This window comes from Mytilus edulis, chromosome 13 (genome assembly GCF_963676685.1).
Source record: "Mytilus edulis chromosome 13, xbMytEdul2.2, whole genome shotgun sequence".
NCBI lineage: Eukaryota > Metazoa > Mollusca > Bivalvia > Mytilida > Mytilidae > Mytilus > Mytilus edulis.
In genome coordinates, this window is record NC_092356.1 from 50704522 (window position 1) to 50908898 (window position 204377).

Sequence of the window (204377 nt, forward strand, 5' to 3'; positions counted from 1 at the left end):
AAAATAAAAAAAATTTGTCCATATTCAAATTGGATGTAATACTTCATTAATTTAGTTTAAACTTTAGTATGTTATTAAGAAAAATAGTTCTGAAATTAACAAACCAAAAAGTGATGTTTTTTGTTCCCAAATTTAAAAGTTTCAGAAAGCATTTAGATTGGTGATATCAAAATTTGTTTTTTTTTATAAGATTGGCTTCCTATGACTTCTGTTGGAAAAGAAGTGAAAACACAGATATCCTGACATTGATAGAGATGGATTGACACAAGGTAACCTTATGGAATGACTGGTTCCTTAAATGGAGGATAACAGTCAATACGGAACCAGCTCAATTTATTACACAGACTTACAGGAAACAGCTGATTTTGTCCATTTGGAGAGGAAACAAATGTCATGTAATAAATTAATTAGATTTTTTTCCATCTTCAAATGATAAAAATGCAATTATTGAACACCCCCCCCCCCCCCTACAGGGGTGGATCCAGCCACTTCTAAAGAGAGGGAGTTCCCAACCCAGGATAAAAGGCTAGGTTCAAACTAGTTTATGTTATCATTCAATTGCATTGATCATCAAAAAAAATTGTAAGGGTGCAGCAGAACCAAGTGTCTTGCCTACTTTTACTGTCAATTGCAGGCTCAACAAAAATGAGGGCATTATATCAATAAAAAATATTCCTCTTTAAAAATTAGTTTGTTTTATTTACAAAATTTACTTCTGGATACAATCTTATGATCATTAACAAGTTTCTGTCCAAGTTTGGTAGAAATCCAGAATAGTTTTAGAAAGATATTAATATTTCAAAACTTTAACCAAAGAGTGAATATTTGTGATCACCAAAGCCGCCGACGGCAACAGAATGAAGGATGACTATGTCTCATTTTTTACAACTAAAGTCGAAGGCTCGATAAAAAAAATATTTATTAAATAGTATTTTACATTTTAAGTTACATTAAGTGAAATTCCAAGTAAAATAAATAATCAGCAAAATACATAGTATTTTTTATTTTTTTATTTGAATGGTCTATAAAAGATTCACTTATGATAATACTTATAACAAAACGTCTTCAGGGCTTGTTGGAGTAATTTAACTATATTGGCATGTTTTATTTTCTATGGCACCTTCATCAGAATAAAAACTAAAGAGTACAAAATGAAGAAGTGATAATTTGCACTTCACAATGTCAACAGGAGGGAAAATAATAAATAAAAAATAATAAAAAGAATGTTAAATAAAATTTGTTGAATAGTGTTTAATCAAATTTTGTAGAGGTACATGCTTCCAATTGGCTTCGCTCAGAGTTACTGCCTCTAATTGGGACCACTCTGCCGGGGGTACTGCTTCTAATTAGCTTTAGCAGACAGAGGTATATATGTACTGCTTCCAATCGGCTTCGCAACAAGACAGAGGGTATGTGCTCCCAATTAGCTTCACTAAGAGGTACGTGCTTCCAATTGGCTTCGCTCAGACAAACGTACTATTTCCAGTGTTGAAATGGTACCGTAAGCAAGTCTGTACTACATTCAGCATAGTAAATGGTACATAATTGCAAGTCAAATGTCGTCCAAATTTTCAAAAACATATTTTATTTTTACATTCTTGATCCAGTTAAAGATAATTCACATCTACCTTCACTCCCTATTTATAATTTATCCTGATGGTGTTATTTCCTGTAGTTGCAATCCTGATGATGTGCCATAGGAACCAAAATATGTCTATCTTATTAAATCACTAGCAATCCCTAAAGTCTTTTTTTATCTTTTAATTGAATAAAGCATTTGTCCAAGTTCTGTCCAAGTTTGGTAAAAATCCAGAATAGTTTATGAATCTAATAAATGTTTTAAAAACTTCAACAGCAGACTGAATGTAATGTTAACTTGAAGAAAAACTAAGTCCATATATAAATTTTATTTTTACAAAATTTACTTCTGGATACTATCTTATGATCATAAACAAGCTTTTGTCCAAGCTTGGTATAAATCCAGGAGAGTTTAAGAAAGTTATTAAAATTTCAAACTTTAAACACAGAGTGAATATTTGTTGACGCTGCCAAGGACGACGCCAACGACGGAATGTAGGACAGCTAAAGTCAAAGGCTCGACAAAAAGGGGGATCCAACACCAAAACTCCCACCCTCTGAATCTGCCACTGCCCTCAAAGTATGGTACACGATCCAATTGGAACCTGCTTAGTTAATATAACTGATTGTGTGCAATTTTTAAAAGAAATTTAAGGGGAATTTCGAAAAGAAATGTCAAAATCTTATCTACAAATCATGATGAGCAATTGTTAAATGTGATGAAAAGGTTTAAATCAAAAATAGTTGTCAATTATGTACTGATAATTATAAACCAAAAAGTTACTAAATATTTTTAAATCAAATAAAAATTACACTGATTTTAGAAAAATATGATGTTGAATGGACAAAGAAGACATAAACATATAGCCTGTTCCCAGAAATTATTTTTTTAATTTTCATCATAAAATTAAAATTTGAAACAAGTTATCTCCCTTGCTTAAAAGTAATGGATTTAAATTGTGTTAAGACAAAGAAACAAACATAAAATGTTGCTTATTATATATACAACATTTGAGGTTTGATGATAAAACTTGATTACAAATTTTTTTCAAGCAAAAAGTAAATACTGTGGATTCAGTATTATTGACAGTTTTTTTTAAATTATTATTCATGAGAACCACAAATTTTAGCTTTTCACAAGATTATTTTTTTGGGATTTGTATGGAGAATTTGTAAAATGTCTGAATGAATGCATATCATTGGGGATTAGAGTTGAAAAATTAACCCAAGAATGAGATATCTGAAGCAAAATAGATTTTACTACCATTTAACCTAGGGATGATTATTTAATTTCTCTGGGAAATGATGATAGTTTTAGATAACTCAGAATGAATTTTTTTTAGGGGGTGTGTGAAATGATTTAATTAATTGCTTTCCTATTTGGTTAAAGATTTAAGTGATTTTTATAGATAAGAGATACATCCAATAATTCCAATTAGATTATAATTTTGAAATGTTTCTTTTACTTCACCATTACCTTGTTAGCAATAAGTGCACACACAACAGATACCCTGAAATAATTTTGTTGACACTCAAGTAAATAGCATTTTGGGACATTTTTCACAATACTGTATTTGAATTCAATCTAAGATACAAATATACATTTAATTTTTTCGTTTCCAATACATCATAATATGTCAAATACAATTTAGAATTTGATTTAAGACATTTGCTTTTGACATTGTTTCAAAAATTAAAAAGTTCAAAATAGCTTTAAGCTCCAAATTGTTTTTTTTTAAACATTTAAATAACCATACAAATATACTTTCATTTCAGAATTACATATGAAGAATCCTTTGAAAGCAGAACACTTGAAAACCATAACACCATCCAAAGAACAAATGAAAAAACAGAAGAAATAACCAGACCCTAACTACTGAAAGCTACACCAAAAAGAAACTATGTTATATGTTAGTAAGAGACGCAGCGCTCAAAGCTCAATGTATTTCTGAAATGATAATTTGATATTTGTTTAATCTTCAAAAACAACTTTCAAGATGAACAATAATGTTCAGCTATGAAACTTTAAATGCAGATGACTGTGACCTAAATTTAGTTTCAAGTACAAATGTACTATGTTATTCTCCAATTTGACAATCAAGATGTATTGAAAACAGTAAAAAATTTGGGGAAATTGTTTAATTACAAATCTGAAATTTCAGCTTTAATCCTTTTAAACAAATGTACCACCAAAAATTGCATGAATTGCTACGCAAACCCAATTTCAACCACCCAAAAGCACTGGCAATGCAAACAAGACAATGTTTAAAAATGTTTTATTAATATCAGTTGATCATTGGACCCAACGACCTTAAATGTTTTACAACTTGATAAACCTCATCTAAAGTTATTTCAACTACCACCATTTCTACATTAATCAATTTGACAAAATATTATAAACAAATCAAATAAACGGGCTTTCCACCTCTTTTTTTAGCTTCGACTGTTGTTACATATTAAAGTATGTCAAATTGAACTACTGAAATTGATGGGCAAATCATTTTACTGCATTCCAGAAGAAAATTTTGTTCAATGATTTAATAATCGGGGACGCTTTTTGTGTATGTTGTAATCAAATCAAATCAATCTTCTTTCTGAGTTTTTTATTTAATTTTCAGTTTTTATTGTACTTTCTAAATTGTATCTATACATCACTATTGAATGCCCAAATTTTTTTAATTTATTTTTCCGGTCAAAATTCTAACTACGTTGTCCTCATGAAATGCTTACTAAAAATACTGTCATCTATGTATTCAAACTGAATATGTTCTAAAGGAAAATACTTTTTGGTAAGTTTTAAATATTAAATGAAACTTATTCAAGAATCCACCGACAAGTATGTAATAAGTACCACTTGGATTTATATTGGCATATTTATCTCGATATTTTTTTAATTATAAGAATAATTATGTACTTGGCTATTATTAATCAAATGATCATTTGGCTTCCGTAATAAATAACATGAGAAAAATTTTATAATTAAATATGGCTCATCATAATCCAGAAACATAGTTAAAAATTTTGATGGTGAATATTTGTGACTATTTTCAGAAATTCAGAATCAAATTCAATCACATTTTCCCAATTACTAAATGCTTCTACCATAAAATAGTGGAGGAGGCTTTTTCACCTAGGCAAACTGGTTTCAATTCAGATAGCATCACATTTAAGCAGTATATATTAATAATAAAATACCCTAGGTTTAATAATGTACCCCCTCAACTTTTCCAAGAGTAAAATATACATGAATTTTGATCTTGGCATAGTGTACCTGAAATTTACTTCACAAATTTAGAGCGAAATTGCATCACTTAGTTGAAATACCATATCGTATCGAAACCCTCATTTCATACAAGTTACCTCCCCTTCTAATTTAGTGAATTTTTATTTCACTACTCAGTGGCGAATCCAGAACTTTTCATGAGGGGGCCCGCTCCAGTCATGCTACAGTGATTCCTTATATAATCTTCCCACAAAAGGGGGGGGGCAAGACTCCCTGGATTCACCTGTGCTACTGTTGTCATTCAAGATATCAGTGTTTTCATGTAAACCCGAGTCATTATTTGTTATTTTACCTTATATTTTCTGTAAAAAAAGATACATTATTAAATTTTGGAACAGTTCAATTGTAAAAATTCATAGAAGCATATCTTTATTTACTCTAAAAAATAAAGAAAAAAGAAATTTTGTTATTTATAATCTTTTATTTAACACATTTAATCATGTGGTTATGCATGAAAAAGGTTTGAACATTTCTTTTTTTATTCGTTGATTAAAGTAAATTAACATTTCCAATTTTTTGTTCTATTCAAGAAGTTATCTACTTATTATATAAAGTAAAACATTTTGAAGAAAGAGATGAAAAAACACATAAAAAATTCATGTTGCATTTTGACAATTTTTTATATGAAAAAAAACCCCATTTGACTTAAACAATTAGTAAATAAGTTAACATATCAAATACTTGCTACCATTCTGTGGTGCCTGAGATCACCCTTTTTTTGTTTTGGTTGGTGCTTGGTGTCTGAGATCATTCTTGGTCTTTGGTAAGGTTGGTGTGTTGTGCCTGAAATCATCCCTGGTCTTCGGAAAGGTTAGTGCTTGGTGCCTGAGATCATCCCTGGCTCTTTAGTTTGGTTGGTGCATGGTGCCTGAAAACCTCTTAGGTCTTTGGTTGGGTTGGTGCTCTTTGCCCTACTTCATGCCTGTTCTTTGTTTTGGTTGGTGCTTGGTGCCTGAGAACCTCTCAGGTCTTTGGTTGGATTGGTGCTTGGAGCCTGAAAACCTCTTTGGTCTTTGGTTGGGTTGTTGCTGTACAATATTTTGTTATCACTGTAGACAATTTTCTGTCATTTCTTTTGGTTATGTGTTATCTTGTCTTTTTTCACCACATGGTTTAATATTGGCCCTTTGGTATATTCCTTTTTTGTGTATCTCTTGTTTATCAATGTACCCGACTGTTTGAATTTTTAGGATAATTGTAGAAATACTATTAGCGATATGCTATTCCTAGATGTTTCAGGACATGAATAACTTCTTGATTACACGGTGTGCTGCTTCATTTAAAAAAGGTGAAAGTAAGATGTCTCATGTGTTAAATTTTGTGAGGTGGGATACTTCTTGTGTTCCAGGGTGTTCTATCTCAAATAACACCTGTTAATACTTTGATTGGTTTTGTTCTGTGGGTTTTATCTCATTGACAAAAATACACAAAAAGACAGAAATAATAAATACCGTATACCTATACATCTTTGTAAGAACTCTGAAATGGATATAAATAATAAAGATTAGTAATTTGTCACTTTTATACAAAGAAATGGACATACAGAAATCTATATGCCACTTTTCTTCATCTGTTACAACCAAGCCATTCTCTAGGTCTATGACTGAGGTTGCATCTAAAACAAAAACAAATTTGTAAATTATTAGTGTTGGAGAACGTTGGTGTCACTTCCATCAAATGGGTCCATGACTGAAACATCCTCTCGGCTGCATCTGTAAAAAAAAATCTGTAGTGTTTTGGAGAACGTTGGTGTCACTTTCATCAAACGGGCCCTTTAACAAGCTCATGGTAGAGTGATCTTGTTACTATTGTATAGTGCTGCGGAAACTATGCGCTACCCTCCCTGGTCTAGTACAACGGAGTCTATTCAAGGTCTATGACTGTAACATCCCCCTGCTGCAATCTGCAAAAATCAAAATTTTAGAATTAAACATCTGTTGGTGAACTCTGAAATGAAATATAAATAAATATACAAAATTACACATATATAAGAATAAAATCAATTAAACTTTATTTTCTTTTTTTTGAGGTAAATTTCAAAAATTAAATATATATTTTTTTCAAATTAACTTTTATTACTTTATTTTTAGTGTAGCTCTTGTTGATCATTATACCGGACTGTTTACTATTAGAGATATTCTATTTCTAGATGTTCAAGGACATGCATACATTCTTGATTACACTGAGTTCTGCTTCAATGAAAAAAAGGTGAAAATAAGATGTCGTGTTAAATTTTGTGAGGTAGGATATTTTTTGTGTTCCAGGGTGTTCTGTCTCAAATTACACCAGTTTTAAAATACTTCTGATTGATTTGTTCTGTATGTTTTCTCTCATTGACAAAAACACACAAAAAGACAAAAATAATAAATATTGTATACCTATACTGAATCTTTGTAAGAACTCTGAAATGGATATAAATAATAAAGATTAGTAATTTGTCACTTTTATACAAAGAAATGGACATACAGAAATCTATATGCCACTTTTCTTCATCTGTTACAACCAAGCCATTCTCTAGGTCTATGACTGAGGTTGCATCTAAAACAAAAACAAATTTGTAAATTATTAGTGTTGGAGAACGTTGGTGTCACTTCCATCAAATGGGTCCATGACTGAAACATCCTCTCGGCTGCATCTGTAAAAAAAAAATCTGTAGTGTTTTGGAGAACGTTGGTGTCACTTTCATCAAACGGGCCCTTTAACAAGCTCATGGTAGAGTGATCTTGTTACTATTGTATAGTGCTGCGGAAACTATGCGCTACCCTCCCTGGTCTAGTACAACGGAGTCTATTCAAGGTCTATGACTGTAACATCCCCCTGCTGCAATCTGCAAAAATCAAAATTTTAGAATTAAACATCTGTTGGTGAACTCTGAAATGAAACATAAATAAATATACAAAATTACATACGGCCATATAAGAATAAATTCAATTAAACTTTATTTTATTTTCTTTAAGGTAAAATTCAAAATTAAATTTTTTTATTTTTAATTAACTTTTTTAACTTTATTTTTCCATGAAATTTAGCATTGTAACTGCTGTAAAAATACCCAAACTATTGCCATTTGGCTTAGTCTGTTTCTTATGTTACCTTTTCTGACATGGGACACAGACTTCTTTTTAAATGAGTTTTACTGTGTGAATTGCTGTGTGTTTGTTTTTTCTACATTGGCTCCTAGAGGTATAGGTGTGGGTTGAGATCTCTCAAACCTGTTTTAAACCCACTGTATTTATGCACCTGTCTCTAGTTAGAAGCCTCTGGCCTTTGTTAGTCTTGTATGTTTTTTTAATTTTAGTTCATTTATATGTTTTTGAGTTTAGTATGACATCCACTTTTACCGTACTAGTACACATTTTTGTGTAGGGCCTGCTGAAGCCTGCCTCCTGATGCTTAATTTTCTGGTTGAGTTGAAGAGCCATTAGTGGCCTTCGGCTGTTTTCTGCTCTTTGGTTGGGTTCACTCACTCAGTTGTCTCTGACATTATTTTCAATTTTGTATAAGATTCGTATTTTTTGTTGGAAAAACCAGTCACCAAACCTGTTGTGTGGGGTGGCTCCCTTGTTTCATTTTTTTATTTTGACATTCTGTTCTTTTTATTATCTGACCAAGCTGAGCAACCTTCTACTACAATGGTACCTATTAAATGTTGCATGCATACAGACCAAAATGAGGTTAAATTATAGTCAGTGCTCCATGTTGAAGGACGTTCATTGACCTATAATGGTTTACTTTTATAAATTGTTATTTGGATGGAGAGTTGTCTCATTGGCATTCACACCACATCTTCCTATATCTACTTGCTAATTGCAGGTCATTTCTTCATTATTCCACTTTAATTTATGTTTATCAAAAATGAAGTGCTGTTATTTATTGTCTTTTTTTTTTATAGCAAATGCCTCTTAATGTATTTTTTCAAACTTTTAAAAAGTGAAAGGAAGCTGACACAAATACACAAGATAATTAAGTAATTTTTTTTTTAACAATTTCAAGCTCCTATGTGTATAACATATCAAACTTTAAGCTTAGCTTTACAAATTTGATGAATTCTTTAATGTTTTTTGAGTGAAAGTGACAAGCTCCATGTGAAAAAAAAGCATATTCTAGTATTGCACAAACCATAAGCCTTGCTATCATCAGTAAATTTGGTGAAAATATTAAAATCAAATCTTCTTATCATGTAGAAAAAGTTATGCTGCACTTTGTTCAAACTCATTTATACTCTTCAGAAACTAAAAAAAAATCAGTCAAAGTCAATCAAATGTTTAGCATTGACAATGCATTGAACATTTCAATGGAACTAACATACATAAGGTCTTTATGACTCAAGAGGTCAAAGCCCATGAAACAACCAACAATGACAAAATGCTTTCCATGTCCTTAACTAAGGCCATTCAACTTCAATAAACATTTGGTTTGTCTAGTCAAAGTCAAAGTGCAGTGCTAGTGAAATAGTCTCAACAGAGTAGAAATGAGTAGAACAAATTAATATTAAATGTTTTTGAAGATATTTGAACATTTATAAAATGATATTTATTTCAAGATGTAGGACACACATTGGACATTTTAGTGTGCTGATTTGGGTCTCCATGCTGTGGTATTTTGTTAGAAGAATGGCATCCTACATCTTTAGCCTTGGAATTATTTTGGAAAATGAAAAAAATAAATCTTTTGTTGATGTAAGCATGGCAAAAGGCAATTTAATGTAAACAATTTCTGTATTTCTTTTATCTTAGTTATCAATTATTGATATGAGGGGGATAGGACCTTTATCGGGACTCCTGGATTGGGTGTTTTTAAGCTCAGGATTTCGGGATTGACCCTTTCAAGATCCTGGAATTCTTTTTTCGAATTTTGGGATGTCGAGATTTAAAATTATTTAAATTCAGGACCTCAGGATTTCGAGTTTTTAAGCCCAGGATTTCAGAATAAATTTTCAGAATTATGATCCATGTGGTCACAGTTATCTCCCATTGATTAAAGGTAAGCTTCATCAAAACAACTCCATTCACTTGTTAAATTTTGAAAAATGACCAGAGCAACTGAATTAATTTTAAAGACCATTGAGGTAGTGGCCATTTTCCTCAATAATAAGAGTGACATTTTTCTCTTGCGGGGGAGTCAAGATTTCCAAATATTTTGTTGTTTGTTAATTGCATCTGGCCTTTTTTTTTTAAAAGAACAAATTAGCTTATTCAAAATTGGAAACCCTTCAATTTGAAAAATCTTCTGTATGAAATTTTGTATTTTGGTTAGGCATTGCACAAAAAGGGTGGGCTTAATATAAAAAAGTTTCACTCTGCAACATGCTCATGTGCTTAGGTCAGATATTGGTGTGTATGTAAGTTATTTGTTAGTCTGTTCATTTTATTCACAAATCTTTTAGACTTTGGCTGATTTACAAGTTCATGTATTGTATAAACATCAGTCTATAGTTGAAGACCTGTAGATGTCTTTGGTTATTTATTTTCATTGGGTAGCTGCTTTGTTGATTTATACCCTACATCCCCCTTTTTTCATAATGATGCACAATATCTTACCAACAAAAAGAATACTCACCAAGTTTGATTAAAGATGAGGTTCTTACCATAATATTTGGTAACCCCAGATATACTTAACAGCTGTCTTACTGTTCACATTGCTTACTCTTCAAGGTCATCAATCTCTCTTCTGCTCTCTGCTCAGTTGTTGGTTCCTCTAAAACATCATTTCTTTTTAATTAACATGAAAGAATGGAACTTAAAACTCTATATTATTTATCATTCTTTATAAATCTTGTTTGGTTGGTCGGGTCACTGGACACATTTTTAAAACTAGATACCCCAATGATGATTGTGGTCAAGTTTGGTTTAATTTGGCCCAGTATTTTCAGAGGAGAAGATTTTTTGTAAGAGTTAACGATGACAGACTACAGATGACAACTGACGGACGCCAAGTGATGAGAAAAGCTCACTTGGACCTTCAGGCCAGGTGAGCTAAAAAAGAGAACTTAACTTATATTACCTTATTATAACTTATAATGATAAATTTCATTGATAAAATGTATGTCAGTTTAAATGACTTGTATATCAATAGCAACAAAAAGTATATTTTCATACATTTAATTTTTTTTTTAAACTTATTCAAACTTTTGAGTGAAAATGATAAATTTTGTGCAAATTGATTATGTATGAGATGAAGAACAGCAATAAAAGCACTGTTCCTTTCTTTTGTTCGTTTATTTATGCTGTCTATGTACTGATTTTATGTTCTGGATGGATATTCCTGTGTGCATATTCTTTGTTTACCAGCTATTAGACTGTAGCACTAGGTCTTTCAAAGATGAATACCGCTGTATACTTTAATGCCCAAATCATAATAGTAGTCAAATCTGAGAAAAGTTTATCAAAAAGAATTTTTGGAGAAATTCATCATCAAAAAACTAATCCAGAAGCTTTCGGTCTCAAACATTTATGAAATTTGTTTTTTAGGTATATTTAGTTTAGATCACACAGAAACTTACAATCTAATTGTTAATATACATATTATAGTTAAGTACAATATATTATCAGATAAACCTGCTAGTAATCCGTATGGTAAAAAAAAAATTGATTAAGTTTTGTAATAAACTATTTGACTATACCTGTATTCACTTGGTCTACTGTATCAAGGAAAAATCAACATGTTTGTGAAATGAAGTTGATCTACTGTTTTGCTTTCCTAGATGCATCTGAATACCAATTTAGATTTTAGATAACTAAGTTTGTAGTGTCAAAGTACTGAAAAGAAACATTTAATATTAAAATTATTCAAGAAAATATGTTGCAAACAAAAAAGTATGTGTGTTTACTGTACCCATGTACCTTCCCTAAAGTTTTGTTCAGAAATTTTTGGATTTAGCAATGTTGCTCCCATAGACTCAATATTTTTGAGTCTATTGACCCTACAATACAAGGTTTTCAACATAGACGTTTTCAGTAAGTTTTGCCAACCAGTTCAAAAACTTTACCCAAATTTGATAGGTTAAACTGTTAATTGTTCCCTAGACAGATACATGAATGTGAGCTCTATTCTTCTTGTTATATTTGCCACTGGACAGTATGCAACCAACAATCAATCATGAATCTTAAATGGTTAAAGTAAATAGTAGCTCTATGCTGTAACTCGAGCAAAGCTTGTATATATAGACATGCACAGACATTAAGAAGATGTTTTACATCTCTAGTAGTAAATCAAACAAAACAGATCACAGAAATTTATGATAAATAAATGATACCTTAAATCTTCTATAACTTTGAACTCATTTGATGTCCCCAAAAATTTTAAGGAAAAACACAGGGGCATGTCCAAGTAAATATCAATTTAGACTAAAATGAAGCCCAATTCAAACCTGTTGATCACATGATAATTTATACACTCAAAACTTCTCACTTCACACTTGAGTAACCAGCCGTGTAGCCAAATATTTTCACCTGACAAAAGTATTGCAAAAAAATATGTAACTGAATTTTGCTCAGATAACAAAGAATTGCCCTCAAGGGAATTCTTTTTAACTTGTTAAAGAACAGTAAAATCTGAAGCATGAGGCTCAAAGAACCTGCATTCAAATTTTTAAGTTTGACCACGAAAACTGATAAACTAAAAAGTGGACCAAGGACAGATATGAAGAATCAGGTTCTTCTACCTTTTGAAATATAGCTTAATCATATATACACTTCAACCCAGGCGCGGATTCAGAGGGGGGGGGGGGTTCCGGGGGTTAGAACCCCCCTTTTTTTTGGACGATCAATGCATTTGAATGGGGACATGTAATTGGAACCCCCCCCCCCCCCCCCCCCCCCCCCCTTTGTCCTGGGTTAGGACCCCCCTTATTAAAATGGCTGGATCCGCCCCTGCTTCAACCCCAGGCTGCATCTTCATGTTAACTGTAAAAAAGATATAAGTCCATTTACATATATCAGTAAAATACGAAAAAAATAAAAATAAGAATTTTCAGAACTTTGCTATCGACAGTTGAGCAAAACATATGTGCTATCTATATTATTTATGAATATTCCTTTTCAGTTGGTGTCACTTTTACAAACATCAATATATTTGCTATTGCAAAGTTGAAACATCATGACTGCATCAACCCAGTCTAGTTTATTGTTGGTTGCTTAACGTCCAGTGGCAAATATTTCGTGCATATTCTAATTTCAGAACGATAAATGAACACGAGCCAGCTTCTAAAATTTCTTCAGATGGTCGTCTTCTGTTTTCATATCCAAAATTTTTGAGAAAAGATTTTAAAAGCTGTGTTCTGAATGATCCATATAATGAAAATAATCTGGAAGCATATCAAGGGGTGAATATTTACCTTGGGTTTTTGTGGCTTCACGGGAAGTTTCAAAGTTTACATCGTAAATCTTTTGCTTCTGTAAATTGTGTCCATCTTGTTCGTGAAGACATGGCGAGAAGTTTTCCAATGGCCAAAAATGAAGGGTCTTAAAACTTTAAACCAATGAGAACTAACAAAACAAGACACACCCTCGGTATTAAAACTACTCATAAAATTTGTTTGGCCACAGCCTTGTTGAACAATAAACTTAAGATCTCAAATCGAGCATAAAAAGGTCTGATAATACATTTGATATGAAAAATGACATGTAAAGATCTTTTTAATATAGTCTTCAGCAATGGAAAACTAACGGAGTTTCCCTTTAATCATGGATACTGGTTTTCAGGTAGATGCTTAATATTTAAAGTGAAGAGTCCCCTATCACACTGAAAAAAACCCAAAGAGAACAGCAAAAATAGACAAGACACGCGGTTCCGTGGAATTTCAGTCTAACAAACGGAGGAAAGGATTGTTTCTACCTGAAACCTATAAAAGTAGGAAAATTAAAAAGTAAAACCCTAATTGGCAACAGCACAAGATTACTATCAAGCGAATTAAATGTAAATTATAGTTTGCATTTCAATTGGAGAAAATAAGGATATATACAGAGATTCTATTAGTTCATGCCTCAGTTGAAGCAAGGATCATTGAAACTTGCCATCATCCGGATATATTCTTTAAAATGATAGATAATGATTGTTTTAAATAATTTTTTATATCAAGAAACAAAACTATAGGGTTAACTTTTATTTAGCTCACTTGGTCTAACTTTGACAATATTTTCTCCTCTGAAACTACGTATACTGGGCTAAATTTACACTAACTTGGCCAGAGTCATCATAAGGGTATCTAGTTTCAAAATTTTGTCCGATGACACAGCCTGTCATTCAACTTGACTGACATGGCTTGAAATAGAACTTAGGGAGTAAAATGCAAATTTGGACTACTAATATCAAAGACTGAGCACTATGAATGGAGAGAATCTGTCAGAAACAGAAATGTTCAAAATATTGAGACATATCTAAAGTCTATTTATTTCAAAACTGTCAGTCAACTTCTTATGAGATTAATTGTCCTAAATTGACCAATTTACCGTTTTTTCATGTTGCCTGATTTCTGTAACCTACAGTAGATAAAGAGAAACTTTACATACCAAATATATCACCGCGACAATATCTACAATAAGTCCATATGGTCGAAATCGTCCGACGACTCTTATTTTTGTGTGTTTGTCTAGTATCGAAAATCCATTCTAGATATATATATATAGAGAGAGATACTCTAATGAACCAAAGTGATCAGCAAGACAATATCGACATTGAAATTGTCTGACGGTCCCTAATTGGAGTTATTGCGCCTTAATAATACTTTTTACCATTTTCGGCCTAGTATCTGAAAAAATATGATAGATAGATAGAACCTTAAATAAGCAAATATGGCCAACAAGACACACGATCTACAAATAAGCAAATATGGTCAAGAAGACACACGATCTACAAATAAGCAAATATGGTCAACAAGACACACGATCTACAAATAATCTTGATGACAATTTTTACCAACATTACACGTTTTTGCCTATCATCTTAAAAACCATAAAATAGAGATAGATTCTTTCTATGGTGCCAAGGGGTGGTGATCAAATCAGCAGGTGGTGTTACAAAGTTTTGGTTTTCTATGTTGTTAATGTACTTCTGTTTGTCTGTTTGTCTATTAGCCATGTCGTTGGCAGTTTATTTTCGACTCGGACTTTGAATGTACCTTTGGTATCCTCTATTTTTGTGCCTTTATGAAGGGATCATATCAGCTGGAAATTATGTTATAAGTAAAGAAGGGCCGATACAGAGAGTTTCTACGGTGATATAGCTGATGTTGTAATATCAAAGGGTCGATAGAGACACTTTTAATGATGCCTAGGTGGAAAGAATGCTGTTGGGATATTTGTCGAATATTAGTATAATGTATAGGTATATGAAAATGTGGCATGAAGGCCAATGAGACAACTCTCCATCCAAGTAATAATTTATAAAAGTAATCCATTATAGGTCAAGGTACGGCCTTCAATACGGAGCACTGGCTCACACCGAACAACAAGCTATAAAGGGCCCCAAAAATTACTAGTGTAAAACCATTCAAACGGTTGATTGATTGTTGGTTGCTTAAGTTCCAGTGGCAAATATTTCATGCATGGTCAGGATGAGAACAGGTTAACAATAAAAACAATAGGTAGGTCTTGTAATAGAGGCCGTCCGAGATAATGGTCGGGGACATTTTGACTACCACTTGAAAATGAGGGTATAGTGGATAGGGACAGAAATTTTGCCTTGCCTTGCAACAGGCCACCTACGGACCCCTCAAAGAGTTGTTGCAAGGGTTCTTGGCATGCAGAAAGCGTGGCACTCTCTTTACACGAGGCATTGGATTTAACGTCCCCATTCTGACTGGACAAATTATAAATTACATTTACACCATGATGACATTGGAAGTAAAGTATATATATATTATGTTTACCTGAAATATATCACGATTATCTTGACCCCCTAAATACATATATGATATATCGTTTTTCATTAATCATAAAATCATTGTGTAAATTATATATAAGCTGTATGATAAACTTCTTTTAGTGGTCTCCAAACAATAATCTCTTAAAAATATATATATATTACAGACGGAATAAACACATTCAGAACATGACATCAAAAGCAAATAAGACCCTTGGATTCATCAGAAGAAATTTGAAAATAAAACCAGTAACCATCAAAGACCGAGCATACCAAGCCCTTATTAGACCAAAACTTGAATACTGCTGCACTGTCTGTGACCCTTACACAACAGAGAACATTAACTCCATGGAAAAAGTCCAAAGACGTGCAACGAGATATGTATGCTCCAACTACAAATATACCCAAAGTGTAACAAACATGATTAACACACTTCACTGGCCAACATTACAAGAAAGGAGACTCAAAAGCAGATTAAATATGTTCTATAGAATAACAAACAACAAAATTGCCATACCACATACTGACATACTAAAAAGCAAATCAAACACCAGGTCTAGCCACGAACAAACATACCGACAAATTCGATGCAGCAAAGACAGACAAATTTTCAATTTTTCTACCAAACTATAAAAGACTGGAACAAATTACCTGAACCAATAGCCTGCGGCACCACTACTGAGTGCTTCAAGGAGAAACTCACTAGAGAGATGCTCCTTGACACTTACAAACACCTACATGTTTAATGTGTATCTTGTTGTTATCTTATAACAAAAATAAAAAATTGAAAAATATTATTTGCATATATGCATTTGATTATCTAAAAATTGAAAAATTATTATTAAATCAAAAATATATTTTTAATCATTAACAAATTGTTAACCAGGCATGCGCCGGAAAGTAATCATCAACCAGTTGATGTTTTTCTGTATATAAAAAAGTGGAGAAGAAATTTCGCAACCTTTTTCAAAAGGAGATAATGTTGTATAGCCCGATTGGGCTAATATAATAAGCTTAAACGTACTAGAGATATACTTCATATCTTTTTATTTATATCTGATAAGTATTGGTTATTTCTATCTTTACCAATGCATCTATTTTTTCTCATTGCCCTTGCAATAGTGCAGCCATTATACTATGGAAAAAAACGCGTCTGCTATATCAATTTCATCTCATATTTTGAAGTTTTCAACAAAAATAACATTTTTTTATTATGACAGAATACTTTTTTATTTTAAAAACTTAGCAAATTTCCCGGAATGCTTTAGTCTTAGTAAATTTAACTTGCACGTAGAAAAAAAATCAAAGCTGATAAACCTGTATAAAATGACTAACTCCCCAGAATGCTTTAGTTAAGACAACCAGTTGATTCGATTGTTCGTGATAACATATACGTCTACCATCTAAGTCGAGGAGGATACTATTCTTAAGTAATCGGCCATCTTTGTGAATCGTACTTATAACTCTTCCATCAACGCACACGTGAATATTCTCATTTTCACACGCTATTGATACTGGTTTTCCTGCTAGTTGAACGTTCCATACATGATGTCCTTCATACGTTGCACAAACAAGTCTTTTACCCATTCGGTCACCTATATACATCACCCCTCTTTCAGAGTCTACCGCTAATGTTTCAGTGAACGGTATGGACGGAGATATACCATCGTCAATTGTTCTAATTATTTGTTGGGTATATCCTTTTGTGTCCACAATAAATATGCATGGATCAGAAAAGAACACATTGCAGGCAACAAAGAACAAATCACGTGATTCACAAAATGATATACCATAACAAGTAGCACGAAGTCGGTACTCTACCTCAAGAGCCTGAACATACGGGTCTTGTGGCTTTTCATACCTTGGGGTTTGTGTTTCAAACAAGCCATAGAAAATTATTTTGCATCTGCACGTCATGGCTATGATATTATCTTCAGGTGATGCCACACCCCATGAACCTTTCGGAATTTTTTTATCCACTACCATTCTGTACCTATCGCGAGCGTTGAACACTTTCATTTTATGATTCAGCCTGTCTATTACCACTAGGTAATTTTCATTTAAGAATAAAACACCTGATATCTTTCCCGCTATTTCTTGCTGTTCAATCACAATAGAGCTCTGACTCACCATTGATAAACCCGTGGATGTATTCTTTTTCAATTTCTTTACTGGTAAATACGAAGACTTTGACGGTTCGCTGATTTTCTTAGATTTCTGTTTCCCCATAGCAAGATAAAAATTATTGCTGTACTCACGTAGAATTCCTTTAGGTTCCTCGGAAATTGTATTCATTGTGTTCTTTGAGGTATTAAAGCGAACTTCTTTCTTTTGCGGTGCTGACGAATAAGACCTTTGGGTTTCTATATACCATAAGCTATTTGGAGTGTCAGATTTAAATGAACTGCTCCGCTTTAGTATTGAATTTCTGTCTTTCCTTTCATCGTGAGAAGAAGCCGGAAAGAAGTCGCCATTTTCATTGAAGTCACCTTTGGCAGACGACTCTATGTTTGCAAGGATTTCAGCCTTTCTCCATGTATGGTTGTTGTCTTCTTTTAAAGCTGGAAAAGAATATTTGGAGGAACATCGCGATTCCTGAGTAATTGGTATTTCTATCTTATTCGACTTCCTCATCGTAAGTTGTAAAATGGGTTTTCCAAATGTTCGTACAACTCGATGTGGAGATTCTGTTGTCTTCTGTTTATGAACGTCTTTTGATCTTTCCATCTCTGTTGTATGGTCATTATCTGGCTCTATACTGAAGACTGAGTCAACTGTTAGGCCATTGCGCATGTCAACTATTCGAAAATCTGTACATAGCCTGAGAATCATGTGATTTTGCGCACAACCGGAACACAGTTTCTCCTTGCACTGTAAACATTTATATCTGGCATTATGAACGACCTTTGCATCCTCACATCGATGACAAAATGGGGATTTGTCTGACTTTTTCGAAGGCATTCTGCAAAAGGAAAAAAAACAAGTTATTCAAAAACTTTACACGACACCAACTTATGAGTTCCACTGGTTGTGGATCAAGAAAAAAAACCAAGCACAGAGTCAAGCTTATAATTTGGTAAGCTAAAGACTACGGCAGACCCGTCGGTTGCACACGAATCATACCAGTTGAAAAGCCAAATCAAATACGAAGTTCTAAGACCATTGCAAACCAAAATTTCAGAAAGGTTATGCCAAATATTACTGAGGTTATCTATCAATTATAAAATTATGAAATTGCCTTTCTTTAACATCATTGTCATGAAAATTGTTTGGACGGATATAGTGAAAATAATTATATAAGCGCGTCAGTGTTTTTGATATCCTGTGGTGTTTGTCGTAAATTGAATTTGTTCGTTGTTGTCCTGCAGTTTGCATGTAGTGTCGATCATTATATTATTTGTTTGTGTGCTTCTCTGTGATGAATGTGTGTGCTGTGTTTCTATCACGTAGTGTTGTCATTTTAGCGATATTTTTTTAACATTGTCATAAAGCGGGAGGTTTGGATAGCCACTAAACCAGGTTCAACCTACCATTGTTTCTTAGTAAATTAAAATGTAACAATGATATTTAATGTCAATAGCAAAAACGTGTTAAATTCTTGGTTTGTGATTGTCAGTCTTTATGAGTACTCAATTCAGTAGCACATATCACATGTGACTGTATTTTCAATTTATTAGCTGTTCGCATCACAAAACGAAACTATTGTACTCGCTAACTTGAATTTATTACAGAACAAACGTTAACGTTCCTTTTTATTGATTTCCTGATAATGTCGCTTATATTCTATTGGTTTAAATTACTTTTACAGTTGAGAATACCTTACGAAAAGAAGAAGAAAACACAGACGGAGGTATTCTTTACACGATATTGTTATATGCTTCTGTTAGATACACTCAGAGGGAAAGGGAGGGGGCTCTCTCTATATACAGGTTTGCGCATACTTGTCGATTGTATGGGTAGCTTTTCAGATGCACTAATGTGTAGAAATATATATATGCTATGGTTTATAAATATTCGTCTGTAAAAACTATAATCTTATATTTTTTTTATTATACAGGATTCATGATGTTTACATCTAAAAATGGTATCCATTTACAAAAGGTACCAAAGGAATAGTCAAATTCATAAAAAAGGAATAGTCAAATTCATAAAAGTAAAAAACAAACTGACAATGCCGTGGCAAAAAAAAAACGAAAACCGACGAAGAAAAACAACAGCACACAAAACACAACATAGAAAACTAAAAACCATGTGGATAGATTTAAAGTGCTCGAAAAGAAAGCAAATCCTGCTCCTCATGTGGCACCCGTCGTGTTACTTATTTAAGTTTAAACCTGATGATAAGTCAGAATTTGGAGATCACAATCAAGAAAAAGAGGGCGGAATTGTGGAACATATCAGTCGTCATCTCTGAAACAGATATTCCATAACGGTCAACCAACTCGCGATGGCGACCGTTAAATGATCGAATGGAAGTTTCATCTTCACTTCATGGAACTCTTGGTTCAATAGCTTTCTTGTAAGCAGCTATCAAAATCAAGAAATTCATGATAGGAAATACAAGCTCTGGAATATCGTATCAATTGGGAGATATGTTCACTATATCAAGAGATGGAGGAATGTTGCTACATAGAAATGGAAAATTCAAAATTGGGAAGCTGAAATCAACTCTTTTGTTGTTAAGTTTTGTTACCAACCGACCCTTATTGTCAAGTTATATATATATGTATCTATGAGAATTCACGATCCTTCATTCTGTCGATAACTATAAACAAATAAAACATGTTTCTTTCTAATTATTTATGGCGGCCTTAACCTTAATTCATTGAATGTTTACTTATTGGTATTTTAGTCCTTCATGCATAAAAATGAGCATTGAAATGGGGAATATGTAAAAGAGACAACAACCCGATCAAAGGGCAGACAACAGCTGAAGGCAACCAATGGGTCCTCAACGCATCGAGAAAATCCCGAACCCGGGAGTGGTCCTCAACTAGCTCCGAGGGTATCACCAGCCCAGTATTCCACACTTCGGTGTTGACATGAATATCAATAATGTGGTTATTTTATAAATTTCCTGTTTACAAAACTTAGAATTTTTCGTAAAACTAAGGATTTTCTTATCCCAGGCATAGATAATCTTAGCCGTATTTGGCACAACTTTTTGAAATTTTGGATCCTCAATGCTCTTCAAATTTGTACTTGTTTGGCTTTATAAATATTTTGATATGAGCGTCACTGATGAGTCTTATGTAGACGAAACGCGCGTCTGGCGTACTGAATTATAATCCTGGTACTTTTAATAACTATCCTAAATAAAATTATGTACTTGTTCAGTGAAAATGGGCTTGAAACGAAGTCCGGCAGGACACGGGAAATTACAGGCGCTATTATTGCAACGAGGAGCGGGATATGGGATTCTCACTAAACAATAGCAGGATCCGGGTTCAGACCCCCCCTAATCGGAGACCCTCTAGTGTTTTCTGTAGTTTCTGTTTATTTGGAATTATTTTAATATATTAAAATAATTCACCACTCTAACTTTAGAATACTGCGTTCATTGAAGAACAATTACAGGAATAGCTCAATATTATATCTTGCAACTATAAATTGAAACTGTTTGGTACTGAAACATTTCGTTAGTTTATATGTTTAATCGAGTCGATGACAAGTTAGAATGTTGGTAGCAAAAATCGACGAAGTAATATCTCCAAATTTAAAGGAGTAGATCCATTACGACTCCTTTTTGGCCCCAAAATATAACAGTTTTACAAAATTGTTAAAATGTAGACGTTTAGCTATTTATTGGAAAGTAGAATACTTCTGCTGTTTAAATATGAAATTGAGAAGGGAGATGGGGAATCTGTCGATGCGACAACAAACCGACCATAGATCACACAACAGCCGAAGGCCACCAATGGGTCTTCAAGGGAGACGGATTTATATAAGTTTTTCTTGTTTCCGAATCCCTGTATTTAAATATTGTATAATTATACTTCATGCAATTTTTGAATAAAATATTGTTTAAACTAATGGGTCTTCAATGTAGCGAGAAACTCCCGTACCCGTAGGTATGGCAAGCCGTTCTTGTCAAAACTATGTTTAAACCATTTTTCGAAAAATTTACACACTGAGATTTGAAAACTTCAAAACACACATTGAGAATTAAAAAAAAAAAAAATTACACACTGAGATTTCATAAAGACGCACTGAGATTACACTGAAAAATGAAAAACACACACTGAGAATTGAAAATTACACACTGAGAATTGAAAATTACACACTGAGAATTGAAAATTACACACTGAGATTTAAAAAAGACACATTTAGAATAAATAAACTGAAAACACACACTGAGAATTTGAAATTACACACTGAGAATTTGAAATTACACACTGAGAATTTAAAATTACACACTGAGATTTGTGCGTACTTTTCAGTTATGCGCACATATCTAATTAGCATACTTAATCTGAATCTATTGCAAGCTTAAAACAACTAGGGGACAGAACTCGTAAGTCCTTCGATTTGGTTCCAAATTATTTTCAATTTTTTTTAGAAATACAAGAACAAAAAAAATACCCACTTTAATACTCTTATTACAAAATATAACCAAATGGTGAAAAACTTTATTAAAATTACAAGAAAACATTGGAACAATCTGCAAAAAAACAAAGAATGCAGTGAGATTTTTACTCAAGCGTCTATTATAGCATATAAACGTAACAAAAATATAAAAGATTGCCTTGCGAAATCAGGGTAACAGTTGGAAGACTTTTGAAAAGGGCCCATGCTTAAACGGTTTTAAGCTAAAAAATCCCGATACACTGGTAGTAATGATCTGAATTATAGGCAACAAACTTATGAATATGAGCGATGTTAAGTCTTGAATTAATTTATTACGAATGATGGTTGAAGGAATCGCATTTCATTATAATGACAAGAGTTCTTGAGATCAAGATATTAATCTGTTGAATTATTCATCTCATCGGAATATTCATTAGTAATTTGCATATTAATCTCAGTGTGTATTTTCAGAGACATGTGTATAGATTAGATTTTATTTTATTTAAAGTGCAACCTGATACAATATACATGAAATTACAATTACATTTCAATACATTAGCAATAGTATACCATATCAGCCAGCCTTTAGAGGCTTATGAAGCACTAACAATATTCATACAAGAATATGTATATATGTCTCTGGTATTTTTGAAATCTCAGTGTGTAATTGACATCTCTCAGTGTGTGTTTTTCAATTGATATCATCTCTGTGTTTTTTTTTAAATCTCAGTGTGTAATTTTGAATTCTCAGTGTGTGTTTTTTATTTTATTTTAAATCTCAGTGTGTAATTTAGATTTCTCAGTGTGTTATTTTAGGTTTTTAAATCTCTGTGTGTATTTTTTTTTTCGAAAAAAGGGTTTAAACATAGTTTTGACGAGAACGGCTTGCCATACGTAGGCGTCCTTCATCTGGTCCCTTAAAAAATATGTACACTAGTACAGTGATAATGGACTAAACTCCGAATTATACACAAGAAACTAAAATTAAAAATCATTCAAGACTAACAAAGGCTTGATACTCCTGACTTGGGACAGGCGCAAAATTGCGGCGGGGTTAAACATGTTTATGAGATCTCAACCCTCCCCCTATACCTCTAGCCAATGTAGAAAAGTAAACGCATAACAATACGCACATTAAAATTCAGTTCAGGAGAAGTCCGAGTCCGATGTCAGAAGATGAAACAAAAGAAAATAAATAAAATGACAATAAAAAAATATACATAAATAACAACAGACTGATTGAAAGATTATGTCTTCATCATATGATTATCAGGCACAATCCCTCCCGTTAGGGGTTTAGTATCATACTATCATAAAATATATGAGAAGAACATATTAACCCGTGTCATGCCAACAATTGTTTTTTAAAATAAATGTGTTTAGTTCCGATGCAAAGACCCTATAAGTGAATCAATATTAAAGCCAAAATATGCAATCTTTAATGACCTGACAACAGTATCGTAACTTGTAAAGAATATTACCATAAAAGATTGGATGTGAAATACCTGAACGTATAAGATGTCTGCATGTTAAGTTATATTTACGAACTGTTTTTGACAAGACAATACAATTGCACATATATATCGGGTACTAGCATCATTAAGTCATGCTAAATTACTGAAATCTTCACAATTTTAGCATTAGAGTTAAATTTTAGACGGTTTCCGTCTTAAATGAAAGTGGTCGCATTTGTCTTCATTCTTAATATTTGAATGCAAATTGTATTTGATGATAAGACATAACATATACATGTATAAAAGTTGAGAGTGAACTCGGCATCTGAAAAGTGACATATTATGGCATTTTTGACGGATTTTTCATATTTAAGCTCGAATTTGAGCGTCTTTAGGGACCAATTCAGTTCAAATCTTTCACATAAACTAGTTGAATCGACCAAAGTAGACACTTAAGTGTTAAAAGTGTCCTATATCTTTCGTCAGATGAACCTGAAATTTGAGGACAAAATCAGCCTTTACTCCTTTAAAAATTGCAATATGATGGAATAACTTTTTTAATTTCAGTGCTTAATGGCTTTAATTTTTTGAATATTATACATTTCATACCCTTTTAATTGAATGGGAATATTAAGGTAACTAATAACTATCATCCAATCATACCTTAGATCGAAGCCTTATCCCTTGTACATATGAATCAATTAGTATATGGAAAATTAGAGTCCATTATTTAGAAACATATACAATATCAATAGAGTATGTAATAGGACAGAATGTTTGTTTCACCTCGACGCATATTAAAAAGAGAAACCATTGTTACACACGTTTAAAGTAACAACTAGCGTAACGAATACTATTTTGGAGCTTTGTTTACGAATAGTACGAGGTAACACTAATCAACCGCTTATTGTAGATCAACGATTATCAAGTCTACGTCGGACTGACTAACCCGAATAATTCAATCGTCATAATACATTAATAACATAAACGGTACCAATTTTTCTGCACCAGTTGCGCATTTCGACAATCAATGTCTCTTCAGTGATTCTCGAGGCCAAAATATTAAAAAAAATCCAAAGCTTTTTTAAAAGCTATAAACCATTTAGGTATTGTACCTTCTGAAATATATTGTAGCTTTATAAAAATAGGTTACACCGCCGCCGCCGCCGCCGCCGCCGCCGCCACCGGATAGTACATATGTACCTTTATAATATTCTATTAGGACTTTTCAAAGTGAATAACTATTTTTTTTGTAAAGAAACTTAATTTGTAAAATTGTTTTTCTTATTGTCAGCTGTTTTATATTTTAAACATTTTTTTTGTAATACTGCATTTAGAAATTCCTCCATACAGTACTCCGTACTCCATATAGTACACATAACGTGTTTGATATGCTTGGATTCGTTTTCTTTACACCGAATAATAGAGGAAAATAAAATTTACAATTACAAATGTCTTACCTCACTTAACTTCTCTCATTGAAATATGGACTTAAAATATAAGAAAAACTAAATATTATTTATTAAATGTCAAGATGTGCTCCTCTTTGCTCAGGCGGATATTAAGCATACATAAATCTTCAACGTAGTTTGAATATGAACTTAGTATTTAACGTCTGTTTATTATGGTAATTTCCAAAAACAAAATAAACAACTTTATTAAACAAGTACAACAAAAATGTACTTCAAAACAAGCAATATTAAAAACATGTCCTTAAACCAGTTTAACTTGATTAATATTGCCAAAGTTCAAATAGTAGACGAAATTAAAACTATAAATATGTGCTATTACGCTATGATTTCTATCGACCTATGTACAACAATATTATATAGAAATAAGTAGATGTAGTATGATTGCCAATAAGATAACTACTCACCAAAGTTCGAGCAATTATTGGCAACCGTACGGTCTTCTTGAACAATGAGAAAACCCATACCGTATAGTCGGGTTTAAAAGGCACCGACATGACAAATTTCGTTGTAGAGGGGTCTAAATACAGCACAAAAAACATTTTCCAAAAAGTGAAAAAGCATATTTTAACAAAATGCATTTGACTAACAGGTCGAACAATTGATGTTCTTCACCCCTGCATGACTGCAATTGGCAATTGCCAAATAAATTAAACACAAGATGTAACAAAATGGCTCTTAATATTATTCTAATACCAATTAGAAAACAAGAAATTTGCGGGAAAGGTGTTAAAATTTGTATTAACCATATCCACATTTCGACAATTGATGTCTTCAGTGATGTTAGCTATATAAGGGATCGAATTGTATTTGGAAGGCCATTAAATTTACCTCAATTTAGAAAAGACTCTTGAATTTTAAAGAGTCGAAATAAGATGAACGGATTACATAAACCGGAGGGAAAATATAATACAAGCCCAAACGAAATAAATATAAACAAGTCTAAATTGACTAATTGATGACTCTTAGGAAGATAACTTTTAACTTATGGGATTATCCTCTCGAAATGTGCTGTCCTAGGTTAGGGGAAGGGTTTGTCGCTATCTTACTAGTTTAACTCCGCCATACATTAGGCCGTTAGTTTTCGTTCATTGTTTTGTATAGTGTGTTCTTGTTTTGTGCTGTCCCAGGTTAGGGGAGGGTTGTAGTTCATTGTTTTGTATAGTGTGTTCTGTGCTGTCACAGGTTAGGGGAAGGGTTTGTCGCTATCTTACTAGTTTAACATAAATTAGGCCGTAAGTTTACGTTTGAATTGTTTTATATTTGTTGAAGATCGTATCTTGACCTATAATGGTTTACTTTTATAAATTGTTACTTGGATGGAGAGTTGTTTCATTGGCACTCATATACCACATCTTCCTATATCTAATTGTATTAATTTTCATCAAACTCTCTACTTTTAGCCTATTTGGGTTGTAAATATTTAGGTTTTATAAGAAAAGCTACACATAAGAAGTTCTTTTCCTCATTTGCAGTTTTTTTTACCCATTTGAAACATTTGTCATCTCCAAATCAGGGACTATAGTTTGCACAGTTGCAGCAAAAAGCTTTGAACATAGTTATAAATTGATTTTTCAGGGGTAATAACTTTAAAGCAGGTAATTAGATCATTTTTCTTTCAGTAACTGCAAGTTTCTTTTTGTAAATTCTTATTTCAGCGTTTCAATGTTGTATAAAAGGAACGTTTTTAAGAATGGTATGTTTTGGTAGTTTTATCTGTAGTTGTACACATGATTACGTGGACCAATCATTTAGATTGTGTCAATAAGTATTCTTATCTATTAAAACGTTCAAACCCTCTGCATTTGTTTGCACCTGTCCTTAATCAGTAACCTGATGTTCAGTGGTTGTCGTCTTTTTATGTGGTTCATAAATGTTTCTCTTTTCTCGTGTTTAGCTCACCTGGCCCGAATGGTCAAGTGAGCTTTTCTCATCACTTGGCGTCCGTAGTCCGTCGTCGTCGTCTGTTAACTTTTACAAAAATCTTTTCCTCTGAAACTACTGTGCCAAATTTGACCAAACTTGGCCATAATCATCATTGGGGTATCTAGTTTAAAAAATGTGTCCGATAACCCGACCAGTCAACCAAGATGGCCGCCATGGCAAAAAATAGAACATAGGGGTAAAATTTAGATTTTGGCTTATACTCAAACCAAAGCATTTAGAGCAAATCTGACTAGGTAATATTGTTTATCAAGTCAAGATCTACCTGTCCTGAAATTTTCAGATTAAAAGGACATAATACTTTAATAGATAGACATATTGTTAACAGCAAAAGTGCTCAGTAAAGTAATATCTACAAACACATCACCATCACCAAAACACAATTTTGTCATGAATCCATCTGTGTCCTTTGTTTAATATGCACATAGACCAAGGTGAGCGACACACGCTCTAAATTCTTTAGAGCCTCTAGTTGTATAGATAAGACTGTTAATTTTCCTTTTTGAATGGTTTTATACTTGTCATTTTCGGGAGCCCTTTATAGCTTGCTGTTCGGTGTGAGCCAAGACTATGTGTTAAAGACAGTACTTTGGCCTATAACTTTTACAAATTGTGACTTGGAGACTCCTCCGAGAGTTTTCTCAATGGCACTCATACCACATCTACTTATATCTATTACTAGTATGTTAATGAGGTGAAAGCGGGTTTAAATTAACTTTGTGTTTGAAAATCATTCTAGCCGCAGACATTTAACTAGAAACTTCAATATTTTATAATATTATATATTATTTTGTTTTGATGAAGTTCGGCAGCAATGTCCTGAGCAAACTCCTTACAGCATTATCATTCAGGTCATAAATTCCCTTTCTCTAAAGCTGTTAGTTGTAATTGGCTTTGAACTTACTGTTTCAGTAACTTCAATTACTCTTTATTTCGATGTTTTGTGTTCGTTGTTTTTCTGTAAATTGTTTTGTTATAAATTAAGGCCATGAGTTTACTCTTGAATTGTTTCACATTTTTCATGTCAGGGCCTTTAATAGCGGACTAAATGGTTTTAGGTTTTCTCATTGTTGAATGCAATATAGTGGCCTGTTATTGCTTACATGAACTCTGGTGGAAAGTTATTTTATTGGGAATCGTACCACATTTCATTTGTGTAAAACATGTAAATGGAGCAAAAGTTTTAAAGTCAATATACTGAGGGGGCAGGCCAAATAATCTCCATGGTAATGCTTATTCAACTGTATTATACTAAACATCATTGATGTACCACTAGCAGTTTCCCATAAACAGACCTAATCAAAAACTAATCCAGTGCTGGTCGACACCTTGAAGTCTCCTTTTTCAACTTCATAGCAAGACAAAAACTGATATTTGCCAAAATCGACATAACACAGGCAATATGGGACAAAAGGGCAATTAAACATGGCAAGACAGTTTTTTGCTAATAGAAGTGTAATGTTATAGCAGGTTTTATTGTACATATGAAATAAACTTACTAAAATATATATCATCAATAAATATAAGTATACATTTTAACTTGGTTTGGCACAACTCAGTATATACAAAACTAAAAAAATTCATGAACTCGAAGAAGCTTTTACAACCTTTAGCACATAGAAAAGATAGATACATAATACACAATTTATGCTGTTTTTGTTGTTGATAAAAATAGTTTACATGGAAAGAATGGTTATATACATGCACACACACCATGTTTTAACTTTAATGTCTGAAGAATTTGGGCACGGATAATATATCATCTAGTATCTACAACAGACTATAAAACGTAATCATATACAGTATATTTGAACACAAACACATTACAAACAAACAGATTGAGTGCTTGTCAGCACTGAAGGGAAAAATAAGACTGCTTTCAATATTCAATTTGAGCTTAAATTATTGGAGTTATCTCCCATTGTTCAATATTGTTGTTGAACTTGAACTTCTGTTAAAAAGATAGATCATATACACCATGCACAATTTATGGTGTGGATTTTCATGAAAATAATCTACATGGAAAGTATGGTAATACATGCACACACACACATCATGTTTTAACTTTAATATCTGAAGAATTGGGCATGGTATATAGGATCTATTTACAATGGACTATTAAACATAAGTATACATATATGAACACAAACACTTTACAAACAAACAAACAAAGTGCCTGTCTGTACTAAAGGGTAACAACTGCTTTCATTTTCAATTTGAGCGTCAATCATTAATATGGAGTTAAATCCCATTGTCCAATATTGTAGTTGAACTTGAACTTTTTGTTTTCGAAAAGATAGATTCATATACACCATGCACAGTTTATGTAATTTTTTGGAGAAAAAACTTTTTATGAAAATAATCTACATGGAAAGTATGGTAATACATGCACACATACACATCATGTTTTAACTTTAATATCTGAAGAATTAAGCATCAGGTGCAACAATTTGGAAGGCCCGAGTACAACATCTTGCAAGAACTAATTAACATTGAAGAATATCAAAGCTTAGCCCAATGAATGTATTCTACCTGGCTCTGATGTCAAGCAGTACACCAGGATTCTTGGATTAAGTGCTAAAGGAAGTAGAAATAGGAAGCATTTAAAATGCATATTTTTTTTTACACCATATGAAATGTGTTTGATGATATATCCTTTTGAGTATGTTATATTGAAGAGCTGTAAACATTTAAATGTGTGCAATGGTTCAGATATTTTATGCCCGTAAAGACTACAAATTTTTAAAGTTATAATTGCTTCTTTTCCGCTGCTGGTTAACACCCTCTGGTAGCTTGAGCTTTACAATATTTGCTACAAATGAAAAAAAGATAGACTAACTAATTTTCATTAAATATTTGTAGATCATAGATTTAAAATTGTTTAATTGAAATACAGGTAAACCGGTGAATATAAATACCATATTAAATTGTAACACTTGATAAATTTGTTGTTACAGAATATATTACACAGCTGGATGGTGTCTCATCCCAAATTCACGTCAAAATAATGTGTCTGTTCCCCCATCTTGAAATAAATTCCAAATGAAATAAATGGCTAATCCTGAAGTCATGCATATTAATAATCTCATTCTCCAATTCCCCAAAAATTTCATTCCAACCTTTCCATTACTTTCAGCCTTTTATTTAAGAGTGTTACCAGATGGCCCGAGACAACAGTTATTTCATAGTGCATTTCTTTTAGACATAAATTCAATTTAAAAAAAATTCGCACATGCTCTATCTCAAAAAGATTTTTTCTGTGTAGTTGACAACTATTAAGACAAATAATATCAAAAATATATATTATATAGAAACTTCTACCAGCTCTAACTCAAAAGATTGACAATTCTGTGTTAAGGGGGTCTTAAATTCAGTTTGAGTGAGCTTCAAACAATTTTTGGCCTTTTTTAACTTGACCAAATCACTACTTTCTACTAAAAGATTCAGCATCAACAATTTTTAACAGGTAATTTCATCCCTTAACTTCATTTTTCATGCATAAAATATCAAGAAATAAATTGGGAAAGTGTTTGAAAAAAATTAACTAATACACTGTTTACAGTAAGGACTATATTTGTACACAACGAAAAACACAAGACGATAACTGTGTCATAAACCTTCAGAAGCTCCCTCAATTTATTACCAATGTGTTTTGACTGACCGGGCGGAGCAACTACTATTTGAAGATGTGTGTGACAAGGATGATTTCTAATCACCTATCACAGTGTATATAAAGTGCGAATCCAGCTAGTTCATTTTTACTGTTATATGCGGGTATGTCTATTGTAGAATAAAGGATCACGGGAAAACTGTATTTGTTTACGTTTTGAAAATATCAAGTTAAAGGATTTTAAGTTAAGTTTTAACATATTTTCATTGTGATATGTCTTTATAATATACAAACATAGCATTAAAGTTCAAATAAGTGTTATAAAAGCATCATATTAATATAGCATATCGATTATTGAAAGCGATCCATTTTAACTATAGATGCGATGAATTATCACTGTTGGTGCAGTCATTATTAATGTAGAATTTTCAAAGATGCGAGGAATTTTTATTGTAGAATTATGTGATAAATGCACTTGCAACAAATGAAAAAAAACTTAGTTGATGACTTTAGGATTTATGATACATGTATTTTCAAATTGAAATACAAACTCCTCATTCATTCTTCATCAAATATATAGCTTTTCAAACTTGTAACAAAAGCGATTCTCAAAATGTCATATTGTATTCTTCAGATTACGTTTCTCCTTGATTTTAACTTATATAGGGAATAACTGGAGCGTGACAGCATCGGGCCCTCTTAGGCAGTCAGTTGGCCCCTACTTATGAAAAATTCTAGATCCGCGAATGGATACTACCGCAGAGGTAAAACCATGCACATTTGGGTTATTGTACACAAAATGCATGCTACAATTCATTTTTGTTGATTTTAAACCCTTTGGAACTCTATGTGGGCTATTTCAGCAACTAGGCAAAAAATCCCCAAACTAGATACAAGGTTAGAATCAGCATGTCAACGAATTCTAAATATCTATATTAAAGGACTTTTGTCTATAAATTTGGACACCACAAAATTGAAAAAGGGACCAAAAATATAAAAAAAAATGCATGCATCGGATACATTTGTTATTGAAGGCATGACTGTTACAATAGGATGAATATACAAAAATATCTTATTCTGGGGTCTCATTGGGGGGTTCTGATCCCGGATCCCGCTTACTGTTTTGGCAGATTCCCGTATTCCGCTTATTGTTTTGTCAGATTCCCGTATCCCGCTTATACTATGCAGTTCTAATTTTTTGTAATTATCCGTGTCCCGCTAGACTTCATTTCCCGTTTTTCACTACACAATCATTTGACTTTCACCTGTCACGCTTGCAAAAAATCGGCAATCCGGCGTGACGCTTATACCCAAATGCGACCCACTATTTTACTCTATTTTGACTCATATTAAGCCCATTATAAATATATTAAAAAAGTAGCGTGGATTTTTTTTTATCCCTTTTCATTCCGTCTCGTTTTGTTTTTGGGCCATATATAGATGTCGTATGTGACAATGAGACAACCCTCCATCCGAGTCACTATTTATAAAAGTAGACCATTCTACGTCAAAACACGGTCTTCAACATGGAGTCTTGGCTCACACCGAACAGCAAGTTATAAAGGGCTCCAGTGTAAAACCTTTTAAACGGGAAAACAAAGATGTACGTAATTAGTGGTGAAATGAATAAAAAAAATAAGGATAAAGATCCCTATACGCTTTATAAGAAACTAAATTGAATACATTTGAAATAAATGTTATTTCTATTGAATTTATTAGAGTGTTTTAAAACCAAACTATCCTCCGTAAGTTAAATTTTATCAAATCTTTCTCTTACTTTATCTATTGTTTGAGCAAGTCGGCTAAATTAAGGCTTTACAGCTAATTTCCTAATGCATGTAAAGCAAAACTTTGGTTGGTTTGCTTGCTTTGTTTGTAAAATTGTTTATACAAGCTTTGTAAATAAGATTGACATTTTTAAACAATATGAATAGGCATAGTTTAACCTGTATTTTTAATATTTGAATTAAATTGGGTGTTATCGTAATGATTATACAATAAAAAAAAGCAAGCAAATCAACTAAAGTCTTGCTCTACATGCGTAAAGAAATGAGCTGTAATAGATAAAAAAAATAAAAGTATACAGTGAAAATGCACCGCATATACAATACTAATGATTCGCTCCACAGTGAAAATGAAAGAATAGTATCATTATTCGACAGTTAACATGACTAGCATTACGAAATCATCATAGTGGAATTTAGTTAAATATGAAGAAACTGAATGACAAAACATATTCTACGTTACACAACTTTAATAATTGTATTAAAATGAATATTTTTTACTGCAACAACATCTTACATGTTAGTTATAAAGCACCTGCACGATCTGTTCGTGAAATGTCTGAAATATTCACCTATTTTGGTATATATTTCACAGCTGGATGGCTTTATGCGCGATAAAACCCCGCTCGCATCTCTTACTTTGTTTTATTAGTATTATGTATTTCTGAACATATACATTTTAACTAATTTTCTTCATTTTCTTCAAAAATTAAAAAAAGTTCGTCTGTTTATTTATCATTCTACATTAGACATTTATGGCATATACAGTAAAATTGATATTTTAGGATCCGCACTTTACATACATTGTATCAGTGACATAAAAATATTATAGAATAACGTCATATGCAGTCGTAATAGTTTTAATTACTTTCATATCAATAAACGAGGAGACCTCATTTTGTGTCGCTGATATTCCTTCCACGATAAATTAATCATCATGCCTCTGCAAGGCCGTAACTAGGCATCTTATTTTAGTGAGGCAAAATAATTGAGCCGAGCGAAGCGAGGCGTTAAATTTTTTTGGAGGGTATGAAATGAATGGTGCAAAATCCTGCGTTCTAGGCATTTTTAGAGAGTTTGATAATGTTTTGAATTTGGACAGTTTTTATATAAATTGTTCATATTTAAAGACTTTTACTAATACCAAATTTTTAACAACTTTATTTGAATTTGTATGTAAGATAATCATTTAAATATCAATTTAAATCTGCCGCCAGAACATAGAACAAACATCGATTCAGTAGAGTTTGCCAATTATTTCTATGGTGGGTTCAGTCAAATTGTTTTAGAATTATAACTTTGGTCTGCTGATATCCTTATCGCGATGAACATGGAGCATGGCAAGACCGCACAACCTCTCGCCACTCATGTATGCTCTTTTCCTAGATTTCAGTCGTTTCAGGGCAGTTTGTGTTTCTAAAGGTAGCACATTATCATCAACACAATGATCAATGTCTTCTTCCAATTCCTTCTCCATCAGCAATTCGGTAGCAGCATCGGTAGTAACAGTTTTGTTTGCAAAAGGGAATTAAGCTTTCCTATAAAGGCTAGCATCATCATACAGTCTCAGTTACAAAATATTAAATTTGCTTGTATGCTGACAAAGAGTAAACAAACTAGGGATAGAATGAGATAAGATACATGCATATGATCTATCTATAGAGTAAGCATATATGATATGGGTACAGGGGAATTAAAATGGAGTTTTGACGTTTACATGTAGGTCCGTAATTTCAAATTATTTCTGGAAATAGTCGGTGGTATTTTAGTTCCAGAATCTATAAATTTAGGGGTTAGGGGTTGGGGTGTCTGATTCCGAAACCCCGAATATAAAGAAATGAAATTCCGTAGTCCCGAATAAGTAAAGACAAAATCCTGTGATAAAGGTTCTATACCATTCCTCAATAATGTCAAATTGGAATATGGGATGTTCTTTCAATTTTTAAGGTTAAAGAAACATGGATCATGAAAAACTAATCCATGCATGTTTCATATTATTTATATTTTATTTATCTGTAAAGAGAAAGATTAAAGTTGATGAAACGGAGAAATGAATACACAGACAGGACTGCCCCCTTGCGATGCCCACTACTTGATTTGTCAGTCTACTTATCGTTTTTGGATTGTTCTAATGAAGTTATATGCAATACGCAGACTACGTTCACAAACAAATTAGTTTACTAGAATTATTCCTTCTTTACCTTCAGTGTCGCTTTTCCTTTTTCTGCAAGAGCCTGTTTTTAACCAGAGATCCATGATGATTATCGTTACTAGGTTAATGTAATTGAGAAACATCACCCGTTGAGATGCTGAGTTATATCCAGGAAGAATAGTTTAAAGGAATGATGACAAGTTATAGAAATTAAGGTTGAGACAGAACAACAAAAGACTATTTTATTTGTATATATGTATAAAAAAAATAATCAGTGTCGAAATTTTAGTGAGGCAATTGCCTCACTTTCCTCAAGGGTAGTTACGGCCTTGTGTGTTCTATATGTAACATAAATAGTCGCATTTGTCATCCATTCTTATGATTATTCCGATTGAGATATATTTGGAGAAAAACGTAAAAAAAAAGAAGTTCGGATATTGATTCCGACATCAGACTTTTAGTCATAGATAAGACTTCCGGTTTGAAACATGCACAAGTACAACCAATCGTATGATAAATAACAAAAATGAAAAAAAAAAAAAAATAAACCAATCAGAGCGTTCTCCATATCATGGTTTTTTAGATCGCAAGAACCACAACTATTATAGCTCCTTAGACAGGACAATTATTTTTCGCGTTTATCTACACGTAAACTGCGATTATACTACTTTAATATATAGACTCTCTGTATTCTGTCTATTGTGTTTCTTTGAAATGTTTACTATTTAAGGGGTCATACCAGTTGCATATAATTGAAATAAGTAAAACATGTGGAAACTAGAATGTGTCCGTAGTACACGGATGCCACATCGGCACTTCTATAATACTAAAATAACGAGGTTCAATTTGTCAGCCGTCATCACGTAAAAACGATGAATCAAAGAATTCAACTTTATATATAACTAATATAGTACAATGGTGTTGATTAAAAATTACGCCACTCCAGGCCCCTTTGTTTTCCACGTAATTAATATTGCCAATAATTAAGAAGTTTCGGATCGAGTCCGACACCGATACCAATAGTATATTCACCTGTTACCTATTACCTTATTTGCACGTTCCGCATCTGACAGGCGCACCACCAAACGGTGTATTTGGAATTTTGCTGTATACTGTTGAGTAAAAAATACTCCATTCAAGGCCCTTTTGTTTTCCAAATTATTAATATTACAAATAATTGATAGGTTCCAGGTCGACGGGTTCAAACAGAAAGATTTTGAAAGCAGAGAAAACTGTGCATCTTATAATCGGCATGACTTTATCAGATGACAATACCAATACTAAAATAAGTTATATACTTTAATTCAGTCACGGACCCGTGATATCACGGGTGTGTTCTAGTTATTTACTAAGTTTCCAGTTGATTGGACTTCATCTTTATCAAAAACTACCTCGACCGAAAACCTGAAGCGGGACAGACGGATAGACGAATGAAGGAACGAACGAACGAACGCACGAATGCACAGACTAGAAAACATAACGCCCATAAATGGGGCATACAAATTTATTGTTGAAAGTGAAAGTAGTGATTTGGCAAAAATGAAAGTAGGGTAGAGATTAGAGGGAGGCAGGACCTTTTTTGGGACATCAGGATCGATTGTTTTTAAGCTCAGGATTTGTGGATTGTTCTTTACTGGATTGCGGGATATGAATTTCTTTTAATTCTGCATCTCAGGTTTCATGTTTTTAAGCCCGGGATTTCGGGATCAGGACCCCTCCCCTAGACCACCCCTAAAACTAGCCTTAGTCGTTCTAATCATTTATGCAAGATTCATTTCTTACCATTGGCATTTTAATAACTTTGGGCTCTCAAAAGAAGATGGAATTTCCTAGAAGCATATTTTATTAGACTAATAATGGTCTACATATAAGTATAGTTACATTTATTTCATGTTTGAAGCGGTGCAAATTTTATTTGACTTTTACCAAAAGATGCATTGTAGCAAAGGAAAAGAATAATTGCGGTCTGAGGCCAGAAACACGAAAATATTTGAATTTAACAGAAAGGAAACAAATATCGGACTTTGGAAAAAGGGAGACTGGGCTTTTGATACCTTTAATGAAATTCTCCGTACATAATATATTTTACAAAAAAATATCCTACAACAGTTCACAAGCTGTATATGGTGGCGATTCCGCGGATGTGTTCTAGTGTTTTTAACTTCGCTTTTCAAGAAAATTAACGGTTGTGTCTCGTTATTTATTTTGCAAATACACATATAGTGTTAACATTATATTTGACCGGATCAATGACCATAACTAGACACTTCATTGATGAGTTTATCTCAAACCACATGTCTATAGATGGACTGGTCTTTAATGAGCCAACTGGTTAAACTCCGCCCAGTCAAGTTAAATAAATCAAGACAATCAAAAACTGCACTGTGTTACAATCTAAAACTGCTGTACCATTACTTAGATTTCAGCTAATACATCTTGAACATTACAAATTTTCTCATTGAACAAGAATGTGTCCCAAGTACACGGATGCCCCATCAGCACTATCATTTTCTATGTTCAGTGGACCGTGAAAATGGGATAAAATCTCTAATTTGGCATTAAAATTAGAAAGATCATACCATAGTGAACATGTTTACTAAGTTTCAAGTTGATTGGACTTTAACTTCATCAAAAACTACCTTGACCAAAAACTTTAACCTGAAGCGGGACAGACGGACGGACGGACAAACGAACGAACGAACGAACAGACAAACAGACAGACGGAGGTACAGACAGACGGACGGATGCACAGACCAAAACACATAATGCCCAAAATCTAACACCATAATAAAACTATGCTAATTACAAAGTAAACCTATTTCCTTTTCAAAATTATGTGTTGGTCGGCTTTGATGATAGGATAAGCTGTAAATTCAGAAATTATTGCGAGCTTTTTTTAATGGGAATAAAGAAATAAAGAGACTGAGTTGGTATTGCATACACCAGTTGCCAAGGGGGTTTGATGGGTTAGTAGGAACCACCCCTCCCCATCCCCCTGGAAATAAATAAACCCTATTAAAATCAACTTTCTGTTTGATTAGTAACTGTTAAAATTGAGTCCATTCTTCAAAAAACTTATATTTAATACTTGCAATAATTTCTGAATTTACAGTAAGCAAAACTACTGATATATCATTTAATACTGCCTTTTCACTATATATACAATGTTGATGAAAAAAGTGCTTACCGATAATTTATTAGTGCTAAATAACTCTCACTTATTTACTTTTATCTCCATAATATTCTTTTCCTCTTTTTTTTTTTTATATTATTGATGATAATTTTCCTTGAAGAATATAGATAATAATATAATAATATTAGTAATTTACAGAAGAAATCAAAGGCCCGCTGGTCAAATCACCTCTGAAACACTCTAATTTGGCATTAAAATCAGAAAGATCATATCATAGGGAGCACGTACGTGTATGGTACACGGACTGTACTAAGTTTCAAGTTGATTAAGACTTCAACTTCGTCAAAAACTACCTTAACCTTAAATGTTACATAAGTTATACAAATATTCAAATGAACCATGACTGAGGTACATGGCTAACATGGCTAAACTATTATATGTAAATGAGATGTGTCAATGCTTTTACAACTGCATAACAAAAAGCTTTGACTTATTATAAGTCTTTCCTTAAACAAATATTAACTTGTAAATATGTAAAAGTTTCAAAGTTGATGAACCTTGAAGAGGGGATGGGGCTATATTATCTCGATGAAAACGATTATTGCAAATGCCAATAAATTTGCATACAAAATATTGTTGACCTGACATAATAACAGTTCATCTTAAACTGATCTAATCACAAACTAATACATGTTAATTAAGCAAATTTCAAAATCAATAGATCATGACTGAGGGGGCGGGACAAATATTCTCCATGAAAATGAGACATGCTACTGCTTATACAACCGAATACCAATCATTATTAACCAACTAAGTGCATTATTGCCAAAAGTGACTGTTTATCAAAAATTACATATTTCTGTAATGGCCCTGTTTTTCTGTAATGGCCTTGTTTTTTTCTGTAATGGCCCTGTTTTTTCTATAATGGCCCTGTTTTTCTGTAATGACCCTGTTTTTTATGTAATGGCCCTGTATTAATGCCCAGTTTGTCTGTATTAAACCCTGTTAGGATTTTTAATAAAGTTAATAAAACTAAGTTGTAAAGAGTATAATACCTTTTTGTATTTTATTTAATTTAGTAACCAGCAACCAACATTAAAGAACCATATAAAGGGATCACTGTTCATCCTGTTTTTTAACACATATCTCTTTCAACTTAATATCTTGGATATTTGGTATATCTAAAGGTTTATAATGATGAAGTACAAATTATTTTGTTCAAACTAAACTGTCATTAAAAGAGTAAGACAGTACATCAAGTTAGCAGCAACACATACACTTTTGTTTAGTTGGTTAATAAATGTATTAAGAAATGGGTGTTTTTATAATGGTAAGTGCTATATGTCCTCGGTCAGTAATAATGGCCTCGGATGTCTGTAATAGCCCTCGGCGTTGCCTCGGGCCATTACAGACTTCCTCGACCATTGTTAAAGACCTTGGACATATAACAGGGCCATTATAAAAACACCCATTCATTATTACTATAACATTGGCCTACTATTAATGGTTCCCCCTGAACTGACCTAATCACAGACTTGTACATGTTAACAAATAAAAAATTTCAAATTCAATAGACCATGAGTGAGGGGGCAGAGCCAAATAATCTCAATGGAAATGAGATATCAAAATGCCAATGAGATATGAATGATATAACAGGCTATTATTTCAACTTTACTCACTCACTCAAAAATTATTTTTTAATATGGAATTTGCATTGATTCTTGTGATGGAAATTTTAATAAATTTCATGTATATTCTGTATTTTAATGTTCTGTGCAGGGTAAACAACAATTCTATTACAAAGAAAATGTCACATTTTCAATAGAATGTACTGTCACTGCGGCGCACGACACTATCTATACAAAATATCATTGTATAGAAAGTGTACTGCTCCGCTCAAAACTTTATAATACAGATTAAACAAAGAATTTATTAAAAATTCAAGTAAAGAAATAATACTTTTTTCTAGTTATTTGTTGTATACAATATATCTGTTGCTATAGTAGCCATCTTTCTAGACTATCAGGAATGAAAAAAAATATTAATTCATACTAGATATCCTATGAACTATGCATTTCAAGTTTGCAAGACAGTAGAATGAAGAGATGTCAAAAGCTCACTTGGTCTTTTATGCAAAAGAAAGAAGAAAAAGAGTTAGAAATGGCTGGGCCCAACAGATTGGAAGGAAGTTAACCTCTGTATCCCAATACTTTTTAGCTCTCCTGGCCCAAAGGGCCAAGTGCGCTTTTCTCATTACTTGTCGTCCGTCGTCGTTAACTTTTACAAAAATCTTCTCCTCTGAAACTATTGGGCCAAATTTAACCAAATATGGCCAAAATCAATTTTAGGGTATCTAGTTTAAAAATTGTGTCCGATGATCCGGCAAACCAACCAAGATGGCCGCCATGGCTAAAAATAGAACATATGGGTAAAATGCAGTTTTTGGCTTATAACTAAAAAACCAAAGCATTAAGAGCAAATCTGACATGGGGTAAATTGTTAATGAGGTCAAGATCTATCTGCCCTGAAATTTCAGAAGAATCGGACAACCTGTTGTTAGGTTGCTGCCCCTGAATTGGTAACTTTAAGGAAATTTTGCTGTTTTTGGTTATTATCTTGAATATTATTATAGAAGTAGTGTGTTATGAGACTGCCCTCCTCAAGTAAAAGTGAGGATCCTGTAATCCCCTCTAATCTTCTCAAGCCAGCTTATGGTACGATTTAAAGCAGCTTATGATGCAACTTTAAGCAGCTTATTGTGCAATCAATCGGATAAAGATAATCCTTATCTTTAATCTAGATTAGTGCTCCTCAATGTTTTTGTTCCTTTAAGCACATCATTATGCAATCAATCAGATTAAGATAATCCTTATCTTTTAATCTAGATTAGTGCTCCTCAATGTTTTGGTCCTTTTTTTTTTTTTATCCCGATTAGAGTTAACAATTGCTAATTATAATCTATTTGTTTTCGGATTAGAGAAACGACTCTTAATTTATATCCTAGATTAGAGGAATCCCTTTTGATAATTAACCAATTGTTTCCAGACAATCAAAATCCAATTGTTTTCGAATTTAATTAGCGGATCCTTTGTTTGAATAAAGGGAATTAATTGTAACGGAAGGAGAGACAGGCTATTTTTTATTTTTACAGGAAATGCTCTACACAACAGATTGCAAGAGAGAAGAAATATTAACAAACCGCTAACTTTATTTTCTTACAAACTAGTTGAGATAAGGATAGTTAAAAATGAAAAAAAGTTTTTCTTTCTTTCTCTTTGTAAATTCTTGATATTATTTTCTTTCTTTTCTCAATTAGTTTGTTTAAAAATAAACACCTTGTTGTCTCATCTATATATAGTTTCTTTAAACACGAAATAATAACACATTTCATGTATTAATCATTTATTTAAAATGTTCTAATTTCTGTCTTTTTTGTTCCGTTGAACATTAAAATAATCTTTTTTGATCGTCCAATACACTATCAAAGAGGTCCACTTCCATTGGTTCCTAAAACATATATACAATTGTAATAAAGTATTCGTTTTTAAGAAATAAATAAAATTTAAATAAGTGATAAGAAAACAAAACAAAATATGATGAAATTCTTTTTTTCTTTAAACAAAAATCGTTCTTTTAATCAGGTAAAAATAATAAAAGCTTTCCTTTATTCACTCACGTGTCGTCACCTTTTCACACTCTTTAGAAATTGAAGATGATCGCCATGTTTTTGATTGTTGTCGCGAGTTGTTTATTGTCATTTAGCCATGAGGGAAGTGTTGCAACAAATACAGCTGAATGTTATAGGAGTGAAGACATATTAGATTGTCGAGATGATGCCATTAAATTCTTTAGTGGAGAGATAGATCCTTCTATCAACAGAGTGTTGATGAACCATGAAACAATGAAAAGTGATCAGATTGAAAATGTGCGCATGAAAGCCTCTTGTGTTTTCGAACTATCATTATCTAGTAAAGAGCTATGTAACACAGTGCAAGGGAAAATTATAGTGCTGAATGGGGAAGAATGTTCATCGTATGTAAGTACATTGTGTTTGATTAGATTTTACAAGTGAAAAAGTAGTCGAACGGTTAGCATGACGACCATATTAGGAAGTTAAACCATATAAGGATTGCATGTGATATTTCTGTATACCATATTAGGAAATGTAAATCATGTGACTATCTAAGGAAATTAACCACGTGATATATAATTTGATGATTTACAATAATGATATTAAAAAGAAATGAATTAATCATGTTAATGATGAAAATAAAAATAAAAAAATATATATATACTCACATTGAGATATATCTCACTTGCTTGTTCCATATCACTTTCTAATGTCTGTAATGATATGTACATGTAAATACATAGAAATGATGAAATAATTCTCTCCTTTTTAAAGGAAAATAACATAGTGAGATATATGTCTAGGTAAATGAAGTAATCTATACCAAACATTTAATTTATAAACTTTTAAGAAAAAAAAATATCTTTATTTCATTAGCTATAAATTACATTTTTCTCATGTTAAAACAATATATTTTGATTATGATTATTGTAATATAAAGAACTATATTTATAAAAGAGTTATGCGTTATACTTACATCTTCTTGTTCACCATTACTAGGAGTGCTGCTTCCACATGCACCATTGCTAGCGTTGCTTTTACAAGCAGAACTCTGTTCCACCTCCATTGCTTCCTCTTCATTAGATGATGTTAAATTTTGCTTCCTCTTCATTAGATGATGTTAAATCTTCTTCTTCTTCTTCTTCTTCTTCTTCTTCTTCTTCTTCTTCTTCTTCTTCTTCTTCTTCTTCTTCTTCTTCTTCTTCTTCTTCTTCTTCTTCTTCTTCTTCTTCTTCTTCTTCTTCTTCTTCTTCTTCTTCTTCTTCTTCTTCTTCTTCTTCTTCTTCTTCTTCTTAAGAAAGCTTAAGAATATCTTCTTCTTCTTCTTCTTCTTCTTCTTCTTCTTCTTCTTCTTCTTCTTCTTCTTCTTCTTCTTCTTCTTCTTCTTCTTCTTCTTAAGAAAGAAATAAAATATAAGAAAGAAATAAAATATATCATTTATTCCAAAATAAAGCCTTTATCATAAATTAAGCAAGTATTGATATAAACATTATTTTTTTTTACAGCTAATGAAGGAACAGAAAGTCCTAGGAAATGGATAATTGTAGTCGCTTGTCTTTCTGTATTTTCTTTAACAATTTTATTTGTTTCTTTTGTTAAGTTTTTATGTACTTATTGTAAAAAGAGAAAATCATATTATCATGTAAATAGTATTGAGTTAAAAAGGGTACCTAGCATTACATCTCATTTATCATCAGAGGTTGAATTTTGTGTTTCAAATGAAAGGAAACAAAAGTAATCTCCTTTTTAACATACTAATATAATTTCTTCAATTTGATTTTTTTTCTTTCATTCCAAATCGTACCATAAGCTGGCTTAAGAAGATTAGAGGGGATTACAGGATCCTCATTTTTACTTGAGGAGGGCAGTCTCATAACACACTACTTATAGATAGAGATAAACAGTAAACAGCAATTATGTTCAGCAAAGTAAGATTTACAAATAAGATTTACAAATAAGTCAACAGGACCAAAATGGTCATTTGACCCCTTTAGGAGTTATTGCCCTTTAAAGTCAATTTTTAACCATTTTTTAAAAATCTTAGTTATCTTTTACAAAAATCTTCTCCTCTGAAACTACTGAGCCAAATTAATCCAAACTTGGCCATAATGATCATTGGGGTATCCTATTTAAAAAAAATGTGTCCGCTGACCCGGTCAACCAACCAAGATGGCTGCCATGGCTAAACATAGAACATAGGGGTAAAATGCAGTTTTTGGCTTATAACTCAAAAATCAAAGCATTTAGAGCAAATCTGACAGGTGTAATATTGTTAATTAGGTCAAGATCTATCTGCTCTTAAATTTTCAGATGAATTGGACATCTGGTTATTAGGTTGCTGCCCCCCCCCCCCCCCCCCCCCCCCCCAATTGGTAATTTTTTAAAGAAATTTTGCCATTTTTGGTTATTATCTTGAATATTATTATAGATAGAGAAAAACTGTAAACAGCAATAATGTTACTCAAAGTAAGATCTACAAATAAGTCAACATGACCAAAATGATCAGTTGACCCCTAAAGGGAGTTATTGCCCTTTAAAGTCAATTTTTAACAATTTTCATTAATTTGGTTAATTTTTGTAAATTTTTACAAAATAATTTCCTCAGTTACAAATGGGCTGAGTTCATTATTGATAGAGATAATTGTAAGTAGCAAGAACATTCAGTAAAGTAAGAACTTCAAACACATCACCATCACCAAAGCACAATTTTGTCATGAATCCATCTGTGTCCTTTGTTTAATATGCACATAGACCAAGGTGAGCGACACAGGCTCTTAAGAGCCCCTAGTTTAAAACATAACCACACTTTTTAGAATAATACAAACCCATGGTTTCTGTTGCTTTCAGCATAACACTACTTTTCCCTTTGTTTGGTAGGCTTGATAATACTGGCTTTTCTCCTGTTATCAAAACAAGAAAATTAGTTTCAAAATTTACAAGTTTAACTCACTGGTAACAATGATCATTTTGTATACTGTAAATTCAGAAATTACTATGTGCATATATTATTGCATTTTTTTTAACTAGAGGCTCTAAAGAGCCTGTGTCACTTACCTTGGTCAATGTGCATATTAGACAAAGGACACAGATGGATTCATGACAACATTGTGTTTTGGTGATGGTGATGTGTTTGTACATCTTACTTTATTGAACATTCTTGCTGCTTACAATTAGATGTGTTTGTTGATCTTACTTTACTGAACATTCTCGCTGCTTACAATTATCTCAATCTATAATGAACTTTGGTCCAGTAGTTACAGAGGAAGATATTTTGTAAAAATTTACAAAAATTTACAAAATTTATGAAAATTGTTAAAAATTAACTATAAAGGGCAATAACTCCTTAGGGGTCAATTGACCATTTTGGTCACATTGACTTATTTGGAGGTCTTACTTTGTGGTACATTATTGCTGTTTACAGTTTATCCCTATCTATAATAATATTCAAGATAATAACCCAAAGCTGCAGAATTTTCTTAAAATTACTATTTCAGGGGTAGCAACCCCACAAAGGTTTGCCTGATTGGTCTGAAAATTCAGGGCAGATAGACCTTGACCTACTGAACAATTTTACATCGTGTCAGCTTTAAATGCTTTGGTTTCAGAGATATGAGCCAAATACTGCATTTTACCCTATGCACTATTTTTAGCCATGTCGACCATCTTGGTTCGCGGGCAGGGTCATCGTACACATTTTTAAAACTAAGTACCTTAATGATGATTATGGACAATTTTGGTTAAATTTGTCTAAGTAGTTTCAGAGGAGATTTTTGTAAAAGATTACAAAAATTTATGATTCTTTTTTCAAAATTGACCATTAAGGGCAATAACTCCTTAAGTGGTCAACTGACCAGTTTAGTTATGGTGACTTATTTGTAGATCTTACCTTGCTGAACATTATTGCTTTTTACAGTTTATCTCTATCTATAATAATATTCAAGATAATATCCAAAAGCTGCAAAATTTCCTTAAAACTATCAATTCAGGGGCAGCAACCCAACAATAGGTTGTCTGATTCATCTGAAAATTTCAGGGCAGTTTGATCTTGACCTGATTAACAGTTTTACCATATCAGATATGCTCTAAATGCTTTGATTTCAGCGATATAAGCTAAAATTTACATTTTACCCCTATGTTCAATTTAAGCCATGGTGGCCATCTTGGTTGGTTGGCTGGATCACCGGACACATTTTAAAAACTAGATACCCCAATGATGATTGTGGCCAAGTCTTATTAAATTTGGCCTAGTAGTTTCTGGGGAGACGATTTTTGTAAAAGTTCACGACGACGGACAATGGACGTCAACTAATTTAATCACAAACTAATCCATTTAAACTAATATCAAAAGTTTCAAAGTCAATAGACCATACCTAAGGGGGTGGAGCCAAATATTCGCCATGAAAATGAGATATCCCAATGCTTATATAACTACATACCAAATATCATTGACCTAAGCAAAAGTTTCTTCTAAACACATATTTTTTTGCAATTTTAAATGTTTCCTAAAGACATTCCAGTTTGTTTACTTTAAATACTAGAAAAATTTCTTTTTTTTCTGAATTGGAAAACCATTTTTATCGTTAAAGATTAGACAGTACTTCACATATGAAGGTACAACTCATGTGACGTAGTGGACATCTTGATGCTTTACGTAGTGGACACACCCGTTTGTAGGGGACCGTTTCGTAGGGGACATGTTCGCATGTTTTATTCCCCCCCCCACAATCCGTATATTGCAATAGTAACAAGACTGATTGTATTCATCAAAGCATTTATTAAGCTGTACACTGATATTTTTATCATAATTTTAAAACCAGATACTGAAGGAGATTTGACCTGTTTCGTAGTGGACATTAACAAAAATACGGTATCACTCTGGTCTATTTAATGTGCTAAATTTTTCTTATCAACAATTTAATTGCCGTTATAAAAGCATCACTTCTTTTGTAAGACCCTAATGTTTATATCTCTTGCAAACAAAAATTACATTGATTTTATAAAACTGTTTATTGGCAAATTTTAATGACTTCTTTTCGTTGTGGACATTTTGTTAGGAACACACCTTCTGAAATTAAAAATCCTTCATTGAAAGCTGTTTATTAAAATATGTTGGCTCTGAACATAAGTTTGAATTACTAAAGAACTTATGTAAAGTAAAAATAACATTTATTTCTTCATTTTTTTACGATATTTTAGAGTATGAATGTTGAACAGGTGGTCTAGGGACATGCCATTTTGGTTGTTTTGGACCATTTAGAAGTCAATATCTTATCAATCCTTCTAAAAAAACTGTATCTTTGCTTAAAAATGTTAAATCTAATTCAATGTACTGACTGCACAAAAAATTACTTGCAAAGATCAAACATATTTTTTTTTAAAGTGACTGGGACAAAAAAAATACGTTTTTATTGAAAAACGCCCATATATGTTCAAAATTATCATAAAATTGATAGCTAGGTCACTGTGCATTTTCTCAAGCTACAGGTTGTGACAAAATGACACATTTAGTATGGATTATACATGTACAGGAAAAATCACCATTATGTGATTAGAAGCTAAACTAAATGATAGAATTGTAAAATAAAATACGAGAAGATAGCTTTTCAAAAATGCTTTGAGAATATCAAAAGAAAAGATAAGGTCACCGTGGTTTTTTTCGGCTAAAATACAAAATAGCAAAATTCCATGTAGATTCCTTCAGAAAATGCACTATTTCAGAGTTACCTCCTCTTAAAATGCCAATTTAAAAATGTTAAAATTCAAACAGAACTAATCAACACTTGTACAAATATTTATACTTATAAGTTATTATCTTATAGAATTTGTTCTTTTAAATGGAAATTCACATTAGTTATCTGCATTCCTGCATCAAATGTTGCTAACTTGATTGAAAATCTGGACCTTAGATTCTCTGTTTTTTACAATCCAAGATTGTCCTGCTCTGATATACTCTCTAAAATTTACAACCCGTACAGCCTAGCTAGAAACATTAATATAGTACATATATATATATATATATGTCGATAATACAAATTAAAAAACAGTCAAGCAAACTTGTAGCAGAAGAGTCTAGCCTAGACCCTGATTTCGATCAACCTGACATCTTTATTATTACAGATAGTAATGGTAATTACTTAAAACCAGTAATACCAGAAAGATTGAGAGCATCCCTTCATATTTTTTTCTGAGAAAGGTGCAACCATCCACTCCAACATAATTAATAAAGCAATACCAAGTATACAAGCTGCTACAAATCCAATAGTTCTCCTTTGGTTTGGCACATGTGAAATTTCAAAAAAAGACGGCAGATATTCCGATATTATTAAATATCCATACCAGGCAATAGAACAAACTTTAACAGAATATAGAGCCGTGAGAGATCACATACTCCAGAATAATCCATCAGCAACTGTAATTGCCATTGAATGCCCTTACTTCTCAATATACAGATGGAATCTATCTCGTGGTTTTAATTATAATACTCAAACTACACAATTGTACAAAGATATTGATATTAAACTAAAATCAGCCATCAACTATTACAATCAACAATTATTCTATTTCAACAGAGACATCTTCGCACCACATATTTCACAGGATCAAATCATATCATCAAAACAACGTAAACGCTCACGTACGCAAAACAAAATCAGCTTTTAATCTCTATTTGACGGTATACACCCAAGGTGTCCCATATCACGACTTTGGATACACCGTATGGTAAAATTAGCAAGAAATCTTAAAAACATTCAGTGAATAAAGGAAGCCCTGTTCACTGAACAACTTAGGATTTACTCTGGCTCATACAATTTGTTACATTATCATCATCATTATTCATCAACAATATATTTAATGCTATACATACCTTGTGAATTCAGGAAAACCATAAGTTTTGATTCAATTTACTAGAACCAACAACTATTATATTTCATCAAATATTACTGTATATCATATTATATCACCAAAACAACGATAGCTCTCTCTCAAACGAAAAATAATAATCAAATCAACTCAGTATTGTAAAATAAGAAAGAAAGTTGAGAAACCATCAGTGGATAAGGGAAGTCCTGTTCACTCTGCAATTTGGATTTACTCTTGATTTAGATAAACATCATATCGTCATCATCAATATTTTATTAAATGCACTTTAATTCAATTACTGCACATACCGTGTGACTTAAAGAAAACCCAATTTATCGCCAGGCCATATATCAAATATCTACTCGTTATTTAATATATTTTTCATAGTCAGTGAAATAGGGAAGCCCTGTTCATTGTCCAGCGATAGTAAATACATATATTGGCATAAGAAGCTGATTCAAAATTCTGTCTGACTTCTTCAATAAATACCATAAAATATAAAAACAAAAAACAAAAAAAAAAAACAAAGCAACAAATCAACTTGTGAATAAGGGAAGCCCTGTTCACACAATTCCGTTATCGTCATCACTTTCAGCTATACCCTAGCTATGGCGCTCATCTCTACTGGATTCTTCCCCAAAATGGGTAGGACTAATGACTCCATCGCACAACTCAAATCTTCTAAATCATATTCGTTGAATCTAGAAAAAACTTTGAATAAAAAGCTAGACAGTGCTAAAAGAACAAATGTCTCGTACAGATTCACAGGTGGGGGCTTCACAGCCGAATTTGATGCCATTACTTTTGAGATATTCCGCCATGCATGTGACGTATACTTTTGTGACTCTTCAAACACATTTGATACTATAAAAGATGAAACTACCGATGCAAACGGCTGCATAGTACAAACTACGTATCAAATCAAAGAAAACACAAATGATGGATATACTATAAACCTATATCTTACAAAGAGCTTAATACTCGTCAACGGCAAACTAACAGCCAACTTCATAAGTAAAGACATAAAAGCAATACATGAAATCATGAATAACACCAATGTCAATGGAATGAGGATAAATATTAAGAAAATGAACCACCTTTTAGCGTCCCAGCTGCAGGACATTATTAACAATATGAGTCATAATACAAAACATGCTGACCCAGCATCTGTGGAAGAACAAGTTGAGAAATGCTTGAAATGTGGGAGGATCTGTAGATCAAGAGCTGTATATTTTAAGAATGGTCATTGGGTACACTATAAGTGCGAGAAACTATACACAGCTCAAATCCTAAATCTGGAGGATGACAAAGAATCCACATCTACATACTCTTGTCAACAATGTACAATAACCAATTCTGATAAAAAATGTCAGCTTACTATAACAAATCAATCATTACAGCTTGACGATGAACAACCTAATATACATGATATACAACATATCAACTCTCCAACATCTGCACAACAGATCATGCTTGAAGAAAATTTGACTAACTGTCCATGCTGTGATAAGCCATTAGACATGAGCAAAACATCGTGTACTGAGTGTAGTCAGCAATTTCATCAGAGGTGTATTGATAGTGAGACAGATGTCTGCTTTGCATGTATTGGCAAAAATCACCAACTAGCAAGTAATGCTAATATTGCAGTCTCTGCTTCTTCCGAACCCAACATAGTAATCAGTCATGGTAGTGATGAGGCGCAAATCCCACTAACAACAGCACCTATATCAACAACAAGAATACACCAGGATACAGTTATCCCACCAAAAATTATCTCAGTAAATACCAGCATCATTAATGAGCATGAAACTTCTGTTAAAAGCATAAACAAAGAAGAACAGTCTCATATTAAACAACGAGACCTGAGGCAACTCGAGTTAAAACTCAAAAAGAAAGAAGAGCAAATTAAAATGAAAGAGGCAGCTATCAACGACGAAGCAAAGGAAAAGACACGACTATTAGATAGACTCCATAAAGCAGAAAACAGAAACTTGGAATTAGAGTTAACAATAAAAACCTTGAGCAAAAGAATAGAAATACTTGAGAACCAAAGCAGTAATAATAGTACATCTAATAACAACAACAGCAGTACTGATGACCTAATCTTAGCAGTTAGAGACAAGGTTACCCGCTTCGTACTTCGTAAAGTTGAAAATGAACTTGATAAGCTAGATGTCACTGCAAACCATATTGATAACAATGTCAGAGCTGAGAATCTAGATGGGCTTCCAACACATTCAACACATTCAGTAATAGATGAAAGGACACAATAAACAAATGTTTCTAATAATATTGCTTGTGATATTGGACAATCTCGCACGAATGTACAGATTAATACAACGGAAATCGGCAATCAAAAAGTATCCAATCCACAAGAAGATTAACAACCAAATACACGACCCATATCAAGACCAGTTAATGTTGAAAAAGGGCCACCAGTTCTTGGATATTGTTTGCCTCCAAATTTATTATCTGGACATCCGATGTATTTGAATGCAACACCTACTAGACATTTTAGTGCAGCACATACTGGACATTTTAATGCAGCACCTTCTATACGTTTTAATTCAGCACCTACTGGACATTTTAATGCAACACCTACTGGACATTTTAATGCAGCATCTTCTATGAGTTTTAATACAGCACCTACTGGACATTTTAATGCAACACCTACTGTGAGTTTTAATGCAGCACCGACTGGACATTTTAATGCAAAACCTACTGCGCGTTTTAATGCAGTACCTACTGGGCATTTTGTTTTACCGAACAAGCCTTCAAAACCAGATACACTAACAGTAGACCGTAATGCTGTTGGAGAATCTGTAAATATTGTATATAGTAATAGTATTGTGAGGAAGAACAGCATTAGAATTTTATCTTTTAACTGTAAAAATGTTTTATCATGTGGTCCATTCTTTAAGGAAGCGTACAATCATATGGACATTTGTCTCCTCCAGGAACATTGGCTGTTCAATTGCCAAATTGATAACTTAAATTAATTGCATGAACATTTGAACGGGATAGGAAAATCTGTAGATGATAGAGATCCAATAACTCCTGTGCAAATGCCTCGAGGATATGGTGGGGATGGAATATATGGAGAAAAGAGATGGATAGCTTAATTACCACATTAGATATTGGCAACGAGCGTATACAGTGTGTGGAAGTCAGAGGAGATAACCAAAAGATATTATTAGTATCAGTATACTTACCCTGTAGAGGATCCAATAACAATGTCTCTGAGCTTCAAGAATGTGTTGATATATTGTATGAAATCGTGCAATCATTTACTGGAACGCATTGTATCTTAGTAGGAGACTTTAACGAAAATATTTTCATTAAATCTGGTCTTACAAGGAATCAATATATTTTAGATTTTATGGAAGAATGCAAATTTTCTGCAAAGGAGGTTGGTAAAACTTTTATACACTCCAATGGAGTAGACAGTACGGCAATAGATCATATACTGTACCCTGATCTTCTACAAGATGATATATTATATGTCAAAAAGCTAGATATCATAAATAATGTATCAGACCACTATCCAATCAAGGCTGAAATCAACTTCGAGTTTTCAATTGAGTCAAATGAATTAAAGTCATAAAAAAGAGGCAAAATCTACTGTAAAGTTAATTGGGATAAACTGGATAAAGATAAATATCAAGAGTCCATAGAAAAAGGAATAGATGCATTAAAATTGGATCTTAACACCACTGATGGTATTAGCGATGCATTTTCTAACATAAATAACATCATTGATTCTGCTACCAAATCAGTAGCTCCTGCGCACAAGGCATTCAGGAAACGACCGAAGCTGAAAGTGATGAATGAGAATATAGACCACGCTATTAAAGCAAAGAAACAAGCACATGCATTATGGAAATTTCAAGGAAGGCCAGCTGACCCTTGCAATGAACTAGTTATCAATAAAAAACAAACAACTTATGAATTAAGAAAGCAGTGCAGGAATAAAATTGCTCAAAGGCGGATTAATGACAGAGAAGAAATAATTCAAGCTAGAGTCATGGATAAGAAACTATTCCATAATCTAATTAGTAGACAAAGAGGCAAACTAGGCAAACTTATTGACGAACTACATGTAGATCAATCTAGTTACAGCGAAACAAACATCTTAGAAGGCTGAAGAATTCATTTTTCAAATCTAGCAAAAAAATCAAATACGTCGAAATTTGATATACAATATCTAGATACTGTCGACAGTGAATATGAGCACATAATTAAGATTTGTACCGATGAGAGAGAGCACAGTCCGGTTGCAATCAAAGAGCTAGATGAAGCTATACATAAGCTGAACAGAAATAAATCGGCAGATATCTTTGGTGTTACTGTGGAAAGTATTTTATATGGTGAATTAAAATTAAATATTTCCTTACTTCAAATTATAAATGCAGCATTTAAAACCTGTATTATACCAGACATTCTTAAAGTTGGAACGCTATCCCCTATATTCAAAAAATAAAGGAAATGTTTTAGACGCTAAAAACTATAGAGGAATAACCATCACTCCAACCATATCTAAAATTATTGAAACCATACTAAAATTCCGTATTAATCCTCAAATTTTAGATCAACAAAACCCGCTTCTACCGAAAATTCTGCTCCACTTATGATAGATGAATTCGAAAGAGAGAACAAGGATCTAAAGAAAACAACTATCCTAGGAATGCTTGATGCAAAGTCTGCATTTGATGTGGTTCGTCACTCCAACATGATACGGAAATTATACCATCTCGGACTATCGGAACAATCAATACTACTTATAGATAGTCTATATACAAATGCAACTACCAAAATTAAATGGAATGTACAGCTTTCAGAATCTTTCAATATCGAACAAGGTGTACGACAAGGTGGAACCTTAAGCGCCGACTTATATAAAATATATATAAACCACCTACTAAACCTTCTTGAAGATTCTAACCTTGGCGGAAAAATTGGGTCTATATCATGCTGTGCCCCCACCTGTGCCGACGATATAGCCTTAGTAAGCGATAATCCGTACAACCTACAAGCCATGGTCAATATCGCATCAGATTACAGCAAGCGTGAAGGGTACCATTTACAACCAACAAAGAGTGTCATCCTCCCTGTTAAAACATCAAACAGATTATTTGACGATATGGATCTCGATTTGAATGGTGAGCTGATGCCAGTAGTTGACAAAACCCCACATATTGGCATTCAGAGAGCTTTTAAAGATTCTGCATCTGCCACAATTGAGGAAAATCTTAAAAAAGCAAGGAGATCTCTCTATAGCTTAATGGCATCTGGCCTACATGGCGAAAATGAATTAGATCCAGTTACAGCAATCAGTTTAGTTAAAACATATATCATTCCAGTTATGCTATACGGATTGGAGACATTACTTCCTAATGGGAAAAATCTGGATCTAATCAATAAGCAATACAAAAAGATGCTGAAGCAAATACTATCTTTGAATACAAATGTAGCAGATCCTGCTGTATATATCATATCAGGTCAACTACCAGCAGAGGCTGAAATTCATAAAAGGGCATTCACTTTGTTTGGCAATATATGTAGATCAGGGAATACATCAATGGAATGGAGAATTGCAGAGAGACAGCTCAGTATTAAAAATATGAATAGTAAATGTTGGTTCATTGAGATAAAAAAGCTTTGCCTGAAATATGACATTGATGATCCGTTTTATTATTACTCCATTTAATATCCAAATTTTTGTGGAAAAAATTCATATCAACAAAGGTTAATAGCTATTGGGAAAAACGCATTAACGATGAATCTAAGTTATATCCAACACTATCATATCTGGAAATGAGTTATAAGATAGGACAATGTCATCCTATAGCAAGAACTGTAGATGCAAACATCAGAGATATTGCAAAGATACCAGTTCGATTAAAAATTGCAACTGGCACATACATTCTCCAAACAAATAGAGCCGCTTTTAATCAAAACAAAATAGATGTTGTCTGTATGCTATGCAAATGTAGTGAAGAGACACTTGCTCATTTTCTGCTAGGCTGCACCCGGCTTGAATATGTACGTAAAGATATTCTTGAAAAGATCACCAACACTTGTAGCTTGCTATTTGCTAAATATAATCTGGCTGTAGAAATAGATCTTCTCACTGTCGTAGTGAATCCTTATGCCTACTGTATCACCTCGGCACATTTAGAGCTTACTAATGACATTAACATTCATTTAGAACCGCTGTGCAGACATCTTATATACAGACTGCACCATATGCGATATGAATTATTGAACATTATGCCTAACATGCTTAGAAGAAGAATAGAAAATGCGGCATTAAATATAAGACATTTCAATAGAGCTGTCAGATCACCTCTATGCAATTTATAAATATCTAAAATTCAATTTTACAATATAAATTTTAGATTTTAAATCATACACAAGTATTTTATGTGTGGATAAAGAACTTTTATCAGTGTAAATATTTTTAAACGGATCTACTGTAAATATTGGTGGAGGATATTCAGTGTAACATTTCTTATATACCGTACTCCGGGTTCCAGGAGGTGTGCCTTAATTGGCAGAAGATATATACAGATAGAGAGATGGCGAAAGACACCCATACCACCTTAAGTATATACATGCACTAGTTCAATAATTATGATAACATTAAAATTTCAAGAAACTTGTATCATTATCAATTTTAAATATCAAGCTGTCTGTAAATTATAACTGTAAAACAAGAATATGGCAATAGGACAGGATACCCCATTCACATTATTTTTTTCTATGTTCAGTGGACTGTGAAATAGGGGTAAACAAGAATGTGTCCATAGTACACGGATGCCTCTGCACTATCATTTTTTATGTTCAGTGGCGCATGCAAATGGGGAAAAATCTCAGTTCTCATAGGGAACATGTGTATAAAGTTTCAAGTTGATTGGACTTCAACTTCATCAAAATCTACCTCGACCAAAACCTTCAACCTGAAGCACTCGATCAGGACAGACGGATGGATGAACGAATGGATGAACCAATTGACACACAGACCAGAAAACATAATGCCCATAAATGGGTAATAAAAAATACATGAAGAGAAATATGAGACATATACAATTTAAGATTTACAAGGTCAACAACAAAACGGGCATCAACACATGTAATTGTTAAGTATGAGCTGTGAGTATTTCATCACATAGTACATATGGGCAAAGGACACAGTTATCGTCCTTTACAAATATAGTCCCTATAGTGTGTAAACAGTGAATATTCTGTATAAAGCACAAAAATGTCAGTATTAACCTCAGAAACTAACAAAACCTTTAAATAGACTAATTAAGAAGGGATATAGTTATTATACTGTTGTCAGGTCATTAAAGATTGCATATTTTGGCGTTAATATTGATTCACTTATAGGGTCTTTGAGTCGGAACTAAACACATTTATTCAAAAACCAGTCGTTGGCATGACACGGGTTATTTTCTTCTCATATATGTTATGATGGTATGATACTAAACCCATAACGGGAAGGATTGTGCCTGATATTCATATGATGAAATCATAATCTTTCAATCAGTTTAATTGAAGTCTGGAGCTGGCATGTCAGTTAACTGCTAGTAGTCGGTTGGTTTTTTTTTTATGTATTATTGTCATTTTGTTTATTTTCTTTGGTTACATCTTCTGACATCAGACTCCGACTTCTCTTGAACTGAATTTTAATGTGCGTAATGTTTAACCCGAATAATGTCAGTCGTCATATTCCGCTGATATCCGTCTAATCTCCGATTGCTACATTAACGATAGGCTATAGGCCGCTAGAGGGCGCAGAATTATTCGAGTTACACGTACGTATTGTTACATTGTATGCGTTTACTTTTCTACATTGGCTAAAGGTATAGGGGGAGGGTTGAGATCCAGGGCCGTAACTAGCCTCATTTAATAGTGAGGCAAAATAAATTCGAAATTTTTTGGCGAGGGGTCTTGGGGCCTTGAGCAGAAGCTCTGATGAAAATAACGAAAAATCGTGCATTCTGGGCGTTTCCCGGACTCTTTCTTACATAGAAACATAATTAATTTTTAGCTATTTTTTTCGACAATATTCTGGTCTCAAAGCAAGAACATGTTTCATTGTAATTTAAAACTTTTAGGTTTTAGGGACAACATTAAAAGAAATATATGTTGGATGAAGCAAAAATCATAATCATTAATACCGGATCTGTCTGTCTGTCGGTTCTTGTCTTGTATTGTCCTTAGACTTTGCTGCTTTTTTAATGACTAGATTAAAATATAGCGACAGTGTAGTATTATACTTTCAGTACTAGTTCTGCTTAAGTCGACACTAGGGACCATCTTGACCGTGTTTTACGGTATTACTGGTTCTTTTATTGTTAACGACCCTCCAACAACTATCAAGATGAAGAACAGGAATAAAAACTTTGACAATTGATCATTTGTATTTTTTCTATGCATTGACTTTGTATGCGATTAGGCCCCGTGCGCGTTTACTCAATATTCCTTTATTTTTTGTTAAAGGTTTTGAATACGACTTAATGCAAGTGTAACCCTTCAATGTAAAAGCTCATATGGCAATACATTGGTTTTTTTTTAAATTATTTGATACCGGGAAATTGGTCATCTTACTTTAAACCATGTCAGCTATCTAGTTTTATCCACAAAAAAAGCCAGTTTTGTATTCTTTGAAATCAAGTTATATTCTCCAAGCAGAAACGACAATTTTGTTCTGTGTCTATTCGTCCAGTCCAGTGTCCAGTATCATCGTATAGTCTTTAAATATTTTCTCGCACAATTTCTGAGGGCGGGGTTTGAGGGGTCCTGATCCCGAAATCCCGGGCCTAGAAAAAAAGATCCGAGGTCCCGAATTTAAAAAAATAATAAATCCCGACATCCCAGAAATTGTGCGAGAAAATATTTTAAGACTATACTTTATGACTATAGTCTAAATGTTGTTTTTCATTTGTAAACGTCAGGGTTTGCAATGTTGCATGTCCACCGATGTCCAGAAATGAGAAGGGGCAGGACATTTAGACAGTATTTTTACAGTATTGGACAATAAATGAACAAAAGACAAACCTGGGACACAGAAGTACAAACAATAGACCCTCATCTCTGCAAACTAGAAACATGGATCACAAAAAAACATGTAGGGGCGACACCAGAGAGTGAAAAGAACTTGCTTTTTGCATGACAATTTGATATGAAGACAATCTTTTATTTCATTTTTTTAATTTCTAACATGAGGCATTTGCCTCATTTGCCTCAATGTAGTTACGGCCCTGAGATCTGATAAACATGTTTAACCCCGCCGCATTTTTACGCCTGTCACAAGTCAGGAACCTCTGGCCTTTGTTAGTCTTGTATTATTTTAATTTTAGTTTCTTGTGTACAATTTGGAAATTAGTATGGCGTTCATTATCACTGAACTTAAGTATATATTTGTTTAGAGGTCAGCTGAAGGACGCCTCCGGGTGCGGGAATTTCTTGCTACATTGAAGACCTGTTGGTGACCTTCTGCTGTTGTTTTTTCTATGGTCGGGTTGTTGTCTCTTTGACACATCCCCCATAACCATTCTCAATTTTATTTTTATAATTTGCAAATTTTATATCTTACACTTTCCCAATTTATTTCTTGATATTTCATGCAATAACATTAAGTAAGGGGATGAAATTACATGTTAAAAAAATTTGGGTGCTGAATCTTTATGTTAAGAAGTGATTAGGTCTAACTCGTGTTAAAAAAGGGTAAAAAATAAGTACGTCTGAAGCTGTCAAACTGAATTTTAGACCACTTTAACACAGAATTGTCAATATTTTGAGTTAGAACTGATACACTTTTCTATTATTTTGATATTTTGTGTCCGAATAGTAGTACACTGCACTGTAAAATTCTCTTTGAGATTGAGCAAGTGTGATTTTTTAAATTAAATTTATTGTCTAAAAGAAATGCACTACTAAATAACTATGTCCTCAGGCCATATCCGGTTATAAGTTGTAATGAGTTGTACGTTTTCTTGTTAGTCATTATATCAATCATAATAAAACCTTTATTTCCTCCTCTGGACTCTTCGTATGGAACCTTGACCATAGTCTCTTCGGTATCATTCTATGGAGTTTCTGAGAAGAAAAAAAAGTTGGAATAATGTGAATTTAAGATCAGATAGTACAAATTAAAAATGCGTTTTCAATGAAAGGAAATTACATCAATATTGATTAATAACTGGTACTTCAACTCTGCAAATGAGTCTTACATCTAAATTATAACAACCTTAAAACCTAACAAGAATACACACGCTGAAATGCCTTGCCTTCTTTATTAATCATTGATATTATGTTGATAGTCCTAAGTATAAAGCTTTATTACAACTGTCACATAAACTTAACCAAGAAAACTATATATGCATAAAACATTGACCAAAGAAACATGAAAATGAGGTCAAGGTCAGATAAACCATGCCAGACAGGCATGTACAGCTAACAATTCTTCCATACAACAAATATAGTTGACCTATTGCTAAAGTAACGGTTTATTTCTTCCTCTGTGATATTTTATCCTGAGGATGATCTGTCCCGGTAATTTTTTTCCAGGCATGGTATTTCACAAGTTGATTTTTTCCAGAGAAGTGAAAATCTATCTGTGTTATGCGGATAGTATGTACCGGTATATATTTGCCGTACTATATTTCACAGAACCGTGTGAAATAGAGTCCCATTAACTACTATGTAAGTTGCTCACAATCAATATATACCGGACTATAATTATAAAATGTTTCACAAAGGTAGACCAAATTTGCATAATTTATCAAAGGGAGGTAATTATGAGCAATTTATATTTTAAAGATATTAATATAATATATTTCTGAATCTATTTTATAGTGAAATTTTTCCTTGAATCTTATTTTTTATATATTCATTTATATAAAAAGATGACTTACAACTTGATTTAATAAGACAGATAACATTTCACAGGTAAAAACTATCCAGCTGTTAAACATGCTTTTGTTCCAATATATTGTTGTGCTATGATTTATTTGATTTCCATATTATCAACAGCTACATCTCTGTCCCCAGACTATTTATATAGTTAAAAATATCACCATAATCAAATTCTTTTATTACTGTTAACAGTAGTAATGCAACTATATTTCTACCTTACTTTTAAATTTATATTGGTACTGAGATCTAAAAACAACTCACTTTTACATATATTACACTAACCTTATTTAATCATGATATTATTTTCACAATAACGATCTTTGAAATTACTTCTGTTTTTCTTCCCTATGTTTCATGATCATTTTCTTTTTAAAAGGATGATATTGACTTGAATATTTCAGGAATTTTTTTCAAGGAAAATTTGTGAAATTATTTACCATTATAATTCATTTGTTTTTAATAATTTCGCTTTATTTCAAATACACTATTGTTATTTCATAGTATTTTAAAGGATAAGTTTTTTTCTAATAACTATAATAAGTTAACTACCCAGATAGAATTTCACGGCAAAGGAAAAAATATCCCAGGGAAATATTTTCCTCCGGATAAAAAAATAACAACAACTACTGTGACATTTTTTCCTCCGGATCAAATTTCACCCGGATATAATTTTGCTTTACACTTACAGGTTAAGAAAAACAGACCAAAACACAAAACTTAACACTGAGCAATGAACCGTGAAAATGCGGTCAAGGTCAAATAAAACCTGGGCGACTGACAAATAGATCATTAAATATTTCCATACAACAAATATAGTTGACCTATATTGCAATTAGTATTAGAAAAAAAGACCAAAACTCAAAAAATTAACATTGACCACTGAACCATGAAAACGAGGTCAAGGTCCGATGACACCTACCAGCTAGACATGTAGACCTTTCAATCATTCCATACACCAAATCTAGTAGACCCTATTGCATACAGTATAAAACACACACCAAAACACAAAAACTTAACTATAACCACTGAACCATGAAAATGAGGTCAAGGTCAGATAACACCTGCCAGTTAGATATGTACACCTTGCAGTCCTTCCATACACTGAATTTACTAGACCTATTGCTTAAAGTATCTGAGATATTGAGTTGACCACCAAAACTTAACCTTGTTCACTGATCCATGAAATGAGGCCAGGTCAAGTGAAAACTGTCTGACGGGCATGAGGACCTTGCAAGGTACACACATACAAATTATAGTTATCCTATTACTTATAATAAGAGAGAATTTAACATTACAAATATCTTAACTTTTTTTTCAAGTAGTCACTGATCCATGAATATGAGGTCAAGGACATTGGACATATGACTGACGGAAACTTCGTAACATGAGTCATCCATATGCAAAGTATGAAGCATCCAGGTCTTCCACTTTTGTAAATATAAAGCTTTTAGTATTAGAAAAAAAGACCAAAACTCCAAAAGATTACTTTGACCACTGAACCATGAAAATGAGGTCAAGGTCTGATGACACCTACCAGTTAGACATGTAGACCTTTCAATCATTCCATACACCAAATATAGAAGACCTATTGCATACAGTATAAGAGAAACAGACTAAAACACAAAAAGGCATCCATATACAAAGTATGAAGCATCCAGGTCTTCCACTTTTGTAAATATAAAGCTTTTAAGAAATTAGCTAACACCGCTGCCGCTGCCGTCGTAGCCTATTCTTTTTTTAGGATCATTTGTTTACGAAATATAAAGTAATAAGGTAATTTTATGTTGTAGTGTAAACGCACTGGATCAAATATGATCGATCTCGTCCTTTAAGGATACAACTTTTTTTTTAAATACTTCCAGAACTTAACTTATATTAGACTTTTATAAATAAGTATCACATGTTACTCTTTCAAAACCCCGCAATCACGGGAATAACTAAGTTCGGGTAAATGCATGCTTTGTCAAAAAATATTTTTGTACCTCGCAACTCGGTTTTCTTAACTCGCAAGTCGACTTTTGTAACTCGCAACTCGACTTTCTTAACTCGCAACTCGACTTTTGTAACTCGCAACTCGACTTTCTTAACTCGCAACTCGACTTTTGTAACTCGCAACTCGACTTTCTTAACTCGCAACTCGACTTTTGTAACTCGCAACTCGACTTTTGTAACTCGCAACTCGACTTTTGAAACTCGCAACTCGACTTTTGTAACTCGCAACTCGACTTTCTTAACTCGCAACTCGACTTTCTTAACTAATAATAATAATAATATCTTTATTTAGAGAGAGTAACTCATTTGGATTACACCAATTTTCAATAAGGCTCTCTTAATACAATAATAATTACATTACAAATAAACAATGCATCAATAATAATGGTAAATAAAGATTATGTACAATTTAAAATACAATAAACAAATACTGTCAATTATGATATGGCATTACAGTAAAAATATGATGGTAATGTTAAAAGTGCATAGATTTGTATTTATGTTTAAATTCGGATACTGTATTTGATTTTTTTATTGAATTAGGAAGAGCATTCCACACTTTTGGTCCATTGTACGAGAAACTAGACTTATACAACTCTGTTTTTGGTTTTGGAATAATAAAATTATCTGAGGATGAAAATCTCGTATTATATTTTTGGTTTGCAGAAGCTGATACAATAAGACTTGACATATATTCTGGAGCTAAGCCATGTTTTGCCTTATACATTAATAATGATTTGTGATAAAGTATTCTTTGTGTGATTGGCACAATGTTACACTCGTGAAATAATTCTCTTGAAGGTTTGGTGTAATCATGTTCGTCTAAAATTATTCTTGCTGCCCTTTTTTGCAGTTTTAGTAAACTATCTAATAAAAAGTTATTACAGTTTCCCCATATTGAACAACAATAATCTAAGTGAGGTAAAACGTAAGCGTTATAGTACATTTGTCTAGCTTTATGATTTAAATATTTCTTTATCCTTTTTAGTAAAGCTAAAGAAGAGTTAACTTTTTTGATTATATAATCGATATGAGAAGACCAAGATAGAGATGCATCAATAAAAACACCTAGAACTTTTTCACATGTACTTTCTATAATTTGTTGTCCATTTAAAGCAAGATTAATGTTTTCATTTGATGTAACGGAAAGCTTTTGTTTAGATCCAATGCATATAGCTTTCGTTTTAGATACATTTACAGCCATTTTATTGTCATCACACCAGCGAAAAATATCTTGTAAAACTGTATTAAGTTTTTGACTGATGCAACTTCTGTTTTGTCCAATGACTGATATGGTGCTATCATCAGCAAATAAATCGGTGTTATGATTAGGATTAGACAAAGGAAGATCATTAATAAAAATTAAAAACAACACCGGTCCTAATACGGATCCTTGAGGTACACCCGTTTTTTGTTTTTGTACGTCTGATAATGTATTTGAAATAGATACTTTCTGATATCTGTCAGCCAAATATGATGTAAACCAACGTAATGAAGTATAAGCTAATTTGTATTTGTTTAATTTTTGAATAAGCAGTTCATGATTGAGAAGATCAAAGGCTTTTGCTAGATCTAGAAATACTGCTCCAACAAGATCGCCATCATCAATGGCTTTAAGCCATTTATCTATTAAAGCTGTTAAAGCAGTTTGACAAGAATGGTTTGCACGAAAGCCTAACTGCATTCTATACAATAACTTGTATTTATTAAGATATTTTACTAAGTGTGTTTTCACATGTTTTTCAAGGATTTTAGAAATGAGTGGTAAAATTGCAATTGGTCTATAATTAAAAACATCCTGTTTTGAGCCTTTGTTCTTATAAACTGGTATGACTTTTGCCAGTTTAAATGAGGATGGAAAAATACATTTTTTGATACTCAAATTAAAAATATGACAAAGTGGTAGTGAAATAGCATGAGAAGACATATTTAAAAATTTTGCACTTATGGTATCAAGGCCTGTTGCTTTTGATTCATCTAGTGCTTTTAGTTGTAAACACACAAAATCATAACTCATAAGTGGTATAGAAAAATACACGTCATCTGGTACATGACCCGATATAAAATCACCAAGTTTGTTAAAACAACTACTAGAATTGTTGATGTTTTGATCTATATTAAGATTATCTGTGATATTTGTGAAATAAGCATTAAAAACATCAGCAATGCCTTTTGGTTCTAAAATTTCCTTTTTGTTACAATCACTTATGATTTTTATACTGGTATGATTGTCGGTACCGCTGACAGTATGTAGGTGCTTCCATAATTTACTGCTGTTGCTCTTTTTTTGTTCTATGATATTGGTATAATAATTTTGTTTAGAGTTTTCGATGAGATATTTGACTTTATTTCTCCAAAGTCTATAACTATACATATCTTTTTTCTTATGATAAAAATCACGTTTTCTCATGCTATCTAGAATTTCATCATTCATCCACTCATTTTGATACAAACGTTTTACTCTCTTTTTAATGAGTGGAGCATGATGATTTAATACTTTAGTAAAAATATTCAAAAAAGACAACAGTGCTTCTTCGGGGTCATCAATTTCTAATACACAATAAAATGAACACTGTGATATGTGATTGACAAAATCATTTTCATTAAAATGTGTAGTAGATCTGAACGTAATATATTCATGAATTTTCTTTTTCGATTTTAACCCTCTTTTGTGAGAAATGCATACTGGATAATGGTCACTGATAGAATACTTCGGAACAGATATAAAATGAATATTATGTGGTTCATTGCTATAAATATGGTCTACCAAAGAGGAAGATGTTTGTGTGACTCGTGTAGGAACTGAGACTATTTGAGACAAGTTAAAAATGTTTTTTAAATATGACCATTTAGCTGGAATCTTTCTCGACGACAAATTAATATTAAAGTCACCCAAAATAATCATTTCCTTATCTTCAATATCGACATTTGTTAACATTAATTCAAATTTTGTAACCCACTCTGCATTACTTTTTGGTGGTCTATAAATGTTACCAATTAATATAGGTTTTTGATGAACAAAAATAATTTCGATCCACATTGATTCTATATCATCATTTTCCAACTCGCAACTCGACTTTTGTAACTCGCAACTCGACTTTGGTAACTCGCAACTCGACTTTTGTAACTCGCAACTCTGTTTTTGTAACTTGCAACTCGACTTTTGTAAATCGCAACTCGACTTTTGTAACTCGCAACTCGACTTTTGTAACTCGCAACTCGACTTTTGTAACTTGCAACTCGACTTTTGTAACTCGCAACTCGGACTTTTGTAACTCGCAACTCGACTTTTGTAACTCGCAACTCGACTTTCTTAACTCGCAACTCGACTTTGGTAACTCGCAACTCGACTTTGGTAACTCGCAACTCGATTTTCCTATCTCGCAACTTGCAACTCGACGATAAGAAACCCTCTAATTAGATGGCTAAAATTCACACGAAACGAAGCTACATCTTATTGAGACCATGCCCTGTAAATTTTTTATTTTATACTTTTGGAAGTTTGGAAAAATGTTTTACAATGGTTATATATAAAATATGAGAATTTAAGTCAAATCGGTGAACAAGTTACATGAATCTGACAGCTAGTGCCCCTTTAATACAGAGATTTTTATTATAAAATTTGAAACATTACTCACTTGCTTTTCTATGATGTGCTAGTGTTAATTCTTTACAAAAAGTTCTAAGCAACCTGTAAATTCCAAAATACCTCGTGCTGAGTCACTAAAGTCGAGCGCACCCTAAAAGGTGTACTTGATTTGGTCCATATTTGTATTTGTTTTAACCAATAACTACATTAATAAACTTGTTTTAAGGAAATCAAATCAATGCTGAAAGATCAATGCTAGCACTGCATGCAATAATCCTATATCTATCAGTCATCAAATTGCCAAATATGAGATAACAAGGATAAAGGCTGTGGATTTTGTATAAAGGATACAAACCACAATAAACTCCGAAGTTCAAATATATTTACTAACGTCTGTAGAACACTAAGTAATATTTTCATTTTGAGAATTTGAAAGGGAACAGAACATGCACAAAACCTATATCCTCCATCATATTTCATCGAAACTACACAAAACCTGTTAAATTCTTGTCTGACAGTGTTAACAAAATCTATAGGTATAAATGATTTTTGATATATTTCTGTATTTTGGACTTTCAAACTGGTCATTTTGTTCTGAAGGTAGTGACGCAGCAACTGTAGTAAGTTTCATTTTGTTTTTCCACTTCAATGAATTGCAAAGTTGATTTTTACAGAGGATGACCTTGAGGTCACTCCGATGTATTGTTATCGCTTAAATTTCCGTCATTCATAAATTATAGTCAAATTAGTTTTGGGTTTTCAACACCAGTGAAAAAAGTGCATTTTCATACCTGCGATTTCTGTTCTCCGGTTGTACGATGTTTCAACAAAATATGGAATCATTTCAGTTGTTGATTTAGTGGTGAAAATTTGACTGAATTATATCTTAATAAATACGATTTTATATGTTTAATTGGTGTTTCAGAAAGAGGTCAGGTGCTCTTGTTCATTCATAAAATTATCGTTCATTCATAAATTTATCGTAAAATAAAAATCACTACACAGAGGTTATACGTGTAGTGTAAATGACCACCTGTAATCTAAAAATAGCGGTCTCACTAATAACGACAAGAAGAATTTTAGCGACAAGAAGCGTCAAGAACGGACAAGAAGAATAAATTAAGCGAAAAGAAGACTATTTAGTGACATGAAAACTTCTCGTATCGCATGAGGATGACATATATCAAATGAACAATTATGTGTGGGACTTAGTTTTAAGAAATGATGTCAAAGTAACACTATGAAAATATTTTTAGTAAGCTGAAATATATATTTATTTTTTACATGTTTATGTCTTGTAAGTTATTTTATTTCTGTCCAATTTTTCAACATTAGCGTCTCGAAAGGTGAAATGTTTTAACTGAATGGTTATTTTAAATTAATTATGAAAATTGTTAAAATTAAATAAATAATAAAAGTAATTATTGCCCAGTTACAAACACTACCAGGGGATAATCCATAATTACCCCCGACTTTAGCCTGGTAAACTTGTTGTCTCCTTGTGAAATATAAAACATATTAAAAATGATTTCCTGCTTAAGTCTTTTATTGATATAAATGTCAAAACCTTCTTGCTTTTCACTAGACAACCATGTCCTGTCAGGTTTAATTCTTATATATGTAGATGAAAAATAAAAGTCCCCAAAACATTAACATGGCAGCAATTGCTTTTACAGCCTTTAAGGCTTTGATTTTTTTTTACAGAAGAGTGTCCACCATGCACTTGCACTGCACTATAATAATAGTAGAATAGAATTATCATATACAAATAGATGAAAATTATATATACATGCAATCGTAATATTAATAATATATATGTTCCAGACCGTATGAGTATTTGGACCGTACTCGTACGGTCTGGACCGTATGCGTACTTTTTCAAAATACTCATACGGTCGGACCGTACGCGTACGGTCTGGCTTATATTAAGAAGTTGGCAAAGTTGATTAGAAACATATAACAGGTCAATTTTACTTAACTCTCAAATTGATATAAAAAAGGTTTACTGTAATTGTAATTGAATAAAAAAAAATAATATTTAAATGATTTAAAAATTCACGCTAATCAAATCTGTTAATCTCATGTATTTAGCATGTCGATCACTCATTAAAATAATTGAATTATGATCACTAAAATTGAAAATATCGGAAGTAATTAGTTTTGGAGATCAATTGTTTTAGAATATTTAGCAACTTTACCAAAAAAATGCAAATGTTGAGGAACATTCACGAACTACAAAAATGTAAACGTAAAAAATATTAGTCCGTTACTCGTGGTAGCAAGTGTAACATTGGTTGAGAGTAATTAGGATCAAGATATATACAATTAAACAAGTATTTTAAAATTTCAATTGTTCATTTGTTTATTTTATCCGTGTAATTGTATTAATATTAATCATTTTAATAAGTAAAACTAAAAATAAAGATTGTGATTAATGTTAATTTGTTTAGATTTAACCCATATGACCTAATAACATGTATTGTCAGCTCATACTGGACCATACGCGTATACTCATACGGTCCGACCGTACGCGTATGGTCGGACCGTACGAGTATACGTATACGGTCCGGACCGTACGCGTACGGTCCAAATACTCATATGGTCTGGAACATATATAACAACAAACCAGTGTATTCTCTACGACTATTATTATATAAGTATAATAGTCCAGGGTATACTGATTTCTTGCACTACAATATAATAGTTATTACGGTGAGGTTGAATTTCCTGTCATTTATTCATCATCCAAGCACGAACTTCTATCAGAAAAAAATATCTCTGTAAATTAGCCCAAGTTTTAGGTATAGAGATTGGATATGTTTCTGTGACATGCGCTTTTGACCATCCACAAGAACCTGCGGTCATCCGATGTTCAGTACTTCAGTACTTTGATTTTCTAATGGAGACATTGGATTTTTTTTTAACGGACTCGTACATTTACCAACCTTATCAAGACCATTAATTATGTTATCCATTTTATGCGCGACCAGTGATAGCATTGATATATTTTGTGAAAATTACAGACTTGGAAATAAAGCTATTATATTTCTTTTATTTATTGGATACATTTCTTCTTTTGGCATTAAACCTAAATTTGCTTACTTTACAAGTTTGTATCTTTGATGGAAAGATGTCTCATTTGGCACTCATACCTCAACTTCTTGTTTCTATATACAAACCGAGCACGTTTTAGAAAAAAATATAAAACCGACTATGATCCAGAGGATTTAGATAATTGGAGATATTGCGCATACGTCAATATGACAGCAGCCGAACGATAAGAATACCTCTGAGATATATTTTGCAACAAACGGACTTTATTGGTGGATGAGGCTATACAAAAAAGGTAACTTTAAAGCTAATTACTGTATAAAATTGAGAATGGAAATGGAGAATGTGTCAAAGAGACAAAAACCGACCATAGAGCAGACAACTGCCGAAAACCACCAATGGGTCTTCAATACAGCGAGAAACTCCCGCAACCGGAGGAGTCTTTCGGCTTGCCTCTAAACAAATATGTACTAGTATTCTATTTTGGTGAAAATGAACGTCATACTAACTTCGAATTATATACAGTTACTAATATACGAAGAAACTAAAATTAAAATCAAACAAGACTGTCAAAGGCCACAGGCTCCTGACTCCTAGGGACAGGCGCAAAAACGCGGCGAGATTTAACATGTTTTTGGAGATATCAACCCTCTCCCTATAACTCTAGCCAATGTAGAAAAAAACAAACACACACATAAACATACACATGTTTAACCCCGTCGCAATTTTGCGCCTGTCCCAAGTCATGAGCTTCTGGCCTTTGTTAGTCTTGTATGATTTTTAATTTTAGTTTCTTGTGTATAATTCGGAGTTTAGTATGACGTCCATTATCACTGAACTAGTATACATATTTTTGAGGCCCCTCATGGGGGGGTCCTAGTAATCACATAATCACCATTTTTTTGCCAATATAATCACATAATCATTAAATATTTGCTTATCTTTAGTAATCAAATAATCATAAACTAAAAATACAGTCCTAGGTAATCAAACAATGCATAACAATGGAACACACCTGTTCAACTACTTTACGAGGCGAAAGAGAAAGTCGAATAATGAAGCCCGTAAACAATACTTTTTTAATCTGAGCATGCAAATTGAAGATTATGTTAAATATATTTTACATAAACATATTCGCAGAACAAACACATTTATTTTGAGAATCCCAGACACTATATTAGTTGACATTTTTTTCACTAATTCCACGTGTTTTTTTAGTCTCGATTACCCAGACGCTTGAATTTTACAAATCAAACGTCTGGGTTTCTGTTTCTGTTTCTGTTCAGGTAGATTCCTCCGTTATATATCGGAGCACTCCCACTTGGGGATATATGGTTTTAAAATATTTACAGATATTTACAGTGAGGTGTGGTGCTTAAGTTTTAAAAAACCTTATATACAGGTAAAACTGTGAATTTTAAGAACAATAGTTTAAAATTATGTGCTATTTACATCATTTATGATTCTACCTAGGTTAGAGTTTATGATTTTTAAAAACAGTTTTGATCCCTTTTTATGAGACGTTACTATCATATGTTTAAGGAATGAAAAGATTTAAATGTGACAGAAAAATGATAAAATCAAAGGGTAAAAGGTAAAAATAAGTAGTTCAAACAAAAAAGAATATAAATGGGATTAAAAATATGGCAGTATGGTAATTGCTTTTAATAGATAAGATCAGATAAGGTAACCAATTAAAAAATAAAAAATTATCTTTAGCTAGTAAAAGAACAAAAAACTGAAAACTTTCGTATATATCGTAAAATTTAAGTAAAAGGTGAACTTCTGCCAAGGTCTTAGCATATAATTAGATGTAAGCAGCTAATCTAGTCGTAGATGGGGGCAGTTAGCTTGGCATTCCATGCAGACTGCTTGGTCCATCTTTCCGTTTTGTATATATATATATATGCAGTTTATATAGCTGGATACAATAACAGTGTTGTTGTTTAAATGTAAATTCACTTTGCTGAGGGTCTTGAAGAAAAGTACTTGGATGATTCAGCGGTTTCACTTCAGCCTCTACTTCATGTATCATCGTGTTTGTATTTTGGTGCGCTCCTTATGCATTTGGTGACAGAAAGTTTGAGATTGTTTTTCTATTTCTATCAGGTCAATTGCTTTTAGGTGGGATAGGCTAGTTGTTGATAGCTTCGACTGAGCAGTCCATTATAATTTGAAGTACATCCTCCTCTTTATAAATAGCTTTATCACCTCCCCCTTTCAACTCGGTTAGAGATAAAAGTTTGTTCATCTGTTTTAGACGAACACTCTCCAGAGACTCACAATCCAGCAGAAAGTGCTTAATGTCCTCCTCAGCTTTGGTACATAGCTCACATATTCCTGAAATTTGATTTTTGCTAAATTTTGCTTTAGTTGTTTGTAGCATGTAGGTTCCAGTTATTAGTCTACTTTTGAATTCTGCTTTTCGAATGTCATTCTGATTGTTTCTGGCAGCTTTCCAGATATTATGTGGGTTTTCAGTAGGATTTTCCTGGATTGTCAAGTACTTAATCGTTGTTTTTATCAAGCATTCCTCTTTCCAGGTTTTCGTAATGGTAAAAAATCTTATGACAGATTTCTGTCAGAGACTCGGAACATTTTGGATTATTCGTAGACCCTATGAAAAGTAAGGATAGTATCCGAAAGGATATTTTGACCCACAACATCCAAAATGGCAGCCTCCATGAGTGCTTGTTTTTTTATCGACTTCAACCAAAGAACATCAACATGCAGATAGCATATACGTGTTAAAGGGTCATGGTGTAAATAATGTGTTGTCAAAAGCAATAGGTAAATAGTAGGTTTACAAGTTGATAGGTTTAAACAAAAACGTGTGGTTCCACGTTTGTTATTTGGACTTGAAATTGTAAATCTTAGTGCTAAAGATATTTCCCGCTTAGATATCTTTTGTAATAACTTTTTGAAACAAATTCAAAATTTACCTGCTAGAGCCTCCAACGCTGGAGCTTATCTACTTTTAGGTCAATTACCTATTATTGCACTTCTACACAAAAAGATTCTGATAACGTTTGGTACCATTGCCAGAAGTGACTCTTCTTCTTCCCGGTTACGAGTCGAACTCTATAAAAGTGTAATTGACTCGGGCGCATCTCAAACAGACAGGAGGCCACTCCTCTCTGGCCAAAAGTAAAAGTCCAGGAAAATCTGGATGGTATTTACAATAAAATATGCTTAATTACAACTATATACACTGGTTCTCCTGCTGTCTATTTGAGGTGTGGTTGGGTCCAGGGGATGATGTTCACTCTGGCCCTGAAGTCCTCTAGTGATCCGGACTCCACTACTGATTCTGGGAGTTTGTTCCACTCTCTTGTTGTTCTCGGGAAGAATGAGTGATAGAAGACGTCTCTCTTCACTCTTGTCTGTCTAAATTTGTGGTTGCCCCTGGTTCTACTGTCCCCTGATGCATAGTACTTGGCTGGATCAATGGCAATCATCTGGTGTTGAGTCTTGTAACACAGCACAAGACTCTGTTTCCATCGTCTGTGCTGCAGAGATTCCCATTCAAGTTGGTCCAGAAGCTTTGTGACACATCCTGGAGAGTTGTCCTGGTAGCAACTGTAGACAAAGCGAGCTGCTCGTCGCTGTACCTGCTCTATGTCACGTATGATGGTAATTTGGTGGGGATCCCATACCGGGGAAGCATATTCCAGGGTTGGTCTGACTAACGTGCAGTATGCTGTAGCTTTTGTTGCTGGAGTACACCTACCCAGATTCCTCCGTAAGAATCCTAGTGTCTTGGAGGCTTTCCCTATGGTCTGATTGATGTGATTTGACCAGGTGAGATCTTTGCTGATGGTGAGCCCAAGGTATTTCCCACTGTCTATTGTTTCTAATCTGTGTCCATGGAGTGAGTAGGATGTCTGATGTTGTTGACGTCGTCCAGAGACACGGATGACTGTGCATTTTTCTGGGTGGAAGCACATTTGCCACTGTTTTTCCCACTCTTCCAGCGAGGAAAGATCTTTCTGCAGCAAGTCTGCATCTTCTGGTTTCCTGATGCGCCGGTAGAGTAGGCAGTCATCGGCAAACAGTCTAGCGCTTGATGTTGTAGCTTCTGGGAGGTCATTGATGTATGCCAAAAAGAGTAAGGGACCCATCACAGTGCCCTGTGGAACTCCAGATACCACATCGAGTGGGTCAGACTTGTGATTTTCGAGGATCACAGACTGGGTTCTGTTGGACAGGAACTGTCTTATCCATTCAAGTTGGACACCTCTTACTCCGTAGTAGTCCATTTTGTGTAGCAGTCTGTTATGTGGTACCTTATCAAAGGCCTTGGCGAAGTCTAACAGGATGATATCTGTCTGATCGCCATCCTCCATGTTCTTGGCTATTTCATGTATGGTTATGAGGAGCTGGGATTCGCATGAGCGTTTGGTTCTGAACCCATGTTGTTCGTCACACAATATGGAGTTTCTGTCAAAGTGGTCCATGATAGTACTGTGGACTATGTGCTCTGTCGAAAATGATCTTGCTAAGCGTCAACTGTCTACAAAAGGAAAAAACTCTAAAAGCTGGTTTATTAGGGCTGACAAGATTTTGAAACAATATAACTTGCCGTGTGCCTCAGAAGTTTTACTTAAACCAGAGACAAAATACAAGTGGAAAATGAAAGTAAAAAAGTGTATTGATAACTTTTGGTCCGAAAAACTGTTTACTGAAGCCAAATCAAAACCGTCATTACGGTACTTAAATATCAAAAACTGTAAAATTGGTGTTGTTAATTCTATATGGAAAAGTGCTGGTTCAGAACAAATGTGTATACGTAAAGCCTGTTATAAGATCAAAATGCTGTTGGATACATATATTCTACAGTACCACCGTTCAAAATTTTCAAATGGTCAAAAAACTTCAATTTGTCCGCTATGTGAGGAAGGAACTGAACATTTAGAACATTTTCTTGTCGTATGCTCTGCCTTAACAAGTATTAGAGACATTTTTATCTCAAAGCTTTATACAGTTGTTGTACCAAAGATTGGAACTGTTGCATGGACTGACATTTGCGTTAGTAACTCGAAAATGATACAATTAATCTTGGACTGTAGTCGTTTCGAGTGGTATCATGTGTTGGAGAAAAATGACATAAATTTGGTGGAATCAATCACTAGAAGCCTGTGTTACTCGCTCCATGAAAAGCGTAGTGTGCTCCTTGAAACTAAATAAACATTTAAAAGTTGTAAGGTTTACCAAACTCATAGGCTGTAAATAGATAAAATTGTTTAAAGATAAATGTATAGTGACTGGAAACAGATGTAAATATAAGGCAACAAAATTTTACTGGATGAACTCCAGGTTCTCCTGATAGAGGAGGGATTTACAGAAGGTAACGAGGTAAGTAAAGTCTCGCAACATAAGTTCATTGAACAGTTCTTTATATCTGAGCACAGGGTTTGTAACAAACCCCTGTGATCTGAGTTTCAAAATAATTTTAATTTAATTATTGTATTAAAAAGACATTGCCTCCAACAGATCCAGGACAACCCCTCAATTGCATGACTATCCCTTTTATGAGTAATACATTTCAAGTGATTAATTTAGTTTTTGACTTTGTTGTAAAAACCACTTTAGTACAAAATTTATGTCAAATGAGCATATATTTATATTATTTGAAGAAGTGTTTCCCATTGGCATTGAAAGAACTATTTACATCTATCTGATAATGTAAGTTCAAAACATGTCCGAGAGTTTTATAATAGGCTTGGATTTATATCTTGTTTTTATTATTTAAAATAATGGGACCCTAGGCCTCTTTGAAAAAGCGGTTTAAAATATAATAAATTGTTCCCCTTTTAAGTTAAAAATCTTAATTTGATTTTCTTTTTTTCTTTTCTTCAACAGTAAAATTACCCCTTGCCCTCATTTGTACACAGGCACTTGTCTCAGAATTTTTATTTCCTATATATATATATTTTAAAAGGTACAATGTATATATAGGAAAAAAATTTCTGAGACAAGTGTCTGTGCATTTCATTTGTAGGGTTCTTCCCAACATGCAGTACAATAGTACAAATAATTTTGACACTTTGAAAGACTATTTATTTTTCAAAGTTTAACATTGATGCTAAAATTATAGTACTAGGCTAGTCAAAATAAACATGACGTCTTGAAAGGCTATTTTATTTTTTTCTGTGATGCCTTCCTTCTCTAAACAATCTTTTTTAAATTTGTATGGAGCTTGTGTACCTTATTTGGTCTTCTGTCAGATCAGTCCTCTTTGATTTGAAGTCTTTAATATTATATTTCTTTGTTACCCTGGTAATTGTTAATAATATGAATAAAACACTGCAAGTATATAACAGCTGTACAAGGTCTTATTTAATTGTGTCAGACCTCAGACTATTATTATAGACAATTTTTTACACAGGTGATTCAGTATTTGATGTATAATTGAATTTGTTTTATTTTGTAGAGCAAAGCAGTATTGTATTGATCAATTGCTGTCAATATTCTTCTTTGGATTTGCAGGATTAAGTAACTCATGATTTTATGTACTGTGCATATGTGTGAATTGTAGTCGTATGCCTTTATATAATATACTGAGTTGCACTTCAATCAACAGAATTGCACCAGACATTTTAGGCTGTGAATGGTTTTAACTAAAAGAACAGGAAAATCTGATTATTTTATTTACATGCCCTTCAATTTAACATATATCTACATACATATATAGCCACATTGAGATAGTATTTGTTGACCTACTTTCTACTGTTACTGTATTGTTATTCATTGCAATTTTATTTTAACTTAACTAAGTCGTAATATACTCCAACAAGGATTAGAGGCTTGATAGACTTACTAATTCAGTTTACTAGGTTATTTCTTTTTCCTAGTATTTAAATATAGTCATGAAGAAGGACACAACACAACAACAAAAAGTCAAGAAAGCAACACAAATCCTACCAAAAACCAGGGTTCATCTCAGGGGCTCATTAATTGTGTATTTTTTAGGAGTCACTTGTTTGTTTGGTCCAGTGTTTTCACATATATTTTCAGTATCATAGTTCCTGATAGCCTTTTATGAAATATTACAATTTCTGCAGTTGGCAATAAGATAGATAGCTGGGTATTTACAAATAAAGCCATAAAAGGCATGCTTTCAAATTAATAGTATTATTTAACCCTTGAACAGTCTTATGCCTTAAGCTTTAGTTCAGTGGTTGTTGTTGGTTCATGCATGTCATTTTTAATTTTCAATATTTTTGTTTTGTAATAAATTAGGCCACAGTTTCTCAATTGAATTGTTCATATAATTTATGTCTGGGCCTTTAACCATGTTAACAGCAGACTATATGATATGGGTTTTACTCATTGTTAAAGACTGTACAGTTAGTTGCCTTTAATTGCTAACATCCACTTTATTCGAACTTTGTTTGAGTTGTCTCATTGGCAATCATACTCAAATGTACCTTTGTCGTTGTGATATACAGGTACCTGGCCATGTCCACTCTATGTAGTATTTCTATTTGTATTCATCTGATGACTTTAGCCTTTTTCAACTGATTTTTTATAGTTCGTTCATATGTTGTACTGCTACACCACTGTCCTAGGTTAGTGACGGGTTGGAATACCGCTAACATGTTTAACCCAACCACATTCTGTATGTATGTATCTGCCTGTCCCAAGGCAACCGCCTCTAATTCAGTGGTTGTCATTTGTTGATGTTTGTTTTTCCTTCATCTTTATACAACTGTTTGTTTTTTTCTCATTGTTGAAGGCTGTGCAGTAACCTATAGTCGTTTAATTTCTGCATCATTTGTTCCTTGTGGAGAGATGTCTCATTGGAAATTACACATCTTTTTTATACTCATCTTCTTATTTTTATACATGTTAATTATATAGCCTTGTAGGATTTTCAATTTTAGTTCATTTAAATATGTTTTGAAGTTTTGTATGAAATCTATTTTCACTTAACTAGTACACATATTGTTTTAGAGTTCAGCTAAAGCCTGCCTGAGGGAGCTGGATTTTCTTTGCTGTGCTAAGAAGCATTGGTGTCCTTTGGCTGGTTTCTTCTACTTAATTGTCTCTTTGACACCTTCCCCCATTCTTAATTTAATATATTCAACACTATAGTAGATTTTTATATTCCTACTTGTTATTTGACTGTCCAAAGTCATTTGGAAAACTCCTAGATGGTCTTTGTGTCCATGACATAAACATGATAAAACTGTAATGCCACTCATTTTCTCCATCATAACAATGGAACATTCAGTAATTTAGAAATATCAGTTAGATTAACAATGTTTTTTTGCCATGTTCGAGACTTTAAAAGCTAACTAAAGGCTATGAATTTTGCTCATTGTTGAAGGTTGAAAGGTGACCTACAAATTGAATGCACAATATTTGAACTCTGGTGGATATAAATCTCAGTGGCAATCATACCATATCATAATCATGGCATATCTCATTATTCTGATAATTATAAGCATTCAATGTAATGATTATTTTTCAGAATCATATTAAGGTACACTTGATAGTGTTCTTTCTTCATTCTCTTTGGATTTAGTATTAAAATGCAACTTTTAGGATAAGTGTTTCTAGTTTCATATTGTATTTTTTAAAGGGGGTTTTATGTCAGAAATAAACAATGAAAACGAAATACAACACATAGCTACAGCAATTTTATTTTCATGGTATTGCCAAATTTAGAGGGGGACCAGGAGGATCAGGCCTCCCTTTTTCTGGAAAAAAATTTGGTTGATTATATAGGGAATCACTGAAGCATGACTGGAGTGGGCCTGACCCCTTCTTAGGCAGTCAGTGTGCCCCAACTTATGAAAATTTCTGGATCTGCCACTGATGATGTGATAAAGTGCTTATTAATGTACTGGAAACAAATAAGAAATATCTTTTTTGAATCAAAAAACTTTTTTTAGAAAACCATACAACCAAAATAACAAATGCAATTTATTAAGAAATGATAGGCATTGATGACCAAGATGATAATTCTGTGGATGCTGTAAAGTATTATCATACTACAATGTAATATGGACATCAATTACAACTGTTGCACAAGTACTGAAAGCACAGTTGGTCAAATGGTGTCTACTCTTGTTTCTTGATTTCTTCACTAGTATCTGAAAAGCAAAGTAAATTCTGTGGTTATAAACAGACTATATATAGATACAACATTTATGGTAATGGATATCATGAAGTGGCTAATTGTTATTACATGTACACTTTTACAGAAATATTTATAATTAAAGAGTTTTACCCACAATCCTGTACCAAAATGTTCAGGGAATATTATTACAAGTTTATATGTTTGCCAAAAGTGCTCAGAACTATAAAACTATACAGTAATTGTTACTAGTTTATAGGAAACAGAAATATGAAAATTATACAAAGTCATTTTCCTATGTTAAACTTTATATTGAAAATCATTGTGTACAATTATATTTATTCTATACCAAGTATGTGACTGTATGGCTAATTTACCAGTTTTGACAGAGGTACAGAATGACAGACTGTTATGAACTATAAATTATATACAATCAGGGTATGCTCACTCTTAACACCTGATATAATCTGGGTTTGAAGAGGGTTGTATTGTGTTTGTAGTCCATACAATAACTCTTAAACTGAGAAAAAATCCTTTTGTTTTTCAACGTTTCCATGTCATGCATTTGTTTCAATTTTTCTGTTTTTGTGCATTTTTTTTTCGACTGTCACTTTCTGACGTTCCATTTAAAATATATACTGGTTGTAAAAAAATATTATGTTTGTTGGAGTATATCTACAAGTGTTAACTTACTTATCTTAATATAAAAAAAAATCAGGATATCAAGCACAACAAAAGGAGGTTATATTTAACCAAAATCTGGGTTTAATCCATTATTATATTTTACTAAACTAACAATAACAATAATGTGCATTTAAGTTAAACAACAAGTGCCCATCCATGGAAGGATAAATATAACAGATGAAAAAATTTGTAAGGGTTCCGCGGAACCCAGTGTCTCGCCTTCTTTTGCTGTAAATCGGAGGCTCAATAAAAATGAGAAAACATATTAATAAAAATATTCCTCTTAATACTATCTTTTGATTGTAAGAAGCTTCTGTCCAAGTTTGGTAAAAAATCTAGAATAGTTAATGAATCTAATAAATGTTTTGATAACTTTAACTGCAGACTGTATGTAATGTTAACTGGAAGAAAATCTAAGTCCATTTAAAAGTAAAATACAGAAAAATGGAGTTATCTTTTTACAAAATTTACTTCTGGATACTCTCTTATGGCCATAAATAAGCTTCTGTCCAAGTTTGGTACAAACCCAGGATAGTTTATGAAAGTTATTAAAATTTAAAAAACTTTAACCACAGAGTGAAGGTAATGTTTCCCCACAGAAAAACTAAGTCCATTTAAAAGTAAAATATGAAAAAAAAATGGACTTATTTAATTTTTTACAAAATTTACTTTTGGATACTATCTTATGATCATAAACAAGCTTCTGTCCAAGTTTGATACAAACCAAGGATAGTTTAAGAAAGTTATTAAAATTCGAAAAACTTTAATCACAGGGTGAAATTGTCACCCCACATTGTAACATTGGATCTCTGTGTCTTCCCTGGTCCCAATATGCATGCATGTATGTTTAATGGAAAAGCCTTAAAACAATATGTCATGTATGTGTTACCTGTTAGATTAATTTGACCTGTCACCATCATCAGGACTGTTGTTCTTTTTCTTCCAAGATGAAATACATGTACATGTATTGGATGGCAAAGCCTTTTGCTGAAATATAATTTGACCATGTTTAATAAAAAGCGATTTGTAGAGGTCTATGTCTACAAAACTATACATTTCTTTAGAAATTTTACTGAATAAAGTAATTTTGCTAAACTATGGAACAAGTTCAAGTAGATATGCAAGGTTCAAAAACATTTAGTCTGACTTCATGTATCTGAATTGGAATAAAACCAAAGAAATTATTTTTCTTATTGGTAATACATGTCCTACCGGTATTAGGGTACCAAAAAGAATATTCGTAAAAAAAACATTGGCACAATACATGTATATTCAAGATATATTTCATATGCTAAAAAAAAATCAAAAATCAAAAAGTGATAAAACATATAGTGTATGACATTAGTAGTCCTTTGTAAATTTATGTATTGTCATTTTGATTAGTTTGGTTTGTTTCATATTCTGACATAGGACTAAATATGACTTCTTTAAACTGAGATTTACTGTGCCTATTGTTTTTTTGTTTTTCTACAATGGCTAGCTTGATATCTTGCAAAACATGTTTAACCCCTAAGCCTCTGGCCTTTGTTAGTCTTGTATGATTTTTAATTTTAGTTCATTTATATAAATTTTGGAGTCTAGTATATCACCTTGACCCCATGTTTCCAGGAGTAGTACACATTTTTGTTTAGGTGGCAGGTGAAGCATGCCTCTGTGTGCATAATTTTTTCAGTGTGTTGTATATTCATTGGTGGTCTTTGGCTGTTTTCTACTCTTTGGCAAGGTTGTTGTCTCTTTGACACATTCCCCATTTCCATTCTCAATTTTTTGTTAATAATGAAATTACCCAATAACAGTCAGTTATATGTGAGGCCTCTGTATTTCTCTATATACATTTGTACTAGGTTTGTATTCTCCAGTCATTCAATACAGATAATTGATCTGGAAAAGATATATGTCAGTATTTTACTATTTCAGATGCAACTCAATGCAGATACATTTGTACATGTACTTTATACATACGATTGCAATGTACATAGATTATAGTTAGTTATAATATACTGTATTGTGTTGGTCATATCTTTTATTTCATTCTGAATACAAACAGCCTTTTATGGCAATCAACAATTGTCACAAAGGTTAACCTGTATTTGTTTAATTGTTAGTTTCATTATAAAGTGCATTCTAAATGGCATAATCCATATATATAGCATGCGGATAAATTGTCTTATTGTAAGAAGAATTTCATATTATCTTGCACTGTCACTTGATGATCTTTGCTGGTTGGACACAAATCCAGGTCAGTTCACGCCCATTCACGTTTGCACCCACTCATGTTCGCTCCCTTTCACTTTCGCACCCAAAGTCTGTTTGCACCATACATGTTTGCGCCAAATTTTAATTGGTTTTGTGTTTAATACATGTAACTATAGCTTTGTAATCAAGTTTTGGCAAGTGTATTCTTATATTGTTAACATTGTCTCAAAATAAAGTGAGACAGCATTTTTTTTCGTGTTGAATAAATCTTATCATGTTTTGGATAGTGTATTGTTAAAAAAAAATAAAAAAAAGTTCTAAATAAAGTGGGATTCTGTCAAGGTTTATTTTGTGTTGAATAACTCTTAATCATGTCTTGATTAGTTTATTGTTATAACTTTGTTTCATGGACTTGTTTCAAAATAGATTCTGACTACGATTTTTTTGTGTGTTGAATAAATCTTATCGTGATTTGGTTATAATAGTGTATTGCAATATTTTTTGGTTTCAGATCAAAGGGACCAAGCTGTTAAAAACAAATATCTTTTGTGTTTTTTAATTAAAGTCTTGAAGTTTTACTTACACCAAAGCAATTTATAGTTGTGAAAATCATGATTTTCCAATTATTCATATGAAATTTGAATTAAAATTGGGCGCGAATGTGTGTAGAGTACGAACAGACCTTGAGTATGAACGTGCGAAAGTGTATTGGAAGTGAACGAACCTGATACCCTGGACACAGAATCTATAATCTTAAAAATATGCTTTTAAAATATATTTTAAATAATTTAAAAGTTTTGACTCATCTGCATACAGTACAAGAAGGGACTTCCCTTAAAGCATCAATTTTTGGTGCTTACTGCAGATTAGTTATATTAAATATCCTTCATTAAGTATCCTTGCATTGTGATTTGCAGTATAACTCAAGAGACAAATGTATGGTAGTTGTGGTGTTTTTTATATTGAATTTTCAGCTGAGACTATTGTGTTACAGTAGTCTCAGATTTCAGTGATCGATGCATGAGGTAAAATATTTAAAACTACAAACCTAATACAAACTGTCAAACATTTTATTTTGTAATACTAGTTGTTATACGGATTCTGCAAACTAATTCTTGGTTGGTACAACCTACTCTGTTTTTGACATACAGGTGTACAAAAACAGTAGGTTGTAACAACCAAAGATTAGTTTGCAACCCCCCCCCCCCTTTCTGAGTTATGTGTAAAAAGTAAACTACCTTTTCCCTATCCTATTAAAAGACACATTCGTAAACATAAACCTTGAGAAGTTAATTGTCTATTTTCCATGCTGTTTAAACCACAGGCGCTTGGGTGTATGATACAGATTTTTTTTTTGGATTTTTTTTTTGCTGATTAAAATATTCAATTTTCTATATTTATAATACATATCTATCACTTCTGTGTATGTCTCACCTAGTTTCGAGTGATTTAAACGACCCAGAGAAAATACCCAATTTTACTATCCATACTAAGAAAGTAAAATTGGGTATTTTCTCTGGGTCGTTTAAATCACTCGAAACTACAGGTGAGACATACACAGAAGTGATAGATATGTATTATAAATATAGAAAATTGAATATTTTAATCAGCAAAAAAAAAATCCAAAAAAAAAATCTGTATCATACACCCAAGCGCCTGTGGTTTAAACGTTTCATTTTACACTGAAACTCCCAACTCAACCACTGCCGCATGTTAACGTCCATATAATATTCCTGAAGATTTTACGTTCCGGTAACATGTGGTCAAGGTCATTTAATACCAAATTTTAAAACGCCATCTATGAACGAAATCCAAAGACACAAAAATCCAGACGCTATATTCATAATTCAATTCAAAGTTTTATTGCCATATAAACTTTACAGTTTGTGACATATAACAACAACAAAAACAAATAAAGACAATAACTAAGTAACTCAATATATATACACAAATTCAGGTAAATATTAAAGGGTCCCCTGTCCTCAGTTCCATTGACTTTTTTATAAAGGATCCTAGTTTATTCACTTGTGTTGGTGTTGATGGGTTAAGTATATATATAACTTTGTCATTGTCAGTGAGATTAGCAAATAAATTACTTTCTCTATTAATGCAATCAAAATATGTTAATCTAATATTTGAATTATGAGAACAATTTATTAGGAAATGTTTCTCATCATCTAGTACTTTACATTTTTTGCAAAGTCTCTCTTCGCGAGGAATTTTAAAATGCCTCCCTTTTTCAATTAATAATGAATGGTCACTGATTCTAAGTTTTGTAATTAATTTTCTAAATTCAAAGTTTGGGTTAGAGAGGTAAGGTTTGATCAATAGATTTGGCTCAAGTGCTTTATAAAAATTTAATTTACTTTTATCATCAATAGATGTTAACTTATTTATCAACAGGTTGTTGTAGTATGAGTTTATTTGGGGTTTAATATAGCTTTTAATATTTTTTAATTGTTTTAAATTATCACAGGTTTTTAGTCTATCTATATCAATGTTAGATTCAGAAAGAATATCTTTTGCAAAAGTGAACCATGAATAGGTGCCACTAGAATCCAAAGTTTTAGTTAATTGAAAAGATTCATGTAATAAGGGATTCAAATTTGAGGTGAAAAGCCTTGCTAAATACATAATAGTTTGGGTTTTTATATGACATTCAATAGGCAGTCTTCCCAATTCGTTCCTTGTACCAAAATTTGAGGCACTCTTGTTAGTGCCAAGGGTAAACTTGCAATACCCAAGATGCAAGTTTTCTATTGGAGTCTTGTCAATAAAATTAAATGGGTCCACAATTTTTATAATGCGTCTGGGTGATCGAGACTACGTGTTTTTAAGTTGTAGTTAGTAAACTCGTAGTAGCCCACAATGCATTGTAGTTCATTGAGTCCATTGGTCAGTTTTTCAAGGCCGCATTGGAGTTGTGTTTGGGAAATTACTATGCAAATATATTTTGAAGTCAGGAAATCTATCTAGTTCTCGACCTGTTAAATAGCTTAAAGACAAATCCCTCTATTGTTTATGCGCATATACAAGCGCAACAGTACTGTGCCGTCAGCGGATTATGACGTCGCGGTTTCCGCGAACTGGAAACGTTTATTAGAGTTATTCCTCTTTGAGCCGATGGAGAGAGTGACAATCGTTTTGATAGGTGAATTTTCCGAGAAAAAAAATGAAAATTGTTTTTATATAATAAACATGTTCCAGAATTGGATAAAATATGAGAATGAAAAGAGAGTCAACTATACAGCAATCTAACAACAACAAATACACAAAAATGACTGCAAAGAAACGATACAGAATCTGGATACTCGACAACAAGATGAGCCAATCAAATAATATAATACTTTTTTCCTTAATTTTCTATATGTATAGACTTTCGTAGATTCTTAATTATATCGATATTTTACAAATCATTAAGAAAGTACGAAAATCATCAATCATTCTGGACATGTCCTCAAAATTCATTGTATCTTTAGCAATAGGTACATAACGTGCCTATATATGGATATGGCAAATTGCACTGACGTATTTTGAATGTGTACGGCACTTACATTTTTACAGGAATATAATAATTAGATTTCTGATAAACACCAACAAAACAGTAACCTAACGACGTATACATGTAAAACAAAGTACATCTAAAGAAGTTAACATAAAAGCTTCTAACATTCTAGGTTTTTTATATGACCATTCCGAGTTTGTTCCGATTTACCAAATTTGATATTTATGTGCAAGGTGCGCAATTTTTGTATGAAAAAAACATAATCGTGTCTGTGTTAAAAAGTTGTCGGAATGAAGAATTACAGAGGAATGCATATGGAAAAAAAATCAATTAAAAGGAGATTTGAGAAAAGAGGTCGGACTAGGTTTTACCCATACTCACGGTATGACATCTGTATGAGTATACTTAGACTGAGTTTCTAGCAACATTACGGAATATTTCGACATTCATTGATGCCTAAGGATGAATGATCAAAACAGATATGATGTTAATTAGACCCCGTTAACACTTGCACGGAATTGAAATAAAATCTATCTCTGAAGAGCATACTCTCGTTTTCGATCTTTTAAGAACTTGTGCGTTTACATTTAGTATACATTGCATATCTAAAATAATCGGTCTAACCATTTCGATAACAAAAAATCGTAGAAAATTGAATAAGGAAATATTTGGTTCATGAGATAATTATATGCTTCTGCATTTATTAATTTTATTTTTGATTAACATGTCATAAGTAATCATAAACAAAGAATTGTCAGAAAAAAATTACGTATAACGGAAGATGAGTAATTTACAGAAAATAAAAAATAATAATGAATAAATACAATTGAAAAGCTATTTTTTAAAAGGTGCACCGAATACCACACGTATAGTAAGCGAATATGGAACGAATAAGTAACAGGGCATCAGTTGAGCACTGAAACGAGTATTTACGCCTTAGTATAGGGTTATTTTACCTCTTAGAACCAATATATAGCATCAGAGGCAAGAAAAAAAAAAAATGGAAAAGATTTGTTTAAAAAGGTGTTACCTTTAACAAACATATTGTAAGCGAATAAGTAGCAGGTCATCGGTCTAGCGCTAAAACTGGTACATACACGGTAATAGGTATGTTTCACTTTTAAGAACCCATACCTAACACCAGAGACAAGAAAACAATTGAAAAGATTTGTTTCGTAATAGGTGCAACGTATTTCAACGTATAAGCAAATAAGGAACGAATAAGTAATGGTATCAGTCGAGCGCTGAAACGGTTCCTGTCTCAACTCAGGAGTCGGTAATTAAGGGGTTGTTGTTTGTAAAAGAACTACATCTATTAGTTTTTCATTAATTTTGTATTGTTATTTTCTAGTTTGAATTGTGTTAGTTACATTTGTCCATTTGGGACCTTTTGTAGTTGTTTATGCGGTATGGGATTTGCTCAATGTTGTAGGCCGTACTTTGACCCATAGTTAATAATTTCCTGTGTCAATTGGTCATTTGTGGAGAATTGTGTTATTTGCAATCATACCACATCTTCTTTTTTTATTTATATATTTTCAGAAGAATGACACAAAAAACGTCGAATATATTTATTTGGTTTTTATTATCTCTATGGCACGTTCTGTCAAATCATTTGAGAATAAACACTGAAATCAGCTTTTTTTAAGAACTTTTTTAAACTGACCATGCGCAGATTTATTTTCATATCTACATAAAACACTTGGAATTTTATATCGATTGATTGATTGAAAAAGTCGATCGCGATGTATATAAAACGTTTTCACTTGAAGAAAAATCGGTCTTTTAAAACTACATCTGGAGATGGAATGTTTACGTCCGATTGAGGATCAATCTTTCTCATTTTTTGCAATACTAAAGATCGGCGATCTCAGAAATTATCGATCTTTATTGTTAGTGGAAACGGAGTCTTATATTTCTAATGATTTTAAGTAATTATCATCAAAATAAAAAGGAACAACATTCTTATACGAAATTAAAATTCTTGATATATACCTGAAGCTAAATTCTGTCTTGTCTTTCAGATATACTTTGATTGAACAATGATATTATATAAAAATGTCTTCACTATTTTAAAAAGAATTTCTGTTAAACACATAAGCACTATGAATAACCTGAAATGAAATGTTCATAGAAGCATTCGTGTGTACATTTGTACAACGCATTGTTTTCCAACAACCGCATTTATATTACGTGTCTGTGATTATATACTGTCTGACTTAAAACTAAGTACTATCATGTGTAGATTAATGTGAATTTATCGTAGTTTAAAACAAACAAACAACAAATCAGCAAATAACGAGAACTGGGTTGTCCCTAATTTGTAAGAATATAGCCTAAACCGGCCGAAAGTCTTTCGACGTTGTTTTTAGAATTGGCGCAATATGTTCCCGCCAATTCAAGTTGTTAACCCCTTTTTAGAAATATCTCTTTTTCTATTACGGTGACCCCATCTTTTTATTTCCTTATTTTGTTTAGATATAAACAACGCATATTCTATTGAAGACTCATGGAGAAATTATTGGTCAATTTTTTTTAAACTTAATTTTTTTATAGGTATTTCACAATAAAAAAGGCGGGAAAACTATTATAGCAACTCATCATTATTATTTTCCACTCAGAAAATGGTGATATTATGAAAATAGTTTGTATTAACAACTAGGTTAACAAAACAGACAAGTTTTTATTGGATACGGACTTTAAAAAAAATATTACACTGCTATTGAGTAGAAGTCCCAATTTCCAAATTCCGTGAAAAAGATGGCGTTTTAAATCGAAAACGAGGTCGGTGACCCCATTTTTTTATTTGCTTATTTTAAAGCTTTTACCTAGCCTAAAGTAAAAATAAAATATAAAGAAGATATTATTGGTAGATCTGAATAGAAGGATTTGTCTTTAAGGCTCTTTTTCATGACATACGCTCATGTGAACTCGCGTTGTGATCACGGTTCCTTAACTCCAAAATTATTCTGGAATTTGTTGCAGGGTAAGAATGACGTATTTTTTTGTTGTCTCCCGATCAATATATATATGATATCATTGTGTGCCAAACATAAATCGATTAAAACTCAAACAAGGTTGATCTTTACTACTAGAACTCAACAGACCTCTCTTCCCTTAAAAAAAGAATAAAATAAATAATATACAGACAATTTTATGTCGACATAAGGTCCTCTGTATCCTTAATCTAGGTAACAGTTGATCCCCCAACATCAAATATTGGACCCGTAAAGTATCTTGCAGGAGATCCCCCAACATCAAATACTGGACCCGTAAAAGTATCTTACAGGAGATCCCCCAACATCAAATGCTGGACCCGTAAACGTATCTGACAGGAGATCAACCAACATCAAACACTGGACCCGTAAAAGTATCTCACAGGAGATCCCCAACATCAAATACTGGACCCGTAAAGTATCTTGCAGGAGATCCCCCAACATCAAATACTGGACCCGTAAAAGTATTTTACAGGAGATCCCCCAATATCAAATACTGGACCCCAGATCCTCCCAACATCAAATGCTGGACCCGTAAAAGTATCTTACAGGAGATCCCCAACATCAAATACTGGACCCCAGATCCTCCAAACATCAAATGCTGGACCCGTAAAAGTATCTTACAGGAGATCCACCAACATCAAATGCTGGACCTGTAAAAGTATCTTACAGGAGATCCTCCAACATCAAATACTGGACCCGTAAAAGTATCTTACAGGAGATCCCCAACATCAAACACTGGACCGCAGATCCTCCCAACATCAAATGCTGGACCCGTAAAAGTATCTTACAGGAGATTCCCCAACATCAAATGCTGTACCCGTAAAAGTATCTTACAGGAGATCCCCCAACATCAAATTCTGGACCCGTAAAAGTATCTTACCATGCTTACAGGAGATCACCCAACATCAAATACTGCTGCTCTTGGGCTGATATCATAACCTTGGGCCGATAAAGGGTCTGATATGAAAAATGCCATGTAATAACCTATACGTATCAAATGTGCTTATAATTTATTATTTGTTTTTAAATATCAATTATATATATATATAGAGATCTAACATTGTTGGGTTGATGTTTAGACGAGTTGTATACAGAATGTACACAGCCATGTATCACCATGATATCAGTGCTGGTGGTCCGATGAATAAATCTGTTGTAAATATATATATGTTGGTGGCAATAAGTAAAATTAGGCATTAAGCTTAAATCCTAGGCAATAAGCTAACGCATAGGCAGTAAGTCTATTGCCTAAATGATGTTAGGCATTAGTCTTAAATCCGAGGATTTAAGCTTAAATCCTGAAAAATGTGTGCAGCTTAATGCCTGAAATAGAAAAAAATAGAAATGCGAGTAAATAAAAGACATTTATTCATTTTAATAAAAATATATTTGTTACATAATAACACTAGGAGAACTGGAGCCTGTTTATCGAAACTATCCTAAGATCGGTCCTATTAGATATTCTTAAGACAGAAATTGTGATAAATTTGGGACCGATTTAAGCCCCAGTCCCACTAGACCACGATCGCGCCACGCTCACCGCGATCTAAAATAAATTTAGATCGTGGTGAGGTCGCGGTATGAGCGGCATGAAAATGTTAATTTTCGTTGCTTTCACGATGCTACTACGTCCTAATTACGCTTCTACAACGATCCCGCTACGATTAAACCACGTTCTCACCGCGCTTATCCTGCGACCTCACTACGCTTATAAAGATCTTTCTTCACGTTCTCATTACGACCATACCCCGAGTTATCCGATTGCAACACGATCTTACTGCGATTATAGCACGTTCTTACCACGATTATACTACGTTCATACTGCGATCTTACTACGTTCTCAGCAATACCGTCAATTTCGTGTTTCATATTAATATACTTCCATTCCTTCTTTATCTGATGAAACGGAGATTTCTCGGAAACAATACAGTCATGCCACCAAAATCTACTAGAACACGTGGGCGTGGTGGTAGGGGTTGATGTAGAGGCAGAGGGAGCAAAGTATGAACGCCATACTAAACTCCAAATAGTACACAAGAAACTAAAATTAAAAATAGTACAAGAATAACAAAAGCCAGAGGCTCCTGACTTTGGACAGGCGCAAAAATAGTGGGCTTAAACATGTGTGTGAGATCTCAACCCTCCCCCTTTACATCTAGCCAATGAAGAAAAGTAAACGCAAAACAATACGCACATTAAAATTCAGTTCAAGAGAAGTCCGAGTCTGATGTCAGAAGATGTGACTAAAGAAAATAAACAAAATGACAATAATACGTAAATAACAACAGACTACTAGCAGTTAACTGACATGCCAGCTCCAGACTTCAATTAAACTGATACTATACACATAAGTAGTATAATACTTGTCATCAAGAGATGTCGGAACGACCAATCAAATCTAAATTACAATCTATTGCTGGTCCATCAAGCTCAAATAACGATATTTTAGTGAACGATAGCAGAGATGACACAGATGTGTCAATATATATAAGAAGATGTGGTATGAGTGCCAATGAGACAACTCTCCATCAACGTAAAAATCTAAAAAAGCAAACCATTATAGGCCAAGGTACGGCCTTCAATACGGAGCCTTGGCTCAAACCGAACAGCACGCTATAAAGTTAAAAATACTAATGTTAAACCATTTAAACGGGAAAAACCAACGGTCTAATCTATGTAAAAACGAGAAGCAGGTTGAGCTGTTAGAGGAAATGGATAAATACATTCAGCCAATCAAAATCTAGGGAGTTTTTTATATATATTTTATGTGAAAATGACACATAAAAATGATGGTCGTGAGAAGAGCGTGATGAGGACGACAAGGGCGTGTTAGAATCGTACTATGGTCGTAAACAGCGTGGTATAGTCGTAGTGGAAGCGTAGTTGGGTCGCGGTGAGAACGTGAGGGTCGTAGTAATTAAGGGGGTTTGCGGGTCTAAATCATTTATATAGGATTTCTCTATATTTTTCCATAAATGAACTTTATCTTATAGTTAATAGAAAAATAAAAAAAAGTGGGGTCACCGTTCATTTGCGCTCACAATCTGCCTTCGAAAGAAGCATACATTTTTGTAATGGTGGTTTTTATGCCCCACCTACGATAGTAGAGGGGCATTATGTTTTCTGGTCTGTGCGTCCGTTCGTCCGTCCGTGCGTCCGTCTGTTCGTCCGTTCGTCCGTTCGTTCGTTCGTCCGTCTGTCCCGCTTCAGGTTAAAGTTTTTGGTCAAGGTAGTTTTTGATGAAGTTGAAGTCCAATCAACTTGAAGCTTAGTATACATGTGCCCTATGATATGATCTTTCTTATTTAAATGCCAAATTAGAGTTTTGACCCCAATTTTACGGTTCACTGAACATAGAAAATGATAGTGCAAATTTCAGGTTAAAGTTTTTGGTCAAGGTAGTTTTTGATAAAGTAGAAGTCCAATCAACTTGAAACTTAGTATACATGTTCCCTTTGATAAGATCATTCTAACTTAATGCCAAATTAGAGAATTTATTCCAATTTCACGGTCCACTAAACATAGAAAATGATAGTGCGAGTGGGGCGTCCGTGTACTGTGGACACATTCTTGTTTTCTGTTGAAGTAATAGGAGAAATAAAGGTAATATCGAAATAAAAAAAAGAAATTATTTACAGAAATCGCTAAAATTTTACAATAATTTAGTTTAAGTACAGCTTATATATGAAATTATATTAAAAAAGATAGGTCACCGATGAGTTGAAAAAGATATTTCAATTTTAGAGCCAAAAAATGGCATTTTTCCACCAAAGGGAGATAATTTGGAACTTTTTCAATGATGTATATACAATTTGAAAGTCATCTGGGGCCATAAGGTCGTCATAACGTCGCTGTGAGATCGTCGCGCAATCTCTCCGAATAGAATCACGCTTTCGCTACGCTCTCGCTACGATTGTACAGCGACCTTTGCGATCTTACTACGATCTTAGTGCGCTCTCACTACGCTTCTACTACGACCTAATTTCGCCACGACCGCACCACGATTGTTTTGAACATGTTCAATGTTGGCCGAGCTCTTCACGATCTTGAAGACCTCACCACGAGCGTGGTACGACCTTACTGCGACCTACACGATCGTACCACGATCATCAAAATTTGCATTTTTTTCACAGATCGTAGTGCGATCGTGGCCTAGTGGGACTGGGGTATTACGACATGTCTCAGCATGCACATCAAAATTATCAAAGTTAGGATTATCTTAGCTAGGATGTCCGAGAATAACCGCTCTCCTAAGTATTGGCGGTAAAGAAAATAGCAAATGAAAAATTTGAAATGTGGTAATAAATTTAATCAACAAAATTAAATTAAAAACTGATTAATTATAATTAGAAAATAATTATTAGTTTTAAGTTAAAAGGTAATATATAATTTTAATATTATAATTGTACATTTAAACTCTTTGAAACAAAACATAAGTAAAAACATATAACTACGTTTTGTGTTAGAATTGAACAAACTAATTTTAAATAATCAAATTAATTTATAGTCGATAAGATCAGTATCTATCTATACTATTAAACGAGAAGACCTCATTTTGTGTGTCGCTTCTCTTCCTTCCACGATTTATTAATCACCATGCCTCTGTGTTCTATAGGTAACATGCATAGTCGCATTTGTCATCCATTCTTATGATTATTCAGATTGAGTTATTTTTGGCGAAAAACGACAAAAAAGGAGTCCGGATATTGATTCCGTCATCAGACTGACTTTTAGTCATAGATAAGACTTCCGGTTTAAAACAATTAATCGTATGATAGATAACAAAAATCGAAAAATAAATAAGCCAATCAGAGCGTTCTCCATATCATGGTGTTTAGATCGCAAGAACCACACTATAACACCTCCTTAGAGAGGACAATTGTTTTACGCGTTTTATCTACATGTAAACTACGATTGTGCTACTTCAATATATAGATCCTCTCTGTATTCTGTCTACTGTTTTCTTTGAAATGTTTACTATTTAAGGGGTCATACCAGTTGCATGTATATTAAAATAAGTAAAACATGTGGAAACAAGAATGTGTCCACAATACAATGATGCCACCTCGGCACTATATTTACTAAGTTTCGAGTTGATTGGACTTCAACTTCATCAAAAACTACCTCGACCAAAAACTTTAACCTGAAGCGGGACAGACGTCACGAACGAACGAACGCACGCACGGATATACAGACTAGAAAACATAATGCACATAAATGAGCATAAAAATTTATTGTTGAAAGTTAAAGTAGTGATTTTGCGAAAATGAAAGTAGGATAGAGACTAGAGGGAGGCAAGACCTTTTTCGGGACTTCGGGATCGGATGTTTTTAAGCTCGGGATCTGGGGATTGATCAATACGGGATTCAGGAATATATTTTTCAATTTCGGTATTTCGGGATATGAATTTCTTTAAATTCTGCATCTCGGAATTTCATGTTTTGAAAACCCGGATTTCGGGATCAGGACCCCTCCGACCATCCCTCAAATTTGCCTTAGTTGGCCTTAGTCATTTATACAAGATTCGTATCCTACCAATGGCATGTTAATAAGACTCTCAAAAGAAAAAGCACTGATATATCTGATTGTCCTAGAAGCATATTTTATTAGACTTGTTATGGTCTATACATTGTATATAAGTAGTTACATTTATTTCATGTTTGAAGCGGTGCAAATTTTTAATTTAATTTGACTTTTACCAAAAGATGCATTATAGCAAAGGAGAAGAATAATTGTGGTCTGAGGCCAGAAACACGAAAATAGTTGAATTTAACAGAAAGGAAACAAATATCGAACTTTGGATAAAGGGAGAGGGCTTTTGATACCTGCTTTTCTGAAATTCTCCAGGATACATAATTATCTTTTACAAACATAATCCTACAACCGTTCGTGAACAAGCTGAATATTCCCGCGATTTCGCGGGTGTGTTCTAGTATGCTTTGATGGAGCTGAATTCGAAGTGTCACGGTTTCATACATAAAAGTTCAAAGGCCGTGAAATCTCGTGCGTCTTTCATATAAATGCTGAGTACTTCGACTATTTTATTTCATTACTGCATTTAACATACGTTTGAGTATGAGTAAAAGAAAAAAAGAAAATTTTAACGATGCAAAACTACAGGGCCCAGTTTCATCCAAAATATAAAAAAGAAGATGTGGTATGATTGCTCATGAGACAACTATTTACAAAAGACCGGAAATAAAATCATTAATAACATATATTATGTATATTAAAATGTATCAAATAATAATTAATATCTTTATTTACCAAAGTCATAACAACTATAGGCATACAACATAAAAACTACACATATGATTAAAAAATATGAAAACTTGATAGAAATTTGTGTTTAAATCATTTTGTTATCACAAGTTGTGGAAATGTTATACAGAAAATTTACTTATCCAATAAAAAATATTGGAAAGTGGTGTGAGCAAAAAAAAAAATCACATTTAAATGTTCGTAAGTAAAACATTGAGAACATAGTTATGAGAAATTCAAACATATATCAAGGTGACTCGATTGTTGCTCGAACTTTCTGTTACTGTAACTTATTTTATGGGTTTATACATACCACTTGTAAGGTAAAAAAAATGGCTAATATAGGCAGTACAGACTTCTTGAAAAAGATCCTTTCGCCTCATTTATTTTTACTGGAGACATGCCAAAGACAAAGCAAACATTAAAATAGGCTCCCGAAATGCCACAATAGACCACTGACTAGTTTGTCCTTCACCGAAAAAAATTCGTCTATTATGCGCGTTTTTTACATTGATGATGGTTCTGATAATTTTAGCAACATAATTAGTCCCTGGATCATTAGTATTGTATATTTAAGTCTATTATATTGAATAAAATTCAATCACTTAGTCTAGTGATTTATTTGTACTACTGAAATAGGTGATTATTAAAGAAAGACAACTCTTACTTCCAACCTTTGTGGACATAATGTTACTTGAATTAGAGATTTAGAAAATCACTCATTTAAGTAAGTTTCCTAGCCTGACTGTATATGAAATACTGCAGAAGTACAAAGAGCTGTGTGTAACATTAACCCAGTTCAAATAATTAGCTGTATGTGTATATCATATGTATATCGAGCATTGAGCATTTGTTCATTACAAATATTGCTATATGGGAATCTGTGATACTTATATAACCTGAGAATTTGCAAACACTTTCCATTTGTGGTGTTTCATTTGATTTCAGGGGATCCTTGTCAACTCTTTAAATTTGCCAACCCTTACCCGATTTTTACTAACTCATACTTTTGCCAATTCCTACCCATTTTTTAGTGGTATTGATATGCAACATATTAGTATTTTCTACCATACAAAATCTATATATAAAAAAATTGCAAAAATTGTCAGATGACATTGAGGTTTATTAAAAATAAATAAATAAATAAATGCAGCATGTTGAAATCCACACATTGAGATATACAATGTATGCTTTTATTTGAACAAAAAGGTAAATATTACTTCTAAGTTTCACATTTAAATTCAGTAAAATGATTGTCAAATATTTTGTTATTATTATCAGTTAAGTAACTTATATATATATATGTATACCTATAGATATTTAAATTTGCCTAATAAGCATGATTAGTGTAGTAAATTTATGATATCAAACATTTGTCAAAAGGCTGGTGATGTCCTCTGAGATAAATTAAAAAAAAACTATTACCGGCCAAACAAAAAGTGGGATAAACTAGATTTTTCCAAACTCTCTTCAGATTTCAAACTTAAAATGAAAAACATAGTGTCCTTATTTACCAACCTGGATAAAAACTAACAAATTCATTATTTCACAATTAAAGCGATTAAGCTATATTCCAAACTAAGCCATTATTTTTGTCAATAAACATTTATTTTTAACAACTAGCATGACTTGAACAGAGACATACTGTACATTTCTCAGTAATATTTCAGACAATTCAAGAGATAAATGCATTATGTTTTCAATTATCAGTTATAGTTCAGCAAGCCAAAGATGTACATGTATGCACACTTTTACCAAAATCTGTGACAGCCCAATTTGGCATTTACTGTAACTTGACCTTTAAATTTACAATCACTTTTTATGTAATATCAGATAACTTCATTTGTTAATATCCTAGTCCACAATTTGATCTTGCACTTATTCATTAATGATAATATCATATCATATAAGTTAGTATATCAATGTATATATGTATGTGTATTTAAAAAAATATTACTTATTAAATTTCATATCTGCTATTGATTATTCTATTCACGAAAGTCAATTTCTTAATATTTATTATGCAGATATGGCTTGTGAAGAGTTAAAAAATACAGATCCAAATTGGAAGACAGAAGAAGCTATTGCTGAAGACTTAGATCTTCCAAAGTTGTCTACTGAAAATGTAGTTAAACTTTTGGAAGAAGGTTGCACAATTCCGTTCATAGCAAGATATCGTAAAGAAATGTCTGGAGGGATGGAAGTTGATAACCTCAGAGATATTCAGTCATCTTTAGAAGACCTGAAGTATTTATATTGATATTGAATATATATGTTCATGAATAATAATTCAGAGCAAACTACAAACTGTAGGTGTATTGACTTTTTTTTTAAAGAAGTGAAGTTACACCTAGGATTAATATAGTAAATGTATTCATAGTCCATGCATGTAACACACATCTATTTTTTATGGCCCCGCAACGAAGTTGTCGGTGCCATATAGTTTTACCCTTGTCCGAAATTCCGATTTCCCGAAATTCCGATATTCCGTAATTCCGTCATTCCGCAACAAACCATTATACGGAGTTTTTTTCTAAACGCCTTCAGATATTGGGCTGATTTTTGGTATGTGAGTTAACCATGATGAGTTACAGATCTAGTTTAAGTTTTGTTCTGCTTGGCTAAATTATGCCGAAATTGGGGGCTATGGACTTTGATAAATTGTTGAAATCCCGTCATTCCGCAACAAACCATTATACGGAGATATTTCTAAACGCCTTCAGATATTGGGCTGATTTTAGGTATGTGAGTTTACCATGATGAGTTACAAATCAAGTTTAAGTTTTGTTCCACTCCACTAATTTTTGACGAAATTACGGGCTTTGGACTTTAATAAATTGTTGAAAATCACAGTTATACAGAGTTTTTTTTTCTAAACGCCTACAGATATTGGGCTGATTTTTGGTATGTGAGTTAACCATGATGAGTTACAGATCAAGTTTAAGTTTTGTTCTGCTTGGCTAAATATGCCGAAATTGGGGGCTATGAACTTTGATAAATTGTTGAAAATCACAGCTATACAGACTTTTTTTCATAACTTGCGCTTTCAAATATAGGACTGATTTATGGTATGTGAGTTACCCATGATGAATTGCAGATCAAGTTTAAGTTTCCTTCCGCTCTGCAATTTTTTGCTGTAATTTCAGGCTTTGGACTAAGTTACATTTTTGAAAATATGATACATTTTTGAAAATCACAGTTATACAGACCTTTTTTCTAAATGCTTCTAGATATTGGGCTGATTTTTAGTATGCGAGCAGACCATGACTAGTTACAGATCAAGTTTAAATTTCGTTTCACTCTGCTTATTTTGGCCAAAATTTTGGGTTTACAACTTTGAAAATTGTTGAAAATCACAGTTATAAAGACTTTTTGTCTATATATGCCTCTAGATTTTGAGCTGATTCTTGATATGTGAGACTACCATCATGTTTGTGTCCACATGTGTTATTGAAATTGCACATTTTTCAACCTTTTGAGACGGGGCCATTCGTGTCGCTTTGACACATCTAGTTTTAGCTATGTTTATTACTACAAGGAATGTTGGACAATTAAATTGTATTATATGTTTTCATTTAGAACAACTTTAATCATTAAAACAAAGCAAATACTTAAATAATGAAAAATTTATGACGTCTTTACACTAAATCCATTGGATGTTGGATGTGTACGGATTGATAGTTTAGTCTTAGATGCATGATTTTTTTATTAGTTGTTAGTGGCTTTGAACTAGCTGTCAGATAACTGTGAGATCTGTTCATTGCTTCTTTTTGTGTCGGGTCATGTATAAGTACCCGGCCACGTCCACTTGTATTTTTGTCAATCTGATGAGTTAAGCCTTTTTCAACTGATTTTTATTGTTCGTTCTTATGTTATACTGTTATACCACTGTTCCAGGTTAGGGGAGGGTTGGAATCCTGCTAACATGTTTAACCCCGCCACATAATTTATGTATGTGCCTGTCCCAAGTCAGGAGCCTGTAATTCAGTGGTTGTCGGTTGTTTGTGTGTTACATATTTGTTTTTCGTTTATTTTTTACATAAATAAGGCCGTTAGTTTTCTCGTTTGAATTGTTTTACATTGTCTTATCGGGGCCTTTTATAGCTGACTATACGGTATGGGCTTTGCTCATTGTTGAAGACCGTACGGTGACCTATAGTTGTTAATGTCTGTGTCATTTTGGTCTTTTGTGGATAGTTGTCTCATTGGCAATCATACCACATCTTCTGTTTTATATGTTGTTTGATATTTTCAGTCTACAGAAACTTATTGATATATACAGTATTAAAATGGATAACAAAATAGAAACAAAATGAGAAACATAGGTACAACTCAAACACTATGAAATAGTTTCATCTTTTCTGATATTGCCTATATGTTTGTTCATTTGATAATTTCAGACATGTCCAGAATAAGATGGCTACTGTATTGAAAGCTGTCAATAAAATAGGCAAGCTTACACAAGGATTAGAAAAATGTCTGAAGAATTCTAAAACAATAACAGAGGTCGATGATTTGGTAAGTTCAGAATAATTGAAAAGATATGTAAATTTTTTATTAATTGTATATACTTTTTGTAAGGAAATTTATACAGCACATTACAGAGTTATGAAGATTGGGCTAAGGAATCATGGAGTGAATTTTTATGCCCCACCTACGATAGTAGAGGGGCATTTTGTTTTCTGGTCTGTGGCTCCGTTTGTTCGTCGTACCGTTCGTTCGTTCGTCCGTTCGTTCGTCCGTCCGTTCGTTCGTTCGTCCCGCTTCAGGTTAAAGTTTTTGGTCAAGGTAGTTTTTGATGAAATTGAAGTCAAATCGACTTGAAACTTAGTACACATGTTCCCTATAGTATAATCTTTCTAATTTTAATGCCAAATTAGATTTTTACCCTATTTCACGGTCCATTGAACATGGAAAATGATTGAGTGGGGCATCCGTGTACTTTGGACACATTCTTGTTGAACATGTTTTCAGTTACTGTAGGTATTTTTTTTATACATTATTGTTAACCCCAAGCTATTTGAAGCACAATGCACACCAGTATACTGATTATATGTCTGTCAGTTCTTTTTCTTTTCTTCCATCTCACTTTTGTTTCCATTACTGCTCCTGAACAGCTAGAGGGAATTTTATGAAACTTTCACATGTACAGGTTAATATACCTTTGCTTCTATTTAATAATTTATTGATCTGATCAAAGATCTTGTGTTTACTATGGCATAACATGGAGTTTTTCTTATCTGCACACAGTCTACTACATTTCACATGTTTTATCATCTCGGTCCTCTTTTTATAAACTTATGAACATTTAAATAACTTTCTCAGAAAATCAAGGTATCCGGTCGTTCCGGCCCCAAATCGATTCGGCCCCAAGTCAATCCGGCCCTAAGTCGAAGTCGATCCGGCCCCATAATCATGAAATGATAAGGAATAAACTATGTTGACTTTTAATCAGTATAAATGGAATTTGTAAAAGGTATAAATGATGGATGAGAACAGTTAAATGAAGAATGGTTATATTGAAGTACTGACCAGTAAGATGAAATATTTTAAGTCAATGCGAAAATGGCTGGGATTGTGTCTGTTTGTATAACAGCTTCAGCATATTAATATTAAGATATTTTCCTTGATAACTTTGAATATCATGAAGATTTTTATTTATTTAAATCACACTTAGAAGAGATAAATAAATATTTTCAATCCAATGGAACCTATAAAATTTAACTCATCATAATGACTTGTTTCATCAAATCATTAGTCTATTATGATAATTGGTTTGTTTATTTAACAATTGTCTGATGATTGTGAACTAAGGTAATGCCACTTGTTATCCCTTAATTCAATCAAATCCTGATTGATTAAAGTTACGTAATCAACAAGGTATTTGTAGTTTGATCTTTTGTATTGCGTTATGTCTTTTTTTTCCTTTTTTTTCTTCTTTCTATAACAAAATGACAAAAAAAAAAAAATATTTATCCGATAAAGCCATGTACGAAGTCTTGAAAATGGGAAGGATGTATCAGCTTTCCATAAAATGTCAGCTAGATCTGTTTGACAAAATTGTCAAGCCCATTTTTTTGTATGGGTGAAGAGTATGGAGTTTTAGTAATAATGAGGTATTAAAAAAGAAACATTTAAAATTCTGTAAAATACATTTAAATCTAAAATCCTCAACACCAAATTATATCGTTTACGGGGAACTAGGTCGACATAGAAATAACAAGCTATCAGCTACAATTATTTTTAAGAAAAACGGGGAATTGAGAAAAATTTTAATATTTCGGACTTTAAAGATGCCGTTATTCTTTGTCGATTTCGAACGACCAATAACAAATAGCCGATTGAAACAGAAAGGTGGCCAATCTAATTAAAAACCGATCTCTCATCGCTCCGGTTTTCTGATATAACGCGTGGGAGATCTAACGAAACCGGCTTTGAGGTCGCATGTGAGTGAACTAAAAGTTATGAATTTATAAAGATATGCAAATGAGTTGACGACCTATTAATAAGCCAATCAAAAAAGTTTATGAATTATTTTGACTGACGATTTCGTCGTAAATAAAATGAGTTACATCCCTTTGCCTTACGTTAAACTTACAAGATCGTGGAAGACTCAATTTCATTGGTCGAAAAAGACACACCTACGAGGTCACTCACATGTGACCTCAAAGCGGGTTTCGTTAGATCTCCCACACGACATATCAGAAACAGGAGCGATGAGAGATCGGTTTATTATTAGATTGGAAGGTGGCTAAACGTATTGAGAGAAAACGGTGACGAATATCACTATCTTTTTTAACGTACTTTTTTCGATCAAAAACGTACAGAATGTTCATCCTCCTACTTGATACAACGACATAATGCATGCAAATTTTCGGAACTTCTGTCGCCGGGGAATACACGAAAACCAGTGCTGAAGAAACTTTGATTATTTATTAAATATATCAATACTTTTGTTTGTCCTCCTGGCTAGCGGCAAATCATATAACATTTTTCACTTTGAGAAATTTTAAGAATTTAAACAAAAAAGTTTGTATGTTTCAGCTTGGGGATCAGCTTGTACCGTTGTGTATGTAACTATTTGTTATTACACAGGATGAAAGACTTGTTAAGATCACAGTCATTTGAAAGAAAATGCTTATTATTGCTTGTTAATTTTGATGTCTGTTGATTGTCCTAAATTCTTTAATATACGTTTTTGATATAAGTATACCAAATAATCTTGAAAACTTGTAATGAAAACAAAATCAACCTTGTTGTTTTATACTCATCCAAAGAAAATATTTGCCAAAGGCTTTTTTGACCATACACCTTTTACATTATAATAAATTCATAAACATTTATGAATTACAATTAATATATATCTTTATGTTTATTCCTTTTAAACATATTTTTTTATTGGGGCCGGATCGACTTTAAATATGGGCCGGATCGACATGAAAGCGAAAATCAACATGTAATGTCATTATATATGCACCCCCTATTTTTATCAGTTCTATTTTAGGGTCTCAAGGAGTTTGGGGAACATGTATGTTTTTGGGAGCTAAAAGTACTATTAAAATACCAATTTCATTTTTATACGACCGCAAATTTTGTTTTGTTTAGCTATGGTGTCGTCATAGTATGATCTAGTATGAGTTGTCATCCTACAACAAATTTGGTTTCTGGAAAATAACTTAAGGTGGTACCCAACACTTTCACTAAAATTAATTTGGCCCGTTTAATTTTCATAAAATTTTGTTAAAGTATTTACTTTTACCCTTTAACAAAAATATAAAAATTTCAAAAGTTTTAACCAACCGTTTTGTCAGAAAAATTAGACTGGTTATATAGCAGTTTCACAAACACCTATTTTAATCATTGAGAAGCTTAATATTCCTTTTACAACACAATGTAATTAAAACGTTTAGCTGACTTTACAGAGTTATCTCCCTGTAGTGTTAGGTACCACATTAATATGTTTAAGTGAATGGATCTCTATGAAACTGTACCACAATGTTTAATACCACAAGTAGAAGGTTAGAATTTATTTTGGGGGTTATGGTGCCAACAGTTTAGCAATTAGTGGCCCAAAAGGGGTCAAAACAAGCGTTTTTGTAGTTACCAGACAATAACTTGTGTGAAAGTGTATGAATCTCTCTGACATTGTTCCACAAGGTTCCATATCACAAAGGGAAGGCTATTATTGAGTTTTGGGGTAATTGCCAGAAACATGCAGGAATTAGGGGCAAAAAAGGGTAAAAAACAAGCATTTTTTCAGTTGTCAGACAATACATTGTAACTTGTGTTGAAGTGTATGGATCTCTCTAAAATTATACTTCAAGGTTCCATACTTAAAAGGAAAGGCTAGGATTGAGATTAGGGTTTTTGCTTCAAAGAGGAGGGGTTCAAAAAGTTGGGGGGAATTTTTTTCCATTTTTTTAAGGGGTTCATATCAGGCTGCGCTCAGCGAAGCATTTTATTGTTCATCACTTCATTAATTTTAAATTGGTTTGAAATTATATACCCAATGCTTTCTATCCACTGGTGATTTTGATAATTTGACTATTTATTCTCAATAACTCTATATATTTTGGGGTTATTTAACACTGTTATATTTTTTAGTATGCCCCTTTCAAACCTGGACATAAAGGTACACTAGCAGAAAGAGCTAGAGCTCTGAATTTAGAACCCCTAGCTATAAAATTCCTAGACCGAACCTGGGTAGGTAAAGTTGAGCAGTTTGTGGATCCAAATATTAAAGGTATGTCAAATTATATATATAAGATTAACCAAACATTTGAAATAACAGTGGAAAAAGATAGAAAAAAACCATATTATTGTAAAATACTTTTGAACACTTGAATGAAAGAGGAACGAAAGATACCAGAGCAACAGTTAAACTCATAGATTGAAAATAAACTGACAAAGCCATGGCTAAAAATAAAAAGACAAACAGACAAACAATAGTACAGAAGACACAACATAGAAAACTAAAGACTCAGCGATATGAACCCCACCAAAAACTTGGGTGATCTCAGGTGCTCTGGAAGGGTAAGCAGATCCTGCTTTACATATGGCACCAGTCGTGTTGTTTATGCTTATGACCTGTTATATTAAACTGTGTTTGGTTGACCAGATATATATCATGTGATTTAAAAAATATTCAGTTGAAATTTTTTCTCTCATGCAGCAAGCACACAAATTTTATTAGATTCTATATTTTTTCTAAATTAGACTATAGATTTTTCGTTTATTAATTTGTAATATGTTGATGGATGAGATGTATTTTTGACTAATGATTGCCAAAGTTGTTATTTTTATGAATGCTCTTGTAGAAACATGATTGAAAAAATTAAATTATAGCATTCATTTTGTGTTCAATCTGTTTAATTGTTTTCTTCTTTTATCCACTGATTTTGTGCATTGATTTCAAACACTACCCTGCAGTTTTGTACATATTTTCACAAATACTAAATATTTAAAAGTGTTTTTTGTTATAAAATAAAATTATTATATAAAAAAAAAAGCAACTTGTATACTCCGCAGAAGTATTTGTATCTCCCTGTTTATAAACATCAGAAAGTTGAGACATATTCCATAAAATTATATAATTAAAACCTATTTTCGTTATCATTGAACATGACTTTTTATAATGATATCCTTGGAAAATCATGAAAAAGTGGCTAACAGCAACAACAAAAAAGTAGAAATATCTATTTATAATTCAGGTTTACAGAAGTTGTCAGATGTAGAAACTGGTGTTAAGCATATACTAGCAGATATCATGCACAAACATAAAGACAGTATGGATTTTATTAGAGGGTGGTTAGTATAGTCTTATTAAGCATATCAACTGAAAGATATCATACATAAACATACAGAGAGTATGGACTTTATTTAAGGAATGACTGTAATATTTTTTTCTGTCTACGAAGAAATAACATCAAAAATGTGTTGCACACTGAATAACGTGCGTAGCAGGTTATTTTAAAGTGTGCACTACATTTTTTATATTATTTCAAATAGACAGAATTAAATATTACAGTAATTTTTTATAATTTAATTCTAAATTCTATTTTAAACCGAGTTGAACCATGAACAAATGTTGATGACGTCACGGTCACATGACAAAATTACGTCTATGAGCTGATAAACAAACAACGTCATCCAATCCGAAGACGTGTTACATCAAAAATTAAATTATTAGAGGATATATAGAGGGTATAGTCTTATCAATTCTTGTCTTCTGAATCTCCCTAAGGAAAGTTTAAAAAAGTTTGACTGGAAGCTTTGAACTTCTTAATTACAATATTTTTTTACATACCAAATTCAAAGACAATGGAGTAACTTTTCATCCAAGTTATCAGTTTTCCTTTTCTTGATGATGATTCATTGGATTAATTTATCCAGTATATACAAATTTTACAGTTAAGCCAACTGGTGTGATATACAAATGTTCAGATATCTCAAATTTCAATGTCAATGAACTTGATATTTTTTTCACCTCAAAATATGACAATTGCTATTTGGGTAACCTTTACCATCAACTTTTTGATTCCCTACACATTTTTTGAGCTAAGATCAATATCTTGCTTAAACTTGGTAAAATAATGCCCCAAATAATGAGCAAACATGCTGTTGATTTTATCGTCAAAATTCAAGATCACAACAGCTATAGATAAACTGAAGTTTAAAAAAAAAGTTTGGTTTCAAGATGTTATGTCCAACTCATTTGTTTGATAATGCTCCATGGAGTGAGAAAGATCTTTATTGAACAAATGTTGAAGCATTCCAATATTTGATTCAAAATACAAAGATTTTGAAATGTTCTTTCCAATAGGTCAAAATACAGGGATATTAAGCTTGTCACCTCCGAATGCAAACCAAAGAAGTCTGGAAAAAATGACACAAAGACAATAAAAACTGAAGACACAAAGAAAGTCGTAAAAAAAGAAGTGAACATCAAGGAAGAAAGTAGACATAAATATGAACAGTATTTCAACTCTTATTTTCATGTCTGTAGCATAAAACCACACCAGGTAACTGTTCTATTATTTTAACACTTGAAACCTCATTTGTTTATATAATGTTTACATAAAACCTTAATCAGTAACCCTATTTTATTATTATATTTAACAATAAACTCCTTATGGTAAACCAGCGCATGTGAAATCGTTTTGGAAGATTACCAGAAGTAGATACCTTGGTAAGCTAGGTTGTCATATTTAACAATGTTTAATCTCAACAGGCAACTTTATTATTTGTTTTTTACTTAACATCAAGTGGAAAATTAAAATAATTTATGACTTTATAATTTATGTTTGCATGTAATTTTAATTCTAACCAGTAATTTTATTTGTTTGTTACAGTGGTTGATCTCATTTACTTTTATGTAACATAACACTGCATCAGCCAACTTTAAATTATTGGTATAAGAAGATGTGGTAAATTGATTGCCATTATTTCAACTATCCACAAGAGTATAATTTCAAGTGCTAGTTAGCAATTAGAAGCCACAATTTGGCCTTCAACAATGAGAAAAATTCAATCTGTATAATAGACTATAAAAGGCCTTGACATAAATGTGAACTATTAAAACTTGAAAAACAAATGGCCTAATTCATAACTAAACAATTTACAAAAGAAAAAAGAGAGACATCAACCAACAAAAACCACTGTAACACAGGCTTTTGACTTGGAATAGGCACATAAAGAATGTTGCAGGGTTTAAATATTCATTTTTTCTAACTAACCAATCACATTCAACTATTTGTATACAAATCATAATGGAGTACTATTATTTTGTCAGTGATATCCCTTTACATTTCAGGTACTAGCAATAAATCGAGGTGAACACAACAAATTTTTAACAGTAAAAATAGATGTACCAGATAGAGTAAAATCGCTGTATGAGAGACAATGCAGACAAAATGTTATTCACAGAGCTCACAAAAGAACATATGCTAAGAACATTATCACCCAGGCAATCAGTGATGCATATGATAGATTGGCACATCCTCAAATGATCAGATTGATCAGGTTAATACATAAATATTACCACCTTTTAATATTTTCCTGGAAAACAGTTGTTCTTTGACCTAGTTTATCTGTCATACAGCATACTGAACATTGTTTATTAATCTGGTAATAGGAAAACATGGCAATGTTAAAGGGTTTAAGGTATAATGTAATAGAAGACTCCTTCAAATAACAAATTAAAACTTCTATCCTGGATTACAATATACAAAAATAATATTTTTGAAAATAAGAAGATATGTCATGATTGCTGCAGAGACTAAATGACATAGAAATTAAAGAACCTTAGTGAGCACGCTGACATACCCCACGTCCCCACATTGTCATTGGAGAAATTAAATAAGTATAAGAAAAAAAAAATGTATAAGAAAAAATATTGAATAATAATTTCCTGTCAATATACATAGTATGTCCTTATTATCTACAAAATTTCATGAAATTCTGTTGTGTGTTTTCAGAGGAGTTGAGATGACAAACTGTTGCAGAAGTACATTGTTCAAAGCAAATAAGTTCAAAGGGGCATAACTCCTAGAAAAAAAATTGAACCGTAATTTCCTGTTGATATGCACATCTACATAGTATGTCCTTATTATCTACAAAGTTTCATGAAATTCTGTTGTGTGGTTTGAGAGGAGTTGCGATGACAAACTGTTGCAGTAATACATTAAAGTAAATAAGTTCAAAGGGACGTAACTCCTAGAAAAAAAATTGAATCACAATTTCCCGTCGATATGCACAACTACATAGTATGTCCTTATTATCTGAAAAGGTTTCGTGAAATTCTGTTGTGTGGTTTTAGAGGAGTTGCGATGACAAACTGTTGCAGTAGTACATTAAAGTAAATAAGTTCAAAGAGGCGTAACTCCTAGAAAAAAAATTGAATCGCAATTTCCCGTCGATATGCACAACTACATAGTATGTCCTTATTATCTGAAAAGGTTTCGTGAAATTCTGTTGTGTGGTTTGAGAGGAGTTGCAATGACAAACTGTTGCAGTAGTACATTAAAGTAAATAAGTTCAAAGGGGCGTAACTCCTAGAAAAAAAATTGAATCGCAATTTCCCGTCGATATGCAAAACTACATAGTATGTCCTTATTATCTGAAAAGGTTTCGTGAAATTCTGTTGTGTGGTTTGAGAGGAGTTGCGATGACAAGAAACAGGACTGACGGACTGACGGACGGACGGACTGACTGACGGACGGACTGACGGACGGACGGGTCAAAAACATTATACCCTCCGCAACTTCGTTGCGGGGGGTATAATTAACTATAGGTCACTGTACAGCTTTTAACAATGAGCAAATCCCATACATTATAGTAAACTATAAGAGGGATCTAAATAACAAATATTAAACGTTCATTAGAGGAAACTAATAGCCTGATTTATGAATAAAATAATAATGGCTCAACATACAGATAATATATGTGCAATGAAGGGGACATTAATATCTGTTCTTATTAGCTTTGTTTTAAATGAGCTTACTTTAAATCCATACAAATTTGAAATGATTTTAGATGTACCAGTAACTTGTTTTCTCCTTAGGTCTGAATTGACAAAGAAGGCTAAAAAAGCATCAATTGGGGTATTTGCTACCAATCTGAAGAATTTACTTCTAGCTTCACCTGTCAAGGGAAAGTGCATTCTGGGAATAGATCCAGGAATAAAAAATGGCTGTAAAGTAGCAGTAATAACATCAACAGGTACACATATTTTCTTTCTTTAAATATGATCTATAGTAAGATGTGTAGATTTACAAAGAGTTTTTAATTACCTATCGGAATGAAATATGCATTCATTAATTTGTTGAACATATATGCCATAGATTGCCAGTATTTGTTGGTATTGTTAACTTGACCTGAAAATCTCTTTTTTACTTTGTTTGTCATTGGGTTTCTTTATCAATGATGTATACTCCAAATCTCCTTTTTTTCATAGACAATGATAGATACAAGAAATATGTTGTAACTTTTATCAAATGATTATTTCAGTAGAATGATAGGCCTATGCATGAGTGTTTTTCCTTTCAGTATACTAAAAAATCAGTCATTAGAAATGAATGGTAAACATATATTAATTATACTGCACCTGATTTATACTAACCACAACCTTTCTTTTTGCAATTAGCTAAACCGTTTCACTAGTTGCTCAGTTTGGTCATTGCCTGATTGGTATTCTGAAAGGTAAAACTACTATATATGTGCATTTGGCTTATATATAATTTGATATGCCTGACAACGATGCAGATTATAATGTACTGCAAGCAAGAGATACTATAGAAACTTGATTATGTTTCCAATTACATTTTGCCATTTTTGTTTTTGTCACTTTTATTCCTTTTCAAATTCATTTATCTAATCCTCAGTAATGATTATGATGCAATTTTGATAAAAATTCTGATAAGCATTAAAATATAATGCATCATTATTAAAAATACTTCTTTCTTGTAAGCATTACATTAGACTAAAATGCAAAAGTAAACAGCTCTTGTGAGTGTAATGATAATAATCCAGGTCCCTAAGTTGTAAATCAGTGGTTACACGGCTACCTGTAGTAGGGTTCAACCAAAGTAAGAACCTACTGCGTTAAGCAGTGAAAATTGGAATTAGACTTAAAATGTCTGGCTGGCTCAAATATTTTTTGGATGCCCTGACCTATAACCTGTAAAATATATGTCAAATTTCCAAATTTCAATCACACTTTTATATATTTAAAACGTCGCTTTCATGTTACACTCTGTGTCCAAATTTTCCAAAAAAATTGCCTAATTTTGACTAAGGCTGGGGATATATTTCTTATCTACGTTCATATCTGTAGATATGGTTTTTTAACATTCTGCAGGAAATTGTACACCCTTTGGTATGCCTCAGGGTATACTGGGTTACTTCATGCAGATATGAACATAGATACAAATGTAACTTATTATATCATAATATTAAAAAGGGTTGAAATCAGAAAATGTTTCTGTTTATATTCCAGGCCAGATTGTTCACACTGAGATAGTTTATATTCATGATAATAAAAGTAACAAGTATGATGAGAAAATGAAAATTTTACAGATGATCAAACAATATGGGTAAGCTTATTGCAAAAATAATTTTATCTGTTTTTAGATTCAGGAGATAACTGTATTGTATTTTAAGCTTGGCGTTCGTTAAACATAGATTTTACTATCGCAAATTAAGTTTACCTAGCAACGCCTCAAGAGTCTTTGAATATTTATTCTGCTTATAATCCTTAGGCTTGAAAATTACAATTTCCATTCTCAATTTTATATGATTTTTTTGCAGGTGTGAGATATTTGCAATAGGGAATGGAGTTGCTTGTAGGAAAACAGAAACTTATGTATCTAGCCTGATTAAAGAGAAATATCTGAAGATGAATTACTGGTAACTGTTTGATCATACTTATCTGTTTATTTTTAATTTTGATGTATGAGGTAACTATTATAGAACTAGTATATTTATATATAATAATGGAATAGAATTGTAAAATTGTTATTTAAGGATTTCATTACATTTTCTTAAAAGTGATGAGGAGACATTACACAGTATTTGTTGTAAAACAACCTTTGATCAACATCATTGTTAATTGCTAATAATGTGCAGTTTGGGGATATTATTTGTGTGGAACTGATTCACATTACATTTCTCAATGAAATATGGGTAGCATGCCAACATTTAGGATGGAACTTTTCTCAAATGTTGTTATAAGTGTTAAAGTCTAGAACTAACTTGTTAGTGTCATGATTACACTACCATGTAATGTTTATGAACTATTTCAGTGTAGTAGATGAAAGTGGAGCATCTATATACAGTGTGTCTGATCAAGCTGTGAAGGAATTACCTACTTTAGACCCCTCACTTAGAGGAGCAGGTATGTATTCACAATATTAATTCATGTTGAACTTAAAACAAAATACAGTTATTTTACAAACCATGCCTCTTTTGGGGAGATATTAAATATTCATAGATATTTGTTTTGTTTACCTACTGGTTTATTGATATGATCTCTATGTTTCATTTCATAGAGACACAACTTGGGAAATCAAACTAGTCTAAATATATTCATTGATAGCGGCCAAATGTTATTTTGAGGAAGACCCAAAGTGAAGGGAGGGGTTTTACAGACTTTAAGTAATTGTTTCAGAAGAACTCTTAGAAGTTTAAGGCATATATCTTAGAAAATATGCTGCACAGCCCTATATATTCAGACGTGTAACTTATAGTTAACAAACAAGGAAAATTGTAATGTGATTATATAATATAAATGCTTTCTTTACATTTCTGCATTTTCAATATCTCAACCAATGTTATATATATCAGAGTAAGCTCTGAATGGCTCATTTTTAGTGATTGTTCTTAATTAGAACAGTTGATAACTACTTACAGATGGCTTTTTAAGGTTGAGGTAAATCCATTGGGATACAGGTTAATTAGTTTATTAGGTTATTTCTACCCATATATTTTGTATTTTATGGGGCCCATATTACAACAATCAATATTATTAGTTACATAGTGTGCTAGTGACCTCATACGGTATATATGAGGTCAGTGAATTCCATATGGGGTGAGACAAAGCCCATACGGAATTTACTGACCCCACATATACCGTATTACGTCCATAGCACACTATGTAACGAATTTATCTTTAGTTACCGACTTTCTTAACTTGTAGAATTTAGACTAGTGACCTATCAAAATGAGCAAGTCTTCAATACAGTTAGCATTACCGTGATTAAGAAACTGCTTCCTTTGATCCTACAAAAACAGATGCCAACAATGACAACTTGTTAGATTTAAATGTGTTTTATGAATTTATTTCACTTTATGATCACTTTTTTCGTCTGTTGAAACCTTTAATATTTTTTCTCAGTACTGTTTTGTTTTTCTAAAGGGACGTAACACCACTACTAACCGTGTATGAAATAAGCCCCGCCTCCTAATTACCTTATATGGAATATAAAGGGACGTAATGCCACTACTAACCGTGTATGAAATAAGCCCCTCCTCCCACTAACCTAATATTAAATATACACGGTTTCCACGAGGACGCTTTTAACTAATCATATTCCTAGAAATGTATAGGAGCTAAGATAAAGGAAAATACCTTTTAAAACAATAACCAATATTTATTGTGTGTGTGGTATGGTTGCTGTCATCAATGTTAACCTTATTATTTATAAGCACAAACCTTGTTAAGTTTTGTTTTTCAAAATATATTTTGATAGATAATAGTCAATTCATTTAATGAATTACATTTCAGTATCAATAGCAAGAAGATTATTGGATCCTCTAGCAGAACTTGTAAAAATAGAGCCCAAACATATAGGTGTAGGACAGTACCAGGTATGATAATTATCAGTTATTAAAGGGTTTAAGGTCTGTAAATTATAATTCCTAGAAGTTTTTATGCCCCACCTATGATAGTAGAGGGGCATTATGTTTTCTGGTCTGTGCGTCCGTTCGTCCGTGCGTCCGTTCGTCCGTCCTTCCGTTCGTCCGTCCGTCCGTCTGTCCCGCTCCAGGTTAAAGTTTTTGGTCAAGGTAGTTTTTGATGAAGTTGAAGTCCAATCGACTTCAAACTTTGTACACATGTTCCCTATGATATGATCTTTCTAATTTTAATGCCAAATTAGAGTTTTTACCCCAATTTCACGGTCCACCGAACATGGAAAATGATAGTGCGAGTGGGGCATTCGTGTACTGAGGACACATTCTTGTTTATACTATGCTAAAATATAGTTTGTATTATGTTATTTTGAAAAAAAATAATGAAAAATAGTACACATCACCAAGGATTTGTATAGTAAGAAGGATTGGAATATCGTGGACTTTTGCATAGACTATAGTATAATGTCTTATGCAGCGCGTGATTTTGTGTGATTACCCGTGATGCATCTGGAAAATGCTCAATGTGCCTTGATTAATGGCGGACATTTGCATCACCTAAACAAATAGACACCCGATATGTAAGTATTACAATCCATATTTATCAAATGTTATGCTTGAAATAAGAAGTTTAAAATGGTTCTGGTGTAATTAATAACTTTTACGATCGCAGTAAGAATACACGGCATCATAAAATGAATTTGCATTTTGACCGAAGTGACCTCACCCTATCCGCCTATTGGGTGGTCCTAACATCATTTTCTATTTTTATAGTTCTTTCTCGAAAAATGGAGATGAGTGATAAAATTAATATTTTCTGATAGATATATGATTTCTTCATGTATTGAGAAAATTTCGTAGTGACATATGCATTAGTTTTCCTAGTTATTCCGTTTCTTTGAGTTGATTACAACAAAAATGGCATTCTGGAGCGAAAATGGAGGTGGCTTAGGAAAAAATGTTCTACAATAAACCTACAGTAATGTTCAAACATGTTTAGAAACGTAAAACATTGGTGATAAAGTGTATAGAAGAAAGCTCAAACCGTCAAATAAGGGAATTTAACCATGTTAAACTGCTATGATCTGTACGGACAATAAACTCTCTTCCTAAAAGGTAATGTCTGTAATGTCTGGTGAATTTCACTATGGCAAGCAATTCTTTTCTTGTCGTGCAATACCGCTTTTTTCTCATGGGTCAATGAAAACTTCCGTAAGCAACTGGACGCTCTACACCCTCTTGGATTTGTATCAACTCTGCTCCAATTGAGAAATTGGAAGCATCTGTATCCAAAATAAATGGGTCTTTATTGTTGGGTAATGCCAATAATTGAGTTGTTGTCAATGCCTCTACAAGTCTGTCAAAAGCCTCTTGCTCTGAATCTCCCCATTTGTACGGTTTCTTACCGGTCAATTGATACAATCGGTAGGACAAATCTGCAAAATTCTTTATGAAAGTTCTATGATAATTGGAAAAGCCTAGAAATTGTTCAACCTCTCTGGTTGTCGTAGGTACTTTCCATTTCTTAACAACTTCAACATATCCACTGCCAATGGCCATACCATCTCTATTGATTGTTCTGTCTAAAAAGTCTATTTCTTTTTTAAAGAAATCACATTTCCTGGGTTTCAATTTCAGCCCATACTCTCTGAAACGTTCAAAAACTGATCTTAATTCTGTAAATGGTCTTCAAATGTCTTTCCCATTACTAGAATATCTTCTAGGAAGGCAAGTACAACATTCCATGTTAAACCTCGGAGAACGAGATTCATTACTCCCTGGGGCATTGCGCCAAAATCCATCCGGACAAAGTGGAATAAAGAGATGAAGGCGGTCTATTCTTTGTCTGAGTCCTTCACTTTTACCTGATAATACGCACTGTTTGCGTCCAATTTTGAAAACGATTCATTTTCCGCCAAAGTGTCCAAACATTCGTCTATCAGAGGAAGCAGGTAGAAATCTTTCTTCGTCACGGAATTCAATTTCCGGTAATCTATACACCAGCGTACGTTGCCATCACGCTTGCGCACAAGTACTGACGCAGATGCCCATTCTGATGTAGATGGTTCTATTATACCTGTATCTAACATTTTCTTTAAATGGCTTTCTTCTTCGTGTGCAAAGCACATGGGTGTTCGTCTTATTCGTTGTTTGATAGGGCGCACATCACCTGTATCAGTCTCATGTTTTATGTGGCTAAATGTTCCCAAGTCAAAATCATCTAGCGCAAAAACATCAGCAAATTCATGAAGTAAGTTCTCAACTTTAGAGTTTTGGTCTTCAGTGAGTGCATGCTTATATTGGTGATTTTGAATCTGTTCAAAGTTTTAATTTTTCTACCCTGTATACCACATTGCCTCACATTCTCATTAATAAAAAATTCACACACCTAATTAAATGGGCATTCAAAAAATCAGAATGTGAATATATATGTTCAAACTCTTTTAGGTCATTTTTTATTAGCAGTAAACAAAAAAACTATTTTAATTGGACATACTTTGATACTATATATGCCCTTGAATTTTTACTAGATAACATTTTTGTTCGCTTTGGGGATTCCGTATATCGTCAGATTATCGGAATTCCAATGGGGACTAACTGTGCACCACTTATTGCGGACCTGTTTTTGTATTGTTATGAGTTACAATTTATGACAAAAATAAGCAAAGACCCATCGAAACAACATCTGATAAACAAATTTAATAATACTTTAAGATATTTTGATGATATTTTGGCTCTCAATAATGACGACTTCAGTATGTATATTAATGAAATTTATCCTGTTGAACTAACTTTAAATAAGGCTAATACTAACAATGACCACTGCCCTTTTCTCGATCTTGATATCTATATCACTAATGAAAAGCTGAATACTAAAATTTATGATAAAAGAGATGATTTTTCATTTCCTATCGTTAATTATCCGTTTTTACATGGTGACGTTCCCTTGTCACCATCTTACGGTGTTTATATATCTCAACTTGTACGATTCGCTCGTGTATGTAATTATAATGTTTTAGATTTTAACGAGAGAAATTTATATATTACTGAAAAAATATTACACCAGGGTTTTCGATATCACAAACTAGTCAAAACATTTACTAAATTTTATCATCGGTATAAAGACATCATTCATAAATATAGCTCAACATGCAGACTTCTAATACGTTCAGGTATTTCACATCCAATTTTTTATGGAAATATTCTTTATAAAGCACAAAGGTGTCAGTATTCACCTCAGAAACTTACAAAACCTTTGAATAGACTTATTAAGAAGGGATATAATTACGATACTGTTGTCAAGTTATTAAAGATTGCATATGTTGGCGTTTATATTGAGTCACTGATAAGGTCTTTGCATCGGAACTAAACACATTTATTCTAAAAACAGTTGTTGGCATGACACGGGTTATGTTCTTCTCATATATGATATGATGGTATGATACTAAACCCCTAACGGGAAGGATTGTGCCTGATGTTCATATGATGAAATCATAATCTTTTAGTCAGTTTAATTGAAGTCTGGAGCTGGCATGTCAGTTAACTGCTAGTAGTCTGTTGTTATTTATGTATTATTGTCATTTTGTTTATTTTCTTTGGTTACATCTTCTGACATCAGACTCGGACTTCTCGTGAACTGAATTTTAATGTGCGTATTGTTATGCGTTTACTTTTCTACATTGGTTAGAGGTATAGGGGAGGGTTGAGATCTCACAAACATGTTTAACCCCGCCGCATTTTTGCGCTTGTCCCAAGTCAGGAGCCTCTGGCCTTTGTTAGTCTTGTATTATTTTAATTTTAGTTTCTTGTGTACAATTTGGAAATTAGTATGGCGTTCATTATCACTGGACTAGTATATATTTGTTTAGGGGCCAGCTGAAGGACGCCTCCGGGTGCGGGAATTTCTCGCTACATTGAAGACCTGTTGGTGACCCTCTGCTGTTGTTTTTTATTTGGTCGGGTTGTTGTCTCTTTGACACATTCCCCATTTCCATTCTCAATTTTATGGATTTATCCAAAAGGTTCTGTAACTGTTCCGGTAGTGTATTGTTATCCCTGGCTATTCCAGTTGTTGCTACTGATGGGGCCCGTTTCAACAACATCAGCTTCTATTGCTTCGCCTAAAAGAGTTCCCTCTTGCAAAACTATCTTGTTATTTGTTACAATGAGTAGACTGACACATGGCAAAACACTGGCGTTGTAATAACCACGTGGGATTAAAACATCTATCTCTTTATTCGGTTCAATTATAAAATCTGTTATCTCTGCCGACAAATCTGACTCTTATTGTACAACTGAGTTAGGTATGACTGTTCTATGTGGAACGGTAATTTTAGAAACTCTTGCTATAGCGTTCACAGGCGGTACAAGTCCAACATCTCTATGAACCATAGGTAATGCTTCTCCATTGATGAAAAAAGAGGGACGAAAGATACCAAAGGGACAGTCAAACTCATAAATCTAAAACAAACTGACAACGCCATGGCTAAAAATGAAAAAGACAAACAGAAAAACAATAGTAGACATGACACAACATAGAAAACTAAAGAATAAACAACACGAACCCCACCAAAAACTAGGGGTGATCTCAGGTGCTCCGGAAGGGTAAGCAGATCCTGCTCCACATGCGACACCCGTCGTGTTGCTTATGTGATAACAAATCCGGTAAATGGTCTAATTCGGTAGGTCACATTCATGAAAGGGAAGGTGATTGTAGTTACGATGTAAGGAACATATCCGATATCATTTGTGAAACGGTTATTCCATAACGGTCAACCAACTCGTGATGGCGTACGTAAAATTTACGAAGGGATGATTTCAACTTCACCATTTGGAACTCTTGGTTTAATAGCTTCCTTGTGAGCAGTAACCCTCTATCAAGAAAATCATGATAGGAAATGCAAGCACGGGAATATCGTATCAACTGGGAGATATATACCCCGTATGCAGGTGCTGCTGGAATGTTGCTACTTAGAAATGGAAAGTTCACAATTGGAAAGCTGAAATCATCTCTTTTGTCGTAAAGTTTTGTTTTCAACCGACCCTCATTGTCAATTTCTAGATGTAAGTCAAGATAAAAGTGAAAAATATCAATTTTCTGCAATCCAGAATCACGTTTGCTCTAACTAGAAAATCAAGACCTAATAGCATGTCATCATCAATTGGCGTAAAACAAATATATGTCCTATATGTTCTTTCACCAATTTTCAATTTGACTGGTCCCACTACAAATGCATCCATGTGCATACCACGTCCTGCTGCCTGCATTGTTGTTTTCTTTTGATGGGTGATTTCTTAATGAAAGATTCGTAAACTTTGTCAGAAATTATTATTACTTCTGCTGCAGTATCTACTACCGAAATTACTGACTGTCCCTGTACTTTTAAAGTGAATAGAAGCATAGATGCTGAACCTAACTGGCAAATAGTTCCTCCTAAGTGTACAGGATCTTGCATCTCAAGGTCAATTACTTGCTGTAAATCGTTATCAGGCTGCGTTTTGTGCAGTGGTGAATTAGACAAAGTATCTGTAGATGTTTAAATGTCACATGGTTTAACGGGGTAATCCCCGAAACAGGTGTCTTGTTAATATCGTTTGAAATAGTGTTTAATGTTAGGCGGTTAGGTGTGGACTGAGTCAGTGTTCCGCCCTTTATCCCGACTCTTTCTGGTTTAAATAATCTTTATAACTATTTCCTGTCGGTGACTGTAATTCAGGACAGTCCCGTTGTATGCGTCCCAACTGATTATAGAAATAGCAAGCCCAGCGCCTTTTAAATGGTGATTGTCGCTGATTATCTTGCCTATTATCCCTGTTACGCCATTGATGGCGATTACCTTGTTTGTTGGTTTGCTGGCTAAATGGTTGGGCTGCTGGCTCGACTTCATTTTGTGCAGGAAACTGTTTTAACTGCTGTTGTTTTTGAAACTGCTATTAAAGGTTTCCTATTTCCTGTTTATGAAACGCTTCCATAGCAGTCATCTTTTCTAGCAATGTTTCCATTTGTTTAGACAATTCTGTCTTTGTGTCCGTCTTACCAATAGCATACACAGCTAAGTCTAGCGGTTGGTTTACCAAATATAGCTGTGTGGTTATGTTGGAACCATTTTATCTGATCGATTGCTGCTTCCACAGATGCTGGTCTGGCTGTGGCTCCATGTTGACCAGCTTCTTTATCTGAGCATCCCTGGCATATTTTCCAGATAGCTTGTGCGTACATATAATTGTCGGGACGATCTCTAAATGCTTTACAAGCTAACGAGAGAACTCGATCTGCCAAATCATCCAATTTCTCATTTGCATTTTGACGTGAACTCATGAACTGCACTTGCAACGTCTCATGCAAGTCTTGAAAGTTAAACTTTTTCTCAAGTTTGTGAATTACATCACAATAATCCACACCCTGGTCCCTGTCGATTAAATTTGCATAGTAATCACCTGCCTTGCCATGTAAACACCAACACAGTTGGTCTTTTCGTTCCTTGGTAGTCCACGATAAACGATCAGCATACCTCTGAAACTTGGTGTAAAAATTTTTCCAACTTGATGAACCATCATACTTCAGTCCTTTTAGTATTTCTAGGTTCTTTGATTTAGGTTTAGCTGGAGACATTAATTGCGGTGACTCATGATAACTTAAAAAGGGTCTAGGCGTATACATATTTCTGTTCATTGTAGAAGAGTATGCTGGGTTTGGTGTCTCAAGGAATATACTGGTTCCCTGAATATTTCTGGTGAAGGTATTCTGCGTCTGATTTCTAGTGAAGGTATTCTACGACGAATTATAGATGGTGTATGTGATTCTAACCGTAGATGACGTCTTGGGACTGGAACAGGTCTTTCTGTTTTAGGTTTTTTCATTGGGTCCTTGCTGCCATCCCACTTATGATGTCGGCTGATGTGGATTATGGTTTCGTGAATAATCATGTTTTTCAATGTTTTCATTGGGACCTTGCTGTCATCGCAACTGTGATGTCTGCTGATTTTGATTATGGTTTCGTGACTAATCACGTTTTTCGCTCACTTGGCGTCCGTCGTCCGTCGTCGCTAACTTTTACAAAAATCTTCTCTAAAACTACTGGGCCAAATTTAACCAAACTTGGCCACAATCATCATTAGGGTAACTAATTTTAAAAATGTGTCCGCTGACCAGGCCAACCAACCAAGATGGCCGCCATGGCTAAAAATAGAACATAGGAATACAATGTAGATTTTGGCTTACAACTCGGAAACCAAAGCATTTAGAGCAAATCTGACATGGGGTAAAATTGTTTATCAGGTCATATCTGCCCCGAAATTTTCAGATCAATCAGACAACCGGTTGTTGGGTTACTGCCCCTGAATTGGTAATTTTAAGGAAATTTGGCCGTTTTTGGTTTTTATCTTGAATATGGTCAGTTGACCTCTTAAGGAGTTATTGCCCTTTATAGTCATTTTTTACCATTTTTTTGTAATCTTTAATTAAAAGTCTTCTCCTCTGAAACTACTGAGTCAAATTTCACCAAACTTAGCCACAATCACCTTAAGGGTATCTAATTTAAAAAATGTGTCCGACAACCCGGCCAACCAACCAAGATGGCCGTCATTGCTAAAAATAGAACATAGGGGTAAAATGTAAATTTTGGCTTTTATCTCTGAAACAAAAGCATTTAGAGCAAATCTGACATGGGTTTAATGTTAACCAGGTCAAGATCTATCTGCACTTAAAATTTCAGATGAATCGGACAACCCGTTGTTGGGTTGCTGCCCCTGAATTGGTAATTTTAATGAAATTTTGCCGGTTATGGTTTTTATCTTGAATATTATAATAGATAGAAATAAACTGTAAACAGCAATAATGTTCATCAAAGTAAGATCTACAAATAAGTCAACATGACTAAAATGGTCAGTTGACCACTTTAGGAATTATTGCCCTTTATAGTCATTTTTTACAATTTTTTTGTAATCTTTAATTAAAAGTCTTCTCCTCTGAAACTACTGGGTCAAATTTAACCAAGCTTAGCCACAATCAACATTAGGGTATCTTGTTTAAAAAATGTGTCCGACAACCCGGCCAACCAACCAAGATGGCTGTAATGGCTGAAAATATAACATAGGGGTAAAATGTAGATTTTGGCTTATATCTCTGAAATAATATTATTATAGATAGAGATAAACTGTAAACAGCAATAATATTCAACAAAGTAGGTTCTACAAATCGGTCAACATGACCAAAATGGTCATTTGACCCCTTAAGGAGTTATTACCCTTTTATAGTCAATATTTAACAATTTTTCTTAAATTTTTGTTATCCTTCACAAAAATCTTCTTCTCTGAAACTGCTAAGATGAATTTAACCAAAGTTGTAAACAATCATCATTAGGGTATGTAGTGAACAAATTGTGTCTGATGATCATGTCCGCGAACTAAGATGGCCGACATGGCTTATAATAGAACATACATGTAGGGGTAACATGCAGTTTTTGGCTCATATATCTAAACCCAAAGCATTTCGAGCAAATTTTTCAAAAAACAAAATTGTTCATTAGATCAAGATCTGTCTGCCCTTAAATTTCCAGACCATTCAGGCAACCAATTGTTGGGTTGCTGCTCCTGAATTGGTAATTTTAAGAAAAAAAATCAGCTTTTGGTTATTATCTTGAATATTATTATAGATAGAGATAAACTGTAAAAAGCAATAATGTACAGCAAAGTAAGACCTACTAATAAGGTAACAAGACCAAAATGGTCAATTGACCCCTTAAGGAGTTATTGCTCTTAATAATCAATTGTTAACAATTGTCATAAATTTTGTAAAATTTTACAAAATAATTTCCACTGAAACTACTGGGCAAAGTTCATTATAGATAGAGATAATTGTAAACATCAAGAATGTTCAGTAAAGTAACATCTACAAACACATCACCATCACCAAAACACAACTTTGCCATGAATCCATCTGTGTCCTTTGTTTAATATGCACATAATCAAATAGACCAAGGTGGGCGACACAGGCTCTTTAGAGCCTCTAGTTCAATGTTTTCATTGGGACCTTGCTGCCATCCCTACTGTTGTGTCTGATGCTGTGTGCTTTGGTGACGTGAATAATCATGTTTTCCAAAATTTTCCTCAACATTTAATCTGATACTTGGTTTCGTGTACCCTAATTCATCTGTTCTATGAATGTTTTCTGGCTTAGATTGCGATCACTAGACAAATCTTGAACTTTATCTTAATCGCCACTCAGTTTGAAGTAATGACTTCTTTTTATCAGGTTCGGAGATTTTTTATGAGTACCGATGATCTCCATACTGCAATGTATAAAGTTTTGCTCATTGCTGAACTAGGACGTGATAAATCATGCTTGACTTCCGAGTATGGTACAGTATTCGACAATCGATTGATTCGACAATATTTTTTTTATAGTATAATTATCTTGTCAACTGTATTCGATCGTGTCAATGTGTCGATTCAATCAATTGTTGTACCAAATTTACAAACTTTCTTAGTGTCTGGATTAATCAACTCAGTCAACTGTACGATCAATATAATCAACTCAGTCAACTCTATTTTTTTATATGTTTAAAACGTTGCACGATCGTATCGATCGTATTCAATCATTACGATTGTGACACAGTTGAACAATTTATTCAACTTAGTCAACTCTCTATCTTTATATTTTAAACGTTGCACGATCGTATCGATCGTATTCAATCGTTACGATTGTGCCACAGTTGATCAATTTAATCAACTCAGTCAACTCTATTGTTTTATATTTTAAACGTTGCACGATCGTATCGATCGTATTCAATCGTTACGATTGTGTCACAGTTGATCAATTTAATCAACTCAGTCAACTCTATTTTTTTTATATTTTAAACGTTGCACGATCGTATCGATCGTATTCAATCATTACGATTGTGTCACAGTTGATCAATTTAATCAACTCAGTCAACTCTATTTTTCTATATTTTAAACGTTGCACGATCGTATCGATCGTATTCAATCATTACGATTGTGCCACAGTTGGTCAATTGAATCAACTCAGTCAACTCTATTTTTTTTAAAACGTTCCACGATCGTATCGATCGTATTCAATCGTTACGATTGTGCCACAGTTGATCAATCTTATCAGCTCAGTCAACTCTATTTTTTTTTTATATATTTAAAACGTTGCACGATCGTATCGATCGTATTCAATCAGTATGATTGTGCTACAGTTGAACAATTTATTCATCTTAGTCAACTCTCTTTTTTTATATTTTAAATGTTTCACGATCGTATCGATCGTATTCAATCGTTACGATTGTGTCACAGTTGATCAATTTAATCAACTCAGTCAACTCTATTTTTTTTATATTTTAAACGTTGCACGATCGTATCGATCGTATTCAATCATTACGATTGTGCCACAGTTGATCAATTTAATCAACTCAGTCAACTCTATTTTTTTATACATTTAAAACGTTGCACGATCGTATCGATCGTATTCAATCGTTACGATTGTTCCACAGTTGATAAATTTAATCAACTCAGTCAACTCTTCATTAAAATTACATTTGTACTAATTATGAATGTTGATAAATATGGTCAACTCAGTCAACTCTGTATTTTAATAGATATTCTTATAACCTTAGTCTAATACAATAACATACGCATAAGGCGCTAGGCGGCGTATATTGACACAGCATACGGCGCTATAAGGCATATTATCACAGCTTTCTGCGCTAGAAGGCATATTTAATACAGTCTTACTATTACTCTGACCTAAACCCTTACCTAAGTCTGATACAATAACATAGCCTATGGTGCCGCTCGGCGACATATATACATAGCCTACGGCACTAGAAGGCATATAACCCTAACATAAGTATGACACAATAAAAAAAGTCTATGGCACTATATATAGATATAGCTAGGTGTGATATTGTGTAATTTTCAATTCTCAGTGTGTGTTTTTCATTTTTGTAATCTCAGTGCGTCTTTAGGAAATCTCAGTGTGTAATTTTTTATTCTCAGTGTGTAATTTTCAATTCTCAGTGTGTAATTTTTAATTCTCATTGTGTAATTTTTAATTCTCAGTGTGTTTTTTTGAAGTTTTTAAATCTTAGTGTACTTTGTTGTAATTCTCAGTATGTGAATTTTTCGAAAAATAGTTTAAACATAGTTTTGACGAGGACGGATTGTCATAAACATACGCATACGGCGCTGGCGGCGGATTGACACAGCCTACGGCGTTAGAATACATATTTAATACAGTCTTACTATTACTCTAACTTTAACCCTAACCTAAGTCTGATACAATAACATAGCCTACGGTATATCATATTGACACAACCTACGGCTCTAGAATCCGTATGTATTACAGTCTTACTGTCACCCTAACTCTAACCCTTACCTTAGTCTGACACAATAACATAGACTTCGGTGCTGGGCGATACATTGACACAGCCTACGGTGCTACAATTAAGGCACATCAACACAGTCTACGACGCTAGATGGCTTATATTTGATACATTCTTACTATTACACCAACTCTAACCCTAACCTAAGTATGATACAATAAAATAGTATACGCTCCTAAGTGTCATATTTACACAGCCTACGTTGCAAGAAGGCATATTCATTATGCCCGCGTCACACTGTCCCGATTTTTACGCCGATAGCAACACGATTATGGAAAATTTCAAAATCGGGACTGATCGTATCCAGATCGGGCTATTCGTAGTGCCATCTTAACCATCGTAGAACCATCGGCCACTTTTTCTAGCCTTCGGGGACAACTTCGGGAAGGGTTCTAAATTTTTTAACATGTTAAAAAATCCACGAAGGTGCGTCCGATGTTGAGGGTTCGTATTGAGTTCGTATCACCATCCTCACCATCGTAATGTCACCGGGAATGCATCTTTGAACATCGTATTGAATTCGTGTTTCCATCGTTTCCATAGGGCAGTTTTGACATTACGATGTCTACACGAATGAATCACGAAGCTACCCGAAGGTCTTACGATGGCAACACGACTTCGTGAAGACCTCGTAATCCCGTCGTGTTGTCATCGAATAAAAGTACAAAGGCGACAAGATGGAACTACGACGGCAATAAATCCAGCTAAATGTAAGTTAATTTTCGCGCTAAAATACATAATGACGCCTTTTGACGCCACCCCCTTTATTCCATAATGACGCCTTTTGGCGCCTGTGTAGTACCTCAATTGAAACGCTTTTGACTCCAAAAAGTCTGCATAAGACTTAAAAAAAAATTGTATCTAATATGAAAAAGAGATTCATGAGAATCTCTGACTTCAATTTCATTGATGAAATATTCATTTTCATAATACATTAACACTTTAAACCGGATGATTTCTTTTTACTGAACAAAATCCTATGCAAATCAAGTATGCAAAAAAATAATTTCTATTGAGGAAAAGTTTAAAGTGCCATGCGCGATATGCACTGGTCAGTCTAATAAGAGGTAAGAAAGACGTTCACAAAACATGGAGCTCATATCATATCATTCTATGAGAACAAGAAAGGCGACAGCGTTGTTTCTATTAATTCAAATGGAATAAGAAGAGCAGCTATTACGGGCTCAGGATTTACTTTTAAAGTTAAATATTATTTTTTGTCAATTTTTCATATCAAGTAACATAATGAAAATCATAAACGCCCCTCGTACACCAACACTGCAGGTTCACGTATATAGGGAAATCAACTTTTTCTTCATTATTCCGATTTTTTATGTATCGTCTGAGTTGTTGTCACACGAATGTTTACTCCATAACCATTTTGTTTCTATATGTCATATTTTTTGTGCATTTGTTGCTTTCCCCACATCCTTCCTTTTGTCTATATTATTATGATATTCTCCTGGAAAGAGCTCTTTTTGAATAAAATGGAATAAACAACCCATTACCTTACCTTTAAGATAGATCAGTAATTTGAGTAAACATGGGCATAATTATGGGTGATTATTCAGACTAGTGCACACATTTTAATATTGTCTTTAGATCCAGCAGGTAAAAAAATTAGCAACCAATTTCCTATGTATTATGCTATTTCAAGGAGAAAAAAAAATCCATCTGCATGACCTTGACCTTTGGCATTGAATGTAAAAAATGTCAGATCATTACAAGGAGGAACAATATACCAAATATGGTTAAAATCTTTTGAAGCATATTAGTTTTAAATGTCCACAATTTAAATGCATCGTAAGCTGTACACGATGTCTAAAAGACATCGTATGGCCATCGCGCCATCATCTTTATCCATCGTGTAGCCTTCGTAATCCATCGTGGAGCCTTCGTGATCCATCATGTAGGCTTCGGCTGAAATATAAAGCTTAAATACCCGTCTTCGGTCAACCTTCGTAGGTCCATCTTTGCTATCGTATATAATTTCGGCACCATCGTATAGACTTCGTTATTCGTCGTACTTGCTTCGGTCACTTTTTTGTATTTTAACGAGATCGGGACCAACTTCGTCCGAACTTACAATTTTCGCATTCGGGTGTCCATCGTATATAAAAATCGGGACAGTGTGACGCAGGCATTACAGTCTTAATAAAACCCTAAATCTAACCCTAACCTAGGTCTAAAACAATAACATAGCCTACGGTAGCACTCGGTGACATATAGACACAGTCTATGGCGGTAGAATTATATTTAATACAGTCTTACTATTACTCTAACTTTAACCATAACCTACGTCTGATACAATATCATAGCCTACGGCGCTATGAGGCATATTGACACAGCCTACGGCGCTAGGAGGCATATTGACACAGCCTACGACGCTAGGCGGCATATTGACACAGCCTACGGCGCTAGTAGTCGTATATATATATATGCAGTCTTACTGTCACCCGAACTCCAACCTGGGAACAATATACAGTAATATATATGTTCCTGCTCCAACCCTAACCGGAGTCCGACACAACAACTAAGCGATAAATTGACACAGCCTACGGCGCTAAAAGGCACATAAACACAGTCTACGACTCTAGATGGCTTATATTTAATACAGCTATAAAAAAAAATTGTATATGCGCAATTAAGCCAGCATATATTTACATACTACAGCACAAGCAGGCACATTGAACGATCTTTCCTCTAATATTCATTTGATAATAATTTTCATGTTTGTTTATTCACTTCAGTTTCTTCATTTTAATGATCTATATATACTACTGTCATACACTGGCTACTACAATACACATTTTTGTGACATTCATATTTTCTCTCTTCTGAAACTGTTGCTATGAACCTTCCTCAAACTTAAATTAATGTTAAAAATGTTTTATAAGTGTAAAAAGTCTTTGAAACAGCAAATTCCTGTGATTCAACTTTTGTATCTGTTTCAATTGTATGTACATTTTATGTTCACTATACTAATATCTCCGTACCCAATCTGACTTATATTATTTTCATAGAGTTTATCTCCATCAATGCTGAAGTGGGAAATACAGTAATACAACTTATTTTGTTAAATCTATATTAATAACATTTATTAAGTAGTTTATACCATTAACAAATTAAGTCAATTAATTCCATGGAGTTCAATCGAGTCTTCATGGAACACATTGAGTTGATTGATTCGACATATAACGTTCAATCGATATCGATCGTATCGATCGTTACGATCGAGTTACGTCTTCATCGAAATACATTGAGTTGATTGATTCGACATTTGACGTTCAATCGATATCGATCGTATCGATTGTTACGATCGAGTGACGTCTTCATCAAACTACATTGAGTTGATTGATTCGACACATGACGTTCAATCGTTATCGATCATATCGATCGTTACGATCGAGTCTTCGTCATAACACGTATGCATTGAGTTGATTGAATCGACAAACTATGTTCAATCGTTATCGATCGTATCAATCGTTACAATAGAGTATCCATCATTAATACATTGAGTTGATTGAATCGACAAACAATGTTCAATCGTTATCGATCGTATCTATCATTAAAGTTTTGTTGAATAAATCGATCGTTAATGTGTCTATTCATTTCATTCTTTTTAATTGAATTGAATTAAAACCTGAAGGAAAAATCAACTCTTGTCGAATCAATCGATTGTCGAATACTGTACCTTAATGTGACTTCCTCACGCTCAGGTTTAAGCAAATATTCATCAGAAGGTGCTTCAGAATCTGAAAATTCATGCTTTTTGCAACTTGTTTAGAATATCCTGATTGAAATGCAGTTGTTTTCACCTCACCAATGTCAACATAATCTTGTAAATCATAACTGAATTGTGGCTGCGAATTGTAATCTGGTTGCTGGATAACCGGTGAAAAATCTATCAAATCCATCAACGCCTCAGTAATTTTTAGTCTTGGTATTTCAGAAAGATGCTCAGGCTGAATATTACCAAGTGTCTCTCTTAAAGACATAATCTTGTCAGCTATAACATTTCCCACACCAGGCAACAACCTTAATTCTTCATAAGAACAGCTGTTGATTTTAATGCATTGCTACTGAAAAGCTAATGTTGCCATTATGTTATATAAACACAAATACAGTTTAATTAAATCACTGGTTGCTGAACCAGAATTGTTTTTAATGTAAATGTGCTATGTAGCTAACCACACCAAAAACGGCTATTCTTTTCGAAAATTGCTAATTTTATCCAACCATGGCTAATTTTCTCCGGAAATGGCTAATCTGTCTAATTTTAACTGATGCCGGTTAATTTTACTTCTTACCATGCGAAATGGAAAATTTTTGCCAAACGTGTAACAATTATTCAACAAAAATTTGTAAACACTGTAACTAACGCAAATTTTATGCTTATATTAATTCCGTGTTCATACACTTCATAATATACCAAACGTAGCAATACGAACTCCGCAATTACACGATTTCCGAGTATTATCACTTAATACTAATATTCGTAATACAATGCAATGCTCCTAATTGTACTAACTCACCGAATATCTTCTAATATATCTGCTCTGGCAATATTACTTGCGTTATATTCCCGCCAATACGCCAACTCTCGTTACCTGGTAACTTTCCGAGATCTTATCCTGAGTTGGGTAGTTATCAATGGATCATTCCGGGAATCGGACTACGCGGTATATCTAACTACCATACTGTCTACATATTAATGTCACGTCCATTATACTATATTACACAACAGTGGTTCTCAGATGAATCGCAATTTACCTGGCCTATATTGAGAGGGGATCCAGTTGTCATAATAATCTGATACTACCTTTCTGTTTATACCAAAATGAAATCGTTAAACCAATGTGTTTTGAAATAGTTTTACATCAATCTTAACTAGCCATGTTCCATAGAAAACACCATAGATTTGCCTTTGCAGATGTGGAAAGGGACAATGCATGGATGGTAATCTTTTCAAATGTTCAGCCCAATGTTTACCAGCTCAGCCCGGCAGCTGACCTTCCTAGTATTGTGAAAGTACATTGTGTACAAATGAATGTATTTTTTAACTGACATCAATATAATACACCAACTCAGCTCATCTACTTTAATGCCTTTAATGATGCATAGGTAGTGCTGTTTTTGTCTTCATTATAAATCGTTGCCCCTCTTTATTATGCATGTTATTATCAATATTATGGACTCCCTTCTTCTCAATCTCTATCTGTTTATACCACATATCACATGCATTATACAAGTCCAATTAATTATTATGCCTGTTAAATCATGGCGTTTTACAAGGCTAAATTATTTTTTTCCTGCAACAGCTTCAAATCTAACAAAGAAAAAGGCCTTGCTAGATGTTTTCCTGCAACGTTGTCAAAGCAAAAAAATCAAAACAGCCTTGCAAGATGTTTTCCTGCAACGATGTCAAAGATAGACCCAAATAGTTCCACCTATTATAATATGTACGTGTATATATACATAGTTTTGTAGTTAAGCATGGTTATTAGCAAGCACCATTAAATCAAAATATATGATTTTTTGTTTGTTTGTGACATCTTATGATCCTACAATATTTCAAAATATTAAAAACAATAGAAACATTGCTACATGTACAATATAAAAAAATCCTGAATTTTCATATAAAGCTGACATATACACTAATGTAATCGGAGACATATATGTCTCTGGTGTAATCATAAACCCATAGAAAACTAACATAAATCTTGCAAATATAATTATTCGAGCAGAGATCTTGAGGTAATATTGCTATTGTTAAGGAATTGTTTAAGCCATATGCTATGGTATTATTATCATGTTTATTGCCACATGTAACTATATTACACATTTTTTTCCAGTATTTTCCAAAATGCCCAAACTGGTGAATGTTAAGAAGAAAAGTCCAGACACAAGGAAAGTTCCAAAAAAAGTCTAAGCAGTGTGTGCCAACAGCAGTTGGCCATTCATGCACTAATCATGTGGAATAACATACGGCATGCCTTCAAATAGAAATACTAGTGTATCGGTACAACTGAATGCCACTATTTACCAGAACGTTCCTCTGAATATCATTTATTGAAGATATACCAACAATATTTCATTGGATCGTTAACATTCAATCTCTTATACCAAAACTTGAGAGCTACGCTTTGTGTGTTGGGAACTTTGATAGTGACTTGATAGATGATCATGTGATACCTGGGTTGAATTGGGTTATTTCTATATCTTAACGTAAAAATAAATCGTTGGAACATCTTTTTTAAAATTCCATCACATGTCAGATTCATTTAATACGTTGAATTTGCTTGGTGTTGAGTGTATATTGACGATTCTCTTTCTTTGTCGCTGCCTTTATAAATGTCTATGAGTACATGTATGTGTAGTAAAATAAGCAAGGATACCTGGGATATGATTGAAATGAGACAACTATCCATCCAATATCAAATGAATATTTTAAAAACTAGTAGTCTACATGTACAATGATTGAATCTATGAATATTAATGTATGTCAACCACGATCAACAAAACCCATGCAGCATAGCAGGTCGATATAATTTTATATTATCACACGAAACCAACAAAAAATAGTTTTTATACCAAATTTGAAGTTAAGACATAAAAGTAAAGAGATGCGGGATGCGGTATAATTGCCAATCAAATGAGACAGCTCAGTTCACCAAAGAATAAATGATGTTACTGTAAGCAATTATTCAATCTATCCTTATTTCTTATCTTGATAGACAAAAGTTAGTGTTTTACATGTATATTCGTAACTGTGCGCTATAAAGTCAATACATGTACAAGGCAAAATTGTACAAAAAGTAACTAATGATAGACAATAACCATTTTAGTTATCATGTTTACAAAGACATTTATTGATAAATATCTACAGACACCACAGTTTAGACCTACATTTAGCAGACATTAAAGTTACATACAGAAAAGTAAGACTTGATGTAAACTGCTGTAACTTACATTTTTGTACCTCATATGAAAGTGTACCAACGTACAGTCAGAAAAAGATGAAAGAAGTCTTCTTTGGTATATGGCAAGTCGCTCTTTTCAACTTAATATCTGTATTATACTATAATACATAACCATGAATAATTCCATGATTGACTATTTGAGAGCTGACACTATAAGGTTTCCCTATTTAATAAGTCATGCACAAATTGATTTAAGTGCTCTAACAAGCAAAAAAAGTGCATTTAAAAATGTAATGTTATATATAAGTACAATTAAAAAAAAATGCTTGCAGTTGATTATTTAAAACACACTGGCTAACGTTTATTTAATGCCTTTATCATGTTTATAATGATTGAAACCAGCTACAGTAACATACAGAGGCAGTTTTATAGTGTTTACCAATAGGCCCCCTCTTTAACAGTACTTGTCCCAACCTTATGATAATGATCAGCCACTGACATGTATATAAAACGCAATGCAGTAATTCGTCTTGAAATGAGTGGTCAGTTCTTTTGGGTCTTTAACTATGAAAATAATTGGCGAAAGAGCACCTCACAATATCGCTTGTTGTGGTCAGATTAGCTGAGCTTGCCACAAAAATGGTTTTGCACCTGTTTTCCGAGATTGACATTTTCCGTAGATGCAAATTTGCATATGATATAGCTATAATGACATCATTTTATACAAGAATGAGATTTTTATTTCATTACTTTGGCAATTGACTGAAAATAAAAAGTTACAAAAGTTAACATACAAACAGATTGTCACCTGTCGTTATACACATTGCATTACAATGTACATCAAATAAAACACTTGAATAACGCTTTTTTGTCAATTGAAATGGTAATAAATAATAATCACATTTAAGAATGAATAAAGTCCTTTACCATTACAACATTGTCTATACGTGACAAAAATAAGAAAACAACTCGATACATGTGTACAAAATCACATTCAGTGATTCCGATATCGTAATCTGATCTAGCAGTAGTGGCGAGAAGCAAAGTCATGCCGCGGAAGAGATAACGATAAACCCAGAGATTTCAATCCTTCTAACTATACAAATCCTTGACATCACTAACAGTTTTCAAGTAACAGAATGATAAAATATTTCTTATGTTGTAAGGTAATAAAAAACATGTTATGTAAAAAGAAAGAAAACAATAACATTTTGAAATAAGAAATGAAGTAGTTTTTTGGGTAAAGATTGCATGAAATGCTATAAAAAAACCATGTTACTGACTTGATATCTAAATCTTCCAAGGCTTATCACTACCTTTTTGATACACAAAATATAGCGCATTGATCACAACATTCTATACATTCTGTCCATGAACATTAACAGAAATTTTCTTAATGTAAATATATGCTCAGATATTCAAGTCACAAAACCATGTTACACCTGTCTAGAAAATAGCATAACTTTTTGCAAGGTGCAGGAATCCTATATCTGTTCTTAAAATATTAATGATGTCATTGTTAAAGTCAACTTTAAACATTAGAGTTATCTCCCATTATCCAGAATTGTACTTGAATCAGCTACAATCAAGACAATGCTTTATTGAAAATGCACTATTTAATTTTACTTCCCACTTATAATTCAATGCAATATTGACCCTTCTGTGCTTACAAGTGTCCTCATTATTGAATACTTTCACCCCCCCCCCCCCCCCCCAAAAAAAAAAAGGATAGGGATTCTGATCGTGTTGTCTCTCACCTAATATTTGATCAGTCATGTGAAGAAAATAAAGATGACTATTTGATTAACAGACTATGCATAATTTAATTAACCACTTATTTATAACCAGCATGACATGCCAAAGAACCAACTAAAGCTGTCATTAGATTCAGTGGTTGAAGAATGTGTCAGTTTTGTAGGAGTAGATGTTAACACTGGGAGTGAGAGTTTACTCAGGTAATATTTATTGTCACATCCCTAGTAAAAGTAAATATTATATATAGAATTAAAAATTGTAAACTTTTCAGCACAGAGCTGCCATTCTTCGAAAAAGATATGCTTGATATTTAGAAAATTAACTATTTAAGTTAAAAGAACAAAGACGGGAGAGGTAATTAGAATCATATTCAAAACAGTGTGGTCCTGGCCATTGATTGACGACCTAAATTAGCCCATTGACTGTGACCGATTAGGTGAACGTTTGTCGGTTACAATCACTGCTCACTATGTACTTGTTAAAGACACTGAATCTGTGGGGTCACCAAAGGTTCTCAACACCTAAATAAAGCAATTCGAAAAACGAATCCGGAATAATACGATGTGTTGATTTATATCAATAATATAAATCAAACATTAAGGTTATTCCTGAATAATTTTTCGAATTATTTTATTATTAAAGGCGTTAAGAACCTTTGGTGACCCCACAGTTTAAATTCTATAATAAGTAAGAAGTGAGCAATGGTCGTTACAGACAAACGTTCACCTAATCTGTCCCAGTCAATGGGACAATTTAGGTCGTCAATCAATGGCCAGGACCACACTGTTTTGAATATGATTCTATATATGTAGGACTCATAGTTGCTTAGGGACGCTGAAGTGTGATGTTATGTGTTGAAGTACTAGAGTGATGGTATGTGCTGATGTGCGATGGTCCTTTTGCTGATGTGCAATGGTCTATAAGGCGTGTGATGGCTAGTTTAAGATTTAAGATGTTCAATTATGATGAGAGCTTGTTTTTATATAGATACTAAACATTCAACACTTCATTTGCAGTAATAGACACAGTAGCAAGGGCAGATAATAAAGACTCAAAATTTAACACAAAATTTAGTACAAAATTGCTGATTTTTTCGTTTCCGTTCGCTTTCCTCAACCAAATGGTATGAATGTTATACACAAAGCTTATTACTACAAAACACAGATCAAGTTAAAATTTTGGTGGCTTCACTTTTACTTTTCTAGAGTTATGCCCCTTTACAAACGGAAAAAATGCTGATTTTTTCATTTCCATTCTCTAACTTGCTTCAACCTAATGATATGAAACATTTACGAAACATTATTTGTATAATATAATAAGCAGTGGGCATTATCTGTGTTCCATGAACACGTTCCCTATTTATTTTTTAAAGTGATCTTTAGATAAAAGACCCTTCAATGAAGACTGAATGCAATTAATTTTTTGTTGAAATTATTCCTTTTATTGGTTATAAAAAGTTGTAGACAATTTTTTTCCGATATAGATCCATACAGAAAAAAATCTAAGGAAGATATACTGCAACAAACAACAACCATTACATTACAGGCTACTGACTCGGGACAGGCACATACAGAATGTGGCAGGTTAAACATGTTTACTGATGCCATTCCTTCCCTATAGCTTGTAAAGCACAATGTAACAAAATATAGTAATAAGTTGGAAAGGGTTTAACTCATCAGATAGATACTAAGCACAAAAACAACCAACAAAAACACAAAACACTAAAGACACAAAACACTGTACAGATGTGAGAGTTACAGTTACTGAAAGCTTGTCCAAAGCCAAAAGCAACTTGTATCTAATACTAAATTTAGATATTAATTTTTCAGGAGAATAGCTGGCTTGAATTCAACAACAGCTAAGAAAATAATAGAATGGAGAGAAAATAATGGTTTATTTGTCAACAGACAACAAGTAAAATGTGTGAAAGGTATCGGTGACAAGTCTTACGAACAGTGTGCAGGTTTCATCAGAGTCATTGCTTCACTTGAAGGGTATTTAACATTAAATCTGTTTATAGATATTTGCAAATGTTATATCATGTTAAGGTTGTAAAAATCCACCATTTTACATTTTTATTAACTTCAAAGTTCATTCAACTTAATTTGAAAACAGTTAATTATAAGCTGAAGATTATCAGGTTTTTCTCCTGTTAATGAAATTTAAATTCGACTTCATATTTATGAAACAGATCAGAAGTCCATGAATATAAAGTGTAAGTTCATTTACTGGAAAAACAGAAATTAATAAATCTCTTTATTATGCTTCTTATAAAGTTACAGCCGATTTCATTGAGTGTGTAGGTAAAGGTAATATCTTTGGTTAGCTAGCTTGTTAGCTGAACCGTGAGGTCATTATTAGGTAAGGTACTTTTCGAAGTAGTCTAGTCCTACAGACTGCTTGATTGCTTATCTGTCGGACTAGTAAAGGAGGGTAGTTTACCTAACCTAACAATAACTTCACAGTTCAGCTAGCAAGGAAGCTAACCAAAGAAATTATCTTTACCTGCACACTCAATGCAATCGGCTGTAAAGGTAATAGTTTGTAAAGTCATGATGGCATCAATTGAACCTTAAATAATGTGTGTTGTTATCTTATAATGTTACGCTAAACTTTTATCAAACTTTGTTTATGCCTCATCGTAAATGTTGATATTGCAATAGAAGCATGTCCTATTATTGCCAATGCAAAAGCTGTATTTTATAGGCATTCAACCTCTCACAAGGAAGTCACATTTCATCATAATATATGGGCCAAGGTTTACATCTATTCGTTTCCCGTATAAATTATAATAGTCAGTTTATAGTGATTTAGTTGTTCTTTTCTTTTCATCAGTTCTTAACATGAAAACAATAAATTGATTTTGTTACTTTTAGAAAGACTAAAAAATGTAAAGAAGAACCTGAAGAAATGAAAATAGAACCTGAAGAAACGAAAACAGGAAGAAAAAGAAAGAAACCTACAGCTGGTGGTGGGAAGGCTAAAAAGAAGAAAGACTCCCTCAGTCTTGAACCTAACATCCTAGATACAACATGGATACATCCAGAATCTTATGGTGCAGCTGAATGGTATGTTCTCCGTGATTTGTGAACAAAAGGGGGTGTTGGGTATATGTCAATGAGACCGAAACCAAATTACTAAAATATCCATACTACATCAAGACTTATTAAGCATGATGTCTCATGCATTTTATTGCATCTGAATAAACTGTTATCAACATTATTACATATATATAAATTTGTAAATTTTGTAGTTATGGCCACAATAGCTTGTTTGATTTTTCTCTGCCTGGGGCACCCATAAAAAAAGTTTATAGGAGTTACATTTTCAGCTTGGAAATGTAAATCATGTAAAATATACAAGATCCATTTGATCTAATTTGATTTTTATTAAAACAGTATTTCATTTTAACTAATAGATTAAGTGTGCAATGACAATTTGAAAAAGATTTATAGCCATTACTGAAGAAAAAATATTCATGATGTTCTAATATAAGATTTTTTAACTTGATTTGTAGTTTAATGAATATGATAGGAGTTAAAAAAGAAAACCTTGGCCAAGAAGTGTTCATCAAAGAGATACAGAATTATATGAAGACCAAAAGTATGACAATTTAATTATATTACATTGGCATCTGAAAATTCATTTACATTTTAACATCAAAACAGATAAAGCTATATTCTACATAAAAATGAAAGTAGTAAAGGACCTAAATATCGTCCCCCGTCAATTATTAATTGGAATGAGTGTCGTAATATCATCCACGACTCACTCCATACTTACTGTATGAAATGGATAAAACGGGAAAAAGCTGACAAAAAATCTTTGGACTCTTTTTTTAATTCAGTAATGAAGATAGTTGATATACGTATTCAACATTTTAAAGAACATTTTACTATAAACAATAACCACAATAAACCTATTTCTCGTATCAAACATAAACTAAAAGAACTATCCAAGGAATTTGTTTTTGTCCCGGCAGATAAAGCTGCTAATAATATTATTATTGTTTGACGTAAATTTTACATTGAGGTTCTGAAAAAGGAAATCACCAATTCACCAACATTCCAACTGACTCCATTTTCAGAAAACGAAATCTGTAACAAACATAAACTTTTAGCCACCGCTTTACAAGCAGAGCCAAATACAATGAAAGTCCCAACTATGTATTGGCTTCCGAAGCTACACAAAACCCCTTACAAATATAGATTTATTTCGTCTTCAAGCCATTGTTCAACTACTAAATTGACTATTCTTCTTACCAGCACACTTGGTACTATTAAAAACCTGATAATAAATTGTTCAAATAAGGCCTTCGAAAATAGTGGAATAAATTACTTTTGGAGTGTCAAGAACTCGTTGGAAGTACTTGATAAATTGCATGCTTATATTGGTGATTTTGAATCTGTTCAAAGTTTTGATTTTTCTACCCTGTATACCACATTGCCTCACATTCTCATTAAGAAAAAATTCACACACCTAATTAAATGGGCATTCAAAAAATCAGAATGTGAATATATATGTTCAAACTCTTTAAGGTCATTTTTTAGTAGCAATAAACAAAAAAACTATGTTAATTGGACATGCTTTGATACTATATATGCCCTTGAATTTTTACTAGATAACATTTTTGTTCGCTTTGGGGATTCCGTATATCGTCAGATTATTGGAATTCCAATGGGGACTAACTGTGCACCACTTATTGCGGACCTGTTTTTGTATTGTTATGAGTTACAATTTATGACAAAAATAAGCAAAGACCCATCGAAACAACATCTGATAAACAAATTTAATAATACTTTTAGATATTTGGATGATATTTTGGCTCTCAATAATGACGACTTCAGTATGTATATTAATGAAATTTATCCTGTTGAACTTACTTTAAATAAAGCTAATACTAACAATGACCACTGCCCTTTTCTCGATCTTGATATCTATATCACTAATGGAAAGCTGAATACTACAATTTATGATAAAAGGGATGATTTTTCATTTCCTATCGTTAATTATCCGTTTTTAGATGGTGACGTTCCCTTGTCACCATCTTACGGTGTTTATATATCTCAACTTGTACGATTCGCTCGTGTATGTAACAATGTTTTAGATTTTAACGAGAGAAATTTATGTATTACTGAAAAATTATTACACCAGGGTTTTCGATATCACAAACTAGTCAAAACATTTACTAAATGTTATCATCGGTATAAAGACATCATTCGTAAATATAGCTCAACATGCAGACTTCTAATACGTTCAGGTATTTCACATCCAATTTTTTATGGTAATATTCTTTATAAAGCACATAGGTGTCAGTATTCACCTCAGAAACTTACAAAACCTTTGAATAGACTTATTAAGAAGGGATATAATTACGATACTGTTGTCAAGTCATTAAAGATTGCATATTTTGGCGTTAATATTGATTCACTGATAAGGTCTTTGCATCGGAACTAAACACATTATTTTTTAAAAACAGTTGTTGGCATGACACGGGTTATGTTCTTCTCATATATGTTATGATAGTATGACACTAAACCCCTAACGGGAAGAATTGTGCCTGATGTTCATATGATGAAATCATAATCTTTCAGTCAGTTTAATTGAAGTCTGGAGCTGGCATGTCAGTTAACTGCTAGTAGTCTGTTGTTATTTATGTATTATTGTCATTTTGTTTATTTTCTTTGGTTACATCTTCTGACATCAGACTCGGATTTCTCTTGAACTGAATTTTAATGTGCGTATTGTTATGCGTTTACTTTGCTACATTGGTTGGAGGTATAGGGGGAGGGTTCAGATCTCCCAAACATGTTTAACCCCGCCGCATTTTTGCGCCTGTCCCAAGTCAGGAGCCTCTGGTCTTTGTTAGTCTTGTATTATTTTAATTTTAGTTTCTTGTGTACAATTTGGAAATTAGTATGGCGTTCATTATCACTGGACTAGTATATATTTGTTTAGGGGCCAGCTGAAGGACGCCTCCGGGTGCGGGAATTTCTCGCTACATTGAAGACCTGTTGGTGACCCTCTGCTGTTGTTTTTTATTTGGTCGGGTTGTTGTCTCTTTGACACATTCCCCATTTCCATTCTCAATTTTAAATAAAATTAAAATATTTACAATACAATTAATTCAAAAAAGGAAATTTATTAAATAATATAAATATAAAAATATATAGTTTAAAGTCAACATTTATATTGTAAATGCATTTTGACAGCACAAATAGCACAGTTGCAATATATGCATAAATCATATGTTTTAAAATAAAATAAAAAAACATTCATTGAAATTTTATAAAACTCTATGACCTATGACATAGACACTACACATTTAGAGCTTTTTTGTGTGCATGATGAAATCCCACATTTTGTTTTATAGCAACAGAGGAATTGGCAGCTACCCTTGCAGTAGGAGAGCCAACAGTTGATCTGATTGTTAAAGCATTCCTTAAACCACATTCCTATGATTACAGAGAAGGTAACAATTAATCTGGTTTTACTAATTTAAAAGATTTTTACAATGAAATTAATTTGATTTGAGTGTCATTGGTGAGTCTTTTGTAGACAAAACGGCAGGCAAAATAACAAGCCTGGTATCTTTGAGGATATTTGTTTTTTAATCAAGCCCGTTACAAAGTCCGCATAATCTATTTATGTGGCCAATAAAGCAGGTGATGGTTTTATGGGCCTCTTTTGTGGTGTTAAGGCAAATCTTATTGCTTGGGGTTGTATTATCAATATGGTCATTAATGGACAACTTAGGTCTTATATTATTTTTTGAGTCAGATACCTTTAGATATAAATAGTGAAGGCAGGTAACATCCATATTTTTTACGGGTAATTTCATGTCTGGTAACAGAATCCACCAAAAGGCTGCAGGAGCAAGCGAAAAGATATATATATATATTAATCCAAAGCAACGAACCTTGTAAATTTATATTAAAATTATTCATTAACCAGATAAAGCATGTGTGCAAATAACAGTTGTATTTTCTGTTTTCAGGTTTTGAGAAACCATTATTTAGAAAAGAAATTCAAGACATTAATTCGTTGAAAAAAGGAACAATCTTGACGGGAAAAATAACAAATGTTACACATTTTGGAGCATTTGTAGATATAGGTGTAGGACAAAATGGACTGATACATGTATCGAAAATGAAAAATACCAAATTAAATCTTGGAGATAAAGTATCTGTTAAAGTAATCTCACTGGAACTAAGCAAGAAAAGAATTGGTCTGAAAATTCATTGCACTTGATATAGATTTTTATATGTAGTACAAAATCTCAACAGATATCAGTTTCAGGCAAAAGATGATGCTTACAAGGACGGATATCAATTATGGTGGAAGTGTATGAAATTACATATGGCCTTTGATGTTATGAACAATCTGCAAAACAGTTATAGAGCCAACATATGAAATTATAACGAAATGAAGATGATTAGTTTTCAGCATTATATTGATAGATGAATCATTGATGGAACTTTTTTGTATTGTAGTTTGATCGATATTTTTTCTTTTTCTAGGTTGTAATTTTATTGATTTTTGTTAATGGATTTACGAGTAATTGATATGACTGTTATAGAGAGTCTCAACAAGTTACAACAACACTTTTGGGTGGCTACAGTTAGGGCACAGTTGTCAGGATACACATAGTAATGTGCCAATGTATAAAATCTGGAAATCTGAATATAACGTCTTAGTGTAGCCATGGTATTGAAAGTGAAAGTAAAAAAAATAAAAAAAATAGACACTGAAACAATATAGATTGTGAACATGGAAATGAAAGTAAAATAAATTGTTCAAGTACGAAGTCTTTGTTTAAAAATTTGTGCCTTAGTTATTATTTACTAAAAATGTAATCTATTGAGTGCTTAAAAATTGTGTCCACCCCATAATTTTTCTGGAAGATCATCCTAACATAGGGTTTCATGACTGCTGCAAGTAAATTTGTTGAGGAAACATATATGAGTTACATTTTATCAGTATCAGAAGCAGCACAGCCACTAATAAAATGGTACTAGTATGGTCTATGTAGATTTCTCAAGTACTTGAAACAAAGTCATATTCATAACTCATAAATATCTTGTGGTTGTTGACGTATTTATACTTGGTGAAGATCTTGTTGATGTTGACATACTTTCACTTTGTGAAAATCTTTTTGTAGCTGTATTCGTACTTGGGCAGATCTTTTTGATGTTGATGTATATGTAACTGGTAGAGATCGAGGAAGTTTTTGATGAAGAAGTTGAAGTCCAAACCTAGTACACATATTCCCTATGATATGATCTTTCTAATTTTAATGAATTAAAGAATTCCTGAAGAAATGTAAAATTGCAAACTACTGTAAACAAATAGATATCAGAGAGATTGTAGTAGGTAATACTTTGTCCTTTGTTAGTCAGTATATGGATTAAATGATTGTTCATATCTGTAAGAATGATATTATCTGATGGTGTTGTTTGTATTCCACGAGGTGTAAATGGTTTCTTCCCTGTGTTGACATCAGGGTGATCAGTGTATAACCCTAGAATGTCTCCTCCTGGTGATAATACTACAACTCTACCTCTGCCTTCTTTATCTAACCAGTCCACCACACAGATGTTACGATTACTGGTACTGGTTAGAAGTATGGGGAAGGTAATTAACCGTTTGTTATGATTACCATGTTCATATTCTTTAAGTTGTTTTCCTTTCTTTCATTACCACCACTACACGTCTTCCTGTAACGGGGATCACCTTACCTCCATATAGGCTCAAATGATTACTCTGTGATCACTGGTAACATGGATACTGACTGACTGGATTCAATGGTTTTACATCATACTTAAAATCTGTTATCTCCCCTGTCATGGTGTTGATAAGTTCAAGTTTAGAACCCGTTGATATAGCAAGAATGTTATTTGAAAGAGTTATGGTCATTCCAACTCTCGTTCCAATTAGTTATTACTTCAATTCTATCCTCCCTAAGTATGGCATGTTGTAATTTTGATCTTGTACAATCCCCCATCCACACAGAACCATCAGAACATACTGCTATATTGTGACTTAAGATCTGTTGTATATTCTTTGGATATCTTAAACTTAACCTTACCCTACTGTTTTGGCTTCAATTCTACCTTGCCTTTATTCTTCTTCTTCAATTAACCCATGCCCATTATGAACTTTTTATTTTCCTGCAAAGTATCTTACTTATAGTTGTGTTTTTTTTTTAAAGTTTGACTATTTCAATGGGTAACTGCAATTTTATGTTATAGGAAAGACAACTCAATTTAAATACCAGTGGGAAAAACAATGGTTTGGAATTCGAATAAAAATACCAGAATTGTTTTTAATTTAAGTAGTTCCTTAAATGTCGAAAATTTAATCTGATCAATATCAACAGACCGTATTAAGCTAGTGTACAGTGTGCAGAGAGAGTTTACAGGACAAACCCTTAAATTACTTAATTGATACAAACCTAATAATAACATTAGCTTTAATATTCAAAATTGAATATAAGTGAGAATTTTAGATTTAACCACACACAAAATCTTATAACCAAATATAAAAATGTATACTCATAAGGTAATGAGGATGAATAGCCTTTATTTCATTTCTTTTTAGCTCACCGGCTAATCGTTGATAAACTTTTCTTTAAAGATCGTTCCTTGTGAAACTTGTCAATGGATTGAAACCGAAGTGTTTCTTCTTCCTCTATTACGATGTCAAGTTTGTTATTTTCGTCCAGGTAACGTTGATCAATCAAATGTAATGACTGTCCTCTTTATGAAAAGAATATAGGCGTCAAACTATAGTTTTGGGTAATATAACTAAAACTATAGAAACCATGAAAAATAATGACAAGATTAGAATATTCAGCATAACTTGTACTATCCACTTGTTAATTTTGGATAAATCCATTGTCCAATAAAAGATTTTTTTGACACTTTGGTCATTTACTTGCTATTGTTTTAATAATTTTAAGCGCAAGGTTAAACGTGTTATTGCAAAAATGATCAGGATGGCAATATGTATCTCTATCTGAAAAGGACAAGGGTTGATATTAGGGCCGTTATTTAACCCACGCGGAACTTTGATTTAATTTGTCATTGTGTAATCTTCTCAACAGACCTCCTCAAGATGGTGGCATTTTATGTCTATCTCGTATTCTTCTTCTGCCTAATAGTAACCAGCAGAACGGTGGCGAAAAAATCAATTTATATGCTAAATATCTATAGATATTTTTTATCCGACCTGTTTAACATGCTGTAAGCTCTGATAAACTTTATATAGTGCAATCTTTTTGAGAAAAAAAATGCATTGAAATTGTCTTGCAACAAAACATTACCAATAGCATCTGCAATTTTGTTTTCTATTTTACAAGATTCAACTATAACATATTGCATCAAAAAGATAGTTTATGCATATTGTACAGACAACAGTAATTCTTCAAGAGAATGTTGTATCGGGTGCCACATGTAGAGCAGGATCTGCGTACCCTTCCGGAGCACCTGTGATCACCCCTAGGTTTTGGTGGGGTTCGTGTTGCTTATTGTTTAGTTTTCGATGTTGAGTCATTTGTTTTATTGTTTGTCTGTTTGTCTTCTTTCATTTTTAGCCAGGCGTTGTCAGTTTATTTTCGATTTATGAGTTTGACTGTCCCTCTGGTATCTTTCGTCCCTTTTTTTGCAACAAAATGTACTTCTAGAGTCCCTCTTATAAAATGTATCATTGATTTTATAGTTAAATTTTCGTTTTTACATTTGTTTCATGAATTAATACATTAAAATTCTATATATTCCTTTAAATATACCCAGTTATGATGAAATTACACGGTGTTGCCTTAAGTGCTGGGTGAAGTACAAGAAAGGGTTTTCATACTTGAGGTGTGTGCTCTTGTAATTCAACAGTTACTGCGGATAACTCCCATATGGGAACTTCTTCTTTGTCGACATATTTGTTTATCACCATGTTTATGCCGAGCCCTATCTTACCAAATCTTTGTGAAAATTTAGTAAAAACATATACATGTTACACATTTTGTTTATTTTTTTGTTTTAGTCTAACTTTTAGTCAAAATTCTGAAGTGGCGGATAAAAACATGAAGGGAGCAGAGAGGTATGGACCTCCCCGCTTTGCTTGCCAACACAACAATTCTCATGTTTATCACGATTTATATAAATGTTTAGCATAAATTCTTGTAAGTATTGTTTAAAGGATATCCTTTTTGCGGAGAAACACACCCTCCTTTACTTAAAGCACGGATCCTTTCCAAAATTCAAGAGAAGAAATTTCCATTTTGAACATCCGATTTCGAATTAAGATGTGTCGGTAGTATTAATTTTTCAAGTTCACTTGGATATATTAAATGTAAGTGATCACTGAATCTATTATTATTAAGACAGTACATCATCAATATACCGAAAGTGAAATTAAATGACTGGGCTAATTTCTTTTTCTCCTTTCTGTATAAGCCCTTGAATAAATTCTGCTTCATAGGAATACAAAAACAAATCTGAAAGTAGAGGAGCGCTATTGGTACCCATTGGGATTCCAATAGTCTGTTGGAAGACAAAACCTCCAAATTCAATAAATATGTTGTTAATTAAAAAGTCCAACATGGCAGTGATTCTGTTATGTAATATTTATTCAGTTGGAAGGTAAAAGGATTTATTTTTTCATGTTCCTGTCCCAAGTCAGTACCCAGTGGTTGTTATTGCTTCCTGTCTCCGATATTTTTTTCGATGATTGTTTTGTCATGAATAAAGCGGTTAGATTATCTTGTTTAAATTGTTTGATATTCGTTCTATAATTATTGTCTGTTATAGATGACTATATATGGTTTGGAATTTGCTTATTATTCAAGGCTGAGCTGTATTGTTGTTTCCATCGTTTGTTTTGATGTATTTACAATTAGTAACGGTTATGGTTTGGTTTTTATCCCCTGCCATATCGGTCTTTGTTTTGTTTTTGTATGAATCATAAATAGTTTGTTTCTGGACGAGCATAGCGAGTGTGCCTTGAATGTGTCTGTTATTGTTCTAATACGATATTTTCAACCCATCATATATGTTTCGTTTTGTGTCACAATTGACAATTCTTATATCACTATTTTAGTGATGATGCGGTTTAAACCAAGGATAAGTATAACGATGAAAATGAAAAGATGAAATTTACGAATTCCAGAACTACTGATGGACAAAAGTTTGACTGTATTTCGTACTCATATAATTTATAAAAAAAACTTTTATAACATTGTCTGTTAATGAATTTTGTAATTGTTGAAAACCAAGGTTTCAACTTGCTCAGGCAAAGTTTGAACTTGGGTGGATTTGACTATTTTTTTTTATGTCCTTTATTTCTTTTATATAGCTCTGCATATGTTTCAGCTCATACATCCTTGACTTTCAAATATTCGATTTTTGTGCGTTCCTGATGTCAAAAGGTAAATCATTTAAAGTGCTTGCGACTGATGAAATTTATAACGTACTGTTTAAATTTTTATAAGATACTCATAACAAAATCAAACTACAAACTACCAGTGTAAGAAAAGTTAGATAACACAAAAAATATATAGTCGAAGTGAATAAAAGTATCGACTGAGAGACAAGAAATCAGCTATTCCGTCCAAATTATAAGATAAATTCTTTTTTTTTTACTTCGGGAAGGATTTGTCTTTATTCTTTTTTGTTTGATCTGAGCGTCAACAATGATTTTTTTTGTAGACGAAACACGCGCCTTGAGCATGTTGAGGGAATATTTAAGACCATGGAATCGATCTTTGGTGATGTTTTTTGCCAGATGTACATACCGGTATATTAAGTTTACGAAAGAAAAAACTAACTCGATGTACATGGGTGATACCACGTTTACAAATATACAAGATATCTACTAGTTATTCTTGTCTTTTTGATCACATATTTCTTATATGCATATTTATTTTACAGACACTTCCTTCCTCCAGAGTAAACGGACTACAGTTTAACTTGTTTCAAATCTATATTTCAGTTTTAATGTTATAGCATTCCTAGAATAATTGTTTATGTTTTTATTCTGTTTGATAGATCGTATAAACTACAGAGAGATGAAGAACTTAACTTTATGGACGTTTGTTTATTTGCATGTTTTATTTAAAATGTTTGGTTTGTATCCCCTGTCATTTCGGTCTTTGTTTTTATTTGTTTCGTATGCATCATTAATAATTTATGTTTGGACGAGCGTGGCGATGGTGAACATCCCCAACATTTCAAAACTCCGTTTTACTAAAAGTTCGTTTGTTGTACGAACAAAAAATGTTTGATCATAAGGACATATCTGTGTTACAGATGAATCTATGTCTCTTTCTCTTCTCTCTTATGACGTACCATATAATGCTATTTATCTTTGAAATGGTTGATTCCACTACCAACATGATAGGCAACCCAAACAGAGTCAAAATTACAGTCCCTTGTGATGCACACACTATATTGAGTGTATTCTTATTTAACAGTAATTACATTGTATTTTCAAATGTTTGGATAAATAATAACTTTATATTTGTCCATAATGTATACATTTATGCAATCATTATCTTGACACTTATTACAATGTAATGTTTACATCAGAGGACCTTCAGGTCTGACTGCACAGCTACCATCAACACACTCAATAGAAAACCAGTTGCCATCAGAGATCAACATAATCATCCTTCAGATCCAGTTCAACTCAATGTTGATCAAGTACTCAAAAAAATGTAAGAAAGATGTGTTGTTGAAAGCACTCCAGTACCAACAATATATGAAGACGAATTAGGCAAACTACGCAACAAAGACTGGGACAACGACTCTGAAAGACTAGTCCAGAGTATGCCCACCTTTACAACCTGCAAGACATCACTGTATACCCAGCGCAGTAAGACGATACCCCAACTACCAAATTCAAGACAAGAGATCAACTTAGAGGGTAAATGGAGAGAGACCACAACTGGTGATAACTTCCTACTCATTGATGATGGAGACCATGTTTGCTTTTGTTATTTGTATTGTTTTCTGTGTGCACTGTGTACAAAAAAAATGATATATGATTCAAAATAGATTTATTTCTCTTCTTAGTATGCTACAAAAAATATGAGTGAAAATATCTTCCACAACAATGTTTCAAAATAGTCCGTTGAAAAGAGTTACAATAATTCTGATAGTTGCGACTGAAACACTTACAATAAATAAAGATGTACTATAATAACCAAGAAATTATCCTGAACAACTGAACAAAATAAAATAACACGAGATACAAAGTTTGAAAAAAACCCACTATCAATTAATATGAGAGGATATTAAAGCACACACAACTATGACAATATTGAAAAAAGCCAAAAACAAAGTTTAAAGACTCTATTGTAGATTTTGTATAAACTGGAATTCCTGACAATATGAACATATTGACTTTGTGATGCAACACTATTCACAGTTAATTTTTTAGAAAATCCATACTGTTCCAGTAATATGAACTAGAATCTGTAGTTTACCTATCATGTTAATTAGTATGATTGCTTTTGAGCACTTTTGTTGTGATGACTACTTGTACCTATTCCTCGAACGCCAACATAATTTTACAGGTAAATTGTCGGTAGATCAAAAGATGCTGGCATTCAAGGAATAAACTGAATGAAAGCCAATGTTACAACTATCTTCTAGGCTCATTCCAAAGTCGGCCTTAAAAATTTGTATATTGTAATAATTCTAGTTGCACGAATATGGTGTCATAACAAGATAAGCTCACTAAAAGACAGTGTGCAGATTTGAAGTAGTATACAGATGAGTTTGTCACACTTGATGTTATTCACATTCTTGATTATCTGCAAAACCAAAAAAAGAACTCAATTATCTTTGAGACAGAATTTAAATCTAATATCTGCTAAATTTGTTTCATTTGTCTGAAAAACATAAATGAATCTTTTTTAACTCAAGCACGTAACTATTGGAAAGAAAAATGAAAATATAAAACAAAGGTTACGAAGAAAATTACACCCACACATATCATTTATCATAAAAGTATCAATTTTTTTGAACCGGAAGGTCCTTACGATATCATTTTAAATTCAGCAATGAAAATAACTATGGAGGGCACTAAATAAATGAAATCTAATCTTTAGAAAAAGAAAGTAAAGCCGATACATAAAGATTACTGAAAGCATATCAAGAAATACTTATGACGTTAATACATAACTGGAAAATGGAACCGTATCTATAATCACATGTGTATTAATGCTAAATTAGTCACTTTATATGTATTGCATTACAAACCTTTTCGAAGCATCGGTGTTTGTAGAAGTATTCCATTTTTCTTTTATATATTTTGTCACAATTTTGTTCATTTGTGTTTGATTTTCCGTTAACTGAAAAGGTAAACACAAATGTGTAAAGTCTATAAAGGTATATTTATTTTATTGATATTAGATTTTAATATTATTAAATTCAGAAAGATATAAAACATAGAGACTGAAATTTGACATTAAAAATTAATTAAGAGTTTGTTAATTGACTAATTACACCTTATGTAAGAATCCTGGGTTTTAAGTTGTTGGTAGCCAGTGTATTTTCACCAATTTACTGTTATAAAATGAATATCGTTCATTTTTAAGGCCGCTGGGGTATATACAAAAAGGATAAGCCTTTTTTACCCTCTCTGCCGTGGTATTTGCCAACACATACTTTATCCGACTGTACTCTTGTAACGTCACGATCATTAATGCGTTTTTGAACGTTAACATGCGGTGTAATTAAACAGATATAGCATGTTCTTGATGGGTATTTGCGAAAAATACCAGTCTTGTGAATGAATTTCCCCCGCCTTACGGCTCGGGAAATTTAACAGTCTCTCGACTGGTATTTTACGCAAATACCCCTCCTTAACATGATATATCTGTTCAAAATCGAGCATAATGCATGTATTCTTCTTTCAATTGGTTAAACGCAGTCAGCTAATCACTGCCACATAAATGCTTTGTTTTATTTGAAAAACACAAATGACATACAACAGGAAGATATATATATACTAAAAACATGAAAAAAACAATAGATACATGCAATAAATAATCAAATATTGAAGAATTACGTAGAGAAATGCAAGCAATTGGAAGTGTATAATAACGAATATAAAGAAAGTCATGTGCTTGACACAGTTATTGAATACAAAAAGTATAATGCCTACGAAAAATGAAAACTCGGTGAACGTGACTTGAATCACAACTAATATTATGTCGTATCAAGAAACACGTACTTCCATGTATTTCACTAAATCACATTTCAATTAAAAAACCCATGTATCTATCCTTTAAAAAGTATAAGTATCCTTCAGGTGTGCATAACACATAACAGATATATGAAGATGTGGTAGATAGAGAATTTTACGCTTACTGTCATCCAATCAGAACCATTGATCAGATATAAAATAATTGCATTATAATAGACAACTACTGAACATCAGATTCCTGACTCAGAAAATGTGCAAACAATTGCAGCGGGATTAAAATAAGTTAATCAGACATCAGATTTTTTTTTTGGAAAACAATTGTCTTAGCCATATTTAGTGCAAAACAACAAAATATTGTTCCCGCAAAAAGCTCATTTTGATATCTTGTCATTGATGTACATGTACAAATGATAGCATATAATATTATACTACAAACAAAAGTAATATTACAAAACACTGAACCCCGATGAAAGTTCCTTAGCAAATGGCAAAATCAAATGACAAAATGTTATTACAAAGATTAGTAATGTGCATAACATATATTTTAGTGTGAAAAAGTTGTTCACATATTTTCCGATCAAACTATTATGTGTGCAATTCGTATACCGCTAATATCAAAGGTATATTCGGTTTGGTCGACTATATAAAACATGATCATATAGTAGTTAAAAAAAAAGATAACAAAAGCATTCCTCTCTCTGCATTCACTTCATAGTCGTGTCAAAATATTTTTGTGCTGACATGAATTATTATTGATATGGTTATATTTATAAATTTACTGTTAAAAATTTTATAATTTTTGAAATACTAAGGCTTTTCTATCTCAGGCATAGATTACCTTAGCTGGATTTGGCAAAACATTTTGGAATTTTGGTCCTCAATGCTCTTCAACTTCGTACTTTATTTGGTCGTATTAACTTTTTTGGATTCGAGCATCACTGATAAGTCTTTTGTAGACGAAACGCGCGTCTGGCGTATATACAAACTTTAGTCCTGGTATCTATGATGAGTTTATTGATTAAATTTCATATTTCGTTTGATCCAATACAATGACACGGTTATGGACTAGTAAAATAACAATTACATAAGAATCTACACGTACACGTTAATCCACTCAAAACAAAAGAGTTGTTTTACTCCAAAAGTACCTTTACAAAGAAAAGTTAAAGCTATGAAACTTTATAGACATTTTACATGTTTGTTTATTATATTATAAAGGTAGTGTGCAAACTAGTTTAAATCTGGCACCTTCAATGTATGACTTACTCCTCGATCAAAACCATGAAAATTGAAAGTGAAGAAAAATTATGTAGAATTCATAAAAGTAATCCCTACAACTTTAACACAGCGTATGTGTTGTACTTTTTCCGTACAATAAAGTAACATACCGCTTTTGTCATTTCTTCTATTGATTTCATCTCTTTTACTTGGCATATCGTCTGAAAAATGTATATGATATTATATAAACTGATATTTTGAAGTCTTCTTTTGAAATTTATTTGTAATGAACCAGTTTTTAAACATCCATTAGTATATTCAGGTCTAAATAGGCTCCACCAAACATATAAATAGAAAACAATACCTGATTACTTTAAAGATCAAAACTACAACTTTCATTGCATATAAATGTATATTAAACACGTCTAGTGTGAACACAAAAGGATAAGTGTTTTTTTATTTTTTATTTTATATCAAATCATTTTAAAAAACCGTTGTGTGTAAAAAAAAAAAGTATCCACCACATTATTGCTACCGTGTTAGTCTGAGTGCAAGAATAAATTTATACCTATTTCAGAGGCCAACTCCTCACACTGTTCTACCTATATTTTTTTCACTTTTCAGTAAGATTTCAAACATTTACATTGTACATCTGAAATAACCACAATGATGTTATTCTTTGAAGATTATTTCCCTTTCCCGGCTTTGTTATTTGTGCAGGAACTTTTGTAATAGGCTGCATGTAACTTTTCATGTAATAACGTCTAACTACTGATTTCAACTTAGAACCTTTAAACACAAAAAATTGCACGCATATTGCTTGCAACCTTTTATTGATCCTACCATTGGTCGTTACCGCAGCGAGAAAATCGTGGGCTTTAATTGGCCTCTATACAACACTGTATACAAGTAGATATCTTCAAAGACATAATATTAATGATTCAAATTAAAGCAAAAAGACACACGCAATAACACAACTTACAAGGTTATTTACACACAATGATGACATGTTAATAATTTTGTACAATTGGGTTTCTTACCGTCTTTGTCATTTCTCTGATCGTTTCTTCCATCTTTTCTAGTCTATGTTTTGTCTGAAAAAGATATACAATAAACTGAGATTCTGACATTATTTGTATGGAATCAATTCTAACAAAAAGCATATGCAACGTCAAAGATTGTTCTTCGATAAACAAACTGTAATAGTTACATCATTGTACATATCTATTCAATTATACTTATATGTCTACTAATTTAATTCAATGATACAGTAACAGAAATGCCAAAAAATTTATATCAAAACATTTAAACAATATACTCTCCTATAGATTTTACTATGCCCATAACTTAGCATAAACTGGATACAAGATTATATCAATCACTGAAGATGTGGGTTAAAAACTATCCAAACAGTATAATGAAAATTAAACAAATACATCGGAAATCAATATTTAGATAGTGATGAAATTGAACGTAATGTCCCACACACTGTTTAGAAAGCCTTCAAACTCAGAAAAGAAGGAGCAATCAAAACTATGCTATGTGATTCGACAGAATAAACAAGCTATTTTACCCTTTAGATAACATTTAAACAAACCCGATATCAAAGAGGGACGAGAGATACTAGAGGGTAGGTCAAACTCATAGAAAGAAAATAACTGACAACGCCATGGCTAAAAATAAATAGACAAACAGACAAATAATAGTATAGAAGACACAACATAGAAAACTAAAGACTTAGCAACAAGAACCCAATCAAAAACTTGTGCTGATCTCAGGTGCTCCAAAAAAGATGAACCATCTGGCTAATAAGATCAATTTTAGCAAGTAGTCCTACCAAATGTATATACAGCAAAACAATATCCGACTACCTTACGATAAAACTCTCATGACATATACACATTTTAGTAATTTTTTTCTAGTATGATGATTTATTACTGTTAGGTAGCACTCCACAGTTAGGTGTGTAGTTTCGCATTTTGGCCCCTGTGGATTTTTAAAATATGAGAGCTAGTGTGCAATAAAATTCATTTTTAGATAGCTGAGTATTAAAATAGCCTTTGTATTGGGTTTATATGAACAACAAGGTTATGTAATGTATGTAATATAGGCTGTTTTCTGTATGACAGTCCGTATTTGCATGTCCATATCATACATTGGTCCGGCAATTATTGTAATGTTATTTTCCAACTTTTTATCGCACGAACTTTGTGATTGGATTTTACGAAAAAATGAGGCAAAAGACACCCATTTTTTATTTGATCATTAGGGAGATTTATGAAAACAGTTTTTAAAAAGGTATCACTCAAAGGCATTGAAATTCTAGTTTGATCCAAATTTTGGGGGGATATGTGACATGTTCACCCCCCTTTTTGCAATATTTTATGGTAAATAAATGCAGAATGTTGCCATGGATACACATAAAAGGAATTAATTTTCACCCTTTTAACTTTTGAAAATCAAATCCATGGAAGATACTGATTACATGCATATGCACATGTACAACACAAACAGTTAGGTTAATGTATTAGAAATCCAGGAATAGGAGATGATAAAACATTTTGGGGCTCATTTTTAATTTTATTTTCTAACTGTGGAGTGCTACCTTATATCACACTCCGGAAATTACGGATCTGCCCGTCATTAGGTCGAATTGTATTTTTGATGTTTGCCACACGGCCAAACCAAACAAACTTTTCTTTGGCATTCAACCCTCTACAGGGTGAGTTGTTTGTTAAACATACTGTAGTTTATAACCTTCATTTGTATGTCCGATATATGTATTTAAAGTCTAAGTTCAGTCCTTTTGAGTTTAATTGTGATTTCAAACGATTCTCAGGAGACATATCTCATGTCACACTTACTTTGTATTTTACATGTTAAATTAAGCATTCCACTGTTAATATGATGGTTATTTTTATTCCTGCATTTATTATACACCAGTTCTAATCAATTTAAGCTTCTCAATTCTCAATTCTCAATTTTTGATAATACTCAATCAGTTTGTCATAATATATTTTGTATGGATCGCCATTAAAGCCATATATACACCTCGCCAAAAGTTAAGAAACACTTAAATGTTTTTGCTTTTTTTTTTAATTTACTGATTTGTTTCCATATGTTTCGTCAAATCTATTGTTATGGACAGGTAAGAAATTAAGGTTTAAATGTTATTATAACCACAGACTAAATTGTGCCACTTTACGTGCCCGTAGACCAGTCAAACGGCCATTGCTGACTCGTAGGCATCGTCAAGCTTGGCATCAGTGGTCACGTGGTCACCGCAAGTAGACATTGAGACAGTGGATTCAAGCCCATTGGGCAGATTTCTCATACATCATCTTGATGGGTGCATGCGCGTTTTGGCGTGCTCAAAATACAGCATACAGGAAAACAGAACATTTTTGTAACTACAGCGTTTGATGGTGGTGGTTTGACAGTTAGGGGATGCTTTTAAATCGACTGCAAAATCGACCTTTATGTTCTGAATGGGACTATGGTGGGTAAAAAATATGGCGATAATATCATCCGGGATATCGTTGTGCAACATTTTGACAATGACAATCTTGCACCTAGACCAATATCCATGGACAATCATGCTAGGACACACAGAGCACGCATTGTTTCAGATTATTTACGCCAGAAGGCAATTGACAATATTCCGTAGTCTCCCCAAATCACCGGATATGAATCCCGTTGAGCATGCCTGGGATGATATTGGTCGAAAAATCAATAACAGGGTTCCAAAATGTTAGAATTTACAGAAACAACGAGCAGCTTTGATTGGAAAATTGCAAATAATTCCCGTTAGAACATAACGACGCTAAGTTAAAAACATGAGACGACTTGTGGAGGAACTTTTCCGAAAGGTCGGAGGTTACACTCGCTACTGACCTAAATTGTACTTTAATGTATTCACAAATTTTCACTCTCCAGTTTTGAAATGAATTTTGTGTATAGGGCAGGGCAATGTTTTAACAACTGTACGTTATGTTGAAACTTTATCTTGTATTTTATGTAGCCATTGTACAACCATTTGCCAAAAATGAAATAGTAAAAATTTCAATCATGAAAATAGTCCAAACTTTTTACTTTTGAATTAACATTATATAGGTTAACTTATAAAACACAAATTCTGTTCATTGTATAGATATTTCAATTAGTTATGCGTTCAGTGAAAAACAATTCCGGAAATTTATCAGGTGTTGGTTAACTTTTGGCGAGGTGTATATTTCGACGTACGTTTTTCTTAAAACAGTATGTGTATGGAACGCTTTTTGTGTTATAATTTTGTTATTCAAGATGTTATTTTATGGCACTTTTTTTTTTTTTATCATTTTTTGTTGTTTCATAATATAGACATATTTTTCAGTGTATAGACAACATTGTTGATATTAATTGTACTTTTATTTTGTGAACATTGTGCACATTATATTTCATTTTTGTTTATTTTAAGTTTTTTACCCTCTCTGGAGGTCTGCAATAAAAAGATAGTAACTCAGGTTTCAGCGTATCTTTGACATTAAAATTACCTATTTAAGTAAGCATTTCCTCACAATAAGTCCAACCTATAACTTTTAAATTTCATATCAAGATTGCAAACGAATTTAAATTATACTCCTGTTATAACCATGAAAATGCTATTTTATGAGGATCATTTCACATTTAAAGGCTTGTTTTTTAAGAAATTTTGCGAAAGTCTAAATATTTTTATGTAATGATGTTTTCATACAGTTAATAATTCAAAACTTTAGAACACAGAAAATTCGATTAATATTGCAACTGTTTGTCACCTTTTATAGAATTCCAAACATGAGATATTTGTCATATTTTAAGAATGATTCAATGATAAGTTTAATCAATTGCAACTACGCCTGCAGTGTTTTTACTCACATACGGACGGATGAATGCGGTCATAAACTGTAATTTTTATAAAATTCCACAAATGAAATATTTGTCAAAATTCAAAAATAAAGTCAATCAAAACTTGTTGGTGTAATCAACAACGCCTGCAGATTTTTACTCACGTATGGAAAGATGAATTCGAAAATAGACTTTACAAAAATATACGTTAGGCAGACATTGAGACGATTTTTGTTTAAGGTTCAATAAACATGTTTTGTTCAGACAAGACATGTAGTGGTTTTTGGGACTAGAAAGAGTAGAAAAAATGTCAAGGCCACCATTGGTCGTAAACCTAGCGAAAAATCCCATACTTGACGGCGGCATTATCTGGCCTCTAAACAACAATGCATACATTCAGTGATATGGACGCCAAATTTAATTCCGATACATTCGAATGAAACAACATACCAAAAGACACACACAAACAAGTCTTCCAATGGAAGGTAGATATTTAATTCTATTTCGATACCTACGAATATCAATTTTGTACAATTAAGTTACATACCGTTTGTTTTACTTCTTCTATCGTTTCTTCTATCTTTTCTAGTTGGATTTTTGTCTGAAAAGGTATACAATACATGTTTATATGTTGTCGTTTGGGCTTGTATTATATTTGACTTTTGGTTTATAAAGTCAGTTCGCCCTATTGTGAGTCTTTTGAAGTAAATCAAATGGCCTTCCAAATACCGTTTCGATTCCCAATATTGCAACATTATTGTATTCTGTTTGGTATCTAATTATCAATTAAAATCCATTTTGTAACAGCAGTGATGGTGATACATGTCACTGTCTGTGTACATTCTGTATATACAACTCGTCTAAAAATCAACCCAACAATGTTAGATCTGTAAATTTGCTTTTGCAAATATTTTGTTCTTCCCTCGCCGGGATTCGAACCCATTGTTTTGTTTGAGGACTGCCCTCCATGCAGTTATAACATCTAAACTGTCACAACCTTTGGAAAATTGGAGTTGTGCCAGTTCACATCGCAAATAACTATTTTTATTTGGCATATCTTTGTTATCTTTGCGCCTGTGGTAAATTGTATAAATTTCAAGATTTTGATAGTTTTTTAGTTTGAATATATTGACATGATTCATTTGACATCGTCCTATTATTGAAAAAGGATATCTGTTATCCGAAATATCTAATATTTGTTCATTTTAGAGATATTTAATGGTGATGTTGTACCCTTTTCGACTTGTTATATATACATGTTTGTGGCTTAACATCGTGGCCACAAGTTAAATTTCTTTTCTGTTTAGTATTAAATTTATATGAAGATCCATTTTGTTACATCTTGTGATCAATTTTATTTGGCAATCGCCAATGGCAGTCAGCAGGGTTAAAAAAACATCAGTTGTTCGACCTGTTAGTCAAATTCGTTTTGTTTAAATATACTTTTTCACTTTTTTGGTCTTATGGAAAATGTTGTTTGTGCTGTTTTTAGACCCTTCTACAAATACATATAAAAATTGCGGTTTTTATCCAACGCAATCATAGGTTTGAACGTAGTTTTCAATTTCGACTCGTTTATATATATATATATAACTCGTCTAAACATCAACCCAACAATGTTAGATCTGTAAATTTTGAAGGCACCTACGTCTGAGTCAGTGACAATGTCTATGTTGCATTGGAAAGTACATTATGTACACAGCCATGTATCACCATCATTGATGGCGATCCGATGGATACATCTGTTGTAAAGTTGTCACCTACTCAGACGTACTTATTGCTCAATGTCTATGTTGCATTGGAAAGTACATTATGTACACAGCCATGTATCACCATCATTGATGGCGATCCGATGGATACATCTGTTGTAGAGTTGTCACTGACTCAGACGTACTTATATATATATCTTTGCAGTGCAGGCGATTTGGTGTCACGATATCACAGTAGCATGGGTTCGAATCCCGGCGAGGGAAGAACCAAAAATTTGCGAAAGCAAATTTAAAGATCTAACATTGTTGGGTTGATGTTTAGACGAGTTGTATATACATTATGTACACAGCCATGTATCACCATCATTGATGGCGATGATGATTGTTGATGATGATGATTGTTCTTAAGGTAATATATATATATATATATATACAACTCGTCTAAACATCAACCCAACAATGTTAGATCTGTAAATTTGCTTTCGCAAATTTTTGGTTCTTCCCTCGCCGGGATTCGAACCCATGCTACTGTGATATCGTGACACCAAATCGCCTGCACTGCAGCCGTCCCGCTAGACCACACGACCACCTGGGCTCTCAAAAAAAGAGCTTTCGCTGGCCGTGTGTTACCTTTCCTCGTCAGTTTTAATCTAGCGGCGTACTACAGTACATGATATATAAGGCATGAAGATGTTATTGTTACAGATCAGCTAAATTATCTATAGTAAAGGATCCTACAAATTAATGTAATATACAGTCACAGAAAATAATTATATTTATAAGTACGTCTGAGTCAGTGACAACTCTACAACAGATGTATCCATCGGATCGCCATCTATATAATGCCTAACAATGGAATTTTAACACACTATTTGGTATGTAAATATAAGAATCTTTAAAATATTTACAAAACGATGAAAATAAACGCAATTATTCGCTAGACCAACTAGCTTTATCAGGCGTGCATCTATCCAGGTGAAATCGGATGTAGATGATAAGAAACTTTTGCAGCTCAACGTCTATGTTTCACTTAGGTGCCTTGAAAATAAGAAGATTTTGCAGCTCAATGTCTATATTGCATTGGAATTAAGCTGCCTTGAAAATAATAAAATTTTGCAGCTCAATGTATATGTTGCACTTGGATTTAGCTGCCTTGAAAATACATAATTGGTAGTTGAAGTAAGCAACGTCCATTGACCAATATTACGGGATAAAAAGGACGAAGTTATGTTTTAAATTATTCTCTATCCTTCCTGTATCTTTTCTCGTCTTTTTCGTTAAGACCATCAGGTTCTAAAGTTTGGAGTTGGTGGATCCAAAAGTTTTCTCTTCTCCTTTTCGTCGTGGTGTCCCACTCGGTGTTGACTTCTATAATTCGAAAAGTAACATTCTCAAAAGGATGTTTCGTTGAACGAAGATGTCTTGTGAGAGGACAGTTTTTGTTGTTTTTTTTACGATGAACGATGGTTTTTTAGCCGAATATTAAATGTGTCCATTGTTTCTCCCACATACTGAATGCCACAAGTGTCACATGTTAATATATAAATTGAGTTCTCCGTTTTACAGTTGGAATTAGAGTAGATGGTATAATTTTGTTTAGTAACGGAGCTGATGAAAGAACTGCTTGTATTGGCAGCTTTACAACACAAACAATTCCTTTGACCACATTGTTTGTAGCAACCGGGCGATGGAGTAGGCTGCTTTGCTAATACAAATGTCACTAATTTGTCACGGATGTTTTTATGTCTTCTGAAGGCCATGACTGGTGGTGATGAAAATACTTTTTTTTAGATTTAAATCATTTTCTATAATTTTCCAATGCTTCTGAACAATGGATGACACATTTTTAAAATCAGGATGGTAAGTGAGTACAAGGGGTGTTCTGTTAGCTGCTTTATTCTTATCTAAGTTCTTGGCGACTAGTTATGCTTGCTCTTTCGAAAGCGCTATCAATGATGTTGTTATCGTATCCTCGAACAACTAAATGTTTACGAAGTTGTCCAAGTCTAGCATTTTTCGTATTTTCAGAAGAGCATATTCTCTTAATTCGCAATGCCTGGCTGAATGGGATACCACGGGAGCAGTGTTTAGGATGGCAACTTTTAGGAGAAAGGAATTGATGTTTGTCTGTTTGTTTGGTATGCAGGTCCGTCATAATGGTTCCGTTCTTGATGTAACTCGTAGTATCGAGGAAGTTTATTTTCTCCATAGAGGATTCATACGTAAATTTTATTGAATGGTGGAAAGAGTTACAGTGTTCTAGAAATTCATTAAGATGTTCTTGTGAATATGTCCATTTGAAATCAATATCGTCAATGAATCGGAACCATGATAAGGGCTGATATGGAGCACTAGACAAGAGGCATTTTTCAAGTTGGCCCTTAAATATGTTGGCATATGACGGGGCCATTTTTGTGCCCATACTAGTACTGTCTATCTGGAGATAGTGTTTTGCATTGAAAGAGAAGTTGTTATTATCCAGTACTAGTTTAAGAAGTGTAACAAGGCACTCAGTAGGAGGATTTTTTTCACTACGAGTGTTCTATGCCTCTTCACACGCTGCTATTCCTTCGTCTTCTGGAATGTTGGTATATAAAGAAGACACGTCCATGGATGCAAGTATAGTATTGCTAGGTAAAGGATTGAGGCTTTCCATTTTCTTAAGATAATCAGTTGTTTCTTGTATGAATGAGGGTAGTTCTTTCACATGAGGTCTATAGAATATTTATAGGCATTTATATATATATATACAACTCGTCTAAACATCAACCCAACAATGTTAGATCTGTAAATTTGCTTTCGCAAATTTTTGGTTCTTCCCTCGCCGGGATTCGAACCCATGCTACTGTGATATCGTGACACCAAATCGCCTGCACTGCAGCCGTCCCGCTAGACCACACGACCACCTGGGCTCTCAGAAAAGAGCTTTCGCTGGCCGTGTGTTACCTTTCCTCGTCAGTTTTAATCTAGCGGCGTACTACAGTACATGATATATAAGGCATGAAGATGTTATTGTTACAGATCAGCTAAATTATCTATAGTAAAGGATCATACAAATTAATGTAATATACAGTCACAGAAATATATATATATATATAATTAAACTTTACGCATCTGATAATTCAATTCAATGATATGATAACAGAAGCAGTAAGTGACAAATACATTAAACATTTAGATATTTTTATGACAAAGGGAAATCCACACAAAACAAGTGAGTCATGGTATTTTTCTGACTTCTTTTTTAATAGAAAAATCTATGAGTGATAGTGCAATAAAATAACCAAATAAGAAATGCTAGTACTTTGTAAGAAAGTTTTTGACAATTGTGCAGATGTGCTCATATAATATAAACCCGATGCGTTTTTTTTTCCTACCGTATGAATGAAGATTCAAGGCTTTAGTTTCTACATCCAAGGCTTTGAAAATGATAACAAACGCGTTGAAAATGGTAACTAAACATGTTTTTAGTAAAACCCAACCCATTAAAACTATACATAAACGTGTTGACATTTCATTCGGTATGTTTAAATCGTCAATGACACGAACTGCCACTCGTAGAGTTGAAATTTTTCATAACAATTTTTCAGATTGAACATAGGTTGCGAAAAAGCTTAATGTTTTTAACAGGTCATCATCCTTTTAAACAACACAACATAGTGTAAAAGTCTATGCAAAAAGTACAATGACAAAAAATCCACAATTTCTAGATATTAAGTTTCTATATGTTGATTGAGTACATACGGAATAAACATGTACATTGATCATTGACAACTTGAGGACGATTTCCTCTTATAGTGAGTACCACATTTTTTATGTTATTTCGAATAGACAGAAACAATATTACAGTCATTTCTTATAATTTAATTCTAAATTCATTTTTAAACTGGAGTAAATCATGAAAAAACGTTGATGACGTCACGGTCAAATGCCAAAATTATGTATAGGAGCTGAAAAAACGAAATAATGTCAGCCAATCAGAAGACCGGTTACATCCAAAATTTAACTTTTAAAAAATATTAACGCTTACCGTAATTGCATCAATAGCCGAGAGATCTATTTTACTGAAATAGAAAAGAAAATAGCCAAGTTATATATAGTAAGCATATTTTAAGACAGAAAACATAATGTTACATAAAAGCACCTTTTAAATACTTTGAATATACGACATTTGTACTTGCAAGCTATATTCATTACCGAATATGTTGACACTAGATTTAGTTTGTACTTATATAATTATCTAACATAACCCCTCATAAGCAATTACGAACTTCTATAAATGTGTTATAGTATTGCTCTGTTGTGTTCGATCACCTCAGTATAATTTGTTTTTAGAATTGAATATCGAAAAGTTTTAACACAAACCTAAATTAAATGCAGTTTATAATATTTGCAATATATTTGTTAAAGCTTATACGAGTTTTCTAGACTATTTCTACATACGAAAATGCCTGTACCAAGTCAGGAGTATGACAGTTGTTTGATGTGTTTGAGCTTTTGATTTTGACATTTGAATAGGGACTTTCCGTTTTGAATTGTCGTCAGAGTTCAGTTTGTTTTGTAATTGTTTGCTTGTTTTAATTACATTAATTAACATCCTACCTTCACAATGAAAGATTGATTGATTGATTGTTGGTTGCTTAACGTCCAGTGGCAAATATTTCATGCATATTCAGGACGAGAACAAGTCCACAATAAATACAATAGGTAGGTTGTTTTAATAGAGGCCATCTAGGATGATGGTCGGGGAAATTTGGACTGCCACTGGAAAATGAGGGTACATGTATATTGGATAGGGACAGAAATTTTGCCTTGCAACAGGCCACCTACGGACCCCTCAAAGAGTTGTTGCAAGGGTTCTTAACGTGCAAAGAGCGTGGCACTCTCTTTACACGAGGCATCGGATTTAACGTCCCCTTCTGACGGACGTGACTGCGAACTTGATACATCCCGCACAGCCAAACGGACGCCCCACTCCAGCAAACGTTTTACTGCCGGTCGGGAGAAGACCAAGTGACCATATTTCTATACCCCAGTCACCCTTGGGGTTCACAATGAAAGATATCACGAAGAAACCACGAAGAAATATTTAGCAATGTTAAAATAAAAACACACAAAATTTACCCTCTGGCTGATTGTACACTATATTTTTCTGCAGAATATGTCGATTCTAACTTTATATCATAATTTGCTTCATAGAGGAAAGCTGAAAATTTAAAAGGCATTGTCTGTTAATGAGTATGTACAATTTTGAAGGTACACTTGAAGCATGGCGAAAATAACATGTAATTGATACTGCATTCAAATGGATGACTGAAAGACTATATTCATACACATATTTAAAGAAGTATTGATTAATCAATAGTACAAAAGTGGTAAGACATGTTTGCGTCTTCCATATATATGAAAAAACTCCTTCTCGTACTCAAAATACATTCTTATACGTATTCAAAATTGCAACTGTCAAAGAAGTTTTATCAGATCATTTCTATGATGTGAAGTGTTCCTGCTTATAAAACGATTGATGCAAATATGTTAACTGAAAAGGATATAATAAATATAAATTTTTTTCCGACGTAGTCGGTATTAGTTTCGGTTTGTGCCCTTTGAACTTAAGGACGCTTAACTATGGCAACATAATACGCATGCTCGAAAATCCTTTCTGTGATTGGACAAAATGCTGTCATGGTGGGTGATTTGGTTGTGTTTGAAAAAACGTCTAGTTAATTATATCGTGATGGAAAGCAAGTGAAAAACTATAAATATTTGAACTAGATCTTACAAAGATTTATATTTTTATTAAATAGCTCTTTGCATCCGTGACAGCTGTTTATTCGGGACAATTATATAATTTTTAATGTAAACTTTGTTGTACGAACGTACATGACTTTTAGAACGCACCTACGCATGTGAGATTTCCGCGGGGTTTTGGTGAATGTAAACAGAAAGATACGAGGACCGAGAATACTGAACACAAACAGAGAAAACGTTATTTAAATGGTATCTTTGTGCTTCTGAAGGTTATCGAAATGATAGTTTTAAACATATACTCAAATTTAAATACGTCGGATATCTTTTTTAAAGATAGTTCTTGTTTCAAATCAGTTTACTTCATACCTCTAACAATCATTGACTGACTGTTGAGATCAGGAGTCTTATATGGATCATCTGGTTTCCGTCCACATTTTGAAAACATGCATACACACCACAACCAAAGAATTGAGAGAATTGTTCCCGGTAAGGCAAGTATCTGCATATGCGTTGGAAATGGCGTTTTGATGCAAAATTTCTCTAGAAAATTAAGCTGTATCTTTCTCCAATATGCCTCAGATTCTTGCTGTACTAAATTATAGGCATCACTGTCAAAAGAGATGTGCAGTTAATTCATATTTGTGAATTCAGTTTGATTATTTGTTAAACAAAACGTCGTTCATATTATCAATTATTCAAATATTCATACAAAACTTGCCGCAAATAATAATCATACGTATATAAATATGCAGCTTCCATTGAATACAAAGAGACAATATATTTGTATATAGATATAGGAAGATGTGGTATGAGTGTCAATGCGACTACTCAGTCTTCAACACGGAGCCTAGGCTCACATTGAGCAGCAAGCTATAAAGAGTCCCAAAAATTACTAGTGTAAAACATTTCAAACGGGAAATCAATGGTCTAATCTATATAAAAAACGAAAAACAAGAAACATGTATGAAAAACATAAACAGACGACACCGATGAACATCAGATTCCTGGATTAAGACAAACAACTATCTTCATATTTTGTAATATATGCAAGTAGGTGTAAACATGGTAAATATGTTGTTCATATTGCAATGTATCATGTGTATCAAATTATGATTTTGTGGCAGTTATTTTGTAATCAAATACTTAAAGTTGTAGAGATCAACAAATTATTTTCAACACTTTTTATATCTTTTAAAACAAGAATGTGTCTACAGTACACGGATGCCCCAATCGCACTATAATTTTCCATGTTCGGTAAATACTCTAATTTGGCATTAAAATAAGAAAAAAATATATGATAGGGAACATGTGTACTAATTTTCAAGTTGATTGGACTTCAACTTCATCAAAAACTACCTCGACCAAAAACTTTAACCTGAAGCTCACACTATCATTTTCTATGTTCATTGGACCGTTAAATTGGGGTCAAGACTCTAATTTAGCATTATGATTAGGAAAGTCATATCATAGGGAGCAAGTGTATTGAGTTCAAGTTGATGTGACTTCAACTTCATTAAAAACTACCTTGACCAAAAACTTTAAGCTGAAGCGGGACAGACGTACGAACGGACGGATGCACACACCAGAAAACATAATGCCCCTGGTCTATCGTAGGTGGGGCATAAAACACTTCAAATTATGACAATTGTTGGTTTCCCTTTACATGAATTGTAATATCTATATAATTTTGATAATGGAAATGGGGAATATGTCAACGAGACAACAAACTGACAAAAGAGCAGTCAACAGCCGAAGGTAATTAAAGAAAATCCCGCATCCGGAGGCGTTTCGCAGCTAACCCCTAAATACAATAAACTACTAGTTAAGTGACAATGAACGTCACATTAAAATCGAAAACATATAAATGAACTTAAATAAAAAGAACTACAAGACTAAAAAGGCCATAGGCTCCTGGCTTGGGACAGGCCCTTAAATGCGTCGGGGTTCAATATGTTTGTGAGATATATATCTCATAGTTTACCTGTATAAAGCTATAAGTAGATTCATTAGTAAAATTACTGCTATTAATCCGTACAATGCTTTTAAATAAGGTGTTAGATGTACACCAAGTGTAGTAGGACATCGCTGTAAAATACCACTTTCATACATCGTTCTGTTGAATGTGCAATCTGGTTCAGTTACTAGAACAGAAATAATAATAAAAAACACATCAACAAAAACAGATTTAACAAACTCAATACGTATATTTATTTCTAATACTGTTTTACATCTTTTAGATACAGAACTGTCACAATGTCATAAAGGAGAAGTCACTTATATTCTTCATAAGACGATTTTAACTATTTCTAATTGAAAATGCAAATAGGGAAGATGTGAAACAGACACCAACCCGACCTAAGAACAGAAAACAGCCGAAGGCCATCATAACAAAAATGTATATAAGTTCCACGAAAATTGGCGTCATATTTAACTCAAAAACATAAAGATTAACTCAACTTAAACAAAGACAAGAAACTCTTGGGACCGCCATACAAATCCGGAGGGGTTAAACATGTTGAACATCCTTTTCTTGTTTATACTGATCATAATCCTCTCACCTTCATACATACAATGAGAAACAAAAACCAGATATTGACTAGGTGGAATTTATTGTTACAGGAATATGATGTTTTTGTAAAACATACTAAAGGTAAAGATAATGTAATATCAGATGCTTTATCTAAAACTTATCAAAACACTTTGTATATACTATGTATTTTTGTACATATTATTCCTGAAAAGTTTCTGTTACACTCAAACTTCTTTTTAGGGGGGAGGTGGTATAATATTGTAATTTTTATATTTATTTATGTTGGTCTTATTTGTTTTGTGTGGCCTGATAGTTGTTTACAAATTAATCTTATGCAGTTTAGAAATCACTGGAACTGTAATAGATATTGATGGAATGATTGGAACTTTCAATTCGACTTACTTCACCTTTCCATATTGATCATAATAAAATATTCGTTATTCAAACTTCTTACAAGGTACTGGAAAATTCCGTTCCACATTTTTCGAGGACTTTACTTTCTACAGTTTTAATAAATCTTGTTAAATTGTATTAGTGAGTTGTATCTTTTGTTGACTACAATTTAAAAATTTAAAGGTGATTCTCGCCGCAACAATGTTTAGTGAGATATCAACCCTCCTCTACATATATATCTCTACTTTATAGCACGATGACATATCCTAACAGAATACAGATTTATTGCATCCATGAATCGTAATCTTGAGGACGAGACCAAGACACATATTTTTTCATATTGACCACAGTTACATTCGTGAACTAATGCGAAAAGTAATATAACGAGGGAGAACCAAAACTAAACATGTGAAAGTCATATACAGGCCATGCGACGAGCAATGATGACACAGACAGTACTGATGAGACGTTAGATTTTAGACTGCAAAAACAAATCGTCACTATGGGTGACACAAACGACAACATAGAAAGTGTGTTCATTTGATTGCATTCACACGAACATTTCGATTAGCCAGTGCATCGCTTGATTGAATCAAATTACAAGACAGTTAGTACATTTATATATATTTTTTTTCATGCTATACTAGCTACCATCAATGTAAGTGTGCATGAGTCAATACAATCAAAATGAATTACATGACAGATTGAGCAAAGATATGCACACGAATTATTTAAAATTAACCATGGATTATGTATCTTCGTAGATATATGTCTTCAATTATCATAACTTTAAACTAGGTTGATTTTCCCGTATACTATTTTTTAAATTTTTTATCTACACATTGTTCAATCTAAATAAAGTCCTACGTGTTTCAGCATCTAAGTTCAACTCTCCAAATAACACCCAGTAACCATTCGACATTATGTTTTCGATCTCCGTCCAGCTAATCTCAGAATTCGGATATAACAGGGCATACAAAGATACGCTGTACCAAACCATTATGACTGTCATAATGGTCATGAAGGAAACAGTTTGTTTAATCTGAAGAAAAAAATCCAAACACGTGCAATAAAATGAACCAAAGATGAAATTGGATTTTGTTTACTTACATTATTGGTTCGAAACCATCTTATATGTGTTTATAAGAAAATGGAGCAGACTTGCGATAATTGTTAATTTCATAGAGTTATCTTTTTTTTTACCTTTTTACTCAAACTCTGTATTGTCTGGATCACATTTGTATTTTTTTGCCGAAACGTCACGGGCAAATTTTAAATGACCATAACTTTCTTAATACTAATTAGCAAACAAAAAACAGTTTGCACCTCGTTTTTCTTATATTTCATAACACTAAATTATTTTGTATCACATGACCAGTCGGGAGTTTTACCTCATATACGAAAAATATGTAGTTAAATTTTATAATTTTAATATGCTACATGGACAAAATAAAGAAAATATGTAAAGACCAATGGTTTGTATCCCTGCTTTTTATGATTACACAAATATGAGCATAAACGTCAAAGTGCGATGTTTGGACACCGTAGTGCAATCGTACCATTGTGACAATATCTTGTTGATAGTTTGCCAAAGTGCGTTGGTTATAAGCTGTAATGTGATGCATTACATTACTAAATTTTCAATAGTTTTCATTTTTCCTGTCGAAATAGAAGTACATGTATATAAGGGGTCGTTAAGCAAATCACTGATAATTATATTAAGATACACAGTCATTTCATTTCGTATTATAACTGAAATGTTATTGTTAATTTCTTAAACAACATTCGACAAAAATAGTTCGTTAAAATGTATCACTGTGACAATAGACGCTTTATGTTTATTAAAGGTTATTTTCCGTTCACACCAGTACCACTTTTATATACTGAAAAATGAGGAATCTAGTTAAAATTCAAGTATCTTTTGCTAAGTAAACCGCAAAAGCATCAAATGTATTCGGCTGCAGTGAATGAGAGTACAGAATGAGATAAATAGTCATATATTTGTTTAACTCAACGTTGTCGGGACACGTGCTCTTTCTTTTTATAGTCGTCGCGTTATCATGAATTTTATAGGGTCAGTTGAAAACAAAACTTTACGACAAAAGGGATGATTTCAGCTTTCCAATTGTGAACTTCCCATTTCTAAGTAGCAACATTCCAGCAGAACCTGCATATCGTGTATATATCTCCCTATTGATACGATATTCCCGTGCTTGCATTTCCTATCAAGATTTTCTTGATAGTGGGCTGCTGCTCATAAGAAAGCTATTACATCAAGTGTTCCAAATGATGAAGTTGAAATCATTACTTCGTACGTTTTACGGACGCCATCACGCGTTGGTTGACCGTTATGGCATAAATAAAGGCAACAGTAGTATACCGCTGTTCAAACTCATAAATCCATTTCCAAAAAAACAAAATCGGGTTAACAAACTAAAACTGAGGGAAACGCATTACGTATAAGAGGAGAACAACGACACAACACTACAATGTAACACACACAGAAACAGACCAAGCATCAGACAAAATCCCACGAGAATAACAAATATAATATCAAAACCAAATACATGAATTTGAGATAGACAAGTACCGTGACACGTCTTATCGCAATGTGACACACACATAAACGAACTATAATATAACAATGACCATATTCCTGACTTGGTACAGGACATTTTTAAAGGAAAAAATGTTGGGTTGAACCTGGTTTTGTGGCATGCCAAATCTCCCTCTTTTATAGCCATGCGAAATATAACATTAAAATAACAACTCAACACCACAGGACTACAATATAAATAAATTTGAGAATACAATTGACAAACACACGAACAACAGTCAACAAAAGGCAACAAGTTCAAAATTTTAATACGTCAGACGTGCATTTTGTCCACACAAGATCTACTAGTGACGCCCAGATACAAAAGTTTGAAAGCCGAAAGCACAAAGTCGAACAGCATCGAGGACCAAAAGATCAAAAACGTTGTGCCAAAAACGGACAGATTTTCTGTTAGTTACCAGAACATCCCTATTATATAGAGTTATATATACTTTTGCAAACAGTAAATTTATAAAATTACTATACAAAAGATGTACATGATAAACTTGAAGTATTAACTAATTACAGGAAACAACTGAAATACACTACATAACCCGACGAAATGCAGCACATCCGAATAAGTTTAAATCTATAACCGTTTCATAAATGATATCGGTTATGCTCCTTACGTCGTAACTACAATCCCCTTCCCTTTCAAGAATGTGACCTATCGAATTAGACTATTTACCGGAATTGTAATCACATAAGCAACACGACGGGTGCCACATGTGGAGCAGGATTTACTTACCCTTCCGGAGCACCTGAGATCACCCCTAGTTTTTATTGGGGTTCATGTTGTTTTTTCTTTAGTTTCCTATGTTATGTCATGTGTACTATTGTTTGTCTGTTTGTCTTTTTCATTATAAGCCATGGCGTTGTCAGTTTTTTTTTCTATTAATGAGTTTGACTGTCCCTCTGTTATCTTTCGTCCCTCTTTTATAGACATATCCTAGTTGAAATGACATTTCCGAGCTTTCTTGCGGACAAAAATCGACAAAATTATTTTGATTAAATCTCTCGAAATTTCCTAATTCCCACAAGTATAAAAAATAAGATATTTTACGGATGAAATTAACACCTACAGTCGACACTACGCGAAATATTTGAATGCAGAAATAATTGATAAAGTACATATAACGTAAAATTGAAATATATGTGAAGCAACAATATGTTCTTAGTAATACGTTTCCAGGAATTGAAAATTTGATATATATTAGAAAATAAGATTGGACTCATATTTCAGCATGTTCAGCTTAACTTAAATTTCACGGAGTATTCTCGATTTATTTTAATAACAGTCTTGATGCATGTGGGGAAACAAAATTAAGAGGAAATAGTTCTTAAACTGAAATTTGACATTTTTGTAGCAATTCAAAATGTGCAAAATATCTTGTTAATGACCAACTGATGTAAATAAACCCATAAATATGTTTAACTACTACATTATTGAAGCTACGAAGCGGAGTTAAATTATTATAGGATTGTAAGTATTCAAATTTGAATCATCTTATAATTTGATAACTTGACTTATATTTCTACACCAGTTAGTTAAAACGTCAGACCGGTTGAACAGTTTTATTTAAAATTGCAATTAAGGTAGAAATGTAAATGAACTTAAACAGGTAAACAGTAAAAATTGGTCAAATCGCAGTAGCTGTGTTTACCATTGTCTTCGTTTTTAAAAACCCTCCGGCCGATTAAACTAAACATGATAATAATTGTGAAAGCACTATACAAACTGCCAACTGCATATATACAGACACAGAAAATAATTAACGACTGACAAACGTGTTACTATGTCAACACTTTAGAAAACTTATGTGTTTTTTATCATCTTAAATGATCTTTATTCTCATAAACCATATTCATATTTACAGAGCAGAAATATACAGGCAAATTTAAAAACAGAAGAGGTATAATAATTATTTTGTTTTTTTGTCTAAGAAAGGGCGAATTCGGAAGATACAACAGACATTTTAGGAGCAGCTGAAAGTATCAAGCTTCATTCAAATCATCGTTCATTATATTAGAAAATATATAATTTTAGTTTTTAGTATTTCCTATTTCCGAATCACGTAATATGCGAGCAGTACTGCAATTAGATTGTGTTTAAATTCATTATGAATTATCTTTAACCTAGCAATTAGTGTTAATCTACTGTACATACCATTTTGCGAATTATAACTAACTTCGGTCCTAGAAACTCTGTCATACAACATAAATTTAGAACTCTTATACACAGAAGCATGAAGGTTAAAAGTAATAAACATTTCGATGCATTCTTGAATCCAGATTCTGTACCAGCCCTTACTAGCATTCCTGAAGTATATCCAACTATGAATAACCAATCTAATATGTTCCACCAATCGCTTGCATAGTTTTTCTTTTGTTTTCTCATTAAAGCAACAACGATCTAAAATGATGCATCGTAGGTAACATTTTTAGCTTAATGATTTGCATGTTTAGTTATCTGACAAATTGGTTCCTGCCTTACAGATTACACATGTAAAAATATTCCTATTTCTAAATTGATTGATTATATGAAAACATAATAAGACCAAAACTGTAAGTATGATATTGCCATGATGAAAAGAAAAAAAAAACGAAGTCCTTGTTCGTTAAAAGTGACAAGTGAAATGGGCATATGAATGTTTTTTTTATCAATGAATTATACTGATATATACAATTAACCAATTTTCTCGAAAATAATACCAAAATTAAAAGAAATTAGAAAACACGAACAAATCAAGACATAATATATAAATATTTCATTAGATTGCAAGAGCGAATTATCATTTGGACAGAAATAGAGTTCAATGAGACATGTATTGACAATAAAGCACTTTAAGAGTATTATTCAAATAAAGATTAATGTCAGCCCTCTATGTGTAGTGGTATCATGCATATACTGAGGGCTCTATTGATTATAAAGAAAATACGCGCGACTTCGAACCCTACATCTGTCAATCGTTTTTGAGAGAATACACGATCGTAAGTTGAAAGTTTGCAGTTACAATATAAGTTCCCGCAAGTTAATACAGTGGTCAATTGATTCTTGGACAAAAAATCTACAGTAAATACTAAAGACTGACGTCAGAGAAATGGGTGAACATTTACATAACGAATTCTACAAAAAGGCGTTAGTCTATGCCTAAAAGATCACCTGTTTGATTTCATCCACCAAAAAACTGACCATCCACACTATGATAAACCAGTCAGTAGAGGTAATACCATCATCATTGTAGTCGAATAACAACATGTATGCATATGCAACAATTACAACTAGGAATCCCAGCTGGTACATTTAAAAAATACAACATTTATAATTAACAAAAATGAAATGTTACACTTATAAAATATATTGATATAACCCAAATGTCTTGAACTTATTTAGAAAATGACACTAGCGTTAGAGCGTTCGAGAGACAACTCGATACTAATTGAATTATTTTTGATTATACTAAAGAAGTAACTTTACACCGATTTAAATTTGTTGATGATTAAACCAATCAACTTGTAGTTGATAAAGTAAGGGTAATTGTAATTATATTTGAATGATGTGTATGCCTAAAAAGTCTGACTTAAACATCAACAATTGTCTTAAACAAGATGAACACGTGTGATTTCGATGCAAGATACCATGAGTACAAGCGATTGTACCCAGCTGGATAATGGTCATTACACATTCAAAATATAAACTGTTAATAGTTTATAACAAACAGAGACAAAATATGTAACTTTCATACCATTTGAATAACTACTTTCAGGAAAGGCAACTGGTACATCTTGTATAACCTGCATAAAAATAATGATGCATTTTTGGCATATGATTTACTACCGAAGATAATTATTCTGCACTCATTCAACCGCTTATATACAAGGAGCAATACATCGCATGCATATGAAAATGATCAAATATAATACGAAGTTTAAATGAAGATAACACAAAATATAGCATTATTATTTAAATCAGACACGAATAAAAAAAACGTAAACAAATTAAGACGAACACCAATAACATATTCAATTCAAAAGGGACATCAGTTCCGACAGAAAATATAATACATCGAGTAACTACTGTTAGAATTCGAAAGACTGGTCAAATGAACAAACTAAAGAAGAATATACTTGTAACAACATCAACAATGATTCACAACTACATTGTAATAAACTATCATATTTACAATACTTTGCTTACCATATTATATATATACCAAGATATTAAAATTTAAACCGTAATCTAGTTTCGGCATAAACACGGATAGTCAATTTCATTACATCTCTAAAGAATATTATTAGAAGTTAGAATATTACTTCGTCCAGTTTTATAATATTTACATAGGCAGACGTATACATATATTATCAGTTACATGGTTCGTTATTGACCAAATACGATATACATGGGGTCAGTAAATTCCATCTGAGGTTAGAGCGAAGCTTGAATCCCGATATGGAATTTATTGACCCCAAATATATCGTATTAGGTCACTAGCACACCTTGTAACGAATTCATCTTACCGACTATCTTCACGTGTGGTATTTTGACTAGCAGCCTATCGAAGTGATACGTCTTGAATACTTAGTATTAAGAACGTACTATATTTGTCTATACAATAAACAAAAACCGACAATAACAACTTTTTAGCTTTAGATTTGTTTTGTGAATTTATTTAAATCCTATTACATGTATCAATTTTTTCGTCTGTTGAATAATTTCAGATTTCTTTTTTTTATTTTGAAAGGGAAGTACTACGTTGATATGCCAACAATAACTATTTTTGTAGCTTTAATTATGTTTTATGGACTTATTTCAACCTTTCATCATCAATTTCTTCGTCTGTTGAATCCTTTCAGATTTTTCCCCAACACCTTGTTGTTTTTTATAAAGGATTGTGGCATCTGTTTTGTTTTAAAAGGGAAGTAACTTCTTACTAACCCCATATGGTAACTAACCATGTATTTTCAAGGACATCCTATATCAAATATATATATTGTCACCACGTGTAGTCCTTTAACCAATCATATCTCTATAAATCTATAGGATGTAAGTAAATTAATTTACAGTGATTGTATGCTTTAAAAAAAATTAGCAGGAAGAGATGAGTAGATGATAATTCCAGTACACTTCAGAATACTTCGTGTGTTGTATCAGATGTCCTTGTTGAATTTCTACGAGAAGATAATAACTCCCAAAATGAAAGCTTATTTTTATCAGCTTTAGTTAGCGGAGGGGATAAAGTGACAGCGCAATGTGAGGCAGACGTGTTGACGTAGAAGTGAGAAATAAAATTTACAGGTTCCGAAGAAGTAAAGATCAGATCTACTATATTATGATGAGGTTGAATTTCTAGGCACTTTATCCACAGCGAATAATGTTTGATCTATAAAGAAACAGATACATAGTAGGATAAAATGATTATACACAAAACAAAAGTTACTTTACCATTGTAAAGGACGTCTCTCAAGGTTGATCATTAAGAACGGTAACACAAATGGGTGGACCACAGCAAGAACAATGACGACTAACATCTGAAAAAGGGATACAAATTATGATTTTTTTTCTTTTATTTAGAGATAACTATTCCATGTATCAATGTTGTTTGATTGCACATTTCTTCCCTACTAAATGCGAATTATTATTTCTGAAGGTGAAGTGTTTCACTTTGCGCACTTCAGCTTCCTCTAACAACGAAAACTTACCGCCCCAATTAGCACAATAGTGCTGAAAGTGTCGATAAACGATAATTGACCATCCGATCAATAAATTCCAAATTAAATACGCTCAGTGACGTTCGTTTCCGTTATAGTATTTACCAAGACATCCATTTTGTATATACACTATGTGATACAGTTTCAATCCAAAACACTTGGTATTTGAATTTAAAAAAAATAGTATTGGAGCAGCTAATGCTTGAAAAGCAAAATATTAACCACCGCACTCGCTCCATAGAAGATATGGCAATGATCTGTGTTCATCCGTTCGTGTGTCCTATTGCCTTTCATTCACTCCCTCCCTGAAAATTTGCTTAAATATTGAATAAGACTTTTCGTCTTTTGAGAATAGAACAATTCATAATGACCGTTTATAGTTCAAAATGTATAACCTGTGTGTATTATATTTCAATCTTTGACATTCATCTGGTTCACAGTAATACAACTTGTTATTGATTATACTTACTGTCAGAAGGTTTATTTTTGCTGTACCATACCACTTTCTGTTTAAGATTGTCTTGACTGTCTCATTTTTTAAGAACAAGTTGTTTTCAGTGGTAATAGCATCCCGTAAGTATCCGTGATTCAACAACAGCCTTTCCGCGTGATTGATATTGTTACATAATCTATTATCTTCTGAAGTATGTTCTTCCTCTTCTTTGCAAATTGGTGTCAAGTGTAAAGTATTATCATCTATTTGCTCATCTTTCCGAGTATCCTCCTTTCTTTGTTCATCCTCTTCATTTTGTGTATATTGACCGTAAATAATGCTTATTATTGCAATAGCTCTCTCAGTGAAAGCACTGTTTATTCAAAAATTATATAATATTAGATCACATAGAAAGTAATTGTAAACATTCAACACATGCTATACAACAGAGGTATAGAATTTATGAACTTATTGAGTATAGTTAATGACGCTACCGTTCAAAACTATATACCTCCCTATTTTGATCACACAGGCAGAACCACCTGTTATTTCATACACATACAAAAAAACAGTAGAAATTTATTTTGAATTAAAGGTCGGTAACATAAGACGTCAACGAAAATTGTACTCCTTTAACTTGGAATTATGAATCGTCGAAGTTACGATATGATCACTATGATCACTATGGCCATGTCATAACAGAGGACCTCAAAATCGCCTAAGACAGAGAGGTTAAATACTTTTAAAAAAAAAAGAACCAACATATCATTGTCCATCTAAAATATACTAGGCAAAACAAGAAACGTTAAAAGTTTGTAAGATCATTTATATTATTTATAACAAAACATTGATAACAATACGTTAATTGAACAGTTAGCTAACATCATTTTAAAGAGAATATTTACAAGTTTTCCCTATTTTAAACAATATTGCACATATCAGACAATTTTAACAGGGCGAGTTCAAAATTCAAGTTAACTTGTCAATACAGTGCATGACCACCTATTGCATTTATGTTAGCCTGACACCTCCGTCGTATTGAATCAATTAGACGTTGAATGAAGCCTTGGCGATTGTTGTTTTATTACCTAAAAAGTGCTTTTCGAAGCTGGGCGAGCTTTTCCAGTGGATTCGGGTTATTTCTGATACTTCCTCTAAGTTCGTCCCAAAGGTGTTCAATTGGCTCTCAATCTAGAGACATTGCTGGCCATGACAATACACACCTGTGATTACTCTCCAAAAAGTTCATCAAAATGTGTACCACTTGGAAAAGGGCATTGTCCTGCTGAAAAACGTGGTGAAACCGATGCCTTCAGAGAAACGGCAGAACGAATTGAGCCAGAATTTCGTCCCTATACCTTGTTGCATTTAGATTAAATAAACATCAATAATTGTGAGATCATTGCGTTCCTGGTAGGTTATTCTGCCCAAAATCATACTGCCGCTACCACAAAACTGATCTGTGTCCTGTACGCACACATCAGAAGATCGTTCATTGCACCTCTGGTAGACCTGGCCCTGCCATCGCCAAATTTCAAATTGAATTTCAATTCATCGGTAAAAAGGACCTGTCTTGATGTTAGTCTATTCAATCAAATCCGTAGCCGAGTTCATTGAATTCGCGCCATCCTGTGACGCTGTGTAAAGATATGTCCCTTCAACGGAAAACGAGCTCTGAGACCAACTTGACGCAATCAATTCCGAACTGTTTGGGCGGATATTATGTTTTAATTTCTTCAATGAGTTTGTCGTTCTGTTCGTGACGCGTTTACACATCGTTTCCGGAGACAAATACAGCGGATGTGCCTGTCTTGACGCAACGTCATTTCACGTATGCTGCCACTTTGATCATTTCTCGTGCCAGTAAAGCCTTACAATAGTCATTATAAAGACATTAGAGTAATTTGCAACCTGCATGTGAGCCATTCCTGCTGCCAACATCCCAATAGCTCGTTCTCCCTCATTTTGACTTGTTGATGTATTGGAAATAGTGTCATGAGGTTACCAATTTCTTCGTTTTATAAAAATTGGCGTTAACGTGAAAAATCTAATTAAAAAATCTCTGGATTCATATTTTTATAAATGTATGAATTTTGAAGATAATAGCATATCACATTTTGAAAATAATTTAAAAAAAAAGATGAAAGAGTACATGTAATACGCCTATTTCCAGACTCAGAAATAAATTGCAAGAATTTTCAAAGCTGTTTGTTTGTATTGGTCGATAAAGCAGCCCACATTGTCTGAAGGTATGCCGTAAATACTATACTGACGTTCTTAAAGAATGAAATTTTAAATTCATCTACATTCAAGTCTCTGCACTACACAGAGAGACTTTTACTATCTGTCCAGCTTAAACTATTGACGTCATATACACTCGCTTCATGAGTTCAAGTTATCGTTTTATCTGATGTAAAATAGTAAATAAACATATCATAACCACATCAAAGCTTGAGTATTCTTCTGGATATTTGAAGGTCCCTACTATGTTTTGGTTACCTAAAAGAGGGACGAAAGATACCAGAGGGACAGTCAAACTCATAAATCGAAAATAAACTAACAACGCCATAGCTAAAAATGAAAAATGACAAACAGGACAAACAATAGTATACATGACACAACATAGAAAACTACAGAATAAGCAACACGAACCCCACCAAAAACTAAGGGTGATCTCCGGTGCTCCGGAAGGGTAAGCAGATCCTGCTACACATGTGGCACCCGTCGTGTTGCTTATGCGATAACAAATCCGGTAAATAGTCTCATTCGGTAGGTCACATTCTTGAAAGGGAAGGGGATTGTAGTTACGACGGAAGGAACATAGTAAGTACTATCAAAGAACTTATCAACTTTTCAACTGATGTTTTTCAGTCCGTTCTTATGTTGTAATGTTTCACAACTATCCAAAATTAGTAGAGGGTTGGAATCCCGCTTACATGTTTAACCCCACCACATCTTATTTTTTATTTAAACATAAACAAACCTCATAAAAAAGTCGAAAACGGCGGGAAAATAACGTTTTGCATTAGCAACGTCATGACCTCCCCTGTAACTGTATACTATGTCGTTAAGACTAATCTGCTTATCAAAATGACAGTCATCCCTGTTGAATTCATTGCTATATTTCAAATAGTTTGACGTCAGGCCACAATGGCTTGATTAAAATTAGAATAGACCTGTCGATATCGAAAATTTTGCTTTTGTATTTCTTATCTAACATGTCTTGACTTCGAATGTATGTGAAGTTAGCAGCCGGTTCGTTATTCGTTATTCGATATTCAATATCTAACCGGCTGCTAGCAGTCGGTTGGATATTCAAAATTTAGTTGAAAATTATAAAAAAAAAGAAATTCTTAATAACATTAAAGCACGATTTTCATAGTGAAGAGGACTGATAAGATACGTAGGAAATAGTTTCATGACCTCTTCTAACTGTCGTAAATTCTCGTTGTTCTCGAATATAAACCCTTTTCTAACGTGCATATTTGTCTTAATGGAATACAGATTTTTGTCAATAAAAACCCTTCATAGATGTATTTTTATATATGATATTTCTTAAAACAAAAAGTAAAACCGATCACGCTGGAAACATCTTGGAATACAAATAGAAATATTTATGGAAAGCCCAAAAAAGAATCATATAGTGAAAATCTACATGAAACAGCTTAAATGAGGGCCAGACCCCACCTGGCCTTTCAATGTCCATAAAATTCAAGTAAATCATAGACTCTGTATATATAAAGGTTGTATTAGAAGGAGTTCCCAGAATAATGTCATCTTCGATATCTACGTAGGGCTTAGACCGTAGATATCGAAGATGATATTATTCTTGGAAATTCTTTTGATACAATCTTTATATATACAGAGTCTATGAATTCGTCCAATTGTATGTACTTTGAAAGAACAGGGGTGTGTGACCGTCATTTAAGCGATCTCAGGTAGGTTTTCGCTATATATTTCTGTTTTTAGGCTTTCCATATTTATTTCTATTTATATTATAAATGTTTCTAGGGTCATCGGTTTTTGTTTTTATTTTGAGAAATATAAGATATAAAAAACATTTTTGATGTCGTTTTATTGATAAAAACCTATATATATCAAATCAAATCAAATAAATTCAAATCAAATAAATTCAAATCAAATATGTTTATTTCCTAATCAAAGGACCCTTATAGGCATATCAATTACAAACAAATAAATCATAATAGACAAAGTATAAATACAATCATAAAGAAAAATATGCAATCGACATAAACACTGATAAGGGTTTATATTCGAGGACAACGAGAGTGTAAGACAACTTGATGGGGTCATAAAACGATTTCGTACGTATCTTTTTGCTCCTTTCAACTATATGAAAATCATGCTTTTAATGTTATCAAATATTATATATTTTTATGATTTAAATAAATTTGAATATCCAACCGACTGCTAGCAGCCGGTTGGATATTGAACATCGAATATCGAATAACGAACCGGCTACTAACTTCGCATCCATTGAGTTCGAATTGTCTTATATTCTTTTTAAACTGCATATTATATTAGTAAATCGTATAGTAGTGTTTGTAGTATATTCGTAAAAGCACAAATAACCTAGAGATATTTAACACATTGTAGTGTTAACCAGTATGGACGTTGCTCATAGATGAAGGCCGAACGGTGATCTGTACTTGTTAATTTTGGTGTCATTTGGTCTGTTGTGGAGACTTGTCTCATTGGTAATTATTTTTTTATATTTAAAAGATACCTTTTATAACGTTGTAGTTTTTCCTTTACGACTATTGGTGTTTTCCAACTATTGATGTCATCATCTAATAGAACACATCCAATTAGGATATGGTGAATCCCAACCTAAATAAATCAATCTTTTATTTGTTTTAAAATAACTCAAAAGAAAGAAGTAGATTTTTTCATATTTTGCATTAGTCAGTAAACTAAAAAGTTTAAAACAAGACATACCCGTATATATTTATGCTGATACGCCCGCATTTGCATTGTAGCTTCTGTTGTGAAATTCAGTGTTGAGATAATGGCATTTTAATTTTTAATTTTCAGTTGTTCCTTTCAAATAAGGATTGCGTCTGCGTAAGATTGGAACATGATTACTGATAGGGAAAATCAGAAAGAAAAAACCTGACACAGAAATAAGCTTCTAAGGTGTGCATACTGTAAATTTAAAAATTAATGATCAATGTAGGATGTTTCTGCTGGTAAAGTTTTGTTATATATGTGCATGAGTAAATGTATTAATTAAGGGTATGCAATAAAGCACAATTCAAACAATGTTATCAAAACTATTATAGAGATCAAATGTCAAATGCAATGTCATTGTGATCTGACTTTGGTATATGACACACCGTTTCCATCATGTATCAGCATACCAAGTCTGGCCAAGTTATGTACTATGGCTCAAAAATGGTGTACACAAATTAGAAAAGAATTGACTATGATTTTGGTTATGGGTGTAATGATCTGATTATGGTATTTGATATTTAAGTCCATGATGCAACTGCATACCAATTTTGGTCTATCCAAGTCTTTCGGTACGAAAGATATGAAACGGACATGATTTTGATCAGAGTTTGCTATCATAGATATACATGTCCAAGGTCAAAGTCAAAGTCAGACTGACTTTATTATTTGGCATATCCTCATCCAATGATGCAACTAAGTTTGGTTATCCTAGATTGCATGGGGCTTAAGTTATCAACAGGACACGAATTGTACAAAGTTTTACTATCATAAGGGTCAAAGGTTATATTGATCTGCATTTGATATATGACACAACCCCAGCCAATAATGTAATTGCATACCACGTTGTATTAGCTCAAGTCTGTCTAACGGTAAAATATTTATTAAACGGTAAGGATAAGAGACAGACAGACAGACAGATATAACTTTATTTGCAGGGTAACAATAAGTAGCGTTTTTGCAACCAACTTTCATTTAAAAGGACATTAGTAATTGATTGTCGTTTAAGTATGTGACAATCATAATCGTGCCAATCCATCCTCCCTAGACGCATTTTTATATATTTATAACTAAACTACAAATGCTAATTGCTGAAGGATGCCAAAGCTAGTCCTTTTTATTAGAGCATAAGTATTGTATATTTTGATAAAAAAAAAAGAAGAAAAACAAGGTTTCTGCTTTATACCTTGCATACGAAAACCCATTGTTCTCTTCGGGCATTCCGGCTTCCTTAAACAATTCAAACTGACCGTAACGAAATAGTACAACAACGTTAAAAGTGGCGTTAATCACAATCAATCAATCAATCAATCAAGTGATAGTTACATGTATATGTACCTTATACAGCGTTGCAGAAGTTGTCAAAATAATACAACAGTGTTATGCTGGTTCTTTTGTAGACGAAACGCGCGTCTGGCGCAAATATAAAATTTCAATTTTTGTATCTATGATGAGTTTATTTAAGAAAATGAGATAATATGTAACGAAAAGGCCCGGTCTTCGCAACCACATTACAAACCACGTTCGGTTAGTCATCCGTTGAAAAGACAGAAAGCATTGAGAAAGAAACAAACTTCAGGTATTTCACATCCAACTTTTTATGGAAATATTCTTTATAAAGCACAAAGGTGTCAGTATTCACCTCAAAAACTAACAAAACCTTTGAATAGACTTATTAAGAAGGGATATAGTTACGATACTGTTGTCAGGTCATTAAAGATTGCATATTTTGGCGTTAATATTGATTCACTTATAGGGTCTTTGCATCGGAACTAAACACATTTATTCAAAAACCAGTTGTTGGCATGACACGGGTTATGTTCTTCTCATATATGTTATGATGGTATGATACTAAACCCCTAAAAAGAAGGATTGTGCCTGATGTTCATATGATGAAATCATAATCTTTCAGTCAGTTTAATTGAAGTCTGGAGCTGGCATGTCAGTTAACTGCTAGTAGTCTGTTGTTATTTATGTATTATTGTCATTTTGTTTATTTTCTTTGGTTACATCTTCTGACATCAGACTCGGACTTCTCTTGAACTGAATTTTAATGTACGTATTGTTATACGTTTACTTTTCTACATTGGTTAGAGGTATAGGGGGAGGGTTGAGATCTCACAAACATGTTTAACCCCGCCGCATTTTTGCGCCTGTCCCAAGTCAGGAGCCTCTGGCCTTTGTTAGTCTCGTATTATTTTAATTTTAGTTTCTTGTGTACAATTTGGAAATTAGTATGGCGTTCATTATCACTGAACTAGTATATCTTTGTTTAGGGGCCAGCTGAAGGACGCCTCCGGGTGCGGGAATTTCTCGCTACATTGAAGACCTGTTGGTTACCTTCTGCTGTTGTTTTTTTCTATGGTCGGGTTGTTGTCTCTTTGGCACATTCCCCATTTTCATTCTCAATTTTATTTTAATTATGAAAAATATACATACTAGTTTTAAATGATATTCGTTACTTACATCTCCCTTTTCTAACAGTTGCAATGCTTCATCAGAGCAACTGTTGGCAATCAAAGCAAAAAATAAAAGACCATTACTTTCTAGTTCTCTGTTGAAAAATTCTGAAATATATGATAAGCTGAATCATGATATCAAATGAACAACTACTTCATGAGTTACAAAATGTATCGTTGCTTACGTTTTGAAACAACTTTCGTAGATCGCGAATTGCAGGGTTATATGAATGCAATTGGGTTTTCGCACTTTGTCATTTTTTCCCTTCATTCTTAATTTTTTCACAAAGATATTAACATGTCCTTTTGTAATGTTATATTCATTTCTTTTAATCAGTATGTGTCTAATATGTACTAACTTTACTTAATAATCGTCATTTTTTTACGTTTTGCAATCAACTCTTATCTATGTTGCACGCCTCCCACGATGAACTATTAGGAAATTGAAGTAAAGACAAAGGGAATGACTTATTGATATAACAGACAATTTAATGTTGACCATATAATTCAACAAAAAGACCTGTTTTTGTTTACATAGAATTCAATAAATTGGAGTTGAATATGGCTTGTGAACAATTGCCTCCGTACCCTTCTTTTCGAAAAAAATTATATGACATACAAATGAAAAGACGTGTAACATGTATGCTTACCAAATATACAACTCTCAACAAGAGACCAATTGACATAGATATTCACAACTTAATGTCACCATACGGCCTTCAACAATGAGAAAAACCTATAATGCATAGTCAAAAACTAACAGCCTGATTTAAGAACAAAAAAAAAATATAAACGAAAACAATTGATATACATCAACAAACGACAACCACTGAATAACAGGCTCCTGACTTGAAACAGCACATACATAATGTTTTGGGGTTAAACTGTTATAAATCTGTACGGAAAAATCTAAATTTCACCAAAAGTTATGCAGACCATTTAATTCGGAGTATCTTTAACAATAACAGTGCAGAGTTATTTATCTAGCAAGCATTCGTAAGACACAGCGATACCGATCCTCTCTGAATAATTAAAGCGACAATGAAAAGATAGAATTTTACAAATAGATAAACAGACCTTGCAACCATTACGAAAAAGAACTTAGTACTAATACAGTTTTAAGCAAATCGGACAAGACATTTTCAAGTTCCCCACTCCTTATTGAATGAACAAAGAGAGTTCTAATTATCCCTTTTGAGCATAGTGTATGTATGTAAAGGCCATTACAAAAATAATCTGATAAATATCTTGATTGAGAAATGAATCACTTGAAAGCAAATTCAATTTAATTTCAAATATAATTAATGTTTCCAAGCTGTACAATTTTTTTTTAGATCGGCACTGACTTTCGAACTTGTACAAAACATTCCTGATAAACCTGTGCAATAAGTTTCATAAACAATCTAGGAACAATAATTCATGTGAGAGCGCACACAATGCAAAATAATCGATTGGCACTGACTTATACAAACATATTATATAAGTTTCAAACAAATTTGGCATATATTGTACACATGATAGCGAACAATGTTTTGCTTTGGAAATTTTATAAGTATGAAATGACCCCCTTCCTCTCCCCCTACACTCACACGCACACAAATGAAATATAATAAACACAAATATTAAATTTATTACTAGGGTCGCGCGCGAAATAAAATACCCCTACACCTAATGTAAATGGTAGGTCTATTAATGTTTAAATGAACATATATATGTATACATGTATACAAAAGGTCAATACAAACGAACATTGCAATATTGATGAAGACAAAAACAATCAAAACCAAGGAGTAAACAAAGACTAAAAACCAAAGTACATTTACATCAACAGTTATAAACAATAGATACGAATAAATAATGAACTTATCATGTTTCTTCTGAAGTAAGTTTCTTACTATTGATGCAACTGAGTTTAGTAACCAGGGCGTGCCTATGAATATATGGAATAAGAGGGAAAACAAATAACACAATGACCACGAATAGGAAAATTAGTAAAACATTCCGCATGAAACTCAATATACACCTTTAAAACCTTTTTCTGACAGAAGATAGTCTCGGTACTTAAACATCCAGTCAATGTGTTTGTATTGTGCTTCATTTTTTGCTGGTGTGTTTTGTATATGCGACTTTTTGTATTTCTTTGGTTCTTATAACGTGACTCTGTACTTTAAGAGATCCTATCAGTATGATATTGTTCTATTTTATTTCATTCTGATATATTCCTATTATCAATTACAAAATACGTTGAACCACAAACGTCAAAATTATTCAATCGCAAAGTGGAATGAAATATTTGTGGATTCTAATAGATTTTATATAATTTTTGGACTATTTTAAATCTCGGTCAATTTCTGTAATTAATTCTTACATTCTTTTGATTGTTTAACCCTGTATGCTAACATTGCCTATGTAAATTTAAAAAAAAATTGTATATTCATTGAACGACAAATATATGTGACGTATAAAATTTTCTGACTTCAGACACGCAAAGCAATGAATGTGTTTGTAGATAGATGTTTCTGTGTTCTGTTAAATTGTTCCTTTTAAAATTGTTACACGATGATGACTGCTGTACCCATATTTTGACTATTTTATTTATTATGTATGTTTAGTTCACGCATCATTGTAAATATAACGGAATTTGATAACACTGTCGTCAAAGTGAGAGGGTTAGCGCTATAAAACCAGGTTTAATCCACCATTTCCTACATTTGAAAATGCCTGTGCCAAGTCATGAATATGACAGTTCGTTTTATATGTGTTTTTTATTTAATTTTGCCATGTGATTATGGACTTTCCGATTAGATTTTCCTCTAAGTTCAGTATTTTGCGATTTTACTTTTCTCTTTAATGTATATTGACTCATTGCTTTGAAAATGCATTAACGCTTGCTGGTTTTGCTTTTATCGTGTCTGGTTTTGGAGATTGTCGGAGTGATATAACAATTTGTATGTTCTTTGATGTTTGATTTCGTGGTTTACTTATTTCTGCAAAAATAGCCTAAAGAAATTTTGTTATTTGTTGAACATTTAAATTCAAGGTTCACCTGTTGTACCCACGAAACCAACTAAAATTCTAATCGACCAATAATTATGAATCCACAGAGCGTTAAGTTCGGAATATTCTTCTAGTTATTGAGGCATTTTACACTTTCCTAATGTTGTGACTTAGAAGAACGACATGAATTGACATTACACAACTGTAACGGTCATCACAAAAGGGTGGTATATACGGTTTGTGGATGTTTTAGCCTACAAGCGACTTGTGTAATTGCGGTCGTTAAGTGTCATATCTATTAATTGAAATCTCGTTGGAGTTTGTCTTGTTTTATTTACTGACAAATATTCTTTGCATAAGTTTGAACTTACCACTATTGGATGCAAACCGCTGAAATTTAAGAAAATTACTTTCAATATTACAATCAATGTCCCGTTAAAAAAAGTTTGTCTGTCACCTTAAAAGGTAAATTTCAGCTAGCTATACATCTTAATAACCTTCATTGCAATAAGGGTGTATATCTTAAAGGTTTGTTTTGATAATTATGGCTCATCACGTCCCTTTAATGACCGTAAATGTGTTTCATAATCGGGTTAATTCAGACTTCAGGAGATCTTAACCCTGTCGGTGCACCCGGTATTACCACTTTTGAAGTTTATGTAATCATTGTTCTAATCAGAATAAATTTACGTTATTCGGAGGAATTTTTCTGGTTGAAAAAGGCTTTTAAAAAATGACATCAATTAAAGCTTTAGTTTCCAGGATAGTCTAAAAATTGTCAGTAGCTCTGAGCTTACACATGTTACATGAAATGACATTGGTAAATTTGCCTTTTGAACATTTAATGTTAAATCAAAATGTTGGCAAGTTATTGTTTTAAGTTGTTTCCATTTAAGTGATACTGGTCAGAAAAATTCAGACAAATTTTAAACTGTTAAGAAAGTATCAAGATCAATGTGGCACTTTTCAGACTTACTTGTATACTATATGTCATGACAAATTCAGGCTCTCTTTAAAGTGTCAATAATGTGCCGACACAAACACATACATCGTTCAGACTAACGATAATTGTGTATATATACTCAGGCGTATGTAAGAATGTCGAGGAATTATCAATAGTTAAGGTTTATGTACCCTTCTGTAGCCATTTTTGTACGAATTTTTCAAACCTCAATTGTATCAAAACTAAAGATATAATAAATAATAGAGATAGGCCATTTAGTACATGTTTTAAGGGGAAACTTGATGCAAAGCATTATTTTTTACTGTTTCATTGCATTTGATAGAAAAAGAGGACTTTGTGGCAAATAAATCAAGATTTTTATAGAAAATCCACAGCCTATAAAAATCTTGATTTATTTGCCACAAAGTCCTCTTTTTCTATTAAATGCAATGGCATAGTAAAAAATAATGCTTTGCATTAAGTTTCCCCTTGGAATATGTACACAATGGCCTATCTCTATTATTCATAATATCTGTAGTTTTGATACAATTGAAGTTTGAAAAGTTCGTACAAAAATGGCTACATAAGGGTACATAAACCTTAACAATAATATTTAAACTTTAAAGACTATTGTGGATCAGTTCGAGAATAATGTGGACTCTTTAAGAATAAATCAGATGATATAAAGGAATATTGAGTTAAACTGACACTATTTAAAAATATTTCCGCATAATTCGTATGTCGAATTCCTACACATTTTGATAAATCTAGATTTATTTAAAGGATATGATATTGTTTACCTTGTCAAAACATACGATATCACTAATTTTGATGTGCATGCTATTCCCTCAGTTTTTGTTTGTTTCGTTAATTAACGTATAATTATTTAAAAATAAGATTGATCAATACATATTAGAAAAAAACAAATATTGATTTGAATTTTCCTCGTGTTCTAATTGATAGATCATGTATATGTATTCAGTGCTTTTGCTTCACTGTCTTCGTTTTAATCACTCGCGATGTATCTAAAACTCCGGGATCTGATGACGCATTCTTATAACGCAAATTATTTATTTATTTATTGTTTGGAATCTTTAAGCTTATATAGCTTACCTCTTTGTTCATGAATTCCAGATATCTCTCCTTAAAAAACGTTTTCATCAACTGTTTATAGATCGTCCATTTCCCCTTTTCTAATAGGTACGTAGATACGGCAGTATAATATGCCACCTAAAACGTAACTTTGTTTCATGTTATTTACAAATGCCAAAAAAAAAAAAAAAAAACCCAACCAAATCAGGTAATCTTTAAAATAGAATAAAAAGAACAAAAAAGTTTGAAAGTAATGTGCTATTTTACCTATGTCTATATTGTGGACGCGTATTAGGTCTATCCTTTTTTATTTTATCTTTTTGAATTGTGTTTCATTATGAAATTAACAATTTTAAACTTGGAATTTTCAACATTAAGGTTGGAATTTCCAACTTTAATCTTAGAGTTATCAACTTTCATCTTAGAGTTATCAACTTTCATCTTAGAGTTATCAACTTTAAACTTGGAATTTCTAACTTTAATCATAGTAGTACCAACTTTAAACATGAATTTTTAAACTTTAATCTTGGAATTATCAATTTCAGACTTGGAATTTCTAACTTAAATCTTGAAAAAATCAACTTATTTATGAAATTACAATCTGTCGATACATGTATCTTAGTATTGCACAAGGTCATGTTCTTCTCTGACTGTTTATGACGTCTTTACACTCAATCCGTTTGATGTTGGATTAATACGGATTGATAATTTAGTCTTAGATGCATGATTGTTTTATTAGTTCTAGTGGCTTTGACATAGCTGTCAGTTAATTGCGAGTACTCTCAGGTCTGTAACTATTGGTTTTTGTTGTTGTTGGGATGCGCAAGTTCGCGGTCACGTCCACTTGTATTTTTGTCCAAGCCTTTTTCAACTGATTTTTATAGTTCGTTCTTATGTTGTACTGGTATACCACTGTCCCAATTAAGAAGAGCTAGGATCCCGCTAACATGTTTAACCCCGTTACATTATGTGTGTGTGTGCCTGTTCCAAGTCAGAAGTCTGTATTTCAGTGTTGTCGTTTGTTTATGTCTTGCATATTTGTTTTTTCGTTAATCTTTTGTACATAAATAAAGCCGTTAGTTTTTTCGTTTGAATTGTTTCACATTTATATTTCGGGGCATTTAATAGCTGACTACGTGGTATTGACTTTGCTCATTTTTAAAGCCCGTACGGTGACCGTCACTGATGAGTCTTATGTAGACAAAACGCGCGTCTGGCGTACTAAATTATAATCCTGGTACCTTTGATAACTATTTACACCACTGGGTCGATGCCACTGCTGGTGGACGTTTTGTCCCCGAGGGTATCACCAGCCCAGTAGTCAACACTTCGGTGTTGACATGAATATGAATAATGTGGTCATTTTTATAAATTTCCTGTTTACCAAACTTTGAAATTTTTGAAAAACTAAGGATTTTCTTATTCAAGGCATAGATTACCTTAGCCGTATTTGGCACAACTTTTTGGAATTTTGGATCCTCAATGCTCTTCAACTTTGTACTTGTTTGGCTTTATAAATATTTTGATATGACGTCACTGATGAGTCTTATGTAGACGAAACGCGCGTCTGGCGTACTAAATTATAATCCTGGTACCTTTACATGCTGTAGTTGTTAGTTTTTTTTGTCATTTTGGTCTCATTGGCAAGCATTCTTTTTTCATATATTAGCCTTCAATTATAAATTAGTCATATTTTTAGCTGATTTTGACCAGTTTGTGTCCCAACGTAAATTAATTCAAAATTCAGCTATAATCAATACTCAAAACAAACATATTATGATTTTGATTTTTTGTTTAAATCGTGTAATTACTAATATTTTGAAAAAGGTAAAACGTTAAAAAAATAGTGATACATAAAAAAAATAAAAAAAATAATAAAGACTATAACTTACATATTGTCCCTCTGTCGAAGATACTTCTTTCAAACACACTACAAATAGACCATCAAATCACTGATACATCATAATACACTTCATCAGCCACAATTACAGTGGTTACAATATCACTTGTTGTTTCAAGGATTTTAATAAAATCCCTGATTTTTCAAATTAACTGTAGCATATACGCGATCTCAATATTAAAACCATCTAACTTAATATGCATATAATCATTCTCTCAAAGCTAGGTTATCCGGGACAAATTCAAATAAGATGTCAAACTTAAAATTATGACAACACAAAATCATTACAAACATGATGCAGGAGTCTGTCTTATTTAGAAAAGATGGAATTTAAACCAACAGTTACGTTCTTTTACGTACAGTATATTCTATATTTAAAATCTGCATTTTTTGGCTGCAAAATTTCCTATATATCTTTCAGTTTATTTGTTGATCAAATGATTTAGAATCAGTAATAAGGGAACTATTCACGATTATGTTACAACAATGTGAAGTATAGTTGCGTGATATAGCGTAGACATTGTAAAAAGGTAAGTTTGAAAGAAAGCCCAGGCGATTTTTCAATTTTTGCTGCTAAAAACTTGCACAGGATATAGCATGAAAATTTCCAAGAGGTTACCAAAGACTTCCTTTACACAAATAGATTCGTCGTTTATTTTTTGTTATCCTATATCAATTCAAAAAAAAAAATCTGTCATTTTTAACACAATTCAGATATTCGTTTGTAACAAAAAATAGTGAAAACTTTGTTACTTTCATCATGAAGTAATTGATTTGTAGATAAAAATTCAATATTTCAGGAACAAAGTTAAGATAACAATAACTCTGAAAAGGTTAATTTTGAATTGTTTTCATTACACTATACAACATGTACAACCAAATTTGAAAATAGAGATGAGACAATGCTGAGAATTTAACGGTAAGAAATTGTAATTGAGAGAAATTAAAATTTTAAAACTGAACTTTTAGACTTTACAGTCTTTGGATGGTGTAAACTTTCAAATCGTGTACAGTATAATGGTGTATGGCATATGGTGCAATGGTAGAAGGTGTATGGTGCTTTGGTGTAAGAGGAATGATGTGATTGTGTAACGCATATATAGTGTGGTTATCAATGTTTAGAATTATGGAAAGTATTGAACTATATTTTTAATTGTATACATTAATTTACAATATTGTGATCACAATTCGTTTTCAAAATTAATAAATTATATTGAAGTCTCATGCTTTCATTGAAATTAAATCGCATTATGAGTAATTTTGGATGTTATATGTAGTTATATGTGTAAGGTGTATGGTGCAAAGGTGTTACGTGTATGGTGTAAAAGCACAGGTGAATGATGCAATTATGTTCGGTGAATTGTGTAATAGTGTATGGTGTGAGTAGGAAGTTTACACCAGCCAGAGACTATATCACACGGTTTTCTCTACATAAATAATGCAAACGATCAATATCATATATTTTAAACCAAAATATGAATTCTATGATTGTCCCTCAGCTGCAATACTTAGGTTCATATTTCCCGGTACAATCCTATGTAAAAATGGCTGAAATGCCATTAAGGAATCAAATGCCATAAAGTAGATGTTATATATTTTTATTGCAGTTAAGATTTAAATATATAATTTTTTCAGATTTCTTCTTCTAAAAAATGTATACGTAGAACAAAATTAAAGATCTCTTGTATCATATTGAAAAAAAAGATTGCATGGTGCTTAGGAAACCCTGTACTTACATTTGTAATAGGTAACATACACTTGCGTATTTATAGCGAAAATAATTGTAGTCACAGATATATCGTATTGGTCAACCTTTATTTAGAGGAGATAACTTTGACCCCTGACACTGCAGCCCATATAGCGTGAACATAATTTATCAATTTATATAATATGTAAACACCATACAATGAACAAAATGTATGATAAGTGAACAGAAATTGAATGGACAATTGGAAAGCTAAAACCATAATTTTTGTGACATTTTTTGCCTTTCTCGTGTGGCAATATCAAGAAATGGGTCAAAATATGACTCAGACTACTTGTTTCTATAACATTATTTAAGTGAACAGCACATTAAATGACTTGAAAGCACAAACAAATGGGGGTGCCTGAGTAACAGGACATCCTGAATATAACTGGAATCCAAATTAAAGAATTTTGGAATATATGTTTTTGTATTGATTAGGTTAAGTATTGATTAGGAATATGATTAAAACATCAAGTCGATCATTATGAATGGACAAATGCTACACATTAAAATATCGACTTCTGATGCAAGATAAAACAACAAGCATATCACAGATTGTGGAGATAAAAAAGTCGAGTATGTTGAGTGATAACATGTATTTTTTAATGAAGGAATACTTGTAATGACATAACATCTTGAACTTGTATCAGTGATTAATAATTTGGTAGCGAAAGTTTTGTTCAATTGTCTTTAATCGTTTCTACGTCACAAAATAATCCTAACGCTGTAGATATAACAAAATATAAATGATTATATTTCTTTCTGAGAAAACACATAATTTTATATATATATAAACATGTATATCTAATTTATTCTAAAAGGATACCTGTAATCATCAGGGTGCAGATGTGCATGATGTGATCATAGTCAGACCGAAACTTGGAAGTATATTGAATGTTATGTAACATTGGACCCAGTTCGCTACTTGATTTCTTAATTTGCATTGACTTCTTATTGTCTCTTTTATATTCTATGTTAGAACGTTTGTCATTTTTCTCTCTAGACCATAAAATGTCATCAGTTGATTTCTGTTAAAAATACAATTTTAAGAACATGAGAACTAAAACAAAACACAAAAACAAGACAGAGCTAAACAACTGTTCTATACAGTTTACTTAGTACAAGATACAAGTATGTTCAATTCCTACACATATTTCTCTTTTAATATTATTTAAAGCATTGATATTAACACACATCTTTTTCCATGTATTCACAATCATTTATGTACTTTATATTACGGAGGTAACAGATGAACGATCATAAAAATCAAAGAGCCAACAAGCACCTTATTCAAAACTATCAGTAATGAAATCTTGTTAAGAGTTATCAAAGTTACCAGGATTATAATTGAGTACGCCAGACGCGCTTAACTGCACGTATCTTAAAATTATGTTAAACGTATCGTAAACCTACATGTATAAGGGGTTATTTTCATAAATTGTGAATTTGATGGAGAGTTGTTTCATACCAGATCTTCCTATATCTACTCACCTTGAAGCAAATGTGAGGCATTTGGAAAATTGTCGATTTTGCAAATAGTGTTAGTCCGTCTGATGTCATCTTGCCATTTTCAAAGGATATGAGGATTGGTAAAACATCTCCTATGTCAGTGTTTGATCAGTCAAAAGACAATATAATATTAGTTCAAATTAAACGACAATAATGACACATTCCTAGTTGTATTCAATACTTAGGTACTTTTGATACATCGGATAGATACAGTTTAACAGGAGACATGTCATTATATAATTTAATTTTGTTTTTATGCGGAAGATGATCATTCCGGCATCTGTCAGAATGTTAGAAAATCCAACACCAAATACAAAAATTGGAGTGCATATCTTTATAACAAATCCCCGATAAAGGAAAGTTCTGAACAAAGAATCATTGATAAGAAAAAATAACATATATGTGTTACAATGAAAAACGAAACGATAGCGTATATCAATTTACACATAACAACAACGACTCAGTTATAGGTCAATTGCAAAGCTTGGATAATTGGAAAACTGATGTGTTATCTATATAGCTACGACACAGATACTTGATAACATTTAACCAAATCACGATGATCATATAAAACTGTTAAAAAGATAACTGTAAATCATATATTTTACTTTTTAAATGTAAACATGCTACCCTGATATCGTTTTTGTTTTTTGTATATCGAAACTTTCTAAAAAACCGTACGTTTTTGCGTTTGCTTAAAGTAATTAATCATGCCAATGTCGTCGTCAGTGTTTCGATTTCTTGGTATTGTAAATCCTTTTTCTTTTAGTTTCTAAAAAATAAATAAAAATTTAGACTAGAATTTTATTTTATCAACATTTACTCCGACATTGCACTTCAAGAGTGGGGCATTTGTTTAGCTGTTCCGTGAAAACAAATATCATCATGAACTTTTTTACATGTACTGTCGTTGATTTGTTGAGAGTTCAGGATAAGATCAATCTATTAAATATATAACCTGATTTAACAGTTTATAGCAAATAAACATAGCTTTCGTCTTATAAACATTTTTTTTTGCAATTTATTTGTCATCACACCAGCAAAAAAACCTCAAAAACCGTGTTCATGAGGGGTTTAAAAATGCTCAGTTACTAGCTGAATACACCTGACAAATCTTGATCATCTGGTAGCATTCAAATTTCAAACCCATAGACCTGATCATCAAACCGCAGAACTAACATATTCTACGAATTCTAAAATCTCTTCTCGTCCTAAAAATTCAAGTGATCTAATCCACATAACGTTTTATACAAAAGATGGTTTCAATCAGACCTAATGAAAATGGCCCGAGTTAAAAAGTATTTAAACAATTGTATAAGATTGATCATATTGAAAACAGTTTGATGTTTTAAAGGTTTGAATCAATTATTTAGATATCATATGATTATGTTTTTATGTTTTTTTGGTATTTGGAAAAATATGGATTAAACGTACCTCAACCATTTTGCGTTCTGTTTTGGCATGGATATAAGACTTCTTCGTAGAATCACTTTCAAACAAAACTGTCTGTCCCACAATATGGCAAGGTAGTTTACTCTTATCTGAAATATCATAATAAAAACTTATTACAAATAAAACGATTAAAACACTCTCAATATTAATGGTAAAACGAACAAGTGTTTGTGCAGTGATCAACAAGATAAGTTAAATACCAATCAGAAGAAAAAGAAAATAACAATATAGGCTAAAAGCGAAACAAAGTTGCATTAAAAATTGATACAAAACAAGTAAAAAAAACATAAAAGGGAAAAGAAAAAAATCTAATCAAAAAGGAATGTGATACAAATGAGTTTTTAGCTGAGAATTAAAACATTCTAAGGATTAGCGCGGCATTGTCGTAAGGGCATACGATAAAGTTACAAGGGAAAATAGGGTGGGGATTTGGGGGAGGGGGAAGAGGTGGTTGATGAAGATGCCAACGTAATGTATTTTTGCGACGTCAAACTATGACATATAGGGAAACAAATTAGTTTTCGACTGATTTTTATCATTCAAACTTAATTAACTTGAAAACGAGTTCACGGCCCCCTTTTTTTCTAAGTGCCTTTTGATTTGATTAAATAAGAAGAAAATGTGTGCAAATTTTCATGAAAACTTTAATAGTGTAATTTTTTAAAATTTGATAAATAGACAGCAAAACATGTTGTTTTTGATACATTCGTGAACATCTGATAAATATGAGTTATTTATCATAAACAAATTGCCAAAGTTTAAAAGACATTCATTTAAAACATAATTTATAAATACACGTTGTAATTTAAAAAGCAGCTTGTGTTAATTAATATTTTAAAACAAAAAAAATATTCATTTCTGGAGAAAGGAAAATTACGCCCACAAATTCGAATTTTGAGCAAATATGTGAAATTTTGACCTCACTTTACTCAAAAAGTAGCAAATGAAGGTATATCTTTTTATCACATATTTGACGTAATCAGGCAAAAAATAGTCGACGTGCAAATTGTCAGCAAAATGTATCGTATGCCCTCAAACTGTTCGGAAGATTGTTCCATAGAGATGCCGCTGCCCAATCAAATTGTTTTTAGCCGTACGTCTTCGTCCTGACTTTTGGAACGATAGGTAGTTTTGTAGAACTCGAACGCAGAGATCGATTTGGCACGTGTCAATTGAATATTTGTAGGCAGAGCCAATGTCATTCAAAGCGGAGTACACATACGTGATTGTTTTGTATTGTTGTCTCTTTTAGACGAAATCAGCAAGTATCGGTATAACATGTTTATGTTTTCTTGTCCTGGTGATAAGACGAGCTGCTGCATTTTGTATTTTATTTGTAATCTGTACATCGTAGTCACGGTGATACGGTCAGCAGAATATTCCAATTATCAAGTCTCGATCTTACTAGACTGTTCACTAGTGTCTTGTAAGTGGTTGTTGTTTTAAAGCTGCGAATGCATCAAATACTTTTCATTTGAAAATGACAAGATTTTACTTTTGCTTAAACTTGTTGTTTTATCATAAGATGTTGACCAATGTTTGTCACGCAGCATACTCTACTTATTACATAATGGCCAACTTTAAGTTCGAAATTTTGTACACTTGCCTAAAGATATTTTGGTGTAATCAAGTTTTGAAAATAGTTCTCCGAAGTTGTCTAGCGGCTTGATAACCATGCACAGTTGTGTATCCTCCGCATATCAGTGATATGTCATACCATGACGACGGTACATTTCACTTATTGTCTTCGAGAAAAGAGTGTACAATTTCGGTCTAGCACGGAACATTGTGGAACACCGAATTCAAGATAACATGATGTTGTTGTTCCAATCACCATACGCTGAAGCCTATCCACTTTTGATATTAATAAGAACATCAAAATCGTATTAACAAATTATTATCAACCCCTTGTGTGTTACTCATTATATCAATGACCTCGAAATTAAAATCCTTATTGGTCGATACTAATTAATTGTAGCCTTATGCTATCGATTTATGATCAACTAATTAAAAAGTTGCAGCAACCTTTTAAAACTTAAATATCAGCAATCAAACCTATAGAAATGTGAAATTACACATGCGTGATTTTGGCAACGGACTAAGCTTGATAACACATTTATATCTATCTTAAAACAAGAAGTAAAACTGATATATACGTCACATTTTTGGACTCCAAACGTGGCACCCGTTGTATTGTTCTAATAAGTACCAACCCGATCGAAAAATAATTGAATATATGTGTGTATTTACTGACTTAATGTGGAGTGGGTCAGTAAACATGGTAATTGAAGTTGACACCTACTATACTCCTGTGTTAAGTCAAATATATATGTGTAGGCACACACATAATGATAAAAAGATCCAAGACCAAAGGATAACAACATAACGTCCATTTAAACGATTGCCTGCAAGCTATGTTGTAGTTACCTGTTTGTTTATATTTTGGCCTTGCCTTATTTCATAGATTATGTTGGTAAATGAAATATCATATGCAATGATCTCCAGTAGTTCAGTAGTTTGTAATGAAATACTACATTTGAAAAAACATTGCATGACCTTACTTGCAAATTCCATGATTTCATACATAAATTTCATCTTTCCATCATCTGTGTCTTCTTCGTGATCAAATATTAGATACAAGGATGGTGGTCTCTTGTCCTGTTTAGGATGTAAAATAAACAATTAATTCCTTAAATTCGGTTATGAACGTTGAAAGTTTGAAAAAGAAAAAAAAACCGAATGGTTTAATCTTAGCTAAAGCATAATCTATACTTGAAACTAAATACAGAGTATCATGAATTGTCCTCTGAGGCATACTAAAGTCGTATTAAATATAAACGATTTAATGTCAAGTTAATCAGAATTAGAATTTCTAAAAGTGTTTACACATCCTGGAGGTTTCTGCGGGTCAAAACAATTGGTACATGCCAGTATTGTTCGATATAAATATGTGCAAATGATAATTAATAGGGCCTAAATTTAGATAAACAGCTTGCTTTAGAATATATTGATTACGATTGGTTTGGGGTTTATGTAATTTTACGTTATATAAGTACTCTTTCGTTTACCCAAACGTTTATCGTATACAGTTACGACATTGCCTTTATTGTACAAATATCAAACGTGAACGTTTTCAAGACATGCACACTATTCGCATGTAACACAATACACCCGTGGTCAAATGATCTTTCTTCTTGTGAAACACATACCAGTTCTATGAATGCGTGTTTTCATTGAAACATGTAATAAAACCTGTGTGTGTGTGTGTGGGTGTAAAAGTTAGAAAATACAACAGTTTTATAACTGTTTAAAGATGAGAGGGACTTTTATCATGTGTACTCTAACAGATCCTTGGATTTATTAGTAATAATATCCATATCTGATTCACGTATCCCCTAGAATGGGTAGTTTTACAATTACTTGAAGTCTTGCTTTCATTACTCACACAATTAGTTTTGAATTATTAAAAACTGGTTACGTGGACACGTGGAAGATCAAGCAACTTAACGTTGTGTGTAAGGAGATGTATGTAATGTCTACATTCAATACAATAATGGAAAATCTAGTGATTCATCTAACGTTATAAATCTAGAAATTGCCGGATTTTTATTAAGAATGAATTTTGAAATATACATGTGGAAAACATATAGAATTTTTACACGCATCAAGAATGAAATAAATGAACATTTTTATAGTTCGTTCTTATGTTGTACTGTTATACCACCATGTTAGGGGACGGTTGGGATCCCGCTAACATGTTTAACCCCGCCACATTATTTGTGTATGTGCATGTCCCAAGTCAGGAGCCTGTAATTCAGTGGTTGTCGTTTGTTTTTGTGTTACACATTTGTTATTCGTTTATTTTTTTACATATATAAGGCCGTTAGTTTTCTTGTTTGAATTGTTTTACATTGTCTTATCGGGGTCTTTTATAGCTGACTATGCAGTATGGGCTTTGCTCAGTGTTGAAGGCCGTACGGTGACCTATAGCTGTTAATGTCTGTGTCATTTTGGTCTTTTGTGGATAGTTGTCCCATTGGCAATCATACCACATCTTCTTTTTTATATGACAAACTTCCAAAGAAGGCAGTGATGTTTCTTTTATATATATATATATATTTGATATGATATATATATATTCTATGCGAACAAGATATTCTTTTATGCAATTATTGGAATATGTTAGTATATCACTTTTTTACTGATATTTTAAATAAAACATCGTTTGAGGCATACACTTAAATGGATGAGTGGGAATCAAAAGATTCATTTAATCATTCTTTTTTAATCTTAAGTGTGATTTAAATGGCGAGACTCAAAACAAAATGAAATATTTTACAATCGTTCATATAGCAAACAGTGACTTTTTTTTATAATTTGTAGACGACTCCATGAAAGTTTATCAGATGTTTATACATGTTTTGGTTTCAGAATAAAAGAAAACAAAAAAGATATTTGAACACTTAGAGCTTTATAAACCAAACATGTCAAACATGACACTGTGCATTCCAAGAAATTTCGTAGGAGGTTTGTCTTTGAATATATCTATATGTTTTATTTCTTTTATGTTAAGAGAAGTGGTACTTTTAAACAACTGGTCTAAATATTTTGTGTTTAAGACAATATGCTTTAACTTGAGTATATATTGAGTACTAAAATGTATGTGTTCGATAGTACAATGTATGTTTTATTAGATGTTCTATTAAAACTCATACATGTATTACATGAAATTAAAAACTAGAGGCTCTAAAGAGCCTGTGTCGCTCACCTTGGTATATGTGAATATTAAACAAAAGAAGCAGATAGATTCATGACAAAATTGTGTTTTGGTGATGGTGATTTGTTTGTACATCTTACTTTACTGAACATTCTTGCTGCTTACAATTATCGCTATCTATAATGAACTTGGCCCAGTAGTTTCAGTGGAAAATGTTAGTAAAATATACAAATTTTATGAAAATTGTTAAAAATTGACTTTAAAGGACAATAACTCCTTAGGGGGTCAATTGACCGTTTCAGTCATGTTGACTTATTTGTAAATCTTACTTTCCTGAACATTATTGCTGTTTACAGGTTATCTCTATAATAGTATTAAAGATAATAACCAAAAAAACTGCAAAATTTCCTTAAACTTACCAATTTAGGGGCAGCAACCCAACAACGGGTTGTCCGATTCATCTGGAAATTTAAGGGCAGATAGATCTTGACCTGATAAATAATTTCACCCCAGTCAGATTTGCTCTAAATGCTTTGGTTTTTGAGTTAAAAGCCAAAAACTGCATTTTACCCCTATGTTCTATTTTTAGCCATGGCGGCCATCTTGGTTGGATGGCCGGGTCACCGGACACATTTGTTAAACTTAATACCCCGAAAATGATTGTGGCCAAGTTTGGATTATTTTAACCCAGTCGTTTCAGGGGAGAAGATTTTTGTAAAAGAAAACTAAGATTTATGAAAAATTGTTAAAAATTGACTATAAAGGGCAATAACTCCTAAAGGGGTCAACTGACCATTTCGGTCATGTTGACTTATTTGTTAAACTTACTTGTCAGATTTGCTCTAAATGCTTTGGTTTTTGAGTTATAAGCCAAAAACTGCATTTTACCGCTATGTTCTATTTTTAGCCATGGCGTCCATCTTGGTTGGTTGGCCGGGTTACCGGACACATTTTTTAAACTAGATACCCCAATGATGATTGTGGTAAAGTTTGGTTTAATTTGGCCCAGTAGTTTCAGAGGAGAAGATTTTTGTAAAAGTTAACGACGCCGGACGCCGGACGCCGGACGCTGGACGCAAAGTGATGGGAAAAGCTCACTTGGCCCTTTGGGCCAGGTGAGCTAAAAAAAAGATTTTCCAATAATTCCTTTTTTGAAATTTACCACAACAATTATGTATATCCAATGAATGTACATAGCGCTTTTACAATCATTAGGATCAGCTATCAAATTGATATGACCTTGTTTGTACGTCCCTTTACCTTACCAAGAAAATAACAGTTAATTTTAGACAAACATAAAACAAAATTTAGCTGTATTATACCTCCGCCATACTAAGCTTATTTCAGTAGGTTATGTTTTGCAAATATATCCTAAGGACTGCAACACTCCATCAGTTGAATATTTATTCTGCAAGTTCTTTATCAATCAATCTATAATAAATAGAAATACGAAGATCAAAACATTAAGTATAGCCTATTCATGACATCATTTTTAATTGATTTTCTAACAAGCTATTGATCTATTATCATAGTTTGATGTGTTTGCGCTTAAAGTTTTTTGCCATTTGAATAAGGACTTGTTGTTTTGAAATGTCCCAAAATAAGGAGTAATTTTACTTTCTTCACTAATCTTGTGTGTTTTTTTTCCCGTAACAGTTGTGGACTGTGGCATTTTTGTTTACTTGAGTTTCAACACTATAACCTTTTAGAATTATATTGAACTTGGATTTGAATATACTAGAGGCTCCAAACTACAATATTAAAAAAACATATAAACGTGTGATTCATATTTTATCACATACCACATTCTCTTGCCAAAAAAAAAAACAACCCAAAAAACCACGAATTGTAAGTATGCATTGCTTTTAACAAAGATGGATTTGCACTGATATGTTTTATAAAATACATTACAAAGACGCTGTAGAAAATATAATTATATGATCGGAAAACGAAACACAAAATCAAATGAGGCAGTCAATAATTATATGTCATGCCATAGTCATTACGGACCATGTTCAACATGCTTCATTAAATAATACAAACGCCATAATATCTTTTATTTTACTACATTTATTGCTTACTAGTACAATGTGGATTTCAGGAACAATAAGTTGCTTACGTGCATGCAAACTAATCTAGTGTTGAAAATTGTCGCATTAGCTTATCACATTAAAACGTCGTGATAAATGATTGTGCCTAAATACGATATTACGTTTTTTAACAGGAATAAACAAAAATGATAAATTTTAACTAATTGTTGTTTCTTTTCACTACATGTGCATGTTTATCCACAAAAACACACTTAATTTCCGGAGGGTATCACCTGTCATGTAACCATTACAGGGTTATTGTTATTAAAACACTGATATTGTTTGATGAATATTGATGACATTATTTTAAATCATGGACTATATCTCTCCCATGCAAAGCTCTGGTCAGAATTTGGTTATACTTCAGGTACTGATTGGTTTAATTTGGTCTTTGGCCTTTGAATTATATTTTGAATTTTAAAATTATTTGTTCTTCAGTATAACCAAAGAAAGCACAAAGGTGTCAGTATTCACCTCAGAAACTTACAAAACCTTTGAATAGACTTATTAAGAAGGAATATAATTACGATACTGTTGTCAAGTCATTAAAGATTGCATACTTTGGCGTTAATATTGAGTCACTGATAAGGTCTTTGCATCGGAACAAAACACATTTATTCTAAAAACAGTTGTTGGCATGACACGGGTTATGTTCTTCTCATATATGTTATGATGGTATGATACTAAACCCCTAACGGGAAGGATTGTGCCTGATGTTCATATGATGAAATCATAATCTTTTAGTCAGTTTAATTGAAGTCTGGAGCTGGCATGTCAGTTAACTGCTAGTAGTCTGTTGTTATTTATGTTTTATTGTCATTTTGTTTATTTTCTTTGGTTACATCTTCTGACATCAGACTCGGACTTCTCTTGAACTGAATTTTAATGTGCGTATTGTTATGCGTTTACTTTTCTACATTGGTTAGAGGTATAGGGGGAGGGTTGAGATCTCACAAACATGTTTAACCCCGCCGCATTTTTGCGCCTGTCCCAAGTGAGGAGCCTCTGGCCTTTGTTAGTCTTGTATTATTTTAATTTTAGTTTCTTGTGTACAATTTGGAAATTAGTATGGTGTTCATTATCACTGGACTAGTATATATTTGTTAAGGGGCCAGCTGAAGGACGCCTCCGGGTGCGGGAATTTCTCGCTACATTGAAGACCTGTTGGTGACCCTCTGCTGTTGTTTTTTATTTGGTCGGGTTGTTGTCTCTTTGACACATTCCCCATTTCCATTCTCAATTTTATTAATTGTCAAAATGCACATCTGGTGTCGGATATTTATTTGAATCTTTATTTAAGTATACTTTATGTAGTTGTAAGATAAAAGTGAAAGAACTAGTATTTCCCTAAACATATTTTATGCATCAACATACAGAAACTATTTAAGTATTAAAAACATTATATGCACAGTCAGCAATATATGAGCAATTTTAGAATTGTTTAGTTGGTTAATCGGTTAAAACATTATGCGTGATACAAATAATTATGAAACTATCAGTTAAATCACAGATCAAGCGATTATTCTGGTATTTAAATATTTAAACAATATATTGAAACTATCCTGGCTGTCATGTTACCTTATCGCAGTAAACAAACACGAAAAAGAAATACTTCCAAAAGCAGCGAAACAATTACGATATAATTTTAAAAAGAAGATGTGGTATGATTGCCAATGAGACAACTGTCCACAAGAGACCAAAATGACACAGAAATTAACAACTATAGGTCATCGTACGACCTTTAACAATGAGCAAAGCCCATACCGCTAATGAATATGAACATACCCTCGAGAACTTTAAGATACGTATAATTAGTTGTAAATTATGATAATTCAAAGTGCTATCAAATGCGACAAATCGAAACGCTTAGTAAATAAAGGCAACAGAAGTATACCGCTGTTCAAAAGTCTTTAATCGATAGTGAGAAAACGAATTTTGGTTACAAACAAAAACTGAAGTAAACACATCAATTGTAAGAGGAAAACAACGACACAATAGAAACACTAAAGTGCAACAAAAAACACAAAAAAACAGCAGAACAACACCAATGCAACACACACAAACTCGAACTATAAGTAAATCTTTTACATGTATTATCATTTATTACTCTCATATAATCAATTGCCAACTCCTCGTAAGTTTCTGAGTTAACAATGCTATATGATGCTTAAGACATAACTAATTACACTGTATCAAAGTAAAAAGCTGAAAAGTGCGTTTCTTACAGTTATATGACACTAACAATGACTCAAATATGCTACCACAGATCTACATTGATTTGTCAACCATAACAGCTGCAGAGATTTTAGATAAAAGAAGATACCAAATAATTATAGACTTTATAGAAATAAGGCATGTAGCAATTTAAAAAGACACTTGGCATTCACACATTAAGACCTTTACGTTTTTATAAATCTTACCGTTAACATGATGACATGTTTTCCTTTCGATAATTATTTATTTTTAAAACAAAACTGTTTTCCTATACGGAACGGACATACATCTGATATGAATAATTTTGCAAATGTCAGTGTTTCTCAGGAAAAGCTAAACATAAATGTATGACAAATTGGACAATATTCTGTTTCTTGTTTAGATAAAAGATACCAAATAATTATAGACTTTATAGAAATAAGGCATGTAGCAATTTAAAAAGACACTTGGCATTCACACATTAAGACCTTTACGTTTTCATAAATCTTACCGTTAACATGATGACATGTTTTGCTTTCGATAATTATTTATTTTCAAAACAAAACTGTTTTCCTATACGGAACGGACATACATCTGATATGAATAATTTTGCAAATGGCAGTGTTTCTCAGGAAAAGCTAAACATAAATGTATGACAAATTGGACAATATTCGGTTTCTTGTTAACAATTCCCACTTTCTAATTGCTTCCAAACAACACCATGCATAATCAAACCATTATTTAGTGTATATAAAACTATAGAAGTCCCCAAAATGACGAACATTACACAATTCAAACAAATTGTTCTTAACCCTCTCCTAAACCGGGACAGAAGTGTGCCGCATACCATCATTAAACCAGATTTTAAAAATCAATTGGAATTAGTTGACTCTTCATCGACCGACACAAAACACAAAAACATTTACTAGATAATGACTAATCACTGCAAGCAAAACCAATGCAAGTTATTACTAATAAACAATCTAGGTCTCCAATATAATGTATACGTAAACAAAGCTGTTACAATTAGATTGAATTTTGTTTACAGACGTTATAAATATTCACAGAATTGTATGAATGGGACGTTTGACTGTAAGTTTAAATAGCTGTACTTGTTTTTTGTATCTGTATATTTGTATCTAATAGTCAACAAAATCCAAACGATCTTTTAAAATTTTGTATAGATAATCTTTTTGATTTTTTTTCGTTCTGGCCTGTCATGTTTTTGTTTTAACATCTTATCAAAAAGTAATATTCAATAGTGGGAAGACCTTAATATAATACAATAGGAAGGACTTAGATCTATCAAATAGAAGATGGTATATTTCAAATTATGTTAGTTCATATTGAAAAATGCTTTTTAATGTGCCACCAAAGGGGTTTCTGAGTACATTTTAAAGTACCATAAGGGTACAAATATTTGTGCACAGGATGGATTTTTGTTGCATGATTACATAAGTTGTTTTTCGTTTCCCAATTTCAAGTTTTCGCATTCTGATACTTTCATTTTCTGCTGAAATCACACATTTCCGTGTGATTTTTAAACAGTAAGCAACGTTTTATTCTTATAAAATAACGATTTTTTTACCTTTCATCAGAACACCAAAAGTTGACTTAAGAATTTATCGGACTTCAAATACTATGACTTCAATAACAAAAGTGTGTTGCTGTATAATAACAATAAATGCATACACATTATTCATACAAGTATTCAAGTGTTGGAAAATGTGTCAAATGTACTGAGAATTAAGTTAATTAGCGGTAGTTATCCAACGAAACAGAGAAACAATGACACATAGAGGTCAACACTGGAAATTCATAGCAAACTTTTATCGGGATTATGCGAGAAATGATTCTCTTCAGCTTTTACATTCATTTAACATTGGCATCTTTTTTTCTAAAAACAAAGAAAACACTGATAAAATTTATGACGATTTTCAAGAAGTGTTTTTTGTACTTTTCGTCATAAAGTTTTTAAAAGTAGGGATGAGGAATGTAATGTCGCTGAGAAAGGATACTTAAACGAGCTGAATTTATAAAACAATATAGATTTTCATGAATGATTTAATGATGTCTTGTGATGAAAATTTTAACAAATGAATCACATTAAATTTTAGTTGTCGATTTAAAATATTTTTATCATCTAATGACAAATTTAAAAGTTAAATCACAAAAAGATTATCTCTGATGAAAATTCAAAACAGAAAGTTCGTAATCACATGACAAAATCCGAAGCTCAAACACATCTAACGAACATCAACTATAATATTCCTGACTTGGTACAGGCAATTTCCTATGTATAACATAGTTGATTGAACCTGGTTTTATAGCCAGCTAAACCTCTCATTTGCAGGACAGTCGCATCAAATTCCATTATATTGACAGCGATGCGTGAACAAAAAACCCCGGACATAATAGGTAAAAATTTTAAAATACAACAGTCAACATTGTGTTATAAAAAGTAAAATCACAAAAATACTGAAAATCAATTCGGAAAGTCTATAATCACATGGCAAAAACAAATAACAAAACACATCAAAAACGAATGGACAAGAACTGTCACATTCCTGACTTAGTACAGGCATTTTCAAATGTAGAAAATGGTGGATTAAACCTGGTTTTATAGTGCTTACCCTCTCACTTTGATGACAGTCTCATCAAATTTCGTTATATTTACAATGATGCGTTAACTAAACAGACACAATAAATAAAATAGTCAAAATATGGGTACTGTAGTCATCATCGTGTAACAATTTAAAAAGGAACATTTTAACAGTAATGACTAAATAAAATCCATACACATATGTAACAAAGAAGCGCAAAATGGCATGTAGACCAAGCATATTAGCAAACAAAAAACACAAACTAAAAACCCACAAATTTACCATAAAACAACAACACAATGACGGGATGTATAAGTATAGTGCCTCTTACGTCATATATGTAACAAAGAAACTTAAAAAGGTATATAGACAAAGCACATAGTAAATTTCATGTTACATTTATATATATTTAGTCTCTATAGCACGATAAGGTAGCAACAGTTAAGTTCTTGCGTTCTTAAAGGAATTCATGACGTTGTTTTTTAATTGATATTTCATTATTAATTAATCAAATACTAATGATTATCTTAATTGGTTGTAAAGGCTCACTCAACACCTAGTTTTAAACAATATATATTGAAGATTTTGAACAAAATCCAAATGATCGTCTGTTTGATATTATTTGTTATCATGATTGTAATGAAAAATTTAACGGACAAATAAAATGTTTAATTATAGCAAATACAACACCGTTATTGCGTTCATGTGTTCTTGACACATTTTAAGATATTATCTATTCATGTTAGGTACTTTATTGCTAAAACGTGTTGAATTGGAATTGTGCGTTGTCCCGAATAAAATGAGGTTTTATATAATATACGGCTGTCCAACATGAATAGAAAATTGTAGTAATTACTTTTTTTTTTTAATTTTCCAAATTATGTTATTCATGTATTGATACATTAAATACTCTTGTTTATCTTTAATTTTGAATTCAAAGTAAAAGTGTGAGTTATTGTCTCTTAAAATACAGATTAGATGACTACAATCTATATGCCTAAGACTGCTAACACATTTGATAGATGTATGTTAAAGAAAATCCACGTTCACTTACTTATAGTAAAGCCTTGCTTTTTAAAAATATTGAACATGATAAGCTTTTCTTTTTGAATTTGATGTATATTTTATTGATGTTGCCATTTTAACTCCTTTCTGGTTTTGCTTTTGATAAAAACAATGTATGCATTGAAATAGATGGAACCAACATCATTGCCAGCCATAACAAGACAATAAAAATCCGTGAATGCGTAATATACACTTTAATTCTTGATAAATCAATATTTTCTTGTATTTGTTTTCCAGGTTATTGGGATAGATGAGTGTTTTTTTCTCTCCAAAAATTCACCATCAATTTATATCAGGATGGTGATATTCTCTCTTCATTGTACATGTTATCGGGAATTTAATACAATAACGTCAGAAATTGATTTCAATTATTTTTCTTACCACATACAATATCAATATCTATTTTGTAAGCCAAAAAATGTATTTAGATATCCGTTCAACTGATGAGTTTCGCAACAATTAATATGGAATTAGAATCAAAATTCAGAACAGAACACATAAAGTACAACCGAAAAGACTTGTACGAATAGTATGAAATATGTTTGTTTGACCCAATAAATATGACAAATATTTAAAACAGAACCTGAAAATTAAAAGTAATTATATTTATCTAGTAAAGGACTTACATTTTCTTCGCTACTTTTTTCATACTCATTGAACATTGTACACAATATTTATGTTAGACCTTAATTGTTAAAAGGAAATGATGAATGGTAAAATACGAAGAATTGTAATTCCGCCAAAGTATCGAACACAATTGTTAAGATTAAATGATGCATGGTAACTTGGGTAAAATTTTAGTCCGCTAAATGTGTTTAAAACTGTTGTTTAAGAAACTAGCCTTATACTTAACTGTATTGAAAATAGCTAATTATAATTAACCTGCAAAATTTAGTATTTTTTTCAGTCTTGTTTTTTATATACCTCAATAAATGTAGTCTTTTATAAATCATAACAATGGACACTAATGATACCCATATTCTGTTCTAATAAACATTCGTCGTTCTAATCGGGGGGAATAATTTGTTCTCCAAGTTCAAATTCAAAATCGGTAAAAAGTACAGGGAGCAGGAGGAGCAGCAGCAAGAGGAGGAGGAGGAGGAGGAGCAACACTGGATCAAAAGATGTCAACTATTTATCAATTAAAAATAAGAT

The 204377-nt window shown here is 32.8% G+C and overlaps 3 protein-coding genes and 2 long non-coding RNA genes across 5 annotated transcripts; 1 reads left to right on the plus strand and 4 right to left on the minus strand.

Moving 5' to 3' along the window:
- Positions 1–5930: 5930 nt before the first annotated feature.
- LOC139501534 (uncharacterized) lies at positions 5931–13297 on the minus strand. Its single transcript, XR_011658598.1, has 3 exons — positions 13194–13297; positions 11481–11616; positions 5931–10555 (listed from the first exon to the last, which is right to left on the minus strand). It is a non-coding gene; the product is annotated as an uncharacterized lncRNA (long non-coding RNA).
- A 3456-nt stretch (positions 13298–16753) lies between these two features.
- Positions 16754–24499, minus strand: LOC139499886 (uncharacterized). The gene is made up of 2 exons (XM_071288514.1): positions 24403–24499; positions 16754–18680 (listed from the first exon to the last, which is right to left on the minus strand). Exon 2 carries the CDS (start codon positions 18677–18679, stop codon positions 17021–17023), a length of 1659 nt encoding a protein of 552 aa, XP_071144615.1. The 5' UTR covers position 18680; positions 24403–24499; the 3' UTR covers positions 16754–17020.
- A 52002-nt stretch (positions 24500–76501) lies between these two features.
- On the minus strand, positions 76502–81162 carry LOC139501517 (uncharacterized). The gene is made up of 4 exons (XR_011658591.1): positions 81082–81162; positions 79434–79528; positions 78537–78634; positions 76502–76979 (listed from the first exon to the last, which is right to left on the minus strand). It is a non-coding gene; the product is annotated as an uncharacterized lncRNA (long non-coding RNA).
- A 13475-nt stretch (positions 81163–94637) lies between these two features.
- Positions 94638–137875, plus strand: LOC139500587 (S1 RNA-binding domain-containing protein 1-like). The gene is made up of 17 exons (XM_071289343.1): positions 94638–94855; positions 97009–97126; positions 101213–101351; positions 102319–102415; positions 103431–103629; positions 104421–104629; positions 106170–106327; positions 107604–107700; positions 107915–108013; positions 108409–108500; positions 109890–109972; positions 130170–130276; positions 131906–132070; positions 132953–133144; positions 133594–133679; positions 136450–136548; positions 137074–137875. Exons 1-17 carry the CDS (start codon positions 94638–94640, stop codon positions 137325–137327), a joined length of 2412 nt encoding a protein of 803 aa, XP_071145444.1. The 3' UTR covers positions 137328–137875.
- A 6234-nt stretch (positions 137876–144109) lies between these two features.
- Positions 144110–203981, minus strand: LOC139501741 (transient receptor potential cation channel subfamily M member 2-like). Its single transcript, XM_071290886.1, has 27 exons — positions 203849–203981; positions 196594–196702; positions 193116–193212; positions 190537–190643; positions 189784–189874; positions 189085–189194; positions 188420–188621; positions 185839–185876; positions 183968–184084; positions 182283–182301; positions 178922–179022; positions 176232–176335; positions 171521–171857; positions 170786–170871; positions 169089–169137; positions 168506–168637; positions 167510–167755; positions 163614–163788; positions 161805–161964; positions 160190–160431; positions 159197–159278; positions 158103–158136; positions 152911–152964; positions 148541–148594; positions 147671–147721; positions 145334–145425; positions 144110–144885 (listed from the first exon to the last, which is right to left on the minus strand). The coding sequence occupies exons 2-27, from the start codon at positions 196600–196602 to the stop codon at positions 144882–144884; spliced, it is 2793 nt and encodes a 930-aa protein (XP_071146987.1). The 5' UTR covers positions 196603–196702; positions 203849–203981; the 3' UTR covers positions 144110–144881.
- Between the last annotated feature and the right edge of the window lie 396 nt (positions 203982–204377).

What these genes read in the sequence shown, in the direction of transcription:
- LOC139501741 (XM_071290886.1), bottom strand. An exon ending in TGAAATCATGGAATTTGCAA is followed by an intron (nt 190,644 to 193,115) that starts GTAAGGTCATGC and finishes ATGATATTTCAG; the next exon opens with ATAAGAGTAAACTACCTTGC. An exon ending in AACTGTTAGAAAAGGGAGAT is followed by an intron (nt 176,336 to 178,921) that starts GTAAGTAACGAA and finishes TGATTTATTTAG; the next exon opens with GTTGGGATTCACCATATCCT.
- LOC139499886 (XM_071288514.1), bottom strand. Translation starts at nt 18,679, where the DNA reads ATGCCTTCGAAAAAGTCAGACAAATCCCCATTTTGTCATCGATGTGAG.
- LOC139500587 (XM_071289343.1), top strand. Translation starts at nt 94,638, where the DNA reads ATGGCTTGTGAAGAGTTAAAAAATACAGATCCAAATTGGAAGACAGAA. An exon ending in ATGGATTTTATTAGAGGGTG is followed by an intron (nt 102,416 to 103,430) that starts GTTAGTATAGTC and finishes TCTTTCCAATAG; the next exon opens with GTCAAAATACAGGGATATTA. An exon ending in GAATTATATGAAGACCAAAA is followed by an intron (nt 133,680 to 136,449) that starts GTATGACAATTT and finishes TTTGTTTTATAG; the next exon opens with CAACAGAGGAATTGGCAGCT.